Source organism: Uloborus diversus, chromosome 9 (assembly GCF_026930045.1).
Source record: "Uloborus diversus isolate 005 chromosome 9, Udiv.v.3.1, whole genome shotgun sequence".
In the NCBI taxonomy this organism is placed as follows: domain Eukaryota; kingdom Metazoa; phylum Arthropoda; class Arachnida; order Araneae; family Uloboridae; genus Uloborus; species Uloborus diversus.
Window position 1 is genome coordinate 49,777,523 of NC_072739.1, and position 288,358 is coordinate 50,065,880.

Below are 288,358 nucleotides of genomic sequence, written 5' to 3' on the forward strand. Positions count from 1 at the left end.
AAATTTAATTCCTTCCACTCCTGACTCGTGCAGTTGGACACAAATCCTACTGTTGCCAAAGAATTTGGAAAAACTCAAATAAGGCAACAAATTAAATAAATAGAATTCTAATTCATGAAATAAATGCTACATGGTTCGGAAAAACGGACGTCATTTGCACCAAAATGTGACAGAGTTTAATGATAACCGGATATCTGGAATTTCGAAGCAACAGGTGTTTCGCGCTGAATTTTCCCGTTCTGCCATAATGTGGCGGAGTTTTCTGGATCAGGCCAGGCTATCAAACACCGAGTTTTCTACCGTATTTGAATTTTTCGTGAGGTTGTTTTTTACTGGGGCATCATTTTCACTGTAAAAAGAGGAACAATATTACTGTAAAAAAATTGGCGGCTAATGTGCCTAATTCCTGCTTATAAAGATCTGGCAGAAACTAGGAGAGTTTCTAACTTTAAGTTTGTAACCTTCCTAAAAATAACCTGGAATCTTGATGAAAAATTCAGTAACCTTCCCAAACAAACCAGTAATATTTCTGGAATAACTCAGAAAACTTCGGTGAGAAGTTTTATATGTATGAAGTAATAGCTTTTCACCTTGCTCGTCAACCGTGAAAGCTCCTAAAGCAAATATGGCCGAAGATAAGACAGAATTTAAAGCGATTTCTAGAAAGCTACAATATCCAGAGACTGCATTTCACCCATGATTTGGATTCAAAGTATCCGGAGAGGCCGTAACTAATTTGAAGTAGAAATTCATAAAAAGTAGTTCGATTTTTTTTTTACACTGATAACTAAAAATGTTTTTCACAATGGTGTAAAACCGGCATTTCTTTAACTTGTTGCGATGCAGGAAACATTTTTTTGTTGCTGTTATTGTTTTTACTTTTACTTTACTCTTTGTTTCTGTTGATTGCAGTTGAAGCTAACATACAGAATTACGAAAGTGGCACTGCCGATGAGAATTAAATGAAATGATTAAAACACTGAGAAACAAAAAAATAATAAATATCTTTATTTCACTTTTTGTAGCATATTTTCTTATTAGAGGACAACAATAGAATTTCACAACACTTTTCATTAACACGTAATAAACAGTTTTATTGTTGAAGCTCTAGGTAATGATGAAAATTATAATAAAATCCTACGCATGAAAATGTATTATAAACTCTACCTATAAACAGGTCACACTTCTTAAGTGCGCAATAAATATATTACATTTAATTTACACCCTTTTTCATACTGTTAAACATCTACATGAGATTCGTTGGATTTTCAGAATATATCTCCATATATAGTTTGAATCAAACACTTTACACATAAAAACATTGGAAGGTACTATGTACAAAATTGAGCGTATATTACGTGATGTTTTGATCTGAGCACTTGGTTCCTTTTTTTTTTTACACTATTCAAATTTCGCAGTTTCGGTTTTCTTGTTTGAAGTATATGGAATTCAACTAGTAACCTCAAAATAAAATTCATCAAACGAACTATTTTTCTATAAACAACACCTATTTTTCTGTCCAATGTTGTTATTGAATCTTTAGTCAGTTCTTTGCTTTTGTACAATGTTGTATACACCGCAATGGTTTGGTTCAAGATGCTTTCAAGAAGTTAACTCGTATACGAGTTGAGATTTGACTTTTTTCATTGTAAAACTGCAATCTTTTCTTTTTCTATATATATTACTGTGATTTCTGGTCTATGTGTATGAAGCTATCGTATTTTATTAGATCAGATTTTTTTTTTACATTCCCACCCCCTAATTTTTAGAGCATTAATAGGACAACATGGACAGAAATACTTCAATTTATCCCCGTAGCGATCAGGACTTTCATAAACAAATAGAGACAGCGTCTAGCACCTAGCAGATAAATAAGAAATTGAAAACCGTATTTACATCAGAAATTCATGGCACCTTATTGGCAGATATTGAAATTTGCTCCCGTTGTTTTTCAAGAAAACAATTTTGTGCGATTCTGTTGTGGTTAGATCAGTTTTAAAACCAGCTTCACCAACAAGCTCAGTAGCTGGAATGCACATAGGTAACCAAAACTGAGTACCGTCAAATGGGGTAACTAAATCCTTTGCAGGAAACATTAACCCAACAAACGAAAAGTCAATTAGTATTACCAATAATGGTTAAGTAAAGCCAGTGCTAATTAGTCTTTTGAACTGAATAAGGTATAACCACTTTCATATGTCTGATTCAGTTTCGACAATCTCTTCTCGTTTGTTGGACTAATGTTACCCGCAAAGTCCAAAGTTACCTCAGTTGACGGTACAAGTAACTTTTTTGCTGATGTAATGAGTTTTTAAGCTTATTTTGGCTTAACCATTAACACAGTAAAGTAAGCTTTAGTTCACGATGATCAAGAAAACCGCAAACTTTCCTTTGCGTTCTATGTAACACAGCTACTTCAACTTCTTGAAAAGTGTACAAAGTTATTTGGCTATCAGATGCGCGTTTTCGTTACTGAATCTCACTGAAAAATCGACAACATTACTGAATTTGATATTTCGGAACAAACCATCAAAATGACTATGTTTAAAACAGCAAAGTGGGCGTCATAAAACTTGATCAAGGTTTACTCATTGCTTTATTGACCTTTCACTTGTCTTATTTCAGAAACATTTTCTCAAAGGCAAACTTGGATGTGACAACCATCTCATAACGCCCTTAGAACCATCACATTTCAAAAACATTTCTTTTTCTTTTTTACTATGTCCATCCATGTTCGAGATATGACGTCACAAAGAACATTTTTATTTCTAACTTTGTTCCATTCCGAAGTTTACTTCTGAAACGTGAAGAAAATATTCTGACACTTCTTTCACATTAGCCACCGTTTCCACACAGATTTTCATCAATGTTGTTCTGACAAATACCTTTACTTTACCTGACAATTGTTTTCATTCTAAAGCTGAATTTCAAACGGCAGCACTGTAGCCTACCGCTTACAAAACAACATTAGCAACGGAACAGCCTTGCGACAGTGTTGCTGTAGCTTCTCAGAATTCATTTCCTGATCTTCCGTCATTAAAATCTTGAAACGCGACAGTGGAAGAGTAGTCTTTGACACAACACCCGTTGGCCACTAATCTTACAGCAACCTTTCGTTTCATTCTAGTTGGCTTTTCAAAGAGCAACATCATTGTGACAGCCTTCACAATAACACCCTTGGCGTCATAACCTTGCTGCATTGTTCTGACCCCTGCGTTTCATTGATCTTGCGCTTCGCCTCGTTCTGTAACATGGGCTTCCATTCGGACTTCTGTTGGAATATTCAGACATTTCATAAACTAGTTGAGTTGTTGGTGCCCTGTTCTCCATGTGCTGAAGAATTGTGCTGCTATAGGAAGTGTCGCCGGACATGCCATTACAGATCCTGTCCCTTGTTAAGTCTTTTTTCCTGTACACTATTTCTATGAAACCTTTACGGACGCGTACGTTGAAATACCCATAAAATATAGGATTGAGAGCACTGTTGAGAAGAGCGAAGGTTTCAGCTCCAATGATAACTGTCCTGGGGACTTTTATTGTGTAGTTACTGCAAAAAAGAGAACACCATAATTATAAAAGAAAATAAATACATAAGTAATTCAACTGATATAAAAGACAAAATATCAGTTTGTCAGTCTTGCTGGAGAAAAACAAAATTACAATAAAAAAATATATTGATCGTTTTAATACTTAAAACTACTAAAAAGTAACACTAAAGAAGATAATTCACTGGAGGACATATATTTGGTAATACTACTTTAGAATATTTTGTGGCCAAAAAAAAAAAAGGTTCAAAAAATAGATTAATGAAGTTCTAAAATAAGAATTTCCTTCTTCTTCAAGGTGATTTTTGGGCTATACGCAAAGTATCAAAAATTTTTAACATTATAAGATTTTTTCCCTGAATTGAATTGTGGACCAACGGCTGAAACAAATAAACCAAAATTTGGTGCACAAAGTTAAATGATGGATGCTGACCTCAAATATGTGATAAAAAAGGGGGATTCTTATCGAATGTTAAAGTTGATACACATTTTAATCTGAAAACGACCCTTTAACAACAGTTAAGTGACACAATTTTATAAAGTACAACCGTTACTGAAAAAATAACACCTTACACTCGTCTCTAGTGTTAATTGTCTTCGAATGCGAACGAGTGTTTCGTTTAAAAAAAAATATAGATTGATTTATTTATTTTTCATTCTATGACTAAATACAAAACATCGTTGTGCTTCTCTTGGCCCCCCCCCCTCCTTTTTTTTTTATCCCTGTCGTATGTTTATATCTTCCAAGAGAAATGAGGTCGGGGACTTTTCAAATATACTTAAAGGGACATAACAAAGCTTTGTGTGATGCGTTGACTTTGGGCTCTATTTTTTGCTAGAAACATCTTCTTTCAGGCTAATTTCACTGCAATGTATTTGCAATAGGATATAGCAACTTTCTCGCTGCAAGGAAGTAGCGGTTTACTGTCAAGTCGAAATTGGCTCTTGCATTCCTGATCTCTCTCTTTCAGATCGAGAGAGACGTCCTTGAACGGAATAACTTTAAAGTGCACAGTAAGTGGTTTATGTTCTTTTTTTACACATAAGGAAGCAGTAGGTCTTAATATAAACTGGTAGTTAAACGCCTAGCAATTCACCAAGAATGTTTATTAACTAACCGCATCAGTAAATTACTAAGAGAAATATTTTTTCTTATTAAAAGTTGCAAACATGTCTGCATTTAATTTTGTTTTGAGAAAACAAAGCTTTAAAACCAACATAAGTTCATTTCTTGACATCAATTACAGGCACTAATAGCATTTTGCTTAGTAGTAATTGACCACTCCTTAACCCTAACAAAAATGGTTCGTTATTCTTTCTTTTTTTTTTAATGTCTAAAGCATACGTAGATAATCTTCATATAAAACCAGTAGAAAATCTGTACAAGACATCAGTCAATACGATTAAATATTTCATATAAGGTTCCTATATATGGGGAGCTGATTTATCCGATATTTTGATTCCAAATTTGTTGGGCGAAAAAAGTAGCATTTGTGCAAAAATCTTATTTGCGGAAAACTGGTGTCCAAGCTTGAGATGTGTTGCGTGATTGATGTTTGATTATTTTTTTCTGTAGATGAAGATGATTTAGTTAATACAAATTAAAAATAAATAAGGTGTGAAAATGAGGTTATTGCAGTAAACATTTCTCGATACATTTTTGTTGAATTTGTGAACTAAGCTATCTTTCTAGATTTGCCTTAAGTGACATTTTACTCAACTCATCATCAATTGTTTTACGAAAGAGCATCCAACGAATATTATAACATATTTATAAATACTAGAAACGAGGTTGGATCCAATTTTGTCTTGGAACCAAAATGTCGGATAAGTCAGCCTGTCCTTTTCAAGGGGCTTTAATTTCATCTTTTAACACCTCACACCTGTAATAATATAAAAGTGACCTTCTTGAAACCCTATAGATGTCTTTGTCAGTGTTCGTCCTAAACTCCAAATAAACATTTATTTACGTCTAAAAACGTTAATACAAAACACACACACAAGCGAAAAAAAAAGGAATATTTTAAAATTGTTCTAGTAATCAGATAAAAAATAAAAGGTGTGTACTTTTTTCCTTGCTTTTTACATTATTGTGCTCAAGTGATCAATTACTAGCTTTTGGTCAGTTACTGCCGGTTCACTTATACTGAATTTGATATACCTGCTTACTCTAGAATTTTGAAAGATTTAGTATTCAGTTTTGAAACTTATAAGGAAAACCCTATATATGTTCACCGAAATATGTTTAGTTCTTAGAATATCAATTACAGGGCTCATTTTTTTTCTAGCAGAATTATCTTTACATTTTTCTGAGCGCAGTAGCGTGCAGTCAATGCTACGGATATCATTTGAAGAATTGCTACATTAGGGGAATGTGGAACAAAGTGGATGGTTAAGATGAATGGGTTTTTTCAAAATGAACAAATCGGAAATTTGTTTTGAAAATTACAGTGCATAAAAAAAGAACACTGTACTTTATAATAAAACTTGCGTTGAAACAGTATTTTATATTTTTGGCAGTAAATTTGAGTCTTCAAAAAAAAAAAAAAAGTGGAAGTTTTTCGTCTTTTATTTATGGAGCAAAGTGGAAAATAAAATATTTTTCTAAATAAGTATTTTCTATTACATTGTAAAACATAATTTTTGATCAAAAGAATCAGTAAATAAAAGGTTAAATAAATAAATGAAAAGATATTTAAACAAGAAACAAGTAGTATTTAAATGACTAAATCAATTAATATATAAAGAAAAAAAATGAGCGAGTAAAAGAATGAATGAATAAGAAAAAAGGTGAATGAATGAATAAATAAGTAAATTAATAAATCTAGGAATGTAAATGAGTTAGTTAATAAATGATTTATAGTAAATGATTGAGTGAGTAAATGAAACAAACTATTTCACTTTGCCCCATCCACTTTGTCCCGTATATACTTGACTAATTGTACAATTTATTAAATATACAAATAAGCTTAATATTAACTAAATAACTACTGTATTGCATATAAGAGGTCTCAAGTAATATTTAAGGTGTTAATAAAAAGAACTTTATCATTTTATAGTAACAAAAACAATTATTGACTCACAAGAAAATATTGCAATATGAGTATCAATTTTGTAACCTTGCCTGTTTTACCAAATGTTTTAAATCTTCGGCGGTATTTTTTTTCTGACTGGAATAAACTACATATCGTACTACATGGTTAAAATTATACCAGATAGGTGGAGCTAAAAGCAGAGAAAATATTTCACTATTTCACTTTGCCACGCTACTTCACTTTGCCCCATGTTCCCCTACATTTGATGTTCTGGATCGTTTGGATAAATATATCTTAACGAGAGTACATGACTGAACCTGCGTTGACTACTTTTGCAAACAACACACGTTATTAAAGATGAAGTTCATAGTTCAGTTATATGTTCCTGCAGTATACTTGGTAGTTCAATACTTAGAACTGAACTCTGTCATCAGTGATTTGGACACCATTTCTATTGATTATCATCGTGCATGTCTTTGTGGTCGTGCTTATTTATACCTGTATTAATACAATTCAATCTCGTTTAGTCGGATTAAGTAGGACCAAAGGCAATGCGGAATGCCTTAGATAATGCACCTCCCGGGCACTTCGCCTGGTACCAATTATGGGTAGGAGGGACAGTCCAGGAGGACTTTGCATCTCTTTTAGCCTTAGAAAATAGCTCCAAGTAAGTCAAAGAATCAGGTGTATATAATGGCTCACCAGTCCCTTTTTTAGCCAAGATATCGGCCATCTCGTTACCGTGAACATCAACGTGAGATGGAATCCACTGAAAATGCACCTCTCGAAAAGAAGAAATATGCTCCAGTTTGTTAATAATAGAAACACCAGTACCATCACCCACTTTATGCCAATTAGAGAGGTATTGGATGGAACTTCGGCTATCTGACAGAATCCAAACGGCTGAAGAGCCGGGAGAAGACAAAATTGAACCGAGCCCCTCATCGATAGCAATAAGCTCGCTTCTAAACACTGAGCAACAGTTTGGATTTCTTCTGCTTAATTTTGTTGCACACCCTTGGAATAAAATATAAACACCACTACCAGAGCAGTTACGTTCATCCTTACTACCATCCGTATACATTATAATAGAGTCCTCAGGGATATTGTTTATCACTTCCAAAGCCAATTGTTTCAAATAAGCCGGTGCATCTGATTTCTTGTTCACCTGGAAAGGAAGATCCGTGTGGAAGTAGACTCTGTTTAAACCAATTGAGGGATTAATGCTCTGTTTCAAACTATGCTGAATTACATTTTTTGGGATCAAGTTGTCTGAGTCAGCCAAGCTTAAAGGGCTATTTTTCTTTAATCTTTTATTGTTGGTCCACCCCAACAAGAACTCAGACGTTCGATTCTGGGTCCCATAACTGGTGAGCTTTGAGAAATATTTCACCAAATTAGTTTTTCTCCTAAGGCTGAGAGGTTGCAGATCGGCCTCATATAGTACTATCTCATTTGGGCAACTATTACGAAGTCCTGTAATAATACGAGCCGCACTAAGCTGTACCCTTTCAAGCTTTTGTAAGTTGGTGTTTGAGGCACAGCTGTAGACTGGATAGCCGTATTCTAGAATAGGCCTTATTAGGGCCATGTAAGTAGTTCTGAGAGTTTTAGAGTCGGCACCCCAGTCGCGCCCTGAAATATATTTTAAGATCATTAAGCGTTTTTTGCTTTTTTGAATTAAGTGATCGATATGTCTATTGCAAGTAACTTCGCTGTCCAGAACAAAGCCCAAGTATTTAGGGTGCTTTTCCACCGCAAGCGGATGAGCATTCATATAGATTTTTTGCTGATAGTTAAAAAGTCTCCTATTTGTTGTAAAGAAACTAACTGTAGATTTGGAAGGGTTAAAACACAATTTGTGACCCTCTGCGAAACCACACACTTCATTGAGTGTAGAGTTGATGCAATGTTCCAGTTTATTGATGTCAGGGCCAGAGTCCCATAGCACTAAATCGTCTGCGAACAACCCCACTTCGCATCTTTTCGAAACCTCCCTCTCAAGTCCAGCTATAAATAATGAGAATAGAGTTGGACTCAGAACAGATCCCTGAGGAACACCTTGAGAAAGCCCAAAGCTCTCCGACAAAGTGTTGTTGAATTTTACCCGGATGAATCTGTTTCTCAAAAAGTCGTAAATCCAGGCCAAGGCCCTCCCATGGATTCCAAAGGACTCGAAGAGTTTAGTTATGAGCTGAATACTTCTTAAATTCATACTTTGGAACACACTATAGAATACGTTCAGAAATGTTTCTGGAAAATAATGGACAGCTGATGTGCCCGATTTCTGCCAGTAACATATCTTGCAAAAAACAAGAATATTTTCCGCTAAAAGTCAGTAATGTTCCTGACCTTAATCTGACCTAATCCTTAAATATTTTTAAATAATACACAAATATCCTTGGCCAGTCATGGTTCTAACACCTTTCAGAGAAAACTTAAGTTGGTTTCATGTTAGTAGCTTGGTGCCTTCCTGATTTGCAAAGAAGATCAAGCATTGTTGCAACTAGGACCAGCGCTAAGAGAGGCTTGCAATTATTGTAAAGCAGGGGAATATTTAGAAACCTTTTCACTCTTATTGGGAGCTTAGTCAAATCTGGTATGAGCCATAATTGCTCAACTAACCGATACACTTAATTTAATGCATTCAGTTTTTTAACTGGTAACTAACAATATTTTCCCTAACAGTGAGAAATCTGCATTCGTGCAACTTGGAGTAATTCAGGAAACCTTTTGACAAAAATACTTAATTTTCACAGGAATATTGTGAAAACCAGTGAAATCTGGAAAAGTTCCATGGAAATTACCACTAATGTTTCGGAATTTTTTTACAGTGCAGATTGGGAATGAATTTGGGGACACTTGTGATATCATCGCTTTCATAAATTCGACTATCATCGTGTTCATTGATGGTGACTGGGACCCGTTAAATATGTCGTGGTCACAAAATCCTCCAAGTGAATCAATACCTCTGGGAATGCTGGACCGAAGACTGCTAGGCTTCTGGTCTGGATTTAAAAAAAAAAAGAAAAAAAAACAGAACTGTCTTCAGGGTCATCCATCCTACCAATTAAGCCAGAAACGCCGGTAGGTGTGGGGGACCCTGTAGCAGTTTCACTTGCAGGAATTTGCCCCATGTGGAAAGGGTAGAACAGTTTTCAGCACTTCATGAGTAGAACAAAAGGACTTGGATTTGCACCATGTGGAAAGTGTGGAATTGTTGTAACTACATCACGAGTAGAGTAAAAGGATAGGAATTCGTACATGTGGAAAGGGTAGAATAGCTGTCACTACTTCAGGAGTAGAATAAAAGGATGGGAATTCGCACCATGCGGAAAGGTTAGAATATATTTCATAAATAGAATAAAAGGATAGAAAGGCTGGGGATATGGCTAGGATTTCAAGTTCATTGAAAATGTATGCTCTTATGGCACATGGATATAAATTATAAAAAATAGCTTACCTAAATATTCTGATATTATGTACAATGAAATAGGGAGTCCAGCATATGATGAAACTAGCTATGATGCAGACTGTGAGCTTCAATGTCTTTATCTTCGCCCTGGGGATGGTGGACGCGGCGTTGAAGGACCTGCGAAGACGAATCGTCGAATGGCCATTGTCAGCACCTCCGCTGGCTCTACTGCTGGAAGACTTGGTGGAAGTCCGGCTATTTTCTTGTCCAGCAGCCCAGACTGTCCTGAGCACGTTGATGTAGCAGTAACTGATGCATCCGGCAGGAATGATTAAGATGTAAAAAGTAAGCCACATGAAGTAGACTTTCCTTTGCCATATTGCTGTGTAACCTCGACTAACGCACTCATAACGAATGCGGCCTGTCTCGGTGATACCATTTTCTCTCTGTTGGTAAGTAGAAACAAATAATTAGGATAACTGGAAACTGAAATTTCTTTGTTTATATTAAAAAGCGTGGAAAGTTTTTAAAAATAATAGGTCAGTTTTATGAAAAATGGTTGACCCATCAAGCAGTAGGGTAATGTGGAGCTAAGTGAAATAGTTAAGATAAGCTAATTTTTTCAAAATGAATAAATTGGAAATAAAATTGTTCTAAAAATTTTACTACATAAAGAAAGAATAATTCATTTTATAATAAATTTACACTAAATCAGTATTTTTTTTATTTTTTGCAGTAAATTTGTACCCCAAACAACAAATGGAAATTTTTCGAAAAAAATTTAAAAAAAAAAAAAAAAGAAAGAAAGAAAATCTGAAGAAATTTTTTCTATTTGATATTTGTGATCAAGTGAATGAGTAAATAAACAATAAATAAAAGGAATGATTAAGTTAATTTAATTAGTATATAAATAAAAAATAAATGAGTGAATAAAATGGTGCGCAAATATGAAAATAGGTGAATGGATGAATAAAAAAGGGAATTATTAAGTGAAGGAGTGTAAATGAAATAACAAATGAATGACTGAATACGTAAATGATTTGAGAAATGACGAAATAAACTATTTCACTTTGCCTCATCTGCTTTGTCCCGAATGCACTTGACTAACTGAACAAAGCATTTAATACCAAAATAAGTTTAATATTAAACAAATGAATATTGCACCGAATGTTAGAAAGTATCAATTAATATTTAAAATGGTAATAATAAGAACTTTATCATTTAGTAATAGCAAAAATAATGCTTGACTTACAACGAAATATTACAATAAGAGGTTCTATTTTTTGAAAATGGCTTGAATTATCTTATTCCTTGATTTTCAGAGGTAACTTTTTCTTGGTTGGAATAGACTACATGTATTACTACATAGTTTTAATATTACCAGATTAATGACACTAAAAGCATACTAAATATATCACCATTTCACTATGCACCGCTATTTCACTTTGCACCACATTCCCCTACTTTTGAGTAAATTGAGTTTGAAGTTGAACCCCATTGCTTTGCTTTTTAGAACTGGGTTAGCATTTTGCTCATATTTAACGGCATAGTAAAACAGCATTTGGCTTAACTTAATTTTTGAGTCCTATACTATGTCAGTTTATTTACCGATATATGCGAATAACTCATTTTTTAAATTTTTGTAGGTTAACTATTTTTACAAAACACCATGAAATTTATGCTATAATACACTGTTGATTTGCTGTTGTTCTTGCACCACAGTTTCCGGGCATTGTAACCTCTCGTTGTAAATATCGAATTTGGATGTACAGATTGGAGGATGTACAAATTTAAACGCACTAGTTCACTACGCATCAGTTATGGTGCTATAGAAAATGACAAGTACATAAAATGAACACATCGGATGCCCCAGCTTTGAATAGGACATGTATCTTCTATTCTGAACATGATCACCCTTTTCCCCGCATGTTTCATGCTGTCAAATAATGCGGTTATATTCTGTTAGAAACGGATCGTCACACAAAGCTTGTAAAACACTTTAAATACTATTGTCTAGATTCTAAAGAGAAGAATTGTGGGCAGCAACGTGTCGTCTAAAGCAGTCCAAGCATTTTCGATTGGATTCAGAATCAGTCAAATAAGCAGTAGCTTTAGAATTACTGTATTATTCAATTATCCGCGTTCAAATTTACCATAAAAAAAAAAAAAAAAAAAAAATATATATATATATATATATATATATATATATATATATAAAGTACACTGATGTTAAAACCTTACCAGCAAAGTAAGGATTTAGTTTTTTTACAATTATTTCTTTTCCGAACAACAGACAGTCGAATCTCGATAACTCGAAGCTTATAAAACAAATATTCCTTTATCTCAAAGTTTTCATCGGGCCCCAAACTCTTGAGACTGTTGTGAAAACGTCTCCCATAACTCGAACAACCGATAACTTGTACGTTTTAATCGGTCTTCTGGTACTTCGAGTTATCGAGAGTCGACTTGAAACCTTGACAGCAAAGTATGGTATTGTTTCATTTAAAATCAAAATTTCTGAGAACCACATAGTTGAAAGTTGTGCCTAATTGAGGGTAAAGATTTGAATATTACCGTTAGCAGTCAGCATAAATGCTGTAGAAGAAAATAATGACTAGTACTAATGTATGATAAAAATGATGAAAAAATGCAATAGGATCTTAACAAATTAACTCTCGATCATGCAAAATTGCTATATGCAAAACAGTTCCTGCTCTTCAATTGGTATTATATATTAAGTGTGTTTGGTGATATCGGCAACGAGTCAACTTATCAGCAGCGAACAACATGTTAATGTATATCAGAAAAACGTAACAACAGTGACAAGACACAGTGTGTCCATAGTTAAACGACCCTACTTTAAAGTTATCTAGTTGCGAAACTATTGCTCGGGAATTAGCGAACTTTTGTACACAACATAATGTAGGGATGAGAATTTGTTTGAGATAATGAAAAAAACAGTTCAAAAATTGGCCACCGGAGGGCGTATTTTTATGAGTTACATATTTATTATACGCTTACAATGGTTTTAAAATAGTTTGCAGCAGTATGCTGTGAGAAATGCTACGAACATGCCGTAATATGCAGTAATTAAGATTAGATAAAGTTATTAGACTATAGTAATTTACAACTAGTTTCAAACGCCTTCAAAGCTAAAAGTCGCACAGATCGAGGTTTGATGATCGGGAAGTAATGACTTTCATTGAAAACGCCCTCTGGTGGTGAAATTTAATGTTATTTTATTTTATTATTTTTTTTTTTAATACGCTCAAACAAATTCCCATGCCGTTATTATGCTGTGCACAAAGTTTTGTTACTTTCTGAACAATGGTTTCGCCGCTAGACAACTTTAAAATAAAGTCGTTTAGTTATGGAATCCCTGTACTGTTTTTTTTTTTTTTTTGAAAAATAGGCGAAATCCTTACTTGAACGAAAATGAATATCTGAGGAACAGCGAACACAAAGGCAAGAAGCCAGGACGCAGCAATCATTTTCTTGGCTTGTTTTACTCCTGCAGTCGTCCGGAGGGGAGAGCAGATGGCCAGGTATCTGTCGTAACTCATAGTAGTCAATATGAAAGTCGTACTGGCTAAGGTCACGATTTGAGCATAAACAATGGCTTTGCAGGCTACTGCACCGAGGACCCATTCACCAAAAACCTAATGTGAAAGAACAATAATGAAATTGTTAATTAAAAATGAATATTTTCATAAACAAAATCAATAATGTTCCAGTATGTTTGATCTAGAACCTGTTAAGTTAAAGAAGTTACTTAATTAATATAAATTTGAAAGATTGTCTTGTTTTTAACTAAGCTGAAACAAAGCGAAGCACTTATCCCGATTCTTGCACTGGTTAAAAGTCACCAATAGTTTTTAACACAAAAAAGTGAAAAAGTTCACATCAAACTGCGAATTGGATGCGATTTAGCCCAGGTGACTGGTCAAAAATGACAGGGCAAGAAGTTAGACCAGCACGATCCATTGCCAGCCTATATATATATATATATATATATATATGTGTGTGTGTGTGTGTGTGTGTGTGTGTGTGTTATCACGTTTTTAACAGGTCTGAGAATAATTTATACGCATGTCCCTTCAATCGACACTCCAAAAAGCTCTGCCTATTAACCAAACACTAGCAGAAACCCAGGTAGTACATAGCAGTGACTGAAAATAAGAATTTTTAAATTAAATTCAGCACTATATTAAAATATCATCTGTTCTTTTGAGATTTTTACTGTGCCTTCATTTTATTTCGAATGTCTTTTCTGCTGTTTTTCAAATTCAAGCCATATATTCGAAAAGGCATTATACTGAACGTTGTTTTAATTTTAGTGTATTTTTATACTTAGTTCGTTATTCTACTTAACCTGATCAATTTAACTGGTAGCACACAATTTTCGTTTTCAGATTAAGAAAAGCTTCCGAGTTTTGAAAGATGAAACGTATTATACAGATGAAGTTTCAGTCTTAGTACTTTAACTAAAAGTTGATTAAGTACATATTGTTTTTATAATTATTATTATTATTATTATTTTGCATAGTTCATTGCGTACTTCTGAAGCAGAGCGTATCAATTCAAAAAAAAAAAGCAGTTTATGAATGACTGCTATGGAGGAAGTCTAAATGTTTCTAGTACTGGCTCTTCAAATTCAATACAGATTTATCAATTTCATGTCTCATGTTTGCTGCAAATAAAAGGGAGGAATTTTCTATTCTTATTTCTCTGTAAGAATTTCTTTTCCGTTCTTCTTCTTGCTTTTTTTGTCTCCCGTTTTATTTTTTTTCTTCCATTTTTCAGATCTTCTTCTAATACTATTTCCTCTTTTCCACTGCATTTTTCCCTTTCAAATCTACACTAAATTACCTTGCATTGTTATCAATGATTACAATTGTTATTGTTTTATTCTTCCTTATTAAATGCATAGAAAGCAAGTAACTGCTAACGAACAAGAAATTATTTCTTTTTTCTTTTTTTGATGAATATGATCCGGTTTTGCTGACTTTAAACTTTTAATAATATTTTTCTATTACCCAGTTTTTGATACATAATAAATCGTTGTCTGCTTACATTTCTATACATGAGCAGAAATAATTATAAATCCTCAGATAAATAATAGCCGATGATCGAGTAACCTGTGTATTTCAACAATGAAACTGGCGCCAAGGCATGATAATTTGATAATGTGGTTCGGAAATGTCTAACATGCAGGGAAATGTTTTTTCGTGACGAGACTGAACTCGATCCCGTAACTTAACTGTTTTACTGGTAAGACTGTGTCATTTCAGTGGAATGAAGGAATGGTCAACAACGAACGCAACCTACTGGAGTTTAGGTTCTATCCACTGGTGTTAGGGTTAAAATTTCAACTATCAAAATATCACCAAACAGGCAATAGCTTCGTTTAAATGTGGAAGCAATTTTCACCCGTCATACCTTGACGAGCGACTTTCTAGTATTTAAAGAAAAACGAAGAGAAGTAAATCTTATTCAAAAGTAGTCTTTAATGCATCAGCTGAATTGCAAACTAACTATGGTGGAAATTTTTTTAATGTAAAAACAGGCTGAAAAAAGAAAAAGAAAAAAAAAAACCTTGAATTTTTTTTTTTTTTAATGGAAAGGATTCTGAGTTTTTTCTTTTTTTTCCTATTAAAACAGCGAATTTTAATTCCGGAACAAAGAGAGAGAGTTGAAATAATCATGGGATATGATGTATGTCTTGTTAGACTTCCACGCGGGAGAATTTGGAGATACGAGGATTCAGAAATGAAAGTAAAAAAGGGAAATTCCTCTTTGAAACGGTTTTATTATACAGTTGAACAAGAGTTGAAAGACATTTTAAAAAAAAGTTTCTATTGTTTTCCCTTTCTTTTAATTCGAATTCTTTGATTTTTTAAAATTCTTCTTTTCCAGATTAACCTGGTTATTTTTCAATATTAAGCGAGAAAAGTTTCAGTAATTGATTGGAGCACTTAATTAAAATAGTTTGGTATTAGAAAACACAAAACGTTAAAAAAAAATTAGTTGATTTATTAATGTCTCCCCAGTACCACCGACACGAAATACCCCCCCCCCCCCCGTTTTTCAGTTTTGATGATACCTTTTGACAGGTTAAGGGGTGGGGGTGGAATTTGAAATGTCGGCGAAACTGGGGATGAACCAATTTATTCTGCACTATGTTCTAGTATGTATTATACATGATTCATTCTAAGTATAGTATGTGTTTTGATATATTAAATGTAATTAATTAAAAATGAATAAATTGATAAATAAATAAAACTTTTTAAAACTAAAAAAATCAGATTTTAAAAACAGAACAAATAAAGTCCAAATTTTCAGGAGTCAAGAGCTTTTTTTAAAGCTCTGGCCATTTAAGTGAAATTTTTCGTAAATACAATGGTTCAAATAGCTGATACACCTTTCCCAAAGATTCTTTTCAAAACTTAACTAAACAAAAAGTTTTATTAACTTTACTGTTTAATTGTCCCTCCTTTTTATTAGAGACATTTCATAATGTTTTTAACTTATAAATAAATGTAAGTTAATATGATTATTATAATCTTGTCTATATTATTATGTTTTATTTATAAAACGAGGTAACTACATTTTGTATTGTGCTTCGCCTTTGAAATTAACGTATGGCTATATGCCTTACAATTATTTATAAAATATAAGAAAATGTACTGTAATGTTAATTTAAAAATAAATAAATAAATAAATAAATAAACACATTATAAATATTTTTTATTTTACAAAGAATATGCCAATTTCTAAAAAAAGAATATATATATATATATATATTACATTTGTTTAACGAACATAACTTCTTTAAACTATTTAATCTGCTTATTTCTTCTATTTTACCTGAAAAAATTTTAACGGAGATTTCCTACCCGTTTTTCTAGTTATAAAAATAAACTTCACCTTTGATAGTGTAAATTAAATTTTATCATTACCTGTTTTGAAAGATTGATTTTTGATCAGTAACAAAAAGCAGTGCGTTCTATTTTTAGCATCCGTTTCTTATTCCTGTATTCCGAGGGGAAAAAAAGTTTTCGCCTTATAGTATACCAAATAAAATCAGCAAATGATTTCATCAGTTTTTCCTTTATTCTTCGTTCAACGTTGTCGGTTACTTCTAAAAAGGTAAACTTTTGCTCTTCCTCTCCGTTTGCAAAAAATAATCAAATAATCATCGGTTTAAGAAAAAAAATGCTTTCTTCGAAAAGCGGAACTTTTTTATGTTGCCTTGAAACGCTATTTATACATTGTCTTGCAGTGACTCTTGCTTAGTTTTTCTATTCCTATCTTCAAATTTAGGGATAAACAGATTATTTTAAAACTAAATTGCATTGTCACCTTTTTTTAAAAGATAAAACTTCGGTAAGTAAATATGAGTATTTTTTCGTCCCTAAGTTCTCATTTTGTGATCATCTTTATTGAGAAATAAAAGAAGAGTTACAACTTTCATCTTTTAAAATAATGTACAAGAAATATCGGAGATTGCTATGATTTTTAAGGAGCCTTTCGTTTTTTATTTATAATTTTATCATCATTGTCTTTTTTCACATATTTATTAAGCTCTCGGTTTCTTTTAAAACGATACATTTTATGTTATTTAAACATTTATTTCTTGAAATCTTTTTCTTAATATAATTTATCTTAATAACATTTATTTCTTAATATAATTGTTTGGCACTTTCCTTATTAACCAAGAGAGCTTCGAAAGCATTATTGCAAACACGGCGAAAGCTAAAACAATTGCAAGTCAGAAAGCTACAGATTTCAGAAATGTTTCCTTTTACCATTTTGAGCTTAAACAACCTATGGACGGCCGTAATCGAGTTGAAGTTGATACACTTAATACATATGTTCATTTAATCTTTAATCTGGGAGCCAAAAATAGTTTCAACAACAGTGAAAAGTCTGCATTCGGGCAAGTTATAGCAATTCAGGAAACTGTTTGACAAGGATACTTGATTTTCAGAGGAATTGGGTAAAAGCCTGTGAAATCCCGAAACGTTCCTTGGAGCTTATCAGTAACGTTCAGGATTTTTTTACAGTATAGGGAAAGGTTGCCGTCAGTGAACCGGTTCCATAACTAGACCCTGAAGATATTTCTCGTACCAGAGTTTGTGCAGACGTGCAATCAGTTTTAGTACCTTCCGTTATCTAAAAACAGTCTAATGCAGAGTCCTAAAGTAACTAAATCTATTTCATCATATTGTTAATCGGTCAGAAAAGAGTTCTACCATTATCTTATTAATTATTGAGATTTTCATTTAGTTATAACATGCCTTGAATATTTCTGATCAATTGAACGTGAACATTGACTTAAAAGAGTGCCTTTTCAACTACAATCCTCCAGACTTCATGTTTCATCATGATTCGTCACAGAAGTAACACCTATAAGAATATTCAGAAGGACGCAGTTGCTATCATTGGACCGCTAGGTGCATTCACGAATGGACCACCTGACAAAGTGTTTCATTTATGGAAAATCTCAATTATTGTTGCAACTTCATGTCAATTACTTTGAAAATTGCTCAATTGTTTTAAAATAAATATGATAATTTAAAAAAAATCTCAGTAATACATGAAAACTCTTATACTTTATCATAATTTCAAATCATTTTTTTTTCTAAAATTGATAAAAAAAATTAAAACACAATAATACAGTTTCAAATACTTTTGCTGTTCCAGAAAAATGCAAAAATGAATGAAATAGGGCCAGTGGACAAGTGAGAACATGTAACGATCTACAGTAGCTTACAGAAATGGTGGTATAGACCTTAACGAAGTTTGCCGACAATATAGAGTTCTGAAAGCAACTTTAAGCAGTCGCGTGGAAGATAAAAACCGGTTTGTTGTTACCTAATTCACTTATTGGAAATTTAGGAGTTAAGCTCTCCGAAGTAGAAATATAATTAGTGAACCATATTTTGAAACTAGAGAAGACGTTTTTTTAATTACATCCGGAACATTGGGGGAATTGACCTTTCAACAGGCTGAGAAAAATAACATGTCCCACAGATTTAATTAAGACAAAAGTCTGTTAGTACTATATTCTTTGGTAGTTTGAGACTTGAGCTTCTGATTTCAGTAACAAAATGGTCAATAAGTTCACCGACATTTTAGAGAGCAAGTACAATCTTGCGTCGAACGATAATTAAGAAAATTCTCAGCCCTTCAAAAGAGGTTGAAAAGATATTAGCTAAGTACAGTGTTGCAAAGGTTTGGAAAATATCAAGCGGGGAACAAGGTGTGATGACAACAACTGTGTGCTCTGTAAATGGTGTTTTTTTTTTACGTTCCTCTTATCTGAAAATAAAACATTTTTCAAAATAAGTCTATTTTTCCATAACTTATTGTTATTTTTAGTGTTTATTAAACACCTGTTGTGAGTAACGCTTTGATTTTTTAATTTGAAAATGTGGTCCATCGATGTAAACTCGATGGTCCATCCATAGCAACCGGTAGCCATGAATGGACAGCATGCAAAAATATTTATTTTTTATTTTCATTCTTTATTGTGTATATTTATCATGAATGTGAACACTATTATTAAAATAGAAACATACTGAGAAGTTGTTCTCATAATTAACGTAAAATTTGAGTTTGATTTCTTTTCTAAAAAAATCGCAAACTGTTATGTGGTTCATTGACGGCAACCTTCCCCTATATTGGACTAATTTGCACATCAAATATTAAAGATCAACACTGTATAAAATAGACTTACCTCAAATAACAGCTCTGACGTCATTGTTATCAGACAAACTGCCAAGTCACCAATCGCTAAGTTGAGGATAAAGATATTGACTCTAGACGATCGCTTGCGGTATCTCGAGCGAGACAACACAAGGACAATGATGGTGTTTCCTACGAGTGTCACCACCATGATGATGGCTAACGTCACCACCCTCTGGATAAGTTCAGCATTCCACACGGCACCCTCTGGATAGACAGTGACGTTGTGGAACTGTTCCAGAAAGTTCGATGTCTCGTAGAGAGACGAGTTTGGGAAGTAGTTGATGGAATCCTCTGAAGAAGGAGGTATCATTATTGCTGCAGCTGCAACCACCATCCAAATTGTACTTGTGATGACAGTTGTTTTTCGGTTCTTCATGTTGGAGGCAGAATGAAGGATTTTTGGAAGAAGTGCCTGACTGCCTTGAAATAGGACATTGCTGTTTTTCTATAGTGGATTGAAACGATCGAAGAAATATGAATCGAAGTTGAGCAATAGTTTTGATGCTTCCATTACAGGGTAAGTGACTTGCTACACTTTCAAGTCACTAGTTTGTTGTATTATTTATTGTTTGGCTTAAATGATTTGTGACTTTACACTCTTCATATATTAAAAAGCTCTTGAAAGTTCTCGAATAACAACGGAAAACATTTTACTTAAATACCTAGTTCCATTCGTTAAAAGTAAGTCATCATTATGTGCCTGGAAGTTATTTTCTAAAACCTCTTCCTATTTCGTCATATTATATTTACACATCATCGGAGCTGCTAGAAATAAATATAATACGTAAGCTGTTTACTTCAACAAGTGTTATTTAAATCTCGATAATGTTTGCTTGTTTATTTGATTATATTTTTTGTATGTAATTTTTTTCTGCATTTTTTTTCACATTTTTCATTTTTCTATTCAAGCACAGCACATGATGAGACATGTAATAAAATATTTTTTCTAACTTCTCTTTTGTTTTTCTTTCTGACTTTCTTAATTCCAATCTAAATTTATTGCTACCATTTTTCAACTTTATTTTCAAGCTTTGAAAAATTTTTAAAAGTATTTTTAGAACTTTTCAGTTCAAAACTAGCTTTTTATGTAAGATATTTTCTTTTTTTATAGTTTAATGCGAAAAATACTTCCAAATTTTAGTAATTAATTACCTTTTAGATCACCTTCTTTTCTCCTGAAGAGATATTAGATAACAAATAAATTCAATTGGAAATTAATACAACTTAGTGCACGTAATATTTAGTTACAAAACGTCTTCCTTTTAAGAAAAAATGTATTTTTTGTTTCATGATCAGAAATGGATTACGTAATTTCTTATTACCATTAAATCATTCATTAGTGACCGAGAATCTTTCTGCTACTAACTTATATCACAAAAGATATTATGAACACATTATTAAAGAATTGTATTGATGATATTCTTGATCAGCATTTAATTGCTTGTTCAGGTTAGATGGCTATTGTAATGATATTTCTTCCGGCTTGATGAAGTAATAAATATGAGCATGAAATTCAATTATCAGATGTTTCAGTAACGTTGTTGCGTGACAAGGAAAAATTATTTAGAATTTCTTCACAAAATTGGTAGAGCAAAATGAAAAAAATCTTTACATCCTGAAAAAATATAATTTGATGATATCATGGAAAAAAGAAATTCAGGCTCTGGGAAATATCTTTAAAAAGTTTGTAGCATATTTTAGATTCCATCAATAATGTAAAGTAAATTATTTTAGAAGGCGTTCTTATATGAAATAACACGTATTCTTACATTGAAATAAAATTTTTCTTTTATTTTTATTTATTTATTTTATTTTATTTATTTATTTACTCATTTGCCTGTAGCGAATGACGTTTTGGAAGAGTCTATGAAGCACTATTAAAAGTGAAAGCAATGTTATCAAGCAATCTTCATTTCTTTAAAAACAAAGGAGGCATTTATGTCTATTGAGAAAAATGAATATTGGTTTTCTGCTGTGCACACACGTTCTGTAAAATAAGTTGAATACTGTTTCTGACATTTTAAATGTTTCATATAAGTCAAGTTCTGCATCAGAAAGAATAATTAAATCATTAAAAAAAATTTTTTTGGACAGGCCTGTTTTAATAAATTATTTAGTCTTTTTTTTAATTTCATTTTCAGGTATTTCCATAGATTTTTTTTTTTTAATTTTTGTGTTTTCTTGAGAAGTATTTCCTTTGAACTCTTAATCAACTGGAATCTGAAAGAATAAAAATAATAACGTTAAAATATTATATATAATTTTAAAAAATAAATTAAACATTATGTCATTAGAGCAAATGTAAGTTCAAGAAATACACATTTTAACAATAAATAACATTTTAGTTGTTAAATAGATAAACAGCCATACCCTGCTTATCAAACTTTTTCCGGAATTTTTATCCCCTTCGATAATAATATGTTTTGGAGAAAAATATCAACAATAAATATACCCCTACTTTGATCGCATTAAAAAATAGAAAGTAAAGTAAACTGGTTTGACGATTTTCCAATGCTATTATGCTAATAGACTTACGGAAAAATATGTATATGAAGAATTCCAGCGGTAACGGAAGGACAGTTTTTACGAAAAAAAATCGATGCATTTCTGTCTGTCAGCTCATCAAAATACATATTTTTCAAAAACTGATGCATGGACTTTTATACACATTATGGTAAGTTGCTAAAAAAGCTGAAGCCAAGAAATTTTCGTTAGTAACTTTTTTTGATCAAATTTAATCAAGAAGTTCCGTCTAAAACTAAATGAGCCTACTTTCCTGTACACCAATTGACTTTCTAAAATCTGATCAAAATTCTCAAAATCAGTTAAAATCGCAAACTATTTATACCATATTTTTTTTAATATTTCAAGCCGATTTCTGGAAATGAAATATGCCTCGCTCATCCAAGGAGTTAGATGCGTAAAAAATAAATAAACGAACAAATAAAGTAGCGGCATCTTTTAAACAAAGCAACAAATACATTTTATTCCATTGAAAAATCTCCGCTTTCAAAAAAAAAAGAGAAAAAAAATTAAAATTAATGAATCATTAAAATAAATATACATCAAATCAAAAAGACAATCGTTTGATTTTCCCCTGTTGTCAAAAAAATAATTTAAAAAATGATTTCACAAACATTTCAACTTGAAGAAATAATTTTCATTGCCAAAAAAAAAAAAAATCATCTGCGCATTATTTTAAGTAGAAAAATAAAGGATTGCGAATTTCTCCGCCAAAAAACTGAATACATAAATTAAAACTTTAGAGTGAAAATAAAAACAAATCACATTAACAAATATTATTTCACAGTAAAAACAATGGCTGCGGATTCGGAGTCGGAGTCAATCTCATTTTTGGACAAAAGCGAAAGGTATGTGGCGTACGGAAACATCATAACGTAGAAGATGATTGTCCGGGTTTAAATTTAAATCACGGACCTTTGTGAAGCTAGCCCAAAGGGGAACTGAACCAAACTGAACCAAAAGGACTTGAAGGTTCGTGCGCTAAGCTAGGTTATATGCTCTCTTACGTAAGCCGCAGGTATTTAATTCAAAGACTCGGAGTAGGAATCGGTCATTTCCATTAAAATTCGCAACTCTGCAAATATTTGCGGATCCGGAGTCGGACTTACTTTAGGATAAAGGAGTCAGAGTTGGAGTCAAATTTCCAAGAGTCGGAGTCAGTCATTTTTCTCCGTGTATAAATTTTTGCCAAAGCTACGAAGTCAGAGTCGAAGTCTGGGAGTCGCAGTCCGACTAATTTTTAGGCACATGCGTCGGTGTCAAGTGCTCCAGTTCTCGGAGTCGGAAGAAGGTCGTCAAATGCTATTTCCTACAAAATTGGTTTGAAGTAAATCCGCCTTGAAATTCAGAATCAATATTAACTTTTAGTTTCCTCGTAGGCGCTAAAGTAAAGGGATTTGAACTGTTCAAAATCGAACAGAAAATTGTTCAAATGAAAAAGATATTTTATATACATGTTTTTCATAAAAAGCTGTATCCTACAAAGTTCGTTTGAATAAACTCGCCTCTTTGTTCGAGATTGCCTTGAATTTCCCCACAGGCGCTAATGTTAAGTTTTTTTTTTGAACTGCTCAAAATTAAACGGAAAATTGTTCAAATCAAAAAGTTAACTATGGAAATGAGGTGTGCTATCCGAGATCTTTCGAACAAAAAAAAAGTTAGTTCTGGTAGGACTATTCAGTCAAAAGTTATTGGGGGGGGGGGGAGGCAGAAAGACCGACAGACAATTGTTTTCCCCATCTCAATACTCTTCTTTGCAATTTTTAATTTTTCGATATTTATTTAATTATTTCATTTATTTTTGACTTTTTGTTTTGTTTTTCGCGATGTTTTAAAGATGCATTAAACCTTCTTTCATGTTTTTTTCTTAGTTTTCTGACTTTTACTGGGAAAGTGGGCTAAAAACGGTAACGGAAGGACATTTATCCGACAAAAATATCCTTCCGTTACCGTTTTTCAAAAAATCCGGCATCCAGCATTCATTTGAGTTTTGTCGTCTTAAATTCAAATTATGTTTTTTTGCAATCGCAAATTGTGATAGGACCGTACTCGTTGAGTCTCTCGTTCCTACAAATGGATTGGAATGAAATGGTCAAGAAATTTTTACCTGTCATATTACAACTGATGATTTCCAAAATAGGTTATTCGAAGAAAATCCATAAAAATGGTGATTAGGATGCGGTAATTAAGATAAGGATTTTATGGCCGATATCCACAAGTACTTTTGTCGTTAATATTATTTACGGCGCATAACGTTATTTATTTTTATTTCTTATAAATCTCACGTGATGGGAACTAGTAATCTGAAAGTTTTTAATATTTAAGTGAAGTTTTTCTGTTTAAGTTAATCTAATATATTTTTTCCCTGAAAAGGAAACCACAAAGGGACCCTTTTTCAATGCAAAATCTTCTTGGTCACGCCTTGAAAAAAATATGAATGCCAACAAATAGTCTAGCAATTTGTAACTCTGACAACGACAATTTCGCTCTTTAAATAATTTTAAAAAATAACATTATAAATTTATCACGCGCAAATCATAATAGTTTATCGACCGAAAAATCAAAACAAATATTACGAGAAAATATTTTAAAATAAGCAATATGCGCAGCGAATGTTAATTAAAAAAAATACATTTTTTTGAATTTTATGCGCATTTTTGACATTTCTTTTCCAACGACTTTTCAAACAACTGAGCGAAAGAGTTTATGGCGTATATGAATATTTAATGGCGTAATAATTATGGCGTATCACACTAAAAGCGAGGACAGTAAAATCATTGCGCCGATTACAAAAAGTATTTTCATCTTGTTAGTTATACATCAACATATTAATTAAAAAATGGAAATTTGCAAATTGCATATATATTTCCTTAAAAAAATGAATAAAAAATCTTAAAAATGCTCTCATCAAATATGTATTTGATATGCTTTACAATTTCTGTAATTTCCCACCCGTGCTGCATGTTATGCATAATTGGCTGCTATTATAAATTTATGAAAAACAAAACGTTTTCTTTTACCTAGCGTATATTACAAGGCAAAAACTGAAGACAAAATGCTAAAAAATGTTCTTCCATCAAATGTATTTCAGGTTTGCTTTAAAAATTTTTATTATAAAAACCTTTAGACTCTTGTGTACATTTAGAATAATTGTTCATTTTGCCATAAAGCAATTTTAAAACTCATAACGGCATAACAAAACAGTTTAAAATGATTTATTTATTTTCTTAAGTTATGATTTTTATATGTCAATGATTTTTTTTTACGTACATTTCCGAAAACGTATTATCAAAAATGCAGTCATTTTAATAATATTCTGTCTTTTAAAAAGTAATTTTTCTCACGAGAGATATTATTAAATTTTCATTGTTTAAATTGAATCTTATATACCCCAAAGCAAAATATAATGCGTGGTCAAACCTCTATTATTCCATGCCTTAATATTACGCTACTAATACCTGTCCTTATTACAACTAAATGAATACTATAACTCATTCAACACAATTATATACTGTCTGACCACCAAGGAAAGTCCTGGATAACATCCGGTTACTGGCGGAAATGAATGCATCTTATTAATTTTCAGACGTGTCAGCTTTTACAGATGTGTCTTAGCCTCTAAAGAGCCTAAGAGCCCTTAACGAGTCTAAAAGAGTGTCTAAATCAAGAAGAGCCACATTGAAATGAACGAAACGAGCGCATTAAATAGTTTTATTTTCTCCCTCATTCATTTACTCGTTTAAACTAGACTTTGTCAATTCCATAGCAAAACCGTGAGCAGACAGTACATACTAGAAAAATAATTTATATTATTATTATTTGTGTATTATTACTGTAGTTTAGCAATCTTCGGTCTTGTTGATAACGAAGTAACGTCGACATAAATATGTATTTAGTCCGAAAAATAAAAGTACTAATAAATCAGTAGTAAAATATATAAAACTTAAGATCTAGTATTTGTCAACTGTTTCACAATTCGTAATCACAAGAACATAAAACTAACACTTACATAAAAGGCTTTGCCAAAGTGGAAAGTTATGACCATCTAACAGACAAAAGCTTAACTGTGAACACAAGAACCAAATTATCCGGAGGAACTGTATTTTCAGACACAGACCGGTGTATGAGTGTACTTACGTATTTTTCCTTTTCCAAAACTGTATTCGGTAAATAAGGAATCGCAGCTTTTACCGTAAGCTGTAAGAAAACTGCTCATACTAGGAATTTTTTACTATTATTATCTTTTGTGCATTATTACAGTAGTTTAGCAATCTTCGATCATGATTGCAACAAAATAACGTCAACATCAAATATCCATTTGTGCTAGAATAAAATTACTAATAAATCATTAATAAAATACATAAACTTATGATCTAGAATTGATCAACTGTTTAATATTTCGTTATCACTAGAACAAAAAACTAACACTTACGTAAGTAGTTATGACCATCTAACGGCATCAAAAGCTTAATTGTAAATACAAGAACCAAATAATCCGGAAGAACTGCATTTTCAGAGACAGACCGATGTCTGAATGTACTCACTTATTACTTATTTTCCCCTCTCCAAAACTGTATCCAGTAAATAAGAAATCGCAGTTTTTCCCGTAAGCCGTGAGCAGACAGTACACAATGCAAGTTTTTTTTTTTTGCTTTGATTATTTTTTGTGTAATATTACAGTAGTTTAGAAAAATTCGGTCATGTTGGCAACAAAATAACGTCCACATAAAATATCTATTTATCTTATAATAAAACTATAATAAATCAGTAATAAAAATATCTGAAGCTTATGATCTAGTACTGTTTATCAATTGTTTAATATTTCGTTATCACTAGAACATAAAACTAACACTTACATAAGCAATTTTGCCAAAGTCGAAAGTTATGACCATCTAACGAATAAAAGCTTAACTGTTAGCACAAGAACCAAACAACCTGTAAGAATTGCATTTTCTCGGACAAACCGATTTCTGAATGTACTTACTTATATTTTCCCTTCTCCAAAACTGTATTCAGTAAATAAGGAATCGCTGCTGTTTCCGTAAGCCTGCTTGAAGATGTCTTTCAGGAAAATGCTTGAGCTGTTATGCTGCCGATTAAACGACAAAATCGCGACATAGGAATACCAGTTTTAATTTATTTTGGAGATGCTATCTTCTTTAATCCTTAACAAAGTTAGTGACCTCCATCATAAGGTGTTGAAAAAGATATCGATATGACCTTTGCAAAATGGAAAGAGTAATCCCATCAAAAGATTACTTAGTCTTTTTATGTCACTTTTGGACAAGTTTTTAGTTAAGATGAAATGATATTTCCTGCTCGAAGCTTGTCACCACGTTTTTATTCAGTGATATATGCTGATTTTGTTTTTGTACTAATTTCTGTCACTTCTAATGATCAAAAACCATTCATATCATTCAATTGACAATCGAAGATTTTTCTTACATGAGGTTAAAAGTCATCATTCTAACAATTATTGTAATTCATCAAGGCAAAGGAAAACAAAAAGTTGATGTCTGTATCCTTTGCTGCTAACTATCAGTACTCCAGGTTATTAAACAAAAGCTAAGATTTTTCCATATAGTTGTGAAATCTTTATGATGCTTTTACTGATTTCCGTCACTTTAGATGCACCGAAAACCTTCCTTACCATTCAATATTGAAAAAGATTTTTTTGTTACATGTGTTTAGAGGTCATCATTTTAATCAAATAACTATAATAGTTCAACTTAAAGGAATCATTTTTCATTCTCACTTCTAGTACTCCAGGCTAATAAATTATAAACATTGATCATGATAAGTAGTCATAAAAATTTCATGCTGCTTATACTGACTTCTGTCATTTTAGATGCAACTATTCTTATCATTCAATAAGTAGTCCAAGATCTTTCTCCTGCGAGTTCAAAAGTCACCAATTTAGCCTAATAATTATCATAATTCATCAAGAAAGGACAAAGAAAGTAAAATTTTTATCATATAATTTTTGTTACTAACTATCAGTATTCCAGATGATTAAACTGTAACTAAGATTTTACCATACAGTCGTAAAATCTTCATGCTGCTTTTACCGATTTTCGTCACTTTCGATGCTGAAAAATCATTCTTACCATCCAATAAATAGTCAAAGATTTTTCTTACATGAGTTTCAAAGTCATCACTTAAATCAAATAATTATCGAAATTCATCTAAGAGAGTATTTTTTCTTGCTTACTATTGGTATTCCAGGCTATTAAACTATATCTAAGATTTGATCATGTTGCGTAGTCATAAAATATTTATGCTGTTCATACTGATTTCTGTCATTTTAGATGCACCTTAAACCATTCTTATCAATATATAGTTAAAGATTTGTCTTAAGTGTGCTTGAAATTCATCATTTTAACTAAATAATTATCGTAATTCATTTTAAAAAAGGGAAAGTGAAAAAAAACAACCTTTGATATGAATACTTTTTTCTACTAACTATCACAACTCCAGGTTGTTAAACTATATCTAAGATTTTTCCATGCTACATAGTCGTAAAATCTTTAACTATGACGTTTTACTAAGGTTACAAATCAAGAGGCATTTAAAGAATTACATTGAGGGAAGTTATCTTTCTTATCTTTTTGATATTCTTTCAGTAAAACGCATCAAGCTGTACAGGCAAAGATTACTTTAAATGGTTTAGCTAGTAAAGATAAATTTATTAATACTAGAAAAGAAACAATGAAGAACACTCTTAAATTGCTAAAAAAGTGTCTTTGAGTAGTATTGAGTTACTAGAGATATCAAAACTCGAAAAAATATTTTAGACTTTATTTAGGTGTAAACGGATTTTTTATGAAAAATGATCTAATTGAAATTCTGAAGCCCATAATAGGAAATTTTTGAGACTTAATTATAACTTTAAAATACGTTCGATTACTTTTGCTGCGAAAGACTAGTAATATTGTTTACTTTTATAGAGAGAAAATTTATATTTTGTAAATGGTCAATTATTATAACATAAGTTTGAAAATAAGTATTATTATACTATCATTTCAACATGCATTTTTAAAGTTTATTTTGCAAACATTTGACCGAAAAGTGAAGCAATAAAAATTATCTGCTTGAGGTATTTAAAACGTGCATGAGATAATTTAACAAATTAATTACGTTTTTTTCATAGAAGCTCAACAACTAATATTTGAAACAAATTTTGGCGTCATAAGCATTTAAATCAGTGTCTAGACATTTCTATTTGGAAACTCAGCCTAATTAAGAAATACTTTGACAATAATATAGTAGAAAAACGCAGCGTTTCTTTCATCGTTTTACATCATTATAGGTGAAAGTTTAGCAGTGTACTAAGTTAATATTTTACTTCTAATCTACAGTTTAAAGGACACTTAATTAGGTTCTAAAATTTTCTTTTCTTATGTAGGTTGAGAATTACCCTTTTTTTCCGTAACTAGTATCATAATAGAAAAAAAATATATATAAACTATTTTAGAATATAAGAGGTAAAAAAAGTGCGAAATGGTTATTATTCATTAGTTATAATAATTATTTGAAAGAAAAATTTCTGATTAATATTTTGAAATTAAGAAACGTTGGTGTTTACTGAATAAAATGCATATCACATTTTATTTTGAATCTAAATTTTAAAGACAGAAAACATTTTATCATTTATTTAATTTTATGAAGAATAATCAAATTATAATATGCTTTCTTAATCAAAATTTTGATTAAGAAAGACATGCTTTCTTGTTTTGCATTTACTTAAAGTTGGAAAAGAAAAAAAGGAAAGTTAATTATAAGAACGTCTATTGTCTTACTACTTGCATTTACTTAAAGTTGAAAAAAAAGGTAAGTTAGCTATACGAACGTCTACAGTCATACTATACACTGTAGTTAGTATAAATTAAATAAATTCGAACTGTTAAAAATAAAATGCACAAATTAGAAAGTAGTTTTAAGTGGTAAAAGAAAAACAAACAGTTCAAAACGTAAAACTTAAAAAACGAAATTTTTTCACCTTAAGGAAAATTTACATTTAAAAAAAAAAGAGAAAAAAGAGCACATTAGCCAAAGTATCAGAAATTATGCGGTAGAAATTATGTGAAAAAATGAAATCACATGATTGACTTTTAAGTAGAAATTTCAGATGCCGCTTTTCAATAAATATTATTATTTTTTAAACGTAAAAATGTCCCCATTATTAAATCGTCTTTCCTTAGTGTCATACTTTTTTTTGAAATAAAAAATAATAAATAATAATAATAATAATAATCATAATAATAATAATAATAAATAAAAAATAAATAAATAAATAAATAAAATAAATAAATAAATAAAATAAATAAATAAATAAAAATAAGAATTTTAATGTTATTAAAAAAAATTTTGGGGATGAAACTTGAACAAGATTAATACTAATATTTTGCGCTTTAGTTTATTGTTTTTTTTTCTTTTGAAACTTGTGATCTGCTTTTTTCCTTTTATGACAACGTTTCTCGTCCTTTTATATTTTAAACTGTTAAAGTTTAAACTCCTGTAACCTCCTCAAGATCCTTCTCGAACACGAGGCTAATATATAATTAAAAAAGTAATCAACTTAAAAAAAAATCTGAAAACCATATGACAGCATCAGAGGCAAATTAGTCATAATAAATGTCAAAAGGTGTCGTACAGAATGAGATACAACATAAACACAAATCAATAGCTTTACACTCAATAAGCTATTTCTTTAATTAGAGCCATCACTTATGACTAAAGCGTAATCTTCAAATAAAACACCTCAGTCTAAAGTAGTCTGTTTAGAAATTATAAAAGGTTATCCCTCTAGGCTGGATCAATGTGTCTGTTAATCAATTGATGACTCATTTAGCTGAAATCAAACTCATCAGTGGACAAGAAAATCAGAGGAAACATATCAACCTGGTGAAATAGAAAGACAAAGTGACTGACCCGATCAGCCACGCCTTAAAATGTCAATGTCAGCTGTCAAGGTGGCGTTCAAGTCAAGGAGAAGGCTGTTAGCAAGATTAGGTCAGAGAGAATGCATTCATGTTGTCTTTTTCCTCTTACCTGCAACAGAATGTTCTCCGAGCTATTGACAAGTCTTTCTTTAACTCTCCTGTAATTTTTCGCTTTCTTCTTCTTCTTCCTTTGTGCAGCATTATTGTGTTCAAATACGATTTAATATAAGGCACGTCCTTTCTCTACGTTTGACGTTTCTTTTTATTTGCAACGACTGTTGAGTGATTTCTATCTTAACTGCTTGGTTATTGGTGTTTTTAGGAGTTCAATGTAAGGGCTGTCTACAAATTTTGTCACATTGTTTTCAACTCTTTTAGCCCTATCTTTGTCACAAAGCGTCAACTTCTTGTTACCCCTCCCCCTTTTGTCACACGTTATGCTATTTTTCATAAACAAATTTTTAGAAAAAATGCTTGATGTCACACTACTTGTTATCCCCTTCCTCCCCTTTGTGATAAACTGCCAAAATTTCACGAACCCCCCTCCCCCACAAAGCGTAACATCATTTGTGGACAGCCCCTTCGCGTTTTACGTTTAATTGCAGCGGCAAATTTAATTGTTTCATCTGAAACCTACATTTTATAAATAAACACAGAAAAGTGAGAGACATCTGTAATTCCAATTTTTTTTCTCAAGTTTGTTTAAATATAATTTTAATTTCCTAGATTTCTTTTGTATCACTTGTTTTTTTCAGGTTTTTAAGCTACTTAAGAGCCATTATTTTGAAATTTAGACAAAAAACGGAAATTTTGGCAGTGACCATTTTTGATTTTCCTAATTTTTTATATGTCAAAGTAGGTCATAAGAAGTGAAGATTCTGAAATTTTTAGCCTTCCAAAAATTTTCTTTCGCTCGTTAAAAATTCCCTAAGTTTGAGGTTTTGCAGCGCTTTTTTAGAAAAATTCTATAAGTCGCATTTCAGTGCGCTATAGCTCTTTACAGAAACACCACCTCACGGCTATGTTTATATTTATTGGTTGTACTGTATCTAGTGATGATGACTTCATAGTTATTTTGGTTGGGGATTGTTGCTTTCTTCAGATAAGGGGTCGCAAAGTATGGATTTTATCCGATTTCGCGCATGTTTAACCTGCGTTATTTTCCCCCAAAAAGCCACCCCCCGAAAAAAATGTGACATATATTGAAATTTTATAGTATGAAGAAAGTAAATTGCACAAAATTTGTTTGAGGTTTAATTTTTTTTAGGAGAAAAATGCCCTGATATTTTTCAAATTTTCAAAAATTGTGCTTTTTTTAAACGCAATTAACTCAAAACAGCATCACTAGGGAAAAAAAAACCCTTTTATATATTATGGTAACTGGCTATGTGTAAAACATCATGACAAAGAAAACAGCATGGGATCTCTTCTTGTTTTCTAGAAAATAATTTTTTTGTAGCTCTTTTTATGCGTTTTCTCGTGCGTAAAACGTGTGTCCAGTATGCAGATTAGATCTGCTAAAACTTAAAAGCTGTAGTAAAAATGTATATATTTGTGTATAAAGAAAGAGAAAAAGACTAGCAATACTTTATTTTTCTGATTTTTACAAGATGATGGTATTATTTAATCGCAGGTAAATCAGAAAATGATAAATCGATATCATATGTATGTGTGTGTGTGTATATATATATATATATATATATATATATATATATATATATATATATATATATATATATATATATATATATATATTGATTTATCGTTTTATCGTATCAATCCCAAAATAATTCCTTCTTATTTATGTCCATAGCAATAGAAGAAATTTCATGAACAATATCTGTTTTACTTTCCTCTAAATGTCTATTTTTTATGTTATCTTCAAATACCTCTAAAAGGCTGTCGGTTCTTGATAAATCAGTATTATTTGCTTTTTTTTCTTTGTATATCGGCTAAAAGCAGCTTGAATTTGACTTTTTGTCAGATATTGTTCGGTTGGAATATTTTTATGTCTTCAATCATCTCTGTTCTCATTGCATGTTCTACTTGGTCGGGCGTCTGATTTCTCCCGGTTTTCTCACCATAAAGGAACTTTTCTGAAGAAACTCTCTTTGTTTAATTGAAAATCGTGTACTTTTACAAGTTGGGAGAGCCCACCCCTCACATGAGATTGACAAAATGTTTTCTTCTTAGTTTTCTCCTTGCTGACTGGTAGATGCCTGACCAAGACCATAAGAAACAGAACTCTGAACAGGTATTTGAAGATGACATAGAAAATAGACATTTAGAGGAAAGTGAAGCAGATGGAGCATTATACGGTATTTTTGACATTATGTAGAGTCCGTAACGTCACCGTTTTTTGCCATAACTTTTTAATTTACCGTTTGATTTGCAAATTATTTTAATATTAGCTGATGTGTTGGTAGGAAAAGATCTAAATAAAATAATATGCTAATCCAATATTAAATTAAAAAGTTATGGCAAAAAAAGGTCACGTTACGGACTCTACATAAATGTCAAAAATACCGTGGAATGCCCCAGATATTATTCTTGAAATTTCTTCCACTGCTATGGATATAAATAAGAAAGAATTATTTTGGGATTGATACTATAAATCAATATATATATATATATATATATATATATATATATATATATATATATATATATATATATATATATATATATATATACACGCACATATGATATCGATTTATCGTTTTCTGATTTACCAGCAATTAAAATACCATAAATTTTTAAAAATCAGAAAAATAAAGTATTGCTAGTCTTTTTTTATTTCTCTATACTCAAATATATACATTCTTACTGCATCCTTTAAGTTTTAGCAGATCTAATCTGCATACTGGACACACGTTTTACGCACAAGAAAACGCATAAAATGAGCTACAAAAAAATTATTTTCTAAAAAACAAGAAGAGATCCCATGCTGTTTTCTTTTTCATGATGTTTTACACATAGCCAGGTACCATAATATATTAAAGGTTTTTTTCCCTAGTGATGCTGTTTTGAGTTAATTGTGATCAAAAAAGCACAGGTTTTGAAAATTTGAAAAATATCAGGGCATTTTTCTCCTAAAAAAAAATTAAACCTCAAACAAATTTTGTGCTATTTACTCTCTTCATACTATAAACTTTCAGTATACGTTAAATGTTTTTCGGGGGGTGGCTTTTTGGGGTGAAATAACGCAGGTTAAACTTGCGCGAAAACGGATAAAATCTACACTTTGCGATCCCTTATCTGAAGAAAGCAACAACCCCCAACCAAAATAACTATGAAGTCATCATCACTAGATACAGTACAACCAATAAATATAAATATAACCGTGAGGTGGTGTTTCTGTAAAAAGCTAAAGCGCACTGAAATGCGACATTTAGAATTTTTCAAAAAAAAGCGCTGCAAAACCTCAAATTTTGGAAGTTTTTAACGAGCGAAAACATTTTTTTAGAAGGCTAAAAATTTCAGAATGTTCACTTCTCATGACCTACTTTGACATATAAAAAAATTAGAAAAATACAAATGGTCACTGCCACACCTTGTCTAAACTTAAAAATAATGGTTCTTAATATTTAATTTTATCACTCAAATTTTAAGTTAAACTTTCATGTTTTTAGATGTGACTTTAATTTTTTTTAATTCATTTTTTTCTTTTAAAAATATCAAAATAAACAAAGTATAATGAAACTAAAAAATAGAATGTAACAAAGTTATTACTTTAATAAATTAATTAAAATGAATAAATTAAATGTTGTAATTGAACTGATTTGACTGAAAAAGAAGCGATGCTTATGAAATAAAAACAACTCAGTTTCTTTTTCAGTAAGTTACCGCCCTATAACCAGGACTAAGGCAGAAGTACATCGCCAGCTGAGTCATTTAAGCCAAGGACTGCAGTTTTGTGCTTATTAGCACTCACCAGCCCGTCAAAGGAAGTGACAGAGCTGGAAGTGGAAAACCTCTTAAGGAAGCCAAGAATGCCAACCAAACTGGTAGCTAATATAGAATTATCACTGACCAGACGAGTGGCCGAATCAATGGTTTGGTTCAACTCGAAGATTGAAGGCAAGGCATGGTTAGAATTCGGTCACTCGTCTGGTCAGTGCTAATTTTTATATTAGCTACCAGTTTGTTTGGCATTATTGGCTTCCTTAAGAGGTGTTCTACTTCCAGCTCAGTCATTTCCTATGCAGGGCTGGGGAGTGCTAATAAGCACGAAACTGCAATCCTCGGCTGGAATAATTGAGCTGGCGGTGTATTTCATGAACTCCTTTTCTAATAATAAATCTAAAGCAAAGCTTAACTGATAGTTATTTTATAACCAAGCTTAATTTTTATTTGCTGCGATAAACTAGCGTGAAAATTAATTAAGCAGAGCTCAATACTTTACAAATGCTTTGTTGACAAATTGAAAGGGAAGATGTGAGTTTCAGAAGAGTAGGTATACGTAGAAAAGAGGAAATAAAATTAATTAATTACAATTTCTAATTAGCTTGATATCCATTCATTTTAAGAGATTATAAGAGGGAAACTCATTTAGTTAAACACATTACATTGAATGAAAGTAGCTTCACTTCTTTGTTCATCTGTGTTTATAATAATGAGCATTGAGTAGTTTTCAAAAAGGAACAATTGATTATTTTAATACATTTTCGAAAGTTATTTAAATAATTTATTGCTATTGGTAAGATTTTTTGACCCGTTTTTAAATATTGATGTATAAAATTAACAATATGCATACATCCTAGATTGTTTGAATTTATTTTTGGTGTAGCGATCAATTATTTCTGTAGTTGAGTGCTATTAAATCCATTTTTAAACTCAATTTCAATGTCAGGCCCAAAACCTGTTATTAGTTAGTATTACGTAACTTTGATTTGAAAATTCATATGCAATGAGTGCAGTTGAAAGTTGTTATTTTTTTAACGCAATTTAAAGTTTTTGCTTCATGTCAGATTTTTTGAAATGCAATTTAAATTTGCTGCTGTTCTGTAATAAAATTGTCTATAGTTTTATAATAAATTTTAGGATTTTTTTAGTACACCTTTACGAAACATTTAATGAAAAGTGCCAAAAACACTAAATGTTTTTGCATATCGTCATTTGTTTTTATAATTAAGTGTCTATCTTACACTTGTAAAGGTATGATCTGCGTAGTATTGCAAACAATGTGACAAAGCCAAATTAATGTGGTGGTGGAAGTACCACGTAATAATTAAACAAAAACTTCATTCAAGAGCTAAACTAGCCTACTTTCCCGTATACCAATATCGACTTTCTAGCATCTTATTAATATTCTCAAAATTATCTGGGACTACAAATTATTTCAAATATAACTTTTTAACACTTTAAACTGATTTCTAGAAATAAAATATGCCTTGCTCATCCATAAAAATAGATGCGTAAAAAATAAATAAACGAACAAATAAAGTAGTAGCGCTTTTCAAACAAAGCAGGTACAATTTTTTTTCATAAAAAAAATTGAATCGCTTTCAAAAAGAAAACAAAAAGAACAAAAAACAATAAGCTCATCAGAATAGCTACATTAATATATACGTAAAAAAATCCTTTGTTTATCCCCTATTGCCGAAAAATATTTTAAAAAGTGATAAATGTACTTTAATAAATAAATAAAAACAATAAATGACGACTTAAAGAAAAAATTCTCATCCTCAAAGAAAAAAAAAAAAGTGTCTGCGCACATTTTCAACTTTGAATTTAATCGCCAAACAACGAGTACATAAATTAGAATTTTAGCGCGAAAATAAAAACAAATCCTATCAAAAATAATTATTTCAAAGTAAAAACCATGGCTACGCAGTCAGAGTAAATCTCATTTTATGGTAAAAGAATCAGATTCGGGAGTCGACGGTTTTTAATTCAAAGACTCGGAGTCGAAATCGGGCTTTTTCCCTTAAAGCCCGCAACTCTGCCAATGTTTACGGAGTCGGAGTCGGACTTATTTTGAGATAAAAGAGTCGGAGTAGAAGACTTTACATTTCCAAAAGTCGGAGTCAGTCATTTTTCTTCCGTGTCTAAATTTTTGACAAAGCTACGGAGTCATGGCACGGAAGTCGGAGTCTGACTAGACAGTACAGGCTTTTCGAGTACAGGAGCCAGAGTCAGAGTCCATTGCCCAAAAGTTCTAGGAGTCGCAGTCAAGAGCTGGTAAATAAGAGTTATTTTTAACAAAATTTGTTTGAAGTAAATCCGCTTTTAAATGCGGCACCTTTATTGATTTTTAGTTTCCACGTAGATGCTAATATTAAGAGATTTGAACTAATAAAAATTGAACGGAAAATTGTTCAAATCAAAAAAAATATTTTCTATAAATGTTCTTCTTTAAAACTTTTTCCTAAAAAGTTTGCTTGAAGCAAATTTTTCTTGAGAAGTGCGGGATTCATATTAGCCTTTAATTTCCACGTAGTCTTAATCTTAAGTTTTTTGAACTGTTCAAAATTGAGCGAAAAGTTGCTCAAGTCAAAAAATGAAATGCGGGAGCAAGGTGTTCTTGCCGAAATCTTTCGAACGAAGAAAATTTTGTTCGAATCGAACTACTCACTCAAAACGTATTGTGTGTGTGTGTGTGTGGGGGGGGGGGGGGCAAACAGACTGACGGAAATTTTCCCCCATCTCAATACCCTACTTTCCAATTTTTAATATTTCGAAATTTATTTATTTTTTTTTATTTTGCTTTTGACGTTTTTAAGGATTTTTTTTAAAGATGCATTCCGCCTTCTTTCATGCTTTTTTCATCTTTCTCTGATTTTTACTGGGAAAGTAAGTTAAAAAAATGTCTCAAATGTCATTTCAATTGTCGGTTCAGAACATTAAACAGTATTGTAATATCCTATATCCTAAGTTTAGATTACATATCGTAGCTCACCGATAACCTAACGTTTTGCCCCATTTAAAACTTAACACACACCAGAAATATTGTTTCTTAATTCTTTTTTTACCGTGTCCTATAAAATTGATTACTTATGAACGACAACATGAAACCAAACATGGATTTAAACACTGTCGACTGAACTAAAAAGTCGAACGCACACAAACATTGAATAAAATAAAAAGAGAAAAAAAAATGTGATGGAGTTGTTCATCTAAAAGAATAGCTTTTGTAAAACATTAAAATTCCGTTATAACAAACTTAAAGGTACCGCTAATTGTGTTTATTGTAGCGGAAATTTCGTTGTAAATGAATTCAAGCAATTTGGTTTAAATTACATCGGAACTGAAAATTTATCACTGTATTGCATCAAGTCTAAGATTTTAAGTAAGATATTTTTGCAGGCTGATCAGTACGCGTATGAGAAATCAGAATATATTTTAAACATGGCCATTTGATTTTTGTTTACAACCAATGTACTGAACCACCACGATACGAGAAATTTCATAATTATTTTTAATGTATTAATTTACTGCGCAATTAATCATCATTTATGCATTTAAACAGTTTCCAATAATTTATTTTTGCGCTATCAATTTTATTCCTCTTTTAGCATTCCATCATTATAATGAACCCTTTAGCATCCAAACTGTTAGCAAAATACAATCGAAGAAGTTATCAACAGCGTTAAAAGAAACTGCGTAAATTTATTAACAACTAAATAAAGCTGAACCAAAGACTGTTTTTAGTTTATTAACGTAATTTATGTAATATATGTTACAAACTTTGGAAATATTTATTATTTTTATTTATTTTATGTTTGTATGTGTTTTTATTGTAGTCTTTCTGATATTCGCCGTTCATTCCATTAATTTTCTCTAAAAATTCTTTAGTTCTTGAAACTTTACCTGAACGTTAATTGCTTGCTATGCACCGTTTCACGCTGAGCTTATGAGTTTTGAGAGAAATTTAAGATACATCGGCAAGTTGGCATCACTTTTAGCAACTTATTTTAGTCACCAAATTTGGCGAGAAATTGCCAAATGTTCTGTTTATGTTCAAAATGTCGCCAAGTTTAGTGCCATTTCGAACACTAACATGTAAACAATATTTCAATGCTGATAATAAATGGATAGCCTCTGTAACTTCTAAAAATATTGTAAAATATTCTTGAATGGAAAATACTAGAATGTTCCTGAGTGAAAAATGCTAGAATGTATTTTCAACGCTATATAAATAAAGCGCTTCAATGGGAGTTTGTTGGGGGGATGTTTTCACTTGACTGAATGTGCTTAGCTTTGTGTACTGTTTGAGGTCTAATTCTTATCCCAGTACATTACCGTATTTGGATGTAAATACTAATTCACTGTTTAATTTACAATGGTTTGTTTGCTTAATTTCTATAAATAATTAATCAATTGTTAACGGATTTATTGTACATATTTGTCAATAAATTTTCTGTGCTTTGCAAAAGATCTGTTTTTATTTACCGAATTTCTTGAAGTGTGCCGAACTTATAACAATGTTACTACTTTAATAATTTAATACTAAAGGACATTTTAAGATTACTATTGCATATTAAAATTATAAACACGTGAACCTGAAAGCACACCAAGTCAAATGTTTTCGTTTAAAAAATACGTTACATTTATGTATTGATAAATCTATTGCTACAGAACAATAGAGAAATGTATAATTCATGCTACGCTTAAATGTTTGGCAACGAGTTTAATAAATATAATAGTTTATCAGCAAATTAAAAATATTGCACAAAACTTTTATTAAGTAAAAGTGAGTAATATTTTTGAAATGTACAAACAGTTTAAATCAGTAAAAATGTTAGTTAAAAGGAGCCTGATTCATTGACTTCTATTCCGAAGGAATTCAATGACATCTCTTTGTTACGGACAATAATATTACAAGTGTTAAATTTACAGTTAATTAAATAACTCCAAATAGCAATTAGAATTTGTTACATTTTTAATGCAAAAGTTATAAATATGCTTTGATTCATTTTTGATCCATAAATGAATTAAACGTCTCTCTTAACCTTTTTAATTCTGCAGGAAACTAATTAAATATAAGAAGTTAAAAGGTTATAATCAATGCCTAAAATTATCTTGTATCATTAAAACAGTAAACGAAATTAGATTCAGTTGAAATTGAAATGTAAACATATTGTTCGCGTTTAGGTATTAAATGTTGCATGAACTTTATTGAAGTGCAGTATGTTAATGAATGCAGCATTATATTTAATTAGATCTTTACCAGACATTGCTATGTTAAATTTTTAAAAAATATTGCTACAAAATGAAGTTGAATAAATTATTTTAAAACTTGCTCGATATGGGAAAAGCATATCGCATATTTGTATCTAAATAAAACATTAAATAAGAATTAAAACTAAAAAATGAAGAACTAGTTAAGTTTATCAGAAAAAAAATTAGAAAACTGTAACTATGATCTTTAACATATGAATAGAAAATATTAACTACGAGCGCAAATCAAAAAGTCTTCGCGCCCATTTTTTCAGCCAAAATATGTATGTAAATACAAAGCAAACATATACAATCCGAGCAGTGACCGTTTCTTGAACCATACCAGCCGTATCTGCTTTATGCTCGGAAGAGCGGTGCTGCAATCAGTCATTTAAGATGACGGTTGTTCTTCAGACGTCCACAGCTTAAGAGCAGCGATGTGTTATTCGTTTTGTATGAAGCAACGGACAAAAGTCCACAACACTTCACAGGGGCGTCCACAGTTCACACCTTGCCCTAGTGATTTTCACGTTTTCAGTCCACTGAAGACGTTTCTGGCAGGACAGAGATTCACATGTGTCGAAAAAGCCAAGAACGCAATCCGAAGGTGGTTATACAGGCAGCCGGAAGAATTTACCGCAGGTGGATCTCTAATTGGTGCTGCGATGGGATAAATGTCTGAAACGATGTGGTGACTATGTGGAGAAATAATGTAAGGCACGTAGTACACTACGTATATTTGTAAATACTGTATGTATCTGTTTTTGGCGAATAAAAAATAGGACTTTTGATGAGAAACAAAGAAATTTTCATTTTCCCTCGTAGAACATAGGATGAAATTAAACCGTAATAACACCCAACACAACAAATTCTTCAACTAGAAAACGAAATTTCCCTACGTTTTTTAATCCTGCGCTGATAAATTTCAGTCACACCGCCAAATTGCATCGACTTCAAAAGTGATGTTACTAATTTTGTAAATTGCGTAAATTTTGGTCTTCTATTCAACAAACTACATTTTATGAACTTTTTTTTTTTTAATCAATGCACGTTATACCCTCAAACTACGTAGATTTTTAACACAAATCATAAAGTTTCTGCTTTTAATGTGTCTTCACCATTAAAACATTAGTTGTGAAACACCCCTATAAGTTTTAAGCCAACTGCACAAAATGGTCAAGCAAAAGCCAAATTTGGAATTTTGAAAAAGTAATTAGTTCCCTTGATGCTTACAAAAATGCAGTAGTTGATTAAATTTCTAAAAATTTAATATTTTGTCAGGAAAGGGGAACAGTAAAGTAATTTCTGAAGGCACTTGAAATCAAAATGCCTAGTACCTCCAGTCAAAATTCCATACCATGTCATCGTTTTTTACGGTCGAAATATAAGATTGTTTTAAGCTCATAAATGTTTTAAAATTATATTAATACCAGAAAAATATTCATAGTCCAATGTCCTATTTTTTAAATGTAATTTTTTCATCTAACAAATTAGCCACGGTGGTATTTTTTTTACAAGAACATCAAAGTATAAATTGTAAAGAATGCCGACTACGTTTAATGAGCTTAAATACTTAAGAGCGAGCAAAATTTGACCTTTCAAAAAGAAATATACACATAATACCGACAAAAGATGCAAAGATAACTAAGTGTAAAGTGATTACTTATAAAAAAGAAAACAAAATGTCGAGGTTCCAGTCAAAATCCGTACCCTTTGATTAATTTTTAGCATCCAAACATGAGATTATTGCCCTATTTTGTAGTATTTCTGAAGTAAAAAATAAACATTCAAAAAGTCTAAAGAAAGTTTTTTTTCGAATGGTTATTTTAAACATCAACTTTAATCCTAACAAATTATCCGATGCATTCTGTTTAACATGAACAACAAATATAAATTCTGAAGCATGGATATAAGGCTACGTTTAGTGACCTAAAGTACATAAAGGCTAGCAAAATTTGGGCTTTTAAAAAGAAATTCACATAAAAGTAACAAAAAATGCAAAAGAAAGGGGGGAAAAACTAATGCTGAGCCTCCAGTCAAAACTATAACCCTTCCAATTTTTTACAACAAAACATGAGATTAGTGTACCTTTTTATAGTTTAATTGCAGTTAAACAAAAGATTAAAAAATATCTACAGAAAATTATTTTCCGTATTGCTATATTTAAACTTAAATTTTAAACCTGAAATATCAGCCGCAGCATTTTGTTTAGCATGAGTATTAACATACTAATTATTAAACGTGCGTATAAAGATACGTTTAATGACCTAAAGTAAGGGAATGTGGGGCAAAGTGAAACGGCTAAGATGACTGAGCTTTTTCAAAAAAACAAATCTGAAATTGGTTTTGAAAATTACAGAACATAAAGAAAGAACATTCTATTTTCTAATAAAACTTGCGTCGAAAGAGATTTTTTATTTTTGGCAGTGAATTTGAGTCTTCAAAAAAAAAAAAAAAAAAAAGGAAACTTTTCACTTTTTTTTCATGGGGGCAAAGTGAAAATTAAAATATTTTTCTAATGAAATATTTTCTATTCGATTATAAAACATATTTTGATCAAAAGAATTATTAAATAAAAGGTTGAATGAATAAATGAAGAATAAAATGAATAAATTAATTAATATATGAAGAAAAATAAATGAGCGAGTAAAAGAACGAATGAATAAGAAAAAAGGTGAATGAATGAATAAATAAGTAAATTAATAAATCTAGGAATGTAAATGAATTAGTTAATAAATGATTTATAGTAAATGATTGAGTGAGTCAATGAAACAAACTATTTCATTTTGCCCCATCCACTTTGCCCCGTATGTACTTGAATAATTGTACAATTTAATTAAAATACAAATAATCTTAATATTAATTAAATTCATACTGCATTGAAGATTATGAGGTCTCAATTAATATTTAAAATCTTAATAACACTAAATTTACCATTTTATAGTAATAAAAAGAACAAAATATTTTAATATGAGTATCATTTTTGTTTTAAATTTCCTGTATCACCAATTGCATTAATCTTCGGCGGTATTTTTTTCCTGACTGGAATAGACCACATATGGTACTACATAGTTAAAATAATAAAAGATATGTGAAGCTAAAAGCAGGAAAAATATTTCACCATTTCACTTTGCCCCATGTTTCCCTACTTAAGAATAAACAAAATTTGAGCTTTTAAAAAGAAAGGAACTCACGTGAAAAGTAATTTACTCATTTAAAAAAGTAATTAACTTACTTAATAGTAACAAAATATGCAGTTGTTGAATTGAGTTCTAATAAATTTACACTTCTTCAGCTACAGGTCCAAGTGATTACTGATAACACGTGAAAAGAGAAACAAAATGCCAAGCCTCCAGTTAAAACTCCAACCCTTTCAAGCCAAATTATTAGATAAGAATATGAGCTTATTGTCCTTTTTTTTAGTTTATTTGAAGCAAAACGAAAACAAATAAATGCCCAAAGAAAATTATTGCCTGCATTCATATTCATGCTTTTCATCGCTGAAAGAATCATTAGCGAAGAGATATGTGCCGCGTATGTATTTTATATCATCTTATAAAAGAATCAGAAGTCATGAATGGAAGAGAAGCCTTTTCATTTCGTGCGACAGGCACGTTGAAGTACCTGTGTAATTGCTGAAAATTTGTCGAAAAAATCCTTTATCTTAAGAAATAAAGATATTCGCCACTGCATTTTACAACCTGAAAAACTCAAAAGCGAATGTAATGTCTTAACAGTGAGCAAGTTTAATGGAGCTTCGCACAATGCACGTCGAAAAGGACGTTAATCAGTGCCCATAAGATGTGTAATGTGGCGTCGTAGAAAATAATCGGGCTTTGAATAATAAGATAGGAGCGCAGTTTCTTAAAGTTGTGTGTTGAGGTTATTCTTACCGTGAAAATATAGTCGAACTCGCTTATAACTATCCCTGATATAACAAGAACTCAAATATAACGAAGAAATCGGAATTATTTGGTTGCCACAATAATAAGTTTATGGGAGTATAATTTGCTTTTAAAGAGCAAACCCCGAATAAAAATAGAAATATTTACCTAAACAAAATGAAAATCTTGAAAGTGAAATTACCATTACTTCATGTATACAATTTTATTTAATTGTTATTATTATTTATTTGTTCTCTTACTATTTTGGCAACTTCAATAAAAAGAAATAAAATTCCGTGCATTTTCCCAGGTTTTTAAGAAAATAAATTTCCTCAATTTTCACTGTTTTCTCAGGATTCTCTGAGGCGTAGCAACTCTGGAGTTTGCATTTCTGCCAAGGCTACGGAGTCAGAGTCGGAGTCGAACTGATTTTGGGATACAGGAGTCGGAGTTGTAGTCGAATATCATAAAATTCTAGGAGTCAGAGCCAGGAGTTTGCCATTTTCTCACCAACTCCGCAGCCCTGTTAAAAATAATTGTGATTCGAATTAATTTCATTTCTATCCAGTCATATTGATCTCTGTCTTGCGTCCATGTTGTATTCAAGATAAGGTTTTTCCAATTTTATTAATCTTTTTTTTTTCTTATATTTCTTAAAACCAACTATTGAGAATATAATCAGAATCTACACAATTGTGCAGTGCCAAAGATTTTTTTTTTCGACAATGTTAAATGTTTTTTAATTGTTCGAAAAAAAACCCTTAAAATATCCCAAATCATAAAATCTGTTCTATACTTCTTCATAAACAGCTTTTTCATGCAAGGTTTGCTTGAAGCAAATCCACCTTTATGCTCGGGGTTTATATTGAACTTAAGTTTTCCGGTAGGCACTAACGTTAACATTTTTTTTTGAACTGTTCATGATTGAACAAAAATTGTTTGAATCAAAGATTAAAATATGTGTCATTTTGTGTGTGTGTGTGTGTGTGTGTGTGTGTGTTTTTAATTTTTTTTATTCTATAAGTAGATTTCCTTGCGAAACTTAAGTCCTTCGTTATCTCTCGTTATGTATACAAATATTTTAAACATTGGTCTTTCTTTCTACTTCCCTCAGACTTTCTATTAATATTTTAAACCTTTGAGCCAAAGTAACCCAAAAGCAAAAGTAACATTGACCCAAACAAAATAATAACAGTAATAAAATGAAAAAGGCAATACCACTCTGAAAAAAAATATAGCTAATAAAAAATTAAATTAAGAGTAATCTAGATGCTTGAGAAAGGTTACCACAGCTTAGAAATCGAAAAAGTATAAAAACTGTTGGAAACAAATAAACAAAGTTACCAAACAAGAACCAAAGTAGATCGTATTCACGGTATTTTTTTCGTACCGTATCTTTTACTGCTGTTGGTAGGATGGAAAATATACTGCTTCAGGGCACTTCAGTTTGCAACTGCAGATATATCATAATTTCTCTATTTTACTGCCTACCACTCCGTGCCTCTATTAATAATTACATTAAAGTATGATGCCCATTAAACGATTTTCAGAAGACCATAAAATTGTTCATAAAACTGAATCAAGTTATATAGATGACATTTGGTGCACTACTTTATGTACTTTAGTCTTTTTATCTCGTCACAGAGTCATTATTTCCCGCATATTGTTGGACGCTAAAATATTTCCTTTCTCAGTTTTAAATATTATACTTTCGCTTTATAGCTTGGAGATCTTTATTCATCTGACATGCTATGAAAATAAGATCCAGCTTTCTTATATAATGTCTTTGTTTCACGTAATAAAACGTTCTTGTGTCAATTAAGCTGAAGAATACAAGTATGAGTTTGTCTTAAGAGAAATGATATATAAGTGGCTTGATATATTTTTTTGATACGATAAAAAGTGAATCATTGCTTAAACTGCTCGTGCGTAAGAACAGCATATGCGTAAAACGAACTGCACATACGTAAGAGAGGCACGTTTCAGTTGCAATGTAAATAAGTAATTTAAGCTTATGAAAACAAAAATCAACTCAGACATTTATGTTGATTAGATTTTGAGTTATATGACTTACTGAAATGGTATCAGAGCGGCTGATCGTTAATGCACAATCAAACAAAAAACATAAAACCAAAAGAGCCCCCTAAAAATACAGTATCAATTTTCTCACAATCGTTTTCCTTTTGCTTTTAAAATAGAAGGGTTTCTTGCTTGCAGAAAATATGACTGCGGGAACCCAAAGTCCTCTAAAGATGTTTCTGTTTCAAATTGATGTCCACGCCAAAATATAAACTCAAAATGTGTGCTGCGCTGTTTATTTTACAAACGGTACATACAAATTAGTCCTTATACCGTCAGTACACAAACTGTCCGACAATACTTTTAAAACTGCTTAAGGGGGTATTCTAGTTTAGCGGCTCGATTTTGAGGCGATTTTGTAGGCGTAATAAAAAAAAAAACTAAACATGTTTAGTATCAATTGTTTATCAGTTTGTTATTGATACTTGAGAAGTATAAAAATGAATAATAGCGGGGGAAAAAATTCAAAACTGAAATCAGTAGAGGCCAGCAAAGAGAGGACTCAAAAAAAAAAAAAGGTGTCTACTGGTCCACAAGATTCCAATCTTTCTGGTAATATGAAACATGAAATTAAGGTTGATTCTTATAAAACAAGGATGTAGAATTGTCTGGACGTAGCCGATTTGTAAAAAAAAATGTATAAAATGTCGTCTTTTTGAAAAAAAAGGTCATTTTTGCCTCCTTTTTTCAGTTTTAGTAATTTTTTTAAAAATACTAAATAAAAAAAATACAGAAACCCCTAAGTGGATACAAAATAGATAGTAATAAGAAAGTCTGTAACAAATTTGAAATAAATCGGTGCATTAGAACTTAAGATATTTTGTTAGCCGTATTGAAGAAAGTAGTTCCGAGAAAAACGCGTTTAAAGTCTGGAGTCACATTTCCAGTAGTCTGAGTGGTATAATGGTTTGCTATATTTATATTTTTTTGAACAGCCATCTCTGCCTTATACATTGTGTCTTCCTATACCTCAAAAGCTACATTTTGGCAGATCTTTAAGCCCTGAGAGCAATTCTATCTTCTTTTGAAGCTTCAATACTCGTACCTCGAAGCATTTGTCACACTGCTGATCTCATTTGCTGGCAGTTTCTTTATTTTAATAAAATTAACTATAACTCCAAAAAAATTCGAACTTCCATAAATCCTATTTGAGGCTTATTCTTGAACGTCTAAACTTTGAAAATATGAAAAGGAAAAAAAAATTTTTTTTTTTGAATTTCTGGACTAGAAGTCCCCTTTAAAAGCAGAGCAAACGTCTAGATGTTCGTTTCGTTTTTAACAAAAAGAGGAGTTTCTTCAAAGCCTTAAATACTTGGGTTAAAATATTTTCCAACACAATCGACTCCCCCACCCCTTTTTATCACCTCACTTTACGCCATCCCCTTCTCCTCGTCGCATGTTACGTTGTATTATTAATACATTGTTATAAAACTTATTTTGATCAAAATATGTGATGTTACTTTTTACCACTATCCTTCATCTCCCTTGTCACAAACTGTCAGAATTTTAATTAACATATCTCATTCTCTACACATGAGATCATTTGTGAACGATCCCTCGATTGAGCTAATATTTGAGTAAAAATGTTAGCGTGAGTCAGAAATGATTTTCTGCTGCTTTGAAGGCAAAATAAAGAGTGTTTAAAAAAAATTATGTTCGTTTTTTTTTTTTTTTTTCATGTTTAACCATCTTGTTAAATTTAAAATATTAGAGTATATTTGTAAAAATTAAATAAAACATGTTTTTTGCATATTTTTTTTACGGCGTACGTAGCATATTTTCATTTTTGAAAAATTCATGAATCTTTATTATCTATAATTAGCGAAATTCAAAAAAAATAAATAAATAAATAAATGAATAAAATAAAATAATAAATAAATAATAATAAGAAGAAAATAAAAAATGGCATTTGGCATATTAATTAAATATCTGCTTGTTACTACATTTTTCTAAAATAAAAAGCCATGAATAATGAAAATTTTACCCCTTTTTTTCCGTTACTTGCATCTCATTAATTTCAGGTTGTTGCACGTCAAAGAGAATTTCTTTAAAATGGCCAGAGAGTACTCTTATATTTTTTCATTTCCTCGAAATATTTTGGTAAAAAGCGGGGGAAAACATCATGCTGATGCATATTTTAATGATGAGCATATTGATGTTGAAAATAGGCAACGTGTTAATCTGTCACGAAGAAAAGAGCCACATTGTAAGTTAAACGAGATCAAGGGCTTAGTTGTGAATTTTTATAGAAATTCTTTATTATTTAATATACAGTGGAGTCTTGACTTACGCTAGGAAAACAGTCCGAGACCCCTCGCGTAAGTTAAAATTTTGCGTTGTGAAAAAGGGTATGCATGCGACTTTTCTATAAACATTGACTCATAAATTACACACATGTAAACACCTGTGAAACTGTACTTAACAACTACTTAACCACATATTACTGTTTCCTGCACAAAGAGAGATAAATTTATACTGTGTTTAAAATACTAGAAATAAAAGCTTTGCTTTTTAGTACGAAATATTGTAATGATGCATTAAGTTTTAACACACTTAGTGTAAGAAGCTTTCTATTCCTAGTACTCTAGTGTTTCACAAATTTTAATTTATTTAGGCCTCAAGTGTTGAGTTGTGGCATCTCACATCTCATTGCCATAGTAGCCGGGAGAGCGTCGAACTCTTAATCGAAGGGTCCGGGGTTCGATGCCAATCGAGCAAAGATCCTCTGTGCTTTTTAATGGTGACTAAGGCAAGTTAAATGTATGGTGGTCACATAGTTCTTCAAGTGAATCAATACGCCTCAAGGTGCTGGACCAGAGATTGTTTCGCTTCTGGTCTGGATCAAAAAACTGTCTTCAGAGCCCCATCCAACCAGTTAAACCACAAATAGTGCTAGGTACGAGGGACCCTGGAGTGTGATATCAATCATCCCAGAAGAGTTAAACTTTCACATTTAAACGTTTTGCAACATTTACATATCTGACGCTATGTATGTCTCTACTACTTCAGTTGCATTTATATTAGTAATTCAAAAATCATCAGAAGTTTTGGAATTTCAATTGTATTTTTTTCGGTAAATTATGCGCTGTGCACAAGAAATATAAGGTTGGAGTCACATACACTCATTACTTATATCATGAAAAACGAGCTGATGTGTGCACCACATAACTTCCTTTTACTCCAATTTGATGTCATTTTCCCATTATTGGCAATTTTAATGTGATTCAATAGTTAACTCTCTAAATATCACCGCCAGTGGCCAAATTGAAACCAGATTTTAAAAAGAAAAATAAATCGCACAATTTGTCGCCAAGTTGGAGACAAAACTTAGCGACCAAAAGACTGGCGGTCTATCGCCAAGTGTCCGCCAAATTATAACACCATTTGAGTATCCATCGAAATAACAATGATCCCCCCTAAAAGGGACAAAAGACCCCTTTAGAAACACCCGAATGCAACCAAAAGGAGAAGTGCGCAACTAGACTCCATTAGGAGTCTACGTACCAAATTTCAACTTTCTAGGGCATACCGTTCTTGAGTTATGCGACATACATCCACACAACCGCACATATGCACATACATACGTAGATACGGACGTCACGAGAAAAGTCGTTGTAATTAACTCGGGGAATGTCAAACTGTATATTTAGGGTGTTTATACGTTCTTAGGCACTTATCCGAGTGTAATCGGGTTGAAAAAAAAAACTCAACATTAATTCGGAGGTGAGCAAAATGGAAATTAAGGCTGAATTTTGAGTGAAAAATTTTTCGCGAAAACAATACTTCCTTTTTTTGTAAAAGGAAGTAAAAATAAATAAATAAATAAATAAATAAAATAAAATAAAAAACACGGTACAAGTTAAGGGTTAAAACCTATTTATACTTTTCTTGCTTATCTCTATTGAATATGCAGTTTTTAGAAATAAATTAAACGTAATAATGTCATTAATTAGTGAATCACTTAACTATTTCAACACACAATAACAATTTTAAGCGAAACAAATATTCCGACTGGACGACTCCTGTTTTCTTTTGTAAACCCTTTACTAGGAAACCATCAAGGCTAATGATGTAAAAAGAAAACCACGTTGTTACTGTATAAGTTTCTTTCAAAAGTAACATGTAATTCAATAACCCTCAGTCAGCCAAGCAGTGAACGAAATTCTAGTGGGGAAAAGTTGATTACTTGAATCCATCAGTAGATAATAATAGTTTTAACCAAAAATAATCTAACCGAAGGCTTTATTTTTTTCATAAGAAAAGTTTGCATACAAGAAAAAAAAAAAGCACCGATGAAAGAAAATCAGATGGATATTTTTGTAGTAGTTAGCAAAAAGGAGCTACTGTAATTCAATAAACTAGCACAGAAAAACTCAGAACTGCTGATTGTAAAAGAAAAATAATCCGTACGGCCCGTAAAAAGCCTTACAAAAAAATAATAGTTTAAAAAACTAAAAAAAGAAAAAAAAACGCGCTTTAGTAGCAAAATGAACTAAAAAGTTAAAAATAATCTTTGGATGACAAGTATATAAAGTAATTGATCAAACACTTAACTTTACTGTAATAAAAAAAAGCGTGGTGGGGGGGGGTGCCTATTTACATTTTTGCATAGATAACAAGTGGAAGAAATTTAAGACAACTGATAAGAAGCTCCCACGCTTTTCTTCTATTACAATAAAATTAAGTGTTTGGTCAATTACTTTATATACTTGTCATCTAAAGATTATTTTTAACTTTTTAGTTCATTTTGCTACTGAAGCGTGTTTTTTTTTTTAGTCTTTTAAACTATTATTTTATTTGCATCAGTCATTTTGAATGCTTTCTGGTAAATTCATGTGCAAACATTGTTACACTCCGCAGCTCTGATTTGACCGTTGTAAGTAATTTGAATAAGCCACTGGCTATTTATCCAAAATAAAGTTGGACCCACAAACATACAAGTTAAGCTAATAAAAGCGTGTTAATTAGAATAAACTAATAACTTATCGTTAATAAATTAATTTGATAATAAAATATTGCATTGTCATCGGGTCTGAGGTTGCATTCCAAATTTTAAAAGAATCCGATCACAAAAAGTGGGCGAAAATTGAGTCGCAAGATTATAAATTTAATTTTGGTGTAGACGGGATTAGAACGCACTCCAAATGATTCCCGGAGGTGAACATCAGCAAAGACCCGCGTCTTAGACCGCTCGGCCACAAACGTTAAAAAAGTAACGGAATGTACTAACAGTAACTCACAAACATACAAGCGAAGTTAAAAAAAGCGTGTTAAAAGCGATATATTTACTGAGAAGCCAATTTATGATGACTCATTTGTAATCAGTATTGACAGACAAAGTAGAAATAAAAATATTAATATTTAATACCTTAATTTTATAATGTTGGGGGACTTTTAACAGAATTTTAAAAATCCTTCTCCTCCCGGCCCTTTATTTCTCTCGTTTCTTCTGCTCATTTGTAGCATTTCCTAACGATTGGAGAAACATTCGTCAGCATTTTCCCACGCTACATGAGGAAATTCTCCCGTCATTAAAAAAAAAGAAAAAAAAATGTGCAAAAGCTTTGTTCTGCTACACGAGAAAACTTTCCGTTAAAAACATCCGACACCCAACAAAAGGAGTTATCATTCCTTTCTACACAAACAGGCATCAAAAATAAAAAGGCAACAAAAATGCGATTTTTTTTCTTCAACTTTTACATTAATCGAACTCGCATATCAATTCAAAATAATTCATATTATGGGAGAAAATGTTTCGTTGATTCAAAATTTCGATTACATTTTTTTTTAAAATCCGTTTATGTAATATAATCCTTACCAATATTAACCATTCGAAATTAGAGTTTCTTTGTTACGCTTTCACGCTTGAACTACTCAACTGATCATTACGAAGTTCTATAATAACATGTGTAGAGTAGAACTTAAAGTACCTTTCATCCAGAAAACAGTACTCCGCGTTTCTAATTGCAATTTTTTTTTTTTATAAAATCCTAAGTTTGAGCGTATGTCATCGACTTATGATTTGACTTATCATTTGACAACTTATGATTGACAAAATTATCATTTGACAAAAACTGTCATATTTGTCTGATATTTTCAGTAGGTATGCAGTCGTAAAATACGTTACAAAAATTGCTGCAAAAAGTATTTTAAAAGCTGCACAAGGTAAACCTTACCTGAAGTAACTCCAGTACGTTTTATTGTACTGTGTCAAGTTTTAAAAGATTTTGAAGGTAGTTTAAAAAGTGATTTTAATTTTCAAGATGCGTGCTTCATTTCATAATATTTACTAGCTGTGTTGCCCGACTATGCACCTACTACCTCGAAAAGAAAAGTTGCGTCAGGTGACGCATGCTCTTAAATGTTGTGTATCATTTCCAGTCAATGTGTAGGAAAGAACAATTTTATGGTTTATATAATATTTTTATTCATGCCATTTTGTATTTTTTTTTTCAACTACAAAATTCAGTCCCTGTTATTGACAATTTTATACATTCCGTTTTACGGTCTACCGCCAGAGTGCGACATGACAGTCAACCAACCACTCCTTTTTCGATTGCAATTTAGAACTCGAGTCTAGTGATTACCACTTGCTTTCTAAGTTTAAAGAACACTTTGATGGCCAACGTTTCCGGAGCGACGACGAAGTCGAAAAAGGGGTGGAACACTTTCTCAACGGGTTTTGGCGGTGGAATTCTGTGACACTCGGTACAGAAGTTAAGGCACCGTCGACAATAATGCACTGAAAAAGATGGCTATTATGTATATCTAGTGGTACCCGCACGACTTTGCCTGTGGTAGAAAATTAAAAGATCATTTGGTTCGCCTGTATATTTATAAATAATGGATGATGAATTTCTCGCCAATTTGTTATATTCCTCTGATTGCCCATGCTACGGTTCCACTTTATGATAATTCCGTAATTTACTCGTCCACGTTGTGATAATTTACTCAGTAAAATATTCTTAAAGTTGAAATATAAAAAGAACACAATCAATTTTTTGAAAAATCACTTCGAGATGCACACCCCCATTTTACAAACTAATTCTGTACCAAATTTCATGAAAATCGGCTGAATGGTCTAGGTGCTACACGCGTCACAGAGAACCTGACAGAGATCCAGACAGACTTTCAGCTTTATTATTAGTAAAGAAAATAGAGAAACATTTTTTCTTTCCAACGATGTAACTTTCAATGAAATTAGACAGTGGTAAAATTGATGGGAACCTTACTTTTGGATTAACCCTCATACTTGTCAAGCTGTTCAAAAAAATTAATTACTTTTCTATTTTTACGCTGAATTAAAATAAGACTCTTGAGTGAACTATATTTCACATTCATTATGAGGAAAAATAGTATCTTAAATAACTATTGCTCTGTAAAAGTAAACAGTTGTGTTTACAGTAAATTAAAAGTTATATTTTCCCTCAAACAATAAGCATAATTTGCGTCTCTCGTGAACGTTAATTGCTTGAATCACTTTGTCTTTGTGGTACTGTTATCTTTTACTACTTTTCAAGAGCAACGCATATTAAAGGGAAAAAAATGCAGTTTTCAAAATGTTTAGTTGCAAAGAGCTGGCCTTTAGCGAGATTATTTCAAAGAGAGAGTTTTAGAGTGTGTTGTGTAATAAAGACTATTTACAAATTGTAGTAAGATTGTTAAGTGGGAAGGAATTAAATAACTGAAGCAGCATTTTTGTAGTTTCATTAAGTTGTTTAATTAAATAAAGAAATAATAATGAAAATTATTCAACTGATTTTTTTGAAATCTTCGTAGAATAAAGTTTCATTTTCATAGCTTAACTTAACAAACGAGATGATGACAAAAATGAAAAGTAAATATAGAAACAAATAAATAAGCGAAAAAAAAATGCGTTTGAAAGATAATTTGTTTCTGTCAAATTATACTTTACGCCATCAACTATTGCTGTTTTAAAAAGTTTTTTTTTATATTTTTATCAAATCCGGTTCTATTTCTTTAATTTCTAGTGCTGAATAGTATAGTGAATTAGAATAGCTATAATGGATTGAAAAATATTAAAGTTATGTAGGGGAATGTTTGGCAAAGTAAAATGGTGAAATATTTACTCTGCTCTTTGCGCCACCTATCTGGTAATATTTTAAGTATGTAGTAACAAATGTAATTTATTCCAGTCAAGAAAAAGTTACCTCGGAAAACCAAAGAGTGTCATAATACAAGCAAATTTTAAAAAATGATACTCATATTATAATATTTTGTAGCGAGTCAAAAATTATTTTTGTTATTACTAAATGAGAAAGTTCTTGTTATATTAACGTTTGAATATTAGTTGAGACCTAGATATATTTAGGGCACAATTTATTTAATAAGCTTGTTAACTTTACTTGTATTTTAAATGATTTTCACATTTTTTTCAATTGCATGCGGGGCAAAGCGGATGGCGCAAAGTGAAATAATTCCTTTCATTTACTTATTCAATTTTTTATCATGTCATTTACGTCTCACTGTAAAAACAAAATCCGAAACGTTACTGAGTATTTCCGTGTAACGTGCCGGGATTTCAATGGTTTTTATCCACTTCCTGAAAAAATCAAGTATCATTGTCATAAAGTTTCCTGAATTGCTACAAGTTGCACGAATGCACACTTCTTACTGGTGTAAAAAATATTTTAGCTCCCAGTTTAAAAATTAACTTTGCTTACTTATAAAGTGAATCGGCTTCTGGTAACTTACGGCCCGTCCATGCTGATTAAGCTCCCAGAGGGAGCGAGTAAGTATGGATTACGCTGTTTTGCAGGAGCGTAAAATTCTCGATACCTGCCTGCTATTCTGGATTAGCTGTGGCCATGTTTTCAATGCTGATTGTGGAGCAGGAAGGGGTACCAAGCTATTATATTATACCTACCAAAGTTTATTCTAAAGACACGACTGGCTTCAAACGGGAAGATTTCTGAATTTTTAAGGAGGTTTCCGAGATAATTTCTGGAAGGTTACTGAATATTAGCGGAAAACGTTCCTGGTTTTTTCAAGATATGTTACTGGCAGAAATTGGGCACATCAACTGCCCATTATTTTCCAGGAACGTTTCTGAATCGTTTTTACAGTGCTCCATTCATTAATTATTTCATTTACATTCCTTTACTAGAATATTCTCTTATTTATTCATTCACTAGCCGTTTTTCTTATTTATTCGCTATTTTATTCACTCATTTGTTTTGTCTCATATACACACAAAGCTGTTTTTGTGCGGTCTTTTTTTTTTTTTTTTTTTTGTTTTTGTTCGGTATATAAAAATTCCAATCAAATTCGAACTCAATTGACGATTTTTTTATTTATTTTTTTTAATTTTTAAACGAGTGCGAGTAGTATCTTCAAGCTACGACAGGGGCACCCCGATGGGAGGTCACTGTTACCTCCCAAAAATTTCTTTATTCGGGAAATTTTGTCTGACTATTCAGCAAAATTATCATCACTTGATTTATTTTGATTTCGTTTAAAGAATCAGTTCCTAGTTATTTCGTAAGTTCTTGGGTTATTTTCTTCGTGAGACTTTTTTAATGCGGTCCTTATCCACCACATAAAAAAAATTACTTGTGTTGCGAATTCAACGTTTTTTAGCTACTCGTAAACTTTCGAAGGATTTTTATTCGGTCCTTATCCAGGTTTGCGTGTATTAATTAATTTATTTATTTATTTATTCGTTAACTGTTTCATTTTCTTTTCATTTATTCATTCATTCAAAAATATCATTGATCAATGATATTTTTAATAACTGAATAAAAAATATTTCATTTGAAAACAAAATTATTTTTTACTTTGTCTCATTAAGTAAAAGGTGCAAATTTTCCTGCCTCTTTTTTTTTGGAGGTGCAAGTTTACTGCCATAGTCAAAAAATAATGTTTCAATGCAAATTTTATTATAAAATATAATGTTATGTCTGTACGTACCGTAATTTTCAGAACAAGAGCCCAATCTGTTCATTTTGAAAAATGTTAGCTGTTGTAATTATTTCTTTTTGCCCCACATTCCACAACTTCTGAAGAAATGAAATGTTATTTTTTACTGCATAGTTTTGTGCATACTATATGATTCATTGCCCTGGTAACTTTTAAAAACAGATGTTTTACTAATTGTCATTCCCAAATTTACAGGGAAACCCGCTTAAACCTAATGCTTGCTGTTAGCTCAAAAGGTGACAAAAAAAAAAAAAAAAATGCATACACTTCGATGTGTTTATAAGTTATACTTAATGTTAAACATCAGATATGTAATTTCCTTAATCTTGAGTACGTTACAGGATCGCTCGTTTACATAGCTCTTTTACTGAAATGTAGGTAACTATGTCATTTTTGAGGAATTACAAAAGTATTGTTTATAACTAATACTTGCGATTGACTCAAATGATTGTTGCTTATGGTCAGCACATTTGCACAAATTATTTACTTGAATCATTTAATTTTCATTTTGCATGCATTACAAATGCAGATTTCGAGATAGTTTTATTTTAAGTTAAAACAAATTTTAACTAAAAAGACATTTCAACTATAAAATTTCTTCTTTGCTACATAATGGTCAGTTCATGCTTTAAACTGTTTTGCGTTTTCAAGATTACTTTTGTTCAAGGAGAAAACTAAGCTTCGACGACATCTTTTAAACTATTTTTCCTTTTGCAATCTTAAGCAGACCTCTCGAGTAGTTCAATATAGTTTTTTTATTAGTTTCTCCTGAGATTTCCAACTTTTAAGCAACAATAATAATTTTAAAAAATCATTATTACAGTCTCTTACATTTTTATTTCGTAAACCTTTTACGTTATTTCCTTTTACTAGTATGTATAAACTGTTATAAGAGAAAGGGGAAAAATAAGAGCTTATTTTTAGAAATCTCGTTTTGAAAGAAAATAGTTAAGTAATTTTAGTAATATAGTAGACTTTTAATACTGTAATTAGAGTGCTTTTAAAAACAAGGACTTAATAGAAACTGACGAGCCACTTCAGCAAATTAGTAATTTACAATTGAATGCCAGTAATTGTTAAGTTGCAGGGAAAGTACTGCAGAAAAAGTAGGTAAGAACTGTTTACTATTTTCCGCGAAAGAAAAACAAACTTTAACTTGAAAGCAAAGAAATGTTTCTATTTTTATGCTTGTACCTAAATGCCTAAATTTAGAAGAAACCTTGCTCATTAGCACTTTGGTTAAAATTGGAATTTCTGTGCAATAAAAAAGTGTTTTCTCTGTTTTAATTACTTATTTTTCATTAACGCTCATTTTGAGAAATTTTAAGTAATACTAATTCACTTTTCTGTAGAAGACTGGGTAATGTACTTTCCGTCGGCTGACGTTGACCACGTAAGAATGGGGTTGTTTCTTTCAGTCGAAAGTAGTACTTTTTGTCACAGAAATTGATAGAATAAAGCAAAAAAAAAAAAAAAAGACATGAACCCAGAAAATAATTTTATTTTCCCAACAGTTATTTTTTAATTAATTTTTTTAAATGTCCGACTTTTTAAACAAGGCGTGGTCTTGATGACGTCATAAATGATGCTCTTTGGCGCATCTTTCTATCGCGTTTCCACGTTATGATAATCAAGAAGTGAATTAAAATTACGCTCTACACTTGCTATCAACCATATCGTTGCCAATACACGTGAATAAAGATGCGAATTAAATATTTTGTTCTATGAATTAGCAACACGAATGGCATTTCATCATTTGTGAGGTCATCGGCAGAAGTATAAACAATGAAAGCATACCGATTTAAGTAATTTTTTGAAATATTAAACTTAAACAAATTATTTAAAAAATGCTCAGATCGTATGTTTTGAAGCATGTTCTTTCAGAAAAAAATACTTTTACAATTTTGGAAGCGACCTCGTTGTGTAAAAGTAACATAAATGCTAGCAAAAGATGAGGCGTATTTAGAGAGGGATGAAAGGTCCAAAAATTTATAAAAATGAAAAAGGTTTCAAAATATGTGCTACAAAATTTTCGTAAAAAGTGGATCCTCAAATGTGTTCCCAAAAGTGAGTTGAACTTAATAAGTGTTCTGAAATTTTTTTTTTCAGAAATATAAAAACTGTTCAAGAAAAAAAAAGTTCTTCAAAGTGATCTAAAAAAGCGCTCAAATGTCCGTGCTCAAAAAATTTTGCACTAGGTTTTTAGAAATTTGTAGTGCATCATTTTTTTAAATTTATTTTTTAACATCAAAATTTCGAAAACGAGTCTTTTAACTTACATAAAATACGAAGCTATTGTTTATTATAAGAAACAAAGTAAAGGTACTGCGCTCTCAAATAATAGATTTATACATACAGCAATATTAAATGAATCTAGGTATTATTTCAGATAAAATACAGCACTATATTGTGAATGCAAAAAATCTACCATCAATTAAAGTAAAATAAATTTTCTTTTTTTTTTAATTTCGTTATCGCACATTTCCGTTAAAATACCATATTACTAATTTTAGCACAACTGAGAATATCTAATTGCGTGGTACATTTGAAATCCAAAGCAACAATCAGGAACAACTTCTCCCCTTTTCAAAAGCACTGCGAACTGCAAAATGATTATTGATTCAAATTCTAATGCGTCTAAGGCGGCTGAAGACGACGTGGTGTGTATAGACGTTGACAGCTATCACGGACATTATGAGGCCATCGTTCACAGATATTACAATAGGCTGAATCTAACCGTTTTGTTTAAGACAAAAGATATTGTCTTGTGTAAGAGTGAAGTCTTCATTACTGCATTGTTGTATGACATATTTAATTTTACTCAGGATTAAAGTTATGTGTCACTTTCAATTGTTATCCGTGTTTTATAAAGGATTCTATCAACCTTCAATTTTAACCTAAGTCAGGGTAATTAACACTTTCGAAAAGTGTGAATTCTATACAAAAAAAAAAAAAAAAAAAAACTACAAATCAAATCCTTTTTTTTTTTTTTAAAGGAAAAAAAAATAAGCAATTGAGCCCCCCAAGTTTTTTTTCAATTTTCCTAGTAAGTAATTTTTTTTCCGTAGGTTAAAAGAGCTTTGTATTAACTGCTAACACATTTTGGGCGGGCAAGAGAGGTTCAAAGTTCAATATCATGGACACCGATAGCAAAAGAGGGGACTTGGGGGCATACCCCCCTCCCGAAAAAAATATATTATAAAAATCACGAAAAACGATCTTTTTATTCTGTTTTTTTTTTTAAGATGTTTTTTTTTTTTAAATAAAAAAATATATCAATAAACTATGTTGTGAATGTCGCACGTTCCATACGAGCTTCTAGGAGTGACAAAGGAGGCCAAAACCAACGAGGATACCGACTTCGGTGACACACGACCAAAAACGTTCACATTGAAATTTTTGAGCCATTCCTAGACAATAGAAATGATGCTTCTGATTTATTAGTGAAGAAAGATTCTGTCATGGAAATTACGCAAGTGATCATGAATGCGTTAATGCTCTGCAAAGAATTACAGAGAAAAATTCTTAATGACTGTCAAAAGACTATCATAGTCAGCTCTTCCTTACAAACAGAACACGAAATTAGTTCGTGTTTTCTGTATTCATGTTGTGCACAAAAATCGATATAAGTACACATTAAATTTATTATACAACTAGTCATCCCTAGAATGAAGTATTTTATTACCTACGGAACCTAATCCCTATTTTAACACTACTATTAGGTTTCAATTTACGTGGTTTTGTTTTACGCGGCATTTCTGTGGAACGTAATCCCCGCGTAAAACGAGGGTCTTCCTTACCCTCGTTGTTTTAAAGTAGTAATTATATCAGGTATTTTGTGTTTCCTTATCATACCTTCTATAACCTTTTAACTGATTTTGATTCATATATACATTAGAGTGGTCACAAAAAATTGATTTTCGAATTTCTTACGCGGCACCCCCCTAAAATGTGCCAATGGACTAGATATCATGATTTGCAAAGTTTCAGCTTAATCCGATAATATTAACACGTGCCGCAAAGAGGCTAAAGTTACGAAAAATAGCGATTTTTAGCAAAAAAATCGTAGTTTTTCCTCTTTAAAATCAAAACTTTTCATCCTAGAAACTTCGTTCTGGTCTTATTTTATAGGAAATTTTATTCTCGTGATGAGATATTTAATGTATTTTTTAAAATAAAAGTTACAGAATGGTTCTTGGCATTATTCAAGTCAGGTTATAGAAAATATCATCAATTAGGAATTTTCAGGCAAAGTTTTTGTTAATTTTTATTCATTGAAAAGCCTTTTTTTGGAGATATTTTAAAAATTAAATGCAACAAAATGCTGAATTAAAATAAAGGAACAAAGCTGTTTAGAAGAGAAAGCAAAAAGTTTAAACTATAAAAAAGAATTAAAAAATTTAATGCATTTTATTACTTACACTGTCAAATGACATACACTGAAAAGACATACATATTATGTTATTACTTTTCATTGACAAATTAAAGTAGTAATGGCTTCAATATGGTAGATTTTGATGAATGTGGAAAAATGTGCCTGCATTCAGACATAACTTGGAATAGATATAAGTTAGTTAGAAATTAGTTTTACACCTCTTTCAGCTGTGACATTGACAACCCTTAAATTGTTCACTATCTTTTTAGCTTTAATATAATATTGGTTTCTAAACTATTCATCAAGATCAGTATTTAAAAACTTTCTATCGATTTCGAATCTCTTTAAAAAATTTTATCTCTTAACAAGTTTGAGGAGAAATGAAAAAATCTACTTCTTTATCCAATAAACTAAGCTTCTTTCAGATTGAGCTGTGCTTTTGTATCCCTATCATCACAATCATCTTCATTATCTCCTACTTCAGATTTTAATTTTGCAGCTTCCCTTGTTTTGATCTTTTTTTTTTTCTTTAAGTATCATCAAAAAAGGGAAATGCAACCTTCTCTGAGTTCAGGACCACAGATGGCTAACTATTTTATGTAGTTCTGTGCCTACATCATCTGCATAAATACTCTAGTATTGAACCAAGGATTCTTGATCTTGGTTGGGGGCCAAAGCTAAATCGCATACATAAACCATACTTTTCCGTAAATATCGATGATAAACAGCCAAATATCTTCAATAACTTTTATCTCTAAATCGATTAAGGAAAGCTGATCCCTGAGAAGATATTTTTTTAAAGAGTATATGAGGCAGGGAGAAGCAAAGGGATGTAATTGACAGAATTAAAATTTTGGAGATAATCATTACAAATAATAGGGGAACCTCTACTCTGCTTAAGGGCAAGAGATGGTACTAGTAGCTCTGGTAGGGGCTGCTTTTTCATGATTTAGAAAAAAAGTTCAATGAAAGCCTAGGATCTGAACTCTAAACACGTTTTATAAAGAACTTTTAAAAAGTCCACTTGCATCCCTTTGCTTCTCACTACCTCATATGGCCTTTGTCATCCATCTGGTGCGATGAATAGCGCCGGGTACTCGAAAAGTAACGTTGTTTTGAAAAAGACTCCTTAAACAAGTTAGGCAAAGTTGAATGAATTGCTTGTAGTCATCCCTAGACTGCTGCTGATTTTATTTCTCAAAAAGAAAGCTTGAAATTTCACCAGGTATGCTTATTTTTTTTTTAAATCTTCTATGATTGCCTTGGATAGCTTCTTATCTATACCATTCATCCTGAAATTCTTGAAAAATATCTGGTTGAGGACTAGTGGACGTACCTATTTTGCAAATCAAATCTTCTTTTAAACCAACTTCTATTATATGTGGTAGAGATTTTCTAAATACAAAAACTTTTTCTGTAACAACTGCACTCACAAAACGCAGTTTTGCACTGCAGAATCCCTAACAATTCCCCGTCTAAGAACACAGACCACTTTTCCTGGGAACCTAAATTTTCCTTTCTCTAGGGGGTCGAAAGCCCTTACAAGACTGGGATTTTTAAGCTATTGCTTAGCTCTGACCACCGAGGAATAAAGCAACGTTCCGTATTTATGGCCTCTACAGCTAATTTCAAAAGTTTTGCACGCAGGTTGTTTTAACTTTGAGTTTTAGAGACAAAACTATTGTACAGTGAAATCCTGTTACAACGAACTTCGAATTACCAGAACTTTTATTTGTAACGAGGTTTTAGTAGTAATGAAATTCAAGCAACGTAATGGAAATCATATCAGGGCTGAAAATTTCTTTCGTTAAATCTGATATTTCGTTGTATCGGTATTCGTTGTAACGGGGTTTCACTGTATACATTTCTGATAATATTACTGTTTTTGCTCTGATTACTTAGCATTGTAAGGGGTTACAACCATCAACTAAAAGAACTAATACAATTTATTTTTTAATGATTCATTCTTTTTGCGCGATTTTCAGGATATTAGCTACGACCTGACTTGGAAAATCCTGAATAATGTTCAATCAATTTTTACAAGAATATAATCGAAATTAGAACTAAAGAGAATACAATTCCCTATAAAATGAAACCAGAACGAAGTTTTTAGAATGAATAGTTTTGGTTTAACAGATGAAAAACTACGGTTTTTTGTTAAAAAATGCTATTTTTTTTAACTTTAGCCTCTTTGCGCTACGTGTTAATACCATCGAAATGACTTGAAACTTTGCAAATCACATTTTCCAGTCAATTGGAACATTTTAGAGGGGTGCCGCAAAAGATTAGTTGAAAAAAGTTTTTCCCCCTGTACCTTGTAACCACCCTAATATACATGCACATTTTTAAGTATAAGTTTGTTTAGAGTGTCCCTATTCAGTGCCATCCAACCTACGACCTGCGATCAAGTTTTTGCGCTAACTAGAAAAATAAAATGATTGCTTTCCAGACGAATGCTAAAAAGTATTATTAGTTAACAAACACCAAAATATTTTCAAAAATAATTATATTCTTCAGAAAAAACAGCTAACAGCTAAAATAAAACTTTTTTCAAACATAAGTCAGTAAAATTTCACGAACACCTTGTTATCATTAAACGTTATTTTATCAAATACATGACTCTGACCAGCATCAATGAATATAGTTTTCGCTAAGTCAGTAGTAAGAGAAACGTTTGTGTACTTTTATTGCTATATATATATACTAGTCGACCCGTGCGGAACTCCGCACTGTGCTTCAAATCGTTTCATAAGGCATTTCGCTCTTTAAGAATTTCAAAGGAAGAACATTATGACGAAGAACCGAAAAAAAAGTAAGCGCAGAAGAGAAGGCATGTAATTTACAGACATCAGTAACAAAACCTCGTTAAATACAACGTTGTGATAATTTGATCATAGCTCCCCTTTTAATCGTACATATTTTCAATGCAAACATAAATGTCATTAAAAGTGTGGCTGAGTGGTGACTCGTGAAAAAGCAATAATTGTGCATGTGAAAAAACAGGTTGGGGCAAATACAGTCCTGCACATGTCAGCATCTGACGGGAAAAAAAGAAACATTAAAGAGATATTTATTGGCACGTATTCGAATTGGCGCCATTCTGACTAACAGCCCGACACCCCAACAAACCTAGCAATTGCGCTTTCCTTTTCGAAAGCTATTCATTGAAGGAATGCGTAGTAAAAAACAGCAAAAAAGCTTTTTGCCAAAATAATAATAATAATAATAATAAGATCATGCATCTGTGTTTTGTCATTAACCAGCATGATACGATTTAAAATTATTCGCAAAGCATGGAATTTGATTAAAGAATGACGAAGATCTCACGTAGCGATTGAAACAAACATTCTAGAGAAGTAATAAATTTGATTGAAAATAAGTGTTTTTATCTTTGAATATTGAACTATTTCACATAGAAGGTTGCTTTAACCGTTACGGCTTAAATGCCCTCGCATGTTTCTCTTTTAATCGAACACTTAAAATTCAAATCCAAAACCAGTTGAACTGAGTCCGTTCTTAAGTGTAATTTTTCGAACGTAGACAAAATGCATTTTTTTTCAGCAGAAAGCAGAGGAGTAGAAAATAATTTCTTGCTAATGAAGTTGATAATACTTTTAATGCTTTATATCGTATTCGCGCGAATAAAAAATTAAAGGTTTACTGAGTGAAACTCGTAGTTTTAATCGGGCGTAGTATTTTTTCATTTGTACAAAAGGTCGAACACTGCTATTAGAAACATCTACATTTTAGCATACAATAAAAATGTTTTTCTGCACAAAAAGGATTTCTTTAGGTAAATCTAATACTTTTTTATGCTTACATTATGTTGAGTGGTCTGGATGTAGTCAAAGAACACAGTTCGATTAACAATCAACTTATCCGTATGATAACTGTAGCCTGCATAAAGGAGTCGAAACACCAAGTAGCATTCCCACTGCATTTATTTTATTAGATGTGTATGTTATGAGCACATGTAATGCGTAATACTAATATAAATTTGATATTATGTCAGACAGCCCAAGCTTGCCCGAAGTTCAGATAGTTTATAGCCGAACGCTCTACCGAAAAAAACTTATCAATTAAACCGAACAACTAAGTCCAGTGCTGTTAAGATTTATTAAAATATGAACACACACACAGGCTTTTTTTTTTTTTTTGCCGAAAGCGACGTAAAAAATGGAAAACTGCATTAGAACTTTGCTTTAAAAAATGCATAAGAACTACAGGCAGCATCAAGGTTTTGAAACAGCAAGAGGCGATTTCGAAAACTTGAATTTTCGACCGTAAGTCTTTTTTTCGTCATTGGCCAGCCTGATAAGTTTTAAAATGAGAGGGGATTAATATATAAGATAAGATATTGAAGAAAAATGTTTTTCTTTTTGAAAATTTTTACAATTTGTTATCGCAGGCTGCTTAAACCGTTATAACTTAGATGGCAGCACGTGTTCATCATTTAACAGCACGGTCAAAATACAAAATAAATTGAACTATGCATTCGAATGTAGTAAAAATGTGATAAGCTATTTGTTTTTTAGCAAAAAGAAGAAAAAATATATATTTTACCCTTCAAATTGAGGTAGTATTTTATTTATTTGTACAAAGAGTCAAAAACTCATTAGAAGAATATATATTTCAATATACGATTTATTATTTTTTTTCTGAACAAAAAACAATTCTATTTTAGTCTGAAATCTTAAACCTGTTACTTATATTTTCGCTTACATTATGCTTTAATTTTCCTTCCAGAGCCAAAGCTTCAAAAAAAAAAAAAACACGTGCAATTTCGAAGTCATTTAGCACAAAATCACTGAATGTTTTCATATCAGCAAGGAGCATTTCCTTCTCATTTAATCCATTCCCACATAGTTGTTTTTCATTTAATTCAGTGTTCATGTAATGCGCGATATTTCTCTAATTTTTTTGTTGCAGATTGTTCGGACGTGGGCCCGAACACGTAATCTCCTGGGTACGAAGACAACGCTCTGCCGATCAAGCTACTCAGCTCTGTCGGTCATAGCGCAAATTAAAGTTATAAGTTTGACGGAAAACCTTATTCTGGTTCTTTAAAACAGGTTTTTCGGCTAAAAGAAACAATTTTCAGACCTTGGGTCTATTTTTCGTCAGTAGCCAGCACCATAAGCTATAAAATAAGCCGTAAATCAAAGAAATCGACCAAGAATTGAGGGAAATTTGGCGTAGAAACCAAAAACAGGCTACAGAAATAATATATAAGGATATATATATATATATATATATATATATATATATATATATATTAAATATATATATATATATATATATATATATATATATATGTATGTATGTATATATATATATATATATATATATATATATATATATATATATATATATATATATATATATATATATATATTAAATATATATATATATATATATATATATATATATATATTAAATATATATATATATATATATATATATATATGTATGTATGTATATATATATATATATATATATATATATATATATATATATATATATACTAGTTGACCCGTGCGGAACTCCGCACTGTGCTTCAAATCGTTTCATAAGGCATTTCGTTCTTTAAAAATTTCAAAGGAAGAACATTATGAAGAAGAACCGAAAAAAAGTACACGGAAAAAGTAAGCGCACAAGAAAAGGCATGTAATTTGAAGACATCAGTAACAAAACCTCGTTAAATACAACGTTGAGATAATTTGATCATCGCTCACCTTTTGGTTGTACGTAATTTCAATGCAAACATAAATATCATTAAAAGTGTGGCTGAGTAGTGACTCGTGAAAAAGCAGTAATTGTGCATGTGAAAACACAGGTTGTGGCAAATACAGTCCTGCCCATGTGAGCATCTGACGGGAAAAAAAGAAACATTAAAGAGATATTTATTGGCACGGATTCGAATTGGCGCCATTCTGATTAACAGCACGACACTCCAACAAACCTAGCAATTGCGTATTCCTTTTCGAATGCTATTCATTGAAGGAATGCCTAGTAAAAAACAGCAAAAAAGCTTTTTGCCGAAAAAAAGTAATCAGATTATGCGTTTAATTTTTGTCATTAGCCAGCATGATACGATTTAAAATTATTTGTATAACATGGGATTCGATTAAAGAATGACGAATATCTGACGTAGCAATTGAAACAAAAATTCCAGAGAAGTAATAAATTAGATTAAAAATAAGTGCTTTTATTTTTGAATATTGAACTATTTCCCATAGCAGGCTGCTTTAACCGTTACGGCTTAAATTCCCGCACATGTTTCTCTTCTAATCGAACACTTAAAATTCAAAACCAAAAGCAGTTAACCTGAATCCTTTTTTTAAAGTAATTTTTCGAACGTAGACAAAATGTATTTTTTTTTTCAGCAGAAAGCAGAGGAGTAGAAAATGATTTCTTACGAATGACGTTGATAATAATTTTAATGTTTTATATCGCAGTCGCACAAATAAAAAATTAAAGGTTTACTGGGTGAGTCAAAGCTTTAAAAAAAGGAAGAACACCCTTCGATTAACAGTCAACTTATCCGAATGATAACTGTAGTCTGCATCAAGTAGTCGAAACACCAAGTAACATTTTCACTGCATTTATTTTATTACGTTTGTATGTTATGAGTACATGTAATGCGTAATACTAATATAAATTTGATATTATGTCGACAGCCCAAACTTGCCCGAAGTTCATATAGTTTATAGCCGAACGCTCTACCGAAAAAAACTTATTAATTTAACCAAACAACTAAGTCCAGTGCTTTTAAGCTTTATTAAAATATAAACACACACACAGGCTTTTTTTTTTTTGCCGAAAAAGACGTAAAAAATTGGAAAACTGCATTAGAACTTTGCTTTAAAAAAAATGCATAAGAACTACAGGCTGCATCAAGGTTTTGAAACAGCAAGGGGCGTTTTCGCAAACTTGATTTTTCGACCGTAAGTCTATTTTTCGTCATTAGCCAGCCTGATAAGTTTTAAAATGTGAGTGGAATAATATATTAGATAAGATATTGAAGAAAAATATTTTTATTTTTGAAAATTTTTACAAATTGTAACCGCAGGCTGCTTGAACCGTTATAACTTAGACGGCAGCACGCGTTCATCATTTAACAGCACGGTTAAAATACAAAATAAATTGAACTATGCTCTATTTTAAGCGTAGCTTTACAAATGTAGTAAAATGTGATAAGCTTTTTTTTTTTTTGCAAAAAGAAGAAAAAATATATATTTTACTCTTCAAATTGAGGTAGTAATTTTTTTATTTGTACGAAGAGTGAAAAACTCATTAGTAGAATATATATTTCAATATACGATTTATTATTTTTTTCCAAACAAAAAGCGATTCTGTTGTAGTCTAAAATCTTAAACCTGTTACTTATATTTTCGCTTACATTATGCTTTAATTTTCTAACCAGAGCCAAAGCTCAAAAAAAAAAAAAAAAAAAAAAAACATACATTTCAGAAGTAATTAACACAAAGTCACATCAAGTTTTCATAAGAGCAAGGAGCGTTTCCTTCTCATTTATTCTATTTCCTCATATTTGGTATTCACTTAATTAAGTGTTAATGTAATGCACGATATTTCTCTAATTTTTTGATGCAGATTGTCCGGACGTGGCCCCGAACACGCATTCTCCGGGTTACGAGGAGAACGCTCTGCCGATCAAGCTATTCAGCTCTGTCGGTCATAGTGCAAGTTAAATTATAAGTTTAACCGAAAAACTCATTCTGGTTCTTTAAAACACGTTTTTCGGCTGAAAAAAAATATTTTTAGACGTGGGTCTATTTTTCGTCAGTAGCCAGCACCATAAGCTTTAAAATAAGGTGTAAATCAAAGAAATCAATCAAGAGTTGAGGAAAATCTGGCGTAGAAACCAAAAACAGGCTACAGAAATAATATATAAGGATATATATTGCAGGAGGTAACAGAAACCTAAACCTTTTCATTAAAATTGAAAGCTGTAAAACTATAACCAGTTCAAAACCCTAAATAAATTAAAATTCAGGCTATCCGCAGCTTTTTTTTCTCAGAAAGAAAATTTTTCGACAGTTAGTATTGGAGAGAAAAAAGTTTAGTAAAAACGCAAAAATAGCAATTAAAAGTCATCATACTTAAGTGGGAACTTGAAAAAATAAGAACTTTAAACGACTTTCAATTATTTATCAATTTTAGAAGGCTCTTATTTTTCTTTTTTAAGCTAATTAACGTTGACAGGGTCTTAAATCCTAATTTCATTATAAGTACGCGAAAAAATTCTAGCAGTTTAAAAAGGAAATAACTAGAAAACAACGTTTAAAAAAAAGAAATGCAGAAGAAAGGAAAAAAATGTTTGTAAATTTCGTAGGAGAACAGTAAAATAATGGCTATCATTAAATAGTTTACACTTTTTTGAAAACTAATCAAAATAAAATCATGCTAAAAGCCTAAACACCAACAAGCTATTAGGCTAAAAAGCTAACTAACAATATTTTCAGTTTTGAAAATATGCAAACATAATCTCATATTTATAAATGCATTCAATAACAGTTTAAGTTTAGTCATGCGCAGTAGTAAGTACACATAAAATGTAAACTTAATCGCTCTGATTCGCGAACAGGCAGATTCAAATTAGTGTAATTACTTAGGTAGTACTAATCGTGAGTAGTGCTAGCGGAACATTTGCATGTAAGGATGTGTTCTAATTCAATGTCACAAATCAGGGTTTGCAAATTCCAGTTATTTAGTGAATTATCAGAGGTGTGAGAGACGGAAGAGTAATGACACAAGTGTAGTTTCTGTTACTGCAGCGTTTGATGTGAAACCAGCACAACCAGCTATTTTACGGATTAAATTTTCATGTTAAAATTGCGTACATTAATTTGAATTTTTGACAAGTGTATCGGAAGAACAAGGAAGCCGTTTTTCAATATAACAATGAGCCTGCTGATGAAAAGACATGTTACGCACATTAATTAGAATGACTGACACGTAATTCGGAAGTATAAGATAGCCCTTTTTCAGCATAAAAAATGAACCAACGGAGGAAAAGGCATACGACAAAAGAGATTTGTTAGAAAAAAAGGGTATATTTAAATCACTTATTGAATGTATGTTAAAAATGGGAGAAACAATTGTTTTAAAAGAAAGAAATATTTTTATTAGTGAAATGAAGATGCACCACTTTTACTTGTTAAACGTAAGTTTATACAGTATGTACACAACGTAATTTAAATACAAGTGATTGCTTGCTAACTATATCTCTGTCAAAGTAACTGTTTAACTAGTTTTGCGATGGTATAAGCGCGTAGACAGAATCATTATTTTGCAAATCACAATTCTGAAAGCAATTCGGATGAACAGCGATTCGGATAATAGAAGATCGGATAGTTGGAGTTATACTGGAACAAGAGTTTTGAAAATATTTCATTTAAAGGTTTTGTATTTTTTAAAAATAGACATCAAACACTCTAGATGTCAAAAACACACAGCTTTCATTTCAATAACATGTTTCATTACAAAGTAGATTTTTTTTTCTTTTCTTGTTTATGGAACAGATCACTATTACTGTCGTTACTGATTTCATATATTCTTTCCTCCAAAATAAATTTCCCGCTTCAGAAAAAAAAAAAAAATCAAGGAGTATTTTCACGCCTCGAAAACAACTCCAGCAATAACTTTGCATTGGCTTAAAATTTTTATTTATCTTGCTAATACTTCCAAATGCATAAGAATCTACGCCAATAGTTAAAATTGAAAAGATTTTATTAATATTTATTGTGTAATAAAAGAAAGTCAGACATGAAATGAAGCCAAAATTATTCGAGGAACAACTGATGCAACCGTAGGTAAAAGGCCACACATAAATGCCACATTAAACTTGACAGTTAAACAAAAGGCTGCACGAGAAAAATTATGATGTTTATTTTTTGTATGTGTTGTGTAATATTTAATGTATTCAAACACACACACACACACAATAACTTATACTTATGTAATTGGACATGTTTATGTAACTGTAAATAAATACAAAGGCCATAAAAAAAACTCAAGAAGGATGGATGTATCCGAGAAGAACAATAACACAAGATATACGGCAAATAAATAGAATCGTATAAGAATGTACACTGTAAAAACGATTCAGAAACGTTCCTGGAAAATAATGGGCAGCTGATGTGCCTAATTTCCGCCAGTAACAGAATTTGCAAAAACCAGGAACGTTTTCTGCTAAAATTCAGTAACCTTCCTGAAATTAACCCGGAAGCTTCCTGAAAAATTCAGAAATCTTCCCGTTAGAAGCCAGTTGTGACTCTGAAACTTTAGATTAACCTTAGGAATGTATAATATAATAGCTCGGTATCTTCCTGATTTACCAAGGTAGTTCCAAGAGCATTATTGGAAACATAGCCAAAACTAAGCCAGAATTGCAAGTAAATGACGAGAATTTTACCCGCCAGCAATTCTTGCAAAGCAAAGTAGTCCACACTTATTCGCCCCCTTTGGAAGCTTTATTAGCATGGACGGGCCGTAATTGAACTGAAGCCGATGCACTTTATAAGTACGTTCAGTTAATCTTTAAACTGGGAGCTAAAAATATTTTTGACAACAGTGAAAAGTCTGTATTCGTGCGACTTGTAGCAATTTAGGAAACTTTTTGACACGGATACTTGATTTTTCCAGGAAGTGGGTAAAAACCATTAAAATCCCGAAACGTAACTCGGAAATACTCAGTAATGTTTTGGAATTTTTTTACAGTGTAGGAGAAGGACAAGGATCTACAAATTATGATGAGATAGATATCCATATATCAAAAGGAAAGATGTCAAAAAATAGGTGAAACTCAATCAGTACTTTAAAAGTGAAGATGATTGTGTAATGGTTTTAAAAAAATGCAAATAATTTTAACGATGTCCGTTTTTTGAATTTTCCCATATGAGTTATCGAGAAATCCGCAAAATTTTATTATGATTACATTGTTTTGGATTTAAATGCCACTGAGAATCGTTCTTTCAGCTGCAAAAAGGAAAGGATTGCATTACATTTTTAATAAAATTATTGCACATACAACTAATGAATTTCCCCATTAATGCATTTAAAAAAGTATGTTGGATGTAGCATTTTTCTTTATTTTGCAATTTCCCCATTAATGCATTTAAAAAAGTATGTTGGATGTAGCATTTTTCTTTATCTTGCAATTGATTATCGCATTTCTTATTTTAGTTTACCTACAATTCTGTTCTTCACAAAATTTGCTTTTGAGACGTGCTGCGTATTATGTATTTTTACCTTCTGAATCCGAATCTGACTCCCCCCTCCCCTCTCTCATTATTTTCTGCAGACATCGCCCCTTTACCACTCCTTTATTTTATACTTTTTTGATCATTTAATGGTAACGAATTTTATCTGGAGGTAGAGAGGAATTTTATTTTAGAATCGTTTTATTTTTCCTGGAGAAGTGGAAAATTTAAAAGAATAAACATTTGTAGCATAGTGGGATATTTAAGGGCTGTTTTGTCCTTAACACTGCTTTAAAAAATCATTATAACCAACAGTTTTTTCAGTTTTTTTTTTTCTAAAATTTTTCAAAACTAAAAATATGAACATTATTATCACTCGTGTAAGCGCCAAATCTGAAACTATGGTCATGAATTAAAAATTAAAAAAAAAGTGTGTTAAAAAAATCTTATTATATTTATTCACAATACGTTCTCAAGCACATTTAAAATTTTAATTTATTGCGAATGTAACTTGAATAAATATAATTTTTACAGTAAGCTTTTTCTCTGAAGATGCGAGTTGTTTGTAAAGTGCGGCGGTGGCACTTCCAAGCTTTTTTTTGTGTTTTTATTCTTTCTAATTTTTTTTCCAATTTCAACACATTTTAGGTTACTGGGCTAACTTAAGTACACGACAAAATTTTTGCACCAAAAAGTAAGAGGAAAATCGTAAATAAAAAAAGAAAGAGGAAAATAAGTTGTGCTTCTCTTCTGACGCGATATTTTACTTATATTCATTTTGTTAAAAATTAATTCAAATATGTCACAATTAAAAAAGAAACAACTAGTTAAATTTAACACATAAAAGAAAAGCATTCTTTACTTTTGAATGGACTAAGTGCTGCTCTCTTAATGCGATGTTTTACTTCCAAATGTCAAAGCATTTGTAAAATCATGAAAAAATACATACTTTTAATTGCGCTGATTTATGTTGCGTGAAAAGTAATTAAAAGAAATGAAATTACCCCTGAAAGTAAATGAAACGCGTCGAGTTGTTTTGAGATTTAACTGCTGCATGTATTATAAACTGAACACAATGCAAAGAAATCAACCAATAATTCACTGCGATCGTTTTAGATAAAAAAATTTAGTCATTTATTTTGTTGTTTGCAGTTGTAGTCTTTTTCATTTGTTTGCATTGGGTGACAGGATGCAAAACATAACAGAACTTTAGGGACAGAAACAAAATCGTGATAAAAGTCAATGAGAAGCAAAGGGATGTAATTGGACATTTTTAAGTTTTGAGTGAAGCGCGTTTAAAGATAACGTCTTTGGTAGGCTTTCATTGATTTTTTTTTCTAAATCATGCTCTACCGCAGCACCTATCAGGGCTACAGAGGAGAGGTTCCCCTACTATTTGTACTGGTTATCTCCAAATTTTTAATTTTACCACTTGCATCCCTTTGCTTCTCACTGCCTCTTATTATGTTTTAAAGCTGTTTATTCAAGATAGTATCCATTTAACTCAATACAATGTTTTGAATGGTCTACCAGGTTATCCATACTTTTTAAATTCGGTTTTGGAACGTTCTTCAGCATCTGCGTCGCTGCTTCTTCAACGGCTAGAACATCATCGTCGCTCCTTTTACTGGAGATTTCAGTTTTGGGGACAAAAAATAACCACACTGATAGATTAAGCTAAAAATTTAAAAAAAAATCTGTTTTCTATTCCCAAAACTGAAAACTGTAATGAAAGGAGCTTTTTATCCATTCTAGCCGGTCCAGTCATTTAAGCAGCTGTGACCCAGGTGCTAAAGAACATTCCCAAAAACGAATTTTAAAAGTCATGGATAAATTGATTGGCCTTTCAAAACCCTGTATTGAGGAAAATGGATCCAATTTCGAACAAATATTCCCTTTAAAACATATCGCCATACTCATTTTATTCTATTAATTAAAGGAGCGGTTTATTTTAGATCCCACTGAGTGCGTATGTAAAAAACAAACATGTTTTACTATGATATAAAATCTTAGACAACCTGCTTTTAGCGAACTGTGTCTATTTGCATGGGCTAAAAAATTGGCTTGAGTGCTGTAAGACATATAGCAAAATATCTAATTAATATTTTCTAAAGAAATAAATAAGTACTTTAGCCCAGAGTAGAAATCAGTTGACAGTTGGACATACTAAAGTCCTGAATCGTGGAATAAGTAGCGACACGTCCGTCATCTTGGGGCTAAACAATGCTTTCTTCCTACGTTCGCTACACGGTGAAGTAGCGTGTTCTGCTTCTTGATTGTGATTTCTTATTAATTCCATGTTAATTCACAATCAAGAAACACAACAATCAATGAGCAAAACACGCTACTTCATTGCAGCAGACATAAAAGTAAAGCTGCTTTTAGGCCCAAGGTGGCGGACAGTCGCTTTTTAAGCTATAATCTAGGGCATTAGGATATATAGCGCATCTTGTTTTGTTGCAACTAATTGCAAAAACAGCGAAAAAGCAGTTAATGTTAGAGGAGCTCAATAAGCTGCAATAAGACGTTGAATTACATACATTACTATCACGACAGTCAAATAGTGAAATTTTAATCACAAAAAATAGGGTAACACCTCTAGTAATTTTCAGGTCACCAGTGATTGGCACTTCTAACAAAAATGTCCTAAAATAAGATTCATATCCATTCTTTTAAAAGTAGAAGGCTATATACTAACTGAATGTACATTTACCTTAAAGATTATAACTTCAATTCATGTTACTAAATGGTTGTAATGAATGGGAAAAAGAAACAATAGGGCAATTCCACGGTGTCGGACGTAGAATTTGCACGAAATTTACCAATAAAGGTTCATATTTTTCAGATTTAAAATGGATGAACTGAGCTAATTTTTTTTCTCAATACTTATATATGTAGGAACAATATAAAAACTTATAGAATTTCTGAAAAAAAATTCAAACTATGAATATTAAAAATTAAAAACCTCATGGTGTCGGACGTAGATGAAAGGGGAACTGAAAATTGACGTACGTTGAAAAAAACCCAAGTTTCAAGCTCAATGAACTGTTTTCAGATTTTTTGACTACTTCAATGTTGAAAAGTAAAGCTGAAATATGAATATTTTTTCCTTTTTCACCAAATTAATTCACGGATAAATAGCACAATTTTTTTTCCCTTGGTGTCGGACGTAGAATAGCTGGTGTCGGACGTAGAATGTGCAAAGCAGATAACATCCGACATGAAATAAACATCTTAAAAAGCTGATTAACTCTTAATTTGTGTATGGAATTATATATTATGGTATTTTAAAGCATAAAAAAGGGGAAAATATGTATAACAGGGGTCTGTGCAGAATTTTTCCCAGTGCTCCATTTTTTGTGAAAAATCAAAAAATTTTGTGAAAATTGAAATAATTTGAAACTAAAAATTTTATGCAAAAAGAATGTAGGGAGGGGGGGGGGTCATGGCCCAAGTTATGTCATAGAACTTGTTTACAAAGAATGTTTTTCAAGACATTTCTTTGTTTTTCTGACAAAATATTATTCTTCTGGGTGTTCTTGAGGGATTTGGGGGGGGGAGCAGGGGGATCTCATTGCTTTTGGGGAGATGGACACCCCTAATGTATCAATATCTGTATACTATTCCAGGAAATTTGTATTTTAAGTCTTCACTCATAAAATAAGGAAAATACTATAACGAGAACAAGAGAGATTAGACGCAGTTTGTCAAGTTTTTTTTTTTTTTTACAATCTCTATGTGAACAACACATAGAACTATGTGAACTATGTGTGTTTTCAATCTCTAGGGTGAAAAGAAATGAAGATTGATTTGTAGAATTTTAATGAAGAAAAATCTAACTTATTAACAAATAATAAGAAATTTGGATGTTGGTTACAAATTGTTGAAAACGAAACTGAGCATTTCTAGGCACAAACAGGGGTTGTTGTGAGTTCACCAAAAATACCTGAGAGTTTTTAAGTGAAAACTGGGGAAGGAAGGAGTGTTATTTTTGAACTGAGAACCCTAATGCTTCTTAAATATTCATAATTTTGTACATAACTACTTTAATCGCTATTGATAAACATATGAGACTCATTTCTTATATTCAGATATTTTCCCCAGTCAAAATATTGTGTATATGTTCTTTAAATTTATGTTATGTAAAATATAAATATAAATACATAATCAGACATGAATAGCATGTGTGAATTGTTTAATTTAACCAGGAATTTTCGTATACTTATAAACCTAGTTTCAGTTAGGAAAATATTGGTGTCGGGCGTAGAAATTTTTCTGACCATTTATTTAAGCATAACTAGTTTTTTGAAATTTAATTTAAATGATTATTTTTAATTGCATTTAAAATGTTTATTTGCAGACAAAATATTTTGTAAAAATCTCCACTCAGTTTTACATAATATAAACTTTCAGTCAATTTGGTGTCGGACGTAGAATTACAAAAATGCCTTATATGAAAAAATCCATAAAAATTAAGTTTTGCAGTTAAAGTGCAATTGTTTTGTATATAACTCTTCTAGAGAGTTCTGAGAAGCATATTTTAGAGAGAATATTTGAAAAATGCGACAATGTAAGTATCAAACAGCCATTCTTAAGTCGTATAAAAAAAGTTACTCGTAAGAACATGGTGATAAAAACCTTATTTGAAGCCTCAGAACTCTAATTAATTTCGCTTTTGTTGCATATTTTTGTTATTTCCATACACTTCAGATAATTACCTTTCCATTGATACCAAAATTGTGAGGAAAAGATTATTTTAAAATTCTGCCACCTTTTCCCCTTTTCTGTGGAATTGCCCAATAGTGGCTTGCGTGAAAGCAGCCATTTTTGTTGCAAAAGCTTTTTCTCTGTCTTTAAGGAAGCATGCATATCAATCCATTAAAATCTGACTAAAAATAAATTTAAAATTTTGGATGTGAAAAGTTTTGTTTAATTGAAAGATGTTACTTTGAGTGGATAAAAGTAAATTTTTGCTTCTTTTTGTGTTTTTGAAGAAATGATGGATGCCATTTAGTGGTGCTTCAGTTTCGCTAGTCCCCAGCAATTCGCACATGAGCTTATAGTCTCTAATTTGTTGTGCAATGTGTCACTAATTTGATTTTTGATACTTTTGCAGCAACAATATTATATGGGTTCTACTATTAATTTCAATCATCCAACATCTACGGTTAAATTTTTAAAAGAAACAAAAAAAAAAAAAATAGATGTTTGGCCATCACAGTCAGATATTGCGAATGAAATGTAAAGAACTGTTCCACTTTTTGTGGTCCCTTTAAATCATTGGGTTAATGTTCCTATTTATGTGAAAACAGCTATAATTCGTAAAATCAAAACGGCATGCCGACTGATGAAACACCAATAATCTCGATATTTTTTTCCATGTAACATTCCAAATTTTTATTTCTCTAAAAAAGGTTTTTAGCATCAAGATGTGTGATTTAACATTAATTTATGTTTGATTACCTACTTAAACAAAAATTAATTATGTTTCTTATGATGCTGAAATTTGTATGTAATCTAACAGTGAAAAAAAACTGATTTTCCAGTTCTATTAACATGTGCCAATCACTGGATCACAAGGTGTCATACACTGGGGTATCAGGTGCCAATTACTGTAGATTTTGGTAACTTTTTATGCTTGTATTTTTATAAAAATATCTATTCAACTATTTTTGCTTTTAGTATACTAAATAAATGCACAGATGTGCATTCTTTGATAAAAAAAGATATTTACAAGTAAATATTTCTTTTCTAAAAGATGAAAACAGAGATAAGTTTAAGGACAAACTCTTAAAGTGCCAATTACTGGGGTCGTTACCCTACTACTCGAAAAGTTTTTTTTTCTTTTTACGTAGACGCTAATGCGTGAAATACTTCTACTATCGCGATTTCGCGAGATTAGTTCATATTCTAGTATACATAGTTAGTGTTCCAGTAATACAATACTACAGATATCCTTTAAGAGCTGGGTAAGTGCTTTGATTCGTTTTCGTGAATTATCATACTGTATAATAATGAATAAAAAAAATACTCAAAAATAAAAAACTGAAAAATTATCTTGAATTTAAATGTGTTTTGCAATCACGAGTTGAAATACGACCTCCCCCTTCCCGTCTCGTTGGGTTTATTGTTTCTAGAAACGGCTCTTGGCTACCGGAATCGATTTTATTTGTACCCGATCCTCTCGACTTTACAAAATCCTCTTCAAACAAGAAACAGCATCCAGCAAAAAACATCTACTAGCATGTATCTTATCTTGGGCGGTAGCGCCCATTTCCTCTGGTCCAGGGGCCTCGAGCATGTCCCTCCAATTGAGTGGTGGTATGTGTGTATATGTGGGTATGTGTATGTGCGTGTAGGCGCGGTGTGTGTAGGATATGGACGTCACATTGAAAGATGAATGCAACTGTTGTCCTTAACTATCAAAATACTTCTCGGTTTTGATTACGTCTTTTAAAATTAGATAAAAGGGGAAGGTTGGTGTTTTTCTTGCGCTAAAAAACTGTACTTATAAAAATCAGCAAACGCCTTTATATAAAGAAACTGCAAGATAAAAAACAAAGGCTACGGCAGATTTGACGTTATCCGGGATTTACCACTAAAAAGCCTGTCTCACTAGTAATGTCAGAGAATAGTTAAATATCTATTAATAGTTATACATAAAAAAAATTTTTAACCACACCCGCTTGTGGTACAACCTTGGTACTTACGCATCAGAGTTATAAAAACTAACCACTCTACCACATAACTTACGTTAATATAAACTGACACTAAAAAGAAAATTATCAATTCAAAAAATTAAAAGCACCGAAGCTAGCAAAAGTTCGTGACGAAAACCACTATAAATCAATTAGATCGATCAAACACGTTAAACTATCATTCTTGTTAAAACAGTGTAATTTGTGTGACACTAGCTCGTATAATTCAACTAAAGGAAGCAATTAGTCTAAATCTTAACTATTTATTCCTCTAAATGAATAATCAAACTCATTAGTCTGAATATTCTAACTCTCCCTAACTCTTCCTAAGAACATCATTATATTGATTAGGTAGTTTAAAACTCATTGACTAAAAGGATTGAAATGGTTGTACCGCTTTTGATAACATTTTAAATGAACATAAATTGAAAAGAGAAGACATCTCCAGATGATATATTGTGTCACTAGATTGAAATTGTAATTTATTGATCTAATTGGAAACATTTTACTCTGAATTAAAACCTTTCCAAATTTAAAAGAGCTTGCGTTTGTAAAACAATGTACTGACTAGTTCAAAATATACGTCTGAGCTAAATTAATAAAAAAAATTCGTTCCATTAATAGTAAAAACAATTGCATTTTTTAAAATTTGATTACTTCGCTTTGATTAATTTGTTTTTTCATACCAATGTAAGAATTTTCTTTTCGCATGCTTACAATTCATAAAATTTGTTGGTGAACTCTTGTGCATTACGCTATGCTTAGCATAGGTAAGGGGAAGAAGTTTTATTCTACTTAAAATGAAGTACCATTTATCAGGTAAATTACTGCCCATTACCCTGGGCTAAAGCAGAAATACACACTGTAAAATCGATTCAGAAACGTTCCTGGAAAATAATAGGCAGCTGATGTGCCCAATTTGAACCAGTAACATTTCTTACAAAAACCAGGAACGTTTTCCGATACAAGTAAGTAACCTTCCTGAAATGCTGGGAAATATCCCCTGTTAAAGCAAGTCATGAACTTTCTACAAATATTAAATAGGTTTAATGTATTTGATTAGAACCTTCCTGGTTTACCAAGAAAGATCCAGAAGGCATTACCGCAACCATGGCCAAAGCTGCAGCTATCCAGTGACTTATTTGCTCCCATTGGGAATTTAGTCAATCTGGACGGGCCGTGATCAAATTGAAGCCGATACACCTTATAAACATGCTCAGTCATTCTTTAAACTGGTAGCAAAAAATATCTTTCATCAAAATGTCTGCATTCGTGCATCTTTTAGCAATTCAGGAAACTTTTTTGCGAAGATACTTGATTTTGCGGGGAAATAGGTGAAAACCTCTGAAATCCCGAAACGTTCCACGCAGATAACCAGTAACGTTTCGGAATTTTTTTACAGTGCATGAAATACACCACCAGCTCAGTCATTTCCAGCCGAAGAGTGCAGTTTCGTGCTTATTAGCACTCATCAGCCCGGCATAGGAAAGTGACTGAGCTGGAGATGGAAAACCTCTTAAGGAAATCAAGAGTGCCAAACAAATTGGTATCTAATATAGAAATAGGCGGTGTATTTCATGTATTTCTGCTTTAGCCCTGGCTATTGCCCCCCCCCCCGGTAATTTACCGAATATACGATGCCTTGCCTTAAATCCTCGAGTTGAACTGAACCATTGCTTCGGTCACTCGTCTGGTCTGCGCTAATTCTATAATAGCTACCAGTTTGTTTGGCACTCTTGGCTTCCTTAAGAGGTTTTCCATCTCCAGCTCAGTCACTTTCCTATGCCGAGCTGAAGAGTGCTAAGAAGCCCGAGACTGCTGTCTTCGGCTGGAAATGACTGAGATGGCGGTGCATTTCATGTACTATTTAACTGAGTTAAGGATTTTTCTAAGACTCATTGTTGTTGTATTTTGCAAAATAAGTCAGCACTTAATTGCACCCGAATTTTGCTAAAGTAAGGGATTTTTTTTTTTTAACCTTTACAATTCATAATGTTTGTTATTAACTTAATATTCAATAAGTTACGTTCAGCATAGGTAAGAAAAGCTCTGATTTAAGAAAAATGAAATGATATTTAGTTGAAAAATTACGCAAATCGCAATCAGAGTTTCATATTTGAACCATAAAAATATGCAACGTAGAATTTTTATACAGTTGAACCCGCTTAATGGAATAGCCAATTTGCCATTAAAATACAGTCGAGCCCGCTTATCGGAATATCGGTTAAAGGAATATCCCGTTAAATGCAATGAACTTTCAAAACACCAAATCGCGGAAACTAGTTTATTTTAATCCCGGATAATGGAATATCCCGCTTATTAGAATATATTTTCATGGCAAATTGGCTATTCCATTAAGCAGGTTCGACTGTATATTCTAATAAGCGGGATATTCCATTAATCGGGATTAAAATAACTAGTTTCAGTGATTTGATGTTTTGAAAGTTCATTGCATTCAACGGGATATACCTTTAACCGATATTCCAATAAGCGGGCTTGAATGTATTAGCAAAATCATTTTTTGATAGTTTTATCGATAGGTATTCTAATATGCGAATTCTCTATGCGGTATAAGCTGATTTTGGTTAAGCATCTTGGCTCGAAAGGGACTGAAGCTCCTAAATTTCAGTTAAATTAAAAGGATAGAGAAATAAATGATGTGTATAGCAAACATATTAGGGTTTATAACACTGCCACACACTAAAAGTTAAGAAAACAACTTATCGCATTGTGTCTGAAAATTTCCAAGCAGGACAACTTATTTTAAGCAAAAATATATTTTAATGACAAAATCAATTAAAAAATGTAATACTTTTTTATTAAAATTTCTATCAGCATGTTTGAAAATACGTTGATTCATTTCAGAGTTTCTTTGGCGATACAACAGTAAACTAATTCTAACTGTTTAATTCTATTCGATCCTATGCGATCCCGTAAAAGGAAAAAACAAATTGATTACTTTACACAAATTGAGGGAATGTTTGTTAGGTTAATGCAAACTTGGATGGAAAATATAAATATACATAGAGAAGAAAAGGTAAAAATCGATACAGTCCATAGATCTTCTAAATAAGAGCAATTTAAAGTTTGAATAAGACAGTGAAAAATGAGCTGCTTTGATTTGCATTTATGATTAGTTCCTCAAAAACACAAAAACGCTTCTGAAACAGCGAATGAAAATTACAAATAATGAATAATGAACTACTTTTCACGTAAAAATAGATCGAATTATTCTTGATTTATTTCCTATCGCAGTTGATATCGTTGCCAGTAGAATGTTCAATGAAAGTAAGAATCGACTGTTTAAAAAGCTTTATGCGCGGTTTTCTTATCGAGTACATTGCAAATCTTAAAACAGTTTTTGAACACGGACACTAGTCCTGATTTCGAAACACTTTGAATCACCGTTTTTTTCAACATTTAATAAACACACATATGTTTCGCAAGCGTTCGAATTTTACAGTACTGTTTGTCATCGGGACTGTTCAGAACTTGGAAAAAAAAATAGCCCTCGTACACTTTGTATAAACACTGTTCGACGTTGAAAATGCAAATCCAAGAAGGAGTGGTCCGGATGGGATGAAATTTGGCAAAACGACAGATACAGCAAGGGACATTGAGTGATCTTTATTTCGAACCGATATTCAGATAACAGAACGAGAACGGCGTTGACTTAGTAGGACGTAGGACCACAGCGAACGGCGATAAAGGAAAAAATACGTACAGAGTCTAGATACAGAGTCAATAATATTGCGAATGGTGTTCTAAGGGATGGCTCTACATACCCTGGCAACCGTTTGCTAAAGTTTGTTCTCTGAACGAGGCAGGGACAGATTTGGCAAACGGCGTCCAATCACATCTCACAGGTGTTCGATTGATGACAGATGAGGAGAGTACAGTGACCATGGAAGCATCAGTACACTTTGTAGAGCATGTTGAGGGAAACGAGCATCTGTGCACCTTGTAGAGCATGTTGAGAGATACGAGTACCTGTACATTTTGTAGAGCATGTTAAGAGATACGAGCACCGTGTTGTCGGTTTTATCCTGCAGAAAAACTGCATTTGGCACCCCCTGAAGGTAAGGTATTGCCACCTTTCACAGCACATTCTGCACGCATCATTTAACCGTCATAGTGGACTGAATACGAACTAGAGGGGAGGCGGTATTATGCACAATAGCACCCCAAACCATGATGACGCGTTGTCGAACGGTGGGGCACTCCACAGTTTTTGCCGGATTGGACCTGTTTCCACTCAACGCCACACTTGTGTGCGGCGACTATCACTGGAAAGAAAGAAGCGTGACTCATACGAAAACCCAACGCTCCGCCGTCCAAGTTATTCCAAGCGTTGACGTCTATGCTAGGGATTTAATGGCAGTCTTAACAGACGCCATGAGTGTAGGCCCTTGCAACCAATTAAGGGGGAATGGATCTGGTCGATATGAGCACATGCATCAGAGTGAAGGTACACGTGAACTGCGAGGCTGCCATCACTTGTTGCTGACGTCATTCTGGCTGCACATGCACCCTTCAAACCTTTCACATTTCCTTGCTCCAATTATCTTCGCCACCGCCACGCCGATGCACCGTGAATGTATCCGTATTGGTATCAACAGTGATTTGACGTAAAAACCAGACTTAGCCTTCTTAGCCCGATCAACATCCCCCTCTTAAAATCGTCTGTCTGCTGAAATTGCCTCCGTTGACTGCAGCCTGGCGTTTTCTCTTATTACACATATCCTTCGGGCCAAAAATAAAATTCCTTCGATGATTCGTCTGGCAGAAATAACAGAACGAATATTACCCATTCTACTAGTTCCTTCTTTTATATCTTACTTCACGCGCGTTGGAGAGCTGCGCATTTTACATCATTTGCATAACTCAGTGACGTGCATCTAGTTTGGCATTTGCATAAATTTCTTACCTTGTCTTCTTGATGTTGTATTTTCAATGTAGAACAGTGTACATATCACTCCCTGGCAGTGATGTTCCCATCAATTTTTCTGAGGGTATACTCCCAGTAATCCATTACGCACAATTTGTGTATGTGATCATATACATAAAATGAGAATTTATGAAGCTTGAGGGTATACGCTATATGTCTAAAAAATGTTTGAGACTATACAGCGTACATGGAGAACCCTATGGGAAAACCACTGATCCCTGTCAAGAAAAGTGACGCAGCTTAAAAGACAGCATTTTAAGAAATCAATGTTATACAAATAGTAGTTTTAATCAATATAGTCGCAAGTCGTACAAAACGCGCACACAATTTATAACGAGATGCTTATTAATCAGTTTTTGTGGCCTAGATTAATAATGCAGACTTCAAGTTCAAAAAGGTTACTTCAAAATTATGAAATTTTAATGATGTGTCACGATTAACTGTATTGTTTTAAGCCACCACGCACCTGTTATGTAAGCAAACTTTCTGTGAGTTTTGTGAAAAGAACAAACATTAAATTTAGATTTAAAATCAATAGCTAGTACTTTTCTTCCTTCGAATCCATGTGATTATTTATTCAAAATAGAAAAAATAAATTAAAAAATTACTTCAACCACTATTTTGTGAAAAGGAAAAAGTAGGTAGATAGTTTTTTTTAATCAAATGATGTTTAAAATTCAAATTTTTTTGTTAAGTGAAAATTAATAATTTTTAAGAGTAAGTTGTAAAATGTATGATGTAGTCATATGTATAGCTAGCAGGAACAAAATAACTTGTCTCATCTAAAGCTGGGGTGCGGGTATAATGAAAAACGTAGGAAATGATCCTTTAATATTTCATTCAGTTTTTCGCACTTTCTAAACTATATTTTGTTTTTACTCTGTACACTTTTATAATGCATATAACAATAATGTTTACAGGAAATTACATTTTTTTTATTGTGAACAAATGTATTTATCATAGTTTCTTAGTGAAGGTGTGCTTACAAAAATGTATTTTGGAAAGAAATTTTTCCGCTGATTGATCCGAAAACTTTGACCGATTATAGATAATCGACAAAGTAGCCGACTAATCGGTACTGCCGATTATTGGGCGAATACCTAATTACAACTGTTTTTCGTTCACAAAGCGTAAACACGCAGTTACTGTATCACAAAGGGGATAATATATCATGCTCATTAAATTCAAAATAAATGAATAATAATGTAATACTTAACAGATATTCGAAACAAGTCACGTTATTAGAATGCTATTAGAATATTTACTTTTAAAAATTAAAGCAAGTCTTTATTGATAAACATCAAACAACTCGCTTTCGAGAGAAAAATCTCTGCAAATTTATTTAGATTAAAATCTCCCCGTCGAACAAGAATCTAATAGTGACTGAGGTGTGCCCAATGCGCGCCGAAATATCAAAGGAAAAAATCCAAATTTAATTACTCGTAAACATGCTGCTTTGCTACTGAAGTAACTATTTCCGAAAGTTTTAAAAATTAATAACACCACAAACCCTTTAATTAAACCCAATTTATGAGTTTTTAAAAGAACTTCTTGAATGAAGTAATTACATGACACGTCATTAACATGCCGTAAATATTTTGCGTGATTTTCCTTCAATAAATATTTAGGAAATGTGTTCGAGTAGTTCAGGTAATGTCTCATAAATATGGTCTTGAGTTATTAAGTATGAAAATGTGGATGGAAAAAAAAATCAAGCACCAAAGGTATTTACTCAAATTTAACTAGTATGCAACAATGCACAAGAATTAATGTAGGTTAACCCTTTGAAGCAGTAATTTTGTTAAAAATATTTTTCATATTTTTTTCATTATTTTGTGTTAACTTAGGTCAAAATAAGTGATAAGTATAGTTTTTAGAATTTTAACAATTTTTGGTTAAGAAATACAGCATGAGACACCAGTGTGCCTTTCTGCGTTAAAGGTAAAATCTTTGTGGGACACCAGTGTCGCTTTCTGCGTCAAAGATAAAACCTTTACCGAACAATGGTGTTCCACTAGTGGGATTTTTACACTTAAGATACAGATTTGGTGCCCTGGGTCTATGCCTCATGTGCCCATAATTTAATAGGACTCCTGTCCAGAGCTCCTTATCAACTCTATAAGAAATTTTCTTCTGGTCCATGATGTCTACAGCACCCATGAAATTGTTATACTGTCTGACTACGGATTGTATGGAAAGACAAACATCCGTTTTACAGCCGGAAATGGACGAATCTATTATTTTTTACCGATGTCAGCTTTTGCAAAGCAGAGTCTCATTCAAATGAGTGGAATACGCGCATCAAATTTTTACTTTTCCCACTTATTCACATATATTCGTCTTATCTGGACGTTTGATGCAATCCGTGGTTGGACAGTAATCTTGTATGACTGCTGGCCATGTAACATTTTTCTCTCCACTTTACCCTTTCTCTGCGTCACTTTATCATCAGGCCTTCTCATGTAGTAAGGAGCAGGATAGATCTATTGTCCATCCATTTTATGACGCATATTCCTTTGGGCTGTCTGCAGTCCATTTCAGCTTGATACATTTCTATGTCTTTTCCAAATTTATTGGAAAATCTTTTCGATCACACCAAATGGTACAACAAGCAAATAATAGCTTCTCTTTTAAAATCTTTAGCTGCTCAAAATTTGTAAAAAATTGTCAAAGAACAATTTGGCACAAGAGCCTTTTAACTTTTCAGATAGCTGAAGACACACAGCATCAGACACAGATACACCAAGCCCGTATTCAGTTTCTTTTTTCTGTCCTGTATCCATGTCAAACTCGTACAAATATCTGTTCTGTGATCTACATTGGGACTATATTTCGAATCCCCATCGAATTGGCTTTTTTTTCAATCAGTGAAACTCTTATATCTTTATCAGTGGACCAATAGTCTCTAAAATTGAAGGACATGATGTCCCTGACGTAACATATTCTTAGATACGCATATATCTCCTGTGATGAAGTTTAAAGCAGTTCACCTTTCTGTTGAGCATATAGATTTGTTTAGGGAGACAATAATTTCTTCAATTAAATATTATAATTCCGAAATTGTGAGAAACATATTTATCACTGATGAGTGTTCATTTAGAGACAATAATTCCTTTGCCCCATTCTATTCGGCGTCAGGTTTAATTTTAAAAATAGAGGGGGGGGGATCTAATTGGTTTGACCAAACAATCTCCCTTTTCTTTTCTTTTTCACTTTCTTGCAGCTTCCTTTTTGCTTCTTCCCTTTCTTAACTTAGTTTCTGAACCGCAGCTATCTTTCTCCTTTTTGGAGTTCTTTCCACATCTTTTTCAGTCTCTATTATTTCCTCTACTTCTTCAATTTCCGTTTTGCTTTTTACTTTTGTACTGTCAAAATGACATTTTTTTTCATGATAATTGTTACCTAAATTAACGATATTACTTTCTAAAAATTCGGTATCTTCATCATCTGAATTACCACATTCAAGGTCAAGCTCTTTGCAAACAATATTGCATTAATTTGCTCTTGTGTTAATTCAAAATGCCTTGAACGACGATATTTACTGCATACCACTTGAATTGTTTGCAGCAAATTAGCTGTGTACAGAATGCTAATCAAAACTAAGTGCACAGCACACGCTCAAATTACAACAAAAAAACCTCAAATGACCTTCAAATTTTCATTTAGGTGCCAGTATAACAGAAAGAGGATATTCCTTGCCTATTGAATCCCCGAATTAAAAAAATGGATACCATCTCCCAGACATCCCAACTATTACATACGTGCTCGCGCGCAAGGCGGTCTGGGAGCTTATCGCAGATAGGGACACATATATCCCTTGGGAAGTATAGCCTGAAGGCTCGCGTCAAAACAATATTTTTTTCATATTTGCACTTATTTCAGTTATTTAGATCTAATTGATACAGCAATTCATCCTTGAAATTTCTTTAGTTTGAAAAATCAATTGCTGATAAATTTTTAAAAGTAAACGAAAAACAAAAATTCAAACTACTTTTGATTTTTTAAGTAGAAAAAAATTCCGAACCAGCATGGACGAGCCGTAATCGAACGAAAGCCGATACACCTTGTAAATACTCTCAGTAACTCTTTTAACTGGGAGCTAAAAATATTTTTTACACCTGAGAGAAGTCTGCATTCGGACAACTTGTAACAATTTAGGAAACCTTTAAACAATAATACTTAATATTTCCAGGAAGTGAATAAAAACCATTGAAATTCCGAAACGTCACACGGAAATACTCAGAAACGAATCAGAATTTTTTTACAGTGTGTATTCCATATTGTTTTATATTTTAGTTGTATAATCTGCATTAGACTAACATCGACAGTTTTTTTTCCCAATCTGGGCTATAACTGAAAGCAAAGAACGTATACCCCGTAATTTTATTCATTACATCCCATTCCTCTTACAGAAACGGATATCGACTTTTCCAATATCGAATTCCGCTCATGGCCTGAGACTAAAGCCTCACTTAAAGATTGAATTACCAATTTATTTCAAAGATAAACGTAATTCCAGAATGATTTTTATTACACTCGCATGCTTGAATTTATTGTGTAGCTACTATCTATAATTTTCATTTAATGATTTTTTTCCCATGAAAATGAGGTGTTGTCTCGAAAGAAATTAAAACATAAATCTTTTGATAAAAGAATATGTTTTTCGTTTGTGTTTTTTTTTATACTTTCAAGGTGCATTTATTTATGCCATGATTAATGTTACTTAAATATTTTTCCCTGACATAAAAAATGTCAAAAATGTTTATTTCTCTTTGTATTACAGTTAAGTATACATTGACGGAGTATATGACGCTCTATCGAATTTCAGTCGAAAAACAAATCATTACAATGGGGTCGTTTCCAAAATTTTAAAAGTTTTTTTGAAAAAGCATGCTTAAAAACGTAGAATCTGATCATTTTTTTAAGTAATTTGATTAAGTTTAATATTTAAAAAAAATATTTAAGTCAGTGCGCTTTCAATGTTTAGGCTTCTGTCCGATGACGTCAAAAATAATGAAATGCCATTCTGTGTTGCCATTCACCGAGCAAAATATTTAATTCGCATCTTTACTCACGTGTATTAACAACGATATCGTTGATAGCAATCGTAGAGCGCAATTTTAATACGCTTCTTGATTATCATAACGTGGAATTGCGGTAGACAGATGCGGCAAAGTGCATCATTTGTGACGTCATCAAAACCGCGCCTTGTTTCAAAAATCGGACATTTTTAAAAATTAATTAAAAAAAAATAACTGTTCGGAAAATGAAAGTATTTTTTGGGTCCATGTTATATTTTTTGCTTATTCTATCCATTTTAGTGGGAAAAAGTACTGCTTTTGACTGAAGGAAACAACCCCATTCTTGTTCTTATATTTTTAACAATCGCCTTTAGAATCGTCAGTAAATGCAAAATATCATTAAAAAAACACTTTATTCAGAAGAATCGTCAACTCACTGTAATACAGTTGAAATAAAATAGACACTGTAAACGCACTTATTATCGCAAGCCGTAATTTTTGCCAAAATGAAGAGCTCTGTGATTTTGCAAACTAAAAATCTCGCCAATTTTATATAAAGAACAGAAAGTTGAAAAATCAGCAGCAAAAAATGCTTCGTGAGGGTTATATTTTCGTGATTACGACGATAAAGTCGCAGAACTTTAATCATCACAAAAATAAGTGATTTTAAAGTAGTTATTGAATAAAAATATTTCGTATATCTGAGGTCACTTGTTCGTAGATAAGTCCTACACAATACTATTTTAAAAGTTTTACAATCTTTTGGAATTTAGGAGGTCTTTGAGATTAAGAAAACGTTAAGGTTTATTCCACTGAATTCTACCAATCATATGAGAATTTAAAAAATACTTGCCATAATAGTCAATTCACTGATCGAGTATCTCTCTGACGTCACCGACAATGAAACTCGCGCATAATACGCACGATAATATAATAATATTTTTTGATAATGTTTGACATGCAGAGAAATGCTTTATTTTGACAAGGCTGAACTGGATCCGGTACCTAAACTGTTTTACTGGTAAGGCTGACATTTTAGAATGAAGGATTGGTCAAAAATGAACTTTATCTACTAAAGTTTATGGTTCATTCACTAAAGTTAGGGTTAATATTTCAACTACCAAAATATCATCCACGAGGCAACTGTTGCGTTCAAATGTAGAGCAATTTTCATCCGTCACACCTTTACGGGCGATTTTTTAGTAACAGTGAAAAAAATACGAAGAAATAACGCAACAGTTTATGCATGTGGAATGCTATCACAATTGTTTTTTACACAATACGAACTTTTAGTTCGATGTGTTCTTTCTAATCGCAATTTTGTTCACCAACGAGCTCCAATTCTTCATTTCAATTAATTCATTTTGTTCTGGTAAAATAACGCATAACTAATTCTCTACGAAAGACAACCGAAACCATTGGCGTTTTGATACTTAAACATTATAAAATAAAAAATATTGCCCACGTTAATTTCACACACATTTTTTTTTTTTTTTTTTTAGATTATGGAATTTTTGGAAAATACTTTTTTCTGGTTTGTTGCTATATTTCTTTGACTTTTTTTTGGGTTTTTTTTAAAACATTTTTTTTAGTTAATAGTATTTGTTATTAATGATCTTTTTTTTACTCTTCGGTTCAGTATTTTTGTCAAATTTATTTTGCATACACTTGCCGAAGAAGAAAACCTTGAATTTCTGAGACCTGTGTGTGCAATTCTTTTTTACTTAATGAGCTCTTAACATTTTACAGCCTTCAAAAAAATGATGATTTTATTTTCCAGTTAGGCTATTTATTTTCAAAAATGCAAGTTGAAAATCACCCAATGAAGCAATGTTTTGCATTTTTACAAATTATTCCGAATTTGTATACTTTTTCAGTTGTTGATTATATTTTTACCTTTTAGAACAAGGGTATTAATTCATACTTTACTTTCAAATGTTGCTTTGCATCAAGGTTGTGCTTAAAATTTAGAATTGCTATTACTGAAAAATGCAATACATAAAAATAAATAAGATACTAAATGGTGACAGACTTTCAAGTAACATTAAAATATTTTTGAGAAAACTCACTGTTTTAGTTGCTCTAGTTCTTTGACTTTTTTTTCGCGTTTTTTTTAGCATTTGTTTCAGTAAATAATATTTGACATTATTGATCTTTTTTTTTTTACTTTTCGTTCACTATTTTTGTCAAATTTATTTTGCATACACTTGCTGCGGAAAAAAACTTTTGAAGTTCTGTGACACGTGTGTGCAATACTTCTTTACTTAATGAACTCTTAACATTTTACTGCCTTCAAGAGAATAATAATTTAATTTTCCAGTTGGGTTATTTATTTTCAAAAATGCAAGTTGAAAATCGCTTATTGAAGAAATGTGTTTTGCATTTTTACAAATTATTCGGAAATTGTTTTTTTTTTAAACTTATAATTGCTATTACTGAAAAATGCAATACAAAAAAATAAATAAGATACTAAATGGTGATAGACTTTCAAGTAACATTAAAATAATTTTTTTGAAAACTCGTTTTCTTCAAGTATCTCAATATAGCTGTATTTAAAAATAGTAAACAAAATATTTTTGGACCATAAAAATTGGTTTAAAGCTGTTGTAAATAGACGAGAAATGATATGAATCAGTATCATTTGGAGTTGAGCCAAAAATGGATTTTTTTAAACCCGAGGCAGTTTTCTATTCAGTGATAATATCAGTTTAAACATTCTTAAAAATGGATATATTAAAGCAGCGTGAAGTAACTTTACTGAAGGAAAATGACAATATGTTTTCAGAAATTTTATTATACACTCAGTGCATGTTTTTTTTTTTTTTTTTTTTTTGCATTTTTTTAGCAGATGATGTTTTGACCTCTTATTATCAAAATATTGATTTTGTAGTTTGTCAAGAACAGCTGCCCTGTCTCGACGAAAAAATAAAGTTTCAATGATTTAATGGACCTAACGTGTTTTTAAAGCACATCGTTAGGTTAAATTTTTTATCCTTGTAGTAAGCTCAGTTAAAACGTCATAATATCACAGAAAATCTGTTACCAGATAAGTGTAGAACTATGTTCGAAAGAAATATTTAATTCTTATATAAATAAATCATTTACGTTTATATCAAACTTTTTTTTATTAGTTTCTATTTATAAGCACTAGATAATCGCCTGTGAAGATGTGACGGGTGAAAATTGCTTCTACATTCGAAAGAAGCAATTGCTTGTTTGGTGATATTTTGATAGTTGAAATTGTAACCCTAGCTCCAGTAAAGGAACTCTAAACTCCAGTAGATATAGCGTTCATTGTGGACCACGTTTTCGTTTCTTCATTCCCCTGAAATGACAGTCTTACTAGAAAAAAAAATTTAGCTACCGGATACAGTTCAGAATTGTCACAATAAAGTATTTCCCTGTATGATAAATGAATACCTTTGTGCTGAACAGTAAAATAAGAAAAACAACGTTAAAAAAAGCACAAATTTGCCAATTACACAGACACGTATTTCGGCGTTACAGGGAACGCCGCTTTTGTCGGATGTCTTTTCATCCATAAGCACATTACTTTTGCATTGAAAAAGGCGTTCCCTGTATCGCCGAAACACGCGTCTGCTGTAATTGGCAAATTTGTGCTTTTTTTTAACGTTGTTTTTCTTACTTTATTTCCCTGTATGTTAAACATTACCGAAACGTATAATCAAATTATCTTGCCGTGGCGCGAGTTTCATTGTTTATGATGTCAGGACCGTTACTCGATCATTGGCTATTATATATATATATATATATATATATATATATATATATATATATATATATATATATATATATATATATATATATATATATATATATATATATATATATATATATATATATATAAAGATGTAACTTTAAAACGTCTTTATTTTCCACAGGAGTTACAAAGTACCAATTAAGTATAATCTTCTCAATCCCTTTTATGCATCTCTTGTTTTTCTAAAAACGAGCAATGAACTGGAAATTTATTTCCTTTTTCAAAAGGCATTTCCTTGCAAACGCCATTCTATTGGGGCATTATGTGATCCCTTAATACCTGAAACCGATGTTAAAAAACCAATATCAATGATATCCTTTTCCCTCATTCATTATTCTAGAATAGGGAAAAAATTGAAAGGCTTGTTCTTTTCCTATATTTTTTTTTCTTTTGCAACTGATGTTAGATTTTACGTTACCTTCATTAGCCATAGCTGCGGGCAGACCTACAAGCTTGCATCGAATACCTTATCGATATACTGCAGTTTCAAATTTACTAGATATTTATTAGAGAATTTGACAAAACTATATAATACATTAGATTTTTAAGGCACTTGATATAATATTTATATGCATTAGGTTCTGATGGTATTTGATATGATATTAATGCATATTAGATTTTGATAGTCTTTGATTTGATATTCATGTACATTAGATTTTAACGCCATTTGACATGATATTCATAGACATTAGATTTTGGCGGTATTTTATATGATATTCATAGACACTAGATTTTTATGGCATTGGATATAATATTTCTATACGTTAGAATTTGATGTCCTTTGATATGATATTTATATACATTAGAGTTTTGTGGCATTTAATTATTTATATATGCTAGATTTTGATGGTATTTGATATGATTTTAATACATATTAGGTTTTGATGGCATTATATTACATTTTTATCGAATTAAATCCAATATTTATAAACGTTTGATTTTGATGGTATTTGATATGATATTAATACAGATTAGATGTTTACGACCTTTGATATGGTATTCATATACATTAAATTTTGACTGCATTTGAAATGATATTCATAGACATTAGATTTTGAAGTAAATAAAACAAAAATACACATTTTCATGCAATATCAATTTTGTAAGTCTTTTCTGTAGAAATGAATTTAGGTCACATTTGGAAGTCACATATGGTCCTTGAGCCGCAATTCGAACACCGCTTTTCAAGAACTTCTTATGCCTCTAAAATAAACGTGTATGTCATGGTTTTATAACTTATGGGGGATGACATATGAGCTAAGACAAGCTCTACTTAAGTCTATTTTTTTTCAGGTAACGTGTATGCATTGCGTAATGTGTAGCAACAGGCCTCATTCGCCTATATTTTTTTACACATCTTTTTATGGTAGAACCATGATTGCGCTATTGGTTTCCTTCAAAAAGGACTACATAAAACCCCGCGAATGAAGTGGCTGCTATTAAAAGAAGAAAAAAAATCCACCAACTTCAAAGTGTGTACTTTCCGTTGGTCACTAACAAAAAATTTGAATTTTCGGGTGGAGTGCGTAGAGAGACTTTGAATACATAAGAATTTCCGAACGAGAATAAGCCGAAGGGTCAAAAGCAAAGAAGAAGAAAAAAGGTTGAACTGATTTTTTTTAAAGGCAGAATTTATGAAATTTATAACTTAATAGAGGATTTCTAGATCTTGAGTTTAAATTCTTTTAAGCCAATAATTAAAAAAATATTTTTTTTAAATCACGATTAAAATTGTTTATTTCAATGAATTAATTTAAACTATAGGCAACCTGATTAATATGAAGAAGGAAAAACTGTCATCATTGTTTCTTGGGATATTTTTCTTTCTAGAAATGGTGTAAAATACAACACATTTTCTGTTTGATAACTTCTAAAACAATATACAACATGTTTCCATTTCCTTCTTGACACATAAAAAGCATGCTTTATTCTCGTAAGAAACAAAGTATCTTTTCTCATTTTCTCAAAGGATATTTCCCAGCAGAAATGATCTAATTTACGCTTAATCTGTCCATTAACAGCTCGGATGAGGTATTACTTCATCACAATCCGTATTTAGTCCCTTATTCCCAAAACATTAATTCCTATTCGCTGGTATATGTTGAGATTTCTATGGGCGGATTAAATGGTATCATCGGCCTTTAAGATCAGCTGAATAGTTCCTTTTTGCGGCGTTTCTTCGTTTGGAAATGTGCTTTTGAACCTTGGGGGAATTCTCTAAGAAAATCGAAGAATTTGGACGAAATCCGAAGTAACAGCTTAAGATCTCGGGTTTGCCATTTTGAACACTGAAGCATTTAGCCCAAAAAATGTGGAAAAAAAAAAAAACTTGAATGAAAGCACATTCTTAGGAATTTCGTATAATCCCTAATACCACCCACCATTTTCAAAAGAAGCGCAGTGAAACTGAAAAAAAATGGCTTCTTTTAGCATGCAGCTTAGAATATCGTATAAACCTGAATTTAACTGGCAGTGAAAAAAAAAGTACTAAATTTTACGATCTAAAAATACATACAATAATGCATTTTTTAAAAACATATTTAGCAAAAATATAATTTTGATCTAATGAGTAATATTCCGGGGTTTCCAGTTAGGAAAATTCTTATTTTTTTTAAAACCATTTCACTGTTGAGACACTTTTTATTGATCGTTCTTGCTATTAGTTCGATGTAAATTTTTAACAATCAAATTCGTTTCCGTTCTAAAAATATTTACACAGCCTTTCTTTGAGAATTGCTAAAACAAACACAATTTTATTCAAATGAGCAATATTTCGGTTTTCCCATTTAGGAAAATTTCCCCTTTTTTAACCATTTCACTGTTGAGAGACTGTTTTAATAATCGCTCTCGTTAAAGTTTCCTTGTAAATTTTTAACCATCAAATTCAATAAACTTAAAATTGTATCATAAGGCAAGGGAAAGGGACCACGATTCCATGATCTAGATCCTATTCACGCAATACACCGCGCATGACTTTCATCGTTTCACAGAGGCTGTAGCTGGAAAGGATGCTAGCACTCGCCATCTTTGAGCTCCCGCAACAGCAAAATTTTACCAGTAATATATACAGGTATATACAGGGTATAACACAGGGGTGATTGTGAGTTCATCAAAAAATACCTGAAAGTTTCAAAGCGAGACCGGGGGGGGGGGGTAATCTTTGACCCTTATTACTTAAGTGCACCTTTGCCATAGTATTAAATAGTTCTGAGTCAAAATATTGTGTGTACATGTGATTAAATTTTTAATGGGTTACAAAGTTACTTTTGAGCTGGTATACAAATTATCTTGACATTTATTTGTCCATCTTAAGGGAAAGGTGTACATCTTAAGGCTCTTGCAGGTATATTTGATGAGTATTATATAATTTTAAAAAATTGCGGAGGTAGGGAGATAAAAGCATAACAAAAAAAAAACAAACATAATTCCGGTATTTTCGGACATAAAAATACCGGAAATACGTCGGAAAATACCGGAAATTCGGTAAAATACCAGAACACAATCACCCCTGATAACAGTACAGCGTTTACAGACATTCAGGGCAGATGGAATACGACTAGACGATGGGAAAACACATAGCAATGTATAATCGGAAACGCTTTCCTGGCGTGGTAGTGACGACTCAAATCTTTAAAACGACAAGACACGAATAGGACAAACAAATACGAACGAATAAAACATGTTTATTAACCTTAGTACAGCAAAAAACTAAGAAAAAAGAACATCAAGGAGACAACGATCGTCATCAAACTAGGTGTTCAAAATTACTACCCCGGGCCATGATGCATGCCTCACATTTCCGGCGCATTGAAGATCGAACGTTAGCGTAGATACCAGGCGTGTCCCGGACTTCCCGGAGTAACAAAAACCGCATGTCAGCATGCACCATCATCTGATGTTTCGGTTTACGTAGCAACATCTATCGTGTACACCAGACAAAAACGTACCAGTGTTTTTGCTGTATTAAAAATAGTAAAACGTGTTTTCTCCTCTTATTCATGTCATGGTTTTCTTGTGCTTTGTGTCTTCACTATCGCGTCAGGAAAGCGATTCCAACCATACATTGCTATGTGATTTCCCATAGTCTAGGTGCACTATATCTGCAATGAAAGTTTGTAAATGCTGTACTGATACACCCTTTATATCTAACTACCAAACGGCACGACCTTGAGGGTCACAGATTTGGACAAAATTCTAGATATAGGTCAATTCCCACTAGATATGAGCCCAAGTATAGCGGTTTGACTGCATAGGCCCTAGTTCGACTGCAACGGGGGTCCAAGTTGATAATTTGGACCTAGAAATGCATTGGAATTTCCTTTAAAGTCCAAAATTACCATTTTTATCGCTTTTTCTGCTATTGTACTGCATTATGAGCGACGCTTACCTTTGAATCAATTACGTTGAATACTAATTTTTAATAAGCTGTTCAAATTGGCTACTTCTTTTAATTTCAATAACTTGTATGCTAAAATAACATAGTTAAAGGATATTTTTCGTTTGCAAATGAAATAGTTTGCAAATGGCACAAAACAAAAAAAATGTTTTGACTTTTGAGTAAGCTTAGTTAATGCTCATAAATAAATACGTGTTCCCCCTTATACTCAATTTACCAAAAAAAAAAAAAAATGACAAAGGTGTTGGGAGATCGAACATAGTGTTGAATTTTGAAATTCCAGCCGAAATGCCATTGCAAATCTGGAGCCCAACTAGCAACTTTGGATTCTCGTGTCAGAAAAACTAGGGCCTATGCAGTCAAACCGCTTTGCCTGCACTCATATGAAGTGGAAATGGACCTATAGCTAGAATTTTGTCCAAATCCGTGACCCTCAAATTCGTGCCGTTTGGTCGTAAGAGCTTCTTCAGTAGCAAATACAAAAAAGGATTATATTGTAAAAATTAATGTGTTGTTTGTCTTAAAGATTTTAGAAGCAAAATTCAAAACTAGCGATGTTCAGAATTATAAAGACACACAGAAAATTACACAGAAAAAAACCCTGAAATAATTCAGTGAAATTTATGCACAAAATGATTTTTTAAGCTAGCAATAGTTGTGGACTGCAGTACATTTGAAAATACAAAATATAAATGTTTTGCCGTGATTAATTAAAAAAAAAATCATTGTTGAAACTGGGCACAATTTTAAACCAACAAAGTTCACTGAGAGAAATACCTGATCATGCAACTAAACTCATTGAAAAATATTTAAGAAGGCTTTCAAATCTAATGTTTGATTCATAAACTAAATCAACGTTACTTTTTATTAGAATTCCCAAAAGTCATTTTCAAGTACTATTTAAAACTCTAAATAACGTCTTGCCCTCTAAACTGTTGTTGAGTAAAAAACTTTATCTCAAAAGCTTAGCAACAAATTAAGTAATATTTCTGAGAAAATGCGGACACATTTTACGTGCCTCAGAAACAAAATTATATTTAAGTGACACTTATCCCGTAGAGAATGTTGTAGAAATACTAACTTTTCTACAGCGTGCTAAATGTTTAAAAAAAATCTTTCATTATGCAGCGGAAATTCTATCTTTTGACTTAAGACATAAATGTTTCTTCTTTAACAAATGTACTAGTTCCTAAGCTACTTATCCAACTATCTAAAACGAAATATGTAATCTTCACGAGAGTACTTGTCTAGTTGTTTAAAATTTTCTTAAAGTTATTCTTCCGTCAATAATAGTTAGGTTGTTACTAGATAGGTATCATCTAAGGACAAGAATAAATTTTTAATGTTGAAAATAGAGTGAACATTAGTACTTTATTTATTAAAAAGCAAGTGTTACATTTTAAAATTGCCTTTTAATGGTGCTTTCTGCTTCTTTCCGTTTTCATAAACAATTCCTAACGTTAAATACTATTAAATGTTCCAAAAAAAATACATTAAATTAAAATGAGTTGTTAAAGTATAAATGATAATAAGAATAAATAAGAAAAAGAAGAAAATGAAATAAAAGTTGAATAATAATTACTTTAAAATCTTTACTTATAATAAAGCTGAATGTCCGGATGTCTCAATGTCCGGATGGCTGTGACGCGCATTGCGCCAAGACCGTTCGGCCGATTTTTATGAAATTCGGCACAAAATTAGTTCGTAGCATGGGGGCTTGCAGTGCACCTCGAAGCGATTTTTCGAAAATTCGATTTCGTTCTTTTTCCATTCCAAGTGTAAGAACATTTTACCGAGCATGTTATCATAGCATGGACAAGTAAATTATCACAACGTAGACGAGTTAATTACCTTAACGTGGGCGATCAAATTACCATAACGTGTACGAGCAAATTAACATAGCTTGAACGAGCAAATTACCATAACAAGGGTGAGCTAATTGGCGAGAAAATCATCATCCATTATTTGTAAATATACAGGACAACCGAATGACCTTTTAATTTTCTACTACGGTTCAAAGCTGTGCGGGTACCGTTAGTAAGTGATAAAATAGAATAATATAATAATTAAATATGTTAAAATATGAAATTCAAGTGCAACTTAAAGTTATTTTTAAAACATTTAACTTTCCACTGTCACATGAATATCAACAAGCAGCACTCCAGAATTTTTTAAGGTTAAAAACGAAGAGTAAAACTCATTTGAATAGTTTAAGTATCGCGTTAAATAATTATAATTTCTTAGAAAAAGCTAAAGTTTTATCTGTACAGCTAAACTATTAATGTAAAAGTACACTTTTATATCTAATAAATAAATACGATTTAAAAAATTAAACGTAACTTAAATACAGACTGAAATAACTTTAAAAAACCGCTTTGATCTTACGTGTTGCATGATATTTCAATGATGTTTGCTTTTAAAATAACTTTCAAACCGAAAATTTTTGGTAAAAGTATTTTAGACTTAAAAGCTTTCTTCAAAAGTAAGATAAAATTTTACTACTTTCATTGACTCTTAAATTAAAGCGATACTATACATTTAACAAAATTATAATTTTTACATCATTAATGAATGAAAGATATTTAGAAATAAACCTTCGAAATAATTATGGATAAAGTATTTTTAGACTGATATAAATATCGCTTAACATTTAGAAAATCATTCATTTAAAGAGCGAGAAACTAAAGAAATAGCTTTTAATGCAGATGAATGTCGGTAAATATTTATGGATATTTCAAAACTAGTTTACTAGTTTAAAATAATCAGACATAAATCTTGTCGGTTAACTAAGTAATTTGCGTTTACTTAATTACGTATCACTTCATTCAGAAATATACGTAGTGCCAAAGACGCAGTGGACAAGCTTAATGAAAACTTTAGTAATGAATGCAAGTCGTTTTCTGCAAGAAATTTAAATAAAATACTATGCCTATTCTAAGTAAACGAAAAAAAAAAAAAAAACTTTTTAGATTATTAAAAAATGCTGCGTTTTATTAACTACGTAGTAAATTTTAGAAAGAAGTTTACATACAGTCTATACAATACCTATCAATAATTTAATATTGTAGTGTACTGATTAAACATATACGGATGCTCTGATAATTTTCTAATTAGTATATTGCTCTTCATATTATAATTGTCATTAAACTAGAAAAAAATATTTACCCTATTTCCTTCTTATTTTATTTTTTCTCCCTCTCGTAATTCATGAAAAGTTGGTAATTTTTATCCACTAATCAATCCTAATCATGAAAATTAATTACTTAGTTTTTTATTGAAAATTCATTGTTAAAAAATGTAAGAAAAGTTTAGTTTATGAAAATTTGTATCTGAACTGGAAACATTATGATTTACAATAATGTAATTCGTTCTTCGTCTAACAACCAATAACTTTGTCATCTTAAGCATTTAAATTGCTTCCTTTATTAGAAGTATAAAGAGAAAGCATTATGAAAGAGAAAGTATTCATTCAGAAAATTAGTTTCAAAACTGAATAATTTTTATTCATAGAAATAAACTCATTTACTTTAGGCACACTGTGAATTTGGTTTTGCATAATTGTGTCACTGAGGATGCCCTTTGTGTGTTAAGCTCTGGTGAAATTTTAGCTGCGTGTTAATGAAATGATAATGAAATTGTGTTTTAGTTGTGCAAAGTAATTATTTTAGTTGACAACGATAACTTTCATAAAATATTTGAACAGCTAAAATTTAAAGTATAATATATAGCTCAGTTTAGGGTGCATTTAAATTTTGCTATTTGCATTCCTTTGCTTAAGACTGCCTCATATGGAATATTGACGTTAAAAATCCTACGAACAGTATTACGACTATTTATTTACAAGGCTTTACAGCAAAATGAGAATTACTTTTGAAACGAACACTGTTTCTGTCTATAATGCTCTTTTGTATAGAATAACTACTTTTTCTACATATTATATCCCTAATAGAAAACTCAAATCTATGATAGTTATAAACAATTTGAATAATCCTATTTGTCAACAGATGATTAAATGTTAATTCATTCGTTTATTAACTATCAATATTTATGTTTCCTCCTGTAACAAATACTACAGCATTCAATTGCTATGAAGATTGCAAAAATAAACAGCATAATTTGCAACCAACTATATTTTCAAGTATTACACTTCATAGTTTTTGAGTAATAGAAAACCGTTTTTACTTCCTTTTACAAAAAAGGAAGTATTGTATTCGCGAAAAAATTTTCACTCAAAAATCGCCCTTAATTTCCATTTTGCTCACCCCCAAATGAATGTTGAGTTTTTTTTTCGATTCGACCACATGCGGAAAAGTGCCTAAGAATGTATAGACACGCGAAATATCCATTTTGACCATCACCGAGGTAATTACAACGACTTTTCTCGTGACGTCTGTATGTATGTGCGTATGTGTGTATGTGCGTATGTGCGTATGTGCGTATGTATCTCGCATAACTCAAAAATGGTATGTCCTAGAAAGTTGAAATTTGGTACATAGACTCGTAGTGGGGTCTAGTTGTGCACCTCCCCTTTTGGTTGCTTTCGGATGGTCCTAAGGGGGTCTTTTGCACCTTTTTGGGGGGAAATCATTGTTAATATCAATGCAAACTTAAGTGGTGTTATAATTTGGTAAACACTTGGTGACGTATCGCCAAGCTTTTGGTCGCCAAGTTTTTTCGCCAACTTGGCGACGATTTTTTTTTTTTTTTTTTTTTTTTTTTGTGCTTCTTATAAATTAATTGTTCTCCTGCCAAATATACCTAGCCATTCCTGATTTGTTATTTTATAAGAATGAGATTAAAAAAACATATATTCAGCTCAGTGGTGACTCTTTTTTACTTCCTTTTACAAAAAAGGAAGTATTGTATTCGCGAAAAAATGTTCACTCAAAAATCGGCCTTAATTTCCATTTTGCTCACCCCCAAATGAATGCTGAGTTTTTTTTTTCGACCCGACCACACGTACATATGTACCTAAGAACGTATAGACGCTCGAAATATCCATTTTGAAGTTTCCCGAGTTAATTACAACGAGTTTTCTCGTGACGTCTGTATGTACGTATGTGCGTATGTATGTCGCATAACTCAAGAACGTAATGTCCTAGAAAGTTGAAATTTGTTACGTAGACTCCTAGTGAGGTTTAGTTGTGCACCTCCTTTTTTGGTTGCATTCGGGTGTTTCTAACGGGGACTTTTGCCCCTTTTTGGGGGGAATTCATTGTTAATTTCGATGCAAACTCAAGTGGTGTTACAATTTGGCGGACACTTGGCGATATATCGCCAGTCTTTTGGTAGCCGTTTTGTTGCCAAATTTTTTCGCCAACTTGGCGACAAATTTGGCTATTTTTTTTTAAATCTGGTTTTAATGTAGCCATTGTTGGTGATATTTAGAGAGTTAGAGAGAGAATCACATTAAAATTGCAATAATAGAGAAATAACATTAAATTGGTGTAAAAGGAAGTCATGTGATGCACACATCAGCTCGTTTTCGAAGTTGAAGATGTAAATAACGATGATTTTCCGGCCCTGAATATTCCTCGAAAAATAAAAAATGACGGAAAAAAAAAAACACATTTCGAAGTACAATTCATCTATTCAACTACGCATTCTGTATAATGTGCTTATTCATTTGCTAACATTGTTTAGTTATCAATGGTTAACATTTTCTTCCAAGTCTAACAAAAGTTTCTAAAAAGAATAAAAATAGAATCAACGTTGAAACACTGCCTTAGATTCTAAAATAATCCGTAATTTAAATAAATGCAATTCTCAATCTTCAGCACAAAGAATAAGAGTCATTTAAAAAAAAAAAAAATTAGGAAATTTTACCTAGCATACTTCACAGCTATTTCCTCCCATAGATTTGAATCCTGATGCCGTCGTTACTCGATACGTAATCCATTCTTTGGCATTACCATTCATTGATTCAGTAAACTATATATATATATATATATATATATATATATATATATATATCCCGGAGAAGATATCATGCTCCATCGTGTTTTTCTCCTCCCACGCAAATTTCCCTTTTTTTGGGGAAAGATTGCGAGTCATCTTCGCCTGGAGATAAGACATTTTTGCAGAAAATTCACATCATCGCGAATTTGCAGACGAAAATATATTTTCGAAAGTGAATGATAGTTACGATAATGATGATGGCAGAGGCATCTTTTTTTTCCTTCTTCCCCATTTAGATGGAATTTAGTATGAAATGCTGCTCGGTAATTGCATGTTTGGCAGCTGAGGATAATTTTGTTTCATGTTTTCAGGATGGAAACTTGTGTCGCGTTTAGGTAGAACACAAAACAGATTTCTCTCTATTAAGGTTTTAATTAACAACTTTGGTGTTGATACAATCCAACCAGCTTGTAACGAGCCCTGATTCATACGAATTCTCGATTGGTACAATGTTAAATCTATAGGTGCATAACTCACTTTTGAAGAGCAAATACCGCTTAAAACGAACATTAAAAAAAAGTATACTCCAGCTTTAACATATTCCGTGGTTTTTGAATTGTAGCATTTTTTTTTTTTATCGAAAGCAAACCCCTATGTTTTTTCCGGTCACAAGTATTCCTCGAAAAATAAAAGTATAAAAGTGAGATAAAAGACAGTTCCGAACAAATTAACCAGATTTGGTACTGTGCGGGAATAGAAACAAACAACACAATTTAAATAAGGATTTTCATGATTTTTTTCACGTACCCGCTTTTTGCGACTACTTCGTTAAAACAAACAAATATCCCTATTTTCGCAGTTCTTTCGCACTCATTATAAGCGAGTTCGACTGTATTTCACGTTTACGGAAACTGAACGTAGTACTTTTGAAATACAGGGTGATCCAAAAGTCAGACAAACTTAAAAAATGAATAATTCGAAAACGAATAAATATAAAATGATTCGTTTTGTACTGAACGAAAGGAAAAGAAGCCGGGTTTCGTGTGGGAACGAAACAAAATAGTTCTGTTTGTCATTTCTCCCAAATTTTTATAATACAGTCTTACTAAAAGGGCTTTCTTATCTGTGAATAGCACTTTGATTGCTTGTAAGCTTCAACTGCCATTAACTGCCGCCGTTACTCCTTTTTATATCCTTTGTTGCTTTTGCACGATCCTGCTTCAAAAATCCGAACACGCCATCTGTTAGTCATCAACATAACTATTTTTGTTTCGTAACAAAATAAAACCCGGCATCTTTTCCTTCCGCTTAGTGCAAACCGCATACTTTTATCTTTATCCGTTTTTGAATTATCCCTTTTTAAAGTTCTTCCTGACGTTTGTATCACTCGGCAAATACCACTACAGTATACTTGAACAGCTGACTCATTTGGTATCATAGCCAGGCTCGTAATTTGGGTAATCAATTGACACCCCCTGGATTTTAGTAACGCTATCCTTATATATTATTTCTGTAGCCTGTTTTTGGTTTCTACGCCAGATTTTCATCAATTCTTGATCGATTTCTTTGATTTACGCCTTATTTTAAAGCTTATGGTGCTGGCTACTGACGAAAAATAGACCCACGGTCTAAAAATTGTTTTTTTCAGCCGAAAAACCTGTTTTAAAGAACCAGAATGAGGTTTTCGGTTAAACTTATAACTTTAATTTGAGCTATGACCGACAGAGCTGAATAGCTTGATCGGCAGAGCGTTCTCTTCGTAACCAGGAAAATGCGTGTTCGGGACCACGTCCGGACAATCTGCAACAAAAAATTAGAGAAATATCGCGCATTACATGAACACTTAATTAAGTGGATAACAACTATGAAGAAATAGAATAAATGAGAAGGAAACGCTACTTGCTGATATGAAAACTTGAAGTGACTTCGTGCTAAATTACTTCTGAGTTGTACGTTTTTTTTTTATTTTTAAGCTTTGGCTCTGGTAAGAAAATTAAAGCATAATGTAAGCGAAAATATAAGTAACAGGTTTAAGATTTCAGACTACAATAGAACTGTTTTTTGTTCAGAAAAAAATAATAAATCGTATATTGAAATATATATTCTTCTAATGAGTTTTTGATTCTTTGTACAAATAAAAAAATTACTACCTCAATTTGAAGGGTAAAATATATATTTTTTTCTTCTTTTTGCAAAAAAAAAAAAAAAACAAATAGCTTATCACATTTTACTACATTCGAAAAGCTACGCTTAAAAAAGAGCATAATTCAATTTATTTTGTATTTTAACCGTGCTGTTAAATGATGAACACGTGCTGCCATCTAAGTTCTAACGGTTCAAGCAGCCTGCGGTAACAAATTGTAAAAATTTTCAAGAATAAAAATTTTTTTCTTCAATATCTTATCATATATATTATTCCCTTCTCATTTTAAAACTTATCAGGCTGGCTAATGAAGAAAAATAGGCTTACGGTCGAAAAATCAAGTTTTCTAAAACGCCCCTTGCTGTTTCAGAACCTTGATGCTGCCTGTAGTTCTTATGCATTTTTAAAAGTAAAATTCTAATGCAGTTTTCCATTTTTTACGTCGCTTTCGGCAAAAAAAAAAAAAAAAAAAAAATAGCCTGTGTGTGTGTTCATATTTTAATAAAGCTTAAAAGCACTGGACTAAGTTGTTCGGTTAAATTGATAAGTTTTTTTCGGTAGAGCGTTCGGCTATAAACTATCTGAACTTCGAGCAAGTTTGGGCTGTCCGATATAATATGAAATTTATATTAGTATTACGCATTACATGTACTCATAACATACAAACGTAATAAAATAAATGCAGTGGGAATGCTACTTGGTGTTTCGACTCCTTTAGGCAGGCTGCAGTTATCATTCGGATAAGTTGACAGTTAATTGAAGGGTGTTCTTCCTTTTTTTTAAGCTTTGACTACATCCAGACCTCTCAGCATAATGTAAGCATAAAAAAGTATTAGATTTACCTAAAGGAAATCCGTTTTGTGCAGAAAAACATTTTCATTGTATGCTGAAATGTAGATGTTTCTAATAGCAGTGTTCGACCTTTTGTAAAAATGAAAAAATACTACGCCAAATTAAAACTACGAGTTTCACCCAGTAAACCTTTAATTTTTTATTCGCACGAATACGATATAAAGCATTAAAATTATTATCATATTCATTAGCAAGAAATCATTTTCTACTCCTCTGCTTTCTGCTGAAAAAAAAATACATTTTGTCTTCGTTCGAAAAATTACACTTAAAAAACGGACTCAGTTCAACTGGTTTTGGTTTTGAATTTTAAGTCTTCGATTAAAAGAGAAACATGTGCGGATATTTAAGCCGTAACGATTAAAGCAACCTTCTATGTGAAATAGTTCAATATTCAAAGATAAAAACACTCATTTTCAATCTAATTTATTACTTCTCTAGAATGTTCGTTTCAATCGCTACGTGAGATCTTCGTCCTTCTTTAATCAAATTCCATGCTTTGCGAATAATTTTAAATCGTATCATGCTGGTTAATGACAAAACATAGAAGCATGCTCTTATTATTATTATTTTTTTTTTTGGCAAAAAGCTTTTTTGCAGTTTTTTTATTACGCATGCCTTCAATAAATAGCTTTCGAAAAGGAAGGCGCAATTGTTAGGTTTGTTGGGGTGTGGGTCTGTTAATCAGAATGGCACCAATTCGAATCCGTGCCAATAAATATCTCTTTAATGTTTCCTTTTTTCCCGTCATATGCTTACATGGGCAGGACTGTATTTGCCACAACCTGTTTTTTTACATGCACAATTATTGATTTTTCACGAGTCACTACTCAGTCACACTTTTAATGATATTTATGTTTGAGTTGAAAATATGTACGACCAAAAGGTGAGCGATGATCAAATTATCACAACGTTGTATTTAACGAGGTTTTGTTACTGATGTCTTTAAATTACATGCCTTCTCTTCTGCGCTTACTTTTTTTTTCGGTTCTTCTTCATAATGTTCTTCCTTTGAAATTCTTAAAGAGCGAAATACCTTATGAAACGATTCGATGCACAGTGCGGAGTTCCGCACGGGTCGACTAGTTTATTCCTATTGAAATGTATTGAAGGCAAACCCCTTGAAAAATTTTGAAATGATGGGTCTAACCATAGCATCAACATTCTGGTTTTGATTCTGATAATTATGCAGGTGCTGGGCCAGATCCCACTGGAACACGAGATCATTCGTAAGTGTATCAAAACGCAATTAAGAAAACTGGTCTGTAAGCTTAAAGTGTTTTTTATTTATGGTCTACTGTTTTAGTCTACAAATGAATATTTTATCTGACCAAATTTAGTAACGGAGGAATTTAAAATGCAATTCTTTGTCGGAAACATTTCTTGATAAGGTAATGTTACATTTAGGAAAGTTATGTTGCTAAATTTATTCTAAGTGATATTTTTCTCATCATTTTTTATGACATAACAAACAGTTTCAAACACTAAACAAGGTGGATAAATAATAAACCTACCTTATTAGGTGTAAAATGGCTTTTAGGTTAGCCTTTGCTTTAAAGGGGTTTTGCAAAGCAGGACGAAATTTAAGTAAAATTAGTTGTATTAGGTGTAGATAAAAAAACTCAATGCAATAAAACTTTTAACAATTTAACTTGTTGATGAAATATGTTAAATTGGTTTAAAAAACGAAGGAATCATACGAGTTAAATTGAAGACGAATAATAGCAATAATTTCATTTTAATCATTTTTCATAAGCAAATAAATGATAAAATAATTCTAAATCTGAAACTAACGAGTCATAAGATAGAATTTTGAATCACTAAAGAAAAAATAAAGCAAAACTAATTTATTAAAATACAAATTAATTCCGTTTCTTTCATTACTTCAAGAGTCCGTACATACTCACTATAAAATGAATGTGGTATACCAAATTTTCTATACTTTACTTAAAATCATTAATAGCTTAAAGTTATTAATAAAAAAATTGATATCCCACATTCCTTTAAAAGTGCGTATTGACAGACTTTTGATGTAGCTAAAGAAGCGGAATTAATTCATATTTCCAGTTTTTAAGTAATTTCTGTGGGGTTTTCTTTTATACTTCAAACGATAAAAATTAAATTTAAAAAATCCCTATATCAATAATAACATTAAAGACAAGCAGTTTTAATCATTCTGGATGTCGAAAAGATTTAACTTCAAGATAAAATAATAAATAAATAAATCTAAAATAATTATATGCAGTTTTACGACTAATAAAAATAATAATTTATTTTGAAATTTATATTAATTGATTGACACCTTTTCAGTGCCCAGTATATATTGCAATAACAATAATGTTTTGCTTAGCTTTATCTGTTTCTAAAGAGCCAGCTAGTGATGATTTACAGCACAAAATATAAATGTCAGGTATTGTGAACTTGCAGGCGACACAAAAGTTAGAAAAAAGTTGATACAATACTTATTCAGCAGCTGCTCCAAATAAACACAGGCAATTTTAATCGTCACAATGAGTTAACTTTAAATAATAATAATGATTATATATATATATATATATATATATATATATATATATATATATATATATATATATATATATATATATATATATATATATATATATATATATATATATATATATATATATATATATATGTTCCTAAAGAGCCTAAGAGAGTGTTCCTAAACGTCAGGCACTGTGAACTTCCATGTGACACAAAAAAGTAATAAGAGCTAATTCATTACTTTACTTAGCAGCTGCTCCAAACAAAGAAATTTTTTTTATCCTTCTGGATGTTGAAGCGAGTTATTTTTAAATAATAATTATAACAACAAATAAATAAATCTAAAATAATATTTCGCAGTTGTATGAATAATAATAACTATATTTTTTAAAGGTTGTAGTAATTGCTTGCACTGAATTCCTTTTCGAAATAACTAATAAACCTTTCAGTGCCTAGTAAATATTGCAATAACAACAATGTTTTGCTCAGCGTCAGCTAGTGACTATTTACTGCACAAAATATAAAAGTCAGGCAATGCAAACTGGCAGGTGACACAAAAGCTCACTAAAAGCTGATGCAATACTTTATTCAGCTGCTGTCCTAAATCACAAAATTCATGTTCGAGTCTAAACAAGTGTCTCAATGCAATAAAAAGCAGCGAGGAAGAAACCAATAAAACAGAGAGCTGCTATTTATTTCCTTAACTTAAGCGCGCCAGCATATCCATGAAACGCCATTCAAATAATAGCCATAATTAAAATCTCATATCTGTGCTTAGGATTTATTTAAAGGTTACGTTACATGTTACTCGTTGGAAGGAATGTTAATAGCCATTTATGAAGATTAAATTTATATGCGTTACATATGTACTTTCTCTGAGTAAATTGATACATGTACGCGAGTTTGGCTCCGCTACTATTATTTAAACAGAAGATTTAAGGCTAAAGTGTGCATGTCAAGCAAATATACAACCAAGAAAAAATTGTTGCTGATGGTTTTGCTTCTTTATGCAAAAGATTTACTTCCTTCATTTTTCTGTTTTTTTTTATATGGTTGGATATCTCCTGTTATATATATATATATATATATATATATATATATATATATATATATATATATATATATATATATATATATATATATATATATATATATATATATATATATATATATATATATATATATATTAAATATTAACTATAATTTTAAGTAATTATAATTGTAGTTATTATTTTTTATAATTAATTTAAAGTATAATTATAATTACATAATTAACTTAAGCTTTAATAATAAGTAATTAACATTGACGGCTGTTTCGTCATAGCAAGAAAAACGCGTTTTTAATCTGACGATACAGTCATCAATGTAAATTACTTAAAATGACACATTTTTCTTTTTTCCCTTTTTTACAATGTCGAAAGAAATTCTCGAACTTGTAAAATACGCAAACCACATATTAATGAGACAATTTGTTGGGTCAAGGTGTCAAAGACTTTTCTGACATCCCGTATATCTATCTTTCTTTTAATTTGCACCTTTTTTTCATTAAATACATTATTTTCTTTACTTTATTTCTCTGTTTGGGAACAAAATTTCCCAATAAAGGGCTTTGCTTCAAAACTTCTTCTGCCAATACTCAGGAATTTGTTAGTTCTTTTGATTTAACTGGAACACTTAACAATAGTTATTTTGATTCATGTTATCACTTTATTACAGCATTTCACTTATATTGTGTCACTCTAAATTGACAAATATATTCGGTTTTAGAAAACAATTTCGAGCAATAACTGCACTTAAAGCTCTAACACTTCAAGAAACTTCGTAAATACTTGGACAAAGCAATACCAACTTCCAGTCTCAGTTGAATTTCGAAAATTAATTATCGTTTGAAACATGTTTGATACTGATTAAATGGATACCATGTTCAGCACAGCGCCGAGAGACCCTTTTGTGGACAAATGTGCTTGTGAACAACAAAGGAATAAATTTAATTCCATCCAAAATCGCATCAGCCCAGTTGAAGCACCGTAATTTGACCTACAAATGCACACTTCCAAAGCAGTGAATTACTTCGCAGTCTTAGAAACATTTGTCAGTTTGAGAAAATTGATAGCAAGTTCTCTTTGTAAGCAAATAAACTTTGATAACTTAATAAGGGACGAGTTCATGATGAAGGTAGAAAACATATTAATTTGGGTTATAAGAGTATCTTTCACAACATCATCAAAATAGAATTCAACATAATTGCTTATAATTTCTTATGACTTAATGAGTTAAAGGAATGTCTTGTAATATTGAAAGATTGACTGGAATTTTCAAATTTATACGCTTGAGGTCGTGCTGAAGATTGAAAGCACGTGCTTTCCCCAGTTTATCAAATTAAGCTGCTTGATAAATTTACTTTAATAATATCTTTCAACTTTTTTGAGAAAAATTAATATCTTGTTATATTAAAAGAATTATTGGAATTTTCAAATTTATACGCTTGAGGTCGTGCTGAAGATTGAAAGCACGTGCTTTCCCCAGTTTATCAAATTAAGCTGCTTGACAAAATTACTTTAATAATAACTTTCAACTTTTTTGAGAAAAATAAATTTATTGTTACATTAAAAGATTTATTGAAATTTTCAAATTTATACGCTTGAGTTCGTTCTGAAGGTTGGAAACACGTGCTTTCCCCAGTTTATCAAAATTAAGCTGCTCGACAAAATTATTTTAATTCTATCTTTCAACTAAAAAAAATATGAATATCTTCTTATATTAAAAGAATTATTGGAATTTTCAAATTTATACGCTTAAGTTCGTGCTGAAAGTTGGAAATACATTCTCTCTCCTGTTTATCAAAATTAAGCTGCTCGATAAAATTATTTTAATAATGTCTTTCAACTTTTTTGAGAAAAATAAATATCTTTCTATATTAAAATATTCATTGGAATTTTCAAATTTATATGCTTGAGTTCTTGCTGAAGGTCGGAAACACGTTCTTTCCCCAGTTTATCACAATTAAGCTGCTCGGCAACATCAGGGGACTGGTTAGCGTCCCGTCCGCAAAGAAAACCAAATGCATACCGCCAAAGAAACCAAACGTCAGCAGCCAACGAAAGAAAATCTACCGTTAAGAAAGACGGAAGATATTTTCAATAAAGGAGAGAAAAGCATAAATACATGAGTTGATAACGAGGCAGCTTACAAAGGCTAAAAAGTCAGTTCATGGAAATTATTTCAAACTATGGAAGAAAAAAAAAATCCGAAGACAGGAAAAATATAATAATAGCACGATAAATTTTAACATACTCCTTACTGGGGTGCCATAAATATCGACTTTCAGGTAGCATTTTTTTCACACTGCGAAAGCCGGGCTGCATTTTTTGTCCAAATTGATCCAATCTAGGTACAGTAATTTGTACAAACACCGCCCGAACTTTCACATGATTCGGTGTACATACATCAGTGGCTCCCAAAAGTGTTCGTATACCTACGACTTTCAATGAAATAGGACCCTATCCATTGGTTAGAATTAGTATTTCGGAATATGTATTTAATTATAAGATCTTTGATTAATTAGCAACAAAACTACCTGAACTTTTTAAAAAATATATTAAATTTATTTTTCAAAAAATCAAAAACCGTAAACCGGGGTTACTTTAGACTGACGGGGTAACTTTATAAAAACCTGTTTTTTATTTTGAACCGTTCTGGCGGGCTTAATTTTACAATTGGCGACCCCCTGGTGGTCTCAGGGTTTTAAGAATCACTTTTCAGAGTCCGCTGACATCGCCAATTGATTGAAACAGTAAAATGGTTTTGGCAACATTGATTTATGTGTTATCCGTGATATCAGCTGTTTTCAGTTTGTTGTCCTAACCTCTTCTGGTGCCACCAACTGAGCAACCTTTTGAATTTGGGTGAGTTATTTCCTGATTACACAACTATTTAAGATGATTTTGTCTTATTTTTTATTTCTGTAACTCAATTCTACGATTTACTATGAATTAAAACATAAAACAACACGAGTTGAAGGGGTAACTTTGATACATGGGGAATTCTGAACATGGCCGCATCTGCTACAGGATTCGAATCCCAAGGATCATACCTGGAGAGAATGCATTGTTTTCAGTTGACTTGAAGCCATAGATCAAAGACTGCTGTGAGTGCACCTTGGATAATGTTCACGATATAAGAAAGATCTCATGTGCCTCATTTATTTTAAAAAGTTTGTGATTTCTGTGCCTTATTCTTAATTTCTTTTTGAGGGTTTATAATTTTTGAATCTATTCTTTTCAAGTTCTATTTTATTCTAATCAAGTGAAGTTACCTTGATATTTTTTACTGTTGAAATGAAAAAAAACATTACAATGGCTGTGGCTTTACATTTAAAAAACACGCTTGATGTGATTTTAAGCTTTTTTCAACTGATGTTTTATAATAAAAGAAGTTTCCTATGAATTTCTCTCTTTATAGTTTGATTCAAACCTGATTCCTGTTAGATGAGCATACTTAGAGAGGTAGGAACCACTCTACGTGACTTAAGAACCATTTTTCATTTAAAACCAGCTTTTTAAACCCAAAAAAGAGGAAAAATTGAATTTTGTTTTTAAAAAAAACTCAGGCTATCTTTTGGATGGGGTAACTTTATTACAAACCATCGAAACAGTCGTTTTAGATGGAGAAAACACGTTGTTACAAAGTAACCCCGGATGATAGGGTAACATTAATTTATAAAAAAAATGACCCCCCTCCCTCCCTATTCAATATATCAAAGAATTTCAAACGGCAATTTAAAGCTGAGATGTTAAGCTATCGTTTGGTTCAAGAATTGTTGAAATATCTTGAAAAATGAGGGTGCTACAATGCAAAATATGCGAAACCTGTATCAAAGTATCCCCGGTTTACGGAACCAAAAAGTGCTGGAAATTAATCTAACTTTTTATTAAGTTATTATTTAGTAGACTATCATGCAGTATCAACAACACCTTTTAAACGTCTTGGAATAAATTTCACTCCTTTTTTCTTTTTTTTTTCTTTCTTTTTTTTTTCTTTCTTTTTTTTTTTTTTTTTTTTTTTTTTTTTTTTTTTTTGCGTAATTTTTGAGTAAGCGCTCAACTACACTTCGAGTCATTTTGTTTCTAGCTCTAATTTCGTTTCAAAGCCGTATTTTCGTAATCTAGCCTCCAGATATCTCTAAATATGTTACATTAAATCTGGAGATTGAAGGGGTATTTTCTAAACTTTAGGACAACTTTTGAGGCACTAGACGTAAATGCTGAAAACTGAGTCCTTCTTATCGTTATCGTGATAAAAAACAAAGTTGTTCCCGATAACCAAATTTTTGGCTAAAAGTTTAAAATTGGTTTTTAAAATATTTAAATGAACTGCATGATTCATTATTTCATCAAAAAATACCAAACTAGCAAGTCCTGATGCTGATATGACCCTCACACAAAAACACCTTCACCCTCTTGATTAACTGGTCCAACTAAGTTCTTAAGATTAAGTTCCAAATTTTATCTTCTATTTACAATTATGCAACAATTTAATCAAAAATGTTAAATTCATTTTTATCTGTAAGTAAGACGTAATTGCAAAACGTTTTGAGCTTATTTATCATTTATTTTGCGGCAAAAAGCGTAAGTTTTCTGTTTTTCGCACGGCCAGGAAAATTTTTGCGAGAAGAGGTCTAATTTAAATAAGCTAATCAGAGAACTTGGTGAACAATTTTAGGTGAAAATTGGATGTAAAATTTTTTATTTAACTCTTTAGAATCTTTTACAGCAAACAAATGTGTATTTTTCATAAATTGTTTAACTGTAAATCTCCGATCACGCTTTATCAACTTTTGCAGTTGACCTTTTCTTACCTTGTTTTCATTCCGATCCTTTTCTTTAAAGCATTTTATTAGGCACTTTACTATAATATGAAATAAATTAACTAATTTAAAGACATTTCAAACCAATTTACCGCTAATGTGAGGGGAAAATTCAGATTTTGAATGGTGTTTTTGTTTTTTTACAAATACCAGCCATTTTAAAGTAATAAGCACAATATTAAGGAATAAATAAACAAAAAAATAAAGCCAAATGACTTTTAAGGGTCAACACAATGCAAAAATAATAAAAAAACGACATATGATAATTTTAATCATGAATTTTTTCGAAAAAAAAAATGCAGTGTACGATGACTTTTATGGCGTATTATTTCTCTGTTTCTTCGTGTTTTGTTTTCCCATTTCAAAAAGAAGATACGTCAATATTTTGAAAAAACTACAGAGTTTTATTTAGAATGACGTGAAAAAATACTGGACTTCATATTCGAATTTAGTTTCGCGTTATTTTGGTTTTACTAAAAAATTTCATAGTGTACGAACGCTTTTGGGAGCCACTGTATAAGCGGATTTTTTTTTCAGTATTCTCTACTCCCTGCTTTATGCACGCTTTAAGTCTTTTCTTTCTAACTGCACTGTCGATGGAAAAACGAACCTCTTCACCCGTTCTATCAATCACTATTAGCATTTAAAAGGGATGGCTTTCATAATCTGACGCTCGACTTTGACAATGCTTACTTGATTTTACTTTACGAAGTTAACTTTTACGAAGTAAAGGAAGTATTGTATTCGCAAAAAAGTTTCACCCTAAAATCGGCCTTAATTTTCATTTTTCTCGTCCCCGAAAGAATATTGAATTTTTTTTTCAATCTGACCACACGCAGATATATGTCTAAGAACGTATAAACACCCAAAATATCCGTTTTGATGATCCTCGAATGAATTACAACGAGTTTTCTCATGACGTCTGTGCACGTATTTATGTGCGTATGTGCGTATGTACGTATGTGCGTATGTACGTATGTGCGTATGTATCTCGCATAACTCAAAAACGGTATGTCTTAGAGTGTTGAAATTTGGTACATAGACTCCTTGTGGGGTCTAGTTGAGCACCTCCCCTTTTGGTTGCATTCGGATGTTTCAAAGGGGGTCTTTCACACTTTTTGGGGGAAATCATTGTTAATTTCAATGCAACCTCATTTGGCGTTATAATTTGGCAAGCACTTGGCAATATATCGCCAAGCTTTTGGTCGCCAAGTTTTTTTGTCAACGGCTATAAATTTGGCGTTTTTGTTCGAACTTCTTGTTTTATTTTGTCTTCTATTGGCGATATTTAGAGAATTAACCATTGAATCCCATTAAAATGTCCGATATTGGGAAAACTAATCTGTATAAAACTTTTCTTGCTTTAGTTCGAACAAACTTGGGGTAAAAACATTGAAAGTTTCTTCACTTATTCCAAGGCACTATTATCATTAAAGTGGCGTAAAAGGAAGTCATGTGATGCACACATCAGTTCGTTTTTGTGAGTAATAGAAAAAGACGATTAGCAGCGGGTTGACTTAGTTTACTTTTGAGCAAGTTTTCCAACTCTAATTCGTGCCAATTACAATTACCTTTTTGCCATTGAACTTAAGTAAAATACAATACATATTGTCAAGCGTCAACTTATTAGGATCACACTGTAACCTTCATTATGGGACCTATCTTCTTGTTAAAGGAAAACATTTTCATGTATTTTAAAGTTTTTTACGCAACTCTTTCATGCACTTATTTATTTTTAAAAATGTTTATTAATATTTCAGTCGTTGTCCCGATTTTTTAAGAAAGCATGAGAATTACCTTTGTGCAATACTTTCACCAACATTTTGAGATTTTACATACATTACTCTGTATAAAAAAAGAACATTTACATTTTAAAATACTTCATTTTTAATTTATTTAGCATACCATTCTGACATCACCAATTAACTTTCAAACCCAAAACATCATTCTTTGCTGCTAATCTCTTCCCCCTCCCCCCAATCAATTGCAGCTGGCTCTGCATGCAAATGAATCTCGGAATAAGCACTGCCGCCCTCAGTATTCTTCGCGATGCTTTAAGAATGTTCTGAGAAATGAAGTTAGGAATTATTTTGACATATTGCGGAAAAAACATCGAAAATAAGATTGTATATACATGCAGCTTCTTCTTATTCTAGAATACGTGCAGAGAATTATTTTTTTTACAGTGAAAGTTTGATGCGAAACTTGTATGATCTTAGGCAGGAGGGTTACTTTAAAAGAATTCTACGCAGTGTAAAACTGTTTCAAAAAATTTGAAATCTTCTGTTCCTTAAACGTGAGCTGGTTTTGAAACATGTTGTATGCTAAAAATAAACTATTTTTACCTAGTAATCCATCTGAGTTTGTATATAAGAGTCTTGAATTTACGTGATTGTCATTTGAAAAATAACTTGAATATTAGTCGAGCAGGATAGGTACTTTAGTTAACAGAGTAAAGATATATTATATAATTGGCACTTTCAAAGGAACGGATTGCTTTTAAAGAAAGAAATACAAATGTTTTTGGGGCGTTACTATAGGATGCTGAACTTGGTAGTGGGAGTAAAGAAAATTGATTGTGTGTGTTATATTTTTCTGGTCACCAGTGACGGGTAGAAGAAATTTTATTAGTTGCCACTCTTTTTTTCCTAGTCGCCAGTTTTGTAAACTAAAAGAGAAAAAGTTAATAAATAATATTTTTTTTAATTGATACTAAACATTATTCTGTTAAATAGTAGTACGTTGATTGTATAATTAAGTGTCGTGTGTGCGAACAGGATTTTTTTTAATTTTTTTTAGTGGAATGTTTTCTGATTGGCACACTTTTCTGGCCACCCGTGACGAATAAGATAGAATTTATTAGTCGCCACTCTTTTTTTCTAGTCGCCACTTTCTTGGTGACTAGAAAAGTCATTCATGATTTTACTTACCCATAACGTTTAAAGTAAGAACAAAAAATCTCCTTAAAATAATCAACTAGAAAAAAAAACACTTTATTGTAAATGGATTTAGATTGGACGTTTATTCGGACCACGTCCAACATGCAGTTATAGATGCCGGATTGTTTGGGGTGAAGATATCGCACCCCGTCGAGGAAAGTGACACAACTTACAAAATAATAATAATAAGCATTTCGGAAAATCAAATTTTTACGCAAAAGTAGTTTTAAGTGAAATAGTCTCAAATATCACAATAGGCTGAAAACTATTGTAATGTGACAGTTACTTGCTAGGTTTTGTAGTCTGAATTAATAATGCATACAACTTAACGTTTAAAACGTTTTTTTTTTTTTAATTAGGAAATTTAAACGATTTGTAACTAAACCATGCGGATGATATGTAAGCTAACATTGTCCGAGTGGCAAAAAGAAAACTATATTTAGATTTTAGTCAATGGTTATTACGTTTTTCCAAAGTTTTCAGTTGTGTCAAACCTAAGCAGATAAAAAAGAACACTTCCTACATTAACATGTTGAATTTTATTAATCACTAGAGACGACAAATGATGATTAAATCTTAATAAGTTTATAAAAAAAAGGTGTATAATAAAATGGAAAAAAAAAATTCTGTTGTTCTTGCAGTTTCAAGCAGAGGGCAACTTGTAGCCTCAGACAACAATAGGTTAGATCAAGTTTTGAATGTGTTTTCTGAGTTAAAATGAGGTGGCCCATAGTTGTACCCCGTAAGGGTACTGTGGGAAACGGGAATAAAATTACCCTTCCCCTTCTTTCCAACTTAGATTTTTTAAAAAAAATTTATTTGAAAGATGAGATGTATAGCTACCATTGTTAAAGTCCTCAAATTTCTAAATCAAAGTTTTACTTCGAATTTTCATCGGAAAATGGTCTATAGTTGAACCATTTTACAGTACTTCTTAAATGTTCTATGCACTTTTTTAGAGGTTATTTTTATCTCTAATTTTACAATTCATCCTAGGCACATAAAGTGTGACCTAAACAAGGAATATGTTAATGAGCGGCAATAAAGTGAAAGTAAATGCAGTCAAATATTAAAGAAACAGAAAATACATTTTTTATCATTAATCTCGCTTATTACTTTTTTAATGTTCTATAAATTTTATTTAGAGGTTATTTTTATCCCTATTTTCTTATTTCTTACCCAATACATATAACGTGTGACCTAAACGTGCAATATATTAATAACGACAATAGAGTGTAAGTAAAAGTTGTAAAATATTAAAGCAACAGAAAATACATTTTTATCAGAAAAAAATGTAACAATCATAGCTAGTTTCCATTCAAACTAGAGTACGAAACTATTTTTAGACGAAAGAAATGCGGAAAATGGGAATAGTTAACTAAAAAAGTATTACTTGATTAGCATAAATCAGTGGCAATAAAAAAGCAAAAATGTTCTCTACCATCTCTTGAGCTGATGTTCTTTTACGCGAAACATTTTTAGAAGCACTTTATGAAACTTGATATAAAAAGTATATTGAGATATAATGAGGAAAAAACAGGAAAAAAAAAAGGAATGCAGAAACTCTTACCTTTTCGGGTTTTTTTCTTTTGGCAGAAATTAGCGTAATATGAAAACTTCCTCTTTTACTATGATCTTTTGCTTATCATTTTCTATCATTTTCAGGTTATATTTTTTTCCTTCACTCCTCAGGACTTCTTTACTTAATAATGAGTATCCCTTATCTCCGCTAAAGTTTATTAACCTAAAATGGAAAATCGATATGAATTAACATAAGAAAAATAATTTAGTGTTTTAAGAAATTGAAGTTGTTACATGAACAGTCATTTTACAAGTATTATTACATCTATTGGCACATTAAAAAAAACTAAATTACTGTATAGTTTTCCAAAATTAAGAAATTCTAGTTACAGAAAATATTTGTAGACTTTTTTCACTTTTTCAGTTGCCACTAGTAATTGAATTCTGTGGTTGTTTGGCAAAAGTTGATATGTAAATTTGATATAGCAAAATATAATGTGTGGATTTATCAACTTTTGGTGAAAATTATATGAAAGTTTTAATTTTTCATATTTGTATTCATATTTTCCTGATTAACTTTATCTTTAGACATATTAAATTTTGCCATAGGAAAACACATATCATAATCGGTAAAGTAGAAAATGGCCAATCGCAAATAACCACATAATTCCTGTATGCTTTTTTAAGGTTTTTGTAGCAGCTTGCTTTATTACGTGTCACAAGATCTTACGTCAGCATGGAATAGATTTGTTTTTGATTAAAAAAAAGAAACGAAAATTTTGTGTTATGAATTAAATGGTGTTTTTTCTATTAAGTACATAGTACTAAAAAAAAAAACATTATGAAATAAAGAAAACATCCAGCATCACACTCAATTGAATTTTGGCACCTTCAATTCAAATTATGTTTAGCTTCCAATTGTGATAGGACCCTACTTGCAGGGTTTCTTGTTTCTAAAAATCGAATGGAATGGAAATGACCAAGAAATGTGTTGCCGTCATATTATTACTGGTAATTTTCTAAAATGGGTATTGAAGCCCATCAAACTTTCCCCTTTTCTGACATCACCAAAAGACAGTTTTTATTTTTTTTATACTTCTTTTTCTTAAATTTCGAGGAGGAGTTCTTCTTCCTATCCCTTCCTCTAACCACACTACCAATGGCATAAAATTGTGTACTTTACAACATCAACTCTGATGTTAGGATGCGACAGTAAAGATAAAGATTTCATTGCCAATATCCATGGTGCGGTTCGACTCGAGAATTAAAGGCAAATTTTGGGTATTTAGCAGAAAGTTACCACCCCTAAGCCATTGCAAAGGCAGAACTACATGCAATGTACCAGATAACCCGGTTATCATATCCTAAGACTACAGCTTCGTTCATGCTGCGGACACTCGCTCGTGAGATACATTTTCTTTATCTACCACTTTATTGGCACTTTCAGCTTCAATGAGATGACATCTGCCTCCATTCGATTAGTTCTGACTGAGCAGTTCGAATAAGGCCAAAACTACCGTTTTCAGATATCTGGTATACTGCATGTAGTTCAGCCTCTGCCATGGCTTAAAGCCTTGGTTTCCTAGAAGCGAAAGCACCGATCTTCGGCGTCGCTTCTCGTCGAGGGGAAAACTTTATTCTTCTGCGCATGCGCGCCCGAGCTAAATCGACGTTGTGAATGGCCACGCCGGAATCACTTGACTTTGATTTCAGCGTCACGGCAAGGAGAGGCGCCGAAGATATGCGATTTCGCTTCTAGGAAACCAGGGCTTTAGGGGCAGTAATTTGCTGCTCAAGTGACGAATGTTCAGCCATTTAATCGTAAGCTCTCTAGAAATAACTGCTGTTAAGGCTTCCGAATACACGTGACTGTTTCACTTATTGATTAAAATTTTCGAAAACCCATGAGGTACTGTCCACCTCTGGCAAGTTGAGCACCGCTGCTACTATACCAATGCAACGATTCTATTACTTGAAATAGGTGATATAGGGATGAGAAAAAACGGCTTAAGAACTTGCGGATTTAGTTGGCAGTATATTGCCCATTTGGCGAACACTATTACTATATCTAACTATTAGCAAGCGGTACAGAATATTCTTGCCAATAAAAGGGTTGCAATGGTGTCCCAACCACACCTAACAATGCCTCTTCTTACGGATTGCTCTCCCTTGAAAGACATGGACTTGTTCAAGGTCATAGCTCAAGTTGTCGGAGCTGAACAGTATTCCTCACTTATTTTTCTTTGATTTACGGGCTTACTACCTGCAGCACTATCTAATGGAATCATTTTGAATTAAAGTCAGGAATAGTGGAGGAAAATTTTGTGCCTAGCAAATGAATTTTCTGCATTTTTTTTCTTTTTTTTATTCATCTCAACCCAGTTATAAATTTTTGAAAACCGTCAGCCTATTTCGTTATTCTCTGTAAGTTCTAGTTTAATTGCTATTAGTATGTGCGGAAACAATAGGTGCCTCCAGGTGAAATTACGCTGGAGTAACAGTTAAAAGGGAAAATAATGCAAAATTTTTATTGTTTCGTAGAATCCCTCCTCCACCGTAAGTTTCGCTCCGAAACTAAAACTTGCAGTACTATTAACCGTTATGTAAAACACCTTCCTCATTGTTCTTTATTTACATCACTGCAATAATGAGCTGACGTAATTCAAAATTCCTCAAGTCTTCATTCCAGCGTTTCATCAATTAGGATATTGAAAGGGCTGCCCTATTTTCTTTGTAGTATGGTTTTATTAATCCGATCTAAAGGAATTTATATCTGGTGTTATGAAATTCCTTTTCACGGAAATTTTCTACCCCCGAAAGACAAATTGACTATCGATGGCAGGAAAATCTCTACATGATTCTCTCTGTCTAGACGTGTCTCCACGACGTATATTCTATTATTGAAATTTACGTTTTCACGAAAATAAATTTCTTGACATATTTTAATAAATTTGGCATGTATATCCTCGGGATATACATTTATTTCAAACTTTTCTTTTTGTTAGTACATTCAAAATAGTATGTTGAACATGTTGCGAATTTTTGTTTTGTTTCATGAAAATGTTTTTACATAAAATGTCAACAAAAGTCTCAAAATCTCGATTTATTGCTGAAATCCCGAATTTCACGAGAGTAAATACATAAGGTAAATATTTTATATCAGAAGGGGACAATTGCATTACCGACTCTGCTAGAATAATTGATTGAAACGTAAAATTTATGCAGCATTTTGGAACAATGCTTGTTTTAGAATAAAATTCAGTTACAAAGTAGATCATTTTATATGAGATATCAATAGGATTAAAATTATGATGTCATTTTAAACATAATTTTCGATAACATTTTTCTGTTTGTTTTCATCTTACATTTTCTGAAGCGGATATAAAACTTGATTTTTGTTTTAAATTGTATTAGTATTAACTTTAAGCTTTTGAATTAAGTGATTTTCAAGAACTTTTAAATGCATTTTACAGTGCTCAAGTAAGTTGTAAGCATCCAATCGCAACGCTGCTTTAAAAATTTTCAGCAAGCATAAAATAATTTTTAGAGCATGCATTTTTTTTAAATTTCAACTATTTCAAAATCTTAATTACTAGAATCGTCATTTCAGGATAGGGGAACAAAGGGTGTATGTTCAATGCAAGTATTATAATAAAACAACAAAAACTATTCCCACCTACATGTTCAAACTTTTTTTTTTTTCAAAGTCAGCCCTCTCCGTATTAACCCCCATAAATGTGGGCCTGGTAGCACCTAAAAAAAATTCATATCGTTTTTCTATTGCTGTTCTGGTAGTACCCAATAACATTTGGTATCGCCGTCCTATTACTGGCCATTTTGTAAATTGAAAACATGAGTAACGAAATTTCAATCCAAATTATTCCGTGTTTTAAAAAATAATTGTAGTTATAGTATTTGGATACGTCGTATGACTCGCATACAATTAAGGTAGTGAAATGCAAAGGGATGCAAGTGGCAAAATTAAAAATTTGGAGATAACCAGTACAAATGGTAGGTGAACCTCTCTTCTGTCTTGGGGCAAGAGATTGTACTAGTAGCCCTGGTAGGTGCTGCTGTACAGTATGATTTAGAAAAAAATTTCAATGGAAGCCTACCTACGATTTGATCTTTAAACGCGTTTTACTCGAAACTTAATATAGTCCACTTGCATCCCTTTGCTTCTCACTGCCTCATTGGCGTTTAAAGCACGACATTGGATCATAAACATTTGCTTTGCAAATTCAATCCTCTTGAGAGCCGTCCACCCTGTCTAGTGGTCAGAGGAGTCTGACTACGATGTGGAGGTCCCGGATTTGCATCCTGGCTCTGGCATGGATGTATTTTCTCTCTCCTGTCCTTGTAGTTTCTTTGTGTGAATGTGTTGATATATTGTGAATGATTAACTACCCTATAAACGGGTCCTTATGGCATGTGTGAACTCTGGAAGTCGAACTTAGCAGCAAATTACGGTACAGTTGGAAAAGTGAAGCATCGCAGCCCAAAATGCCAGCTTAGTTTGCGCAACAGAAACGAAAATCCTCTTAAGAGAAGCTACTCATATCACATCAGTTAATACAGGTAATTAATCTCTTGAGCAGTGACTTTCACGATAACTACTTAATTGCAATAAATGCGTAATTGCCTGCATTATTCTTTATCTTTGCAGAATTAATTGTGTAAATGTTTGAAGATGGGGCTTTCGTGGCAGAGCGGCGATAAGCGCTATCTCTGGCAGCTGTCTGTGCCCTCTAAAATAGCCTATGGGTTCAATTCCCACCAGTGGACTAGAGTCTTTTTTTCTTCTCTTAGTGATTTTGATTTGATTTGATTTCGAGTCTTCTGACTTCTATAATGAAAGACGTCTGCGAATATTTTACGCCTTGCCTCTATTACCTTAGTGATGTTGATCTTTCCTGTGTATGTGTTAAGAGAGAATGCGTTTTGTTCGTAGTCCTTTGCTGCTTGGAAAGCTGTTCAGATTTTAGACCAGCAATTCTAAATATTTTAAGGCATTTTAATAAAACATAACTTTTACAAAACTTTGAATGATTTACTAAAAAATGTAATTACATTAAACAAAAGATTCACGATGTAAATTTTAAAATTTACGAGAAAAAAAACGTTTTTCTTCCATAGTGTTATGAAACTGAATGAATAAATAAAATGGAAAGTCCCATCAGCTATGTTTTCTTAAAACAAAACAAAATACAGTGGCTCCCAAAAGAGTTCCTACACCTACGACTTTGAATAAAATAGGACCCTATCCACTGGTGAGAATTAATATTTCGGAATTGGTATTTAATTATAAGATCTATGATCAATTTTCAACAAAATTTCATGATTTTTTTTAAATATTAAAGCTTAATTTTTTAGAAATCAAAAACCAAAAAGTGCCGGAAATTTTATCTCACAAAAGTCATCGTACACTTTGAAAAATATCTATATATTATTGAATAATCTAACTTTTTATTAAATTATTGTTTAGTAGAATATCATGCAGTATCTACAATATCTTTTTACGTCTGGAAATAGATTTATTCTTTGGCCGAGAGTTTTTAATTTAGTTTTTTAAATATTTAAATGAACAGCATGATTCATTATTTCATCAAAAAATTCCAAATTACCAAGTCCTGATACTGATATGCACCCTCACACAAGAACAACTTAACTGTCCTGATTAACTGGTCCAACTAAGTTCTTAAGATTAAGTTCCTTTTTTTTCTATTTACAATAATGCAACAATTTAAACCAAAAATGTTGAATTTATTTTCGAGTGTAAACAAGACGCAGTTGCAAAACGTTTTGAGCTTATTTATCATTGATTTTGCGACAAAAAGCGGAAGCTTTCCGTTTTTCGCACTGCCAAGAAAATTTCTGCGGGAAGAAGTCCCATTTAATCCAGCTAATCAGAGAACTTGGCGAACAATTTTATGTGAAAATTAAATGCAAAAATTTTCATTTAACTCTGCTTAAACTTTTACAGTACTCAAATGCGTATTTTTCATGAATTTTTTAACTGTAAATCTCCGATCACGCTTTGTCAACTTTGCCGGTTGACCTTTTCTTACCTTATTTTTAGTCCGATTCTTTTCTTTAAAGAATTTTATAAAGCACTTTACTATAGAATGGAATAAATTAACTTATTTAGAGACATTTCAGACCAATTTACCGCTACTATAAGAAATAATTCAAATTTCGATTGTTGTTTATGGTTTTTTACGAGTGCCAGCCATTTTAAAGTAATAAGCACAATATTAAGAAATAAATAAACAAAAAATTAAAGCCAAATGACTTTTAAGGGTCAACACAATGCAAAAATAATTAAAAAAAACGACATATCATAATTTTAATCATGAATTTATTCGAAAACATTTGAGTGCACAATGACTTTTGTGGCGTATTATTTCTCCGTCTCTTCGTTTTTTGACCCATTTCAAAAAGAAGATCCGTCAATATTTTGAAACAACTACTAGGTTGTATTTAGAATGACATAGGAATGATGTTAAAAAATATTGGACTTCATATTCGAATTCAGTTTCGCGTTATTTTGGTTTTACTAAAAAATTTCTAAGTGTACGAACACTTTTTGGAGCCACTGCAGTTCTATACGCATAAGTTCTATACATATTAAAACTTAGAATAAGAGTCACTAATAATTCAAAATCAAAGTTTCTTGGGCAACAAATATTTTCCTAGTACTTCTTAAGACTTTTATGACCCTTTTGCCATGCTTTGTGACTGTTCAAACTTTGGCGTGCATCTTATTTACTGCAGTCATCTAAAACACTTACTTCAAAACTGAAAGAAAAAAAAAAAAAAAAAAATTGTGTTTTGAACATAACACCCATGGGGGCAAACACATGGTCATGCGAAAAACGTTCAACCAAAAGGTGATACGCGAAACGCGACCGTATTCCTTAGAGATTTAATGTATATTTATGATTGATCATTTTTCAAGACGGCGCAGCACAATCGTTTCCAAGAAGCCAGTTCATTTCTTTTTGTGATGCCAAATCGATTTCTTTTTATGTTGTATAATAATAGTATATTTTTTAATTTTAAAATTTTTTGTTGTAGGAACATCGAACTGTGTTTGATCTTGACATTAGAAAAAGTGTTTTAAGAACATACTACACTGTACAATCATATTTCCATTTACCAAATACAGAAATGGATCTACATAAAAGGGATAAAAAAAAAACGGCCTCTACGAACACAAAAATATGTTTTTGCGTGATTCTACTCAAGACAGATGTATTATAGTGCTCTCTTTTTTTTATATATAAATCTAACTGCTTTCTGATTATCCCAAAGTAAGATGATTGAGCTGAATGAGGTTTTTCAAGTAAAGTATGAACTGCATTTAAAAAATCACTAAAAATAAGAATCAAAAACCCAATAAAGGCTCTCAATTTATAAAAAAGAGAGAGAGAGAGAGTTTTAAACAAGTTTTCTTTTTGTTCAAAAAATATAACTCCTACTGAAAAGACTCAAACGATAGACATTCTGTCGTTTAGGAATGACAGAATGGCATTCTTTTTAGAAAAAATATAAAGCAATACATGCTACTAGAGAAACATAAAACATCATAAAGTGAGTTTCTAGTATAGAGTATCTTCAAAATAAGCGTTTATTTCTACCTTTCTGGAAGAAAACTTTGTCGCTGTTGCCACATAAATAAGTATGTACTTTGTCAAAATGCATGAAAACGATGACTGAAACTTTAACTAGAGAAACCTAAAGAAAGATTGGAAAACAAAATGAACAAAATCATGTGAAATAGTATTACATTAAGAACATTACATGCAATTTAACATAGTGAAAAGTAGTACTCCACAAAATCTTATCAATAGTCCAATGCTGGCTCTAACTAATAAGCACCGAACTTTTTATGGGATCTTTAACGTTTCAATAAATTAATTTAAAATAATGTTAATTTTACCTTCGAAATGTAAAATCGATATTATTGTGTAATTAAAAAATAAATAAATAATAAGAAAAAAAAACTTCATAGTTAGTAACTTCATTAGCTCAATTTGAACCACTTAGTTGCACTGGACCGTAGCTTGAACGTAGCGACATGTCCGCCATTTTGGGGCTAAGGGCTAAAAGCCGCTTTCTTGCTATGTGTTCTATTGTGAAATAGCATGTTTTGGTTCTTAATTGTGGTTCATTATTAACTAGAACATCTCCCGTCAAGATTTGACGGACGAACATTGCTTCAACATTTAAACATAGTAATTGCCTATTTGGTGATATTTGTATAGTTGAAATTTTTAACTTTAACTCTAGTAGATAGTACTAATTGGTGACCACTTTTTCGTTTCTTCATTCTCCTAAAATTAGTCTTACCAGTGAAACAATTAAGTTACCGGATTCAGTTCAGCCCTGTCAAAATGAAGCATTTTCCTGCATGCATTACATTGCCAAAAAGTATAAATCAGATTATTATGCTATGGAGCAAGTTTCATTGTTGGTGATGTCAGGAATGGTACTCGATCAGTGTAGAGCCGCTATATAAATAGGCAGTCGCATCAACTTAAGTTTAGACATTTTGGATTAGTCATTTTTGTGGAGCTAGGGTTGACAGAACGAAGGTTCGGGTTTTGCCACATTGGCCATTGCTATCAGTGAAAAATCATCAAACTCGATAATTTCCAATAATAGACAACCACTCAAATACTCGCTCCGATCCAATATAGCTGATCGAAGGCTGATCGTAAGCTGATGCGCCATTAAGCTGATACACAAAGCATATAAATGCCGCTATGATAATTGCGAGCCCCAAATGTCTGGTAAGCATTCAAAGAAGAAAAATTGCTGTTTACAAAAGTTTCATTTAAAGAATAATCTTTTTACACTCGTAACAGACCGACTTCGTTTTAGTTATTCCTTGCAATTATTATTGATTCAATTCAACAACCAGAATTAACAAACGTGTGTGAAAGCAAAAATGCTAAATAGTACTAATAAGTCACTATACATTCCAATGAAATGTAAATTATATATTTTAAAACTTAATTGAAAAATTTGAAATTTCATTGAAAATGTGCTTTTTGCTGGAGCAGTGTCGCCACGAAATGGGAGTTTCGATAACCATTTTTTTCTGTAAATATTGCAGGGTTTAGTTGAAAGTTACAAGGAATTGTTATTAATTTTTATTAGACTAATTATTAAGTTCGTTGCCCCAGTTGAAACTCGTTTCAAGTGGAAGATTTTTAATTTGTTTCCAATTTGTTCTCACGTTAGTTGGTCCGAAAAAACGGATTTTTGATCCCAATAAGCGAATAATATTAGGCTTGTGTTATGGGATTTGTTTTTGTTTTTCAAGATTTGGTTCGAATGTGCAACTAGTCAGATTTACCGGTGGTCCAATTAAGCGGATTCCACTGTATAGACGCCTTAGATCAGTGTATCACACTTTGTGACGTTGTGAAGATGTCACTATATAACGTTACTTTGTGACGTCGCTGTGGAAGGTTATTCGTAAAATGCTGCACCCTTATGATGTTATATAATATTATTACTATTTAAATTTTGTGATTTTCCCTCTAAGGTCATATTAGGGTCCTATTTTGGTCACTGTGCTATTTGGGTAGTAGTCAAGAATGCATATAATGCGCCGTAATGCTGCATTAAGGTCTCTGCAGCCTTCACAATGCTGTCAGGTTAGGTTTTCCATAACTATAGATACAAGTGACATCTATAAATATAGCCACCTTGTATAATTTGGCCTTGTATAAATGAGCCTTTAGAAGTTTTTATTAGATAACTCTCAAAGAACAATCTAAAGTTCAGTTTACTTACTTTTATGAATAAATTCCGGATAATCAAGTGCTGTTATAAAACTTTCGCTTCAAGTAAACACCTTTCATTGTGCAATTTTTGTTTTTAAATTCATATTCAAACTATGTTTTTTTTTGGCATTTGTCAGATCTTTTTATAAGTTACTAGCTGTACCCAACGCGCGTTGCTACGCCAACAAAAAAAAATACATCATTATACTGATTTTCATGACAATCGGTTGAACGGGGCAGAAGTTGCTACTCTGCAGTGCCACCTGGTGGCGAGTGGCTTCAATGAGCATATTATGCACCTTCTCCGTGGAAAAATACATATATATAGCAATTTTCATAATAATCGGTAAAGGTATCAAGTGAAGCCGTAACTATACTCAAATTTTGTACTCACGCAGTTTGCAAGATCAATCAATCGCTAAAAATATCAAATAGAAAAGTTTTAAATCCCCCGTTGCATGAAAAGCCATAAAACAATAAAGAAAGAATTTATTTGTTCAAACTCAAGAAAAATGGCAACAGCTAACTTCTTATCAATGAGATCTTTCACGCGAATTAATTTCTGCAGCCGATAATTTTATTCGTATTTATCCAATGGATTGTGACTTAAATTGGAATAAAAAAGGAACTATCGATCGGATTTTTTTTCGAACTGGTCTATAAACATTCCCAGTACCAAAAATAACAAACGGTGAAAGTTTCAGCCAAATCTGCCGGGTAGTTTTTTAGTTCATGGATGACATACAGACAAACATTCATTTTTATATATATAGATGATTTTAAAAACTTTTGTGTTTTTCGTAAAGAATTTATATTTTCGAAAAAAGTTACGTTTCTAAACATACTTAACATATTAAATTAGATTGCTCAAACCATGTTTCCTACGTCGTCATACCACCGGTAAGATTCATAAAACCTTCCATCATGTTAAAAATGAGCTGACACCGACATAGAAAACATGAATAAAATTCTCTGCACGTAGCCGCGAATAAAAACGAGCCTCCCGCGTCTGAAATCTCATTGTAGAACTTTTACCACCAATATGTCAAAATGATTTCAAGCTTCGTTTTTCAGAATTCTGAGCACTGTGACGAATATTGGGCACGGTAAAATATTTTCTGTAACTAATTTGCATAGCAATAGAGCCTCTTGCATTATTTATAAGTATACAACTTTACTGATTTGTTGTTGTACAGTTAATAATATGCAGTATTGTCACGTATAATATTTCTTTTGAACGAAAAAGTAGTTAGCAAAATATTAAATGCTGGACCAAACGTTTAAATTTGCTTAAGACATATTTTACTCAATTTAATTTTACTTCGCTTAATAAAGACTAATAATTGAGAAACACAGATCTAAGTTCATTATGTTTCGTATATTAAATAGAACAATTAATTTTATTTGAAAAAAAAAACTTTAGTTTTATATCGTTGCGTGAAACCAGGACAAAAGTTTTAACTCAAAGGTTAAAAAAAAATGCTGGATTGTTAATAAAACTTTCTCTAATGTTTCTATTTACATCTATAACATGAACGAATGTTGCCATTAGTCAGAGATCAAAATATCAACTTGTTCCATGCTGTTGAAATCTATGTGGTCAAGTGGTTGGTCACTGTCTTACAACAAGCCGACCCATTCTCCATCCCACACATGGATCATGGGAATGAACCAACCACCTCTGCCGAGTGATGTGGCAATCCTAAGAATGAATGCGTTTTTGGTGAAAAACAGCCTTTGCATCTAACTGGGTAAATTTTCTTGAATGTTTAAGTCAATGTTTAGCACCAAAAACTATTGATTAACATTTACCAATGTAAACGAAACTGCTTTCAATGTCTTCCTTCCGTAATGTATTGACTCACGGTTCTAAATTTTGAAAGAGTAACCATGAACAGGTGCTAACAAATAACTTTTATAACTACAATTTTAAGACATTTACCAGCAAATGTTTTGCACAGAAAGCACAAGAATAACCAATTTACAAGATTATTAGGGGCTCCCTAGCGTATATAGAAGAAGACTCCAACCCTTTTTTGCTTAGGTCACCAAATTTTGAGGTAAGAGTAACCATGCACTGTAAAAACGATTCAGAAACGTTCTTGGAAAATAATGGGCAGTCGTGTGCCCAATTTCTGTCAGTAACATGTCTTGAAAAAGCCAGGAATATTTTCCGCTAAAATTCAGTAACCCTCCTGAAATTATACTGGAAGCCTCCTGAAAAATTCAGAAATCTTCCCGTTTGAAGCCCGTTGTGTCTTTGCAACTTTAGAGAAAACTTCGGTAGGTAAAACATAATAGCTTGGCATCTACCTGATTTATCAAGAAAGATCCATATTCTGTATTGGAAACACGGCCAAAGCTACGCCAGAACTGCAAGAATGTATCAATAATTTAACTCTCTTGCAAAGCTTCTTAGTCCATGGACTCGTTCTCTCCCTTTGGTAGCTTTAACAGCCTGGAAGGGCCGTAATCAAACTGAAACCGATACACTTTATAAATACGCTCAGTTAATCTTTAAACTGGGAGCTAAAAATATTTTTCACAACAGTGAGAAGTCTGCGTTCGTGCAACATGTATTAATTCAGGAAACTTTTTGATAGAGAAACTTCCAGGAAGTGGATAAGAACCATTGAAATCCCGAAACGTTACACGGAAATAAGCAGTAAAGTTTCGGAATTTTTTTACAGTGTGAACAGATGCTAACAAATAACTTTTACAACTCCAATTTAAAAACATTTACCAGCAAATGTTTCGCACAGAAAGCACAAGTATGATCAATTTACAAGATGAATAGGGACTCCTTAGGGAAGAGAGCTTTCTTTATAGAAGAAGACTTCCACCCTTTTTTGCTTCGAACACCAACACCAGTTCAATATTTCACCAACGACCTTTCGACCAGCGTGTCTGATTTTTTACGCCTAAATAGATTTTTTACCATGGCTGGGGCACCAAGATTTCTGAAATACTACAACGACTACGGTACTGTTACTTTGATAGTATAGAAATAGAAGAAGCCCAGAAGTTTAAGAAGGATATCTAACGGACTTGAAGATGCACTTAAAATTCACTAATGAAACACTGTAGAAAAACTCTAAAACATCAGATTACATCCGGGTAACGTTTTGAAATTTCAAGAGTTTACGCCAGTTTCCGATGAAAAACAAGTACTGGCGAAAACCTTTCCTCAATCGCAACATATTCTACGAATACCAATTTTATACGGTGGGGAAAAACGTTTTTAGCTACCAGTGCAAAAATATATTAGGCTTTTTTTTTAAGTTTTCTCTTCAAGCTTAGTTACGGTCCAATTGGATTGATTGAACCCCCCCCCCCCCCGTCAAGGAAGAATTAGTCTCCGGCTTTGAAGGTAATTGCTTGCAATTCCGTCCTAGCTTTGGCCGCCTTTGCTTTAGAAGCTCTCTTGTTTAATCAGAAAGCTATTCCTAAATACTTATAAGAGTTTTCTCTAAAGGTCCCTGGTTTTGTGTAGAATCACTAAACCAGAGTTGCTTGGGAAGGAATCGGAATTTTCCAGACAGATTCCAGGTTAATTTCGGGGAAATTATTGACTTTTAGCGGCAAACTTTCCTCGTTTTTGGCAGATATGTTACTAGAAAAAACTGGCACATTATCTACCCATCATTTTCCAGGGACGTTTCGATTTGTTTAGCAGTAAATAGTTAATATCGAAACATTTACGTTAAAACTTTAACTTGTTTTCTGAAACTCTATGTCTAGACTAATTATGTTAAATTGCATTTTTTTTCCTTTTTAACTGAACTATTTTTAGTTCAAAAATACATTTTCTATCTTATGATCGATTTTTTTTTTCATTTCATATGATGGCATTACTTATTTTTAATCATTTGTATCACATACGAAGTTAATATAGACGCATAAAATTTCGAATTGAAGAGCAGATCAAGAAGTTTTAATTTAAATGCAAATTTCTCAATAAGCATGGATATTAGAAATTTTTGAAGGCAAAATTTAAAATAGTCTCTCATAACTTCTCCTCAATTTTCGAAACGAAACGTTAAATATTTGCTTAGCTTATCCGCGAAATGTTAACAATTTTAGATCATACGCGATTATCTCTACTTTCTGTGTGCTTTAAAATTTTCAGTTAAGCAGAGGCTTTAATATATATGTGAGCCTTTAGATGGTTATACTAGATAGCTTTCAAAGAACAACTTAAAGTTTAGCTAACTCATTTTTGTGAATAAACGTCTGATTTTGATCAAGTGCTGTCCTGAAACTATCGTTTCAAGTATACACCGTTCATCGCGCAATTATTTTTAAATTTATTTTAAAACTCGTTTTTTTTTTACGGATTTCTTTTCATCCCCCTTATTTTGCATTGAAAAAGGGGTTCCTTGAAACCGTGAAGCACGTGTATGCAAAAAGCTGCAGTTTTGTTCAATTAAAAGTTGTTGTTTCTTATTTTATTTTTTAATCACATAGGTATTTATTCAACTTAATGACTGCTTTATTCTGTCGTGGGAAGATAAAGCGCACTAACAGCATTTTTTTTCTTTTTTTTTCAATTATTTCATCTGCTCTACCAGCTTTATTGTACAAACTTGCTTATTTGGTTCCTGCTGAAAATAAAGTACGGAAAAAACGTCCAATCTGAATATTTCCGTACATAATCCAAAATCATTTTCTGAATTATCTAAAAAACTCATTTTTGCAGATACTTCCCTTTACCTTCACACGGCAGTATTAATTTGAAATCCTAATTTCACTTATGCCCGAACATGTTGCGAATTTCGTCTGTTTTTTTTTTTTTTTTTTTTTTTTTTAAATCTGGCAATTTTTTAAAACACTGGAAAAATTAAAATCGCGGTGTACGAAAGTTCAAGGTGAGCACAGATGATGCACCATATTTCAAAAAATCATATTTTCGAAACTACTGCACATAAATTATACATGAATTGTAACAAAAACATACCAAGTGGGTCTCTTTTTACTTTTATTTCCAAACCGATTGCCTCTTTTCCCTATCCCACCTGGGCTACCGATTAATATTAATGTCACTAATTAGCTACAGTGAATTTAGTTTAAACTTATGATTTAAATGTTCTAGGGGCAATTTTGAAGCAAATATGATTTTTTGATTCCATTTTGGTTCACAAAAAAAAGGCGAATATGAAAATAGTACAGATAACAAATACATTTTTCTCTACTCATCACTGCTGATTAGAAAAATTTAGCGACCTTGATCTTTACTAACCAGAATTTTTCCAGTAAAATACATGCTTTTTGAAATTTATGTTAACAGCAATGCCACTAATTAGTTAGTGACCTTAATTTAAACTAAATATTAAAAATGTTTAGACGCAATTTAAAAGCAAACATGATTTTTACATCACTCTTTTGATTGATAAAAAAGTGGCAACTGCGAAATGGTGACTTATAAATTTTCTTCTACTCGCCACTGCTAACCAGAAAAACTTTGGAAACCTTAATTTTAACTTACCAGGATTTTTTAGTAAAATATAAAGTTTTTGCAATTTATGTCACTATTAGTCATTAATTAGTTAGTAAACTTAATTTAAACTAAAATTTAAAATTTTCTAGGAGCAAATATGATATTTAGATCTTTTTTTTTTTTTTTTGGTTGATAGAAATGTGGCGACTAGAAAAAGAGGAATGGTACTTAATAACGTTTCCTCTACTCGCCACTGCTAACCAGAAAAACTTTGGACACCTTAATTTTAACTTACCAGGATTTTTTAGCAAAATATAAAGTTTTTGCAATTTATGTCACTATTAGTCATTAATTAGTTAGTAAACTTAATTTAAACTAAAATTTAAAATTTTCTAGGAGCAAATATGATATTTAGATCTTTTTTTTTTTTTTTTTTTTGGTTGATAGAAATGTGGCGACTAGAAAAAGAGGAATGGTACTTAATAACGTTTCCTCTACTCGCCACTGCTAACCAGAAAAACTTTGGACACCTTAATTTTTACTTACCAGTATTTTTTAGTAAAATATATAGTTTTTGCAATTTATGTCACTATTACTCACTAATGAGTTAGTGAACTTAATTTAAACTAAAATTTAAAATTTTCTAGGAGCAAATGTGATATTTGATATTTAGATCTTTTTTTTTTCTTTGGTTAATAGGAATGTGACGACTAGAAAAAGAGGAATGGTATTTAATAACGTTTCCTCTGCTCGCCACTGCTAACCAGAAAAACATTGGAAACCTTGATTTTTACTGACCAGGATTTTTTAGTAAGATATATAGTTTTTGCAATTTATGTCACTATTAGTCACTAATTAGTTAGTGTACTTAATTTAAACTAAAATTTAAAATTTTCTAGGAGCAAATATGATATTTAGATCTTTTTTTTTGATTGATAGAAATGTGGCGACTAGAAAAAGAGGAATGGTACTTAATAACGTTTCCTCTACTGACCGCTACTGACCAGAAAAACTTTCGAAACCTTAATTTTTACTTACTAAGACTTTTTAGTAAAATATATAGTTTTCGCAATTTATGTCACTATTAGTCACTATTTGTTTAGTGAACCTAATTTAAACTAAAAATTAAAATTTTCTAATAGCATATATGATATTTAAATCCTTTTTAGGTTGATAGAAATGTGGCGACTAGGAAAAGAGGAATGATACTTAATAACGTTTCCTCTACCCACTGCTGCTGACCAGAAAAGGTTAGCAACCTTGATCTTTACGAATTTCTCTAGTAAAATATATGGTTTTTGCATTTTATGCTTCGTATCAATTGGCCAAAAAAAGGATATGGCTGTTTAATACAGGTTTTTCATATTTCACATAGCGAAATGATTACTTTACGACACTCATTTGTATTCTGAGACAGGCATGCGGCGCAGAGGTAAATTGCACGCATGGACGGAGCGATGTTCCGGAAACTAATTTCATAACTTTGACGTCTGTGCATAAAAAATCACTGAATAATAGAAGCGAAATACTGATTCATTTAGTTGTAATTGTAGAACATGTATGGAATTACTTTATTAATGCCTTCCTTTCTTTCTTGCAGACGTAAAAATACATAAGTTAGAAGTTGAATGTTTTGTCTTTATCTTTTTTTCTAATATTAAAGCTTAAAGTCTGTGTCTCTGCACTGTAAAAAAATTCCGAAACGTTACTGGTTATTTCCGTGGAACGTCTAGGGATTTCACACGTTTTCACCTATTTCCCCGTAAAAACAAGTATCATCACAAAAAAGTTTCCTGAATCGCTACAAGTTGCACGCGTGCAGACTTTTCGCTGTTGTGGAAAATATTTTTAGCAACCAGTTTAAAGATTGAATGAGCGTGTTTATTTAGTATATCGACCTAATGTTGCTTACGGCCTGTCCAGATTGACTAAGCTCCCAATGAGAGCGAAAATGTCAATGGATAGCTACAGCTTTGCAAGGCAGGGATCGCAGGCAAGAGATATGCTTCGTTCCTTCTTGCATAGCCGTGGTTGCTCTGATTTTTATGGAGCCTTCTTTGTAAAGTAGGAAGGTTCTAATCGATTACTCTAAACCTACTTAATACCTCTAGAAGGTTCTAGAGACATTACTGGCTTTAACATGGGAGATTTCGCACTTCTTCATAATGTTTCCAAGTCAATGTCAGAAAGGTCACTGACTTTTAGCGGAAAGCGTTCCGGATTTTTCCAAGATATGTTACTGGAAGAAATTGGGCACATCAGCTGCCCATTATTTTCCAGGAACGTTTCTGAATCGTTTTTACAGTGTGGATCTCTGTATGTCTGTTACGCGCATGGCGCCTAGAGTGTTCGGTTGATTTTCGTGAAATTTGGCACATAATTAGTTCGTAGCATAAGGGTGAGCACCTAGAAGCGATTTTTCGAAAATTCGGTTTTGTTCTTTTTCTATATCAATTTTAAGAACATGTTACCAAGCAAATTATCATAACGTGGACGAGTAAAGTACCACATTATCATAACGTGGTACCGTAACATTTGTGAGCAAATTAACATAGCAAACTGGCAAGAAATTTATCATCCATTATATGTAAATATACAGGTGAACCAAATGACCTTTTAATTTTCTACTACGGGCAAAGCCGTGTGAGTACCGCTAGTCTAAAATATATTGTTAATTCTGTCCTTGTTAGTTTGTTCGCTAAAAGGAAGGTCAATGGCAGTGTCTATAAAAATAGTTTGAAAGGTATTTCAAGAAACATGTTTTTGATTTAAGAGAATTATGAATAAAATATTGTAATTTTAAGGTACGCAAGGGAAGGGTGGATAAAAGGGAAGGCGGTTGGGGGTGATTACCCCCTCCTTCAGTCGAGATACAGGAACTTTCTTTACATATATCATCAACATAAAAGTTCCAAAAACGCAATATTAGATAATCTTCGATTATGTTAGGAGAAAAAGGAGCTCTTCCCCAGAATTCTTACAGAATCGAAGTCTTAAAAACACAATAGTAGCCCATTTCGTATTACTCAAGGGATAAAGGTAGGACCTTTCTACATTTTTTTTTCGGAAATTGAGTTTCAGAAACAGTTTTAGACTCTTTGATGATATAAAAGAATGGTTCGAGAACACCCCCTGGATGTATTTTGACACTGAAATCCAAGAAAAACCATTTTAGGACACTTTCGATAATTATCAGTGTAAAAGATGGGGTTTCAGTTCACACCTCCAAATTTTTTTAAAAATAGAAGTTTCAAAACGAAAAGAGTGAAAAACAAAGCGCCCCCCCCCCCGGAATTTTTCTGAATCTGCCCTTGAGCCAAATGTTAAAAGATGCCTAATTTCCCGCGAAAATGAAATAAGTATGTTTGGAAAATGAAACTGAAATGCGATGATGGAGGGAGTTCAAAAAATCTGTAGATTTAACTTTTTAGGGTATAAAGTAGCAACATAATTCTAAAGCTTTGTTTTTTTGTTTTAAGTTTGAATATTATAAGTCCCCTCAATTAACTCTTTGAAGAACATTTTAGTTTTCAAAAAGTCATTGAACAAACTTTACATCAGAAATAGTAACACTTTTTACCTACTAAATTCCGTTACAACTTTACGAAGCAGATTTGGGAGACCTGGTTTACGATAGCTTAATTTTTGGCACTGTTAATGCATACATCCTTTGAAATGTTTCCAAAAGATTTTTTTTAAATTATAGCTCATTAAGAAATTTGTATTTTAGAAGTTTACTACAAAATAATTTTTACACAAAATATGTTACAGCAAATTACAAATAAAAAAACAATAACATGAACAAAAACCCTAACCACTTGCACAGAGAATCAACGTTTTCTTTCTTAATTTAACCTTTATAATTGCCTCGTAAAATAATGTTATTTTATCTTCACAGTAATTTCTAAAAAACCAATTACGTTACTGTAACAAAATAGCAAATCTTTGAATGGATTTGTTTTCCTTGGCAACTAATAAAAAGGAAATAGTTTTTGATTTGTTGCAAATAGAAGAACTGATTAAATTACATTATCAGGAGAGTGTTTATCTTTCCTTTAAAACAACAGAAAGCTTTAGAAAGGTTTATTGGAGCACTTTTAACTATAGTTATTTTTCAGACATAATAAAACAGAATAGTTGAGTGCTGTGGTATACTTTAGTTTGTATTTTCATTACAAAAACTAATTTTCTACTCATTTCGGTTATTAAAAATTGAGGCTTTAAATTGTTGAAGTGAATGTGCTGTTTATTTATTTTTCAGACGAATATTTAAAGTAAATTTAGTTGAATAGAGTAATAATGTGAACGGGGTTTATAATTGAAATACCAAATTAAGTTCATTAGTTGGCTATAAGGCATCCGGGATAGATTTGGAAAGGTATTTATTCTGTATTAATAATACTAACTTAATAAATATGCTAATAAAAGCAAGAAGTATCACGTAGCCTAAAGCAAATCTATCAATAACAATCTATATCTAAGAACTAGTTTTATTGCTGTTTTGGAAAATAATTTCGGTATAAATGGTTTATAACTTCAAACTCTATAAAATTTATAAAGATAAAAATTATTCAAATCATATTAAAATCATACACATAAGTAGTCGTCCTCAAATGGTTTCGCGCTTTGATGAGGTGTGAGTTCATGAAACTGTGAGTTTGTGACAAGGGGAAAGGAGGATACAACAAGAAGTGAAGTGTGACATCACACATTTTAAAAATCAAAATATTTCAGTGAAAAACAGCGCAACGTGTGACTAGGGAGGGGGAGAGGGAAAGGGGAAGTGTGACACTTAAGGACATGGGGAAGTGCGGTCAAATGTTTCGAAAAAATATGTAACTTTATTTATGGAAACCCTTTAGTTTTTGGAGAAGCGAATCTTATTTGCGGTGGATGAATGAATAAATAACGGTCCTTAATGACTTAACGAAATCCTTTATATCAAACTATTTTCATACTCCCCCCCCCCACTAAAAATAGTGGCAGTAATCTTTTTCTTCTATAATCAGTTAGATATAGAACTAAGTTTTAAATTAACTGTGTTTTTTTTTTCTTTGCTTTTACTTCTGTTTTCTCTATCTTTTTTTTTTTTGTCACATTTAGAATAAAATCTGGTTACATTATTTACAGTATATATTTTTCATTTCTTTTCACACATAATCATATCATTCATTTCAAATCTATTTTTGAAGATTTGAAGAAATATTAACAGATAAATAGTTGTTACTTTATTTTCCTGTTAGCCGGGCGTTTCTCAAATACAAACTAAGTAAGATACTCTTTAATTTATAACTGATATTAATTTTTATTTTCTTTGCTTTTTATTCTGCTTTCTCTCTCTCTCTCTCTCTCTCTCTCTCTCTCTCTCTCTTTTGTTTTGTCACATTTGGAATAAAATCTGGTTACATTATTTACAGTTTATATTTTTCATTTATTTTCACCACATAATCATATTATTCATTTCAAATCTATTTTTGAAGATTTGGGGAGCCTGTTAGCCGGGGTGTGTCTAAAATACACACTACATAAGATGCTTTGTAATTTATAACTGATATTTATCTTTGTTTTCTTTGTTTTTTCTTCTGTTTTCGCTCTCTTGTTTTTGTTTGTCACATTTAGAATAAAATCTGGTTACATTATTAACAGTATATATTTTTCATTTCATTTCACCACATAATCATATCATTGATTTCAAATCTATTTTTGAAGATTTGGGGAAATATTAACAGATAACCAGTCGTCAATTTATTTTCCTGGCGTGTCTAAAATACATACTACATTATATACTCTCTGAATTTGTAACACGTGCAGTAAGCAAGTATTTATTCAAACATTCTCTTTTTTCAGGAAATGTTTTACAAAAATATCCCACAAAAACACGTATCGTTTCCCTATTTAAGTCATACAGCTAGCATGGAAAGTACAGTAACATTTACCCTTTTATTCTGATTTACACTGATTGCTGCATTTCTCTAATAGCAGCATAAATCAAGCGCACGAAAGGAGTCATGTACATAAAATTAATTGCTTACTGCACGAAATTTGTGAGAAAATTATTTCTTACTGTTTATAATGTAATGCAAATGTTTTATGCAGTTAAAGAAAACAAAACGAGCGTAAAATTTCGTACGGGAATGTGGGGTAATGTGAAACGGTGAAATACAGTATTGTGGCATTTAATTGGGAAATGCTTTTTTTTTTTTTTTTTCAAAAAAAAATTCAGTTTTATTTAAGCTTTTCATGAATACATTTGAAACTAAGAAATAATGTGACTTCCTCGAGACTTAATAACATCACAGACACGATTTGGCATAGAATGTACTAGACTGGCAAATATATTTTTAGATTAACAGTCATTATACTGTATGTCAATTACAGGTGAAATTAGCTTTTCGATCGTAGTATTGTCAAACTTATAAACACTCTTGCAACGTTAGCCCACAAATTTTCAATCGGATTTAAGTAAGGTGAGTTTCCAGTCTAATCCAGTAGAGTAAGTTTGTTTTTAGAGCAAAAATTAAAAATTTACCTTGATGTGGGAGATTGCGCCGTCTTGTTGAAAAACGTAATCTCCGTTCGGTCAAAGTTCTACATGGTTGCAAGCACATTTTGCGTCAATTTTTTAGCTGGCACTGTTCATCATTCCTTCCACGGGAACTAGGGATTATGTCCCTGAAACGCAGAATCAACCCCAAAACATCTTTTTATGTGGATACTTGGATGCTTGATTAATGTGGTGCGGACGAAGAGGTTCTCCTTTGCTTCTTCTCCCAAACCTGAATCTAAATCCTTGAACCACTGAAAATAAAACCTTTTCCTTAGTCCATGTTTAATATTTCAGTGCCCATTCTAGCCTTTTTTTTTCTTCATACGAGGCGTGAGGAGCTGCTTCTTGTATGGTCGATGTGCTTTCTGCTGACGTTCTAAAAGCATGTATCTCACTGTTGAAGGTGCAATGTCAACACCAGATGCCATCATGGACTTGGACAGATCAAAACTAGTTAATCGAGGATCCATAACACTCATTCGATGTAACCATTTTTCTTCAGGAGCCGAAGTTGATCTTTTTCGGCCGTATTTTCCAATGTGGTTGGTTCCAGCATTTTCGGTTGTCTTAAATCGCTGCCATATCCTCCCGACACTTGATTTTCTCACTCCACATATTTTGCCTATTTCTTTTAACGTTTCAGAAGTGTGCTCTCTAAGTGCAATCACTTTAGCATGTGTTTCAGGGCTGATATCCATGACTCTAATTGCTCCCACAACAAGCGAGCAACTAACACTGACAACTTCAAGCCATTTGGTGGAAGAATTTATATGCCTGCTACTTACCTGATGCGTACAAACAACTACTGACTTGAAAATAACTGCTATTTGAGCTCTGAGCTGAATTTGAGTGGTTATTCATTCGCTTACGTGTGGTAAAGCGAAAAAAATAACATTTCCCAATTAGTTGCCATAATACTGTATTTACTCTGCTTTTAGCGCTACCAAACTAGTAATATTTCAACCACGTAGCACCACATGTAGTTTATTCCAGTTAGGAAAAAGTTATCTCTAAAGATCAAAGCATTTGATAATGCAGTCAATTTCCAAAAATTGATACTCATATTGTAATATTTTGTGGTAAGTTAGAACTAATTTTTGTTATTATAAAACGATAAATTTATTTTTATTAACATTTTAAAGCTCAATTGTGTGTCACTGCTAATAACTGAGGATTACTGAATGCTTTTTTATTATTAACTAGTTTCAAAATAAAGTAAAACCTTACTTTTCAAGCGGATTATGGTAAGTTAAAACTTATTTTTGTTATTATAAAACGATAAAGTTACTTTTATTAGCATTTTAACTATTAATTATATAATACTCGGAATCACTTAGGATCATTGAAGGTTTTTAAATCAATAACTGGTTTTGACAGAATGAAAACTTACTTTTCAAGCAGATTATGGTAAGTTAAAACTTATTTTTGTTATTATAAAACGATAAAGTTACTTTTATTAGCATTTTAACTATTAATTGTATAATACTCGGAATCACTTAGGATTATTGAATGTTTTTAAATTAATAACTGGTTTTGACAGAATGAAAACTTACTTTTCAAGCAGGTTATGGAAAGTTAAAACTTATTTTTGTTATTATAAAAAGATAAAGTTATTTTTATTAGCATTTTTACTATCAATTGTATAATACTCGGAATCACTTAGCATTATTGGATGTTTTTTAATTAATAACTGGTTTTGAAAGAGTGAAAACTTACTTTTTAAGCAGAGTACTTCAAACTGTGCTATCAGAAGAAAATGGAGGAACTTATAAGAACAATAGTTTTGTCAGATTACTCGACTCATTGCAAGTGATTGGGTCCAAAAATTAATATTTCAAAAAAATGCACCTTTACAGAAACCAGAAGTAGACCACGGAATTCAATGCCCATTTCGTTCCGACTCCCCACTCTTACTTAAATCACTTAGTAAATCTTTGTGTAATCTCTTACTAAATCTTTATATTGTTTTATCAAAAGCCTATCATCAATAAAAGGAATCTTAAAGGTAACAAAACTCTGTCTAGGTTTATCATTTTAATTTGATACTCAACTAGGAAAATACAAAACTATATTTTTGAGAATGTTTGCAAAAGAAACAAGTAAATAATCAATAAAATTCATTAAACTGGAATATGTAGAAACATTGGCCCTGAAGTTTCTACCAAGATAGTTAGTTATGTTAACTAATAATAGTTTCAAAAACAATCCTAATTATAAAATTGTATAATACCATTACAATAATACAATGCATTATGACTATATTATCAATAAAAATCAATGATTGGATTTTATAATAATATGAAAATAATACAAAAGATAGTACCTACTCCTTTGGCCTGAGAAATATTTTTCCTTATTGCTAATTTAGCACTTAGTAGGATTTTTTTTATCAAAAGAACAGATAAAACAGCTTTCCGCACTAATCATGGCTTATATCTAATAGTGAACAATTTCCAACAAGCAAGATTACTCAGGAGATTTCCCTTTAACGATAATGTTTTCCTCTACAAAAAAGAATTTAAATATTTTAACAATGAAATACACGAAACTGCATACTTTGTTTTGTTACAAAATTAAACATTTTATGTCTTATTTCCTCTTATGAAGCTGAATTATTTGATAAACACAACTTCAAATAGTATTTTTACGAAAATAAATCCTTTAAAATTGCAAGAAACTCCCTAAAGGGATTATGTTATGATTAATTTTTTACGATCCGTCATTTTTTATGCGTCTGGAATTGTCTTTGATAATGAAATTTATTATTATTTTTTTAAATGAGCACATATTTCCGAGGTCTAATTTTCTGTCAGATATATTTTGAGGGGGGATGGGGCAAAAAAATATAAAGATTTTTGTTTTAATTTCGGGAGAACACGCTTGTTGTATCTAATGATGACCGACAGCAAAAATATGTTTACATTTGATATTCATGATAAAACATTTTTTTAACATGTTTTGGAATAATTCATTAAAGGAGCATCAATTTTTTGGTTTTTGAGGAAGAGAAAAATAGAGAAATTGGTGATTACCTTTTGCAGCGACAGTAGTCGGTGCATTAGTTAACTTTACAGCATATTACAAAGAAATACTTTTTATACAGACATTGAGTCTTCTAACTTATATTTAGAGAATCAATATCCATTGAAAAATAATTCCAACACAAAATGCTTGACATTAAGATGACAAATGCTGCACCAAAACATGAGTTTTATGACTCACACCACTTTACAATTGCAGTCAATAACGCCTTTTGGGAGGAAATATATCGGGTAACGACGGTTTAAAGTTATATGTGTGTATAGAGTGTTTTTTTTTTTTAATTGTAAGAGCTTTTGTGGTGTGCTTTTACGTATCATAGCATATTATTTGCAATTAATTTTCAACAGCAATGAAAAATATTAATATTTTGTTTTTCTACTTTGGCAACCTGCCCTTCTTCTGAAAGGGCGATAAGTTCCAACCTTATCCTCTGCACGATCCCTCAGAATCTAACTTCAATATCTCCTCCAGTTTTGGTTGCAAATGTCTCACTTTTTGCGGTGGAGTAATTTTTCCTTGGATATAATTTCCCTAAGCATAAGTTAGGGGACCTAAGGTCTCTATAAAAAGTTAGATTTCGTAATTTTTTACTTATACCCTTTTCCGCTTACCGTTAACAGGAGACTTTATTTTAACAGGAGACTTTCTTGTTTCTGCCAGATAAGTTAGTGGCTGAAATTAAGCACATTAGTTGTCCATTATTTTCCACGAACGTTTTTTATTCTTATTTTAGTATGTTGGTATTATAAGTTCCAAGTATTTTTCTATATTAAGAAAGCGTTTCACTCTCAATAAATTGGCAAATAAGGAAAAACAGAAAACTTTCCTAATATGCCATAGGTATGTCTTTCTCGGTGGAGTTTTCATATATTTTGCAATTTATAATTCGTGCTTATTTTCAAGCTATTCCTTAGAAGAAATAGGTTAATGGCACCGGTAACAGACAAAGGTTCAGTAACAGACTGTCGTAGGTTTGGATTTTAATAAGGCCCCTATAGTGGGGGAGCCGACGCATCCGCCGTTTTGGAGCAAACTTGATCCAGTGCTTCGCAGCGTTTGCATTGCTGCTGATGTTTACATTTGTTCAGCATACGTTAAATTGAGTAAACTGGGTGGTTGTTCGGCTGCTAATTGTGTAAACAGCTCCAAAAAAGGTTTTCAGCGCTTCGGAGTTTCAGCAGATGCAGAAAGAAAGAAGAAAGAAATGAATAAGTAATAGCCGAGGAAGTGGACTGGCAGCCTGGAAATGAAGCTCGCTTGTGTGAGGTTAATATTAATTTATTTCTCATGATTTTACTATCATTACGTTATAAATGCTCTGCTAACATGTTGCAGTGTTCTACGGAATGTCTTTTATTCCGTATTTCCCTGTTGTGCGATAAGTGCGCTTGCTCCTGCTTGCTCCAACATGGCGGATGTGTCGCTCTCCCCAGTTATAGGGGTTCTAGATTTTAATAATAAGAATTTTTGGCGGTTAAAACTCATGTTGCTGTGGCCCATTAATAAGGTGTCACCATCTAGTGCTACAGAGAGAATTTTATGAGCCAGTTGGTACTTACAAGGCAGTGGTGGAAGGCTATGAACAGACACCATGAGGTCCGTTTGTGTTTCATGTTCATTATAATTTAATAAGACTTTAGTCCTAAAAAAACTTTTGGACATTTTGAACAGAAGAAGGGAATTTTGTCTAATACTCATCCTTTCCTCATCATATCTGTTACTGGGTATCATTAGATTTTTCATTGTCTGTTACTGGCGGTCGGACCTTTTTTTTTCGAAATTGAGCAAATAAAAAAATAACTAATTCAGAGAATCCTGAAGCAGCTAAACACTAAGTGAGATGTAGTTACATGAGATAAAAATAGTTTTAGATGTCTGAATACATTAAAAGGTTCAGGGAATTAAGTTAACCTGAGAGCGATGACTTAAGCATGTCTGTTACTGGTTCCGTTACCCTAAAATGATATAAATTCTTAAATCATATAATTTTATTCATAGATGCTGTACACACGATCCGTTCCTTATTGCTAAACTATTTATGAAAAATTAGCTCCATTTTATATGCATCATCTGAAAAACATTAAAACTTTAAATCAAAGCTATTGCTTGTATCCAGTTATAGGAAAACATATTTCTTTTAAATATGTATTAAATGTTTCTTTTCAGTTTTGCTACAAATCAAAATATATTCACATTTTTATTTATATCGCTACGCTTAACGTAGAATTTCTTAAATGCGAAAAAATCTAAAAAATAAATTTGCATAAAATCATTTATTTATACTTTTCAAATTTGAAATTTAAGAATAACTTTAGCTCATAAGTGCATAAAATATTAATATTTTAAACATTAATAAATTAGACTGTTGATGATCTGAACTTTTCCTAGTTATGTGGAGCAGAAAAAATATATATTTATTAAACAGCGAATGCCTCCTCGAACAATGCATAAAACATAGCGAATTTTTAATGGCGAAACCTAGCAAAATAAATATTTCACAAACTCCGTTCCGTTATTACTGCTTCAACCAAAAGTATAGTTAACACATTACGTGCTTGAAAATTTTCCGAAATCGCTTTTAAAATCATTATTTCCTTATTACTTCTGTCGCGGATGAAATGGACTTTTTTGGTTTTTTATTGGTTTATTATTCCATTAAATTATAGGTTCTTCCAAAGAAATGGAATATTTTGAACGAATGGAACAATAGATATTATACTTTTTTTTAAACATGATTTGGGTTAAAAGAATAGGGAGAAATTTAATAAGGAAATAATATCCTTTATTTCAATGCGATACTTTAGTTAGGTTTAAATTTTCTCTTTGTCTATATTCAACATGTTTATCATAACTGCTTAGCTTATTTTGTTCTGAAGTGGAATAAAATAGCTATTAAAAGAAAGTCCACGGAAAGGAAAAATAAATCGGCCGGAAATATCAGCTGCTTCAAGCTTTATGAAAAACGGAAACAATATAAAATCTGTACATAGACAAATAAGGCTGAAATTTTTCATTTTATCCAATAAGACAGAAGTAATTCTTAACAAAAGTTAACAACATCCAATTATCGACAGATAAGAAACAGATTAAGAAAGGCACTATCTAGTAAATGGTATTAAGTTAAGCCAATTTATAACGTCGCGTCGTATGTCTGAAAACGTTTAGTTTGTGTTATTCGATTATATGGCGATCGAAATCAGAGGAGTACATTATAAAATACTACTACAATTATACAATAATCAATTGAATTGCACAGTCATTCAAAATTTTCTACTCGACAGTATCCCATTTAACTAGACAAACTTCACACTTATCAATTAGTTTAGACGTTTAGTTCACTTCATTAAATTATGATGTTAAAAGATCAATTTGTTTTATTGGGAAACTTGTTGGCATTTAGGCTCTTTACCACGATTACGTGACTTGATATTTTTTATTTTAGTAAATATGACGACAAACATTATATATAAAAAGCCTAATCGTAGTTCATGTATTTAGAATAGGGGTGTCAAGGAAAAAATTACATGAACATTTATACTCGCGATCATCAGTGCCAAAACTGAGTCCTAAGTGCAACATCAAAATTTGATTCATAAGTAGAATCTGGTTTTAATTCATAAAGTAAATGTAAATATGTATGTAAATAAAGTGACTGGGTGCATAGGGAAAGACAGAATGGAACATGAAAGGCAGCCACCTTCTTGTGATGGGTTCGTAATAGCATTTTCAAATAAAAAAGTCATCAGCATGATTATATTCATTGCAGAAAATAACATCTGGACCATAAAAGGAAAATTATTGCAATGTGCAAAAAAGGATATATAAGCTCAAATTTTTGTTGATTTCGAGAAACTTGACGGCAAATTTATGAGCTAAAAAATGTAAAGAACGTAAATAACTTTAATTATATGCGAAAAGAGTGCTAAAAAAGCATTTAAATTGCACAAGAACAAAAATTTAAAAAAAAAACATAAACATTTATAAATTTCACCATTTTTTCCTTATTTTTTAGAAATTCAAACCTTGATAAAGGAAGAACTCAAGAAATCAGTTCAAACTTGATAATATTTAACATGGGTTTTGTAATTACAACTAGGCAAATTTTGACGGATATTCCAAAATTCTTTTTTTTTTTCGGCCCACACTAACGTATTACTCGTAACTCAAAAACGGTATGCCATAGAACAGCGTTTCTTAAATTGTGTTCCGCGGAACCCCAGGATTCTACAAAGCTCTCTCAGGGGTTCCATGAGACTTGAATGTTTTCATTCCACATCTTTCAAATTTGTCACTTAAAAAACCGATAAAAACGTTTTCCCAAAATTAAAAATAAATTTACTTTTACTTTCGTATGCTGAACTTTATTATCCATCAGGAATAGCCACTATAGGAATAATTTTATTTGTCACCTGAAATTGTGGCTTTAAGATTCAACTTCGAAATTTTTTCAAGATCAGTCATAAAGCACCTCTTTCTCATTTTTAAGCACTTCAATTTCGAAAAAATACCGGAAGAAGCAACTGAACCCCTTATATCACCAAATATAGTTTAAGGGGAGTCGGTACCCTCTATACCGTCAATGTTAATTTGCACAGGTTCATGTACCTAAATCTATTAAAGATACAATTATGAAACATTTTTTGTACCTCAAGTAGACTCTTTTGTCTATACTGAAGTAAAATTTTACAGTAAGAAAGCTTAATTTTTTTAAAAAATTCTAATGTGTAAGTCACTGTATTTTTTTTCCGAAAAAGGCCATTTTGCAACACGAAACCAGCTCTATAAAAAAAAAACATTTTTTCGAATATGAGAAAATTTTTATTTCAGTATATGCAATTAGATGTATGGAATAGGTGGCAAGAATGTCAAAGCCTTACACAATTTAGTTTCTGAGAAAAAGGAACATTTAGTTTCAAAAATACCATTTCGAGATATTGCAATTTAAAGGGGAAAATCATATCTCATTACATTAGGGTTACATTTTTTAAAGCTTATTTTAACTTCCCTCTAATCTGAGCACGATCAAGAATTTTATATCATTGAAAAGGTACTGAAATGGAGTTTCAAAATATATAAAAATAAAAAAAAATCGAGTTTTTGAAAATATTTAGGGTACTGACTCCCCTTAAAAGTGACTTCAATGTTGAAAAACTTATGGAAGGACACCCCATTCCCTTTACTGCTTCATTACTGAACATTGCCTAACATTACGATTTTTGACGCAAATTTCTGACGTAAATTTCAAATGTTCTACTATTAATACGAGCCACTTTTCGAGTATCTATGGCAGCAGTTGAAAGCACAATTTTAACATTTAGCAAGTGAGGATCGCTTTAAGCCAACATAACAAACAGTGACATACAAGTCTAATTTATAAATAACTGTATAGTCACTTATAGTACTACATAAGTACACGCATCCATATCGTTTTTATGAAAAAAAAAACTAGATTAACTCAATGTTTAGGTTACTATCTAAAAAATGTAGATTATTTCAAAAACGTCAAAAAAGGTTCTTTGTATCCACATAATATTTTTTTTATAATACTCATATCTTTAAATACTCGTAAATATCACTAAATCTTCAAAAAAAGAAAAAAAAGAAAAATAATAATAATAAAATTTCCTTTTGGATATTTTTTTTAGAAATACCTAAAATATTTCACGATTATTGAACCATTTCGAGAATGTTTTCAGCGTTAAAAAGGAGTTTATATGGAATCCAAATTTTTACAAGAAGTGGCATTAAACTTTGTCGAACTTTTTGAAGTCTTTGAAAATGCATTTTCCCCATCAGTTTAAGTGGCCATCTCCATTTGCAAATGTTTTGATGTATGTTCAACAAAGACGTTACGAAATGGAAACAAAACTAAATTTAATTTCTGATTTTCGACTTGAGAGAAGCAGGCATTGATGAATGCATACATCAATGAAACTTTTTTTTTCTTTCTTTAAGTTATATTCTGTTGTCAAAGTTTAGCATTATTTGCTTAACGGTTTCTTGTTTTTCCCTGTATTTGTATTGTGTGAGTGTATCCGCATTAAGACTGGATTTTAAAGATGTTTATTTTGCTTTTAACGAATAACCTATTGCGATCTAAATTTAACTCAATTCAGAACGGGAATTCAGAATATAGTTCTAGCATCAAATACCTGGTATGAATTACGTACCTTGAATAAATCTGAATTGACACCTGTACAACAATTAAGGATAAAATATACTCATTGCTACTGTACTACTTGAAAGTTTTTAGTTAATCTTTGAAACACACGCTAAATGACATTAATTTGTTGGTTTCGTAAAATTAATTTCTTAATTTCCTGGCAATTTTCCAGTATTGGCTTTCACTCATTTAATTGTATTTCTAATTTTTGTCATCAATATTTAAAGTACTATATTTTTAAGTTTGATCTAACATTTTGATATTAATTAATAACATTTTGAAAATCCCTTATTATGATATTAATTAGTGGCATTTTAAGTACTATTTTTTGGTTTTGAACTAATATTTCATCACAAAGCACGATTTGCACACACTTTTTTTTTAATGCGTGAAGAGCCCTCTGCCTTGTGATATGTAGCAATGTGGTTTTAATGTGAAATGATTTCATTAAGTCATATACTTGTAACGCTATGATATTTTAACTAAAGTGTTGGAGCTCTCCGAACAAAAATGTTGGGATGGAGGAACTCTCAGTTTGCCGAATGAAGTTGCAATTTAAACGAATGAAAAGCTAAGAGCATACATACACATTATACATACATATAAAACATCTAATGAGATGGAATATTAAGCAAGTACAAAACAAAATTTAAAAACTTATCACTTAGACGTAGAACTAACTCAAGAACGTATACGAATTTCCAAATTTTAAAACAAAACATTATATGCATGCTATTAAATCAGAGTAGTGCATACTAATCAGGGTTGGCAAAAACCCGGGTTTTAAAAAAAAAGCCCATGGACCCAGGGTTTTTTGGGTTTTTTAAAATAAAACCCGAAAAAACCCAACTAAAACTGGGTTTTTTAAAAGAAATTAGGGCTTTTTTTTGTCTTTGTTTAGGGAAATGTGGGTTACTTGTAGCATATTGTAGCGTAAGTATATGGGCAAAGCGCAAAATTTGTCTCTGGGTAAAAAAGCCTGGAAAACTAGTTCAAATTCAGGGTTTTCTGAAGAAAAGTATAAAAGTCGACAAAACCCAAAAATGATTAAGTTTCAGATTTTTTGTTTCCATGATTATTAACAGTTAAGGCAAAGTTACTGCTCGAGTAATAAAATCTATTGTTCGTTTTTAAATACTACATTTTTTTTTAGCATTTTACTTTATTGTATTTCATTTTGTTATGCAAAACTACTGTAGAACTTCAAGTAGTTTATATCCCTTTTTACTGAATTCCAGCTTAATCAAGACATTTTTTTGAATTTTATGTTGCCTGTTTTTCTATTTTTGTGTACAGAGTAAGAAATATTAAACTTTTTCGTAAGATAATGAAAATACTGTACATCATATTCTCTTTTCTCTCCGACCGTTTGTAAAACCCGTTAATTTCTAAAAAAATTACCTTGTTTATTCTAGATTTGTGGCGTGTTGGTTTGCAGAAAATAATTCATATGAAAGCCTTTTAGCTAGAATAGTTTCCTCTGTACAATCTACAAATATTGAGAAAATCAGACAGGACAGGACTTATTCAAGATAATTTGAGTTATTTATTGACAAAAAGTTAAATATATTTCAATTATTTTTTTTAAAAACTTCTCAGAAAATTTAAAAAAAATACAAAAGTGGGATAAATAATGGGTTTTTTAAATGGGTTTTTTCAACAAAAAAAAAAACATTGGGTCCAACCCCACTGGGTCCAATCCGGCCAACCCTGATACTAATGCATAAGTTTAGCAAAAGCAGATTTGAATTTTGGAAGAAACTTAATCCTCCTGCTACTTTTGCTAAAGTCAAAACGCAAAACCAGATTCGAACTTATATTAAAAAAAAAAACACCCAACTCCTTATACTGCTAAGGAAGTGTCACTCAAATGTATATGTAATCCGATAGCTGATTCGAATTTCAAAAGCAAAAAGAAGATTCATCTGGTAATCTGGTGCTAGTAAAACTGAGTACCACATACTAGTAGCATTAGTTACGCAGATTCGATTTCCCTAAGAAAGTAAGATTAAAAAAAAAAAAAAAAAAAAAAAAAACATAACATACATTGTTATGTTTGATTATTGTTGGTTTGAAAGCAACTGAAGCATAAACTTAAAAATGTTTCGTAAACAAAAAGAAACTCGCCAAAAACAGCTTCGAAAAATTCTTTATTTTTTTTCCTTTTTTTCATCATTTCAATACTGATTACAAATTTCACTTGTAGTAAAATGAAGTTTTTTTTATAACTATTTACAGTGAGAATAATATATACAAAATAAAATGAACATTTCCTTTGCTTTCGAACTTTTTTTTTTTTTGCAACTACTGATTAAGTTGTCACCGTAAATAAAATGGGTTGTTACAGCATCCAATTTTAACGTTTTTTTTTCCTTCTTTACTAATTCCAAATTAATCTGTCTAGGAACTCAAGAGGAATGCACTAAGTGTAAACAAATAACTTTTTTTCAATGGGTGTGTATTTTGCTCGAGTGAGGAAAAAAACCCCTCTCGAAATTGCATAGGGGTAAATCTGTTTTTAATGGTGAAATAATTTGGACATGATGCCTGACATCGCGAGTTAATGGAACTAAGAAAAGATTTTTTTTTTCTCAATAGATAGATTCTCTTCTCTTTTTTTCCGGTTTCCAATGTTGTTTCTTTTGAAGATAAACATCTCATTCAACTTTTTTCAATGTTTAATTTTTGTTGCTTCAAGATTTTACCATCAGATTTACTGACAAAAAAGTTGGAAAACTCAAAAAAAAAAAAAAAAAAAAAAAATTCTTGAAGTTCAACTTCTGGAGTCATAGGGTATTTTTTCTTGAAGTCAGATCTGGGGCACAGAGAGGGTTGTTTGTGGAGTAAGCCCCTCACAGCATTCTGCAACAGATATTTCGATCCTAATATTTTAATTTGAACAGAGAGAGCCATGAAATCGTTAAAGCTTCATTTTTAAACATTTTTTGCTTTTCTAATGAAAATTCATTAAAAATGGAATAAATAATGATAAAAAGTACAATTCGCTGGAAAAAGTTCAGAAGAAAGTCAAGTTGTTTTTAGCATTTTTTTCTTTTTCGTTTAAAATAGTTCTGGTAGATAGCGCTGAAATGCGAGAGCTTCAGTAGAATTATGCAAATTAGTCTTGCTATAAAAAACCGTGATACGCGAGGATTTCTCAACCACTTTCAATAGGGTTGTTGAAAATAACTTTTGGACCGTTCATCAACCTCGACATAAGCTAAACACAAAATATTCTATCAGTAGTGAGGCTTATGCAATGCATTCTGACCTCTTACATTTATCTGTAACGGGCGTTGTGTCGCCGTAATTGTGTCGTAAAGAGTCCTGGAGGTATGTCGAACAATTATTATAACATGAATAAATAAAAATGACTTTATGTCCTGTTTCTTGAGATTCAGGTTGACAGCTTCTTCTATTGATGATGCTGTTATGTAAGAGGTTTTTACTGCTAAAAAATCCAACTTCCTTATGCTCCCATATTTGCAAACCGCACTTATTTAGTCTCTTCGTATTCTACTGATTTTGAAAATTTGAACGAACTTTTTGCTCCTTCTGTGCATATACGGATGGTTACCCCCCCCCCCCCAACACACACACACAAACACGAAAGGTAATTCCAAGGTTCCCATATGATTCAGAAGATTGTGCAGGGATAACGATATTTAATTTAGACAACACATTCTTCAATCAAGTCCTATACTGCAATCACGGGAAAGATAGACTGGATGTAAACAACAAAATGCGACATTTGACTGTATTAATCACGTGCTTGGATAAACAAATAGCGAATATAAATACTATTGGTTTACTTTTTTCTTCTTCCAGAAAAAAATCCCCGAAACTGGAATAGTGGCAACCCTTCTAGCAACCTATTTGTTTACTTTTGGTCTATCTTTTCCGTGAATAGAGTATAGTGGTCTATTAAACAAATCGTACAATGAAACGTACTGATACAGTATAGGTGAACAAGAATAGTACAACTCTGCAAAAACGATTCAGAAACGTTCCTGGAAAATAAAAGGCAGCTGATGTGCCCAATTTCTGCCAGTAACATATCTTGCGAAAACCATTAACGTTTTCTGCTAAAATAATTTTTAACCTTTCTAAAAATTGTCCTGAAAAATGCACAAATTATCGCGGTTAGAGCAAGCCGTGTCTCTAGGACTTCAGAGTGTTCTTAGGTAGGGATAATATAACAGCTTAAAACCTACCTGATTCATCAAGACAATTACAAAAGCAGTGTTGCAGACATGACCAAAGCTAGAGCCCCTTGAAAAGTACAGGCTGACTTATCCGATATTTTGGTTCCAAGAAAAAATTGGATCCAACCTCGTTTCTAGTATTTATAAATACGTTATAATATTAGCTGGTGGCTATGTCGTAAAACAATTGATATTAAGTTGAGTAAAATGTTACTCAAGAAGGATCTAGAAAGATAACTTCGTTTACAAATTCAACAAAAATGTATCGGGAAATGTTTACTGTAATAAACCTCATTTTCACATCTTATTTGTTTTTTAAATTTTATTATTAAATCGTTTTCATCTACAGAATAAAATAATCAAACATCAATCAAGCAATATATCTAAAGCTTAGACACCAGGTTTCTGCACAATGAGGTTTTTGTACAAAAACTATTTTTTTTCACCCTACAATTTTGGAATCAAAATGTCGGATAAGTCAGCTCCCCTTATATAAGAACCTTAGCTAAGCCAGAATTGCAAGTATCTAGCATCTCACTTCATCACTCTGCAATTCTTACAAAGCTGCGTAGTCCAAAACTTATTCGCTCCCTTTGTGAGCTTAATGAGCATGGACGATACATCTTATAAATATTCTCCGTTTATCTTTAAACTGGGAGCTAAAAATATTTTTACAAGAGAGAAGTCTGCATTCATGCAACTTGTAGCAATTCAGGGAACATTTCGACAATGATACTTGACATTTCCAGGAAAAGGATAAAAATCATTGGAATTCCGAAACGTTACTCGGAAATACTCAGTAACGTTTTGAATTTTTTTTTACCGTGAACTAATGGTGGCGCTGCAATCTGATAAAAAATCGGATAACTCGTCCTGTCTTCTAAAAAGATTCTAACCTTGAGCAAAGTCATAAGTAACGTAGCACAAGAAACGTACGAGTGCGTTTTGGAATATTCTGCTGTGCACTCCTTCATATAAACAAAAATTTTGGCTGTAACCTTTAGGTAAAGGCATTTCTTTCAGTGAATACACGGAAAGAATTCCGTACAAAAAAAATTGAACTTTGAAAACCGGAAATGGTTACGAAGCAGTGTATCCTCATAATTTGCAACTCGGATTTCTTATCTTTCGCCCTCATATTTTACCTTTTTTAACCTTGTAATTTTCCTGGGTTGTATCTAGGAGAATATGACTTGAATTTGTGTGAATTGGAAGCAGGAAGCCATGTATTGTATTGCGTGAGCTAACTGATTTAGGAGACAAAATAATTACAAGCAATTAGTTGTAATAAAATAAAGCAGTGAGAAGCAAAAGGATATAAGTTAAAGGGATTTAAGTTTCAAGCAAAACACGTTTAAATTTCAGATCCTAGATAGACTTGCATTGGTTTATTTTCTAAATCATGCTGTTTTGCAGCACCTACCAGAGCTATTATTATCATCTCTTGCCCTAAAACAGGGGAGAAGTTATGCTACAATTTGCACTGATAATCTCCAAATTTTTAATTTGGCTCTTACACGGCCTCTCACTGCCCAAAAATGTATTTGTGTCATGTTTGTCTAATCCAGAAATTATTTGAATTCAGAATGATTGCGCTTGAAAGAAAAGAATATTTTCCTTGCGGTTATTTATTTAATTAATGCATTGTCCTCATATGTATATACTAGCCAATGAACGAGTAACGCTCCTGAAAACGCGCCACGACACGGTATGATAATTTGATAACATGTTTTCGCAATGTGTAACATACAGGGAAAGGCTTTATTGTGACAAGGCTAAACTGGATCTGGTAACTGTTTTACTGGCAAGACTGTGTCATTTCAGGGAAAGAAGGAAGCGAAAAAGGGGTCAACAATAAACGCTATCTACTGGAGTTTAGGTTCATTCACAGAAGTTAGGATTAAAATTTCAACTGTCAAAATATCACCAAACAGGCAATTGCTTCGTTCAAATGCAGAAGCAATTTTTACCCGTCATGTCTTGAAGAGCAATTTTCTAGTTTAACAAAGAAAAAAAGTTCTAGTTTAAAATGATTTTCATTATAATTTTTATTAGTTTACACCAAAAACTTTTAATCTTTAATAACTTTTAAGTAGTATAAAAAGAATTATCTCTAAAATACTTAGTAGTTAAAATTTAAATAAAGATATTTCCTATCAGCGCACATAGAAGAGAAAGTTGAAACATATTATGCTCTCCCATAATCGCATGTTTTTTTCTTTCAAACTTTGGAGATATTGAGTATTTAACTGCTACCACATATTTAAACTGACGGGCATAAATTTAACACTTTATTTCCATTAAGTCCAAGCATACAATTCTTTTTACCATAGATAAGCGGCTTAATAACATTAAAGAGTTTGAGAACTGTTATTTAATACCCTATTTCCTTCGGAAGATATATGAATTTTGAGGAAAATATGTTCACTATATATTCAGGTTCCGTTTAATTGTTTCGATTTATGAAAATGCCCAACTTGGAGAAAGTATATATTTCTATACCCCAGTGTATAATGGCAAGCTATAAATTTGCATTAAATAGTGAATTCATAAAACTTTAAACTTTAAAGCAATTTTGTTTTTCAATTGCTTTTTTGTTTTGCGGATTTCATAGGTTGCAAATTTAATTTATCTAACATTAAGATATGCCTTGTACGTAAGCAACTTTTACTTACGGTACGCTATTAAACCATCGAATAACGAAAAGTAAAATGCACAGGCAATAAAGTCATTTTGTAAAAGAATAAAGCGTCACAAAATAAGCCGAATTTTTAATGTATTTTTAAACTTATAAAAAAGCAAACACAATGAGGTCGTTTCCAAAATTTTAAAAGTTTTTTTTTTTTTTTTTTTCTGAAAGAGCATGCTTAAAAACGATTATTTTTTAAATATAATTTGTTTAAGTTTAATATTTTTTAAAAAAATATTTAAATCGGTGCGCTTTTATTTTTTATGCTTCTGCCGATGGCATCACAAATGATGAAATGCCATTCAGTGTTGCCATTCACAGAACAAAATATTTAATCCGCATCTTTAACCACGTGTATTGACAACGATATGGTTGATAGCAAGCGCAGAGCGCAATTTTAATTCACTTCTTGATTATCATAACGTGGAAACACGGTTGAAAGATGCGCCAAAGTGTGATCATTTGTGACGTCATCAAGACCACACCTTGTTTGAAAAATTGGACATTTTAAAAATTTAATTAAAAAATAACTGTTGGGAAAATAAAAGTATTTTCTGGGTCAATGTTATTTTTTTTTCTTGCTTATTCTATCTATTTCAGTGACAAAAAATACTACTTTTGACTGAAGGAAACAACCCCATTGAGGCAGTGAGAAGCAAAGGGATATAAGTGGACATTTTCAAGTTTTGAGTAAAACGAGTTTAAAGATGACATTCTAGGTAGGCTTTCATTGATTTTTTTTCTAAATCATGCTGTACAGCAGCACCTACAAGGGCTACTAGTACAATCTCTTGCCCCAAGACAGAGGAGAGGTTCACCTACCATTTGTACTGGTTATCTCCAAATTTTTAATTTTGCCACTTGCATCGCTTTGCTTCTCACACCTCAATTGTACTTTTTTATAAAGCACTGCCTGGCAACAATAGTGACGCGAGTCAAAAATTTTGAAGTAAAAAAATCGAAACTAATCACTGATTTAAATTTTTTTTTTCTTATTTCTTGTTTGAAAACTCGCACAAGTTAGTTTATACAACTGTTGCGTTTGCGTCAATAAATGATTAAAGAATGCAGAACGAAGTTTTTTTTTTTCTAAGAAACCACATATGCACGTGTAATTTCTTAGTCAAAAAATGGGTTTTATTCCACCGTTTCAAAATGAAATATAGATCTGAGACGCCTGTCAGTCAAAATGTCTGCATTTTGGTGGAATGCCCTTGAATAAGAATGCCTGCATGTGCTTTCTGCGGTATTTTTCGTAGAGCAAATTCTCATTTTTAGCCTACTTTCCCAGTAAAAGTCAGAGAAAGAAGAAAAAAGCATGAAAGAAGGCTTGATGCATCTTAAAAATATCCCGAAAAACAAAAAAAAGTCAAAAATAAATAAAATAGTTAGATAAATATTGAGAAAATTAAAAATTGGGAAGTAGGGTATTGAGATGGGGAAAAATGTCTGTTGGTCTGTCTGTCGGTCTGTCTGTCTGTCCCCCCCCCTCCTAATAATAGTCCGATTCAAACAAACTTTTTTTTGTTCGAAAGATCTCGGCGAGTACACCTCATTCCCATATTTCACTTTTTGATTTGAACTATTTTTTGTTCAATTTTGAACAGTTCAAAAAAACTTAACATTAGCGCTTACGGGGAAATTTAAGGCAATTCCGAACTGTGAGGCGAATTTGCTTCAAGCAAACTTTGTAGGAAAAAAACTTTTGATGAAAAACTTGTATATAAAATATCTTTTTGATCTGAACAATTTTCCGTTCAATTTTGAACAGCTCAAATCCCTTAACATTAGCGCCTACGGGGAAACTGAAAGTCAATGTAGATTCCGTACTTGAAGGCGGATTTACTTCAAACAAATTTTGTTAGAAACAGCTCTTGGCGCCAAACTCCAGACTCCGACTCCGAGAATTTAGGGGCACCTTACTCCGACTCGACTCCTGTGCCCGATAATTAATCGGACTCCGACTCCCCGACTTCGACTCTGACTTCGTAGCTTTGGCAAAAATTTATACACGGAGGACAGATGACACTCTGATTTTTGGATATTCGACTCCGACTCCTTTATCCCAAAATGAGATTGACTCCGACTCCGCAGCTATGGTTTTAACTGTGAAATAATTATTGTTGATATGACTTGTTTTTATTTGGCACTAAAGTTTTAATTTAGGCATTCAGTTTTCGGCGAATAAACTCGAAGTCATTCATGTTTCTACATAAAGATGTACGCAGACGATTTATTTTATTTATTTATTTATTTTTTTTTTTTTTGATAATGAAAAATATTTCTTTAAGTTGACATTTTATTGTTTTTATTGATTTTGGTAATTGCATTAATTCATTTAAAAAATTATTTTTGGCAACAGGGGAAAAAAAACGATTTTTTTTATATGATGTATTTATTTTAATAAGCTTATTAATTTTAATTATTATTTTTTCGTTTTGAAAGCTGTTAAAAAAAATTCTAATGGAAAAAAGTGTATTAGCTGTTTTGTTTAAAAGGTGCTGCTTTTTTTTAAGATGAGTGAGGAATATTTTATTCCTAGAAATCAGCTTAAAATATTTAAAAAATATTTTTGAAACAATTTGCGATTTTAGCTATTTTTGAGAATATTGATCAGGTACGAGAAAATAGTATGGGTATATGGGAAAGTAGGCTCTTTTAGTTCTAGACAGAACTTCTTGTTTAATATTTGAATTTTAAAAGAAATTTAGTGTCCAATTTTAGGAAGAGTTCTTTTTCAAATTGAACGTGTTCCGCTGTTGGCTTTACTTACGTTTTTTTATAAAGCAAGTTCTCCTTTTTATTAATATTTGTATTTTGAAGAAAATTAGTGTCCAATTTGAAGAAGAGTTCTTTCTCAAATTGGATGATATCTGCTGTTGACTTTATATTCTTTTTCCGCAGAGCAAGTACACTTTTTATTAATATTTGTATTTAAAATGAAATTATTAAGTGTACAATTTGAGGAAGGGTTCTACCTCAAATTAGAACTCTGTTGTCTCTTAAATTACTTATTTTAAACAGCAAGTTCCCTTTTTATTAGCATTCGTATTTTAAAGAAAATTTAGTGTCCAACTTGAGGATAGAGTTCTTCTTCATTTTGGACGATTTCTGCGGTTGGCTTTATATACTTTTTTTCGCAGAGCAAGTTCTCTTTTTGTTAATATTTGTATTTCAAAGGAAATTTAGTGTCCTATTTCAGGAAGAGTTCTTCTTCAAATTGGGCGATTTCTGCTGTAGGCTTTATGTATTTTTTTCACACATTAAATTCTATTTTTTTTATTAATATTTGCATTGAAATGAAATTTAGTTTCCAATTTGAGGAAGAGTTTTTCCTCAAATTGTACGAATTCTGCTGTGGCTTCAATTACTTATTTTAAAGAGCAACTTTTCTTTTTATTAAGAATTGTATTTTAAAGGAAATTTAGTGTCCATTTTGAGGGAAGATGTGTTCCTCAAACTGGAAGAATTCTGCTGTTAGCTTAAATTACATTCAGTCAATTTTTTAAGGTATTATTATTATTTTTTATAGAAAGAGATAATTATTACCTGCGCATTTAAACTGAACCGTTTTTAAGGCTGAACTTATATTTAGTAGAAGCAGATACACATGAGAAAAAAAAATGTTTCAGTGTTTTTGTTCAGTTCCATATATTTGCGCTGTCAAAATCTATCCACAATGTTTTATATAAGCAGGCAAAATAATAGCTCTATGACTTTCTCTAGATGCGCCTAAAGAATAATCCATCAGAACTCTCTTCGCACTCTCCTACTTTTTCCGCTCCTTGCGAATAAAAAAAAACTTATCTTTTGGGAAATATATGCAGGAAAAAAGCGCACGCGATTTAAGAAAATATTTTTCTTAATGCACTTCCTTGTAAAAAGGCAGAAAATAGTTCAAATGTTATTTTTCAGAAAATATGCGACACTATCAGCTGAAAGAAAAAAAAACTTGAAATATTTCTCAAAAACATATTTTATCTAAGGAATCAACGAATATTTTAAGCAAAAGAGATTTGTAAAAGCAGTAATAAAACTGAATGTTAATACATTAAAAACAAAGTTGGGACAATAGCAAATTTTGATTTTTATGTTAATATTAAATTTGATTTCTTTCTTCGTGTATTTTTCTTTGCCAAATATCTGCAGAAAGCATATGTTACGAAACTAAAATGTACTTCTGCATTAATCATAGTTATTGATTTCCAAAAAAAAAACAACATAAATTATGTTTATATGTTATAACAAAATATTTCTCTATAACTCTTGCTTTTGATTGCTAGATATGTTACTTTTCTTTTATGTCATGGTTCTGAAAGAAAAAGAAATAATATTTTTTTATTATACAATATATTCTCCTTTAAGCATTTTTAAAGACAACTAAGCATCGAGAAAATCTTAAAAGCCACCACCGTGTGATCAGTACGAAAAAAGAAAAAAAGAAAATCAGGGGAGTAAGGGGGCGGAGGGTTCAGCGTTAACTAAACTTTTTGAAATAATGTTTGATTGTTGGAAAACCCTTAGAGTGCTTGGTGATTACATGCAAAAAAGAAAGTAAAACCCTTACAGTGTTTGTTGATTACGCAAAAATGATGTAATTAAAACATTTCCAATCATTATTGATCACATTTGTTTGCTTTTGCTAACTTATTGGAAAATCAAGTAATCGTTATTCGGAGTAAAAATCGTACTGTTTAACGGAATTCCCTAAGTTTTTATTTAACACTAGCTGCGTTGATCGACTTTGTCCGGTCCACCTTGAAAATAAAAATTGTGTCAAGTAACGGTATATTCAACAATCAGGCTTAAAAAAATAAATAATTAAATAAATAAATAAATAAAAAGAACATTATGCAAAATTTCCCTTCAAAAAAATGACGACAGATATTAAAATACTTTTAAGAAATTAAATCAGGAAGAATTGATTTAAAGAGCGTAACTATGGAAACACAAAATAAAGTAAGTTTAAGGAATTAAAATAGGAAAGAAAATGGTTGACAATTTGAATGGACATGATATTTTTTGAAACTGATTTAAAAAGGCTTGTAACTTTTTTCTGTTCGAGATAGAAGCTTAATTTTTCGACCATAGGTCGAGATAGATCCGGAGAAAATGTCGCTTTTTTTCCAATGGTGTCAAAAAGAAAACTGTGGGACAACTTCTTCTCTTTTTATTGATAGATTTAATAATAAAAGTAGTACCTGGATTTCAGCTAAGCTAAAAAAATTTGAGCTAAAAACGCAAATAACTCTCGCCGCAATCACGTTAGAGCATTGAAACAAATTGCGTAAACTACGAGAAATTCAATTCTTTCCAACTATACGTAATATTAATATATGCAAGTAATTTTTCCTCCCCATATTTGGGAATTTATGTGACAATTCGGCCTAAATTGGAATAAAAAAACTATTTGTCATATTTTTTTGAACCGGTTTGCAAACCCTGCCGGTGCTGAAAGAAAGATACTCTGAAAATTTCAGCAAAATCAGCCACGTAGTTCTCGAGTTTTGTGCTTTCAAACAAACAGACGCTTTTTGGAGACTTCATTTTTTTACTATGTAGAGATCCCCCCCCCTCCTTTAAAAACAAATCTATAGTACTTTGAAGATTATTCCAGTTGTACTTCCTTAGTAAGCAACAGTCGTGACTCGTTTTGATTGAAGGACAGAAACGTTTGAGCAACACTTACAGAGCAGTTATCGAATTTTGAAAGCACGTTGGCTTTGCAAATCAATAGGAAAACGGTTTTGCAAGAAGTTTTCCGAAAACAATTTCTAAATGGTAATAACTCAAAAAGTCAACGTGTTGAAAAATTTTCTATGAATCATAAGAAAATATTTTAAACTGTATTTGTTAGTTATGCAATGTGCTCTGAACACTTTTTTGAGGTCTTATTGGACATGAAAGCGAGACCATTTTTATCGAATAAAAAGATTGAATCAGATACATTTTTTTAAATGTGATTCTAATTCACCTACGATCTTTTAAGCATCTGAATGACTGTATTATTCCATATCAGTTTGAGGACATTATTAAAAAGTACTGGAGGGTTCGTGAACTAATGGTTTGGTCGCTAATGCTCTGCTTTTGTTAAATAAAAATAATAAGTTATTTAATAAAAAAAACATTTAAAACAAAAATTCTTCAGGTATCTTATTACATAAATCTTTTCGAAGTTATGATTTAGAAATTTTTATTGTATTAAGGTAAAAGCATAAATTTCAGCGGAAGATAATTTGTACAAACCACGACAATTTATAAAAGCCTGAATAGTTTTTTTTTTTTTTCAGATAACACAACATAACATAACACTCCAGGGTCCTCCGTACCTACCACTATGTGTGGTTTAAACGGTTGAATGGAGCCCTGGAGACAGCTGTGTTAATCGGTGAAGTTGATACATTGTATATGCCGTACTAAGTATGGCATGGTTCATTTTCACCATTTTTCGCTTATGGTGAAAACTAAATGCTTAGTACACATGAAATACACCGCCAGCATTCATGTATTTCTGCTTTAGCCCTGGCTAATGGGTTGTAATTTACTGAATATAAATGCTTAGTTGCTAGTCACAGCGAAAATCAGTGCTGCTGAAATTTAAATTTTAATGTTAGTTTTTTCAGTAAAGCAATGCATTAAGTGAAACTTATAATAAAAAGAATCACAAAAAAAAAAAAAAAAAAGAACTAAACCGTTAAGCACATACAACTTGGATGTGTTAGGAGGTCTTTGCAACTCTGGGATCTGCTTCTCCTTGATGTATTTATGATTCATTAACTACTTTTGAATAACTGTTAGATCTGTCTTAGCATTGTATTGTAAGAAAATTCCTAAACGTCACTGATTAATTCCGTGGAACGTTTCGGGATTTCACAGATTTTCACCAATTTCCTGTGAAAATCAAGTATCTTTGTCAAAAAGTGTCCTGAATTACTCCAAGTTGCACGAATGCAGGCTTCTCACTGTTGTGAAAAATATTTTTAGCTCCCAGTTTAAAAACTAACTGAGCTTATATATTTAGAGTATCGGCTTCAAAGCGATCCCTGCCAGCCCAGATTGACTAAGCTTCCATTGGAAGCTAATGGGTTTCTAAATTATGCAGCTTCGCTACAATGGAGTGGTTTCCTTCAGTCAAAAGTACTACTTTTATTCATTGAAATGGATAGAATGAGCAAAAAAAAAAAATAACATGGACCCAGAAAATACTTTCATTTTCCAACAGTTTTTTTTATAATTAATTTTTTAAAATATCCGGTTTTTCAATAAAAGCGTGGTCTTGATGTCGTCACAAATGATGCAATTTCTCGCATCTTTCTACTACGTTTCCACGTTATGATAATCAAGCAGCGAATCAAAATTGCGCTCTACACTTGCTATCAACCATATCGTTGCCAATACACGTGAATAAAGATGCGAATTAAATATTTTGCTCTGTGGATGGCAACACTGAATGGCATTTTATCATTTGTGATTTCATCGGCAGAAGCCGTAAACAATAAAAGCGCTCCGATTAAAGTAATTTTTTAAAAATATTAAACGTAAACAAATTTATCATAAAAATGGTCAGATCCTATGTTTTTTAAGCATGCTCTTTCAGAAAAAAAAAACTTTTCAAATTTTGGAACCGTACCCATTGCAGGATAGTGAGCTTAGAGCAGGAATAAATGGAAGGAGCAACTCCAACCATTGGCTTAGCAAAAGTTGACCGAATTCACATGACTCATCAACGACGAATGGTTGGAACATTCTACGTGAAACAAGCGAAAGAAACCTGATTTATTCCAATAATTTGCTTTAAAACTTGTCATGTGACTTGGGGTCTGCACCGAATGAAAGTCCTCACTCCCTCCATTATATCTCTTCTCAATGCTAGTGAGAGCTTGGTGCCTACTTGCGATTCTCCTTTAGTTGCAATAATGTCTTAAGGTCTTTCTTGGTAAATCAGGAATGTGCGTAGCTGCTACTTAAAACCTACTCTAGTTTTCTCTGAAGGTTTCAGAAACATGACTCCCTTTAACCGGAAAAGTTATCTATCATTTAGAAAGATTCAAGGTACTGACTTTTAGCGAAATACAATAGTGGTAAAAAAAATTGCATCACCCGCGCCGCAACTGAGAGGAATATCCTCCCGACTGCATTTAACACGCAGTCAAGCATCCTGTGTCCCAGATGATTTGGGGATGTATTTCTGATCAAGGAGTTGGTGGGCTTCACTTTGTGCAAGGAACAGTAAATGATCAGGTGTATATTGGCATTTTGGAGGAGAAATTGCATCCTACTATCCGGGATCACTTTACTTCAGTTCCAAACGTCATTTTCCAGGATGATTCTGCTCCGTGCCATAAGGCAAAACTGGTAAGTAACAATTTAAAAACCTTTACCTGCCATTAGACTTAAATTGATATGGGGATAAGTAACTTTTTTTCTCGAAACTCACACGCAGGTTCAGAAATGAAAAAATGAGAATGGGGCAGCAGTTTTCCTTGGCCCTGAAACAGCCCCGATCTACGTAAACAATTATCGGATTCCTGCTGTTAAATGTTTATTTCATAAGTTTTGCAGAATTTCACATACATTCATCGTTAATCGGTCGACCAAAACTTCTCGCAAAATTCCAATGTTGTGAAAATGCGAGGGTGATGCATTTTTTTTTTTTTTACCAGCACTGTATGTTCCTGTTTTTTGCAAGATATATTACTGGCTGAAATCGGGCTCATTAGCTGCCCAGTATTTTCCAGCAACGTTTCTAAATTGTTAATACTTTGTGCAATTTCAGGGAGACGTTCACAAGACCCAGGAGCTAAGAGTAACTGCATAAGAATGGGGGGGGGGGCAAATTTATTGTTTTAGGTTCAACTATTATGCTATTGCATTAAAATTGCACATTTATTGTATTGAATCCAGTTTAGAAATTAATGATGATGTAAATTTTAAACTAAAAGGAAAATATTTTTGCTCTAATATTGAAAACAAGAAAATGCAATTAAAATATTAATCCAAAAGTTTGTTCTGCTTCTTTAGTTTTGTTTACATTAAGCCATAGTTAAGGATAAGTATATGCGTCATTTGCTTAATTGTACTACTCGCGGATATAATAAATAATATATAATGTCCAGGAGAGTTAAGTAATCAGTTCTTATCGAAACTTCAGCACACAAAGTAATTATTGCGAGTGCTTGTTTGTAAGATGAAGACATAACATTTTCATTTTGCGCCTCACCTTATCAACATGCAACACATTATACGTAAAGTTATTAACTTAAATACAACAAACATGGGACAGGTTTCCAGAAAATCATGAGCATTTTTTTATTACTGCATATCATTATAACAATGCAACAAACTGGTGAGTATCTTTTATGCTTTTACGCATTGTTGAGAATTTCTTTTTCTCTTCATAACTATGCAAATGCTTCAAAATAGATCATCTTGTTTCTGGTTGTGTTATTACTTTATCTTGTTGCCATAATGAAGAAAGATCTTATATCAAGTTATGAAATTACATATTAATTAAGATGCATTCTTTGGAACTTTAATTAATCTTGATCTAAATGGAATTGTTAGTTAAATCATATTTAAACTTCTTGGTGGATTCTTTCTTTTATAAAAGTTTACGGATAATTTTTCTATACTGTGCACATTTTTAATGTTGTTCAATAATTAATATCTAAAACACATATCGAGTTTTAACAATTGGTTTTCATTGTTAGTTTTCGTATTTTTGATGCAAAGGCTTTGAAATTCTGATCGGCCGACTTTTTGTGTGACGGGAGGTGCGTAGTTGTTCTTTACTTGTTGCCAAATACAATGAAAACTAATAGTAGTTATTAAGTTAAAATACTTCCGCTTTTTAGTAGTTGCCAAAAACAATAAAAAATATTAGTAATTATAAAGTTAGTTTAGTTAATAAACTAAAAAATTTACTTGTAAGGCTGAACTTAAGCATATTTTGTGCCTTTAAACTTTTCAAGTATTCGGAACTCCAGCGCTCGAATACGCTACCTTGCGGTGATTTACAAAACTGCCGATGGAACTAAAACATTGCCACGTTGCGTTCCACGTGTGTCTGTTGACGTAAACACAGGCAGTTTGTTCTGAGTATTTATTAACACATCGATGTGTCTTAGTTTGCTTTCAGCTACAGAAATTAATTCGTCCCTTAGTAGTATTCTCGAGCTTCTCAAAATAATGTTAGTTTTCCTTATTTCTTTCAAAAAAGTATTAAATGGTGGAAGCGTAAACAAGAAAACTCTGGATTAACAAAATTGGATAACGTTATACCGGGTAAAATTTTTTATTGTTTTATATGAATTTGTAAGAATATGAGTTTTTTTTTAATCTTAAACTAATTTAACTAATCATATTTTACAGCAGCATTTAGTTGGAATGGACAGTATGCAAAATATTTTCTTGAATTTATTATTGTAGAACAAAATGAAAAATGTTTAACCGAGAAAGAATTTACTTTATTCCTTTTATTCTCAGCTGAAAGGTTTCGCCAAATTTGTTTAGGGTTATAGTTTTAGTATTGTGCGAGCAAAGCAGCCTTGGCGAGATTTCGCGTTTTTAGTTAAACCATTTTTAATTTTTATCATGAGTGGAATAAAATGATAGTAAGATTACAGAATTCGATAAGTAAAAAGAAATAATGGTCAATCAACTGAAAAGAAAACTACCACCATATATAAACTGTGAGTACACATTTTATTTATTTTGTTCTGAGTGAATTTGAATAAATATCAGTTTTTCAATTCGATGAAAAAAAAAAACGAACTTAACAACATTGACTGGACACTTTTCCTTAACCTAATTCCACAAAAATGATTTAAATAACCTTTGTTACTACAGTATCGTACTGAAATAGACAGTATGCAAATAAATTTTCTTGAAAATATTTATCGCAGAACAGATTGAAAAATCCAGAAAGAACGTTAAGAATTTGAACAATAAAAAATAAAAGTTCGCCAAAAATCTGTTTATAGGGTTATGGTTTTAAAATTGTGTGAAAGAATAATGTATCTTGACAAGATTTCGCATATCAGGTAAATCATTTCCATGACGAATGAATTAAATGCATGATTTCTTTGGATATCCAATCATATAGTCATAGAAATAAATTATCTAGTGTTAAACGTCACTCTTGACAGTCTGCCACGTATGTGCACTATGTGACAAAAATGTCAACAAATGCGGGAAATGTCACGAAACTGAACTGAATATGTACTAATGTATAGAAAAAACGGTACAAAATGAAAATGCCGTTCGAAGCGAACCAAAAATTTATGAATTCCGAATTCAACATCGTGAAAATGGCTGCTTCAGAACAACTTACTGTGTGTTCTGCATTAATTGTTTACTTTCGTAATACTTTTTGGTTTCTAATCTCTTTCTATATGGGTCAGAATAACCAAAAGACTTTGAAAAATCTTTTCAAATGAATAAAGCGAAAAAATTATACATAACAACAAAAATCACAACACTTTTAGCATTTTCTTCGTTACCACATGCGTTTGTTTTAGTTTTTAAGTCGGTCATTAGACAGTGACTGCAGTGCCCCCTATAGTTCGTTGGTGTTGCGAATTGTAGAGTTCTTGGACTTAAGTCAAGTCATCAGTTTAAAAGCGTAATCCATAATGCTTAAGTTTAGCCTTGAAAGTATTTTGCAAACTTTTATTAACAAATTCTTCATCATTACTGCAATTTTTCATTGTTTTTGGCAACAATTAAAAAGCAAATTTCAAGAATTGTTTTATTTTTGTTGAAATGTCGCCATGTTTAGCGACATTTGGCTACTTGTCGAACCTTGCAGATCCGTGTAGATCTTTCCAGACATTTGTAGTGATTTCCTATGCAAGATTATAACTAAGGCTCGCTATGCATATGAGAGTCAGTTGTCTGTAGAGGTGTTAAGGGCACTTTTCTGTGGGTCAGTCGAAAAACTGTGCTGTGATTTTTGTCGAGTATTGATCGTATTTGGAAGCAAATACCTGATAGCATTTCGTTCACGCCGTTGAATGACATTTAAAAGATGCTTTAGGAACTATACATACTTCCTTGTAAATGCTCTTACTAATATTATAAATGCAACGGTAACTTTGTTTGTTTGTTTGTAATTATTTTACGCCTTAACTACTCAACCGATCATCACGAGATTTTGTATAGACACGTTGTCATGCGTGCCGAAGTGAACATAGTGTACTAATACCTTTTGTTTAGAATAAAAGCATTCCAAGATTTGTATTCCAATTTTAAATAAAAGCATAAATTTGTGATTATCTCGTAGAAAAAAAACGTCATTTTTGTTCGATTTTTGCAACATATTAAAGCCCTTAACTAGTTGCACAATGTCAACTTTACCCGGAGTTCGAGGGACCGTTAGAAAACCCCCAAATTCTTCATTTTAAGATAACTCCATGTTCTAAAACGAGGCTTGTATTCATTTCTGAAGTATCGTCTGCGGTTTTTGGTCAGTTGAAACTCTGGTTCGTAGCAGACCATATTTCCGTGAAGAAAAGTAATACGTTTAGTTTTCATGTTTTTTTTTTTTTTAACTATCATATCGTTGGCACTTTCTGTCATTTTTATTAGCTATTTTGGAACTTATTAGATAGGCTAAATTTTGATAAGTTGACGTACGTTAATTTTAGAATTTCTCTTAGTCTAGGTTTTGAAAGATTTTTTATGAAAGTTTCCTAATTCAATTTATTAATACATGTTGCTGTCAACGTGGGAAAATCGCGCTTAGTGCTGGTTGTTTCAGAAAGATGGACAAATGTTGGGATTTTAAAGAAATTCAAAGAGGTCTTAATTTAAATTTTGAGTCATAAAATTGCTCTTTTATAAAAATTGAGGAGTAATTTATAGAAGAGCCTGATTGCTGAACATCCGGCACTTGACACTATTTATATTTAAGGTAGACCGTGCAATGTCGGGCAATGCAGCAAGTTTGGAAATAAAATTGCTGTTTTTATTATAAGAAGCCATCGTTTGTCAAGTTTACTTGAAGTTGACATGGACTCGTAGCAATACTGAATGTGAACAAAATAAGACATTGTATGAAAATAGTTATCTTTCTTATTTTAATTATCTGAATACTTCCGTTATGACTTAAACACTACATTATGCAGCAACTTTTTCTGCCAAGAACGAAAAACAGCTTCTTTGAGATCTTAACTGAAGTACAAATCACTTAAATTGAAACTCTTTACAAATAACCTAATCAGAGTTAACCATAATATTTTAAGAAGCTTTTCTTTAAATTAGAAAACATAGTTTACGCTAGTAAACTTAGAACACGAAGTTTTGTTATTATTCCAATTTGCTCTGTATAATGACGGTATTATTGATATCTCATTCATTATCAAGGCAGTCTGTTATTCGAATCAGTAGCTATCGTGTTAGTATTCCTTGTATCCTTATCGATATCGATTATAGATTTCCCATATCAATTAAACAGCTCTTTGTTGTGAGGGAGAGTGAAATTATGATAAATAACTCCGTCTTTTCCCAAGCAAAGAATAATGCAGTTTTTGTCCTGTTTTGTAAAAAGGGAGAATTAGAAAATAAACTACTGCATATGTGGCAGTTATATTTGTTATTAAAACTCCTCTTCACATTTTTAGTTCGAAAGCAAAATTAAAAATTGATTTAACTGAACAGAAAATGTTACAGCTGAAAAAAAAATGCATTTGCAGAAAGATTAAGTTTTTTTTAATTATTATTATTATTATATTTTGTTTTTTTAAAAATACTAAAAATTGCCTGCGAACTGCCGTACTGCACTAAAAAGTAATGGTGTAATTCTTGCTGTCAAATTTAGCCTTGAATTTACCAAAAACTGAAGCATAAATATGAAGATCCAGTTTCTGGTTTTGGATGGGGTGCCATGAGCGTTATCTTTAATCGTGAACAGGAGTCTGGGACGATTTTTTTGCAATGTATTTCTCAAAAATGCTGCTTTTGGCTATTTTCGGTCATTCAGGGCCGCCGAAAGCCAAGGCTTACCCCTTGTCAGTTTTGTCGTCGGGCCCCTTAGCCCCCATAAAACTTATAATGCATGCTACTCCGATTTCTTACCGGGCCCGCTAAAGATTCGTGCCCCTAGTAAACTGATATGGATACTCGTCGGGCCTGTGGTTATCTAAAGGAGGGATAATGATCCCTATCACCCCCTCCCCCTTCTCTTGATCCGCGCTTTATTACAAATTATGTAAAAAGTTATCAGTTTCTCTAGATTTTTAGACAGTCGTTTATTTTGTCAATGTTATGAGACTTATTAACAAAAATACATTTTGAGATACAAGAGTTAAAGACCTAAATTGAGGCAGTGAGAAGCAAAGGAATGCAGGTGGACATTTTTAAGTTTTGAGTAAAACGCTTTTGAAGATAAGGTCCTAGGTAGGCTTTCCTTGAAAAGTTTAAAAATGATGTTGTATTACAGCACCTACCAGGGCTACTACCACTATCTCTTGCTCCAAGACAGTGAAGAGGTTCACCTACCATTTTTGCTGCTTATCTCCAAATTTGTAATTTTGCCACTTACATCCCTTTGCTTCTTACTGCCTCAATTAAGATATCAAAAGCATAAATTATCATAAAGCCTTGCTTTCTTCTTCGCACGTTCAAGTTCATTCTCTTCCGTCCCCATATATCAGTTGTGCAAACAATACCAGAAACTGACGCTTCAAGGTCAAAGGGAAAATACTAGCGGACTCAAACTGGAGTGAGGATAATTGACTGCGGGTAATACCAGGTAATGGGTCATAGAGAAACAAAAGGCAGTCTGCAAAGGAAAATTCCTTCCTCTTATTGGATTACTTTGACATTTTCATAAATTTGAATTATTGAGCTTCATGTTTGGCTGAACATAGGACATTATACGAGTTATTTTGTGTCAGAAATACCAGTAGAACTTGTTTATTATGAACGAAACTCTTTGAACGAAATATCTTAAATCGCAATATTGTGTTATCCACGGGGAAGTTGTTGCGGCGAACATAATTATTTGGGGAGTCGTTTTGCTTGTAAAAAAAAAGTAATTAAAAGTCTGAATTGCGTAATGAATGCTCACATTTTAAATTGAGAAACAAAAAAAAGAGGAAAAAAAATTGAGAAAATTTATTTAAAAAAAAGTTTGAAATAAAGCGATTGAGAAGCGAAAGAAAAAAAACAATATGTAAAAAAAAGAAAGAGAAATATCGATGTTCTGCTCTTTTTCAAGGCACTCCCGGAGTTATTTTTAAAATAAATAGTGACATATATGTAGGGATGCAGGGGTAAACAATATGGAAGGGCCTTTAAAAGTCATTGGTGACTGGATCCAAACTGTCTATGCACGCCCCTGTGCAGCTTGTTCAGAGCTGAACTAGTATTGTACTAGATACAAATTCAATATTTTTCATACTGAGTAGTAAATAAACATCAGTAACATTCTCCGTAAAAAAAATCGATGTTATGAGAAGTGATTGCAACGAATTGAATTTTTAGTAAAGAAAGATACATGCATAAAACGGAATGTTAAATTTCAAATGGAAGAAAGCATCTTTCATCACAAATAAATAAATAAATAAAATTTAGTATTAAATTAATGAAATTTGATTTTCTTTTCAGGAGAAACAAGGAATGTTTATTCAAATACGAAGAAGTTGGAACTATTTCTGGCATAAGAAAAAAAAATACATTAATTCGATTTTTTTTTTAAAGTGGAATTCAACGTTTTTTTGCACTAAAATTTGAATGAAATACAGTTATGTTCCATTTATGTTATCCTTTCTCGACTGAATAAGAAGAAAAACAATGTTTATTTTAAATGAAATGTAAAATAGTTGTTAAATATGCAACATGCATATTTTGTCAAAATCATACTAACTTCAATTCAAAATATTTATTCTGGTAATTCATTTTGATGATTATTATTCTTACTTATTATTATTATCAGGGTTAATTTTAACTGAAAAAAGGTCTAAAGTGCCCCGGCTTGTGCAGTGTGGGGAAAAAAAGCAACATTTACCGCAGGAAAAAAAAGGAAATGTAGCTTGCATTGGACAAAAAAAAACTTAATGGTTGTTCAATGCAAAATAAAAAATAAAAAAATAATCGTTCTTTCGACGGGAACAGTTTATTGATTATTAAACAGAAAGAAATAATTTTGTACAAAAAAAAAGAAAAGAAAAAAAATGACAGAAAGGTCAATCTGAGTTGATTATACGGGAAAAGTAATTAAGAAGTAAACGTATTTTATTTAGGTTCTGAATATTAGGAAACTTCAAAACTATCCCATAGGACCAATGGAAAAACACACACACACACAAAAAAAAAAAAAAAAAAAAAAAAAAACGCAGTACGTATCATAATGAGGAAAAAAAATAGACAGTAATAACAATATCGTTGGTAATAATCACAACTAAAAACTCCAAGGATACGGAATGTAAAATTACAGACTTAGAAGTCACCAAGCTAGTTAAAAAGAAAAACAAATTAATACAGATGGTAATTAAGAGGATGAAGATCAGAAAGATCGGGAAAGGGTCGCAGAAAGGAGATAAAAGGAATTTTATGAAATAGTTTTAGTACAGAAAACGTGAGAAGGAGTTTAACAGGTGCGTGGGTTAGGAAATGGAAAGTACCAACAATTTGTTGGTAGCCTAAACGAGTTACAAAAAATATTACTAACGGACAAATTGGAAAAACGCAAATGAACTACAACGGTTTAAGAGAAATAATGAATGGAGCAGAAATGGTATTACACTGCATTGAGGAAAAAAAAGTACGATTTTTTGAGAATTTGGAATTTGAAGATGATTGTTATTATAATTTAAACAAGAAGTTCCGTCTAGAACTAGACGAGCCTACTTTCCCGTATACCCATACTACTTTCTAGTATGATCAATATTCTCAAAAATAGCTAAAATCACAAATTTTTTCAAACATATATTTTTTAATATTTTAAGCTGATTTCTAGGAATAAAATATTCCTTACTTTTCTTCAAAAAAACGAACAAATAAAATAGCAGCACCTTTTAAACAAAGCAGCTAATACACTTCTTTCCATTAAAAAATTTTTTTAACAGCTTTCAAAACGAAAAAATAATAATAATAAGTTCATTAAAATAAATACATCATATAAAAAAAATCGTTTCTTTTTCCCCTGATGCCAAAAATAATTTTTTAAACGAATTAATGCATTTACCAAAATAAAAAAAAAACAATAAAATGTCAACTTAAAGAAATAATTTTCATTGTCAAAAAAAAAAAAAAAATCGTCTGCGCATATTTTTCGAGTTTATTCACCGAAAACTAAATACCTAAATTAAAACTTTAGCGTGAAAATAAAAACAACTCATATCAACAATAATTATTTCACAGTTAAAACCACAGCAGCGGAGTCGGAGTCGGAGTCAATCTCATTTTGGGATAAAAGAGTCGGAGTCGAATATCCAAGAATCGGAGTCAGTCATTTGTCCTCCGTGTATAAATGTTTGCCAAAGCTACGAAGTCAGAGTCGAAGTCGGGGAGTCGGAGTCCGATTAATTGTCGGGAACAGGAGTCAGAGTCGGTGTCAGGTGCTCCTAAATTCTCGGAGTCGGAGTCGGGAGTAGGTCGTCAAGAGCTATTTCCAACAAAGTTTGTTTGAAGTAAATCCGCTTTTAAGTTCGGAATGGATATTGACTTTCAGTTTCCCCTTAGGCGCTAATGTTAAGAGATTTGAACTGTTCAAAATTGAACGAAAACTTGTTCAAATCAAAAAGATATTTTCGATACATGTTTTTTATCAAAAGTGTTTCCCTACAAAGTTTGTTTGAAGCCACTTCGCTTCTAAGTTCAAGATTTATTTTTGATTTGAATTTCCCCGTAGGCACTAATGTTAAGTTTTTTTGAACTGTTCAAAATTGAACGAAAAATTGTTCAAATCAAAAAATGAATTAGGGCAATGAGATGTCCTCGCCGAGATCTTTCTAACAAAAAAAAATTGTTCGAATCGGACTATTCATTCAAAAGTTATTAGGGGGGGGGACAGACAGACAGACCGACAGACAGACCGACAGACAGACAGACCGACAGACAGACAGACCGACAGACATTTTTCCCCATCTCAATACCCTACTTTCCAATTTTTAATTTTTCAATATTTATTTAACTATTTTATTTATTTTTGACTTTTTTTTGTTTTTCGGGATATTTTTAAGATGTATTAAGCCTTCTTTCATGGTTTTTTCTTCTTTCTCTGATTTTTACTGGGAAAGTAGGCTAAAAAAATCGGCGTTCGGTCATAAGTACATCAATACAATAATCCAAACTCTTCGCCGTTCAAAAGAAAGGTCGTTCATATTTTTTAAGAGATCGTTTTAGATTTTTGCTTTTAAGGATTCGTTCATTTGAACGACACATCACTACTTTGCATTTTTCCTACATTACTATTTTTAATTTGAACTCACTTAACAATTTTCTTTCATATCCCATAGATATATAGCGAAAGTACTTGAATTACAAAAAAAAAATTAAAATTACACTTATTTTCAATAAATTTCTACTGACTAAAATAACATTTTACAGCTGAAAGCGACTTGTAAAATTTTATTTTTGGGCGTTCAACCTCATGTTTTACTATTAATCTTAATTTTCGTTTCTTACTAACAAATTATAGTTACTCGCATTACCGTCAAAGAATTTCTCTTTTTAGGGAGTGAAAATTAGCTTTTCTCCAAAGAAAAAGACATTGCATGTAATTTATGCTCTATTTGAGCAATTTAATGATGATTAACCCTATTTCTCAGCTGGAAGAAAATTGGTTTAAGAAATTCTTGAATGTTACGGAGCAATTTGCATTAATTTTATAAAATAGCTGTAAAAAAAACAAGATAATTTTCGTGAGAAACGTGCTCATGGCTTGAACTGCTGTTACTCTTGTTAACAAGTTTTGTTTTTCCTCCAAATTTATTCAGTTATTTCATAAAACGAGGGTAGGATTTGCTTATTGAAAAGAAACCTTAAGTACATAAAAGTAATACATACTTTGATAGCATCAATCTTTATGGGAATATTATATTTTACTTGCTTTTAACATTTAGCTATTTCGTCTAAAAAACGTGGTCTATAGTCAAAATAAACGAGCTCATTTAAAAACTATTAAATTTGGGTTCTGAGGCTAGTTTTTTTTTTAAACAACTATTTGGAGAGGTGGAATTTTACATACATTTCATTGTTAAAATTCAGACGCTACCGCACTGAAAAAAAAAATCCAAAACGTTACTGAGTATTTCCGTGTAGCGTTTCAGGATTTCAATGGTTTTTATCCTCTTCCTGGAAAAATCAAGTATCATTGTCAAAAAGTTTCCTGAATTGCTACAAGTTACACGAATGCAGTCTTCTCACTGTAGTGAAAAATGTTTTTAGCTCCCAGTTTAAAAACTGAGTGTACTTATAAATTGTATCGGCTTCAGTTCGATTATGGGTTGTCCATGCTGATTAAACTCCCAAAGGGAGCAAATAGTTATGGACGACGTTGCTTTGCAGGCGAGTAAAATTTGCGATACTTGCTTGCAATTCCGGCTTGGCTTTGGCCATGTTCTGCAATACTGCTTATGGAACTTGCTTAATGTATCAGGAAGGTGACAAGGTATTATTTTATACCTACTTAAGATTTCTCTAAAATTCCCGAACACAGCTGTCTTCAATAGATTTCTGAACTTTTAAGGAATCTTCCGGGATAACTTCAGGAATATTACTGAATTTTAGCGGAAAACTTTCCTGGGCTTCGTAAGGTATCTTACTGGCAAAATTTGAGCACATCAGATGCCCATTATTTTCCATTAACATTTCTGAATCGTTTTTACAGTGCGTGTATATGCCGTCATTGTTTTGTTTTTTTTTAAATATAGTCAACTCTCCATAGATCAAAGTCCCAAGAAAACGGCTAAGACCTGCGAGTAATCAGTAACAGTTCGTGTTATCGTAAGTTTCTTTCCTTGCCTTTCAAAGAATAATATTTCTTTCATTTTTTGGTGGGGGGGGGGGAATGAGTTTATTTATTCATACACTGTAAAAACGATTCAGAAACGTTCCTGGAAAATAATAGGCAGTTGATGTGCCCAATTTCAGTCAGTAACATATCTTACAAAAACCAGGAACGTTTTCTGATAAAAGTCAGTAACCTTTCTGAAATATTAAGAAATCTCCCCTATTAAAGTCAGTCGTGAACCTTCTAGAAAAATTAAATAGGTTTAATTTATCTGATTAGAACCTTCCTGATTTACCAAGAAAGCTCCAGAAGTATTAGAGCAACCACGGCCAAGCATATTCCTTGCCTGCAATTCCCTGCCTCGCAAAGCTGTAGCTATCCAGTGACTTATTTGCTCCCATTGGAAGCTTAGTCAATCCGGACGGGCCATAAACAAACTAAAGCCGATACACTTAATAAACACGCTCCGTCAATATTTAAACTGGTAGCAAAAAATATTTTTCACACCAATGCAAGGTCTGCATTCGTGCATCTTTTAGGAATTCAGGAAACTTTTTTGAGAAGATACTTGATTTTTTGGGGAAATAGGTGAAAACCTGTGAAATCACGAAACGTTCCACGGAAATAACCAGTAACGTTTCGGAATTTTTTTACAGTGTAGTTACATGCAAATACGATAAGAGTGTAACATCAATATATTTTGCATAGTTCTGTAGTAGTTCTGATGTTAACAGGGTTAATCGCGTAAAGTTTAAACGACAGTTCGTAAACAATACAGTTATTAAAACTGATGATTTGAAGGAAATACATACTAACTGTAAAAACAATTCAAAATCTTCCCTGGAAAATAAGGGGCAGCTGATATGCCCAATCTCTGACAGTACTATATCATGCAAAAAACAGGAATGTTTTCCGTTAAAGTTCAGTAACCTTCCTGAAGTTATCCTGGAAACCTCCTAAAGAATTTAGAAATCTTCCCGTTTAAAGCCAGTCGTGTCTGGAGAACCTTCGGAATAAACTTAGATTTTATAATATAATAGCTTGGCACCTTCCTGATTTATTATGAGAGTTCGAAAAACAGCATTACAAATATTGTCAAATGTAAGAGACAATTGCAAGTAAGTATCTAGAAGGTAATCACCTGCAATGCTAGTGAAGCTATGCAATGCATAGCCTTATTTGCTCCCTTTGAGAGCTTAATCAGTCTGGACGGACCGCATACGTTCAACTTGTTCAGAAAACGTTTTCACAATTACTTTTAATTTTCTCAGGAAAGTGATAAAAACCTGTGAATCCGGAAACGTTCCATGGAAATAATCAGTCAACGTTTCCGAATTTTTTTTTCAGTGTAGTAAAATGGTCCTGATCTGTCCGTCCCAAATTAGAAGCTACATTTGAATATTTTTGCACTGATTGTTAATACTCTAATCATCATATGACCATAAACTGTATCAATGTAGTTTAAGTGGAGACTTCAGGATGCTGTGCTATCAGTCAAAAACATTTAGTTACCGAGCATTTCATCCTTCCTCCTTAAATCAGTATCAAATTAATTTAAAAAGTTCAACCCTCGCACACTCTTAAGCCACGTTCCAATCTGTAAGGACTACCACCAGTACATCAAACAGTTTAGAGGCATTTCACGGAAAGACTGTCATTTTGTCCAGCACGTGACGTCGTATGATCATAAGCTACATCAGTGCATTTTGTTTGGAGATTTCCAGGATGCTGTGCTTTTATTTGTTTCACAAAAACCTTATGCACTGTAAAAACGATTCAGAAACGCTCCTGGAAAAAAATGGGCAGCTGATGTGCGCAATTGCTGCCCGTAACATATCTTGCAAAAACCAGGAACGTTTTCCGTTAAAAATCAGAAACGTTCCTGATATTAGCCTGGAAGCCTCCTTCAGAGACGTTCTGAAATCTTCCCGCTTAAAGCGAGTTCGCTTAAAGAGAGTTGTACCTTTGGAAAAGTCGAGCAAACTTAGAGGAAGGCATAATATAATGCCTTGGCACCTTCCTGATTTAGCAAGGAAGTTCCAAAAGCAGTATTGCAAACATGGCCAACGCGAAATCAAAATTGCAAAGAAAGGATCAAGAATTTTACTCGCCTGCTATTCTTACAAAGCTTCGCAGTCTATTGACTTATTCTTCCCTAAGGAAGCTTAATCTGTCTGGACGAGTCGTAATCGAATTGAAGCCAATGCACTTTATAAACACGCTCCGTTAATCTTTAAACTGATTTTTAATAAAATCACAACAATGAAAATTCTGCATTCGAGCAATTTGTAGCAATTGAGGAAACTTTTTGAGAATGATACTTGTTTTTTTCTAAGAAGTGAACAAAAACCATTCCCGCGCCGTAACACGGAAATACTCAGTAACGTTTGAGAATTTGTTTAGAGGGTACTATATATTCTGAAAAAACTTTTCAATTTTAAAATAACTTGGATTCAACTTTATCCGTTATTCCTTCCCAACGACTTATGTTACAAATGGTAAGTTATGTGACATGTATAATTCTTCTCATTTCTACTGCTGAGTTATAGAAGAATTACTTACCTTTATTCAATGCCCTGAAGAATAATGCGAAGAATCCATTTTAGTCCCTCGCTCTTTTGTCGCTCGTATGAAATAAAAAATAAATAAATAACAAATTTATTCCGACATAAAACATCCAATACAAGGCACGGACACCGTGTATTCCAATCTACAATGAAAACAACATCAGCAAGATTTCTTGTTCCCATCGATAATCAATCTGTCTGAGGGGATGGGAAATTTCCATATAAAAAGAATTTCAACCCGGCAGATATAAATTCTTCTTCGGAAGATAAATAAGATAATGTAATAAAGTTGAAGGATAAAATAGAATGTAAGACTCTCTCAGCATGTGTTTATTATGCTGTAATTGATGAAAGTCATAAACGAGAATATTAAGCATCACCAAGCACAAGAACTGAATAGGTTATAGAATTCAATTTTTTTTTTCTAAAACTTTTATGTATTGATAAAATAAGTTCTTGTGAGACAAGTATTATTGAAATCAATATTAGTAGTTTTCAAATTTGTTTCTCATATTTGTTGAAGTCTTTTTAGAAAAGAGGGATCGCATATTTTTTTTAATAGGGTGTAAAATAATTATCTTCTTTTCAAATTTGAAAAATTTCTTCAAAATAGAAAATTTTCATTCTTGCTATCTGAAGTACAAAAGGATCATGTGAATGTTTTACTATTACAAATATTGTTGATTATAATTGCATATAGTTTAAAATTGGTTTACCCTACAATTCGCTGGCATTAAAAATTTCCTCCCCATGAAATATATCAGAAGTTGAGTTTGAAACTGAAAAACTGGTGGGAAGAAATTTTAAATGTCAGCGTAAAGTAGATGGCACCTTAAAACCGAAGTTAAAAATCAAAATAACTTTTAGAATGCTTTTGTAAACATTTTATAATAGTTAATAATAAACGTGTAAAGAATTCCAGTTTAAATTGAAATTGAAAAACAGTTATGAATTCTATAAATTCAAGAAATACCTATCAACAATACATACCTATTCAACAATAGTAAACAACATAATTCAAATACAAATTAGCAAACTGATTGCAGATACGTGTTTCGGGGTTTCAAGGAACCCCTTTTTGAATGCACCGAAGTATGAGCTTTAGGATGAAGAGGCATTTCTCGGATGGCATTTCATCTTAAAGCTCACACTTCGTCGTATTGGAAAAGGGGTTCCTCGAAACCTCGAAACACATGTCTACTATCAGTTTGATAATTTGTGCTTGAATTACTGTTATATTTTTTGCTATTGTTTCTTTCTTGCTCAAATGCATTTATTCATTTCAAAATAACCTGTTTATTTATTTTGCCTGAAAATAAAATGCCACACATGATGTGAAAAAAATTTCACACATGATGTAACATTCTACGAGAACTATATCATGTTTTCAAATGACGCAATAAATTGTGATTTTAAATAAAAGGTAGCTACTACTGAAATGCTTTTATCCACCTTAATTTATTTCAAAATAGCTCAACTAAAAAACGTTTTATAATTTTATCGTTTTTTTACATTCTACGTGATTTTTTTTTAATTGTCAGAATTTAAAAAATATATTTAAATATCTTAATGACTATTTTAAAACATTCTCTAAAAATTTCCTTAACGTCTGAAGCTGTTTCTAGGTATCGTTCCGAAATTTAATGGGTGTCCTGTGAAAAACAAGTATATTCGTGAAAAGTTTCCTGATTTTCTACAAGTTTCATGAATTAAGGTTTTATAGCTATGAAAGACATATTTTTAGCTACCAGTGCGAAGATATGCAGATTTTGTTAAAGGTCCCCCCCCCCCTTCTCCCTCCTAGATCCAAAGTCAGACTAACTGAAAGTGAGGCCCTAGGCCCGAAATAATTTGGAGTCTCCCTAAAGGCTATAAAGGCGGAATAAAGGTGGTTGATTTACAGGTTTTAGGGCCGTCAGAATATGGCCTTTTTCTAACACAGAATATGCAAATCGTTTATCATGTGCATTTATGAATCTCCTTCGGGCCTTTCTTAGTTGTGACATAGTAAATTTGTTACCGGCAGAATTAATATTTTTTATGCTATAATTCTTAATTCTAAAATGTAAGTAATTTGGGGTTCTTAGGAAGAGGAGCCCCAGGCCCAGGCCAAGTGGGCCTGTACGGTAATCAGGTCTTGCCCAGATCGAATTACCCGGAACGCAGGCGTAGAACGATCTTTAGTTATTATAGTTTGGTTAGTAATGCAAGCAAATAAGGTAAGTGCCATCATCCAGGGTGTTCGATGCTAGTTTGTAAGTCTACTTTAGCGTCGAATATATTTGCTAAAATACTCTAGGACAGCGATTTTGAACCGATGGTCTGGCAATTTTAGACGAACATTTTAGCCGATCCTCACATTTTTATCAGTTTACTTATTTAAAATCTTCCTTACGCACTAAGATATAAAATGTAAGAAAAATAAAAAATAAAATGATAATAATATCTGTAAAGCACTTAAATTGTTTACGTGAATTTTGTAACAATCCTCGCAATTTCCTATGATCTCACAAATCTATTCATTTATGTATAATTATTACGACAACGATAATTACTTGTCGCTACATTAAAATATGTTTTATGATATTTCTTTAATGCCAAGTAAAGTGTTATTAAATTATTTTTAAATTTATTATTAGTACTTTTTCGTAAAATATATTTTTAAGAAACATCATTATTTTGTAAATTTCTTCACAAGTTTTAAACGGTACCAGAGTCATTTTCTTTTCGGCAAAAAAATAAATAAACAAATAAAAACAAAGAAAAAAGAAAGAAAAAGAAAAGCCTTAGTGGTCAACGATTTTTTTCAAAATACCTTTTCCAGTCCACGGATAGAAAAAGATTGGGATCCGCTATTCTATTAGCCTTTTCAACAATTTAGGGATGCGCCAAACTATAAATATATGTAAGTTTTACTGAAAATGTCCTGATTTTTTTTCCAGAAAGGTGACAAACTTTTGTTGAAAGTTTTTGAGTTATTCTGAAAGATTCCAACTTCAGGAAGGATTACTGACTTTTAGCTTTAAACTTTTTTGCTTTTTCGAGGTATATCACTGGCAAGAACAGGCAGGCTAGCAGCCTATTTTTTTACAGGAACAATTTTTTTTTAATATAGTTTATGACCTCGTACTTTAGGAAAGCGTCTCAAAGCGAACAGGGGATTAAAAAAAAATATCAGTTACAATCAGAGCTGCGGAGTGGGAGCGAAAATGATCAACACTGGCTCCGACTCCGACTTCGGAAATGCTAGAACCTTCGGCTCCGACTTCGCAAGCACTGGATATAACTAATTACCAACGGCAAAAAAAAAAAGAAAAAGAAAAACTATAAGCGATGAGTGAGCTATACGAGCAGTTTGGACGGTTTAGGAAACGGTTGGTTGGTTGGTTATATTGATTTTAATGGCGCTAGAACCTAAATAGGCTATACTGCGGCAAACGATAGTTTTGAAGAGCTAACAGAATAGGAAAAAAGCCAAGTGTAAAATTACTTGAACTATAAAGGACTTAAAACTTCTGGAATTTAGAAGAAAATTTCCAAAAGAAACAAAAACGAAGTTAAAGAAACTTTTGATCATCATGTTTGATGTCATTGACATTGCTTTACGTTGCACACAGTTTATTAAATTTTTTATTTTTGCATCTCATATCTAAGAAACAGCTTGAATAAGCCTCACTAATTCTATCTAGCATCTAATAACCCAAGAGGTTATTTTCTGTAACTTGCATGCCACGCATTTTTTTTTTTGCTTACCTTTTCTATTTTGAACTTGAAAAAAGTGTAACGTGGAAAAAAAAAGTTACAGAATAAAAACAATACTAAATTTCAACACAAGCTCAGTTATTCCATCTCAGGACTGCAGTTTCGTGCGTATTAGTACTCATCATCCCGGAGTAGGCAATAGCTGAGCTAGAGGCGGAAAACCTCTTAAGGAAGCCAAGAGAGCCTCACAAACTGGTAGCTAATGTAAAATTAGGGTAACCAGACGAGTGACTGCAGAAGTGGTGCTGTTTAACTTAAAGATTGAAGGCAAAGCTAGGTATTTTACAGTAAAGTAACTTACCGCAAAAAAAAAAGCTAAATTGAATTTTTTTTAATAATAAAAATATCTCCCTCTCTCACTCTCTTTGTTTTTATTAAGGTAAAAAATAAATATTATACAGCAGAAATGCAGCTATGAGTATAAAAAAACAGGAAATAAAATGTAAAACTGCATTTCATAAAACTTGTACAATCTACATGGTGTATAACTATTCTTAGAAAAAATGACAAAGCAGCGGTAAAAGTTTTATTTTACAATTTGAATGAAAAAATCGTCTTATTCCGTGAAACGAACATTATAATAATTAAACAGAAGTGTCAAAACCTTAAGTAAATATTTCCCTTCTATTTATTCTGTTAAAAAATAAAATTTTCTTTTGTTAGTTTAGAGAGGATAAAACGTTTAATTTTTAATAAGAGAAATATAAAAAACAATCTTACTATTTGTTTTAAGATAGTTAAGCCCGAAAGCACAGAAAATGAAAAAAAAACTAATATTTTGTAACAATATGACTTATTAGCGTAATGTTCTTAATTTTTTTAACTCAGCCACAGAGAATTGTTTATCCTCAAAGTATTTTAATTTAATTGCCATAACACTTGAGGTTTTTTATTCATTAATTATCCTTTTAAGTATTTTCAGTAAGGTAAGAATCCTCTGCTAATTAAAACGTCTGGTTGGGAGGGTGGAAATCAGTTTTTAATAGCAAGCTTTTGTATTTGAAAAGATTGCTTTTCTCCAATTAATAGTCCATCTATACTTGTTAACAGGGCTACGGAGTCAGAATCGGAGCCGAGAAGTCTTACTGGTTTTGGATACAGGAGAACGGAGTTAGAATCGAAAGTTGAAGGTTTTAAAATTACCAGAAGCGGAATCGGTCAATTTTCCTCGATGCTGCATTTCTGCCATTTTTTCGGAGTCACAATAGGAGTTCCGGAATCAGAGTCGGTCGTTTTTGTTTAGAAATATAAAAATTAAAAAAAACCTTCTTAATTGATGTTTTGAACTGAGGAAAGTCCCAAAAATCTGGATTATTCGTAACTGTGATTAAATCCATTACACACAATGCTATGTTTGCTCAAAAGCAGCCTTAAAATTAGTTTTATTTTCATAAACAATCTCGACGTTTTTAATTACTATTATTCATTTCTGTTTCTGTCATCCATTAAAATTGCCAAACTGAGTATTTTTTTTTTATCTCTGTGCATGGACAGAGCATGGCCATCTAGTGGGGGAGATGCTCTGTGACACTGTTTTCTTAAAGAGATAAAAAAAACTGTGTAGTAAAAAGATACGAAATAAGTGAAAGTCATCTATCTTTTTTTTTTTTTTTTTTTTTTTTTTGCATTCTGAACAGTCACTTTGGCCGCACGTTTTCTCTGACACCACGTTTTTGTTTTTTCTGCTCCTGACTTACAAATATTCACAACAAAATCGCATATTTTATTGAAGGAAATAAGCTATAAGCAACGAGAAAACTATACATAACAGGAAATCTGCTTTTCTATTGTTGACAGAAACAATGAAAAATAAAAGCATTTATAAAGTTAATTTTGATATTGAATGTTAAAAAACTAATTTCAAAACTGATCCTAAGCAACGTGGATTACGCTTTTAAATTGATAACTTTAATTGAATCAAACAAATCTTCGAAAACCTGTATCATTTGAAACACTCAAGATGCCCAAAACACAAATATATACTTGCTTAAGTTCGGCTTTGAAATTAATTTGTTAAGTTTGTTCACAAAACTAACTTTTTAATTACTATAGTTTTCCACTATTTTTGGCATCAATTTAAAGAAAAAAAAACTACGTCACTTCCGTAACAGAAAAGGTTTCCGCATCGGAATTTCAAGCCCTAGCAGACAAAAATTTACTTCAAAAACTGAATTCTTTTCGAAAGTAATAACAAGTGAAAGAAAGAAAACCGTTATTCATTTCAACTAGAGATTTCATTAATCTAGACAATAGAGTGCTTCAAAAATTATATTTTCTTTAACAGCTACTTCAATACCACTCTCTTTTTGTTCAATACAACCACACAACCAAAGGAATGTCAAACAAAGCATTCGTTGAACAAGCAATTATCGATGCTCAAGAATTTCAGAAGAGCATATTCAAGAAATTTCCCTGCTGGTTTCAAGGATTTTTTGAAAATGGGAATCTATTGACTCCAGAGGCAAAATTTAATTAAGAGTTATTGAAAGAAAAAGCGGATATCGCTGGTTTGGTTTGCTTCCAAGTCAATTCATGTCTGATCATTTACCCTATACTTATATAAAGCGGTATGTGAATTTATTTAAAACTGGTGGTACCCGCACAGCTTTGCCCGTAGTTGAAAATTAAAAGTTCATTTGGTTCGCCTGTATATTTACAAATAATGGATGACTCATTTCTCGCCAATTTGCTATTTTTATTTGTTCGCCAATGTTACGGTTCCACATTATGATAATTTCGTTATTTACTCTTCCACTTTGTGATAATTTGCTCGGTAAAATTTTCTTAAAATTGTAATAGAAAACGAACAAAAGCGAATTTCCCAAAAAAACGCTTCAAGTTACACACCCCCTCCCTACAAACTATCTTTGTGCCAAATGTCATGAAAATCGGCCGAACGGTCTAGGCGCTATGCGTGTCACAGAGATCCAGACATCCAGATAGAGAGACAGGGATCCAAATATCCAGACAGACTTTTAGCTTTATTATAAGTAAAAAATTAGTTTTGTTCCTTGAGTATAAGTAAGTACAATCAAACTCGCTTATAACGATTGCAAAGGGATCGCGATATATGCTCGTTATAACAGAGTGCTCGTGAAAAATGGGTTTGTGTAAAATCATAAAATTTATATACTGTAAAAACAATTCAGAAACGTTTCTGGAAATTAATGGGTAGCTGATGTGCCCAATTTCTATCTGTAACATATCTTGTGAAAAACAGGAACGTTAAGCGCTAAAAATCAGTAATCTTCCTAAAGTTAGCCTTGAATCTTTCTCAAGAATTTGGAGATCTCACCTGTTAAAGCCAGACTAGAGCGTTCAAGAGAAATTCGGCGGTTGTATTATAATTGTTAAGAACTTTCAGGAGTTACACGAGGATGGCTCCAGAAGCATCAATGAAACTCTGGGCAAAGCTAAAGCAAAAGCAGAAAAGCAAGCAAGAACCAAGCATCTTCCTTGGCTGCAGAGCTGCAGCTACCCAGAAGCTTAGTCAACATGGACGGGTCTTTGCCGTATTGAAGACGATTCACTTAATAAATACACTAAGTAGCGTAACTATGAGGTCTACCGCCCCTGGCGAACTAAAGAAATTGCGCCCTCCGAGTTGGGAGGGCCACAATGCAAACATGGGAACCAAAAAAAAAATTTTTTTTTTGGAACATTTTGGTTAGTTGATTCGACAAATAGGAGGCAGCATTGTAATTTTTTTCTTTTTTCTTTTAGACTTGTTTTCAATGATCCCCCAATGTTCCTTCTCAGTTGTTATATAGATGTGTCCTTAGCTCTTTTCGCTGCGAGATTTTTTTTTCATTTTTTTAAAGTATTTTTCAAATTTTATGATAAAAAAACTCTTCAAAAGATTTTTTTATCAGTTGAAATACCGCTCCCCGGGCTGCTACGCCCCTAGCGAGAGCTACTCCTGCCAACCTCTAGTTACGCTACTGAATACACATAGTTAATCTTTGAACTGGTGGCTAAAAATATTTTTTACACCGGTGAGGAGAGTACATGAATGCAACTTGGGTGAAAATCCATTCGACGGAAATAGTAACGTTTTGGAATTTTTTTTATAGCGTACATGCTTGTGCTTTGCTATTTTTTAAATTCCTGAAGAGCACCCAAGAAGTTAGTTATTAGCTTTTAACTGTCTTATAGTCTCATTCTTGATATTGTTTCCGGGGAACGTATTATCGAGAATACTAAGTAACGTATTCGAGCTCTGGGCTAAGAATTAATTCGTTTATTTAATAGGAGAAATATTTTTTTTTGCACTTATTAATTTTTGTGATTTTGCAAGAAATAAAAGGCCTGTCCCACCACTAAAATAATAAAAAATAAAAAGATTTCCCAAATGTTGAAGATGCTCTGAAGGAAGTGAAATAAATAAAATAAATACGAAAACACAATGAAAAGTAATTCAGGTTGCAAATCCTTTCAAGGTCAACTGCTAACTGAAAAATATGAGCACGCAATATTACCATTCACGGGAACTTACATATTTTCCCACAAATTCACTCAAGCGCGTCCATGAATGAACAGAAATGATTAAATTACCATGATTAAATTACATGAGTACGTAAAATTATGAGTTAATTGTTTTAGAAGTTTTGCTCCAATGCTGAACAAATAAAAACGATAATTTTACGTCAGGTTTGATTTTAATTCCAGGAAGAAAATGAAGTTTAAATATCAGTGATTGAAAGCCCGCACAGTTAATATTGTTAGATTTTAATTGGATAGTTACCTTTCTACTCTACAGTAATATATTTTCGATACGGTTATTACAGACATAATGGTTAAAAAAAAAAAAAACACATAAAAAAAAACTATTTCATATTTGGAAACTATTTGCACTAGAGACACACACAAGATGTCAATATCTCAAAAATAATTAACTACAAATAATTCTATTATATGATTGTTGTCAAGGGGGTCGTCTTCATATTGCAGTTTGCATCCACTTTAAAATTTTGAATACAAACCGAGCTTTTTTTAATCACATATTTCTAATCAGCTTTATCACTTAACTTTGTTTACCAAATGTTGTTTAATTTGGTCCTACCGCTGCTTCACAATTAAATTAAAAGAAATAAATCTCGCAATTTTGAAAAGGTTTTTCATACTTCAGCATATAATACTGAAAAAACTATGGGTGTTGCGCAGATTCTTTTATTCTATCAAAAAAAAAAAATCAACCCAACAATAAAAACATCATTCAAAATCTCAAAATGAAATTTTTTTAAAAAATGAATTACAAAATTAATATTTGCAAAAAAAAAAAAAAAAATCCAAAGCACGTATATTAGCACGCATATTAGGGTTTCCAACCCCAAAATCAAGATCCCGATCCCAAATACGGGATCCCGCATATTTAGCGGGACAGAGCAAAATCCCGTAAGGTTTCCAATCCCGCTAAGAATTTCCATGCAAACGTTTGCCAACTTTTTTCGCTCATAAAACGATTATTTTCACCAGCATCATTTGAAGTTTGAATCTGATTCGTCGTATTTCTGCAAGAAGAGCAAAAAAATCTTTATTTCTCATATAATGAATTATTATTCTTATTCGATTTACTTGTTTTAATACGTTCAGCAATTCAGAAATTTCGTAAACATTATAAGCCTTTTCAAAAACCATCACTAAGTATTGAAACCCAGAGAATTCCTCTTTAGAAAAATTGAAAAAATGCATTACAGAGTGCAAAACCCATTGGAGTAACCTGAATACAATGTCGGAACGCTTCAGTAAGTTTGTGGAAAGCACTCAAAACCTTTAACTTACTAAAAGTGCCCATTATTTTTCTTCGGAGAAAAAAAGCAAGAATACCCTAACACTACTTATTTTCCCCTAACCTGTAGTAAGTGCCTGTCGATGTCTTCGTCACCGTGAAGGTGATATTATAAATAAGAGTGGTACTTTGAAAATTATTTTTGATGAATAATCAGACTGCACTATTCGACACGACTCAAAACTATGTTATGAGAATGATAAAAAAAAACAGAGAAAGATGCTAAAAAAAGTAATAAAGAAAATATTAATTAACATAATAATTCCAATAAATCCATAGATAACGACAAATTGAGGTTTGATCAAACTAAAAGATGCAATCACGCAATTAAAAAAAAAAAAAAGAAAGAAAGAAAGAAAGAAAAATAGATATCTTATTTTGACTCGAGTTTAAATGTTGTTCGTATTTAAACCATAGTATGCTTTTTTTTTTCAAAGGAATGATAAATGCTTAAAATTGTATTAAACAAATGGTATAATTGACAAATAGGCTTTTTACTCTTTACTACATGAGTTTAGAAACATCGATTAAAAGCAGGGTTTCTGAGTCAGAGGGACAATGGCCGACTCCAGCGTTGATTTACGAAATCTTACAACCTTTGACTCCTCTACTCCTAGAGCCCCTACAAGAGGCCAAGCCAACTTATCCGATACCTTGGTTCCATACAGTTTTAGATCCAACACTGTTTCTAATATTTATAAATAAGTTATAACATTTGCTGGTTGCTATGTCGTAAATAAATTGATGTTCAGTTGAGGAAAAAACTCATTTAAGCTAAATGTAGAAAGATAACTTAATTCACAAATTCAGCAAAAATGTTTTTCGAAATGTTTACTGTACTGAATGTCATTTCCACAAATAATTTGTTTTTTTAACTTATGTTTATTAAATATTTTTCATTTACAGAATGAAATAACCAAATATGAATCAGGCAACTCAGCTAAAGCTTTGGCACCAGTTCTCCGCAATAAGGCTTTTTTATAAAAAAAAACTAATTTTGTGCCCCTACAATTTTAGATCCCTTCCAATCCGACAATTTGGAACCAAATTGTCGGATAAGTCAGTAATCTAGTTTTTCTGAGTTTCCAGTTTAGTATTGTAATCAATGAGTTGTATATAGTGTACAATATTATTGGTATTTTTGGCGTCATCAAACATATGCGCACTCTGTTTTTTTTTCTGTACCCTTGATTTTGAGTACCTTCGTCTTCTTTTCTTTCTTTTTTTTTTTTTTGCTCTTTCTAGCCTGTGCGACTTCGCTATTTTTTTTTTTTTTTTTTTTGCGCTCTCAAACCTAAGCGCCTTCGGCTTTTTTGTGCCCTCGAACCTGAGGATATTCTGTTTTTCTTTTCCTTTTTTTTTTTTTTTTTTTTGTCGCATGTTCTGTGTCATTCAACATTCTTTGCAGCTTCCGGTACTAGTCCTAAATTCATTCTTAAATGGCAAAGGCAATTGCGGTTGTTATTTTATGATTGTCTGTTATTTGCAGACCGCAGCAAAGAAACCTCAGATTATTTCCGAGTAGTGTTCCGAGATTTCATGGGTTTCGTGTAATAAGCAAGTGTTTTAGCGAAAACGCTTCCTACAATGCTACAAAGTGCACTACTACTAACTTCTCTCGCTGTTCTGAGAAATATTTTTAGCTACCAGTACGAAAACATATTCAGCGTTTTCATGAAGTGCTTTGCTTCGATTTCGGCTGTCGTCTGTCCTGATTCAGTTAAAGGGCTGGCTACGGAAAATGTAGCTTTGCCAGAAGCGCCCGTGAAAAGCTGTCAGGCGTCGCCTTGCAATTCTGCCTTAGTTTCGGCGTATTTGCTTAAGGAGAAACAAGCTGTTTGTCCTCTACTTGCAATTTAGCCTTAACTCCGGCCACATTTGATTAAGCAGCTTTCCTGTTTTATGAGAGATATTCCAAGCTATTGCTTAGAACATATTTAAGTTTTCTCCGAAGGTTCCTGATCTGTCCTTGAAACTTGATTGGCTTTGCAATTAAGTTTTAAGTTGTGTGGACGGTTTTAATTTTAAAATGCTTCCAGTTTAATTTCAGAAAAGTTACTGAATTACAGCGGAAAACTTTTTTTTTGTTTTGATACATTCGTTACTGGCAGAAATTAGACCCATTAATTGTCCAATCTCGTTTCCGATATTTCACAGTATTTCTTTCATTTTTTTTAAATAGAAAAAAAAAGAAGAGCCAAATAAAAAACGACATAATGTAAACGTTTATAATGGCACCATTAAAAGCTAACCATGTTTTATGAAACAGCAAACACGAGTTTCAAAGTTACAGGGGAACCCCTTTTGAATGTAAAATAAGTAAGTTCATGGATAAAAAGATATCCGACTACAGGTTATAATCCCGAAACGAGTGTCGGTCGTTTTCAAGAAATACACATAAATATTTACTTATGTATTTAACAAAACTATACGTGCTAAAATAAGTTGAATAGAAAAACATATTAAAATATTAAATATTAAGAAAGAGTTACCTATTCGTGTTTTAAATTTACAGAAAATCTTTTTTCAACTCAAAAGACGCATACTTTTGGGTAAAAAATTTTTTTGAGTGTTTCTTTATCCATTTTCTTTGTGTCTTCTTCAATGAAAGTGCGATTTTAAACCCCGGAAAACGGGAATTCATTATTTTACAATTTCATTGTTCTTTATTAATATGCATTTATTTTGTTAGTTTGCCGATTTATTTATTCATTTACACTAACGTCAAGGTAAGTGAAGAATTAGTGGGGGTATTAATGAGAATGTTTTAAAATAATTCACTAGTTCACCAGAGTATACAACTACATATAACAGTTTTAGAGGCGTTTAATACTGGGAGTTTTGTTGCAATATCCTGAAATATTGCTGTATTTTACCAGAAAATTTGAAAATTTCGCAAGCTTTCCTTTTTAAATAATTGACATGCGAAAATACAGCGAAGCATAAGTAAAGAATTTTGTATTTGAAATGATTTGAAAGAGAGAAAAAGAAAAAAAAAACAGAAAATTTCTGAAAGAGGAAATGCATTAAAACATAATACGAATTATTTATTAATGAATGTAAATGTTTAAAAATAAGTCTATCGATGTGTTAATATTGCATTACTGTCTGTTTTGCAATCTTAAGGTTAACGTCAGCAGTGTATTGTTATTACATTTTTATAAAGTCGACTTTCATTTTGCACTGCACTATGAAATACTGTTATGCTTTTCAAAGAAATCTGGAAATTTTGCAAGTTTTCCTTTGTCATAAATTTTTCCGCGAAAACGCAGTGAAGTACAAATTAAAAAAAAATGTATTTAAAATGATCGGAAAGAAAAAAAACAGAATAATTTCGAGGGAGCAAATTTATTAAAATATATACGAATAATTTATTGTTAGAGTATATTCACAAAAAATTTGTCTCTAGATGTGGAAATAATACATTATTCCCTGTTTTGTAAAATAAGATTAACATCAGCAGTGTATACACAGTTGTTACATATTTATAAAGTCGTGTTACATTTTGCACTTTTTACCGTGTAAACTACCATACAATAAGCGACATAAAAGCTTGAGACGTGGTTTTCTATTCAAAAAACAGCAATTTCGACTCGTTGTATTAAGAAATCCCGTTAGCTATTCACGCTTACTAAGAAACAACATGTCTCCGATACAATATCAAAACTTTATTAGGTAACATGTTGAAGCATAGAAAAGATGTTGTAACAAAAGAGAAAGACATGAAGCTCTGTTGTCATCCCTTTAAAAGGTCTTCTGACCTTGTCTCACGTATTTGCGATTTTTTCTCTGTCCAATGAATACAATCTTTACGAGTATTAAACGAGGAGTAACTCACGAGTAAAGATTCTTTTTCAGCTATAATAGGTGTACGGTGAAAGTTATACAATGAAAAAAAAAAGAAACTTAATTTCGTGAAAGATAAATCCTTATAACTTACAGTACAGACAGCGCATTAAATGGCTAAAAAGAACTTGACCTTAAAAGATGAAATTAAAAAAACTAAATAAATAAATAAATGAATAAGTAAATACATTAATACATTAATAAATATATAAAAGTAAGAAAATGTATAAATACATAAAATAAATTAAAACTAATAAATGAAAATGCATAAATAAAATAAAATAAAAAAATAAAAATAATGATGTTGATAAAATAAATAAATAAAAATTAATAAATATCTAGCAAAACCTTGACTAATTTCTTGAATCACAGTAAAATTTTCGGCACATGTTTTACTTAATTAATGTTCTTAATTCATTTGCTAGACCTCTATTATGTGTACTCGATTTGTTTCAGAGCAAGAGATTTTTCTTGAGCGAAAATAACCTTTAATACTCCTTTTGCTAACGATTTTTTTCTTTTCATTATTTTAATTATATCGCTGGGAGGTAAAGGGGACTAAGTCACAATAACAAAATTATTTTGGAGATAAATTTAAAGCTTTTGTTTGAGATAAATTGTATTACATGATTATTGTTAACCTGAAAATAAGTTTATCAAAATCGTACAAAATTATCTTTGTACCTCTGAAAAGAGAATAAACATTTAAGTAAAATAGTATTTAAATCCCCATTTTGAAAAAAATAGTGCCCTTTGAATTAAAAGGTGCAGAATTCCAAACTTAATAAAATTGATTCTAAGTTCTTTTCAACCGGAAGCTGGAAAAACTTTATAAATAAAGAATGTCTTCTTATGCATTTATTTGAATTTTTTTTGCACAAAAAAAAAAAAAAATACTGTAGCAGTATTTTTTTCCACAAAAAGAAAAAAAAACGCAGAAGTTTTAATAAAAATTTATTAATTTTAGTAAAACGTTTATATACTTTTATAATTTAATAGATTTCAAATATTATTATAACTTCAGAAATATCAAAGCAGCGTAAAATTTTTGTGCTATGAAATATTACTTTATGAATTACACTCAAGTTAAACATACTTACGAGTCATCTGAAAACAACTTACGCTTGAAATTGATTTATGGTGAAAACAAATTCTCTTCAATTGCTTTATACAAAACCGCCAGTAGTTTTGACACTTGACAAGAAAATTTATCAACGAAAGAAATTACAAAATTGTGTCGACATTAAAAAATATAAAATGGTGTTTTATCGTGCAGTGCTTTCCTTTCAGCTTATTTTTAACTGACGGTTGGCTTAGCTTTGGCGCCTAGGTCGCTGTCGTCATATATATTGTATTTATTTTTTTCAACTACTGGTTGTATTTCTTTAAACGTTGGATGCACAAGGTCGCTGTCGTCATATATATTTTATTTATTTTTTTCAACTACTGGTGTTATTTCTTTAAACGCTAGTTTTCAGATTTGTTACGACTTCAAAATATTGCATGATAAAAGAAAAAAAATCTTAAAATACTTGCAGAACCGAAAGAAAAAATTCCTAGTAAAATATGACTGTACCTGTGTAAAATTTAAAGAAACTGGATAAAAAAAAAAGAAAAGAAACCTCAACAAGTAGCCACAAACATCATCAGCGGCCTGAACTTAACATTTATTTTAAAAGTTCCACCTGTCTGTAAAAAGCCAGAAATCTTAATCATAAATGACCTTCAGTTAGCAAGATCTTGGCTTTCTTACAATATTATGTGGTGGAACGCATTTTAATTTGAAGTAAATTGCCTCGTAATTAAGGGGAGAAGTAAGTACTCTGACATACACGGCGCAAACCCTTCTTGAAATAAAAAATAATCTTAGTTTTGGCAGTGACTCTTCCTTGTTTACTTTTATGACTTGATGTTTAATTAAAGAACATCTTCAAGCCTACGAAACCCAACTGTAATTGCCATCAGCAAAATCCAGAAAAAATTTTAACAAAGAAAGTTATGTCGATCGAAACTGGGAGCTCCAAAAACAAAAAAAAAATTAAATACAATAATAATAACTGTAAAAAAAATTACAAAACACGAGAAAAAAAAAGGGGGCAATTCTGCTTAGCGTCAATTAGTGATACGTGAGAAAAAAAAATCCTCTAGCGAATTTATTCTGAATTATTACTTTTTGTTCCCTTATTGCATCAGAAAATTGTCTTTTTTTTTCTGGAAAATATGATAAACAAACAATTGATTATTATTCTTATGCAGCACGGGTTGTTTAAAATGAGAATTTTAAAAAATTAAATGTTCTAAAAAAAGTATTTTTTATTGGGTATATTTTTGCAGCATCTTCTTATTGAAGGCAATTAACGTGTGTTTATGTAAAATTTACAATCGAAGACTATTGTCATTGAATTCATCCTTAAATTACAAAAAAAGAGTCACTGGGTATGTATGCACTCTCAATTTACAATACTGGGTTGAAACGCAGAAAAAGTAATTTTACACCATATGGTAATTCTTTTTGTGCATCCAACGGTCAATTTTGACGTACAGAAAACTCCCAATTTTCCGCGGTATAGAGACACGGTAATAGTTCGACTACCTGATTTTCAAAGGACACTTTTGAAGCTAATAGAGCCGAAGCTAAAGCAGAGATGAAAGCAATTACCGAGTGGCATATTCGCCTACAATTCCAGCTCCTAAATCTTCAGGATCTAAGTGCGACATTCCGACCTCATTCTGAGATTAGTCAAGCAGGAAAGGTCGTATTTATGCTAAAGGCACAACAACTAATACAAACTCTGAGTATATCTATACACTGGTAGCTAAAGATGGATCTCAAAACAGTGAGAATTTTCTTTATTAATGCAATTTGTAGCAATTCAGAACACATTTTCCAAATGTGTTTGTTTCTCAATGAAAACTGGTGGACACCCTTGAAATCCAGGAACACTTCCCGGAAAGAATTTGTTACGCCTCGAAATTTTCTTGCAGTGATTGATTCTTCGTGATCCATGATAGATTCATGCAACTTGTAGCGATTCAGGATACTTTTCACAAAATACTAGTTTTTCCCAAAAAACTGGTGGAAACTCTTAAAATCCTGGAACATTTCCCGGAAACAATTTTTCACACCTCAGAAATTTCTTACAGTGATTGACTATTCGCGATCAATAATAGATTCATACAACTTGTAGCAATTCAGGACACTTTTCACAAAAATATTTGTTTTTCACAGAAAACTGGTGGAAATCTTTCAAATACAGGAACAGTCCCCGGAAATAATTTTCACGCCTCAGAATTTTCATATAGTGATTGACTATTAGTGATCCATAACAGAAGTTTTCATTCATGCAACTTGAACCAAATCAGGACACATTTCACAAATATATTTGTGTTTCACAGAAAACTGGTGGAAACCCTTGAAATCTAGGCTTATTCCCCGGAAATAAAGTGTTAACGCCTCGGATTTTTTTTTTTTTTTTACAAATATACTCTTATTTTTCACAAACGTATTTTTTTTTTCACAGAAAACTGGTGGAAGCTCGTGAAATTTTGTAACATTCCCTGAAAATAATCTACTTCGCCTCTCATCTTTTTTAGTGATTGACTCTTCTTATCTCCTTAATCTAAAATGAATGTTTAAAAATTCATCTTACTTGCTTACATATATTTTTCTTGAGCGTCAAATTCATTCATTGCACGAATTTCTGGAATATACCCAACGATTATCTAATATTAGCTGGGCAAAACGTCTTGGTTATTTTTATCGCAAGTGTCATCACCTGTTTGTTTTATTTATTTATTTATTAATATTTTTTTTGCTTTCATTCTTCAAATAGTAGGCTCTAAAACGTCCCCCCTCCTCAAAATATATCATAATTACCCAACTTGTCGCGAACTGTTGATGACTCATTGTATAATACTAGCTCGTTCCCTTGCCCAAGTCCGCTTAATTTAGCTTCAATAATATCACAGTCATATATTTTACATGCAAAAAATATTTGAAAGGAAGATATGTCACTTGTCGAAAGTCAAACAATGGTTTAAATGCAACGCAAATAAAATATAAACAATGTGCTGATTCGATTCAAAACTACACTTAAGAATTTGATTGTGTTGTTTAGGCGCTTGTCCAAATGACGTGCTTTATTTATTTATTTATTTATTTATTTTTTTTTTCAAGCTTGAAAGAACTAATATGCGCTTTCAGTGTTGGCGAATTTTTCTGTTGGAACTATAATTGTTTTAGTTCGTATAATAGGACAGTAGTAATTTCGATACCCGCTTTTTAGCGGTATTCACCTAAAAAAAAATTGCCGCGTACAATTGAGGCAGTGAGAAGCAAAGCGGTGTAAGTGGACTTTTTAAAGCTTCGAGTAAAACGCGTTTTGTGTTCAGATCCTTGGTAAGCTTTCATTGATTTCTTTCCTTCTAAATCATGATGTATAGCAAAACCCACCAGAGCTACTAGTACCGTCTTTCCTCCTAAAAAGGAGAAGAGGTTCTCCTACCATTTATACTGACTATAACCAAAATTTTTAATTTTTGTCCTTACATCAGTTTGCTTCTCACTGCCTTAAATGTGATTAACTATTTAAACAGTTAAGTGCTGGGCAAATTAGGCTTAATTCAAAAAAAAAAAAAAAAAAAAAACACGAATGTGCTTTTGAGTTATTTTTACTACTGTTATCATCCAAAGTGACCTGTCAATTATTTTATTTACTACTAGCGGGACCCGCACAGCTTTGCCTGTAGTATAAAATTAAAGGCCATTTGGTTCGTCTGCATTTACAAATAATGGATGATGAATTTCTCGCCAATTTACTATGCTCATTTACTGGCCCACGTTATGGTAATTTGCTCGTACACGTTATGATAATTTACTCTACCACGTTACGATAATTTACTCGTCCACGTTATGATGATTTGCTCGGTAAAATGTTCTTAAAATTGGAATGGAAAAAGAACAAAATCGAATTTTCGAAAAATCGCTTCGAGGTGTTCACCCCTATGGTACGAACTAATTCTTTGCCAAATTTCATGAAAATCGGTCGAACGGTTTAGGCGTTTTGCGTGTAACAGACATCCAGACATATAGAGATCCAGATATCCAGAGATCCAGACTTTTTCAGCTTTATTATTGGTATAGATAAAGATTGTATGTTAAAGAAGAGCAGTCAAGGGTTTATTAAACTACTAATAGTAGTTAATTAGTAGTACTATAAGTAGTACTACTAATTTATTAACAGCATAATTATCAACTGTTATTTATATTTCATGAAATGTTACGAATACTACAACTTTTTTGTTCACGTTTTCTGTTGATTTTTATTGTTTTATCCGTGGTGATTTTTTGTTTTTGCCACTTCTATTTTTTACTTATGTTTTTTGTTTGACTACGTATTTAAAGACTTCTACAAAGTTAAATTCCTGCTCAAACCGCAATTTTGTACGCATTTTCAAGCCACGCGAATTGTTGTCAGTATAAAAATTAATGGTTACGAACGATATATTTTGCATTTATAAGGCATTTTTTTTATGGGACAGCAGTTTAGTTCCGAAGCAATTGAATGGTTTAGTAGCCACGTTTCTACAGAGTGCTACTGCTGCTCCGTTTTACGATTGCTATCCAACAGTAAAAGCTAAATATAGACTTATACTACCTTCCCAAAAAGAAAATTAATCTTTAATTTGATTCCTGTTAGTACCAAAACATATAAAAAAAAAAAAAAAACTTACTTAAACTAAGTTTTCTCGCAAAATCTCATGCGTCTTTGAAAAGAAAAATGGCACTGATCAATAGATCAAAATTTTAAGTAATTGAATGATTTAGTAGCCACGTTTTTATAGAACACTAGTGCTGTTCCGTTTTACATTGTGACCAGTAATTAACGCGCTGATGTTAAAAATTAATTTCTCAAAACTACTAATATCAAAAAATTCTATTTAAATTCTAAAACAAAGTACAATACATGGAAATTCGTTTAATACATGTTTGATATGTCTTTCATCTCTAGCTATAATAAGGCACAAACGAATAGCGGAATTCTGCATCACTCGCTGAAGGGTCGAAGTTTCAATGCTTTCAATAACAGTCTGAATTTTTCAGGTCTTCGATGCTCTTGGGGTTTCTAGCGTAAACTTTGTTTTTGATATAACCCCACAAAAATGAATCGCAGGAGTTCAAGTCAGGAGAATAAAGTTCTTAATTAATTCCCATATTTTTAGATTCCGGGTATCCTAAAGCCAAAATCTGCTCATTAAAGTGCTCTTCCAGCAGATCAAGCACTTCCTTGGTACGATGAGTTGGTGTGCGGTCTTGCATGAGCCACGTGCTTTAGAAATCCAGCTCACTTTAAATTGCTGAAATGAACTGATTTCCCAATATTTCCACGTATCGTTCAGAAGTGAGCCTGTCTGTTGTCTAAAGCTTAATCTCAGTCGCAAACTTTCTTTGAGTCACAATTGGGCTGTTTTTGTTAGAATAATGCGTTCGAACCATGAAAATGTGCTCAAAAACGCTATATCTCGGCATTTTTAATGAAAATTAAACAATAAAAGCCAACTCAATGAGACTGTACAAAAATATCCGCCAATGCACTGAATCTTATTGCCAAGTTTGAGCTTGATAGGCCAAACAGTTTTCGAGAAATTGATATTTCTTTTCAATGCGTTAATTACTGGTCAAACTGTAAAAAAATTCCGAAACGCTACTGAATATTCCCGTGTAACGTTTCAGGATTACAATGGTTTTTATACATTTCCTGGAAAAATCAAGTATCATCGTCAAAAAGTTTCCTGAATTGTTACAACTTGCACGAATGCAGACTTCTCACTGTTGTGAAAAATATTTTTAGCTCCCAGTTTCAAGATTAACTGAGCGTATTCATAAAGTGTATCGGCTCCATTTCGACTATGGCATTTCCACGCTGATTAAGCTCCCATAGGGAGAGAAAAAGTGTGGACAACGTTGCTTTGCCAGAATTGCAGGCGAGCAAACTTCTCGATAGTTGCTTGCAATTCTGGTATAGCTTTGGTCTTAGTTTCAATACTGTTAATGAAACTTTATTAATAAATCAGAAAGGTGCCAAGGTGTTATGCTATGCCTGCATAAGTTTACTCCAAAGTTTCAGAGACACGACTGGATTAAAACATGATGATTTCTGAACTTTTCAGGAAGCTTCCGGGATCATTTCAGGAAAGTTACTGAATTTTAGCGGAAAACATTCCTGGTTTTTGTAAGGTATTTTACCGGCAGAAATTGAGCACATCAACTTCCCATTATTTTCCGGGAATGTTTCTGAATCGTTTTTACAGTGCACCCTTTACGATTGCTGTCTGTCCGTAAAGGTTGAACCTTGCACTACTTTCGCAATAAGTTTCAAATTAATTTCTGTTAGTGCCAAAAAATAAATAAATAAATAAATAAAAATAAAAATAAAATAAAAAAACTTACTTAAACTATATTTGCTCTTAACGGCTCATGCGTCTTTGAAAAGAAAAATGGCGCTGATCAATAGAACAAAATTTAAAGTAACTGAATAATTTAGTAGCCACGTTTTTGCAGAACACTACTGCTGCTTTTACGATTGTAGCCTAACAGTAAAGGTTGAACCTGGACTTACACTACTTTTGCTCTCAATGGCTCATATAATAAGCACTAGGCAAACACATATTTTCAAAATACCACATTAGATTAATAGATAAGTACAATACAGTAAAACTGACACCTGCTATTCCCGTATTTTATTAAACGCCAACCGTAATAAAAATGGCTTTGTGTAAGGCTTTTGATCTACTTTTAACTATACATTTGTTTCTAACAGATGAATAGCTTCTTTTCTTCGCAGAGACGGAAATCTTGTTAGAGAATTGACTACAGATAGTTCAGGTACAGCAGATTGTTAGATATGGGGCTACGGGATGACAGCCTTGGTGATTGATAGCGGGAAATGTGTATGTGCGTGTATGAAGCTGCGAACCTTTCAGTAGATTAACGGAAACAATCAAGTTATACTTTGCTAAGAAAAAATACAAAAACAAGTTCCTAGTTTCACTCCTTAGTGATGTATAGGTAGAAGCACTCAATATGAAGAACCTTTTGTTTATATTGCATACATGATTTAGAAAAATATATATGTATTGACTGTAAAATTATGTTAAGGGTTTTAGGATTAGGATTGTTTGAGTTTCAAAGCTTAAATAAATGATTTAAAAAAAAATTTTTAAAAATTAATTTGAATTTTGACATCTTGAATTCAAAATATGTTTCTCGCAATCACGAGTGTGTGTATGTAGTCGTGTGTGTTTGTGTGTGGGGGTATGTGTTTGTGTGTACGGGTTATGTGTGTGTAGGCATGTGTGTTTGTGTCTGTGGGGGGGTATGTGTATGTGTGTGTAGGCATATGTGTTTGTGTCTGTGTGCAGGCATGAATGTGTGGGTAGTTGTGTGTATGTGTGGGTGTCTGTATGTATGCGTGTGTGTATGTGTTTGTGTAGGTGTGTGTAGGTGTATGTGTTTGTGTATGTATGTGTGTGTGTATGTGTTTGTGTGTGTAGGTGTATGTGTTTGTGTATGTGTGTGTGTGTGTGTGTGTGTGGTTGTGTATGTATGGGCGTGTGTGTAGGACATGGATGCAACCTTTAGACGGCTTTCGCTAGAGGTGCAGCATCGTGAGGAGCCCGTCGACGGTGATGCTGCGGAGGGTGGCGGTGGGAGAAATCTAAGGAACGTCAAAAATAGTCAAGAGAGAACAATAAGCAATCGTGATTGCTCAAAAACTATCAATTTTAACTTTACAAAAAAAAAAACGAAAATGGTTCGTCTACATACCACGTCTCCTATTATGGATACCAGAAAATTGACATTATAAAACAATTCTTTTTGAATTTCATAAATATTGTCTCACTGTAACAAAATTCCGAAACGTTGCTGGGTATTTCCGTGTTACGTTTCGGGATTTTAATGTTTTTTATCCACTTCCTGGAAAAATCAAGTATCATTGTCAAAAAGTTTCCTGGATCGCTACAAGTCGCACAAATGCAGACTTTTCACTGTTGTGTTAAATGTTTTTGGCTCCCAGTTTAAAGATTAACTGAGCGTATTTATAAAGTGTATCGGCTTCAATTCTGTTACGGCCCGTTCATGCTAATTAAGCTCCCAGAGGGAGCGAATGAATATGAACTACGTTGCTTTGAAAGAACTGCAGGTGAGTAAAATTCTCGTTATACTTGCTAGCAATCCCGGCTTAGCTTTGGCCATGTTTGCAGTAATTCTCTTGGAACTTCCTTGATAATTCAGGAAGATGCCGAGCTATTATATTATACCTTTTTAGGTTTAATCGAATTTTCCAGAGACACGACTAGCTTTTAACGGGAATATTTCTGAATTTTTCAGGAGGCTTCTAGCATCATGTCAGGAAGGTTACTGAATTTCAGCGAAACACGTTTCTGTTTTTTGCAAGATATGTTTCTGGCAGAAATTGAGCACATCAGCTGCCCATTATTTCCCAGTAACGTTCCTGAATCGTTTTTACAGTGCTGTTGTAAACAAAATGTATTGTTCTTTGTTTACCAGTGCAGTTTTTATAAACTGAATAAAGCCATATTTTTATTCCGAACACATTTTTATACCATGATCATCTGAAGCGGAATCTGAGCAACAGACAGACAGTGCACACGTTTCATTTTCACTATCCTATGTAAATTTTTGCCTTTTCTGAAGAAAGGAAACTTTCTTCACCCCATATCGCGCATTTTTCACGATATTGCGCCTAACCCTATATTTAAATCTACTTTGATTTTTAACCGAAAGCATTAATTATGCTGCAAATCGAATAAATACTGAAAATACACGTACTTAACGTTAATACAGTGAAATTACAACCTATAAAGTTTTGAACTTTAAACAGTTCTTGAATGCTGTAACGAATTAGTGAGGTATTTGCTTATGCGTATACATAGTTTTGAGTTACTCCTTCTTTAGTGAAGGAAAAAAACTACGTAAGAAATATTCCTTTCTTTGCTGCCTTCCTCCTGAAATAATATTCCTATTACCTACAAAACGCGTGTATGAAATCTCAAATAAAAATATTTCCTTTATAACTTTAGTTTAGTTATTGTATAAGATCAATAATTTTACAATTAACGTTTGTTCATACAGCAAGAAATACCACAGCCTTGCTTTAAAAAAAATGTCTTACGAAAAATCTCTACATTTTTTACACCAACACATTCATAAATGCATCATCTATTTTAATGAGGTCGTCTAAAAAATATACAAAAAAGCCGGTAATATAATTAAAACGGGTACTATTAAAATTATATTTTACGTTTCAGCAAGCGATTTTTCGTACAGCAAACATACTTTTTTACGCGAAGACTGAATTAAGAAAATTAAGTAAAATAAGATATTTCACACTTATTTTGCTTCTCAAGGGAGATTATCTTAACGCTTGTTTACGCAAATGTTTCTTCCAGTCTTGAAGTAAAAAAGTACTTGTAGCGAACCCGAAAAATAATTTTCCGCACCGATAAATTTATACGCGTCTTTTTTTCGTATAAAAGTTCTGAAGGTTAGTTTTTTCTTCTACAAGCAGAACATTTTTTGTTCATTTTCGAGCTTTTAAAATGAAGAACAAGAATTTGGAAAAATTAAAGAATTTCTGAATTTGTATATTTTTTTTCTCTTTTCGTTTTTTTACATTATTTTTTTAAGAACTGCTTTCCATTTAACAAACTATGTATAAATGTAAAAAAGAAAACTCTGAGTACATTCTTCACGTTCTGCGAAAACACTACTTCCGGATGATAAATTTATTTCATGTAATTTTTTTTTATTTAAGAAAAAACGGGATTAGATTCAATTTTGAAAGGGAATTTCGCGAATCAGATTGAGGTTTTTTTTTCCTCTTTGCCCTTCTTTTTTTAATTGTTTTTTTATTTATTCAGCGTTTAATAATATTATTGAAAATAATTAAAAGATTACTTTTCCAAAGTGTCTTATTTTAAATTGTCTAGCAACACTCTAACTGTTATTCTAAAAGATGTTTCTTATTTAAAAACAAAGCAAGACAACATATAATGGTATTCAACAAACAAAAGCCCTTCTCAGTATGCAAGTAGGGGATTGTGGCGCAACGTGAAATGGATAAAATGATTGAACTTTTTTAAAATGAACAAATAGGAAATTTGTTTTGAAAATTACAGTACATAAGGAATAGACATTTAATTTTATAATAAAACATGCATGGAGACGATGTTTTCTTTTCTTTTTTTTTTTGAAAGTAAATTTGCATCTTCAATCAAAAAAAAGTGGAACATGTTCTTTTTTTTAGGGGGCAAAGTGAAAAATAAAAATTTTAATAAGATATTTTCTAGTAAATTATAAGAAATGCTTTTGAGCACATGAATCCACGAAAAAAAAAGTTTTACTGAGTAAATGAAAATATATTGGAACATTAAACAGAAAATTAAATTAGTTAAATAATTAATGTATCAAGAAAAATAAATAAACAAGTAAAAGAGCGAATAAATAAGAAAATAAGTGAATGAATGAATACATATATATATATATATATAAGTGACTTACTAAATGGAGGAATGTAAATGAATGAATTAATAAATGAATACGTAAGTGATTTAGTAAATGATTGAGCGAGTAAAAAAATAAACTCTTTCACTTTGCCTCATCCACTTTGCACGCATGTCCTTAACAGATTGTAGAAAATATTTAAAATACAAATAAGCTCAATATTAGCTAAATAAATGTTTCGCAGGGTATTAAAAGGATCAATTAATATTTCAAATGTCGATAACAAGAACTTTATCATTTTATAATAAAAAAACTTTTTGACTTGCAACAAAATATTACAATAACAGTATCAAATTTTGAAAATTGCCCGTATTATCACCTGCTTTAATTTTCGGCGGTATTTTTTCCCGACTGGAATAGATTACAAATGCTACTATACAGTAAAAATATTACCAGATAGGTGACGCTAAAAGAAGAGTAAATATTTCATTATTTCACTTTGCCCCGCTTTTTCACTTTGCCTCACATTCCCCTACAAAGCAATTAAACTGAAGCACATTAAAAAAATCCATTTAAACTTGGAATCTAAAACTTTTTAATCATTTAATAAGACTATTGTCAATAGGAAAATAAAAAAATTAAAAGGCAGTTGAATATGTTTCAAAACAGATAAAACATTATGATAAAATTGGGAGTACACCATCAGTAATGCAACTTTATTGAACGCTGTCATAAAGCACAAGAGCGAAAACCTCTGCTATCAGTGTTTAAACTTAGGTTTGCTTCCCGAATTCTTTCGCCAACTGGCGTGACGGCAGACGTTGGACATTTATCCCCATGCATTCTGTCTCATAGAGACTGGTCAAGCTATCCGTTGTAAAAAAAATCAAAACAATCGACTAAAAATAAAATCATTTGAACTGAATTTAAATTGATCTTGGCAAATACGAATGGCGATAAGCCCCTACTCGTAGGGTTTCTTGTTTCTACAAATGGAATGGAAATGGCCAAGAAATTTACACCCGTCGTATTATGACTGATGATTTTCTAGAATATGTAATACTTGGCACATCTATTAAAAAAAAAAAAAATTGGTGAACAGGATGCGGTAATAAAGATAAAGATATGTACCAGTGCACGTATCATAAAGATTACTTACAGCATCCAACGTTTTGTATTTTTGTTTCATTTCAATCTTAAAAGATGGGAAATAGTAATCTGGAAATTTCGTATACAGATGAAGTTTTTTTCGCCCCTGAAAAATCGTAATTTAACACTGAACCCCCTTTTTCAAAATAGAGTCAGCTTGAGTTAAGTCTTGAAAAAAATATGAATAAAATCATACAGCAGACGATTTGTAACTATGACAAAAATTTCGCTCTCTAAATAAATATTAAAAACAACTTTCGTCATGGTAGTATGAAAAATCAGAGCAACATTAACTTTAGTCAAGTGAAGATAAGAAGTCAAGTGGAGATAGCCATTCGTAATTTCTCATATATACCCAGTTTTATAGCAAAAAATATGTAATTTCTATGAAGCTTATCTCCAAGATTTCTTATTCTTCTATCCATGACCGTCCGGGATGAATAATCTCGAACATGATATCACCAAAAAGCTACTCATGCAGGATCTTCTCCAAGGAAGCGTACTGCTCCAGTGTGTTTAGTAGTTGGTTTTTAGTTTTGGTAAAACGGCAGGACATTTTAATTACACATACTCCAGAGATTCTCCCGTCTTCCCGCAAACCTTACAAGAGGGGCAATCTGCAAGATGAAATCGATGGAGGTATTGATTTGTTACAATGTACCCAGACAAAACTCCACTTTCCAAGGAATTCATCGAACTGTGAAGAGCTTAAAGTCCCATATTATTGGAATTACTCTAGATGAAGAAGTACTCATGACCGGTATTGCAGTATTTCCAAGTGTAAATACTAGTGTCCCAAACAATCTTATATATAACGCTTTGTAGATTTTGAAACGTAAACTCTGTTAGGTTGTTTGTAGTGCTGCTTGTGCTGCTTTTTCATCAGATACAAATATTCAACAATATTTATTTATCGGCAAATTTACAGCTAAAAATAAACTGGCGGAGTCAATTTATTTTTAACTCATGCGTATTTTTAACGGTATGCATAACTTTGCAATGCTTTATCGAATTAATTGCCATTCTAGTACATATAATATACAATTTAAAAAAATATATACACATGAATCGTCTGCGCACTCTAATATAGTTTAAGTTAAAAAAAAACCGCAATTCCAAAGAACTCTAGGAAGCGCTGTAGTCTCTCGCTAATGACAGCTGAAAGAGGTAGAACCAATACTGATTGATCTATACTTACGTATGTGACAGTGAGAAGCGAAGGGATGTAAATGGATTACTTAAAGTTTTGAGTAAATCGCGTTTAAAGTTCAGATCCCAGGTAGGCTTTCTTTAAAAAACAATTCTAAATCATGCTGTACAGCAGCATCTACCAGGTCAACTACACGGTAAAAAAATTCCGAAACGTTACTGGGTATTTCCGTGTCACGTTTCGGGATTTTAATGGTTTTCATTCACTTCCTGGAAAAATCAAATATCATTGTCAAAAAGTTTCCTGAATTGCTACATGTTGCACGAATGCAGACTTTTCAAGTTGTGAAAAATTATTTTAGCTCCCAGTTTAAAGATGAACTGAGCGTATTTATAAAGTGTATCGGCTCCAGTTTAATTTAGGTCCGTCCATGCTAATTTACCTCCCAAAGGGAACGAATAAATATGGACTACGTTGCTTTGCAAGGATTGCAGGCGGGTACAATTATGGCTTAGCTGTGGCTATGTTTGCAATAATGCTCTTGGAACTTCCTTCAGCAGCTAGATGCCGAGCTATTATATTATACCTTCTTAAGTTTACTCGAATTTTCCAGAGCCACGACTGGTTTTTAACAGGAAGATTTCTGAATTTTTCAGGACGCTTCCAGGATAATGTCAGGAAGGTTACTGAATTTCAGCGAAAAACGTTCCAGGATTTTGCAATAAATGTTACTGGTAGAAATTGGGCATATCAGCTGTCCAGTATTTTCCAGGAACGTTTCTGAATTGTTTTTACAGTGTAGTACTATTTCTTGCCACAAAGCAGACGAGAGGTTCATCTACTATTTGTATTGGTTCTATCCAAATTTTTAATTTTGCCACTTACATCCCTTTGCTTCTCATTGCCTCCTATAAAACCTGATTAATGAGACATCTGACTTGTCTGCTCAAAGTTCCCTCTCTGTATAATTTCTTAAATCAACGCAAGGTGATTTACTCAAGCTCTAGAAGTGCTAATAGATAATTATTGAATGAAAATATTTCAGGACCTTCTGTGTGGCATTAACATACTACTTGAAATAAAGATGAAAAATAATTATGGGGGCAAACTTCGTATTAGTCCTTTCATCTATAACGTTGCGACTTTTTACAGCAGTGAATTTTGTAAATTACAAATACAGACAACAATAGGGACTCTTTTCTCATGGACTAAGCGTACACTATAGTTAGGGCAAAGCTAACCTGGCAGAGTCGTAATGCTATGATTAGGATCTGTGTAGCCTTCACAATGCTGCTAGTGTTGCCAATTATAGTGTTGAAAAGAATTGTAGCTAGGGTGGCACAACGGTCAGCCTTTTCCCTTTCTGGTGTACCACAATGGCACTGGGGCTGCGTTTGAATAGGGGAAGCTGCGGTACCAACGGACGGTTGTACCTACGGACGTTGGTCAGGAAATTCCGGGTATCGTCGAGAGAGATCCTAATTGGAACTCAAAGTGTATGTCACAGCCCTCTCCAGTACTCCAGGAAGTTTCAACGCCATCAAATGAACATTTAAGATTCTATCATACTTTTTTCCGTTTTAGTAGGATCTAAGTAAAAAAAACATGAGCAATTTCTTTTTTTTTTTTCCGTTGTGGATTGTATTATACATTTTTGTTGTAGGTAGCATGATTCCCTGCATTTTAAAGGCTTTGTTTTTTATTTTTAATGATGTAAAACTGTGGTCCTATCGATGTGACTGGCCTGCAAAACGAAAATGGCGTACCTTTGTACCCAAGGACACATAACCATATGTACCCACGGACGGCAATTTTTAGTCGCCTTGGGTCACACATGAATCTTCTTACAATGCGAAGTAATTCAAAATGGTGCCTTGTCATCAACGTATGAAATTTGCTTTCAACAATGATGATGAATTTGAAGTACGGCTTGAAGATTTAGTGTTGAAGTAACCCTTACCTGTTGTAGGATCTACAGACCATCAATCCCACCTGTTTTCATTTGAAGTCGACTTTTCTAGGTTTTTGTCGGTTTAATCTAAACTGAGGTTTTTTTTTTTTTTTTTTTTTTTTGTAATGGGTTAATTTTGGTTAAAAGTCTCAATTTGCATATAAATTGAGGTTATTATGTAGGTACATAGAGAGCCATAATATCATGAATCTAATAATTCTTTGTTTATAAAAATATTAATTATTCATAACATCATTAACTCTCTTTAAGAGTAATAATTTTTTAAAAAAATTCACTAATGTCAAAAATTTAGGAAAATTTTAAAAAAAAGGGATAAAAGTTTCGATTAATTTTCAAAGTTTAAAATCTGTTGGATATTTTATTTAATGTTATTTTTAATGGATGTTTGAAGTATTTCAATATAAAATGGCTTATGAAAATGTATTGAGTGTAATTGAGTTCCTCAGAACTATTTATATATTTTTTTTTGTATGTCCATGGGTACTAAGACAGGTCCGCGGGTTAAACGGGGTGTTGTACCCACGGACAAAAAAGATGGTTTTTAAGAAACATTTTATGAGGTTGAAAGTTTTGAGATTTTTACCTGACAAAATTGCCAAATTAGGTGATAAGTTGTAGATTCTGCCAGAAAATGTTTCCGATCGATTATCCATTCCCAAACACCAGCAAAAATCGAAAAGTAAATTTTGTCCGTGGGTACAGCAGCTTCCTCTACTATGTTATTAATCACCGAAGTGCTTCAGCAGGTTTTGCCAAGAAACCTCATGTTAGTGTAATAATGAAAACTATAAATAATTTGCCATCAAAGGAGCGTAGTGGAGCATAATTTTTGACGCATCAATCATTTGCCCTTGTCCCTCCATGAGGAATATACAAAGTGTTAAAGACTCGAGATATTGCAAAAAAAAGTCGCCAAATTTAGCTAGAAATGGACTCTTAAACAGTCGCTGAAGCTTTGTCCCCCCCCCCCCCAACATTCAAAGCTATCAACAATCACATCACTTTCAAAAAAGTAACCATTTCTCGTTGAATTTGACGACTTTTCTTTAAAATGTCGCCAGATTTTAAGACTTTGAATATCGATTACGAGGCGACGAGGGCAAATAGTTTGTGGGTCAAAAAACGTATTTCACTATAATCTTTCAATGCTATTTATTCATTTTTTCCCCCATGATTGCACTATTTCTTTCGTTCATGGTTCTAATGTATCTATTAGTCTTAAAGAAAATTTTTTTTCAGAAAACTCCAGTCAAGCGATGATTTCTAAATGTGTCTAATCATTTTCCCACTATGTTCTGAAATTTTCCCTCAATCTGTTCGGGAATGTGTTTCCAAATTTAAATTTAACAAATCTACTGAGGGGGACCTAATTGGAAAAAAATCAGAATACATTTTAGAACCCTTTCTTTATAACGGAGTAGTTGGAACACATTTTAGTGTGCATTCAAGTCAAATTATCTAAATTTTTCTAAATAAAAGTGTTTCAAACTTGTTTGAAGTGCATATACTAGAAACCTTGAGGTTGTATAAACACGTTACCCAAGAGATTTCAATGAGTTAATTACGTTTTATTCAAAGCTAGTTATACAATTTAAGCTAAATTTATTACTAGTTTTGCATTTTTACGAAAAAAAAAAAAACATTATTTAAAGTGATGTAAAGGACTGTCCAGATGGTACAAACGTAATTTACTGCTTCACTGCATGATTCTGCATAATCTATTAGTGTGATTATAGTTAAAAGCACAATGTTTTCATTGACAATCAGTTTTATAACTAATACAATGTAACTCAGAAATAGTTAAATAACTATTAATTCTGTGATAATGGAGGAAGTAGAGATAATGCATTTGGAGTCGTGTAAATGATAGTTTGTCAATGTATATTCTAGATTAATGTCATGTATTTACATTATGATATAGTTATGTGGTAACTTGTTGATAATGTTAAAGTTAATTAAAATTTATTTGACTAAAAATAATTAAAGTTATTTTAACGCTATTTTTTAATATACTACGCCATGGTGAAAATCGCATCAAAAAATTACGCCATCATTTTAAGTGTGATTTTTTTTTTTTTAAATCCTCCCTTTAAATTAGCATAAATATCATATCATGGACCACGTGAATTGAGCTAAGTATTTGTAAATGGCTTGGTCACAGCTGTTAAAGGGAGTGAAAAAAACTTACTTGCGATAAAGCTTTTTTTTTTTTGTGCTAAGTCATTATAATATTTTTTTCTTTATCACGATTAAATGCAGATTCAAATAAGTCTTGGAAACTTGAAAGACAAATTTAGCAAAATTAAAATAAAAAAAATATATAACCAAACACAAAATCCCGCCAGAGGTAAAATTCTTTTTGAATCACTCTGTACTTTACTAATAAGCAAGTATACGGAAGAAAGAGCATTAGTACTTCATTTTTACAACTGATATAAAATTATTTCTTTAAACGGTACATAAAAATTCCGCTATTCTACTAATTAATAGTTCTTAACTAAAGAAATAGAAATGTATTAATTTGAAGTTAAGAAATTTTTAATCGGCAGTAATTATTGTTAAGTACCACAACGGAGACTTAGCTTTTTATGTACAATTATTTCAAATAAATACATCCCAATACATGCAGACAAAAAAAAATTCAAAGAAGGAAAACAGTGGCGAATATCTGAAATCGCAAACATAGCCTTTAAATTAGAAAAGGGCGGATCGTTTAATGCATGAATAGAGTGACGACTCTTTTTAATGTTTAAAGAAATCTAAATGAATGTCAAATGTCGGTTGGGATTAACACGTTTCAGTTCATGTATTTTACACTAATCAGGCAAGCATACTTAATAAAATTTACCTTTGAAAAAAGTAATACTTACAAGATTTCAGCAGAAATAACAGGAGGGCAGAAAAAAAAGAGTTAGCATAGCAATTACTCATTTGAAAGTTACAGATCGTAGTACTTAAATGCAAAAAAAAAAATCGGAGTAAAAAGGTTTCAAAAGTTATTAGGTTTTTTTTTTAATATTTTTTTCTGATGAAAGAATTGAGAAGAAGAGATTTGTGAGGGTTTTTTCTTACTCGAGTGTCATTAAATTAATTTGCACCATTGCATTTAGGAAAATCACTGAATGTATTTTAAAGTACGTCCATTCGTCAGAGCCCATTCCAAGATAAAACAGACCCGCACGTAACACATCTATATTTAATTTTAAAATGTATAAGTAAACACTTTTGCCTAAAAATTAATGCGTGTATGTATAGTATGATTGGAAAAAAACTTTGTTTATTACATTATTTAACTATCACTTTTTTACGCAAAAATACTGAACTGCAGCTTGGCGAAAAAATGTTTGATTTTCTGTCAAATGGCCCACTGTTTGTTTCTTTGTGAATCAAAACGCTAAAATAATTAGTAGATAAGCGAAGTGTATATTTAATAATTTTGCAGCAACAGATTCGAAGTATATATTGGTAGAATCAAGAATCGTAAAAGTAATATCCAGAAATGTGCCCTACATGAGAAAAGGTTAACTTCTTTAAAAAAATATCAATTAAAAAATCTTTTTTTTTTCTTTTTTTTCAAAAACTACACGAGTCAAGTAGGCTCATTAGTTCAACATTTTTTTTTAATTTTTTTAATTTTATATATAGTACCCATGGGTGCCACTCTAAAAATTGGCCAGGACTGAAAAACGCGTGGCTCCATTTCGCGACACCAAAATGTTAGCGCTTAGTTTGATGTTTTAGACATATATAATGCTACGTGAAATACACGGCCAGCTGAGTCATTTCCAGCCGATGACTGCAGTTTCGTGCTTATTAGCACTCATCAGCCCGGCATAGGAAAGTGACTGAGCTGGAGATGGAAAACCTATTAAGGAAGCCAATTTACTGGTAATTTACTGAAAAGTAATTAGGTAATTTACTGAATATATATAATGCTTATTTTTGATGTTGTAACTATATAGTAAAACCAAATTGTAATATTAGTTAAAAATTAAAACCTAAATAAAAAATAACATATCATTGTCTAAGATTTTTAGGAGGTAAAAGTAGAAAAAGAACCTAATAATAAAGTACAATTAAAAAAAAACTTACTGTTTGCTACTGCAGAAAAAAAGCTTCAGATTGTACAGTTCATTTTACATAAATAGTTCATATTTCATACAAAAAAAAAAAAATAGTAATTAAAAAAAATCAGGTATGAGATTCTTGGCTATAAGATGCATTTTGATAAAAACTTTAACAAAATTTTCCAGATTAATATAAGAATGGTTGAAATTAACTAATTCAGTAACTTATTTAGTTATTTAGGTACTATTATTACCTATATGTGAAACTAAAACGAAAATTAAGTTTAAATTTTGCCACACTTGCCCGTGGTATCACCCATTATATTCATTGAAAAAGAATTGGATCATTTTGCGAGAGCGATTACATGCCGGGGCTAGAATGAAAGTTGCGTAAGTCATCCTAGCATAGTTGAAAAACATTCGTCACTAGTTATATCGCCCTCGCCGTGCGACAATAAAAATGCGCGATATAAAGGAAGTTATAAAATTAACGATTAAATTAACGTACAAATGTATTGCGCACCTACGAAAAAAATAGTTAATTGTCATATTGGGACGATATTCTAAATAAAAACAAAAGAAAACTATCCGATTTTTTTGTTAAAAATAAAAAAAAGAGGTTGAAATATTTTTATCGTTTTATGTTGGAGTACGAGTTGAAAATTAAAGCTTTAACCTCAGTTGCCTCAATCCCGTTTTTAGGTCGGGAAGGTCAGCTGGTGGTGATGTCGCACACGGAAATGTATGAACCGAAACAGGTAGAAATCAAATAGCGTGAGATCCGGTGAGCGGAAGTTTGCTTTGAAAGACCGCCCCGTTCACCGAATCTTACGTGGATTTCATGTGATCTAATGTGATTTGTAGACTTCTAGGGGTCCATGAAGTATCATGTGCATATGCCTCCACTGTCAGCTCACCCATCCGACTTGAGAAACAGGATTGTGGCAGCTGTTGCAACAATTCACTACAGGAATTTAACAAAAGTTTGAAAGAATTGGGATATCACCTCGTTAAGTACTGTGTGACTAAAAATGCTCACATTGTGCAATTGTATGCATGTACGTATAACTGTTTCAGTTGCTCTTTCATATCATGTATAAATTAGATGTTAAATTTTACGCAATAAATTCTGCAAAGCGATAAATCCCGTCCATTTAAAAACACCGTGTGCTTTTTCTGAGAAATATAAGTTTTTTTTTTCTTTTGATGGCAAACTTAATGCAACATTTTTGTTTTCCTTTTGATATACGTATTCAGGAGACAAAGGAAAAACACGATATATCCGAATGAACAATATAACGAATCACCCCTCTAACGAAGGGTTATGTTTAGTACTTTTTTGCGCAATTAGAATACTTATTAGAGGAACTAAACAGCGACCCCAATCTATGCTTATCTCATTTTAAAATGCTGGACTTGTGTCACTATCATTCCAACCCGTCCCTGTAATTTTTTTAAATAAACAAATTTTACATGATTTTGAAGTGGAAAAAGGTTTCCATGACATTTAAAGAAATAGTAGAAGAATTTTTTTTTTTTTCATTTTATGATAACGTTTATAGATTAAATGAGGAACTGTAAAAACGAAAAGGCTAAGTTTTTTAACAAGCATAAAACTTCATATTTTATTACTTTTTTAGTATCCAATTAGTAAATGCTCCTAAAATAGCTTGACAAAAGTAAAAATCAAACCCATTGCAATCTTAGCAGAAAGAGCTATTGACAGCTTCATAGCAGAATAAAGCCTTAAAGATTCTTTTTAATCTAATGGATTTTTTAACGCTTTTATAACGAAAAAAACGCATATAATACTTTATGGTTTATTTTTCCTTCTTAACTGGCGCTTTTAAGTAATTAAGTCGCCCTGTATCTTATTGATTATTTTTTCCATCTGCTTTGGCAATTAAATTAATTCATTTCATTTTAACAGATTCCAATTGCCTTAGTTACCCCCCTCCCCCCACCCCACGTCATTAGAATTTCTTTTCGCTCGTTGTTTAACTTTTTCCCTCAAAATATATTGCATTTTTTTATGCTAAATAATTAGTTTTCGGATACTTTCAGTTTTTTTTATTCCTCTATGTTCCAATTTAATCGCCACAAGTATCAGAATGACTCGTTTTATTTTTTTTACTAAAACAACTAGCCTTTGACATTTTTAACAAGATTCTTTTTTTTTTCTTTTTTTCTTTTTAATGCGAAGTTCAGCTCGCTGTGAAAGAATTAAAAAATACTCAATAAGATTTTCAAATATATGCGTTTTCGCTTCTCGCACTCAGGCGAAACATATTTTGCTTTTGGAAATCTGCTTAAAATGTTAACAAATAACTAAAATTTAAAATTTAAATAACCCCGTCCGAGTCGAAAATGTAGAACCAACTGGGAAAATAGAAAATCCTTTTGAAAGTCTTACCCAAACTTGTTCTTATGCGGTGGATAGAGACCGCATAAAAAATCGCATTAAAAAATTGTTCGAAACTTCACGAGTTGATTTAAAAAGTTGTTTTCGCAACACAGTTATTATTATTATTATTTTATTTTTTATTAATTTTATTATTATTATTTTTTTTTTTTTTGAGCAATCACGATTGCTTATTGCTTTTATTTGACTGTTTTTATGTGCTATGATTTTATTTTCCGCCAGCACCCTCTGCAGCAACACCGTTGACCGGCCACCTCACGATACTGCTCCTCTAGAGAAAACCGTCTCCAGGTTGCGTCAATATCCTACACTTACACGGAAACATACACGCACGTACACACACACACAAACACATTCACACACATACATACACAAACACATACACACACTCAAGCACTTACACACACTCAAGCACATACACACACTCAAGCACATACACACACACACACACTCGTGATTGCGAAAAACATAATTTGAATTCAAGAGGTCAAAATTCAAATTAATTTTTCTTTCTTTTCTTTTTTTTTGTTTGCCAAATATAACAATAATGTAGGAAACACATACACACACATACATACACCTACATACATACACAAACACATACACACACACGTTTACATACAGACACCTACACATACATACACATACATATACCTACACACATACGCAAACACATACACACACACGTTTACATACAGACACCTACACATACACACATACCTACACACAACTATCCACACACTCCTGCCTGCACACAGACAAAAACACATTTGCCTGCACATACATACACATCCCCCCCACACACAAATACTCATACACACAGCTACCCACGCACTCATACCTGCACACCGACACAGACACAAACACACATGTCTACATACACATACACAAACACACACTCGGGATTGCGAAAAACATAATTTGAATTCAAGAGGTCAAAACTCAAATTATTATTAATATTTTTTTAATGCGGTGGATTTGAATCGAATAAAAAAGGCTCACGTAGAAAATAACCCAAAAACTTACGAAATAACAAGGAATTGCCTAACTTTAAAACAAATCAAAGTAAACCAAGTAGAGATAATTTGGCCGAGTAGTCGGGCAAAATTTTCCGAATAAGGAATTTTTTGGGAGGTCAACAGTGACTTCGCATAGGGGTGCCTTTGTCGTCACTTGAAGATACTACCTCGCACTCGTTCTAAAAATAATTTCAACTATTAAGTCCCAATCTGATTGAAATTTTCATATACCGCAAAAAAAAAAAAAAAAAAAAAAAAAAAAAATCGCACAAAAACAGGTTTGGGTGTACTTATAAAATTTAATTACAAGTATGTTATTTGTTAACAAATAGAAACTGGCAAAAGATTAAATTTAAAATTTTCTTACCTTATCGGCAGGCAATGAATTCGGTTAAAAATCGTGTGAATAAAAGCTTAGCCGCATTTAAAATCTGCTTGAAAAAAAAACCGTTCTATTTCGAATTCTTTATAGCAGGGAAGTTCAAACACATTCTATCAGACGCAGAAAAAAATACTCTTTATTTTGGTACTAAAGTTTTAAATTTTAAATATGTCTTCGCTTCAAAAAACCTTTTTTAAAGGTTTTTATTTAATGTTTTCGTTGACTAATGTCATCCGAAGACGCAACCTAACTTAGAACACTCTCGATCAACTCTCCTTTCAAACAAATATATTTTTTTCAAAGTCGGTCAGGCGCAATAGTACCACAAATATCTGAATGAATCTCCACAAGTATATGAATGAATCGTTTTATTTTTATTTCTAAAATGTTAGCCTTTGACATTTTTTAATAAGATTTTCTAATCCTTTTTTTCTTTTTTTTTTTAATGCAATGTTCAGCTCTCCGTGAAAAAATTTAACAACACTGAATAGGAAATTTTGTAACAAGATTTTCAAATGTATGTGTTTTCTTTTCTCGCATACAGACGAGGCATATTTTTTTAAATAGAAATCTGCTCAAAAAGTTAAAAAGTTATTCCGGACATAATTTTCAGTCTTAGTTAATTTAGAGGACATTTATTAGTTACTAGAAAGTCGATATTGGTATACGGGGCTCGTTTAGCTGTGGACGGAATTTAATGTCATTACTTAATAAGAAATATATTTACTTTAGGATTTTCCCAATAAAGATAACTAGTGTACTCTATAACTACTTATGATCACGAACAACGAGACATACTTTGTGGTAAGGTCACGTACTGCCAAACTCTGCAAAAACCAAAAAGCAAACGTAGCGGATATTTCTATAACTCAAAAAATATTGACATATATGTTTCAAAATATCCAGCTGCGATGTAATCATCATTTAGATCTACTCTATTATTGTTACATGAAAAGAGAAAAGAAAATAACGAACATAAAATTAAGATTTTTTTTTCAACGTAGATAGTTTGATCGATTTATTACCCTCATTCTGGTTTTTTACGTTAGTTAAAAAATTACTGCTGAACTACAGCCACTTATGAACTGGGTGATTTTTCATGCTGATAGTAATTTTCCGAACAGCTAAAAAAGAAAATTTCAATAGTTTCTTTTTAAAAAAAATATTAGAAACAGTTAAAATTTAATAAAAAAAACTGATCGTATTTTGTCTTTTTTTTTTTTTTTTTTTTGGCTTCTTTTTGAAAGATAAAAATTTTCAGAATTAAAAAGCATATTAATGTTCTTAATCCATGATTAAAGCAGAAAAACAATATACAGACAGACTGTTATGAAACCAGATATGTTTTTCCTAAAATGACATAATCCATTGTCAAGTTTATTTCAATTATCAAAGCAGCATTTAGAACAAAACACTCTTTTTTTTCAAAAAAGTGTATCATCTCGTTTTTACCCCGAGCGCTTCAATTGTAAACAAGGCACCATTAAGCATCACAACAAATCAAAACAGGTCTATTCTTACAGTAATTCCCGTTGTGCATAGTCATATATTGTTTACCTAAAATCAACTAATATAATATTGTCGCCTCAGAGCAACAGTAAGACATTCGAATACGGAAACAGCAGTAAGATTTTCAACTGTTATTCTGAGGCGACGAATCTGCCCTATATCGCAAAGACAGAACTGCAAACAATCTACTGCGTTTCAAAAGAAATATAGTTCCAATTTCGAAATCTTGAATTCATTTTTTTTTATTTCATTAAAAATATGGTCACTTTTATTGAAATAAATGGAGCTTGAAAATTTCTGTTACTCCATCACAGTCATACACATAAACTTGAATTAATCTGTCCAATGCATGAAAATTTATTCAGTTTTAACAGTTTCTTGTTGTTACTTCTCTATCTTGAAAGTATCCATCAGTTAAAAGAATGAATTTACACACAACTCACAAAAATTTCGTATTGTAGTAAGAATTCTTAAAACTTGTAGGTTACAAAAACATTGTTTCGTCACAAAACAAGATTAAAAAAAAAATAGTTTGAGGTTTGAGACCAGGAATTCAAATTATGTTTTCTTGCAATCACGAATTGCGATAGGACATAACCCTTTGGGTTTCTTGTTTCTACTATTGGTTTTATAACAACCATAATTCGAATGAAAGACGCCAAAATTCAAACAAATGCCTGGGGTTTCACTTTAAAAAAAAAAAAATCCGAAACGTTGCTGGTTATATCCGTGGATTGTTTCGGGATTTGGCAAGTTTTCACCTATTTCCCCGTAAAATCAAGTATCTTCGCAGAAAAGTTTCCTGAATTGCTACAAGTTGCATGAATGCTGACTTTTCACTGACGTGAAAAATATTTTCAACTACCAGTTTAAAGATTGAATGAGCATTTAAGTGTTTTGGCTTCACTTCGCTCACGACCCGTCAATTTTGATTACGCTCCCAGTGAGATCGAATAAGTCACTGGATAGCTACAGTTTTTCAAAGCAGAAATAGCAGGCAAGGGATTTGCTTGGTTCCTACCTGCTAGGGCAGGAATTTCTGGCAATGGATAAGGAAGGCTTTCATCAATTACAAAATACCTGCTTATGTTTTTTGGAAGCTTCCCGTGACATGACTGGCTTCAACAGGGGAGATTTCTCAGTTCTTAAGAAAGTTTCAAGGATAATTTCAAAAAGGTTACCGACTTTAAGCGGAAAACGTTCCTGATTTTTGCAAGATATGTGACTGGCAGAAGTTGAGCACATCAGCTGCCTATTATTTCCCAGGAACGTTTCTGAATCGCTCTTACAAGGCTGGATGTTGTGTGCTGGATACTGTTTTCGCGTAAAAGGGATTGTGTAAAGTCGAGAAGGTCGTATATAAATAATTCGATTCCGAAGCACATCGACGCCTGCATTATTGGCATAGAAAAATAAAACAAAAGGTCGCGCACGTCATTCAAAGGTCAAGTAAAAACAGTAAGCAATTCATGAGTGCTCAAAAAAACTGCGTTGTTTTCGCAAATGCAATATGTACTGTACTTACATTGGCGCCAATATAGGGGGGCAAGTGAGGGCTAAACCCCCAGCCCCACTCCATAGAAATTAGAAAATTTTTGCTTTTAGTACGAAATGATTTTTATTAAATAAACAAACAAATGTCTTGTTTGTTTATTAAATAAATTTCTTTGCAAAAATGTAAAAACATTTCTTTTCCAGTCATTAATGAATACGTTATTAAAATTTGTAAAGTTTTAATAACTCTAATGTGTGCTGAAATTGGTTTCCATGGGGAAAATATCCTGCTTAACCATGGGGAAAATATCTTGAGCCCCTCCTTAAAGGTTTGAATATGGGCACCCAGGTGTACTTAATGTAAATTAATACAATTTGTTAATAATTGTTTTCATAAAAAATGCTTGTTGTTGCTTTAACATAAATTTATACATCAATAATATCGAACAATTAATAACAAACAAATATTTTTGCGTATAATGAAGACAGACATTTGTTATTTTAATAAATAAAAATCAATTCGTAAACGAAACTGTAATTAGTTGCAATTCAATTATGTTAAAGAGCAATTGAATAATTGTTAATTAATGAAGCGAAATCGTCATTAGTCTCAATTTACTAGAAACAAAACAGCACAAACAGACAGCAAATCCCTTGGGTAGAAAGTAAACATTGTTCGATACTAAATAATTAACACTAAATGAACGAAAGAGCAAGACTGCACGGACATCAAATAACTCGTTTGCTATTGCAGCTTTGTAGAGATTCTGTCTATTTGAACATCATATATATTGTTTTGCCTCTGCATCACAATAACATTAGGAACGAAATTGGAATATAACTAATGAAAGTAACGAGTTCCAAGAAAATATACCGCTTTCGAATGAATTACGTTCTGCTTTGGACTAAATCGAACATTGAATGATGAATTACATTGTTTTAATTGGCATGGAATAGTAGCCTTGTTTCGAACATTTTGATGCGTTTCTAATGTAATTATTTGATTAATAAGACTAAATTGGACCGTAAACAGAGAAACGCATCATCATCCTATGAGTTGTTGTTTATCAGAAAGCTAAAGGATTTAAATTTCCAGTTGCGTTATTCTATGAAGCCTATTCACAAGTTAGTTTTCGCTTAAATGAATTTTAGTTTATTTTTTGAAACTAAGCAGCTAAAGACTGGTTCATAGAACATTTTTAAAATTTAAATATAATACAACTTTACAATTTGCAAAGAATACACTTCTCTCTCTCTTTATTTTATTTATGCACACTTTTATTTCAAAGCATGTCATTCAACTGTTCTTGCATCTGAATAACTAGGATTGTAAAATAAAAAAAACTCCTGAGAAGAGTTACAAAAAAAGAAAAAAAAAATGGTGAAGAAAGAGCGCCAAACGGATTTTCATTGAAAATAACGGACAGTGGAAAAATTACGCCAGAGGACTAAAATGTTGTCAAATCTCAATAACCAGGAATGAAAAAGAAATAAACGAATGAAAGCGTACAAGGAGTGTTACAAAAAAAAAAAAAAAAAAAAGACAACGAAGAGCAAACGCATAACGGATTTTTATTTTAACTTAACGAGGAAGGAAATAACTACGAAAGATTACTGAAATTATACCAAATCTCAAAAACCAGAATTGAAAAGTAATGATTAAAGGGCGTCCAAGGAATGTTTCAAAAGAAAAAAAAAACGACGAAGAAGAACCGCGTGACGGATTTTTATGTTAACTTAACGAAGAGGGAAATAATTACGAAAGATGACTGAAATTATACCAAATCTCAAAAACCAGGATTAAAAAGTAATGAATGAAGGGCGTCCAAGGAGTGTTACAAAAGAAAGAAAAAAAGACAACGAAGAACAAACGCGTAACGGTTTTTTATGTTAACTTAACGAGGAGGGAAATAATTACAAAAGGTGACTGAAATTGTAACAAATCTCAAAAACCAGGATTGAAAAGTAATGTATGAGGGACGTCCAAGGAGTGTTACGAAAGAAAAAAAAAGACGACGAAGAAGAAACGCGTAACGGATTTTCATGTTAACTTAGCGAGGAGGGAAATAATTACGAAAGATGACTGAAATTATACCAAATACCAAAAACCAGGATTGAAAATTAATGATTGAAGGGCGTCCAAGGAGTGTTACAAAATAAAGAAAATAAAAGACGACGAAGAAGAAACGCGTAACGGATTTTTGTTATAACTTAACTAGCAGAGGAAAATTTGCGCTAGATGACAGGAATTAAGATAAACCTTAGTAAACGAGGATTGAAAAGAAAAATTGAATAAAAGCGTATAAGGAGAAGGTACAAAAGAAAAAAAAAAGAATCGACGATGACGAAGAAACTCTAAGGTCGTTTTATTTTAACTTTACGAGCACGGGGAAAAAAACGTGAGATGAAAATAATTATGCCAAATCTCAATAACCAGGATTGAAAAATCATGAATGAAATGCGTCCAAAAAGTGTTACAAAAAAAAAAGAAAGAAAGAAAGAAAGAAAGAAATGACCTCGAAGGAAAATCGCGTAACGTATTTTTCTTTAAACTTTACGAGAATTGCAAAAAAAAAAAAAAAACGCTTGGTGATATTTCCTAATGACTGGAATATTTCACTCATTCCTAAGAACGTAATGACATTTCTTAGCAACTGTGGTGAACTGCTTAAGTTTAATGTTCGTATAAGCTCACTGCACAAAACTCAGCTCCGGCATTTCTTTTCAATTTCATGTGAACATTCATATTTTGGACGGAATTTAGACTAGTTACACATTAAAATAGTTCAGAGACTATAGGGCTCCCGAATTTTTTTTATTTTTTTTTTGTTAGGGACCGTCCACAAGTTATCTCGCGCTTTAAAGGGGGAGATTTGTGACGAGGGGGAGAGAGTTGGTAATAAGAAGTGTGATATCACAGAAGTTTTATCAATAACATTTATTTAACAACATGCTTGTGAAAAGCAGTGTGACACATGACAAAGACTGGGAGGGGGGAGGATTAGGTGCGATACTACGTAAAAAAGGGGAAGGAGTCAAATGTGCTGATAAAAATGGGACGTTATTTATTGACAGCCCCTTAGAGTTCAAGTCATGCTTACAGCCATAAAAATAATAGTAGCAATCTTACAAAAGAAAATAATTCTTGTGCAGATTTTCTCGCTCATTTAAGTAAGCATTTCATTCTTGCTGACATGGTGAAAAGAAATAATCTTCGCATTCTTCATGGTCACGTGATTTACTATTTTTCTTCCGGTTTGCGTGTGAAGGTATTTTACGAAGTGGGTTTTGAGAGTTATCTCCTGGCGATTAATGATCCTGAACACAAATACAAAAGACTGAATAGTAAAATATAAAAAGTCCTTACATCAATGAAAACAATGTGTATTCATTTTAGGGAAAATATGTCACATTGAAGAGCTCAGTTAGCAATCAAGCAAGTTTCCAGAAAGAAATCACACTGTATGATAATAGCAGTTTTCCAGGATATTAAAGAATATGATTTTCAGTTTAGATAGATTAGTTTACATGTATTTTCTACAAGAGCTTTTCTGTACCGTTTTTGACCCAGAGACCGGTAAGTATTAATGAACATATTCTGCTGAACGTTGGGATCCATTACAATAATTGTGTTAAAAAATGACTCATAAGAGGCCTATATACTGACCATAACTAGTTATACATGTTTTCAATAGATTCTGCATAATAAATAATTTCCTACAAAGTTTCTTTGACACTGTGAATGATTGTGAGTATATTAGGTACGCCGTGCCCCCCAAAAGCAGTAGTACAGCTCTGAAATGTTTAGGAGCACTCCCAAAGCAAGCTATCCTCTCCCACTCAAAAAGAGAAAAAAATGAATTAAAACAACCCCTTAAAGTTTCAGTGGTGCAGTCTCCGCAATGACCACCTCACTCTCGTAGGAGAAAGGAGCGAAGGGGTGAAAATTCATTTATTTATCCATTTTTAACCGACTTCAAAAAAGAAAGTTATGATTTCGTATTGCGGCTTTTTATGCACTGTAAAAACGATTCAGAAACGTTCCTGGAAAATAATGGGCGGCTGGTGTGCCCAATTTCTTCCAGTAACATATCTTATAAAAACCAGGAACGTTTTCCGCTAAAATTCAGTAACCTTCCTGACATTATCCTGGAAGCCTTCTGAAAATTCAGAAATCTTGCGGTTAAGAGTCAGTCGTCTCTCTGGAAAATTAGTGTAAACTTAGGAAAGTATAACATAATAGCTCGGCACATTCCTGATTCATCAAGGAAGTTCCAAGAGCATTATCGCAAACATGGCCAAAGCTAAGCCATAATCGCTGGTAAGTAACGAGAATTTTACTCGCCTGCAATTCTCGCAAAGCAACGTAGTCCATACTTATTCGCTCCCTTTGGGAGCTTAATAAGCATGGACGGGCCGTAATTGAGCTGCAGCCGATACACTTTATAAATACACTCAGTTAATCTTTAAACTGGGAGCTGAAAATGTTTTTCACAACAGTGAATGGTCTGCATTTGTGCAACTTGTAGCATTTCAGGAAGCTTTTTGACAATGATACTTGATTTTTCCAGGAAGTGGGTAAAAATCATTAAAATCCCGAAACGTAACACGGAAATACCCAGTAACGTTTCGGAATTTTTTGACAGTGTGTGTGTTTTCGAATTACTCTAACACTACTGGACCGATTTGAAAAAAAAAAAAATTTGTTTGGAAAGGTATACTTCCCAGATGGTCTAATTGTAATTTGGTCTGGATCTGATAAGGGGTCGTGGAGAAATCCAAGAAACTTTAAATTTCATACGTCAGGATCACGTGGTGTTGCTGTGATCGGTGTATTTTCACACCTAAGGTTTTGGCTTTCTCTTGAACGATATTTAATTCTTGCGGCACATGGATGAATAATTTTCTCAACGCTGCGCCGCATGGTAATTTTTATTATAGGTGTTACTAATGTATTTATTGCTGCGCAGCAAAGGAGTAAATTAAATATATTTTGCTACTTTAATAGTTGAATCAATTACCTTACTATTTTATTTACTAATAAATAACTTTATTTAGGCACTAAAATATAAAGTTCTTTATTTAATATTACAATTTTTAAATATATTTAGTGTTCAATTGAGCGGGAATTGAATACAGAACACCCCTCCCTCTTGATTTAATTTATTCTTTAATAATATACATTATAACTGTGTATGATTTCTGAAGTTTGACCAATATTCTAGATTTACTATTTCACGATGCCGCCAATTCAATTTGAAGTTAGGGTTACATAAATTAGCAAGTTTCAAAAAAAAGGAGGAGGTTCTGAACTCCCCGGATTTGTTTTTTCTTTGTACAATGTTCCATAAATACTCGAAGACACCTGTACCCAGGGGCGTGCCCAGGGAGGGACACCTGTTGGCCCGAGACTGGAGGGGACCCAATATTTTTATAACTAACGGTGAAATATAGGGGTAAACAATATGGAAAGGGGCCCGGAAAAGTCAAGCGATGGGCTCCAAAATTTCTGTGCACGCCCCTTCCTGTACCGATAAGGAAAATTATTTTTTTGTTTGAAACGGTATACTACCTCGATGATCTAATGGTAATCAAGTTCAGGTTTGATGAAATTGAGGGAACTCTTCAAATATCATACTCACATTTAAATCGATTTGTACATTATTAACTTTGTATATCGTCTCACTTAGTGAACCCGTTTTTGTGCCTTTTTTTTTTTTTCTTTTTTTTTGTTGGTTTTGTTTAGGGGTGGTCTAACTTAGGTTTCAAATCTTTGATTTACCCTATTTGTTGTTTAGGGCAAAGTTAAGGGTGAAACAATAAATTTCATGCAATTTCCCTCACAAACGATTAAATATAAAACCCATTGGTAAACAAAGGCCATAAAACAAACATTTATACTTTCTTTACCTACAGTTAAAGAAAGTACTAAAAATATATAACATTAAGAGTAATGATATTAAAAATTTCGAATTAAGGATTTTCTGAAGCAAACATAAAATTCATTCTAGTGGAATTTTTAATCTTCATCTATAGTGGGGCCATGTAAAGAAACATGCGACTTTTATCACAAGTTACATGACAAGTATTGCGAAACATAAATTACAATTTACAATACTAGTCGATCCGTGCGGAACTCCGCACTGTACTTCGAATCGTTTCATAAGGCATTTCGCTCTTTAAAAATTTCAAAGAAAGAGTATTATGAAGAAAAACCGAAAAAAGTAAACGGAAAAAAGTAAGAGCAGAAGAGAAGGCACGTAATTTGAATACATCAGTAACAAAACCTCGTGAAATACAACGTTGTGATAATTTGACCATCGCTCCCCTTTTGGTTGTACGTATTTTCAATGCAAATATAAATATCATTAAAAGTGTGGCTGAGTGACACGTGAAAAATCATTAATTTTGCATGTGAAAAAACAGGTTGTGGCAAATACAGTCTTGCCCATGTGAGCATATGACGGGGGAAAAAAGAAACATTAAAGAGATATTTAGTGGCACGGATTCGAACTGGCGCCATTCTGATTAACAGTAAGACGCTAAAACAAACCTAGCAACTGTGCCTTCCTTTTCGAATGCTATTCATTGAAGGAATGCGTAATAAAACACAGTAAAAAAGTTTTTCGCCGAAAAAAATATAATAAGATCATGCGTCTATGTTTTGTCATTAGCCAGCATGATACGATTTAAAATTATTCGTAAAACATGGAATTTGATTAAAGAATGAGGAAGATCGTACGTAGCGATTGAAACAAACATTCTAGCGAAGTTATTAATTCGGTTGAAAAAATAAGTGTTTTTATTTTTGAATATTCAACAATTTCCCATAGCAGGCTTTTTTAACCTGTACAGCTTAAAAGGCAGCACTTGTTTTTCTTTTAATCGAACACTTAAAATTCAAAACCAAAACCAGTTTAACTGACTCCGTTTTTTAAGTGTAATTTTGCGAATGTAGACAAAATGTTTTTTTTTTTTTTCAGATGAAAGCAGAGAAGTAGAAAATGATTTCTTACTAATGAAATTGATAATAATTTTAATGTTTTATATCGTATTCGAATAAATAATTAAAGAGTTACTGGTTAAACCTCGTAGTTTTAATTTGGCGTAGTATTTTTTCATTTGTACAAAAGTTCGAACACTGCTATTAGAAAAATCTACATTTCCGCATACAATGAAAATGTTTTTCTGCACAAAAAGGATTCCCTTGAGGTATATCTAATACTTTTTTTTTAATGCTTACATTATGCTCAGTGGTCTGGACGGAGTCAAAGGTTAAAAAAAAAAGGGAAGAACACCCTTCGATTTGCAGTCAACTTATCTGAATGATAACTATAACCTGCATAAAGGAGTCGAAACACCAAATGTATTCCCACTGCATTTATTTTATTACGTGTGTTATCTGTTGCATGTTATGAGTACATGTAATGCGTAATATTACTGTAAATTTGCTATTATGTCGGACAGTCCGAACTGGCCCGAAATTCAGACAGTTTATAGCCGAACGCTCTGCCGAAAAAAAAAAAAAAAAACAGGTAATTTTAATTTTTTTTTCTTGCCGAGAAGTGTTTTTATTTTTGAAAATTTTTACAATTTGTTATCGCAGTCTGTTTGAACCGTTATGACTTAGATGGCAGCACGTATTCATCATTTAACAGCATGGTTAAAATACAAAATAATTTGAACTAAGTTCTTTTTTAAGCGTAGCTTTTCAAATGTGGTAAAAATGTGATACGCTATTTGTTTTTTTTTTTTTTTTTTTTTTTTTTTTGCAAGAAGGAGAAAAATATATATATTACCCTTTAAATTGAGGTAGTATTTTTTTTTTATTTGTACAAAGAGTCAAAAATTCATTAGAAGAATCTATATTTCAACATACGATTTATTATATTTTACTGAACAAAAAACAATTCCAATGTAGTCTGAAATCTTAAACCTGATGCTTATATTTTCGCTTACATTATGCTTTAATTTTCTTCCCGGAGCCAAAGCTTAAAAAAAACCTTACAATTGAGTATCAATTTAGCTCCATGTTGCATCAAGTTTTTATAACAGCTAGGAGCGTTTCTACCTCACTTATTCCCACATATTTGTTATTCCCACATATTCGTTCATGTAATGCACGATATTTTTCTAATTTTTTGATGCAGATTGTCCAGACGTGCTCCCGAACACGCATTCTCCTGGTTACCAGTCGAACGCTCTGCCGATCCAGCTATTCAGCTATCTCGGTAACAGTGCAAGTTAAAGTTATAAATTTAACAGAAAACCCCATTCTTGTTCTTTAAAACAGGTTTTTTTGCCCGTAAAAACAATTTTTAGACTGTGGGTCTATTTTTCGTCAGTAGCCTGCACGATAAGCTTTAAAATAAGGTGTAAATCAAAGAAATCGATCAAGAATTGAGGAAAATCTCGCATAGAAACCAAAAACAGGCTACAGAAATAAAATATAAGGATTATTGTTTGAAGAACATTTTATAATGAAGTTTGTTTGGTATTTTTTCGTTTATATTAATTAATCTCGTTTATGTTAAATATTAATTTCAAAAATATAAGTCCGGAATATTGGACGTGTCATAACTCTTTTAATGTTTCCCCTACAAACTTGAAATTTTGTCTGTAAGATATCCTTTACCATAGTACACTGGGTACCAAATATAAACATTTTTGATCAAGTATTTCATAATTCCGACTGAAGAGGTTAAATAAAATATAAATACATTAAAAAGATTAAATCTAACGAAGAAAAAAACAAATAAATATAAAAAGAAGGAAAAAAAATAAGGAAATGTAGAGAAATAACTTTCTCGGCCTAAGGTTTTGTGAAAAAATATTCGACTTTAGTTCAAAAGAAGCAAAACCGTTTACTTTAATTTTGTAAATAACATCTCCCTTTCAAAGCAGGCAATAATTATCACACTTATCATAATAATACTGCCTCTATTCCCGGGCCTATTTTAAAACCACTATTAGAAAATTCAGTAAATACTTTAATACCTTCACTTTCAACCTATTCCTCGTCTTTAAATCATTTATCCTTGAATAGAACTTTCCTTTGAGATAGAAAGCTCAAACCCGCAGGATATCGCTTCCGGCGCCTTTGAATCTATTCTAAGCTTAAAATACCGCCTAAAGCAAATATAGTGGAAGACAATGAAAGAAATGTGACGGTAGGGTTATAGTACTTACTAAAATACTTGAAAAACACTCTTAGAAAGGAAAAATGTTATGAGTTAAATGCTTAAGAATTATATATAGGGTCATTCCATAGTGACGAACGTAACATTCAGACTGTTTAGTTGCATATCATGAGTTTAAAACCTCTAATAATTATTTACTCGTTGTTTTGTGGAATTTTGTGAAAGAATAAAACTTATGTGTAATATTCATGCAATAAAACACTGTATAAATTGCATAAAAAGGTTTTTGAAACTAAATTAATACAGTGTGACAAACGTAACATTTTTGCAACGTTGAATTTGCAACATTAAATTCAGCTCTCAATTTCTCTAAAGTTTAGGGAGATAGTATTGTAAAAACAGTGCAATGCGTTATTTTAATTCCTTAACTTTATTTTTTATGCAGAATAATACTCATTTTTCTTACAATGTAACAGAAATGAATATTTCTTCAAAATATGACGTGTGACGAACGTAACATTGAACAGCGTAACTCTGAAGTTATGCTCGTCACGGTGATGACCGGTGTAGTTTTTTTAGACTATTAAGTGTCTAAATATTAAATAATAAGTAAGCACTGATACTTTGTCTTAAAAGTAACACTTATATCAACAATTTTTCAGCATGGATTGAATAAATGCTTTTTTATTGGCTTTGTGCAAAATTTATTTTTTTCTCCTCTGTTTTGAAGTGAAACTTTTTATGTGAGATCTTTCCTTTTCTGATCCCCAACATTTTTGGGTGACGGAAGCGACATTGTTATTTTTTAAACTTTTTTCCAGAAAAAATGAAAAATAATAGCGTTTAAATTTAATTTTGTTAATGAAATTAACAATTTAATTTTAAGACTTAAGTAAGCATATATTTGTGGATTTTAGTCACTTTAAACGTTTCAAATAACGAAGGTTTTTAAGAATTTCTTTGATTCAAGTTCAAGAGCGTAATTCACATTGCTAAGGTTTTGCCTTGAATTTAGTTTTTTAACTTTTATTATCAAAATTAACTTTATTATGACTATTATATTTTCTATTGATTTAGGCAAAAGCTAAAAGGCGGATTTCGAGTAATTTTTAGTGTTCTCCCTTTTTATAAGAAATTTTTTTCATTAAAATATACAATCACGTTGTGAATATGCCTTAGTCAGACGCAACGAGAACAAGAGCTTGACGTGAGAGGAAACGCACGGGTGAAATGGCAATTTAGAATGTAATAAAGAAGAAAATACAAAAGTTTTTTTTATAACACAAAAGCGGATATTTTTTTTTCCAGAAAGCTATCAAGAAATGTAATCTTCTTTACGAAAACAACATCCAGTGTAAGGATTGTTTTTTCAAGAAAGCTTCTTCCAGGAACTTTTTGACTTTCATTTCTGCAACAATAATTCCAATATTATTATTATTACTAGTTCTGTCGCCGGCTTTGCACGGTCCACCTCAAAAATAAAAGTTATGTCAAGTGACGCGTGTTCAACACTCAGGCTTGAAAAAAGAAAACAGTAAAATCTTGTGGCAGATTGCGGAAATATAACCAAAAAGTGAACATTTTAAGTCTCCCGAGTACAGGAAAAGCCTTTAAAATAATTCAGAGTTTTACTCGTTCATATTCGAGAAAAAAAATGGCAACAGATCTTTCGTCTCAATGATTTTTTTTACGCTATAAATTTTAATAAACGTACTGTTGCGGAAAGTTGAGATGAAGCACTGAATAATAATTTGAATGGCGGAAAGCCTTAGAAAAATAGGGATTTTGTGTAGAATCTAAGTGTTCTAATTAATAGTTTTTAATTGATATATCTGATAATTATTATCGGAGGATTATGTTAAATAGCCAAACATGAAGACGAGATAATTACGAAACCATCGATACCTGGTTCGATGGTCAGTTCACTGTCGTTCGGGAGAAGCAACTTTTACATACATAGTTGCATAGATAGGTACAATTATAGAAAAAAAAACGAAACACTCGATCGTATTCAAAGACTATTGACACTATAGATACGTGTAAGGTGTTATTGTTTCAGGAATAAAAAGTTCTACATAATTATGTTAAAAAATTGTTGTTAAGGGGTCGTCTTCATATTAAAACGAGCATCAACTTCAAATTTTTCAATAAGAACCCCCCTTTTTTATCACATATTTGTGATCAGCATCTTTTTTAAACTTTGTATACAAAATTTTGTTGAATTCGATCCAGCCGTTATTTCAGAATCGAGTTTTGAAAAATTCCTCTCGTAATGTTAAAACTTATTTTGATATTTTTGCTCATAACAAAAAAACTAGATGAGGCACAGCAAAGATTGCTTTTTTGTATCAAAATATGAATTGACAGAATTATAAAAACATCATTTACAACACCAAAAATGTAAATTTAATTTTTTTATGAATTATTGTAATATTTTTTGAAAAAACTATGATCTGAAACCATATTAAATTTTAACAGAGAAACAATCTAGAAGAGCTCTTATGAGGGAATCCAAAATTTGAGCTAAAAATATTCAGTAGTTTTTGCGCTGTGCTTAAAAATTCATTTTTTCCCTTTTTAGGGGACCGTATACTTTTTTAAAACAGAAATTATGAAAGTTAGTTTCTTCGTAAAAAAAGAAAAATAAATGTTCAACAAAATAAGCAAACCAATTATAACGCGTTTTTTTTTTACATTAGAGCTACGTCTATGAATTTTTAAATATATAAATGTATTCGCTGTCTCTGCAGAAGAACAACACAATATTGCGACCGTCAGTTTTTTGTGGATATCGTTCAAACGTCAATGTGTAGACCATGCGAAACACTATTTAATTGTCCATTAAAAGAATATTTTGTAGAACTTTTAAAATTAAAATCTACACTAAAAATATTTATGTTTTTTTTTTCTTTTTTTTTCTGCGTTTAGCCATTGCCTTTTGTAAAAAAATAACTCAGAAAATAAAATTAACATGCACAACTTTTTCACAGAAACATACAATAAAACCTCATTGTCTTGCTAGTCATGTTGCAGTAGGCAGTGTAGAATTGCTCGTCTCAATGATAATTTGCTAAAAGGAAAAATTATTGCCATGTCTGAATCGGAGAAAAGCACTCGAAAAATAGCTGACTGTGTGAAATTTCTCCTTTAGCATTATCCAAATGCGTCAATAGGTAATATTTGCTCTTAGATAAGTTTGCTAGTTTTTAGGAATTATTATTATTATTATGATTTTTTTTTTTTTTTGTAAAGTGTTTGAATAATTTTCAATGTGTTAAGATCTAGGAGAGGAAATGTTAGTCGCAGTAGTGAGCCGCGTGCTTTGAGCCCGTATTCTGCACAAAAGAAATAGTTGTGGATAATTGTGAGCTTTTTTTTTGACTTCGTCAAAGCTTTAACAAAACATTAATTTGGGTGTTAGATTAAGTTCAGTTTTTGTCTATTCTTAATTATAATTTAAATACTATTTTTCTACTTACTTTCTGTGTCATTGTCCGTGATTTGACATTAAAATCAATCTCGCAAGACAAAGATAAAATTTGAAATTATTTTCTTCTTTTTCGAATAACATGGAAAAATATCGAAAAAGAGAATTATAATAAATTATTGTTATCAACTACTGAATGCCTATCTTATTAAATGCATGTTTTTCAGAACCCAATATCTGAATATTTGCTCCAACTTTATGACACTGGAATTCTAATTCTGCATTCTAATCTTACACTTCACGCAAGCAACGTGCCATTTAGAACAGCTTTGAATGTGGCCCGCTCTTCACGGCGAAAAAATTGCGGCTTGGTTATCCCATTCGAAGGCGGCTCTTTAGTCCGAATAAATAGCATAACAGCCCTGAACTAGGTTTAACCGAGCAGTGAAGCAGATGTCATGTGATTGAAGCTAAGAGTGCTTACAAACTGGTGGATGAAGAAAATTTATCTCACCAGTAAGACGCCGTAAATATACAGCAGATAAATTTACTTTACCTACTAGTTTGTTCGCGCTCTCAGCTTCAATGACCTGACTTCTGCATCCAGCACGAGTTGGTTACGATTCCAGTCTGCCAAATTCATAGCAAGGACGGAATTGTAACCTAAGGCTCGATAAAATCATCTGACGGTATGCTGTACTATAGAAAATGTTCGTTTGCTAGTATGTGATTCACAATACAAAATTAAATAATGCTGAGTTTTGTTTGCTAGTGCAAAGTTACAAAATCAGAGAAGTGACAAGATGTCTGATTTTGGTTCACCTTGGTGTAAGCTAAAATAACTTTGTCTCTTTAAGTTACGGGTTGGACCATCTCGAATCTCGTTGCTAGAAACAGCATTGAGAAATTCTTTTCCTAAATTGCTTTTAAGAGCCCTTACATGTTTAACTAAAATCGCCAATTGTGTTATGTTTTTTTAATAATACCACGCACTATGATCTTCCGCATCAAATTTGGATTTGAAACAAATTCTCGTTTTTTAATTACAAAAAAGCCGCTAGAACAATGATTGTGTTTGTCCACTGTGTAAATTCAAATAACCAAATTTTTCCCAAATAAAGTTCAAGTATGAACGGTTTGCTCACTAACGGGTATTTATATTCTCCTGTTTGTGTTTTATTTTTTGGATTATTACTTCGGTTAATTTTATGCATTTAGAGCAAATTTTCACGGAATAAATGAACCTTGCTTCGCTCGAGTCTCCAATCATTTAATGCTGCGTCTTCCCACGTTGTGCGGTATATTTTTTATATTTTTGTATGCGATGACTCAAACTTCTTTCAATGTTTTGCGAAATTAAAAACGCGCAATTCCATTTTACATCAAAGACTTTCTATTCATTCGAAAATAAACCTGTAACATAGGTGCAATACATTTATTAAACGTATTCACATCATGATTCTAGGTATAAGTTGGATATTTTCATTTCTATGAGGCTAATTTGCTGAATGATTATATAAGCAATTCAATAGGTTCATATTAGAAAAAGCAAATACAGGGTCCATTATGAAAGTAATGAGCATTCACTGGAAAAATATATTTATTGATCGTAATTTGTACAAATGTTCAATATTCTTCAAAATACATTCCTCCTGCATCAATACACTTGCGGAGACGTGTTTGCTACGCCTGAAAGGCACCCTGAAACTCTTCCAAGGGAATGCCTCTCAGGAACGTTGTAACACGGTGTTGGATGTTTCCCAAGGTTCCCCAATGTTTTCCTTTCTTCTCTCTCTCTCTCTTGAGTCGTGGAAACAAAAAGAAGTCACATGAAGCTAAGTAGGGACTGTAAGGTGGTGAGGGATCACCGGGGGGGGGGGACATCCATAACGGGGTTCGTCTGCGACCTCCTCCTGGCTCTGTTTGAATGACTTGTGCCACTTCCCTGATCTTGAAATGCAATCGTCCTTGAAGGTTTCTTGCAGCATCTGGAATGTTTTGGTTGCATTTTTTCCAAACCTTCACGCAAAACTTTATGGCGTATCATTGTTCAAGCGAACGCTCCATTGCGTTATGTTACAAAAGTTGAAAACATACTTCAAGCGGAGGCACTTATCTCCGCTCACACTGCTTGAAAGCAACTAACGACTGGATGCATTGAAAGGGCATATCCCGCACCACATTTCCCAGTCGGTTTTACCGTGCTGCCATCTATCGTCGCGTCACAATAACATTATACTCATTACTTTCATAATGGACCCTGTAGTTCCATTACTTTCAATTTGTCATTACTCGATTTATTACGCAACGATATATACGATGGACCAGTCAAACCCCATCCGTCTTTTTTAGGTTAATCCAGACAGACAAAAATCAGTAAATATTTTAAATTTTTTTCAAAAAAAAAAAAAAAAAAAGCGACCGTAAATCGCTTGTTGGCGCAACATTATCTGCCAAAAAGTATCGAATTACGGAAAAAAGAGAACTTAAAAAAATCATGAATTGAGCTGGATAATCTCGATTTTTTTTTTTTGAGCAATCACGATTGCTTATTGCTTTCATTTGACTGTTTTTGGCGTCCTATCATTTTATTTTCCCACCGCCACCCTCCGTACCTATTGCGAAAGCCGTCTCCAGGTTGCATCCCTTTCCTACACACACGCGCATACATACACAACTACACACACATACACACACACACACAAACACATACACACACAGACACATACACACATACAGACACCTACACATACACACAACTACCCACACATTCATGCCTGCACACAGACACAAACACATATGCCTACACACACATACACATACCCCTACACACAAACAAACATACCCCCCATACACAAACACACACGCCTACATACGCACACTCGTGATTGAGAAAAACATAATTTGAATTCAAGATGTCAAAATTCAAATTAAATGAAAGTATTCTTTTTTTTTTTTTTTGTTTACATTCCGTTATTTGATAAGCCGTGACCTTGACAGAAGCGTTTTCCATGTGGTGACGGTCCCTAAAACGTTTTTTGTTATTAACTTCTGTTCTACTGCACGGAATGCAGTGAAATTTCGTACCCTGGCTGAATTTTTCTGTCTAAACATAATTATGTAGCAAAAAGTGGGGATTCCTATTTGAAAATCAAGCGTTGGTGCTCATTTTGCTTTGTATATAGTCCCTTATCAAAATTTAACCTACGTAGTTTTGAAGAAGACTTTAAAACAAGTTGGATGACACCTTTCTTTTCTTTCTAGCATGTGTAATGGATGAATAATTAAAAGTGTTTCGTTTTTTTTTCTATGACTGTACATACGCTCAGTTTTTAATTATATAAGATTTAGCAAGATAACATTTAAAAGTCTATTTTTTCCTAGGACTACGTGGAAGAGCGTGCTCCGAAACGTTACTGAGTATTTTCGTGTAACGTTTCGCGATTTCAATGGTTTTTATCCACTTCCTGGAAATATCAAGTATCATTGTCAAAAAATTTCCTGAATTATTACAAGTTTTCCGAATTCAGACTTCTCTCTGTTGTAAAAAATATTTTTAGCTCCCAGTTTAAAGATTCACTGAGCATATTTATAAAGCTTCTGTTCGATTGTGGCTTGTCCATGCTAATTAAACTCCCAAAGGTAGCGAATAAGTATGGACTTCATAGAATTGCAATCAAGTGAGATGCTTGATACTTACCTGCAACTCTGGCTTATCTTTGGTCATATGTTACAGTACTGCTTTTGCCACTTTCTTGATAAATTGGGAAGGTGGAAAGCTGCTATACAGGGTGTCTATAAATGATGGACCCGATTTTAAAAAATCGTATTTTCAAAAGTTCTCACCGGAATGAAATAGTAGAATTAAGGAGAAAAGTACCAAGTTTTTTTTTTACCTTATAAGTGTTCGATATGGGACCCTCTCGTCACACGACATACGTCCATTCGATAATCTAGTTCATTCCACACATTTTCTAACATATCTCTGTTAATGGTTCGTAATGCTGCAGAAATACGTTGTTTCAATTCTGGGAGCGTTTTCGTTGGTACTACCAACTTGGTACTAAAAACTTAGCACTTTTCTCCTTCATTTTACGCATTAATTATTTTATTCCGTCGAGAGCTTTTGAAAATATGATTTTTTAAAATCGGTTCCATCATTTATAGACAGAGGGTGTGTCTTATAATGCACTTTTTAAAAAAGTTTTGAATTTCTTATGGGGCATCCCTTTAATTGTTTCCTTTTGATGAAAAAATACACACATAAAAGTTTCATAGAATTTGATCATAATTTAGGGGGTGCTACCAGTGATTAAAATTACATTCATTGTGAAAAAAATGGTGTAAAAATCAACTCTCCAATATATCTGGTCACATTTTTAATCAACATGAAATTAGGTTGGTTGGGTTTTAACATAACACAAATACCTATTTCTAATATATACAAGAAAATAATAAGCATTTCATGGTTGTCATTTTGTGTAATAATGTCAAAAAAACAACCGAAAGTTCGGTAATGCCATTTATATCACAGGTTTACACTTTCGGTCCTTTTACATTCAGCAATATTGTAATTTTTCTCTTTGTGACAATACAAACTTTTCACTGATTGCTACTTATTATCCAAACTAAATAAATAAAGTTCAAAAAAAATAAAAAGAGAGAGATTTGACAAATTTTGCAGCAGTGGTAGCACCTTCTAAATATTATTCAATTTTTATTTTTCAGATATGAGAATTTTTTTCATCCAAAGGAATAAAATGAGAGGGTGCCTCATGAAAAAATAACACCTTTAAAAATAAGACGCACACTAATAGACACCCTGTATATTATCCCTACCCAAAATAACTTTGAAGTTCCAGATACACAACTGGCTTTAGACGGGAAGATTTCTGTATTTTTCAGGAAGGTTACTGAATTTTAGCGGAAATATTCCTGGTTTTGCGAGATATGTTACTGGCACAAATTGGTCACATCAGCTGTCTATTATTTTCCAGGAACGTTTCTGAATCGCTTTTACAGTTCGAAGTCACATTGGTTTACTCTATACAAAGCTAGCTTATTAGCTTCTCTACAATTGATTCTCATCCTCCTTACTTCTCATTTTTGAGTCCTCAGTCTTCTTGATTTTTTTTTAAATATCGTTGCGTGTGTGTGTGTGTGTTTTTTTTTTTTTTTTCGTAATATTCGCATAAGCTCTGCTGCTTTTTTTCTTGTTATTTTCTTTTTGTTTACCTCCCTTTCTTATTCTGCTTTAACTCTCTCTCTCTCTCTTTTTTTTTTTTTTTTTTTTGAGCTGCCGATTTTTCCATAAAATGCAACACAACAAAATTCCACAAATATGTGTTGAAAATCGAGTTAATTGTTGCAAAAATTACAAAATATTATACAATAACATTGAAAAAACAACCATTTCAAAATATACATTTTATTCATTTTTTATTGAACTAAACGTTCGAAATGTGCAGTGTTTGTTTCAAGCGATTACGTTCGTCACAATCAATTTTTTACGTTCGTCACGCTGATAGCTAATTGTATAAATAATTTAATAAAAATTCAACATTTTAAATGCATTCTAGGAAGCTCTTGGAAAGAGAATAAAGCTAAATTTTTCTTTTTATAGTCCCACAAAAAGTGTGGAAATGAGAATGCGACGTTTTGTGACGAACTTAACAGGCGGTTTAACACAGAATTCAAATTAGGTTCAACGAGAAAATATGTAAATTCAATGAAAGAAATTAAAGAAACTGAAATCTGAAAATGTAAGCAATAATTGAAAAAAAAAATTACATCGAATGTATTCTTAAAAAAATACAGGTCGCGTTTCTTGAATGCTTTATAGTTAAAATGTACACTGTAAAAACGATTCAGAAACGTTCCTGGAAAATAATGGGCAGCTGATGTGCCCAATTTCTGCCAGTAACATACCTTACGAAGTCCAGGAAAGTTTTCCGCTAAAATTCAGTAACCTTCCTGATATTATCCTTGAATCTTCCTGAAAAATTCAGAAATCGTCCCCGTCAATAGCATGTCGTGTCTTTGGAAAATTACAGTTAACTTAAGAAGTGTAACATAATAGCTTGGCATCTTTCCGATTTATCAAGGAAGTTCCAAGAGCATTACGGCAAACATGGCCAAAGTTAATCCAGAATTGCAAATAAGTAACGGTAATTTTACTCACCTGCAATTCTTGCAAAGCTACGTAGTCCATACTTATTTGCTCCCATTGGGAACTTATTTAGCATAGACGGCCGTAATTGTCCTGAAGACGACTCACTTTATAAAATACGCTCAGTTAATCTTTAAACTGGGAGCTAAAAATATTTTTCACAACAGTGAAAAGTCTGCATTCGTGCAACTTGTAGCAATTCAGGAAACTTTATGACAATGGAACTTGATTTTTCCAGGAAGTGGATAAAAACCAATTAAATTCCCGAAACGTAACACGGAAAGTACCCAGTAACGTTTCGGAATTTTTTTTACAGTGTACATGCTGATGTTGAAGATACTAGCAAGCAGTAATTATTCTACTCACGGCATCCATCTTGAAAAAAAACTTTTACGAGATTCGAAAATTAAGAATGTTATCTCTAAAATCATGTATTAACAACATTAATATTGACTGAGTTTGAAAATTTCGGCCTGCCGGTTGACATTTTCGTGGAATGACCCTATAACAACAAATGGATTCTACGTTGAAGAGGAAAAAGTCTTTGAAATAAATAGGAAAATAAGTATCAATGGAAATTTTTTAAGGGAAAAATGAGTACATACGAATTACACTCGAACAACACGGAACTAATTTCTCATAATTTGTGTTATACTCCCTCCCTCCCTGAAAAATAATGGTTTAGGTTGTCCTTTTGTCCCTTCAAATCATCGCAGTGTTGATGTTAGTGCATAAGTTTTTAAAGAAAGTTGAAAAACTGCGAAAAATTGCTATTTTACACTTTAAAATGGTTTTTGAAAATTGCGAAAGCAAAAACTTACTAAGTTTTTTTCGCGTTTGAAGGCACTAAAACTGAAATATATCGCACAAGACAAAACGTACAACCACATCTTTCACGCATCTTACAGTCAGAATTCAAAACCAACGACGATTTTTTTAAAATCTGATAATGCTCCTACAAACTGAAAATACTAAATACTTCTACTGATTATTACAACTATGAAAACCATTTTTATGTGATCTAAAAGTAACTTTATAGAGCTTCAGGTTTTATATTCAAATCTGCCTTGTGGGAGCAAAATACTCCGAACATTTTAATTTATGGAACAACATTTGCCTGCCAACGAAACCATTTTTTGAGCAGTTCGTCTAGAGCCTGATGAAATTCGTAATGTTATTGAAGAAGTTGGTCAATCTTATTCGCAGGGCCGCAGAGAGCTAAGGCGGGCCCCGTATCAGTTATGACGCCGGGCCGCTAACGCCTCCCCAAAAAAGAAAAAAGAAAAGAAAGGAGAGAAATGAGAAGAAAATGGGGGAAAAGAAAAAAAGAAAAGAACGGGAGAAGAAAAAAAAAAGGGGGGGGGGAGCAAAAAAACTGCTTACTAGAAAACAATTAACTCTATTTTACGTGCCGAAACATTAAATACAAAAAGAATAAATTTTATTTAATCTTTACATTTTCTCTTATTCGAATTTCTCCCCCTTCCTCATTTTCCTTCTACCTTTCTTTTTTCTTCTTTATTTATTCATTCCTTCTTTTCTTTCCTTCTATTTTGTGTCAGTGTCGCCGGGCCCCCCAAGGCCCGCACCCCTAGTTTCCGACTAGGCTGACATGGCCTCTCGTCGGGCTTACTTATTCGGCAAATACATTTAGAAGCGGATAACGATGACGTTCAAGAACTAACCGGATTCCCGCAATCAAAAACTAACAATAACAACGCCACAAAAAAAAAAAAAAAAAAAAAAAAAACTTTTTTAAAATATATTTTTAAAATCAGGATACATAGATAAATAAATGAATATACAGTAATACCTCAACTAACGTTAATCCGAAACGAGATTTTCTAATATTTTCTATTCGTATTTTGCATGAGCACGCTAAACCACTCGATTAGCACCAGAGCCAGATGAAATTCGTAATGTGTTTGAAGAAATTTTGAAAGTAAGTTGTCTTGAGCCAGCTAACCTAGCAATATAAGGTACGCTGCTTCACTTTTCTAGCTGTACCGCAATTTGGTTTGAAGTCCGTCATCCGCAATACTCACATGCCATAAGAACCCGTTTATAGGGTAGACAACCATTTACAACAAAGCAACACATTCACAAAAAGAAAGGACAAAGCCAGGAGAGAGAAAGTACATCCGTGCTTGAGCCTGAATTCGAACCCAGGGACTTCCCAATCCGCAGTCAGACCTCCCTGACTATTTGACAAGGAGGTGGCTTTTCTCTCCGTCCTCAACTAAAAATAATTTATCTGTGCACAATGAGTATTTAAATGCGAAATAATACCAGACATACCTGAATTCAACTTGACGCGGTTGTCACTCAGTCCCACCTATCGCGTTAGTTTGGGTATGACTGTAGTGCGAAACGCTTTTCGTTCGAGACACGTTCTTTTACTTTGATAAATTTACAGCAAATTCAGCAAACATTGACATACGGCCTGACATTGCTAAATTTCACTATATCACGTCGTACAGTATTAATTGCGTTAATAAACTATTGATCAGTTTTTTCAATACAACAGAAGAAGCAGTTATAACTACAAAACTGATACTACTGAATTTGACACATTACAAGTGTGCGACATCCATAATAATTTTCTCACCGGTGTCTAACACTTTGTACAGAAAAAGTCAAGGACACAGAAAGTAATTGCTTTTATAAATTTAAGCTTATCATTTTATGCATCAAGAGCTTTGACGATTTAACCAGCAGTGCAGTACTTCTCTTAAAAATAATCAAACAATGGTAGAAATGGATCCATAATATCAAATGTAAAATTCATAAAGTTCATCTGCATATTCAAATCTCTGAGGGGAAAATAAGGTCAAATGTTATTAAACGCTACAATAATTGCAGTTGTACTAAAAAAATATGAAAATTTTGTCCACATTTTATGATGAGTTAAACATTACTTTATAAGATTTTTTTTCCTTCTTCGCTGTATTCATACCATAAATACATTTAATATACCAAATCTAAAAGCAGAAGAACAAATTTTTGCTGTCATAAAATGCGAAACCGTTTTATTTCAATGATATATTTTTATTTCAATTCGTAAGAATGATTTTTTTTCTGCATATTTTACATTTATTACACTAACACACACATATAATTTTCCAGTATAGTAGAAATGTGTCATTTCAAAATAATATTCGCTAAATAATTAATTTTTAATCAATACAACAGTCCGAAACGTTTTTCGTATGCCTTTAGTTTTGTCATAACGTGCTAAAAATCAATCATTAATCTCGTGAAGTTATTTCCGAAGCAAATATAACATGTATTTCAATACTGAATTTCTTACTAAGCTTTTACGTACATTTCAATATAAAAATATTCAACGAAATCCGCAAGAGTACAAGAAATTGCATGAGCTATAAAATATACAGAAATCTTAAAGTGCAGTTGTACTTCTACACTTAATTATTTACAATGAGTGTCTAGACCTGAGTTAAATAGTATTAGGTAAAGTTTAAAGAATATATGATTCAGTGAAAATCTTGGTGAGGGAAAAGTAAGTCATATTATCATTACTATTATTTTATTTTTATCTCTCTCAATAAGTGAATACTTAAATCATTAATAAGACATCTCTTTCCTACCCTAAGATCTAAGTCGGCGTATTTCTTAAAAAGGAAAACAAATGTGGTTTATTTCTATGGAAAATGCTCTCCCATTGTCTGTTAATAGAAAATGTTGCCCCGAATACATTTTTTAATACAAACAATTAATAATTAATTAAATAAATAAATGAATTTTAAAAACACTTGTTGACCTAACACTGAAGTCGAACAATGTCTATAATCTCAATACACTATTTTTCGAATATATATAGATGTATTTCTCACAACAATTTATCTTTCACCATTATAATATATATATATATATATATATATATATATATATATATATATATATATATATATATATATATATATATATATATATATATAGAGAGAGAGAGAGAGAGAGAGAGAGAGAGAGAGAGAGAGAGAGAGAGAAATATATTATAAACCATTTACCGCAGTCCTGAAATGTACAATGAAGTATAACATACTGCATTCATACTAACAGAAACTCTACCGCATTTTTTTTAAATGTATAAATATATAATAATAATCAGAGTTCTTTTTTAATCTAAATTAAAGCAGTTTGGACTCAACAGCTACAATTTGTACTTCATTATAAAATGAAATCTATGAACAGATACATTTTTTTTACTAATTTCATGCGTTTCTTTCTATGTTGAGTTTTGTACTCAATGTTCAGATTTTTACTCGAAAATGTTTGATAAGCACAAATTCATTTAACTGATGTGAGAAATTGTGTTTTAACAGTACATAGCAAACGATGGTATTTCTTATAATTCTGGTACATCCTACAAAAAAGTCAGTGAATCATCATTTACAGTCAATAACAAATATATAATTTTACAATGAAATTATTTTGTAGCATGAAGGACATTTAGTTAACTCAAATTACGTGGCAAAAAAAAAAAAAAAAAAAAAAAAAACTCAAAGTATCACATAGATTCAAGTTGGAGAAATTGGTTTATAGAATAACTTTCGGCATTTAAAATGTTTTAATAAAGAGATAATACTATTCAATATTGTTTAAATATTTCTAATAGAAAATTTTCTACGACGTTGCATTTATCTGTAGAGAAATTCATTTTTTACTCAGATTTCCAACAGCAGTATATATAATGTGTCTTAAAAAGTTCGTGAAATATACTTTCGTAATATAAATATTAAATTTTTTCAATAACATTTGTCAAATATGTAAAAAATATTTATTAAAACAAAGAAAAATTAAGTTTTGATCAGAAATAATGTCAATCAAACCTTACCTGTCTCAAAATTGCAGTGAGAATTTTATCCGTTGAGAAAGTAAGCACAGTTTATATTTCCAAAGAAACATAAAAAATAAAAAGTGCAGAAGCACACAAAAAAAAAGTAAGAAAAAAAAGGTTGTAAATATTTTTCGCAACTTTTCTCGTGAAGTTCTTTTACGACCCAATTATTGCGTGTTAGACTCCGAGTGAATAAGTTGTAACTAACTTCTAAAAGATGCGCTCGCGCTGTAGTTCAGTTTCACTCTGTGAATGGCAGATAACTTGCAGCGGTTGAGCCGGCGTGGATGAGCGTAAATAGCGCCATCTATTGGTTGGTAAAAGCATTGTTGTTCGGCTTAAAACTTTTGTTCTTCGTATTCTGCTGAGGCGGAGGCTGATCGCGAGTTTGATTTTTCAGTCAGTTTTCTGTTACTTTGAAGATGGATGAAGTGGAAATACGGGATTCTCGCAATTGGAGATGAGATTGGAAGCAAGCTATTTTGAGTGATCCGCTCATGAATTTTTAATGTTTTTTCCGTTGCTGTTGTTGAAGAAAGTACTTATCTGGTAAAAGTTAGACAAAAGTTTTCTGCTATTTTTTTTTTTCGTAGTTCAATAAAAAAATTTTATAAGTCTTCTTGAAAATTAGATCTGTAAAATCATATTTGTTGATGTAACACGCATTTGATTTTCAAGTTGCTGCGAAATAACTAAACTAAAATTGTATTGAAATGAAAATTATAAGCATTAATAGGCAACAATTGTCAATTAATACTAACCTACGCCTATTTTTAAAGTATGAGTTTCAATACTAAAGGGAACTAGTACGTTGTGGCAGTCATGAATTTTTCTTTTATATCTATCTTGTGTGATATCTAGGATCTAACGTACAACGTTCATGTAAGTACTACTATAAAGTACATTACTAAACATTTTAAAAGTCTTGCTTGCATAATTGTAATCATAGTTTTGTTAGAGGGCAACAGGAGGAAATATTATTGCCATTCATTAAGCTTAAAAGCAGGGCCGACGATAGACCGTGTCAGCGGTCAACCCAATCGGAAATCGGGGCCGCCTTAAGGGTATTCGACTTGGATTTGGAGCATTGGGTACATTTGGCAAGTTTTAAAGGTGGATGAGGGCCCGTTAACCAAACTGACAAGAGGCTCGTCTTCTCTCTGCAACCATGCTTTAAAGCAGGTTATAAGACACTGCATTTGTTTGTTTTACCACTTTCAGCAGCCATTAAAGCATCCTATAGTTGACTGAAAATGAGAACAGTATTGATAAATAATATTGTCCAAAGGATTTCAAATTCAAAATATATTAAGATATTTTATTTATTTTTTCTTAACTCAACAATGATTTTCAAGAACGCAAGTTTTTCGGAAAGAAAACAGAATTTTTGCAATTTTGCCAAATAAATTAAAAACTACCAAAATGTAAACAATGAAAAATTTTGATGATACTCAACACTAAACCTAATTTATTTTAAATCTTTTTTGCCAAATTGATGTAAAATTTTGTGCAATATGGCATGTTAATGATGAGGACCCTAATACATTATGCAGTTGTTGGCCATATCAATGTAATTTAACTTTAAAAAATTGAAATCGTACCATTTGTTAACAAAAGCATGTTAAGTAAATTAAGTAACAAATGCGTATTTTGTTTGAAATTCTACCTTAGTTCTGACTTTGGGTACACTGTAAAAAAGGTTCAGAATCGTTTCTGGGAAATATCATGCAGCAAATGTGCTCAATTCCAGCCAAAAGCATATCTTGCAAAAACCAGGAATGTTTTTCGCTAAAAGGCCAGATCCTTTTTCGACAGAAACCTTCCAGAAACTATCCTTGAACCCTTCTGAAGAATTTGGAACTCATCCCGGTTAAACCAGTCTGGAACATTTAATGAAAATGAGGTTCGTTTAACGTAAATGTTCAGATCTTTCTTAGTTTACTATACCAGGTCTAGAAACCCTTGAAAAGGATAGGCCGACTTATCCGACATTTTGGTCCCAAGACAGCTTTGGATCCAACCGTGTATCTAGTATTTATAAATACGTTATAATATTCGCTGGTTGCTATGCCGTAAAACGATGATAAATTGAGTGAAATGTCACTTAAGGTAAATCTAGAAAGATAACTTATTTCCCAAATTCAATTGAAATGTCTTGGGATATAATTACTGTAATGAACCTCATTTTCACACCTTATTTGTTTTTAACTTATATTAATTTAATTTTCTTCATTTACAAAATAAAGTAATCAAACAATAATCAGACAACATATTTGAAGCTTGGGCACCAGTTTTCTGCTACGAAGCTCTTGTAGAAAAACCAATTAGCCCCCCCCCCCTCCCAACAATTCCAGAACCAAAATGTCGGATGAATCAGCTCCCCTTATACTGCAGGTTCAGATGCGTCAACGTCATAGCAAAATAGCAAGTAATTACCAAGTGCCTCCCATGCCCGCATTTCGTGCCTGCAAAGCTGCAACTAGCCATACACTTATTCGCTCCCATTGAGCTCAGCCAACGTGTAAGCAAACTAAAGGCGGTATACTTATTGAACACGCTCAGTAAATCTTTAAACCAGTAGCTAAAAATATTTTTCACAATAATGAAAAGCCTTGTAGCCTAGTTATTTCTTGCAACTTGTAGCTATTCGGGAAACCCTTTCGCAATGATACTTGATTTTACGGGGAAATAGATGAAAACCCGTGAAATCTCGAAACGTTATACTAAAATATTCAGTGACGTTTCGGAATTTTTTTACAGTGTAGGTTTTAAGCTACACTTTAAAAAGCTACATTTGTAGCTTTTTAAAGAACGCATAGTTTTTTTAGTCACTCAGTAACAATCCCTGCCTCCGAAATGATAAATCATCTGTGTTTAAAAATTCGCTTGTAACGTATTTGATTTTTTGAGAAATGCATGTATTCAAACAATTACAATCAAGTTCAAACTGTCAAAAGAAAACTACTTTGAAATTTCAACATTTGACTTATGTTTCTCAAGTTGAAAATTTTACGGTTAAAGAAGTGTTCTGAACATACGTAGATTGATTATCGAATCTTTGAACTTATATGGAACCTCTATATTTGCGTTTCACACACATATATTCCTTACCAAAAGATTTTTTAAAATTAAGAAGCAGGTAAATAGCGTGTAAATAAATTTTAATATTTCCTTTTGTTTAATTCATTTATTTTAAATAAATGTTAAGCTGCTTGCTGGAATTTAAATCTATTCAAGCATCTAAAATTTGACAAGAAATCTCTCCAAGGCAATTTCATCCGTTATACCATGAGGGGTGATTTTTATGTCATCAATAAAGCCTAAAACTTAAAAAACTCGATCAAAATCGCATAAACCAAAGATATCTGTTAAAAACCTAAAATTTTGTGGAAAAACCAAACTCTGGCTGCCCTGCCTGAAACAAGCACAACAAACGTATCTTTCTGCCTCTGAGAAAGCCCGTTTTTCATTAAGCATAATTCGACTGAGAATCTGATATAGGAGTCCTCAACCTTTCAGACTTGGAGCTTCCTTTGAACAACAATGTAAGGTGACGGTCATGCCCCCCTTCCCCCCCTCTCATTACCATGTATACAGTCAATACCAGTATTATAACAGAAAATCGGAGTTTTTAACTGAAGCAGACTTTAAATGAAAATACAGATACGTTTACAAACAAAATTTTATATTTCTGCAACATAGCTGAATTTTGAATATATTGAAAAACTTGAAAGAAAGAGTGGAAAAAACTGAATATAGATTAATTTGAAGTAATATAGGATTTTTAGAAGAGTTTGCTATGAGGTACCAATCACTTCAAAACAAAAATAGGAGAGATTCCATAAAATGCCCATGTCAAGTGCTTGAATATTTGGTTGCAACTGTGACATCACCCCCGAGGGTCCCCTGTGCCTGTCACGCAGATCCAGGTGGCTCTTCCAGATAGAAATCCTTCAGGATGGTTGTAACTGTGACAAAAAGCACCTCTGGCTACTTTAATGTCAATTTTTCTCGATATTGAATTTTTGTAGTCCAATCCTTAAATCCAGATTCAGAGAGAAATGAAGACTTCCAAAAATTTAAAGAAAAAAAAAAGAAAAAAGAAAAAGAAAAAAGACGTTTGACGCAAATGCATACGCGAAAATGAGACGTTGTACTAACTCAATGCAGAAATACTCTTTACCTGAACTAAACAACAACAGACACATAACTACGCATAATCACCAGACTTAGAACGGGGCACTTGAAGGGCATGAAGATTATGCCGGATGTATCTTTATTCTTCCAATAATGCCTATGTTGCTCGGGCAAGCAACTTGACTCGGAACACGTTATCAATTGCCCGTCCATCATAGCAGCCAACCTCAAAATAGACCTGAAGACCAAAGCGAACGCTGCACAGACTCAACAAATTGCCAAGGACGTTTTTCTAGCCTTCGGCACAGCAGAAGGTTTTTTCTTCTTTTGTTTTATTGTAACCTTTTTTTTTAAATTTTTATTTTGTACTTTTCACACGACCACATACACACACAAAAAAAAAAAAAAAAAAACACAAGAAACACGACAACAAGAAATTCGGTAAGCGATCATACCGAACGTACATGTGACCACACAATTTGGCAAAATATATAGGTTAACTATATTTTTTTAATTTATTATTTGAAAACTTCTCTTTGACATTCGTCTACGCTCCCCTCTCCAGGGTTCAAAACTCCTGTATTAGTGTATTAAATTCTTTCTTAAACTTAAAAATTTATAAATTTAATTAAACGTTGGGGTATTTGAAGGAAAAATGTGCACTATCATTACTATAATTAAACAAAATTGTCAGTACATGAACAGCACACTAGTTTGCATATGTTGTCATGTGAATTGAGACTATCATGCTAGAAGAATAAAAAAGAAAAAGAAAGGAAAAAAAAAAGTTTGAATGCAGAACATGATTATGTTGAATATTGAATAATATTACTGTTTAGAACATATTTGCTGTAGTTTTGTGTCTCTGTATTCACAAGCAGTATTTTTTATATTTTAAAATTCATTTGAGTTAAATTTTTTGTAGTAAAGTGATTAAGCCACCAGTTTTTGTTATAGCACAAATACATATAAAATATTAAAAACCGTTTGGCCCTCACCCTTGTTTCATGGTGTTAACTTATACTCTTTCATGGAAACCTCAAGAAACGGGAGTACCAAATTGGACCTTTGTACTCAGCACTCGTCGGAGGATCTCTGGTGCTGTCACCGCTGAATTTAAGCATGATTCGCAAAAATTTAAGCAGGCAGATATATGTAAATAGCCTTAATTGGCAATGTTCTCGAATGTTCTAAAAGTTTCTGTATAAAAACCTTCTCCCGAGCTGAGAGTTGCGATCTTGTAGCCTGATAGCTCGCTTGCTTAGAATAAACCAGCTTTCACCTCTACAGTGTAGTGTGTTTTCAATCTATGTGACGTTTGGTGGAAGCGCCGGATCCCACTAATCTAAGGCTACTACATAAGGTAAGCTAACTCATGCGACATTTTGCCTCAAAAATTGCCGGCTAGAAAAACTAATATTTGTACAAAAACGTCGTTGCTAAAAATTGGTGACCAAGCTACAGATGTGTTGCCTGGTGGATGTTTGATTTTTTTTTTATTCTGAAAATGAAGAAGATTTATAGTAATATTAATTAAAAACAAATTATGAGTGAAAAGGAAGTTCATTACAATAAACATTTCCCGATACATTTTATTGAATTTTTGCACTAAGTTATCTTTCCAGATTTACCGTTATATATATATATATATATATATATATATATATATATATATATATATATATATATATATATATATATATATATATATATATATATATATATATATAAATAAAGTGACATTTTACTTATCTTAATCATCTGGTTTTGCAATTCGCTGGTTTTGCAACCAGCGAATATCGTAAAGTAATTATAAATACTAGAAACAGGGTTGGATTCAAAACCGCCTTGGAACCAAAATGTCGGATAAGTCGGTCTGTCCCTCTTAAGGGGTTCTACATCAATCCAGTCTTGAAATAGAAAATATTCGACGAAGCCGTAGACTTCTGAAACTCCTTCCTGAATTCGGACTTTATGTAAAAGCTGTGAGGAAGGGATCACAGGAGATGCTGGAAGAAGTAGATGCAAAGCCTCAAACCTTGCTGTAATCAAAGAGCCAAGGAAGCTCACCATCTTTAAAGGGGAAGCGAGACAAGATCCGACTAGTGGTTAAAAGAGTATCTTAGAGTGTCGGAGTTTAAGTAGTGGGATGATACTCTGTGTCTTGCTAACGTCTATTTCTTTCTTGATGTGACTGCCAAAGCATAGTATTAAAACAACGAAGAACTTTTGAGCTCATGGGAAGTCTTTGAAAGAGAACTTAAAAAAACTTTCGGTGATACAAATTTGTATGTGCGACGAGCCAAGGACTGTTTAAAATGTAGAGCTCAGAGAACTGGCGAGTCAACCCAGTCGTATATCCAAGGCGTATTGGGACTATGCAACCAAATAGATCCGGGCGTGTCAGACGATGACAAAGTCTCTCACTTAATGAAAGGGATAGCAGAAGATAAATACCAACCAATACTACCCTGATTCTGATAAAATAAAAGCAGTTAAAGAGTTTCCCACTCCGAAGAACAACCATGACGTCAGAAGCTTTCTTGGGCTTTGCTCCTATTACCGACGATTCATTAAAGACATCTGCCACCGGGCTCAGAGCTTCAGATTTTACTGAAGGGGGATTCCAAATTTGCTTGGTCTTCTTCGCAAGAGGAAGCTTTCGAGGAGTTAAAAACAGCCCTAATTTCTGACTCCGTACTAACATTGTTCGATGAAACTGCTCCTACAGAATTGCACACCGACGCTAGCGGCTACTGTATCAGTGCCGTCTTAGTCCAAAAGCAGAAGAAAAAGGAAAGAGTCATAGCTTATGAAGAGTCTAGCAGAACTCTGTTAAAACCAGAGCAAAATTATTCGACAACCGAATGAGAGTGCCTTCCCGCTGTATGAGCTTTTGTGAAATTCCGTCCTTATCTCTTTGGGAAATCCTTCACAATTGTAACTGACCATCACCCATTTTGCTGGTTGGTAAAAGATCCTTCCGGGTGATTGGCAAGGTGGGCCTTGAGACTCCAAGAATATGACATCTCTATCGTGTACAAAAGCGGAAAGAAACACAATGACGCTGATAGCTTGTCAAGAAACCCCATCGAAGACAGCTACAATTTCGAGGACATTACTTCTATCTCCTCCTGTGCTGATTTAGCGAATGAACGACGCAAAGATTCTGAGTTGCTCAAATATATCCAATCCAATGCATCAAAGAGGCTACTACCGTCTATGAAAGTAGATTTTGAAATAATCGACAAGACCTTATGCAAGAAAAATTTCGATCCTTCAGGAAAAAGATGGTTGCCCGTTATCCCCAAGCATTTGCGATTGGAAATACTGTGACATTTTCACGGTGCACCCACAGCTGGCCATCTTGCATTTGTGAAAACCTGTGACTAATTACGAAAACGTTTATATTGGCTGGGACTTTATCGCAGTGTTCGCCGTTATGTAATGCATTGTAAAGAATGTCAGCGAAGAAAGTCTGTTCCTCAAAAACCACCTGGTGTCTTAATGCCTATTCCTTCAACTGAGGCACTTTTTCATCGTGTTGTTATGGATCTGCTCGGACGGTTCCCCGAATCAAGAGAAGGTAACAAGTGGATAATTGTATGTACCGACTATTTTACTCACTTTGCCGTAACAAGAGCTCTACCGTCTGCTGAAGCCCCTGAAATCGTGAGGTTCGTGGTCGAACAAAAGCATGGAGCACCTTGAACAATCATTACCGATAGAGGACAAGTCTTCCAGTCAAAGCTTATTTCCGAATTCAACAGATTCTGCTACGTGGATCATCGAATGACAACGGCGTACCATCCCCAAACCAACGGCTTAACTGAACGTCTGAATAAAACTTGAGCTGATATGTTATCAATGTATGTCGATGTAGATCAGAAAAATTGGGACGAAATATTGTCTTTCGTAACATTCGCGTACAATACCGCTCGTCAAGACTACCGGTTTTACGCCTTTTTATCTAGTGTATGGACGTGACGCAGAAACAACATTAGACGCCATGTTTCCTCACATTCCAAGTGAAATATCTTCGGATTATATTGGTCGGTTAGTTACTAAAGCCGAATAATCTAGGCAACTTTCTCGTATACGTACACTCAAGGCCCAAGAAAAGGACTCTCGACGCTACAAGGAGATTTAGTATGGATTTACACCCCCGTTCGTAAAGTCGGACTTTCGGAAAAACTGCTAAAAAGATATTTTGGACCCTATCAAATATTAAGACAACTATCCAACGTAACATTTGAAGTACAAGATCTTGATCCGATGTCCAGAAGGCTGGAACTCCGTGACGTTGTACATGTTTTACGAATAAAACCCTTCTACCGTCCGAAAAACCAGGAAACTGAGTTCCAGATCAATTTAAAGGAATCTCAAACAAAAGAAACATCTCGAAATAGACCCCTGACCAGGACATTCAGACGTGACGAAGAGTACACAGGACCTGTTACACGTTTCCGAGCAAAGACAATCGTCCCACAGCGAGACGCTGTTGCTTTAAAGGAGGAGTAATGTCATAAATCGCATAGTTAGCGAGAGCCCGGTTGGCGAAACGGCTAGAGCGCTGGACTGGGAATCTGAAGATTGGTGAATTCGAGCCTCACGTGTGACTTTCTCATTCCTCTTTTACTTTCTTTACTTTCTTCAAGTTTGTAGAAATATGTAAATATATGTAAATAGCCTTAATTTGCATTGTTCTCGAATGTTCTTATGTTTCTGTACACTATAAAAAAATTCCGAAACGTTACTAGCTATTTCCGTGGAACGACTCGGGATTGCACACGTTCTCACCTATTTCCCCGTAAAAATAAGTATCTTCACAAAAAAGTTTTCTGAATCGTTACAAGTTACACGCGTGCAGATTTTTCACTGTTGTGGAAAATATTTTTAGCTAAAAGTTTAAAGATTGAATGAGCGTATTTATTAAGTGTATCGGCCTAAGGTTGCTTACGGCAAGTCCAGATTGACTAAGCTCCCATAAGAGAAAAAAAAGTCAATGGATAGCTACAGCCTAGCAAGGCAGGAATTGCAGGCAAGAGATATGCTTGGTTTCTTCATGCATAGCTCTGGTCGTTCTGATTTGTATGGAGCCTTCTTGGTAAATCAGGAAGGTTCTAATCAGTTACACTAAACCTACTCAATTTTCTAGAGACATGACGGGCTTTAACAGGGGAGATTTTGCACTTCTTCAAGATTAATTTCAGAAAGGTTACTGACTTTCAGCGGAAAACGTTCCTTGTTTTCCCAAGATATGTTTCTGGAAGAAATTGGGCACATTAGCTGCCTATTATTTTCCAGGAACGTTTCTGAATCGTTTTTAAGGTGTATAAAAACCTTCTGTCGAGTTAAAAGTTGGCAGTTGCGACTTTGTAGCCTGATAGCTCGCTTGCTTAAAATAAACCAGCTTCCATCTCTACAGTGTAGTGTGTTTCCAATGTACGTGACAATATAGTCATTTTTCTAAAGGCAGTTTCTAGTCAATGTTTCCTTTCTGTTCATCCTATTTTCTACTTTTTATATGTGGTGTGTATATATATTTCACCAATCGAAATATAATTAAAATGAACACATGTAAGGGAATTGATAAGATTGGGATTAGTCATAAAGTTGTAACTGTCTTCACTTGCCTGCACTTTTGTGCAGTAGGAAGCAGGATTTCAGTGTTATCAAATAATTAACTACTAAAAATAATTGAACTTTTTTTGCGCAGTCTAAGCCCCTTGTTTTCGTAAAAATGTTTCAGTCAGTATTATGCTAGTCAGTTAAGAAAATTAAGAAGTAACTTCCTTTAAAATGTGTTTTTATCATTATTCACTAAAAAATGTTGTATTTGTATTGCATTACAGTTTGCAAGCACGTAACTAAAAGTATCATTGTTTTACTTGTAAAACTTATATATATATATTGAAATATAGTGCCAAGTGTGTGAGTAACGTACTTGCTCCAAGTTTTAAATCAATTACCAGACTACACTATATAAGATGAAGGGTGACGGCACTAGTATCAGACAAGGTCCAATAACAGACAGTCCTATAAATTTAGATTAAAATAAAAAGAATTTTAGACGGATAAAACTGGTGTTGCTGTGGTCTATGAATACGGTGCAACCTTCTAATGTAATCAGAGTGAATTTTATAATCCAGTTGATATTTACAAGGCATTGGTGGAAGGTTATAAACAGCTACCACGAGGTCTGACGGTTTTTCATGTTCATTTGAATTTAATTAGGTTTTAGATCTAAAAATAATTAACTTTACCACATTATTTTGAAGAGAAAATAGGAATTCTGTTTATTACTCACCCTTTCCTCATACATTCTGTTACTGCGTATCATCAGCTTTTTTCGGTATCTGCATCGGGTCAGAACTTTTTTCGAAATTGAGCTATTAAAAATGGAATTAACTAATTAAGATGATCCAGAAGCAGCCAAACGTTAGATGAGATGTAGTTCCATAAGAGAAAAATATTTTAAATGTCTAAATACAATTAAATGCTCAGAAAATTGAATTAACCTGAGAGCGATGTCTGTTACTGGTGCCGTTACCTTAAATACTTTTGTAGCTGGGAGAGGTTTAAAAACCGAGAGTCACTGTTTTTTCTTTTATTCTTCATTGTTTATTAATTCATTTATTTATTTCATTTATTTATTTATTTATTTTTGCATTTTAATTTAAAAAACAAAAAGATTTTCCGCCCAACAAAATCCAACGATGATTCACGTAAAAAATTTATTTAAGAGAATTTTTATGGGTTCGTTTCTGATCATCGGGATTGAATTCAATTCAATGAGATGAATTCAATGATTTAAACACAAAATAAGTTTTCAGAAATCAGACACTTCATTTCAACATGCAGAATAGTTACACTAATTTCGAATCATGGGGGTTGAATTCAATTCAATTAAATGATTCAATGATCTTAATACAAAATAAATTTTCAGAAATCTGACACTTTGTTTTGACATACTACACAACAGTTACACTAATTCTGAATTAAAAAGCAAGTATATATGCATAAATGTCTGAACCACAACAGTGATTTGAGCAACTATATTTTACGTGAAAGGCTTATTTAAAAACTCTTTCGTTTTAAGTTAAAAAAAAAAAAAAAAAAAAACGTGTAGATTAAATCCAACATCACAGTACATTTTTGTTCGTTCAGTGATTAAACAAGATATCAATCGGAGTAGGGCGGAGCTTCAGAAAGCGTAAAGTAATTATTTTCGGGGACGCATGTTTGCTTATTCTAAACCACATATTTACTTTGTTTTGTGTTCGGGTAGATGTCTCGTAATAATTTGCGCTCAGCCGGAGTTTTATGCCAATTTTTACTATCCTATTTTTCCGAAAAATCTTCCACAAAATGTAATGCACCTCCACTTAATGCGGAACTGAGTAAATGAACATGTGTTCAAATATCATAAACATTTAACCGTTCTTAAATAAAAGTACGTTTCTTACAAATAAAATTTTTTGATGCTATTATCTATTTCTAGGAAATAAGATTTTGGGCTTTAATAATAGTGCCAAATGTAAATTTCAATTGAAGGGTAAAGCTTGATCACTTGGAGATGGCGGATAGCCTTGAAATAGAAAAGATGACCTTGAAGCGGTCATCCGCCACTTCAAGGTCATCTTTTCTATAATTTGTGATTGGTAGAATCTGCCAGAAAACGCAGAGAAGTAAAATGCGTGTTCTCGTTATCCTATCTGTAACAAAATATTAATAAACAACCTAGTTCAAAATATGAAATTATGTTTTCGCTTGAGGTCATACGCCATCTCTCCGTGGTGAAGCGTCAATATAGCTCTTCTTAAAAAAAAAAATAAAATAAGGAAAGAAAGAAAAAAAAAGCCCCCTCCCCCCAAAAAAAAATCTCTTTTAAATGGCCTTATTTTTGGTACTAATTTAAGGGGGTCCGGGACACATTTTGAAATTTTTTTTATTATGTACTTTAGAGTTTTGAAATTTTTTGAACTGATTCATCATTTATTTAATAAGCAAAATCATAACATAAATATGAAAAAAAATTATTTTTTTATTTAAATTTAATTAGTTTTTTTCAAAAAAATGGGGTTGCTTTAAATTGCTATAACTCAAAATATTGTTGGTCAATTTTCAATTTTTTTTCAAAAAAGTATGCACAAATATCTAAGCTTTAATTTTTATTCGGCGATTTTAAAAATATTGATTCAATAAAAAATTAAAAATATTTGAAGAAAAATTTCGAAAAATTCAAAGATACTTTTTTTTAAAAAAATCATAATTTTTGAAGTAAACGTTTTTTTCAAATTCGCCGAATAAAAATTAAAGTAAATTGCTTGAAAAAGATATGCTCCAAGTTTCATTACTTTACCTCTATCGGTTCCTGACTTATAAGAGTTTGAATGCAATAAATCGGGAAAAATTGCATCATGGAGAAAAACGCGTTTAAAGTTTTAAAGATATGTACACATTCGTTAGATGCATGCAACAAAAATAACTATAACTTTCGTTCTATTTAAGGTAGAAACAAGATTCAAACGTCCTCTTAAGCAGAAAAAAACGGAGCAATTTTTCAAATTATAAAAAAAAATTGCAAAATTTGAGGATTTTTGTGTCCCGGACCCCCTTAAACGATTTTATTACTGTAGCAGTGGTATTGCATCAATTTTTGTCATAAACTGAGCAACAGCCCAGTAGAAACGGTTTAAAAGATGCAGACGGTTTTTGGTGAAAATTTCTTAGCACAACTGTCGCACGTTATATCAACGGTTTTGGCAAAGCGAACATCCTGTAGTTCAATAGGCAACTTTTCTCCTGCTATGCGCCCATGTGACTTCTGTCGACTTCTAAAACTCAAGAGGCGATTGAAAAGTTATGCCCCAGATTTCACGCCATTTTACTTGAAATTAAAAAGTTCAACAATTGCATTACACTTAACGTCAGTCAAACTCTTTACCAGCAACTGACGCAATTGACAGACGGGAAAAAAAAAAAAAAATCAGCATGCGCAGAACGGTTTAAAGTAGCCTCATACAAGCGCGGTTGATTCATTCCATCAGGTTTTCACACAAAAAAAGGGTTGGATATTTTTTCTACTAGCCCTCGTAAGTTTACCAAAAATAGCATGCGTGACATGTGACAAAGGGAGGTGAGGGGGCATGGAAATGTACGAAATTCGTATGACACTTTCTGAAAAGAGAGGAGGTAGTCAAAATGTTGAAAAAACAAGCGTAACATTATTTATGAACAGCCCCTTGAAAATATTATCTCGCGTTCAACTTAAAGTTTTATTTTTAAAAAAAATCTAAAACCGTACTTTAATGAAATAATTTAAAGACTTTTCATTTAAAAGGAATGAAAACTCCCATCACAATGTAATCCTTTAATCTAAGATGCCGAATAATCTTATCCTTAATAACACTAAGAATATTTTAAAAAATAATTTCTATTTATATTTTTTGCACGACGTTTTTTTTAATAAAAAAAACGCATCCCTTTTTTAAAAATAAATTTTAGAAAGTCGAAAATATTTCTAAAGATTTTGAATTATTTTTGAATAGCAGAAAGGCTTACGCGAGTTTGAATCTAGTTTCGCTCAAATTGAAAATATATTCGTTTTTTCACTGCTTTAAGAAAGTGATTTTTTATTTTTTATTTTAGGAGTATTTTTCATTTTCTTTTTCACGTTTCCTTTTCTTTTGTAATCTAAAGGAATAAATGAATTCGCGAGTTCAAAGGATCAAGTATTCCGTTATTGTTTTCTTTCTCAAGAGACATGTTCGACTCTAAGAATGAAATAAGACGTGTAAAAACGAAAGACTATGTACAATTATTTTTTCAGTTAAGGCAATGAGAAGCAAAGAGATGTAAGTGAACACTTATAAGTTTTGAGTAAAACCCGTTTAAGGATAACTTCCAGGGTAGGCTTTCATAGATTTTTTTTCTAACTCATGCTCTACAGCAACACCTACCAGGGCTACTAGTACTATCTCTTCCCCGAAGACAGAGGAGATGTTCTCCTATTATTTCTATCTCCAAGTTTTTAATTTTGCCACTTATATCCCTTTGCTTCTGACTGCCTCAGTTGAAAAAGTGTTCTGAATGAAAAGTTTGATGAAAAAGATATAACCTAGAACCTAGTAAAGGTACAATAAATCTATCATATTGAATATCAGACATTTTTATCAATTTACATTCTTTCAAAGATTATACAGTTTTAGGTAAAATCATATGATTAATTCTACGTATAGAAATCTTGAAACTGGGCAAAATATGGGTAATTCCATTAGGTTATATCTGCAACATGCTACCACTAAGTACAGCCATGGGAAAAAACGAAACATTCTTAATTATTCATTTATTATGCGTGCTTGGGGGAGAAAAAAAGATGTCATCCGATATGGTCTTCTTTAAAACATTGTTTAAAAAAAATCGACACAGAACCAACTACAAAGTAAAAAAAAAAGCGAACTTTTTAATTAGAAACCTTACTTCTTTTTCCATAAATACGTTTATAAGGCTAACAGCAAGTAAGATACAAAAGCTTGAAGTTTTCTTTCGTCTTAATTTTTTTATTTGTCTATATTTATTTATGTTGCAGTCTTGGCAGAAACATGATTTTTCCATCTGGGAAGAAAATCAAACTCAAAACTTTAAATATGTATAGATTTATCCCAAAAACGGAAATAACTTAAACCAAAATTAAAATACCAATAGAAAACAGGAAAACAAACTAGTTTCAAAAGAATAAAGGCATATTTTCATGGGAAATTACAGTAATATGTTTCTTAGCAGTACACATTGAAGCACAGATGTTTCGTAAGAATAAATATTCGAGAAATAGAATTCCGCTCCTGGACAATAAATGTCTTGGAAAAAAGAATTGCCGGGAATTCCGATTTCCAAACCACTATTATTCGCGAAATATTCTCCTGCAAGTGCTTAGCAATTCAGAAGAGCATTCGATGATGGAGAACCTCAACGCCTTTGTATTTTTGAACGCGGGACAAATAAAAGATATATAATAAAAATTGAAGTTTTAAGTGCTTTTGATGCATTTTAATTTTTTCATTGATTGGAAAAAACTATTTGTAAATAAATCCAAATTACTGTTTTTCAATTCCTACTGTTAGTTCGCACTCTTCCTTTGTATATTCATATTTCTTGTTCAAATTTTCAACAGGAAACTATTTTTTTATTTGTCCACTCAAGTTCAAATACAGTTTGATAAACTTGTGGTGGATGACCACAAGTTTAACAAACTTGATTTTAATAGTTGTTTCAAATATTGATTCCTTAATATTTGAAACAACTTCTATTTTGCCACTTAATATTAATACTATGTCATATGTATATGCATATTTATATTGATTGCAATTAATCAACAAAAAAAAAAAAAATAATTTGAATTTTGACATTTTGAATTCAAATTATGTTTTTCGCAATCACAAGTGTGTGTATGTAGGCGTGTGTGCTTGTGTGTGGGGGTATGTGTGTTTGTGTGTAGGGGTATGTGTATGTGTGTGTAGGCATGTATGTATGTCTCTGTGCTGGCATAAGTGTGTGGGTAGTTGTGTATATGATGTGTGTATGTGTGTGTAGGGGGGTATGTGTATGTGTGTGTAGGCATATGTGTTTGTGTCAGTGTGCAGGCATGAATGTGTGGGTAGTTGTGTGTATGTGTGTGTGCGTTCGTGTTTGTGTGTGTAGCTGCGTATGTATGCGCGTGTGTGTAGGACATGGATGCAACCTGGAGACGGCTTTCGCTATAGGAGCAGCATCGTGAGGAGCCGGTCGACGGTGACAGGGTGCGGAGGGTGGCGGTGGGAAAATAAAAAGATATGACATCAAAACAGTCAAATGAGAACAATAAGCAATCATGATTGCTCAAAAAAAACTAAAATATTTCTTTTCTTTTTTGATTTAATAGGAATTAACTTTTTTTATATTACTCCATTTTTTTTTTTGGAGAGAAATAAAACTAAAAATCGTTTTTTTCTTCTAATGTACAGAATTGCTCAAAAGTGGTCGTATCCCCGCTTTACTTTCAACCCTAGGTTAGGTGCAGTAGCAAATTTGAGGAAGGGGGGGGGGTCAGAGGGTCTGCCACCCCCCAAAGGATGAATTAATTTAACTATTTTATTCATTATGTTTTAACTGATTTCTACATTGAATTTTTTTTATATAGCTAATTAAAAAGAACACAAAACACACATAGAATATTTTGAATAAAAGCTTTCTTATTTGATAAAGAAGTAATACTGGAGTCAGAGGTCTAGAGTGACAGAACACATTTATACATTTAACTCGCTGGTTTCGAATTGAAGGGCACGTAATATCGCGATTCGTCCATTAATTATTCTTTGATGAAATCAATAATTAACGTTCTTCAAAAAATGTGTAGGCGTGCCTAAAAGAGGTATTTTGATCCAGGAAGATATTTACGAAACAAAAGATTTCTTTTTCAGCTTATAAAAATGCAAAATGAAAGAAATCAAATGACACTTTCTTGGGAAAACCATTATATTAATGGAGACGGCATATAATATCAATATGTTATCTCAACTGTATCATGGCTTCAAAATCAAATCAGCTACTGCTTTGAAATTCATACAAAAATAGTCCTGAATAAAATTTTTATGTGTAATAGTTATGATTTTCTTAACTAAATAATATTTTATAGTAAAAATACTATAAAATAATTTATAAAAACTCAAATGAAATATGGGTATACGGGTTTATTGAGTAACCTCGCCTTCGTGTTATAATCATTATAACAATGTTCTTAATTAAAACCGCTCATTATATAGCATTTCGGTAACGTAATACTATTTGCTTTAGTATTTAATTGGCTTGAAACGTTAAAGATGTTTTACGTTCACATTCAAAGTATATTAGTGCATAATATTCGTGTACTTTGAAGTATATCATTAAAATGAAAGGATCCTAAAAAATAATAATAATATTAAAAATAAAAAACATTTAAAATAAATTAATGAGAAATTTAATATGAAATATCATAAGTAGCGGGCCGTGGGGAGGGAGGTGCTATTCAATTTCCCGCCCTCGAAAAATTTTTCTGCATCCGCCCCTGTTTAGGTGTGATTGAATGTTTGTCGTACACAGCAACCTTAAGAGTCATAAACATCGGCAAAACTAAGGCTCCTATATAAGGGAGCTGACTTACCCGACATTTTGGATCCAAAAATTGTCGGGTGAAAAAAATAGTATTTGTACAAAAGCCTCATTGCAGAAAACTGCTGTCCAAGCTTTAGATGCTTTGCCTGATTGATGTTTGATTATTTTATTCTGTAGATGAAGACAATTTAATTAACACAAATTAAAAACAATGAAGGTGAAAACGAGGTTTATTACAGTAAACATTTTCGATACATTTTTGTTGAATTTGTGAACTGAGTTATCATTCTAGATTAACCTTAAGTGACATTTTACTCAACTTATCATCAATTATTTTACGACATTGCAATCAGCGAATATTATAACGTATTTATAAATACTAGAAACGAGGTTTGATTCAGTTCTACCTTGGAACCAAAATGTCGGATAAGTCAGCCTGTCCGTTTCGAGGGGCTCTAGGTAGAACAACATCCGTAACACCATCCACACGTTCTTACAGATGCTTTGCGGCAAAAGATCTCAGAACGCCGAAAACTCCTACAGTAGCGAAGCCAGGTATTATCTTTTGGGTGGGTTTTTTGGTCACAACCATCCTCATTTGTATATAAACTACCTTAATAGGATATGCAATGTATGTTTAAACTAAGAGAACTGAGAAGCGGTTTTGATTTCAAAACCTCCCTTCTGGCTGCACCACTGAAATTCACAAACTATCTGCGAGAACATGGCGCAGAATTCAGCTGTGCTACGACATGTATAGTGTTACACCGATGTTGGTGACATTTAACATTTTTCAGAGGGTGGCAAAATTATCATACTTAAATAATTTTTAATGAATGGTTATTATTTTTTATTGTTTTTACATAGTTTTATTATTTGAAAGCATTTTAAAGTTTATCTAAAAGTTAAAATTTATTCTGCCAACATTTTGCGTTTTTTTTTTTTTTTTTTTTTTTTTGCTATTTTAAATTTGATAGACTTCAGTGTCAGCGTTCCTTAAAATTTCATATTACAAGCTCCTTCTTGTGAGTATGAGTTTTGTAAAAAATAACGATTTTATATATAATACAAGGTAATACAAGTAGCCGTATCATGTATTGAAAGCATGCCAGCCGTGATAGCAGCAAAAGGCGGTGTTACTAAACATTAAATACTTATTTTTTTACTTATTTTAATACCGATTATTAGGTACTTTTCGTTCAATATGTTAAATTAATATTTTGAATAAACTTTAAAATCTGTTCAAATAATGAAACTGTAAAAACAATAAAAACCAATACGAATACATAAAAGTTTGAGTATAATAATTTGGTCGCAATCTGTAAAGTAACTGTACATAACAAACATTCAACCATAACTAACACAATGTCGAAAATAGGGGGAGGGGATTTTCCCTCTTTTGGGCTACTCATCGGAGGGAAACATGATTTACTTGTGACGGATTATAATGAAAATGCACTCTATTTTATTAAACATACATATTAGCGAAATCAAAATAAACGGTATTTGCAGTTTCTATCCATCAAGTTGTACATAACGCCCGTGTAAAATTTAAAATAAATCTAATCGATTTTTTTTCCTTGGCTCTTTTGAAAAGAACCGGCTTGAAATTCTGAAGGGAAAATTTATTTATATTTCTGTCAAAATATTTTTTTAACTTGTCGCCCATTTTTCTTATGCATGAATTTCATAGTCATTCGTCATCATTTGTGCATAGCTTCAATTTTATTCCAGGCCTTGAAAATGCAACTTTGTATTGTTTCATGAAAAGAATTGTAGAAAATGTGCAGTACTTAGAAAATTACATAATAAATCCTTTCTCGTCAAAAATCGGTAAAATTGAAAATCTTAAATTTTTACTAAAACGTACAAATTGATAGATTGTTATACAAAAACTTCTTTTGAATAATTTAAAGATTTTTATTGCTTTGTATCAGAAAAGAAGTTTTTTTAAGTGCGTCAATAAAAATCTAGATAATACAATGTTACTTTTGTTTTCAAAAAGTATTGACTAATATTTCCGTTTAATTTTGTCAAGAATGTACGACCACCACTCATTTTACTAAGTATATAGATATAGTAAAAAGTATATATAGATATATACTTTTTTTTCGAAAAGGAGAATGTTACTCTGTTTCTGTTAACTGTAAACTAAACGAGCTGATGTGTACTTCACATGACTTCCTTTTACTCCAATTTAATGTCATTTTCCCATTATTGGCAATTTTAATATGATTCAATAGTTTACTCTCTAAATATCACCAACTGTGGCTAAATTAAAACCAGATTTTTAAAAAAATCGCCAAATTTGTCGCCAAGTTAGCGACAAAATTTGGCGACCAAAAGACTGGCGTATATCGCCAAGTATCCGCCAAATTGTAACACCACTTGAGTTTACATCGAAATTAACAATGATTTCCCCAAAAAAAGGGGCAAAAGACTGCCTTAGAAACACCCGAAAGCAACCAAAAGGTGAGGTGCACAACTACATCCCACTAGGAGTCTAAGTACCAAATTTCAACTTTCTAGGACATACCGTTCTTGAGTTATGCGACATACATACGCACATCCGCACATACGCCCATACTCACAGCCGCACATACGCACATACGCACATACATACGTAAATACAGACGTCACGAGAAAACTCGTTGTAACTAACTCGGGAATCGTCAAAATGGATATTCCGCGTGTCTATACGTTCTTAGGCACTTATCCACGTGTGGTCGAGTCGAAAAAAAAAAACTTAACATTCATTCGGGAAGGGGAGGGGGGAGCAAAATGGCAATTAAGGTCGATTTTTGAGTGAAAATTTTTTCGCGAATACAATACTTCCTTTTTTGTAAAAGGAAGTAAAAAGTGCAACTATACTAATGATATTAAACTCATTTGATGTTTGGGAAGTCTGCTCAATGGCCATAATTTAATTGCTTCAAAAATTGTATTCAAGAAAGTTGTGGCAAATATTTCAGCTCAAAGGTAAAACTTTGTTTGTAAAACTACTAATACTCTAGATAAAAAAAAGAAACTTCTAAGTATTACTTCATTAAAATTTACTTTCTTGAAAACTGATTTAAATTTTGTTTAAAGTCTTTTCCTTTCCTTGTATGTTTCTGCTTAATTTCAAAACTTGCGTTTGGAAATGAAGACTAGCAGTTATAAATAAAGGAAAAAATATTACTTGTTATTTTTAAAAAGCGACATGATAAAATAAGGTATATTTTTTGTTAAAGTATCCTGTAAATATAACTTCATTAAAAAATTGTTCCCCTCAAAAATTTAATTCAATACCATTTACACTCATCTTCTCTCTTTGTTTGTTTCAGATCAATGATAAATGTTTCAGCTCATTGGGAAACTTCTTAAGAAGCAACGAAGGCTAATATAATTATGAAAGTTTCACGCCCTATTATTTAAAAAGCCTCATAAAAATAAGGTACATTTTTGTTAAAGTAGCCTGTCACTAAAACTTCAACAAGAATTTTTCTCCTGAAAAATTTAACTCAATATCATTTACACTCATTTTCTATCTTTGTTTGTTTCAGATCAAAGATAAATGTTTCATGTCAAGGGTAAAATTCCTTTTGGAGACAATGACGACTAATATAACTGTAAAAGTTTCTCGCTTAGAAAAAAGCCTGATGTATAAAAGTTAGGCATGTTTTTGTTAAAGTAGCCTGTAAATATAACTTCATTAAAAAATTGTTCCCCTTAAAAAATTTAATTCAATACCATTTACACTCATCTTCTCTTTTTGTTTGTTTTAGATCAATGATAAATGTTTCAGCTCATTAGGAAACTTCTTAAGAAGCAATGAAAACTAATTATGAAAGTTTCACGCCCTATTATTTAAAAAGCCCCATAAAAATAAGGTACATTTTTTTAAAGTAGCCTGTCACTAAAACTTCAACAAGAATTTTTCTCCTGAAAAATTTAACTCAATATCATTTACACTCATTTTCTATCTTTGTTTGTTTCAGATCAAAGATAAATGCTTCAGCTCATTGGTAAAATTCCTTTTGGAGACAATAACGACTAATATAACTGTAAAAGTTTCTCGCTTAAAAAAAAAAGCCTGATGTATAAAAGTTAGGTATGTTTTTGTTAAAGTAGCCTGTAAATATAACTTCATTAAAAAATTGTTCCCCTCAAAAATTTAATTCAATACCATTTACACTCATCTTCTCTCATTGTTTGTTTCAGATCAATGATAAATGTTTCAGTTCATTGGGAAACTTCTTAAGAAGCAATGAAGAGTAATATAATTATGAAAGTTTCACGCCCTATTATTTAAAAAGCCTCATAAAAATAAGGTACATTTTTGTTAAAGTAGCCTGTAAATATAACTTCATTAAAAAATTGTTCCCCTTAAAAAATTTAATTCAATACCATTTACACTCATCTTCTCTCTTTGTTTGTTTTAGATCAATGATAAATGTTTCAGCTCATTAGGAAACTTCTTAAGAAGCAATGAAAACTAATATAATTATGAAAGTTTCACGCCCTATTATTTAAAAAGCCCCATAAAAATAAGGTACATTTTTTAAAGTAGCCTGTCACTAAAACTTCAACAAGAATTTTTCTCCTGAAAAATTTAACTCAATATCATTTACACTCATTTTCTATCTTTGTTTGTTTCAGATCAAAGATAAATGCTTCAGCTCATTGGTAAAATTCCTTTTGGAGACAATAACGACTAATATAACTGTAAAAGTTTCTCGCTTAAAAAAAAAAGCCTGATGTATAAAAGTTAGGTATGTTTTTGTTAAAGTAGCCTGTAAATATAACTTCATTAAAAAATTGTTCCCCTCAAAAATTTAATTCAATACCATTTACACTCATCTTCTCTCATTGTTTGTTTCAGATCAATGATAAATGTTTCAGCTCATTGGGAAACTTCTTAAGAAGCAATGAAGAGTAATATAATTATGAAAGTTTCACGCCCTATTATTTAAAAAGCCTCATAAAAATAAGGTACATTTTTGTTGAAGTAGCCTGTAAATATAACTTCATTAAAAAATTGTTCCCCTTAAAAAATTTAATTCAATACCATTTACACTCATCTTCTCTCTTTGTTTGTTTTAGATCAATGATAAATGTTTCAGCTCATTAGGAAACTTCTTCAGAAGCAATGAAAACTAATATAATTATGAAAGTTTCACGCCCTATTATTTAAAAAGCCTCATAAAAATAAGGTACATTTTTGTTTAAGTAGCCTGTCACTAAAACTTCAACAAGAATTTTTCTCCTGAAAAATTTAACTCAATATTATTTACACTCATTTTCATCTTTGTTTGTTTCAGATCAAAGATAAATGCTTCAGCTCAATGGTAAAATTCCTTTTGGAGACAATGACGATTAATATAACTGTAAAAGTTTCTCGCTTATAAAAAAAAAGCCTGATGTATAAAAGTTAGGCATGTTTTTGTCAAAGTAGCCTGTAAATATAACTTCATTAAAAAATTGTTCCCCTCAAAAATTTAATTCAATACCATTTACACTCATCTTCTCTCTTTGTTTGTTTCAGATCAATGATAAATGTTTCAGCTCATTAGGAAACTTCTTAAGAAGCAATGAAGACTAATATAGTTATGAAAGTTTCACGCCCTATTATTTAAAAAGCCTCATAAAAATAAGGTACATTTTTGTTAAAGTAGCCTGTAAATATAACTTCATTAAAAAATTGTTCCCCTCAAGAATTTAATTCAATACCATTTACACTCATCTTCTCTCTTTGTTTGTTTCAGATCAATGATAAATGTTTCAACTCATTGGGAAACTTCTTAAGAAGCAACGAACTCTAATATAATTATGAAAGTTTCACGCCCTATTATTTAAAAAGCCTCATAAAAATAAGGTACATTTTTGTTAAAGTAGCCTGTCACTAAAACTTCAACAAGAATTTTTCTCCTGAAAAATTTAACTCAATATCATTTACACTCATTTTCTATCTTTGTTTGTTTCAGATCAAAGATAAATGTTTCATGTCAAGGGTAAAATTCCTTTTGGAGACAATGACGACTAATATAACTGTAAAAGTTTCTCGCTTAGAAAAAAGCCTGATGTATAAAAGTTAGGCATGTTTTTGTTAAAGTAGCCTGTAAATATAACTTCATTAAAAAATTGTTCCCCTTAAAAAATTTAATTCAATACCATTTACACTCATCTTCTCTCTTTGTTTGTTTCAGATCAATGATAAATGTTTCAGCTCATTAGGAAACTTCTTAAGAAGCAATGAAAACTAATATAATTATGAAAGTTTCACGCCCTATTATTTAAAAAGCCCCATAAAAATAAGGTACATTTTTGTTAAAGTAGCCTGTAAATATAACTTCATTAAAAAATTGTTTCCCTCAAAAATTTAATTCAATACCATTTACACTCATCTTCTCTGTTTGTTTCAGATCAATGATAAATGTTTCAGCTCATTGGGAAACTTCTTAAGAAGCAATGAAGACTAATATAATTATGAAAGTTTCACGCCCTATTATTTAAAAAGCGTCATAAAAATAAGGTACATTTTTGTTAAAGTAGCTTGTCACTAAAACTTCAGCAAGAATTTTTCTCCTGAAAAATTTAACTCAATATCATTTACACTCATTTTCTATCTTTTTTTGTTTCAGATCAAAGATAAATGTTTCAGCTCAAGGGTAAAATTCTTTTTGGAGACAATGACGACTAATATAACTGTAAAAGTTTCTCGCTTAAAAAAAAGCCTGATGTATAAAAGTTAGGCTTGTTTTTGTTAAAGTAGCCTGTAAATATAACTTCATCAAAAATCAAATCTTCAAAAATTAAATTCAATATTATTTACACTCATCTTCTTTGTGCGTTTCAGATCAAGGATAACTGTTTTAGCTCAATGTTAACGCTCTTTTTGGGTGCAGTGAAGACTAATATAATTATAAATGTGTCACGCCTTATTTTGTAAAAAGTGTCACATGAAAAAATAAGGCATATTAATGTTACAGTGGCCTATACATATAACTTTATTAAATTTATTTTCTTTACAAATTGTATTTAATTACTAGCAAACTCGCTTTTCTTTCGTAGTTTATTTCAGCTGATAAATGTTACAGCTCAATGATAAATGTTTCAGCTCAATGATAAGTGTTTCAGCTCAATGGTAACATTTCGTTCAGAGGGAATGAAGACTTATAAAATTAAATAAGAAAAACATTACACGTTATTTTTTAGGGAGATGAGCAGCTTTGGTTAATCCGAGGATTAACTGACCAATGATACACTGTAAAAAAATTCCGAAACGTTACTGAGTATTTCCATGTAACGTTTCATTATTTCAATGGTTTTTATCCACTTCCTGGAAATATCAAGTATCATTGTCAAAAAGTTTCCTGAATTGCTACAAGTTGTCCGAATGCGGACTTTTCTCTGTTGCAAAAAATGTTTTTAACTCCCAGTTTAAAGATTAACTGGAGTATTTATAAGGTGTGTCGGCTTCAGTTCGATTACGGCTGGTCCATGCTGATTAAACTCCCAAAGGGAGCGAATAAGTATGGACTACTTAGCTTTGCAAGAATTGCACTAAAGTGAGATGCTTGATACTCAATTGCAATTCTTGCTTAGCTTTGGCCATGTTTGCAATACTGCTTTTGGAACTCTCTTGATGAATTAGGAAGGTGCCAAGCAGTTATATAATTTCTACCTAAGATTACTCCGAGGTTCCAGAGACTGACTGACTTTAATAGGGAAGATTTCTGGATGTTTCAGGAAGGTTACTGAATTTTACCGGAAAACGTTCCTGGTTTTTGAGAGATGTGTTACTGGCAGAAATTGGGAACATCAACTGCCTATTATATTCCAGGAACGTGTCTGAATCGTTTTTACAGTGTTGAAGTCTGACTTAGTCCCGCAATACCCATTTCAGTCGCATTTTGTGACATGCCTGAGCTACATTGGGACTATTCCTGACCCTTGGTTATCACATGGTCACGGTTGGGATTCAGCGGTGACCAAGCGGAATTGTTAATCTTTTTTCTGGACTTTTGTTTTTATGGAAATTGTGTACACTGAGAAAACTATTCAGAAACGTTCCTGGAAAATAAAAGGCAGATGATGTGCCCAATTTCTGACAGTAACATGTCTCTTAAAAATCAGGAACGCTTTCCGCTAAATTCAGAAATTTTCCTGAAACTATCCTGAAAAATCTAGAAATCTTCCCGTTTAAAGTCAGTCGTGTCTGAAAGTTCAAAGTAATCTTAAGTAGAGATAATATAAGAACTTAGCACCTTCCTGATCTATCAAGAGAGTTCCAAAAGTACTATTGCAAACATTGTTAAAACTAAGACAGAATTGCAAACACGTATCAGGCATCTAACTTGATTGCAAATCTTGCGAAACTACGTAGTGCAAAGACTTATTCGCTCCCTTTGGGAGCTTAGACAGGGAGGACTAGAGCTTCTTGAAAAAGACAGGCTGACTTATCCGACATTTTGGTTCCAAGACAGAATTGGATCCAACCTCGTTTCTAGTATTTATAAATACGTCATAATATTCGCTGGTTGCTAAGTCGTAAAATAATTGATGATAAGTTGAGTAAAATGTCACTTTAGGTAAATTTTGAAAGATAACTTCGTTTACAAATTCAGCTAAAATGTATCGGGAAATGTTTACGGTAATAAACCTCATTTTCATACCTTATTTGTTTTTAATTTGTATTAATTAAATTGTATTCATCCACAGAATAAAATAATCAAACATCAATCGGGCAACACACCTAAAGTTTGGACACCAGTTTTCTGCAATGAGGCTTTTGTACAAATGTTTATTTTTTTCGCCCGATAATTTTGGAACCAAAATGTCGGATAAGGCAGCTCCCCTTATATAGGAGCCTTAGGGAGGACGAGCCACAATTGAACTGAAGCATTCGCTCCCTTTGGGAGCTTAATCAGGGTGGACGAGCCGCAATTGAATTGAAGCCGATACACTTTATAAATACTCTCAGTTAATATTTAAACTAGTAGCTAAAAAGAATTTTTACAATAGGGGAAGAGTCTGCATTCGTGCAACTTGCAGCGATTCAGCAAACGTTTTTGACAATGATACTTGATATTTCCAGGAAGTGGATAAAAACCACTAAAGTCCCAAAACGTTACAAGGAAATATTCAGAAACGTGTCGGAATTTTTTTGTGTACCATCTGGGTTTAATAAAAACAACAGTAACAACATATCCCCATTTAAGTGGCCCGTAGGAAAAACTTCACTAAAACTCACTTTCTTCAAAAATTATAGCATTTCTCTTTTATTTTTGTTCTACGTTTTGTTTATTGTTTCCTTTAACTTGTTTTCATTTGTGTGACATAGGAAGTTAAACAGGAAGAAATGTTTAGAATCTTTTACACAGAACAAACATCAGACGACTTAAAAGCTTTCTGATTAGCTTCCTGCTCGGCTTAACAAATAAAAGAAGATAAGGAAGAGAAATCCATCAAACGTAAAGAAACAGATGTTTAGAAATAAGACAGACAAATAGCCCTGATCGAGTTTTCTGTGGCAGAAATAAATGACTAATGCTTTCTTTGGAACATCGTTTGAAAAGTTTTTGTCTTTCATTTGTCAATAAAATCACAGTCACTTTGAATCACAAGTTCCGGATTTTAAAATTCTGAACTCAGAATTTAAGTTTTATTTAATTTATTGTTATGCGTATAAAGTCCTAGGTAGGCTTTCATTGATTTTTTTCCTAAATTATGCTGTACAGCAACAACTACAAGGGCTACTAGTACTATCGCTTGCCCCAAGACAGACAGGGGGTTCCCCTAATATTTGTAATGGTTATCTCCAAATTTTTAATTTCACCACTTACATCCCTTTGCTTCTCACTGCCTCAAATGTGCTAGTATGTGTAGACAACTCAAACTGAGAAATTGCTTTTAAGGGAATTCGGAATCCTGTATAAGAGTAATGTTAAATTGTTTTCTCATAAGGCTCATTTTTTTCTTAAAGCTTAGTTTTGAAACTTTACAATTTTTACAGTATTGACAGCAAAGGATATAAATGCGTATCGTCTAGCATCAAATGTAACTCATAGTGACATCACAGTTTCTCTCCTGAAAAAATATAAGTTACTGCATTTTTCATAACTTGTTCCATCCTTTGTTATTCTATTATGTTTCAGTTATACTCATTTCATTAAATTTATTCAGTCAAATAATTAGAATTGAAATCCATCGTTTTCTGACTTGCTTCTGGCTTATTTATCCGTGTGGAGGTGTTTTGCTAATACGCAAAATGTAAAATCGGACTTGGATCACTATTGATGTGCCGTATCGCCAATTAATCAAATTCAAGTGCGCAAACACCGAAATAATTCAACATTTCGGACTGCGTGCTTTGTGAGTGATTCATTCGGAGGTGAGCTTCTTTTCCAGACAGTGCCCGAGTCTAAAATTGGGTTCCAACATTTATGTAAAAAAATGTGTGTCGTAAAGACACATGATAGAATTTAATCTTTTTTTTTTTTTTTACATTTCTTTACTTTTACATTTCCCGCCCGTTTTTTCTCACGCCACGTTCCTGTTCTTTCTGCGCCTGACTTAGTCATATTCCCAACAAAATCATCATATCATTTTAATGAAAGAAATAGATTGTAAACAACGAGAAAACTAAGCAATACCTGAAATCCGCTTTTTAATGGTTGCAAAAATAAATGAAAAATAATAGTAATTATAAAGTTAGTATTGTTAATAAAAGAAGATAAACTAATTTCAAGTTTGTAAGCAAGCAATTTGCATAATACACTTTAAAGCCGATGACTTGACTTGAGTCAAAGAAACCTGAATTATTTGAAAAGTTTAAATCCACAAATATATGCCTGCTTAAATACAGCCTTGAAGTTTTTTTTTTTAAAGTTTATTAACAAAACCAATATTATAATTGCTAATATTTTCCATTGTTTTGTCAACAATGAAAAAGCGGAAGTACTTTAAAGTTATAATTACTGTTATTTTTCATTGTTGTCGGCAACAATTAAAAATAAGCTACGTCACTTCCATCACACAAAAAGTTGGCAGATCAGAATTTCAAAGCCTTCACATAAAAAGTTTCATTTCAAAAATATATAACAAGTTTTCTATCGAAACGCATTTATTATCTATATTCAAGTTATATTCTTAAATTCTTATTAAGCAGTTTTTAAAATTAAGCACTAATTTGCCATAATATAATTTAACCTTGTCCAAACGTTTTCTTTTCTGGAAATTGCTTTTGTTTTTTCCATTTAATGATTCTTCAAAAGAAGTTCAACCAATCTATTAAGAAGTTTGCACATAAAAATAAAGTAAGCACCACAAAATGAAAAATATTTTTTTAAAAAATGTATGCCTGATTTTATTTCTAAAACAAGTTGTGACGTAAGAAAACGTTACATATTTTCGTATCTAGATGAAATTGAAGTTTTTTTTTTTTTTTTTTTTCTAAATGAAGATGTAGCTAAACAAAATATTTTGTTTGGGAAGATTTTTTCTTCGATTAAAAATAAGTACATCTCATGGGTCTAAAACATGTATTTTAATGTCAGGTGACAAACTTGTTTGTTTCCTTTTCTAAGAAAGGAATACTTATTTTTCTGTTATATTCTACAGTTGGAGTAAATATTTGAAATCTTCCTACCTTTTGGGAATTTGGGATCGAGTTCTGAACAAGTCATCAGTTTATTTTTACAACACTCTTAAAATCGGCAAAACTCGTAAACCGTAACGAATTGAAACTGCTTGACGCAATGGCGCTCTAGATCTCACTTATACTGTTTGCTCAAAAACACCTGTTGACGGCTTCACTTTTTTTGTGAGCTACAGAGCGCTCAATAATCTTCGACGACCTGCTTTCTAGTTTATTTATGTAGTTGCTAAAATAGTTCACTCCTTGTACAACCCAAATTCAAAATAATAGAATACTTCGAACTTTTTAGAAAAAGGTTTATTCTTACAAAACATAAGTGCAAGTTAGGTATTTAAATGAACGTGCCTCCTTTCTTAGACCTTAAAGTGTGCATTTCATTTCAAATATACTCAATCAAAAATAATCTCAGACAAAATAATCCAAAAGTTTATAGTGATGAAGATTTACATTGTGTTGAAAAAAAATAGAATATTCAAACGAAAGGAAAAAAACACTTTCAAAAGAAAAAATATTAATACTAGAATGCGTCATTTTTTACTGGATTCAATGCTTAAATCCTTTTACACACGGATTTTACCACCTGTTTAAATTAATCGTTTCTGACAGTTTCCATATCCTCTTAAATGCGGCAATGAGCTCAATTTTGTTGCCGGGCACGAGGTCTTGAACCGTTTTCTTCAGATTTGACTGTACCACAAATTCTTGACCGTATTGAGATTGGTAGATTTGCTTCACCAGTTTAATACCGAAATTCCTTTTTCTGTTTAAAATCTATGAGTCGATTTAGACATGTGACACAGAGTAGAATCTTGCTGAAAGATAAAATGTGTCACCAAATGTGTAACTGCTGTGCCTCAGATGAAGTAAAATGCATTATTGTGGAAGTCACGCATTGTTTTATATTAAGGTATATATAATTTCCCAAATTCCAGCAGCCCTCATGCACCCACAAACTAAGAAGGTTGTGTATGTACGTACGGAGGGAACGTCTTACACAAGATTTCTCATACGCTTCTCTTTTTAACCGTCGAACCCGAACACCTTTTTTGGTTCACAGAGATTTAAAAAAAAAAAAAAAAAAAAGATTCATCACTGAATATAATACTTTTCCTACTTGTTGTCCCTGTTTGAGCTTCTCTTTGCTACGGGAGAGTCGTGCACGTTTCTGCTTCATGTTTATCTGTGGTCTTACTTTGTAGATTCGCAATTGCAACTGCTGTTTATGCAACTGTCCAAGTGTAGTTGGCGTGGATAAGATAAATATACATTCTGTCTAACATTTATGGACGTAAAAAGCATAAAGCATTTTTCAACGATTATTTTGGACGATTTACTTTAATTTGAGCTTATCTCTGCTGGATGTTACAATTTTTCTATCTCGTTGACTTCGGTGACTGTTTTGTTTGTCAGTCTTTAGTCTATGTTGGTTTATGTTCCTTTAAAATCTTACATACCACAGATTGTAAAATGTTCATTTGAATTGAGTTGGATAGTTTTTTTCTTTTTTCTAACTTCAAGAATTGATACAATATGTAACTTAGTTTTTTTTTTCCTATTTATCACCTTCACGACCCATTTTGAGCAATAAAAGGCTTTTAAAAGAGAGTAAAATTGCAAGTTCCATGCTTGTGACAAACTATCGGTTCACAGGTATGCAAATATTTTTGCTAATTTTTAAAATTCACATTGAATGAATAGATTATTCTATTTTTGGACCCATATTAAAAAATCTATCTATTTTTCCAATGTATTAATGATCCAGAAATTGTTAAAATAATACCTGAAAAGTTGTTTGAATTGATTTACCTATTCATGAATAACGAGTTTTAGTCTTTTTAATTTGCATGCGTTCATTTTTCCTGACTCAGAGACAAGTTTTGTTCCAACAGTTCTGCTATTTTATTATTTCGAATTTGGGTTGTAGCACCATAAAGCTGTTGTTTTAAAAAAACTAGTTTTGAAAATTGATTTGTTTAATTTTCTTTTATTCAAAGCGATTTTCTTTGATATATTTAAGGATAAGTAAAATATTTCACAAAGAACTTGCTTTATTTGTATCAGTTAAGGAAAAAAGGTCAGAAACGTTCTTAAAAATAAAAAAAGGCAGCTAATGTGCCTCATCTCTGTCTGCACTACATTAGGCAAAAAGCAAGAAAGCTTCCCTCTAAAACTCTGTAATCTTCTTGAAATTAACCAGGAAGTTTCCCAGTTAAAAGCCTATCAAGTTACTGGAATAAATTAGAACACTTCCAAGAAAAGATTAATTTGCTTGTAGTAATATTTTGGCGCTTTCCTGATTTACTAGGAATGCTTCTTAAGCAAATACGGCCGAAACTAAGGCAGAGTTGTAAGCAGGTCCGCGGAGTCAGAAGGAAAATGGCCGACTCCGACTAATGGATTTTAATACATCTGACTCCGTCTCCGGCTTTTAAATTTATTTATTTATTTATTTATTTTTATATTCCCCCCCCCCCCCCCTCATGGAAAGGAGGAAAAATCCCGAAACAAAGATCGAAATATTAATGCCTCTTTATGAAATTTTCGCTTTGTATTTTATTGTAAACTTAAGATGCATACAACGTTAGAAATTCAACTTCAAAATCAATTTTTTTTATAAGTTGCGATTTTGAGAGCGAGATTATTTTAAAATTACATTTTTTTTAAACACTGAAAAGGATCAATTTCTTCCCCTTTTGATGCTTAAATAATAGATGTTGATCAAATCGTGTACTTTCAATTTTTGAAAGCTGTAATTTGAGAGAGAAAAAATCTTTCTTGCTATGTAAAAAAAAAAAAAAAAAATTCCTTGAGATGAGGGGGTCCGCCCCAGGCGACCCCCAAGTTGATGCCAAAGTTTTTCAAAAATCTCAATACTTCAATTGAAAATTTTCAAGAATAAATTTTAAAAGATATTTCATCAATAAAATTGCAGCAAAAATAGGGCACTACATTGCTGGGAGAGGCCGGGTACATGTAAGCCTTGTTTCCACAAAAATTCTTACTTGCCCAAGGGATACATTCTTTTTACTGTTTTATAACTGAGACCGAAGTAAAAAATATATTATTATGTCTACCTGAAAGTGATTACTTTGAAAAGTTAAGCAAAAAAACTGTTTGCTAACAGTTGCTATTAGTTAAAGAAAGTTATAAAACAAGGAAATTAAGGGACGGCGTAGGTAGCTAGTACAGAAAGTTCGGTAGCTAGCTGGTTGCCAATGACAGTTATTTTCTTATTAGTCGGCTTGTATACACGTAATGGAACCAATTAATTAGTTAGTTTTTTAAAAATGCAAGGAGAGTCAGTGAAAATTAAAGAAAAAAAGAAGCCGGAGTATTTTCTTACGACTCCGACTCCTTTACATCAAAATCAGTCCGACTCGGACTCCACAGCCCTGGTTGCAAGCAAATATCGAATTTTTTCTCAACCAACGCTTAGGAGGTAATTGTTTTATGTTTTTATGTTTGAAATTTTACTGTTGTCCTAAGTGTGTTGCAACAAACAGCGTCTTTATGTCTCTTCCCGTTTAGTTTCTATTGATTTTTAAAACAGTCCGGTCACTTTTGGGTCACCCTGTATTAATAAAACAATATTTTTGTAAAAAAATGTTGCCGTTGTTTGTTGTCTTTTTTATGGAAGTTCAATACAATCTAAATATTTTCAAAAATCTGGAGGATAGCGAGTTGTGGTGCCTGAGGCTGTATGGGATGTTGTATGGTGGCGTCTAAAAGTGTAGCTAGGCCTGACAGTTGAAAAAGAGTTTAGACGTTCATTGGATATGAGGATTATATTTCATATAGTGGTACTACTACGATCTGATCTTGTATTGAGAAATCTTCATGCCCTAGAAATGGCCAATGCCGAGTCTTGCTGTTATGGATGAGAGGTCACTAGGGAGTTGATGTTGGGAATTCCAAATAATATTAAGAATTCTTTACGTTTATTTTGATATATTTGGCTTTAATTAAATCCCGGATTTCATTCATCTTGCAAAGTCACAAATGCAATTCAATTATTGTAACGTAGTTCCCGATCTGTGACACGTGCGTGCCTTACATCATGAAATGATGAAGTTCCTTTTTCATTTGATTGGCCATTGTTCTAACATCGGGAAATGCGCATCTCAAATGCATGTCTTGGAGTCCATGCAAATGACTCTGGCTGGTAGTGTATGTTGTTTCGGTTGCTCAGTTGTTCTCTCTCTTTTTTAAGGCGCCGTATTTTTTATTTCTTGGCCAGCCCAGTCGGCTACTGTATTAGCCATCATGCTCTCGATTAGGCATTTTAAGATTGTAAACTTTGTCAGCAAACCTAACGTTTAAATTAATAGAACCTCGATTAGATAAATGACTCTTCATTAGTCATATTACAAATTTATCAATAACGGTTTTGCATGTTTACCAAATTACCATTCCTTCGAGAGATCTTATTTTTCCAATTTCATATTTCATATGTAAATAGCTCGCCAAGGATATCATTGTATTGTATCATCATGGAGGAAATAAAAAGAAATAATTTCAACCATAGGTATTGTTTTCTCCAAAGGACTCCAGTTACACTCTGCAACTCAAAAGGGCACTAATTAAATTAGTCATCGGTGCGATAACTTCATTGGATCTAATCCCACCGCACAATAGTTGATATCTGGAATAAAAAGTTTCTTGAAAGGATACTGAAAATTTTTGCTTTATGCAACTGCGTTTGCGTCTTAAGCGGTGATGAGGTGAGTCTGGTCCACATTTCGGACTTCTTTGGCAAAGACGTCTGCACATTCGTTTCCCACTGTTCTACAGAGTGTAAGGTTTCTTTATTTGTCTCAGAAGATTGTTAATGCTTTGAGTAAAAAATTGTTACTCCTTTGAAAAGTTACTCCTTTGAAAAGTTACTCCTTTGCATATGGCTTCTAATGCTGATTTTGAGTCAGATAAGAAAATATGTAAAATAAACCTTAAGGGAAGTCAGTACCCTAATACTTCCAAAAATTCGATTTTTTATTTTTATATATTTTGAAACTCCATTTCAATACCTTTTTAATGATACAAACTTCTTGATCGTGCTCATGTTAGAAGTAAGTTAAAATAAGCTTTGAAAAACATTTAAACCAATTTTGATGAGGTATGATTTTTCCCTTTAAATTGCAATACCTCGAAATGGTACTTTTGAAAATAAATGTTCCTTTTTCTCAAAAACTAAATTGTGTTAGGCTTTAAAATTTTTACCACCTATTCCAACATCTAATTGCATAACTGAAATAAAATCTTTCTCATATTCGAAAAATATTTTGTTATAGAGCTGATTTTGTGTTACAAAATGGCATTTTCTGAAAAAAAAAAAAAAAAAAAAACTGACTTACAAATTAGATTAAAAAATAACCTAAGCGTTCTTTCTGTAAAACTTTATTTCAGTACAAAGCAAAGAGTCTACTTAAGCTACAGAAAGCATTTCATAACTGTATCTTTAACAGATTTTCAGAAAAAGGTACATGAATTTGCGCAAATTATTATTGACGGTATAGGGGGTACCCACTCCCTTTAAGTACTTTTCAATACGTTGTTTCGTTGAAAAATATTCACAAAATAAGGAAGATACCATGGTTGTTTTTTTATCTATTTTTTAATCTGTCGTTCATTAAAATGCCAGTTTATTTTTAAACATGGTGATTTGTTCCTATAATAATTGACGATTTATCTCCCACTATGCTCAATAAATTACATATATTCTCAGGACAAAAGAACAAATCATGAGTCTATTCTAATCTATTTTTCAACTTTCTTTTAATCAGAGTACTACAAAGGAACATTTGAGCAGAAGACGTCTTTTTATTGATTCTACCAAAGCCAAATCCTTTTCTTATAGAACCTGATTTCCCAGCAGAGGGATTTTTCGATTAGAAATGCAGTTGATTTAATCTTTACTTAAGAAAGTTATATTTATTTATACCTTACCGACATATCAGAAAATTAGAAAAATGTTGAGAGCCAGGAGAAGAGTAAGTAAAGATTTTTTTGTCTAGATCCCTGCCCTTTTTAAGCACTTTTATTATACCTGGCCTGAGTGTCAGGGAGAAATCTGAGGCCTGGTTTTGCTTATATCTCTGCAACTAGACCACTTACAGACTTCGGGATTTCACTAAATGATTTGCTTAATCTTAAGGTATAACTTAGCGCTGAAAAATTAAAATTCTAAAATAAAATTATTATTTCAGTTAGGATGGAAAACAGCAAATTTCATGTTATTTCCCTATTAAATGTTTAAATATAAAGCATAACTACAAATTTTGTTGCCTTGCAACAGTAATGTTAAAAGCAATCATAATGAAAATTTCGAATCAAGGCTTCTCTGAAGTAGTAGGCATGAAATGAGCAAGCCTAAATCCTAGAGAGGAACAAGGATTAAGTTTTAGTGCCAAGTGTTTAACACTGTAAAAACGATTCAGAAACGTTCCTGGAAAATAATGGGCAGCTGATGTGCCCAATATCTGCCAGTAACATATCTTGCAAATTCCAGGAACTTTTTCCGCTAAAATTCAGTAACCTTCCTGATACTATTCTGGAAGTCTTCTGAAAAATTCAGAAATCTTCCCGTTTAAAACCAGTCGTGTCTGTAAAAATAATATCTTGGCATCATTTTGATTTAGCACGGAAGTTAAAAGAGAATTATTGCAAACATGGCCAAAGCTATGCCAGAATTTTACTTGCCTGCAAATCCAATGCAGTCCACACTTTTTCGCTCCCTTTAGGAGCTTAATTAGCATGGACGGGCCGCACTTGAAGTAAACCCGATACACTTTATAAATACGCTCAGTTAATCTTTAAACTGGGAGCTAAAAATATTTTTCACAACAGTGAAAAGTCTGCATTCTTGCGACTTGTAGCAATTCAGGAAACTTTTTGTCAAGAATACTTAATTTTTCCAGGAAATGGACAAAAACCATTAAAATCCCGAAACGTGACACGGAAATACCCAGTAACGTTTCGGATTTTTTTTACATTCAAAGTTTTAGACACGTATATAGGTTTTTTCCCTTTTAGTACCGAGCATTTATATGAAATAATAAAGTGAAGTTTCGTGGGGATAAAATTATTCTATTTCTGAAATACATTTACACTGAAAAGAATAAAATAACATAATTGTTTTAAAAATACCCAGCACTTTTCATAATGCACTCAAAAAGACAAAATAACTTTTCTGGGTCAGAAAGGACAATTTAAGAAGTCCTGTAGTTTTCGAAAATTCCAAGAAAATTTCACCACAAACGAAGAAAAGTGCGGTTCGATTCATTTCAAACCAAACTTTACCAATAAAAAACATGCATATTTCAACACTCAAACTAATGATTGAAAGCAAAATGATAATGATAAGAGAGAGAGAGAGAGAGAGAGAGAAATTCTCTTCGTGACTTGAGCCGCACTTTTCTTCGTTTGTTTTGTCTTTTTCTTGGAATTTTCGAAAACTACAGGAATTCTTAAATTGTCCTTTCTGATCCAGAAAAGTTATTTTGTCCTTTTGAGTGTATTATGAAACGTTCTTGGTAATTAAAAGAAAAATCTGTTATTATTATATGTCATTCGCTTGCAGTCGCTTCTATTGCAAAAATATCTGGCCTTTTTTTAAAAAGCTAAATCCTAGAGAAATTCTGAGAGGCATTTGCGGCAAAGATGTTGAAGTAATGTGAATTTGACTGTATATGAAAATTATAAATCGTCTCAGATTATTTTCAGGCAATATTCCGGGATTAATAGGTTTCCAGCAATTAGAAAACATGTTTCTTTGCGCAAAATTTCTTGAATCGCTACAAGTTTCATTGATGCAGATTCATTGCAAAAGAGCCTATTGAGACATTTTTCGCGCAAAAATTATTTGCCCTCGTGCCCCCGTTATCGAGATATGAGGGCTTGAAGTCCGAAATTTTAAGAAAAGCGCCAAATTTAAAGGTTTGGAAGGAAATGATCATGCAATTGCACCATCAACATCCATTTACAAATGGTGTGAAAGATGTTTTCCATTTCTGACTGAAACTCGCTAAATTTGGCGACTTTCTCAAAATTTCGGCAAATATTAAAACCACATATTTTGATTATAGGGACTCGTGGGCAAATAGTTTATGCGTCCAGTAATATGTTTTACTATGCTCAATCTATTACAACCACATTTGGCTTGCTTTTTAAGTGAAGATTAAATGCAAGCAATGACATTAATGACTCCTGACGTTAGCATTAAATTATTGCTAATTTAGAAAATGTTGCTATGCATCTCAAATGAACTATAGACATACCTAGTTCCCATCCATTAACACAATATCTACTTAACCGATTTTCACAAAAAATGACGCGCATGTCCCAGTCCGACCACGAAATATCGCTCATTTGGAAGAAGAGTGCCCTAATGCAACGAAATGATATTTTACAGGAGAAGCGTTTGAAGTTGAACTTTTCAGGCAATTTGATTTCAGAAAAGAAAGTCTATTGTACCTTCGGTCAAGTTTAGACGATTCTATCTGAATGAATCGAGTAGGAGTAGAGCCCCTTGAAAAGGACAGGCAGACTTATCCGACATTTTGGTTCCAAGTAATCTAGTAGGGGTAGAGCCCCTTGAAAAGGACGGGCAGACTTATGCGACATTTTGGTTCCAAGTAATCTAGTAGGGGTAGAGCCCCTTGAAAAGGACGGGCAGACTTATCCGACATTTTGGTTCCAAGTATCTAGTAGGGGTAGAGCCATTTGAAAAGGACGGGCAGACTTATCCGACATTTTGGTTCCAAGTAATCTAGTAGGGGTAGAGCCCCTTGAAAAGGACGGGCAGACTTATCCGACATTTTGGTTCCAAGTAATCTAGTAGGGGTAGAGCCCCTTGAAAAGGACGGGCAGACGTATCCTACATTTTGGTTCCAAGTCCAAATTGGATCCAACCTCGTTTCTAGCATTCATAAATACTTTATAATATTCGCGGGTTGCTATGTCGTGAAACAATTGATGTTAACTTGAGTAAAATGTCCCTTAAGGTAAATCTAGAAAGATTACTTAGCTCAAAAATTCAACAAAAATGTATCGGGAAATGTTTACCTTATTTGTTTTTAAATTGCATTAATTAATTCGTCTTTATCTACGGAATAAAATAATCAAACATCAACCAGGCAACACATCTAAAGCTTGGGCACCAGTTTTCTGATATGAAGTTTTTGTACAAATATTACTTTTTTCGTTCAACAATTCGGCAAGATGTTGGCAAATTCAGCTCCCCTTATGTAGGAGTCTTAAGCTGGGGTGAAAAAAATAGCTATGGGATATTAAAGCACGCGTTTTATAATATTACTAGTGTTTTATTAGTGTATTGCTTTCGCTAAGTTGAAAATGAGGGGTACATAAAAACAAACAAAGGTGAAAAGACGAATACATTTTATGTATTGAAAAAGAAAAGAAACCACGAAGAGAAGAAAATACACGACTTAAGGAATTACTGTCCGACCTCAAAAGCTGCAACTAGCTCCGTTGAACGGTTCTATTTCAAAAAGGGGTGAGAGCTTGATTGCACCATGGCAGCATTTCTGCTTTACTGATAAGGAAGGGGAATAATTAAAAAAAAAATCCTCAACTCAAACCAACACCTCTAATAAACGAATCCAACGGAAAACAAAACGAAACAAAAAAAAAAAAAAAAAAAAACAAATAAATAAATACCCTCACATTCGTTGTCTCTTTTATCAATATCTCCCCTATTTTGATAAAATCAGAAGCGACCTGACGCATGCGCAAATTCAAGGAAGGTCGCGGTTTAAAAAATCAAACAGTATGTACAGAAGCTTCCAAAAAAGAAGAAGAAATCAAAGTGCAAATGGAACAGAAAATAAATGATTCAATCATTTCATTATTATCAGTTACCAGAGGCGGCAAGTGGGACTGAAAAGTGGGGGAGGGATGACAGTTAAAACCCATATAACTTTTTGCGGCAGCAAAAATATGGAAAAAAGTGAGGGAAAGAAAAGTAAAAATTTTGCTAGGGCTGGTTTTAAGAGCAGATGAGTCATAATTAAACAACTTAACTCAATTATTAAGATTATGATGAATGTTGTGCACAATAACTTTCCCCGAAGAAACACTTAGATAAGAATTATGCTTACATTATTTACTCCAAAGTATTTTGATAATTTGGTAATAATTTCGTTGAACAAGTATGGCTTGTTTAAGTAAAATAATTGATTTACTAATATCTAAACAATGACTACACAAACTAGAAGTTACTGCTTGTACTAAATAATGTTTCGTAAACAGATATATAAAGCAAAACAAATACCTATGTTCTGAAAATTTTGACATTTCTGCTTTTTTTTTGTAATTTTTAGTTTTGGTTTCTAAACTGGAAAATACAATAAATAAATAAATAAACCATAACAAATGGTGAGGGGGCGGTTGCCCGAATCTCCGCCACTGTCAGTTACTTGAACTGCAGGGCGATTGCAATGACTAAATAATAGATATGACAAAACACCTTGGTCATCGGATTAGAACCCCTTGAAAAGGACAGGCCGACTTATCCGCCATTTTGGTTCCAAGACAGCTTTCAATCCAACCTTGTTTCTAGTATTTAAAAATACGTTATAATATTCGTTGGTTGCTTTGTCGTAAAACAATTAACGATAAGTTGAGAATAATATCACTAGTGAGGTAACTTAGTTCGCAAAATCAACAAAAATGTTTTGGGAAATGTTTACTGTAATGAACCTCATTTTCACACCTTATTTGTTTTTAATTTGAATCAACTAAATTTTCTTCATTTACAAAATAAAATAATCAAGCATCAATCATGAAACGCATCTAAAGCTTGGGCACCACATTTCTGAAACCGAGGTTTTTTACAAATATTAGTTTTTTTCCCCCGGACAGTTTTGGCACCAAAATGTCGGATAACTCAGCTAGCGTTTTTTAGTTTTAAGATCGAGAGCTTCTAAAGCTTACGAGTATTTGCTAAGTCAAATTAAATTGCCTCTCTCAAGTATTAGCACTTTGAAATCTCAGACAAAGGATTTCATTGTTCTAAGGCTCCTATATAAGGGGAGCTGACTTGTCCGACATTTTGGCTCCAATATTATCGGCGGAAAAAAATAGTATTTGTACAAAAGCCTCATTGCAGAAAACTGGTGTCCAAGCTTTAGATGTGTTGCCTGATTGATGTTTGATGTATTCTGTAGATGAAGACAATTTAATTATTTCAAATTAAAACTAAATAAGGTGTGAAAATAAAGTTTATTACATTAAACATTTTCCAATACACTTTTGTTGAATTTGTGAAGTTATCTTTCTAGATTCACCTTAAGTGAGATTTTACTCAACTTAACATCAATTGTTTTATGACATAACAACCAATCCTTATATATTATTTCTGTAGCCTGTTTTTGGTTTCTACGCCAAATTTCCCTCAATTCTTGATCGATTTCTTTGATTTACGGCTAATTTTATAGCTTATGGTGCTGGCTACTGACGAAAAATAGACCCAAGGTCTAAAAATTGTTTCTTTTAGCCGAAAAACCTGTTTTAAACAACCAGAATAAGGTTTTCGGTCAAACTTATAACTTTAATTTGCGCCATGACCGACAGAGCTGAGTAGCTTGATCGGCAGAGCGTTCTCTTCGTAACCAGAAGATTACGTGTTCGGGCCCACGTCCGGACAATCTGCAACAAAAAATTAGAGAAATATCGCGCATTACATGAGCACTGAATTTAATGAATAACTACTATGAGGGAATAGAATAAATGAGAAGGAAATGCTCCTTGCTGATATGAAAACATTCAGTGATTTTGTGCTAAATTACTTCAAAACTGCACGTGTTTTTTTTTTTTTTTTGAAGCTTTGGCTCTGGAAAGAAAATTAAAGCATAATGTAAGCGAAAATATAAGTAACAGGTTTAAGATTTCAGACTACAATAGAATTGCTTTTTGTTCAGAAAAAAAATAATAAATCGTATATTGAAATACATATTCTTCTAATGAGTTTTTGACTCTTTGTACAAATAAATAAAATACTACCTCAATTTCAAGGGTAAAATATATATTTTTTCTTCTTTTTGCTAAAAAACAAATAGCTTATCACATTTTTACTACATTCGAAAAGCTACGCTTAAAAAAGAGCATAGTTCAATTTATTTTGTATTTTAACCGTGCTGTTAAATGATGAACACGTGCTGCCATCTAAGTTATAACGGTTTAAGCAGTCTGCGATAACAAATTGTAAAAATTTTCAAAAATAAAAACATTTTTCATCAATATCTTATCCTTATATATTATTTCTGTAGCCTGTTTTTGGTTTCTACGCCAGATTTTCCTCAATTCTTGACCAATCTCTTTGATTTACAACTTATTTTAAAGCTTATGATGCTGGCTACTGACGAAAAATAGACCCACGGTCTAAAAATTGTTTTTTTCAGCCGAAAAACCTGTTTTAAAGAACCAGAATGAGGTTTTCGGTTAAACTTATAACTTTAATTTGCGCTATGACCGACAGAGCTGAATAGCTTGATCGGCAGAGCGTTCTCCTCCTAGCCAGGAGAATGCGTGTTCTGGCCCACGTCCGGACAATCTGCAACAAAAAAATTAGAGAAATATCGCGCATTACATGCACACTTAATAAAGTGAATAACAACTATGAGGAAATAGAATAAATGAGAAGGAAACGCTCCTTGCTGTTATGAAAACTTGATGTGACTTTGTGCTAAATTACTTCTGAATTGCACGTTTTTTTTTTTTTTTTAAGCTTCGGCTCTGGTAAGAAAATTAAAGCATAATGTAAGCGAAAATATAAGTAACAGGTTTAAGATTTCAGACTACAGTAGAATTGTTTTTTGTTCAGAAAAAAAAACCGTATATTGAAATATATATTCTTCTAATGAGTTTTTAACTATTTGTACAAATAAAAAAAATTACTACCTCAATTTGAAGGGTAAAATGTATATTTTTTCTTCTTTTTGCAAAAAAACAAATAGCTTATCAACTTTTTACTACATTCGAAAAGCTACGCTTAAAAATGAGAATAGTTCAATTTATTTTGTATTTTAACCGTGCTGTCAAATGATGAACACGTGCTGCCATCTAAGTCATAACGGTTCAAGCAGCCTGCGGTAACAAATTGTAAAAATTTTCAAAAATAAAAACATTTTTCTTCAACATCTTATCTTATATATTATTCCCCTCTCATTTTAAAACTTATCAGGCTGGCTAATGACGAAAAAAAGACTTACGGTCGAAAAATCAAGTTTTCGAAAACGCCCCTTACTGTTTCAAAACCTTGATGCATCCTGTAGTTCTTATGCATTTTTTTTAAAGCAAAGTTCTAATGCAGTTTTCCAATTTTTTACGTCGCTTTCAGCAAAAAAAAAAAAAAAAAAAAATAGCCTGTGTGTGTGTTCATATTTTAATAAAGCTTGATAGCACTGGACTTAGTTGTTCGGTTAAATTGATAAGTTTTTTTCGGTAGAGCGTTCGGCTATAAACTATCTGAACTTCGGGTAAGTTTGGGCTGTCCGACATAATATCAAATTTATATTATTATGTACTCATAACATACAAACGTAATAAAATAAATGCAGTGGAAATGCTACTTGGTGTTTCGACTTCTTTATGCAGGCTACAGTTATCATTCGGATAAGTTGACTGTTAATCGAAGGGTGTTCTTCCTTTTTTTTAAGCTTTGACTACATCCAGACCACTTAGCATAATGTAAGCATAAATGTATTAGATTTACCAAAAGGAAATCCTTTTTGTGCAGAAAAACATTTTCATTGTATGCTGAAATGTAGATGTTTCTAATAGCAGTGTTCGACCTCTTGTATAAATGAAAAAATACTACGCCAAATTAAAACTACGAGTTTCACCCAGTAAACCTTTAATTTTTTATTCGCGCGAATACGATATAAAGCATTAAAATTATTATCAACTTCATTAGCAAGAAATCATTTTCTACTACTCTGCTTTCTGCTGAAAAAAAAAACTTTTGTCTACGTTCGAAAAATTACACTTAAAAAACGGACTCAGTTCAACTGGTTTCGGTTTTGAATTTTAAGTGTTCGATTAAAAGAGAAACATGTGTGGGCATTTAAGTCTTAACGGTTAAAGCAACCTTCTATGTGAAATAGTTCAATATTCAACACTTATTTTCAATCTAATTTATTACTTCTCTAGAATGTTTGTTTCAAACGCTACGTGAGATCTTCGTTATTCTTTAATCAAACTCCATGCTTTACGAATAATTTTAAATCGTATCATGCTGGTTAATGACAAAACATAGAAGCATGATCTTATTATTTTTTTTTTTGGCAAAAAACTTTTTTGCTGTTTTTTACTACGCATTCCTTCAATGAATAGCTTTCGAAAAGCAAGGCACAATTGCTAGGTTTGTTGGGGTGTCGGACTGTTGATCAGAATGGCGCCAATTCGAATCCGTGCCAATAAATATCTCTTAAATGTTTCTTTTTTTTCCGTCAGATACTCATATGGGCAGGACTGTATTTGCCACAACCTGTTTTTTGACGTGCACAATTATTGCTTTTTCACAAGTCACTACTCAGCCGCACTTTTAATGATATTTATGTTTGCATTGAAAATATGTACGACCAAAAGGTGAGCGATGATCAAATTATCACAACGTTGTATTTAACGAGGTTTTGTTACTGATTTTTAAATTACATGCCTTCTCTTATGCGCTTACTTTTTTTCGGTTCTTCTTCATAATGTTCTTCCTTTGAAATTCTTAAAGAGCGAAATGCCTTATGAAACGGTTCGAAGCACAGTGCGGAGTTCCGCACGGGTCGACTAGTGACTATTATAACGTATTTATAAATACTACACACGAGGTCGGATCCAATTTCATCTTGGACCCAAAATGTCGGTTAAGTCTCCCTGTCCTTTTCAAGAGGCTCTACTTATTCCAAGAGACACTTGCCTGCGCTGCGAGCGTGGAGAAGATGAGGGTGTTCTTTGATGTTGTTGTGATAGTTTTAAGTGTATCTGCGTTATGATGTAATGAGAAGCGGGGTTCCAACTGCTCATTTTTCTGATAAATCTTTTTTATTCAACTCTATTCAGTATGAGAAATAAATAAATATCGGTCCAGCATCAATGAATTGTCGTTTAATTTCAGTATATGTGCTTTTAAGTTGATCGGTTAACACGTTTTAAATTTCTATGTTGCCAATGGCAAAACCTTTACTCGATGCAGCATCTTTTTTTGTAATTGAGACAGAGTTTCTATGGCACAGACAAAAAAAAAAAATGTTTTCATTTCGTCATAAAAATAAAATGGTAAGCTCAATGGTAAGCTAACATTTAACAGTTTTAAATGTTCATTTTTGCACTTGTTTCTTAAGATTTGATGAAGATTTATTGTAAGCAAAAGTGATGAAATGGCAGAGAAGTTTCAGAGCTTTTCAACATAAGTGACAAAATGTCATTTTGTTTCCAATTCTTAAAAGCAATTTGATGCGAACTATTTCCGTACTCATCCACAACCGTTGTTCCCAAATCGTTATCTAAACAAATCCCCGAAAAATAAATCGAACTCAATCGCAGGAAAATTCTAAATTTAGTAGAACCAGTCCAATTCCAAGAAGAAAACGCAACCATCTAGAAACTAGGCATTGTTAGAACAGCTGTTCCGCGTCGAAATTCACTTCCTGCGCTCCAAATTCAACAAACTTTTTTCGATCAAAAGCCAACAAGTCCAATTCAATATTAAACAAGAAAAGATCATGCAAAGGGAGTTACGCTTCATCGCTTTCATATGCCGACTGTGGTAAACGAAATTGCCTAAACACAAATGTCCGTTCATTCAAATGCAAAAATTGCAAGACCACTTTATATTTTTGTAGTAGCGTATACATATTTGATATGAATAAGTTTCGAACAAAAACGAACACAAGTATTTCAGTTGTCAATATTGATTCCTAGCAATAACTTATTTCTCAGTAATGACAGTAACTGTAGGGAAAGAAAGGAAATAAAAGTAATTGTGATGGTAAGCTATTAATGATAACAATTATCATTATTGCTGAATTATATTATCATTATTATGAAAAATAGGTTTTATCAAAAAATGTATTAAGGAGAATTGGTTTTACTAAAAAAACACTAAAGCATCTGTTATGAAAAATAGGTTTTTCCAAAAAAGTATTAAAGCATCTCTGTTATGAAAAAAGTTTTCCCAAAAAAATGTATTAAAGCATGTGTTATGGAAAATAGATTTATCAAGAAATGTGTTAAAACACATGTTATGAAAAATACGGTTTACCAAAAATTGTTATGAAAATAGACTTTACTAAAACATGGGTTAAAACGTGTGTTTTGAAAAATAGGTTTTACCAAAAAAAAAAATGTTAAAACATGCGTTATAAAAGTAGACTTTACCAAAAAAATATGTTAAACCCAGTGTTAATCAAAAGTAGGTTTTATCAAAAAAAGATAAATAAATAAATAAATAAATAAAAGTGCTGAAACGTGTGTTTTGAAAAAATAAACTGAACAAAATTTATTCGCAACTCCAACAAACTATAGGGGGCACTGCAGTCACTGTCTAATGGCGGATGAAAAAGGTAAAACAAACGCATGCCGTAGCGTAGAAAATGCTCATGAGCCTAGTAAATTTTGTTCTCATGCATGATTTTTTTCGCTTTATTCTTTTTAATTTAATTTTCAAAGTCTTGTGGATATTCTGGCCCACGTAGAAAGAAATGAGAATTCAAGAAGCATTACTAAACGTCAAAACTTATTGCAAATTACGTAGTTCGTAGTTCTAAGCAGCCATTTCCACGACGTTGAGTCCGATATTAATTTATCACATATAAAACTAAATAATAATTGTGGCCTAAGAAGACAATTACTGCCAGATAATTTAATTATATAACATTACGAATTATTATCAAAAGAAGTTGATATTTCTTTGC

At 32.1% G+C, this 288,358-nt stretch overlaps 1 protein-coding gene across 1 annotated transcript; it reads right to left on the reverse strand.

The window, feature by feature from the left end:
- Nucleotides 1–1,033: 1,033 nt before the first annotated feature.
- On the reverse strand, nucleotides 1,034–242,748 carry LOC129230716 (neuropeptide S receptor-like). The gene is made up of 6 exons (XM_054865135.1): nucleotides 242,525–242,748; nucleotides 118,492–118,665; nucleotides 19,738–21,968; nucleotides 13,421–13,654; nucleotides 10,044–10,441; nucleotides 1,034–3,547 (listed from the first exon to the last, which is right to left on the reverse strand). The coding sequence occupies exons 3-6, from the start codon at nucleotides 20,122–20,124 to the stop codon at nucleotides 3,184–3,186; spliced, it is 1,383 nt and encodes a 460-aa protein (XP_054721110.1). The 5' UTR covers nucleotides 20,125–21,968; nucleotides 118,492–118,665; nucleotides 242,525–242,748; the 3' UTR covers nucleotides 1,034–3,183.
- Nucleotides 242,749–288,358: the final 45,610 nt, after the last annotated feature.

What these genes read in the sequence shown, in the direction of transcription:
- LOC129230716 (XM_054865135.1), bottom strand. Translation starts at nt 20,124, where the DNA reads ATGAAGAACCGAAAAACAACTGTCATCACAAGTACAATTTGGATGGTG. An exon ending in AGATATTCATTTTCGTTCAA is followed by an intron (nt 10,442 to 13,420) that starts GTAAGGATTTCG and finishes ACTTACCAACAG; the next exon opens with AGAGAAAATGGTATCACCGA. An exon ending in CATAATATCAGAATATTTAG is followed by an intron (nt 3,548 to 10,043) that starts GTAAGCTATTTT and finishes TCTTTTTTGCAG; the next exon opens with TAACTACACAATAAAAGTCC.